Source organism: Ceratotherium simum, chromosome 2, assembly GCF_057802395.1.
Source record: "Ceratotherium simum simum isolate JZ-2026a chromosome 2, ASM5780239v1, whole genome shotgun sequence".
Classification (NCBI taxonomy): Eukaryota; Metazoa; Chordata; class Mammalia; order Perissodactyla; family Rhinocerotidae; genus Ceratotherium; species Ceratotherium simum.
In genome coordinates this window covers 86572405-86860762 of record NC_141901.1, presented here as the reverse complement: position 1 = coordinate 86860762, position 288358 = coordinate 86572405, and the positions used below count along the sequence as shown (strand labels likewise).

The window sequence follows — 288358 nt, the reverse complement described above, 5'->3', positions numbered from 1 at the left end:
CATAAAAATCTACCATATGAGCTAAAATGGTACATGTTATTATAAATACTCTAATCAATAATAATAATATTGATTAAAAACTGAGATCTTTGGCCTTTAAATGCTCATTTTAAACCAAAGAATTAAAATCTACAGTTTAAATTCCTGAAGGTAGGGGTTTCAGTCAGGAAAGGAAATGGACTCTGGATTATGACCATTAATTTATATAATTTTTTTTTAATTTATTTATTTTTCCCCCAAAGCCCCAACAGATAGTTGTATGTCATAGCTGCACATCCTTCTAGTTGCTGTATGTGGGACGTGGCCCCAGCATGGCCGGAGAAGCACTGCGTCGGTGCGCGCCCGGGATCTGAACCCGGGCCGCCAGCAGCGGAGTGCGTCCACTCAACCACTAAGCCACGGGGCCGGCCCTATGACCATTAATTTACCAGGAAAAAGAGTTGCTTGTAATCAGGAAAGTGTTACATTTAGATGACAACTAAAGGTAAATCAGAATGAGGGGAAATGCCTTGACTAATCTGCTGGATTTGACCAGAATATATAAATTTAAGTCCATGGATGTAGAACTAAGAATAAATTCTAGGTCCCTAAGCAAAATCTTTTAAAAGGATCTCTTTCACTCACTTCTCTACACTAGTATATTCCTCTTATCTTGAATTCTAAATGTGGACATCCTTTCTTCATGGACCCAATGCATTTAAGAGATGTCTTTCTTACTAACTACACCCTTTGTCAAGAGTCATATATAGTGGGCTAAGACACAGGAATGCTTTTGAAATGACAGAACATGAAAATAGTTTTCTCAACAGATAGGGTTTGGAGAAGACAGAATATATGAGAACAAATCTGAAATGACCCTATAGACTTTCTTTTAACAAAGAGAGAAAATGTTGGGAAGCCAAAATTCAATTAATTATCTACACATACACAAAAAGTAGTCAACCTATCTCAATGTGCTAACCAGGAGGCACAGAAAAGGAGGAATTCAAGGAGGTAACACAAAAGGCTAGCTTTTAAGATCTCAAGTCAAGGGGCTGGGCCGATGGCCTGGCGGTTAAGTGCGCGCGATCCACTGCTGGTGGCCCAGGTTCGATCCAGGCGTGCACTAACATACGGCTTGGCAGCGTCCCACATAAAGTGGAGGAAGATGGGCACAGATGTTAGCCCAGGGCCAGTCTTCCTCAGCAAAAAGAGGAGGATTGGCACAGATGTTAGCTCAGGGCTGATCTTCTTCACAAAAAAAAAAAAAAAAAGGATCTCAAGTCAAGCTCTTGTATGTTTTAATATTTCAGCTCATAAGGAGTGAGTATAACATTTTGCATGTATATTTTTACTAGTCGAAAATTGGAAACAATCTAGTGGCATAGTCTCTATGGTTGTACTCACATTGCATAAGCATCTATTGATAAAACATTAAAAGCAGAGAGTCTCGTATTCAGGCCCTTCCCAAAACAAAAAACAACTACCTACAGCATAGAGTAAAAAAAAATTATATTTCTAGGGTCAAAAGACGCAAATCTAGGTCCCAGCTAGAATACTAATATTATAAGAAGCAAAAAAGGAAATAAAAAGGCAAAATCCTAAATTAAGCCTTAAAGAATATTCATGGGCAGTTGTAGGATCTATGAGCCTAGGCAAGAAGCAAAACCCGCAGCATCCTGAACAATGAATTACCACCCTCTAAAACAGAGAGGGTGAGCTTCTCATAAGACTAGCTCTAAAACTTGTGATTTGAGAGTCATATGCAAATATTTGTGTTTTCTTGTGTTGTCTCAACCACACGGTGCATAGTCCCTTGTTCATGGGGAGGAAACAGACTAAGGACTAGATAACCAGGCTTATTAGCAGAAAGGACCATGACACTCCAAATTTAGCTCTGCTAAAGGATTTGTAGGACCTAGAGAGAATAATGTGTTAGGAGCAGTACAGCTGGAATATTGCGCAGAGAAGACTTTTTTTTTTAAAGCAAAACCCACGAGACAAGATTAGTGCCTGTAGAGAGGAAAGAATCTTTCTAGATACCTACTATCCACGATGCCTGGCTATAAGTACACATCGAAAAGTTGGAAATCTCCTAAGGCAACAAAAGTTTTAAAAACAAATGGTATTACCCAATTTTGCCCATTTAAAACTCAGGCCAGATCCTGAAGGCTGATGAAAACAGCCAAATTCAACATATAATGACTCCAATGATTTAATTCTTTCATTACCTACAGAGAGTCAAGGACCATTACCATTAGTAGCCAAAGCCTTAAAAAAAAAAACAACTGGAGGGGCCTAGCACTTATATTACCACACGTAATCAAGCTTTTTCAAAAATGAAAGCTCATTGTCTAAAAATTGATCATGGAGTCTATCCGTTAAAATTGTTCCATGGGGATCTAGGCTTTAAAGAAATGATGGAGCTAGCTAAATGAACTGGCCTGTATTCAAAAGGCTCGGTTCCTGGCATAAAATAATAAAAATGCCAGCTAGTTAATACCACTATTAGGACCAACAATTTAAATGCTGCGTTGTCAGCAACGAAGAGTGTAATTTCAAAACTATAATGAAAACTCTCCTATAATAACTCATAAAAACGATGTCTATGGGATACAATGATATGGGAAAGGTAGATAATATTCCAAAAATAATATTTGAGCCCCAGTTATGTACAAAAGCATATTGAGAGCTAACATGTTGTTGGCCATAATCTATGAAAAAGTCACACACATACCCCAAAAATGTATAGATTTTTGAAATTTGAAGGTTTCATGGAAATGATCTAATTTAGCATCTCATTTAAATAAAGCAATCCCGTATAGTACTTTTCTAAACTGTTTATAATTCGAAAAGCAGAATCCTCTTCCATCTTTTTCCTTTCCTTACAATTTATCTGTTAGAGAAACCTTCATAGAGGGACCTTCATTATTCGCCATTGCGTGAACCGGACTCAATAGCAGTCAGGAAAGAGCTTCATTTTCCTCCCATCACTGCATCCAAACATTCTCTGTCAGGTCTCCTCTCCTCTACCCTTGAAAACATCTCTTTCAGATCCCTTTTCATAACAATTTCAACGCCAGATATTAAAAAGTTCAGTCTTGTCTAAATCAAAGTGTTAATCTCATATTCGATTTGGAGCTTCTCCCCTCTTGCCAGCTCAAGAAAGACTCCTGGTGTGCAGGAAGAGAAGACACAGTAGGAAGATATAAAGGAGGGCTCTATTCTGTTCTTTTATGTTCCTTTCTTCCCTCCCCACCCCAACTCCATCTTTGCCCTTTGCATTTCTGGATCCTGGGAGATGCCAGGGATCAAAAACGGAAGTCCTCTTTATAATTCTCATTCGACTATTAAATGCCCTCTGCATGGCAGGCTTCCAAATACTGGATCTCACAAGACACATTTGTGGATTCTTGGGAGACCCTCAGCAAGGTCCTATGGCCTACATGTTTCCTGCAATGCAGGAACTCTTCAGCCAACCTGTTGCAATCATCACCACCATCTCTCAGCTTTGCCCCAGTGGGCAGCCCTCTTGGGTAGGGTCCACTTGGCTCACAAGAATTACAGTGAAGTGCAGCTTGACAAACTAACCCCTTCCTCCTTGCCCTGCAGTCAAGGGCAGCTCTATTTAGCTTTCTGTCTTCAGTCTTTCCCAGAAGAGAAGCACAGACCTGTTATTATCACACTTTGCTCCGAATTATGGGGGTCCACAATGTGACATTCTCTCAAGAAAATGCTCACACTCGGCTAAGGTAGAGGCATGGGAAAAGCCTGCTAGTTTCTGCAATTTTCCAAGCATCTGGCCAGGGGCTGAGATGCCAATCCACCACCACATAGATAACTCTAACTTTGATAAGCAGTACTCTCGGGCTCCCCAACCCTTGACTTGGGAGTGAGGGAAGCATCTCTCTTCCCTCCCTGTAAAAGAAATGCCACAATTCTTTCCACTCCTATGAATTCCCTTCAAAGAATCTTAAACGAATCTCTCTTCTAAATAGACCAGAGGCAGAAGACAGGATTGATGATCTGACCGGCTTTCAGTAAGTCCTGTGGGGCTGTGTCTAGTACCTCTCCTTGAGGTGTGGAGGTAATCGTCACCCTATGTCCTAAGCTTTGAGGTCTCAAATTTTAAGACAACAGATCTCCCATTCCATATGTTGTTATAAATGTCAAGTGACTTTTGCCTAAAGCTCCTTTAATGAGAATTTGTCTTTCTGAATTGCCACCCAACTACCCTGAAAGAAGTTAAAATAAAGAGCTGAAGGCCCTCACCCTTAATGACTCTATCCCTTTCGAATGAAACTGTTTTTTTTTTCTTTTCTTTTTTGTGAGGAAGATCAGCCCTAAGCTAACATCCGATACCAATCCTCCTCTTTTTGCTGAGGAAGACTGGCCCTGGGCTAACATCCGTGCCCATCTTCCTCCACTTCATATGGGACGCCGCCACAGCATGGCTTGACAAACAGTGCGTCAGTGGGTGCCCGGGATCCGAACCGGCGAACCCTGGGCCGCCAAAGCAGAGCGCGCACTTGACCGCTGTGCCACCAGGCCGGCCCCTGAAACTGTCCTTTTATTGAGCTTCTTCTGTGATCCAGCCAGGTGGAAGGGGCATAAGGCAAAGGTAATTATAAGGGTCGTGGCATCAAGAGCAGCACAACATTATCCTAATTGCACGCTTCCTGGTGTAAATAAATCCATCTGCTTCAGTCACCACGCCAGCAAATTAGTCCAGGTACCATATCACACAAGAATATAAAACCTTATCATAGTAAAATTGGTAAATGCATTCTGAAATAGCAATAAAATAGGACACTGTCAGTATATCTTTTAGCTAATTAGAAAAGCTAGAGTCCTCATATTTGGAAGATGGATAATTCACTGACACTGTTTAAATTTAAAAAAAAATAAAATCCAACCAAAGATATTATGCTAGTTTTGTTTTAAGTTCTAAGTAAATTTCATGATCAGGAAGATAATTAATCCTGATATTGTCACATAACTAGCTTCCTTAATCTAACTTTATACATAAATATGCAGGTGAGTAGTAGTAGAAAACAGCCAAAGTCTAGAGTCAGAAAACCTGGATTCACTCTTGGCCCCAGGACTTGCTGGCTGTATAATTCTAGGCAAATCACTTAATCTCACTCAGCCTTGGTTTCCTAATTTGTAAAATAGCAATGATGATAACATTGCAAGGTTGTTATGCTTTGTAAAGGAACTGTAAATCACTTTGCAAATATTAGCTTTCTCTCTCTTTAAAAAAGCATTTTTTTCTGATACATAACATAAACAGAATTTTTTTTCTGAACGATTAGAAGCACAGTCCTTGAAGTCAGACAGTCTCAGTAATCATTCAATGTCAATAAGTATTTGAGCAAATAATGAAATAGCTGTTCAGCCTCATCATCTGTCGGAACCCCTAGTCAAATTATGTATCCTCTCCAAAACTCAATTTTCATGCATATAAAATATACAAATAAGAATGCCTACTTCAGGGATTCTCAATCACAGTGCATGTTAGAAACCCAGTAGTTTCTGATTCAGTGGGTCTGAGGGAAGGCCTGGACAACTGCCTTTAAGTTCCACAGTCTTGGGAAGTTAACCTGGGGCTGAGAACCACTAAGCTCCCTCAGAGGGCTAGTGTGGGATTAAATGAGATAATGTATAAAGGTGCTGAGCATATGCTTAATTCATGCAAGTATGGAGATTATATCCTGCTTTGTAAAAACATTATTTTATATATATATATATTTGTTCATAAAAATTGTTTTACATAACACATTTAAGAAATAATCAGTGAATTATTAAAGCAGTGGTTCTCAAACTTCAGCATGATTCCAAGGGAGGGGTAGGGGAGTTTGTAAAAAAGCACCGATTGCTGGGCCCTACCCCAGAATTTCCAAGTCACCAGGTCTGAGGTGGCGCCCAAGAATTTGCATTTCTAACAAGTTCCCAGATGATGCTGATGCTGCTGGTTCAAAGATGAGACTTTGAGAACCACTGCATTGGAGAAACATTAATCATATCTAAAAAATTATGTACATATAAAATAAAAACAATAGGCAGAAAATACAGTATGAAAATGTTATGGTTTAGATGTCAGCGAGATTGATTTTGTTTGATGACATGAAATGTAGTCTCATGTGGTTACTACTTCCTCAGTGAAGCCTTAACTGACACCTTTCCCTTAGGGTGAATGGGAAGGTCACACCTTTGCAGTCCCACCCACCTTATACTGACTTGAGATGTATCATTGCACTTAGCTTTGTATGGAGATGAACTGGTGAGACATTACTTCCTCCCTTTAGTAGAAAGCAAGCTCCTTGAAGGTAGGGATCAAGTCATACTTATCCATGTACCCCAGAGCCCAGCACAGTGCCAGCAGATAGTCAACAAAATGCTTAACAAATGAATGAATGAAAATTCCATTTGGAATAGAGTAAATTCGTGATTTTTTTTTTGTCTCATGGTAAATCTATGGGAAAGTCTAGATGTGTATAGACAACCATCTTCCTTTCATCTCTCTTTCATTAGAGCAGTGGTTCTCAAAAAGGGAGAGGGTGTACCCCCAGAAGACATTTGGCTCTGTTAGGAGACATTTTTTTCTGTCACAACTGGAGAGGGTCCCACTAGCATTTAAAGATTTTATTTATTTATTTATTTTCCCCCCAAAGCCCCAGTAGATAGCTGTATGTCATAGCTGTACATCCTTCTAGTTGCTGTATGTGGGACGCGGCCTCAGCATGGTCGGAGAAGCAGTGCGTCGGTGCGCGCCCGGGATCCGAACCCGGGCCGCCAGCAGCGGCGCGCGCACTTAACTGCTAAGCCACGGGGCCGGCCCCCCACTAGCATTTAGCGGGCAGAGTTCAGGGATGCTGCTAAACATCCTACAATGCCCAGGACAGCCACCACAACAAAGAATTTTCCAGCCCAAAATGTCAAAAGTGCCTACATTGAGAAACTCGGCGGTAGAGGCCTCCAACTGAGCTAATTAAGCAGAGGTCCTGAACTCTCCCACCACCCTCCTAAACAAGTTTGGCCTTAAACCAAAGAAAGAGTATCAGCAGCAATAATTTACAAGTAATATAGAACAGTCTATTTTACAGATAGCATTTTGCAATCTGAGGGCTCAAGGTCACACAGCTGGTTAGTGGTAGATTAGAAATAAAATACAGTCTCTGAGCCAAACCCTCTTGAAGACTTTCTTCTTAACTCTTGGCCAGCTGATCCCTCATCTAATCGCACCTCACCAGGAGCTGCTGGACCACTGATTGCTCATGATGGCTCACATTCTGGGCCTAGGCAAGCTTGCCTGTGTCAAGAGAGACTTTTCCTTCCGATGTTGTTTTGATAATAATTTAACTTATTTTTATGATTTTCTTTCATTCAGTTATGTGGCTCAGCTCTTCTTTTTCAGACTAGGCCTGTTTTAAATATTAATTCTAATCTCCGATAGAAATGTTTTGCAACATAGCCTGATTGAAAGATAACGAAACAGCATCCTTAACAGTGAAGAGCGAGAAAAACAAACAGCTGTGACCTTCCCCTTTTCCGTTTTAGACAGCCCTGAATGTCATTCCAAAGACTCCGTTCCTGGAACAACTTTCTGCAATCAACACAAACTCTTGACGTTTTACTGCCTCTGGCACTCCCAGGTTTCCCTGTCCTCACTGGCTCCCTCTTCTGTACCTCACTACGAATACTTGTTGATCATCAGGCATATGGCAGAATCATTGGATTTCAGGCAAGCCAATGTGGGAAACAGAAGGTAAACTTGGTCAGTTGTGGGTACAAATAGGGCAGAGAAAAAGAAGGGTGAAAAAACAGAGGCTGGCCTGGAGGAAAGCTGGGCTGGGGGTAATTTACTGGATACACCACCTTTGCTGTAAGAACAAGCCAGCTTTAACCATGATTCTAATTTTCTGTAGTTTTCTCATTTCCAGAAATAGGAAAGTAGAAGAAGAAAGGAAGGAAGATAGGAAGGAAGGAAGGGAGGAGGGAAGCAAGGAAAGAAGGAAGGAAGGGAGGGAGCAGAGAGAAAGAGAGGGAAGGAAGAAAGGAGAAAGGGAAACGAAATGAGCATTTATTCGATACCTACTACACACGACGCCATGTACTTTGCCATTTGTTATGTTATTTAATCCTCACAATAGTCCTGTAAGGCAGGTAGTATTGTCTCCATTTTTCAGATAAGGCAAGTGAAGTTCAAAGAGGTTAAGTAACTTGCCCAAGATCATATAGCTGGGATTCAAACACATATGTCTGACCTGAAAGTCCAGAAAAAAAGAAAGAGGGTAGGCTCTGGGAAGATGTTGTTAAAAATGTTAAGAAAAATCCTATTGCGAATATGTGATCAGACATGATAGGAAACTGAATTGAGATATGGAATTGTTCTTTCCAAAACAGGATATCTGATCCCCATATATACTCTATAATGTTTTCCTTTTTAAAACAAGGTACTATTCATTTATTTCCTCAACAAATGATTGTGGAGCACTAAGTGAGTAATAAGACACTGTGCTAGTAGCCATCAAGGGTACACCTGTAAAAAGGCATGAAATTTATGTTCTAGTAGGTAAGAGAGACAAGTATACATGCAATCAAAATACAGTTTGAAAAATGCTATAACAAGCGAAACCAAAGGAGGTGCGGGAACACGTAAGAATCAGCAAGGAGGAAAGTCAGACAAAGCTTCAGGTTGAGACTTAAGGCATGAGGAAGCAAAGGTAGCAACTTTCTTCTACTGGTAACACTCAGGTTGGAGGAACTGCACATGCGCGTGCACTCACACGCATACACACACACACACACACACACCCCAACAATACTCTCATTCCAGGCCATAAATGGGAGCTCTCCGTTGCTCCATCTGCCATGTCATCCACAGACAATAGAGCCAATTCCAGAGCATGTGGTGAAAAGCAAGATTGGACTAAAAGTCAGGTCTAACTTTTAATTTAGGCTTGCCTGAGTTCTGGCTGTGTAACTTTGGAAAAGTAACTTTAACCTCTATGAGCCCAAGTTTACTCATCTGCAAAGGGAGTTAAAAAACCATTTGTAAAGTTTCTCCCACTTTTAACACACTCTGGAGGTTTAACTCTAATGACTTCTAACTACCTATCACAGTTTGCTAATCAGAAGTTGGTTGAAAATTATCTTAGAGCTGTAGACTTTTATATTGATGACTATTTCAAGTTCTGTTATTTTAAAAATATGCTGACCCCAGTCACATGAATTTCACAATCAATATTAAAGAAAGTAAGAAAACTGACATCATAAATGGAAATATATCAGCTTTTGAAAAATTGAAGTGAAAAAATTAAGTTCTAAAAGGAAAAAAGAACATGTTTAAATATAGCATGAGAGTCTTCTAAGCCAAATCCAAATGTCATTAGTGTCTTCAAATGAAAAGAAATGTTAAAAGACAGAATTTTCCTCATCTGCTATCATAACATCTGACTGCCTACAGAATAGAAAAATAATAAGACTAAAAGTTAGGAAAACTCAATTTCAGTCAATAATATTATTCCTAGGTCAACCTTTTTAAAAAGTGCCCATATGTCGAATATAGAACGACATTCAAAATTTTAATGATATCATCAAGTGATATGTAAATTGATAGCAAGCAACAAAGATTCTATGCTTCCTCATCTTTAGAAAAGGAAAAAAATAACACCTGCAAATTTTCCCTGCCTCTTGAAGATTAATGAGTTAACAATTATAAAATTTTTATACCTTGAAAGCAAGCTAACAATGCAACAGAAACAGGCAGAAGGAATACGATACCTTTTTTTAAAATCATTTTAGTAAAAAAGATTATGAAACTCACAATGTTAAATAATAACAATCTGAAAATAAAGTTGATTTTTCAAGGCATAATATTTTGCCTCATATTTTAGTGAAACATAAAAGATTGAACAGAAATATATAAATTCATTTGACAATACATAAAATTATACTTGGTATTACATATCTACAGTTTTTAATGAAACCATTTTCAATAAATTACTTTTTGTTAATGAAGACTAACCCAAAATAAGAAAATAATTATAACAAACAAAGGAAAGGAAAGTAAGAAGGGAGGGAAGAGAAAATATCTTCACAGGTATTTCAGAAATAATTCTAGAGTAATGAGATTTAAAGATTCCGAATGTGGAAAAGTCATTTATTAGGAACCAGCTAAAGACTATCTCTTGGGGACAGTGACGTATGCTCTGGAAAAGACACTGCCTAAAGGCAGCCTTTCGTACTTAATTCACCCCCCCCCATTGTCTATATTTTTAAATCAAAATTTTCCTTTCCAAGCATATCAGATTTCAGTGTTTCAAAAACATCTCAAAGGCCCTGACTCAAAAGTTTCTTATTTCCTGTGGATCATGAAACCAAATTTTTCCTACAATAAAAATGTTTTGATGAATTGAACAGTCCCCTATTTGAAATTTTGAAAAAATAAAAACAATAATAGTCAATTCCTGGTTATCTAGGAATAGATTCACATTATGGATTATTCAGCCATGGTCTGGGAACTCTTCATACCACAGGAAGAAGCAATATCTGCTCTGAGCTGTATCTATGGGTTTCAGCTCCGTGGCCGGCACGAGCACTATATTCCATTCATTTGCATAATTTTAAAAGAACTGCATCTTAAAACTCACTCATATATTCATTCAAAAAATTATTATTGAACACTTACTAAGTGCTAGGCACCCAGAGAAAGATATAATAGTCTCTACTTCCAAACGTTTACAGCTTAATTTCATATTCATGTGAAAATGTACCATCAATAAAGGAAGAAAAAGACAGAAAGAAAAATGAATACTTGAAATACAAACCTTAGGAGTTCTAGTTAAAGGGAGATAATTTAGCATCACTTTCTTCTACACCATTTTTCTTAGAATTTAAGCTATTATTACATATCTGACCCGTAGACTAACTTTCTAGCTAACTGTCTGAGAATCTGTCACATTATTATAAGATAATAAGATTACAATTTATAGCTAAATCAAATCTTCCAATATCCAATCAGTACAAGTCCCCAGATATATTAATAACAAATTCACTTTCCCTTTCACGAGCCACACTTAACTTTTAGACTCAGATACTACTGGGGCTCCTTAATCTAAAGAGATAGTTCAACAGAGTACACAAACACACACACACACACACACACACAAACTTGCTCATTAGATCATTATATTTGCAGAGGCAACCTAGAAAATTCAGTTAATTGTGCTAGTTTTGTTACAGCAATGCAATTGGATATTATCAAACCATTAAAACGATGAAGAGTGTATAAAAATGTAAAGAAATATGTATGCTTGATTCATTCAATGATATATTCATTTAGTATCTGTGATATACCCAGAATTATACTAGACATTTTAGATGAAAGGATAAATATCACACAATCAGGACCCTCAAGGAACTCATAGCCTAGCAGTGGGTATCTATGGAGGGACCTGGAGAAGTGGAATGCAAACAGGCACCTGGCAAACCCCATACACTATGAGGGAGCAGTCCCTTGTTGCAATCCCATAAAACTCAGGTCCAATTCCAGGCACATGACAAGCTACTCAGAGCCAGGTTTGATCCAGGAAAATTGATCTGAGACGCAGAAAGATTGGAAGCAGCCCCAGGAAAGAGCGGAAAGTGTCTAGCTGACTGGGTTGGGAATAGGGCACTGTTCTCACAGGCACCGAGCACACACTGGCTGGCCTGAAACTGCCCGGTAGTGTCACCAGAACAATGGGAGGCAGTAGTAAGCTACAGTGACACTTTGACTCTGGGATGTTAAGCCATTGACTGATTTCCTGTCAGGATTTTGGTTCCTTTTGCTTCAGGGCAGAGATAGGACTGAAGATCCACAGGAGGACTGAGAAAGGAGATGGAGAGTAAACTCAACATTTTAAATCAATATAGGAGCACGTATAGAGGTACGTGCAAGATGCGATAGGAGCAGCAAAGAGGAAGTGCTTACTTGTACCCGTAGGGATGGGGGCAGTGCAGAGAGTGTCAGAGGAGAAGATGGCGAACATTTTACATAGAAAATAGTGACATTTGTGCTGAGGCTTGAAGGATAAAAAGGAATTTTCAGCATTACAAAAAGAAAAACAGCATCATGAAGGCAGAGAGCATAAAAGAATGTGTGTGGCCCCCAGTATTAGAACAGTGGGATCATTAAGCTTAGGAGGGATGTGGGAAGTGGTGGGAGATAAGCATGAAAGGTAATCATGGTGACCCATGGAATTTTGATTTTTGTCGTGGGTAGGTATTGGAGAGCTATTGCTGGGTTTTAGGGATGTGAAGTGATCAAATTTGCCTTTTAGGAGTATCATATTTGCAATAATGTGAAAAATAAATTGAAGGTGATTTAGGCCCAATGCAAGGAGACTTATTAGTGTGTAAGTGGTTCTAATCCATACTAGAAATGATGAGCACTGAATTATATCTGTGGCAGTGGAGGTAAAGAAAAGTAGATACTTAGGATCAATAGTAGTGACTGACTTAATCAGGGTTGAGCAGAGGCCTGGAAAAAAAAGTCCAAGATAACTCCAGATTCTTCTCAGCTTGTGCTGAGGTGGATAAAGACGCCACTAAATAAATTCGCAACTATGGAAAATTATACATGAACAAAGACTAGATGGTAACCTGCAAATAAAAAGTTGGGTTAGGATGGTAAGATCATCTGTTTCAATGTTCTATTTTATGTAAAAAAAATTGTTTGGGGCTACACCTCGGTTTAAATGCAGGCTCTGCAAATTACTAGTTTATGACTTTGAGTAGGTTATTTAATCTCTATGAATTTAGTCTAAGCTGAAATTAATTTGTTTATAATTCATCTTGTTTCAAGAAGATTTAAAGTAGTTTATAAAAATACATACAATTCAACACAACAAAGTATATAAAGAGAGACAATGAAGGGAAAGGAGAATAAGGATATGGAAAACAAAATTAATCCACAAGTACATGATTTACGATCCCACAGTCTTGAGCAAGAAATGGACTCAGACTCAGTTCTGAGCTTCCTAGCTGTCTACCCACAGTGGGAAACGCAATAAGTTGCATGACTCACTTTGTCCATTGTTAGCTAGTACTATCTCTGAGAAACTGCTCCACCAGGTACTGATAACACAGATACTTTGTAAAATAGTGATCAGCTCAAGAAATAATATCCCTTAACTTAAAGACATTAAGTTTCTCAATGCCAGTGAGTGTTACAACAGCTGAGCACACATCAGCAAAAGCATTTCTATGGGAGCCAAATAACACAAGCTGGGGAGAGAGCTTCTCAGGATCTGGCTGATTCCAAGAAAAATTTTAGCATATCTAAAGGAATGAAAGGACTGTGTGTTTATTCAGGAAATCCCTCATAAAGAGCCCTCCCATAAAGTTACTCGAGGATACCATATAACCACCTTCCCACCCCCAGTGGTCTTCTTAATGATTACTGAGCCATCGGTCTGACGACGGCAGTTCTCAAGATTCTTCAGCCTCAATACATACAGAAACCCAGTTTTCAGAAATACAAGATGCAGCATAAAACCTCACTAAAAAGGGCCAACTGAAGGAAAAGAAGTCTAGACACAAGAAAATTCTAAATATTCAAAAGTGATTCTGGTCCTTTCATATAATATAAACAATTAGCTAAAAATATTATCCATTAGCATTCCTCAAGATGTGTTTTAGTAAGTTGTTTCTAATTAATATGCTTTTCTACCATTTAATGCTGCCAAAAACTTGAAAATGGTTTGTTTCCCAAATAGGTTAAATAGGTTACATGCCTCTCTTGACTCATACAAACTCAAGTATAATTATGAATATGCTTACTCTGTATCCTACCTAAGGCATTAATTCAGAATCATGTAGTGAGAATTTGCAGAGGTTAAAACATAAAGATTCTTGATCTTAGAATTAGGCACATGAAGCATATGTCCTTCTTTTGTCTTTGTGTTGTTTCCATAGATTACTAAATAAAGTTTATTTGTGGGAAGTGTGATAATCATACAATGCAGAGTTCCCATAAGGTTTTACAAAAGTATACATTTTAATGCAAGTCTTTCTTAGTGGTTAAGAAGGGTGAGGGGAGGGGAGGATTCCAAAGATATTCTTTATGACTTCAAGTCTATCCTACTTCTTACAGCCGAAATATCCCCGGACACATTTATTTATGACCAAAGATTTTTTTAAACAATATAATGTTCCTTCTTTAGTCACAGATATTCTTTCACTACAGTAAAGGTGTTAAATCAGCAGAATCAATGTCATTGCCATGGGAGAAGAATGTGATGACATTCTTGTGCAGCCAAACAGCAGCAGTGTGAATAAGAGGATGAGAACAGTGAAGAAGAAGAAAACAGAGCTTAGTTCAAGGTGAAAGATACTGTTGATACTAGAATTTGTGAAGTGTGAATGTCCATTAAGCAGCTTTTACAGTTTTTTTAAATGACTTTTAATACTTTTAAACTATACTTACAAAATGTGTGTAACCATAGGCTAACTTTAAAAATGACTTTTGAGTTTTTTGTAAGGCAAACCTGGAGTGATAATAAATTTTTAATAAAATTTTAATGTCAATTTAAAATTCTTACTTTTTTTTTAAGTAATGGTTGGTGGCTTTATTTTTGTTCAGGTAGAAAGTGTGGGGGTTTTTTGGGTTTTTTGGGGGGTTTTTTTGGTGAGGAAGATTGTCCCTGAGCTAACATCTGTGCCAATCTCCCTCTATTTTGTGCGTGGGATGCCGCCACAGCATGGCCTGATGAGCGGTGTGTAGGTCCACACCTGGGATCTGGGCCCCTAAACCCCAGGCCACTGAAGCACAGCACACGGACTTAACCACTATGCCACTGGGCTGGCCCCTAGAAATATTATTTTTCTCTCTGGATTTGAACACTGAAACACAATCCAGTGAACTACAAAATTTATATAAAGAACCTGTCCTTCAAGTTTTTAAAATGCATAAATTTTAAATTGCTTCTTATGAAACTGGATTTTAAATTTTTGATCCTACAGGAGAATTTTCACTCAACAAGCACTTAGGACCACTGCTGACATTCCTCAGAGTCCTCCTTATCAGATAAAGCACACCTTGAAGGTAGGGTTATTGAGAGTGCGGCTCTCCTCTGAAGTCCTAATGGCCAAAAGAAACCACAGAAAAGATGGCTGGGAGGCCACCCGTCCTTTTACATTGAAGAGCTATCGAGCCGGAGCTTAACGAGTCACCCTGTTCTTGATTCTTTCTTTCACAAAGTTGTCAGACAGATGCAGAATAGGAATCAGCAATAAGAAATTGTGATTCCTCACCTGAACTAGGGATTTTTTACTATGATTTTAATGTTCCTCTAACGTCTTAGGCCCTAACGGGAAACTACCCAAGTTTATCAAAACTGTAGTATAAGGTAGGAACCAATAGAAGGAAGGAGAAGGGAGGGGGCAAAGAAAAAGGAAAGGCGAAAAAACAAATGTCTTTATTTTGAACCCTAATTATTTGATAAAAAAGCTATGCCTCGTCTAAACATAGAACAATGGGGCGGGTAGAGCAGACTCTTTTAGATTCCTTTTTCAGAAGTATCTTCCTAGATTTTCTCTGGAAGAATGGGAAAATGATGAGGGTAGCGAGAATTTCTTAACATTGGCACTATTGACAACTCAAGCCAAATAATTCTTTGTTCTGGGGGGCTGTCCTGGGCATTGTAGAATGTTTAGCAGCATCCCTGGTCTCTACCCACTAGAGGCCAATAGGACCACCTCAGTCATGACAATCAAAAATGTCTCCAGACACTGTAAACTTGCCTCTATCGGAGAACCACTAGGCTAGCCCCTACACAAAATATTTTTTAAGTTTCCTTTGGTTCCTTCTGAGCTTTCCAGCTGGAAGAATGGACTGCTATAGCCAGCAACATGATGACTGACAAACTTTTCTTTCCTGGCAACTTTCTCCTATTGTGGCATATTTTATTACATGTTCTGTCAGGAAGTCCATTTCTATACCTCTTTTAATATTCTATTTAATATTCTTTAAAAAACAATATATTTAATGAAATAAAATAGAGAAAGAGAAACATCCTTATAACTAAGTAATATAAAGCCATTCTACACTAATTTCTTACCTCCCCAGGAAACTGTCATAAAAAGCAGCCAAAATTTAAAATGGTGAAAGAGAAGCTAAAGACCACCTCAAAAAGCAATTAGTAACAAATAACAAGAAAAGACATCTGGGCCGGCCCCGTGGCCAAGTGACTAAAGTTCCCGGCGCTCCGCTTTGGCAGCCCAGGTTCAAGGGTTCAGATCCCGGGTGCAGACCTACTCCACTCAGCAGCCATGCTATGGAGGCATCCCACGTACAAAATAGAGGAAGACTGGCATGGCTGCTAGCTCAGGGCTGGTCTTCCTCAAGCAAAAAAAAGGAGGAAGATTGGCAATGGATGTTAGCTCAGGGTAAATCCTTGTCACCAAAAAAAAAAAAAGAATGAAACCTACTACTATTTCTCCCATCTTAAAAAAAACAACTTTTTTTCTCGACTACTCCTCCCACTCCCAGCCTCAGCACCATTTCTTTGCTCTCTTTGCAACAAAACCCCTGAAAAGAGTTGATTGTGCCATCTCTAATTCTTCTCCTCCCATTCTCTCTTAACCTACTCCATTCAGACCACCGCTGCCACCACTACACTTACATCGCCCTTGTCTAGGTCTTCAGTGATCTTCACATTAATAAATCTGGTGCTCATTTCTCAGCCCTCATCTTACTTCACCTATCAGCAGCATTTGACACAACTGATTATTCTTTTCCTCCTAATAAACTTTCTCCCTTGGCTCCGGAACCCCACACTCTCTTGATTTCCCCCTTTCTCACCAGTTGTTCTTTCTCAATCTCCTTTACTGGTTTCTTCCTCTTCTCCCCTTCCTCTTAATAATGCAATAACCCTGGGCTCAGATCATTTATCTTAGTCTGCACCCACTTTCTAGTGAGTCATCCAGTCTACAGTCTTACATACCACCTATTTGCCGATGACTCCCAAATTCATATCATCACTCCGGGCCCCGCTCCCAGACTCCAGACTCATATATCCAACTTCCTACTTGTCATCTCCACTTGAATATGAAATAAATATTTCAAACCCAAATGTGTCCAAAACTGAACTCCTGATCCTTCCCCCTAAACTTGCCCCATCCACAATCTTCCAATACCAGCTGATGGCAACTGCACCCTATTAGTTGCTCAGGCCAAAAACTGTGGAGTCATCCATGACTCCTATCTTTCTCTCACAGTCCGCATCCTGTCAGCTCAGGAAACCATATTAGCTCCACCTTCAAAATATATTCAGTACCTTCTATTGCTCACATCCTCCACTGCCACCACCCTAACAGACGCCACCACCATCTCTCAACTGAAATATTACAGAAGACTCCTCACTGGGTCTTCCTGCTTCTCTCCTTGCCCTATAGGATACTCTCAACACAGAAGCCACAGCAATTCTTTTAAAATGTAAGTCATATTATATTACTCTTCTGTTTAAAACCTGCACTGGTATCCCATTTCACTCAGGATTAAAGCCAAAGTCCTTAAAATTGTCTAAAGGGCTAATATGATCTGGTCTTCCCTCACCTTTCTGACCTCCTTTCCTGTTTCTATTCTCCTTACTATTTCCACTCAGCCTCCAGAAATTTCTGTTCATCAAACATGCCAGGTATACTCTCACTTTAGGGTCTTTGCACTGGCTTTTCTGTTTCTGGAAAATTCTTCCTCTTCCATAAATAATTACTTCTCTTCCTTCAATATTACCTTTTCAGTTAGGTCTACCCTAACCATCCTATTAATACTTACATCTGGACCTCCCCCGTCATCCCATCGCCAGTGCTCCAACCATGCTCTATTTTCTTCTCACAGCACTTTTGAATTTATAATATCAATAATTTACTTGTTTATTATGTTATTATTCATTGTCTGTCTTCCCTATCTAGACTGTAAACCTCACGAAGGCTCCATTTCATTCTCTGATGTATCTCAAGCACACTTAGTATAGTGCCTAGCACAGAGTAAGTGTTCAATTAATATTTGTTGCATGGATGAAGGAATAAATGAATGAGTGAAATAAAGTGGACTAATATCCCACCCTGAAGTAGAAGGTATGGCAGCCTTCTCCCTTTTCCCTTTATCCTCTCTCTCACTCTCCTGGTTATACATCAAAGGACTAGTTGGGCTGGGAGGGGAAGGGACACTTTGGTAGGGAGGAGTAGATAAATATAGTTGGAGAAGTTTTTATTGAAAGATTTTAGGTTTTACGGGACTTTTTGTCCTTTCAGTTTGGGGTTCTGTGAAGTCTTGGGCTGGTGGGGTATTTTAGGACTTTTGTGGGATTTTTTATCACTTGATTTTCAGTTTGGTGCGGCTTCTATTTGGAAGATACCTTGTAAACCAAGTGAACTATAGGGGCTAGGAATGAGGACCAAAAGAGTGAAAGAGGAAACAAGCTGCTAAAAGGAACTCAAGGGAAACAGGAAAAGAGAACTTCAGGCTTTCACTACAATTCACTAAAGTTGGAAAGAGGTCTGAGCTTCAAGGACTAGTAATGAAGATTGTGAATTACACTGTTCCTTTTATTCTCAGGAGCCTGGAAGCGGCAGATAGGGTGCAGGTAAACCCTAAAGTAATTGTATAAATAAGGAAATTAATCCCATTATAGTGGGGGGGGGTAAAAAATATCCTTTCACACACACAAATTAGTCTTCTCTAATATTTACACACCAATGAAAGGGTCCCTACCTCCCTCTGGTGCAAAAATAATGAACCGTAGATGTATTCATTATCTAATGCGCTATAACAAATTACTCCCAAAATTTAGTGGCTTAAGACAACAGGAACCATTTATTCTCTCTCACAGTTTCTGCAATACAGGAATCTAGAAGTTGCTTGGTTGGGCAGTTGTGGGTTAGGGTTTCTCATGCAGTTCAGTCAGGCGTTGGCTGAGGCTATGGACGACTGAAGGCTTAACTGGGCTGGAGGATCTGTTTCCAAGGTAGGTCACTCACATGGCTGGCAAGGTAGTGCTGGCTCTTAGCAGAAGGCCCCGGTTCCTTCCCACAAGGGCCTCTCCACAGGGATGCTTGAATGTTTTCACAATATGGCAGCCGGTCTTCCCCAAAGTAAGCAATATAAGAAAGCAAAGGATACACAAGAGCAAGGCAGAAGCCACAATGCCTTTATGTAAAATGTAGCCCTCTACTGTACTCTAGTGGTCACACAGGGCAGCCCAGATTCAGTGCGGGAGAAGAGTATGTAAGGGTGTGAATACAAGTTGGTGAAGAACATTGAGGCCACCCTGAAGGCTGGCCAGCACAGCAGTCACATGGCCTACCACAGGAATGGCAAAATAAGCCCAATCCACCTTAGCGTTGACCCAGATGCATTTTTTCCTGTTTATACTACTTTAAAAAGTGAAAACATTTGTCTACTTTGTCTTGCCTCCCTATCTCTAGAGAGCCCTGAACCCTCTACACAATATCATCCTAGCATCTGTGAGCAGTTAGCCTACTTTTTGTTAGCAATGTATTTCTAATTTTAAAAATGGATCACAAACAACAAAGTTGTGATACTTCTGAGGAAAGTATATCATCCTTTTGATTCAATGGGGAAAAAAAGTTGATGATCTACCTTTCTATGTTAGACTTGATAGACCCTGAGAAGTGAACAGATATTAAAATACTGGATGTAGACAAGGGAAAAAGAGTCAGGGGGCTTGGTTATGCCTCCTTTCACAGTACATAATTTATTCTTAGACCTCGAGAAAGTAACTAATGTCTTTGTATCTTAATTTCCTCATATGTAAAATGCAGATAATATTTCCATGCTCACGTGTATAAAGAGTGAAGTCTGAATATAAGTCAGGAACTGAGTTCTATTTTGTATATACAAAGATATATCTATATATCTTGACTTATATGGAATACATTTTTACAAATAGTAAACTTGACCAAATTCAAGATATATATATATAAAATCAAGATATATATCTTGACTTATATAGACTATGTATTTACAAATAATAAACTTGACCAAATTCTTTATAGACATAGACTATTGGTATTTGGCAGCATCACTCACCTCTTACTATATCATTCCTCCAATAACTCTATAAACTCTGAGCCTTCCATCTAACTCTAACATGCTATGACTCTCAGTATTATAAAAAAAGCTGATGTCATAAACACATTGCATCACAGTATCATTAAGGGCCAGACCCATTCTTAGTCACATAATCTCTGAGGTATTACCAGTCTTGCCAGCTTCAAAAGAGACACTTGGAGAACAAAGAAAGAGAGGAGGGGACTGAACAAAGCCACGAAGCTACAAAATTTTTTAGTCTATTTTTCATTATTAATCCTTGGCAAAGAAGCAGACTCGGAGGTGAGAGAAGGCAGGGGAGAGCTTAAAAATAATTGTTATATATATCTTCCCTAAAAATCACGGCACTTTCTAGTCACAAATGCTTAGGGAGTGGAAAATCATCCAACAGACTCCATTTCCCCCCTGCCAATGTCTCTACAGTAAGACCTGAGACCCAAGAGCAAAGTTTCCCTGCTAACTAGCTGTCAAGCAGCTATCCAACAAATGGCAGTTTTTATCTGAATTTTTTCATGCTATTTTCATCTGTGAGGTCTGTGATCCATAAGAACCACCTAATAATGATTAACTAAAATCAAAGAGATCTTTTAAAAACCTGTATGCTTTTATTGTCATAAATGCTTCACAAGTAAAAGATCTGTCAAAAGCATAAAGGTGCCCCGATTTGAACTTCCTTTGTGCTTGAATTAGAGTCTTTCCTTGGAACACTCCCACATCAGGCTTCCGCTTCTCTTGGCAAAATCACGAATTGGCTGACATTGTCTCAGAGGCTTTCCCATGTCCCCTTTCCCAGCATCCCTCTTCTTTCATGGACCCCTTTCCGTTACCTAGGAGCCTCTCTGCTGCCTTCCGCATTCCGCCTACTGCACAGTCATGTTCCAGACTCTTTAAAATCCTCCCTTCTAACACTACAGGATGTTTTTTCTAGAACTTACTTGCTTTGAGAGGCTTGCCAGGTGGGTGACTAACCTGATCATCTTTACTAAAATGTTGAATTAGTCCTCATTCTCTTTAGAATTGTTTTTTAAGCAGAGATTCCTAGAAATGCTATCAACATCTCAGCCCAAAATATTGTAGGTATTTTGATGAATAGTAAGAGGGGATTCCTGAGTATAGGTAGACCTTTTAGAAAAGTGAAGTCCATTAGGTAGCTTTACTAGAGCTAGGGAGCTGATTAGGAAAGCTGCTCTCCCTGAAATCTTCCCCAAGGATAGGAGTATATCCCCAAACATCTAATGAGTATCCAACTGGCTTCCCCATTGCACTCCAAATAAAACCTACACTCCTGTTTAGGATCAAAAAGATCTGGCCTCTCCCTATCTGTCTCTACCTCACACACTACACTCCAGCCACACTGGCTTCCTGCTGTGCTTGAACATGCCGAGCTCCCACCTCATTCTTGCCTTGAGGCCTGCAGTGCTAGGTTCCAGCTCTTGGCATGTAAATTACTCCCCATCCTTTGGTTCCCAGCTCAAATGTCACCTCATCAGACGGTCTAAAGTAACCCCACAGTCGCTTTCTAGCACATCCTCCTATTTTATTTTCTTCGTGGTCTTAATCACTGTGAAGTTTTCTTATTCAAGTATTTGATTATCTGCTCTTTCCAGGCTCCCTCCAAATGTCCCCTTCATCGTCTATCATGTTCATCAATGCATCCCTAGTGCGTTGCACAGAACCTTGTATATATTCAGTGCTCAATAAATATGTGCTGAATGAATTCATCATAAATAGATGAGTCCAAGCATAACTTAACCTTTAAACTTAAGTGCGTAAGAAAGCCTTGTTGTAATAATACTGGAAAAGCAGGGGCAAGGGGTTTAATATCACTATAATTAATGTAACTAACTTGTGTTTACAAGACTTTTATTGATCATGGACTACAGCATTTTTTCATGAAAATATTATAAACATCTGATTGAGAAATATGGCATTTGCCTTTTTGAAAAGCTGTCCCTTTGATGAGGTGTCACAGATGAACACTAGTATCCTTTGAGAAGTCCTGCCAATCATCTTACTCTTCTGTCCATGTGAAGAAACTGCATTTCCCTTTGGCCAATTTCTAGCTGTTCTAGATATGTAGTCTCTATTGCTAAGACTTCAGAAGCCAATGAGCAACTTGCCTGTCACATGCTCCAACGAATGATCTCTCCCCACAAGCAGTGTAGCTAAGCAGAGAAGCAGCTCTCGTAAGAGGATGACCAACACAGTACGGAATATTGCTAAACCTGTAGTTTATTATCCAGCAAAGTTCACCCTAGCAGCCTGCCAAAAAAAAAAATAATAATAGCCTAGCAATTTAGCAATTTGGTTTTCTAACAGGCAGTCTCAGGCTAGTTGGTTGTCGCTTAGAAGATGTCTGAGAACAGTTCAATAAGCCTGCAGTCAGGGGATTTTGTAGAGCTCTCCTCTTAAAAGGCAGAACTGAGGCAAGTCAATGGATTATAGCTTCCTAGGTTTGCTTTTGTTATCTATAAAATATCACAAGTAATCCTGCTTTGCTAAAGTGAAACTCCAAGGATTAAAAAAAAGGTATCATTCTTTCTAAGAAATATGAAATAAACTGATTAAAAAATAAACTCAATATTAGTAAAGAGAGAGAGAGAAAATACACAAGTCAATAAGAGCTAAATAACATAACTTTCTCTTTAAGAAAAACATGTAGCAAACCTTATTTTTAAAGAACTACAATGAAATTTCTCGAGACCACATGTCTTAGGAAAGCTTGATTATTAACTCTTCCAGAGGAACTGTTAACATTTAAATGACAAAACTCTATTAACTACTATTCTTCAATTATTTCTCTATCAAATTTAAGAAAATACATAAACACAATCCCATTTTGGCATATGAAACAAAAACTTCTTGGTGTTTTTGGGAGGGAGTAAAGAGGAGGTGTCTTTTTCATCAAACCTCTTATACTAGGTCACTTCTTATTAATTTGATCTCATTTGTATCTTTCTGTGCTTCTGCCAAGATTAATTTCAAGGGTAAGATTGTCTCCAGCTAGCATGTACTGTAAAACTGTAAAATTTTTTCCACTCTTCATGGACCATTTACAATCTGCAAGGTTTGGGGTGGGTATGAAATGTATTCCTGCCAATGGATAGCCACATCAGCAGTGCTGAAAACCAATCCGTCTGTTTCGCTCATCGTGCCATATGGTTCCATAAAAAAAGGAGCGAACCAAAAGTGCTGCACATGCACCTTGTCGATCTAGGTTTAGACTAATTCTTTGATATTATGGTAAGGAACCTGTTGGTAGATGAATATATTTTTTCATTCTTTATTTAGTCGTCTACCACTATAAACACGTACTAATTCATTGAGAGAGAAAAATCAGGTTTAAAGCCTCTTCTAATTTACAAGAACTGTAACATTTTTAAGGAAATACATTACAACAAAATTATTAGACATATATTACAGTTTCAAACAGAAGATCCCAGGTGTTTTGTAGTAACGGCTTCCAAAAGATTAAGAATCATGGTTTTCAACCCTTTCCAATAAGTGATTTGAGTACCCCGGAGCAATTAAAAAGCAAGCTGGAGCACCAAGATAAAGTTGTATCTCCCTAGTGACCTCTAGAGTGGAGCTGAGCTCCCACAAGCAAGACTTGGGGGAAAAAGCAAGCACGCCAAAGCCAGGCGCGCTTCTGTAAACCAAGCCGATCTATTCAATTACACACGCCCTCCCATCTCAGGGTCCTGGTCCTATTTTATATAACCGCAAGGTGCAATGAGTCTTCGCCTCCCGGACCATTAGGCCCATTGGGTCGAAACCCAACTTCAAACGCCGCCCCTTCCTCCTCTCCACCACGCTCAGGTCCGGCTCCCCGGCGCTCAGCCTTCCTCACCGCGCGTGGTGCCGAGCCGGCTTCCACCCCTCCGCAGTGCTGCAGACAACCTCTCGGCCGCTGCCGTTTTCCCAGCGAGAGCGCGGGAGCGCCAGGGAGCCGGCGAGCCGCGACCTCTGCGAGCGCGCGCTGCGGCCGCCGGGGGCCGGTGCACCTGCTCCTGGTGCGCCGCGCTCTGGGAGTCCCGGGGACGTCCCGCAGCCCCAGGCCGCCCGGGAGGCTCCCTCCTGAGTCTAGCCCCGGACCACACACGATGCCTCAAGTCACCCCAGCAACAAGCTCTTCCTTGTCCTCCGTACCATTGCTTCTCCCCCTTCTGGACTTTCCAACTTTGGAAGCCCTCGGTTCCAAAGGAGCAACGGAGACTGCTCATCCCGAGTCACTGCCTGTCTCGGCAGGTGGGAAAGGGGGAAATAACCTGCAGGGACCCGGCTGGTAGCAAGTCCCCTTGGCAATCGGGGAAGAGGAGAGCCAGACAGCTCCTATCTCCTCCTGAGGATGGACCTTGGGAAAATGGATGCAGAACTTGTCACCCTAGGGATAAAGGGGCGGAGGGAGGAGACTGGAAGGAGAGAATAGGAGAGACCTTGAAAAACTCTCTTTCTCTCTCACACACACAGACACATAGACACACACACACGCATACACACACAGAGTGACTCCGAAAAGGATGAGACACTAGGAGCCAGGAGTCGCTTCTCACCGCGCTGCCCTTGGGGGGGGAGGGGTGCAACAGATACCCAAGCTCGTGGAGTAAGAAAGGGATGGGGTGAGAGAAAGAGTCTCCGGGTTTCCCCAGGTTACAAAAAGGGGACAAACTCCTGTCAGAGTCTCCCCGGAGGCAAAGGGAGGTGCAGCAGTGCCGAGGTGCCCCCACCTCCAGGAGAAGGCAAACTCTTCCCCGCAGACAGCCTCCCACTTGGCCGAGCCTGGAGGTAAACAGGCTGGCCCGAGGGGCGGACGGGTGGGAGGTGGGATGCAGCGAGGCGGGAATGGAGCGGCACTCACCCTTGATGCTGGGGGGCTGTCTCTTCTTGGCCATCTTCTGTCCCCTGCCCTCCCCCGGACCCCCCACGCGCTTCCTCCCGCTGCCGCACGGCTCCGCGAGCCGCCGCCGTGGCTTCCAGGCGAGCTCTGGCCGCGGCTCCCGGCTCAGCGAGCTCTTTGTTGCTGTGATGGCATCTGCGAGGCGGCGCGGCGGCGGCCCGGCTGCGCGCTCGGCTCCGCTCGGCTCGGCTGGGGCGGGCGCCGCCGCCCCTCCGCTCTCGGCCGCGCCGCGCTGCCAGCCTCGCGCTCGCGCTGCTGTGGCCGCTGTGGCCGCTGCGGCGGCTGTTGATGCCGCTGTGCTGCTCCTGCTGCTGGAGGGGGCAGCGCTGGGTCCCCCGAGCGCCCGCCCAGCCCTGACCTCCCCCTTTCCCACACCCTCCCTCCCCCACTCCTCCACCCCCGGTGTCCCGTCTGAGCTGCCAGCTCCAATCCAACCAGTGACGGCGCCGTCATCCAGCAGCCGCTGCCGGGGAAGGCGGTGGCGGCGGCGGGGGGCTGCTGGGGGCAGCGGGGAGCCCGCGGCCATCTGGGGCTGGGGAGGAGAAAGCTAGGCAGCTGGACTCTGGGGGAGCCCGAATTCTGCCCGCCTGCCTGCCTCCAGGCCTCCGAAGTCCCCCCACCCCACACCTCGGGAGGCAGGTCGCGATGTGGGAGGCGGGGTGGGCCCGCGAAAGGCACCCGTCTCCATAAGCCAACAAGCCAACGAGGACTCCCCCAACTGCAAGAGGACAGGCATCCGCACTTGCCACCGGGCCCCGCCGCCGTCGTCCCCAAAAAGCCTCTTCCCGGGCACCGAACCCGAATTCCAAGCGGGCGCTGAGACCCAGGGCGCGCGCAAGCCTCTGCCCCTCCGGAACCGAGAGGGGAAGAAGGAAACGGGAGGCTGGTGGAGAGCAGAGAAATTCAATTCCAGAGGCAGCCCGCCGCCAGAAACCTGGAAGAATGACCCAGTTCAGACCCTACATCTCTTAACGGCGAAGACTCGGGACGGTTCCCTTGGGGCTGTGGGAAAAGAGGAAAGAAAGTTCACGTTCTCAGATGCTGGAGGAATTGGGACAGGGAGGAGGGATTTCTCGGCCCCCAGTAGAAACTTTGGTCCCGTGGCCGCGTTCCTTCTTGCTTTGATTGAGGGTTTGGAAAGTTGCATTCTCCTGGAGCAGCTGTCCTCCTCTGGCGTGCTGATCAGAGAAGGAATCTAGCCAGTGTCCCAGGACCGCAAGGGCATGCAAAAGTTTAAGACACGTCTGAGAATGTAAAGGTAGTAACCGGGCTTTAAAAGAATGGCAGAAGGAATAGGGTGGGGAGGGGATTACCAGTGTGAGAGAAGGATGCAAAATCATTTTTTTTTTTCCTTATGGGAGCTGAGGTTTCTCCAAAACACACTTTAGAATTGACAGTGATCTTACTAACACCTCTCCTCTCCTCCTCCTATATTCCCAGCCCAATCTGATTATCTAAACATCCAGTGAGTCAATGCAGTGCCACTAGCCAGAAGTGGCCCCAGCATCAACAGTGTGCAGCAGAAAGAACACTAGAGTCCAAACCCCTGGTTTTGAGTTCTGGCCCTGCAACTTCATAGCTTTGAGAACTTGCACAAGTCATTCAATTCCTCTGTTCTTCTGTTTTCTGGTTGGCAAAATATCGTCTCGAAAATTCCTTCCAACTCGAATAAATATCCCGAGATGTTTTTAGTCACAAGATCATCACAAATTATTTTTTGCTTTCTTTCTAAATTTAATTTTATATAATGTATTATATTGAAGTACATAATCTGACGAACATGTGAAATTCCCAATTCCTCTCACAATAGAGGTGTGCATCAAAAATAAAACACAAAGAGCAAGCTTATTTTAATTAAGAAAATAGGCCCGTTCTCAAACGGATGGCCAGAAATCGGACTCAACCAAAATGTTCGTCTTCCAAAACGCTGTCTCTGATTTAATTCAAAACTACTCTGTCATCGGGCCGGCCCCGTGGCTTAGCGGTTAAGTGCGCGCTCTGCTGCTGGTGGCCCGGGTTCGGATCCCGGGTGCGCACTGACGCACCGCTTCTCTGGCCATGCTGAGGCCGTGTCCCACATACAGCAACTGGAAGGATGTGCAGCTATGACATACAACTATCTACTGGGGCTTTGGGGGAAAATAAATAAATAAATAAAATCTTTAAAAAAAAAAAAAACTACTCTGTCATCTCTTCAAACTCTTAAGGTGTGTAAATATTTGGTTTGTAAATATTCTTAGTCTATTTTATATGTTCATATTTTATCAGTAAGTACTAACTATTGCCTATATTAGAATAATGTCTTACGGTTTATTCATTAATTGTACCTGCTTTATTTCGTTTGACCCTGACCATAGACCTGTGAGTTCAGAAGGCAGGTCCTGTCTTCCACGTTTTATAGATGAAGAAATGAAGTCCATGGAGGTACAATGATTTGTGCACAGCTTCCAGGACTTCTGTCCCACACAGCTCTTCTAACTTAGTACCAGGCTCTTCCCAAGACACCAGTTGCCTATGAAACAGAATCTTTCTGCTTCAGACCAGGGACAGGTCAGTTTCCTTTCTTCTATTTATTCCTTCCACAGCGTCAATACTATTCTCAGAAAAGGGAACTCAAAATTTTAATTGACAAATTATGTCTGTTTTTTTGTACATGGATATGATTAACCTATTTTTACACTTGTAGTACTTCGAAGTGTTTTCACATGCATTTTCTCAATTGAAGGCCACAACTATCACAAGAGATCATCATAAGAGGTTTATTCAGCCCCACTGAACAGATGAGGAAACAGACTCACCAACATGACAGTCATAACTACCCAGGTCTTGGGTTTCCAGGCCTAGTATTTCCTGATTAGCCCTAGCCCACACCGCATGTTTTTGTTTAAGGGTTACTGTAGGGATCAGTAAGGCAAAATGCATGACACAAGCAGTATAAATATTTATACTGTGCTTGAGTGAAGGGTAGGGACTGCGGGGAGCTGGAAGTATACCCACCACTACGCAGCCACAGGTTGCCTTGTGGGAATGGAAACCTAGGGATGTAAGAATTCCAATTTTTCAAGAGGAGTCAGGAATCCAGATTTCCAGGTAAAATATCCTTTTTGATGTTGGTTAACACATAAAACAAAACAAAGCAAAACAAGGCAGGCCTAACAGGACACATCTGCCAGTAATAATGCAGCCTATGCGCTGTGTGTCTAGCATGTCTGTTTTTACATCCCATCAATTGAGTTTTATCACCAGACAGCCAGGATTGAACCGAATCCTTGGGTATAGTTCTGATTCCAATGGTATCTACACGCCCCTAGAATTAGAGATTATCAAGGCTTTGGGCCCAATTAATCGTGATTTCTAAAGATAGGTTCCCAGAGATTGGTGTTTCTAAATTTCTGGCTCTTCTGGGAGCCACCAATGAGAAAGAACACAATAAATCAAATAATTTTTAAGTCACATGTGATTCTGCTGGGCATGAGGAAACTTACACATTTTATTTGATGACCATAACAATGACAGAGTATTGACGATGATATGGTGATGATGAGGACAAAACTGGCCAAATCTCCATTTTCGTTATAGAAAAGTTTTGAATGAATCCTTTCAAAAAATAGCCATGGTGTTAAAATGATAACTTTAGTTATATTTAGTGTAATCACTCTTCTTAGATTATGCTAGACCTGTCAAGACTACCTATGGAGTAAAAAATAATCAGAATGATGAAAAAGAACACACATTCCTTGTGTAGAAGTATCGAGTGAGCTCAACGGGGAAAATGAACTTGTCACACAAATTATACTAAAGACCAAAATGAAAATATAATTCATACTACACAAAGCATGATTGTCATTAATTGTATGTTACTGCAATTGCAGCAAAAAGCTTGAAAAATATAACCCTCAGAAGAGTATTTTTGGCTGAAATATTTTATATTGAATGCCTATTCATAAATTAACTACTATAGTTTAGGGAAAATGAAAAAAAGAAACAAAAGCCCCACTGATTTTAATCATGTTGATACCAAAGGATGACAAAAGAATCGAACTTGCCCCATTATTGAAAAAACATCTAGTATTTTTAAATTTTACAAGCAAAAAAAAATCCTAATATGCACCTCAACTGAGGTTTCAAGGGAACTTACAATTCTCTGACTAGAGCCAGAGAAAGGTAAAAAGAGAAAGGATGGTGGGAAGAGAGTGGGATAGGCCAACTAGTACATGAAAAAACAATTCCTGCATCATTTTTGTACTCAAAATCAACATGTGAAGGAGTGGGGAAACTGAGGCTGGCTTCCTACCCCATCCCATACACCCCTATATGGGGCCTTCAATAACACTTCTTCCCATTCTCTCTGATAACCATGCTGACACAGATATTCATTATAATAAAATTTCACCTGAATTTAAATGGAGGGTCCTGGAGTGAGAGCTTATAGAAATCTTTGTCTCTTTGCCTCATTCTGATTCTCCCATTGATGACCTTGACCTCAAGAAACGTAATTTCACTTGCGCATGTTTGAATTGCACAGAAAGACATGAAATTCAGAGACATCATTTAGGGGCTTAAATGTAAATTCTAGTTTCTTAGATAAAACCTCCACAAAAAGACCCCTTAACACTTCACTACTTTCAGAGCAAACTTCTCCCACAGAGCTGGCTGCTTTACCTATGACTCTACTATCACTGCTAGCAATTGAAAATATCATGCTGAGTCTGTGCCAAAGAAAATTTTATTTAATTTTGCTAAGTTCAATTTACCAACTGTCACCTAACCTCTAGAACCAAATCCCTCTAAAAGGGAGTTAATTAACAGGGAGCTTTTTTTGCACCCACAATGAAGTGTATGCTTATTACAGTTCAATCCCACAGAAATCCAAGAGAAACCAAAGAAGGCAACTGGCAGGGCCAGAAACTCTAAAGCTAGGTCTCTGCTCAAATTACCCAGAAATTCCCATGAGAGAAACTACCCAGACCTGGCCTGTGTAAGGTGGAGTATGGATAGAAGGATGGTCAGACATTTCATAGAGATAGTCTGCTATGTATGATCCACAGCTAAACTCTCAAGACTTCATGGAATATATATAAAGAAATAAAATTGTTCTTGGGTACTCCAGTTGGCCTGCTCAAGGACAGATTCTGACTTCTGCTAGCTTCCATTTAATCAGTTTACCCCAAAAACATTCTCAGACTGTCTGCAGTACCCTCCTCCATTATAATTCCTGTTTATCGCTTTGTTCCTTTACTCAGTCTACCAATCTACCAATTGATTTCCTCATATGTGAGTGAGCAATTTACATGCAAAATAAATGGCATACAAAATAATTAAATGTTTCTGAGGTATTTTTGACAAGGGACCAACTTGTATTTTCTATCCTTTTCTGTTTTTTTCTATTTCTATTTATTCTATCCAACATTTATTCAACAACTATGTATTAAGTAATACTATGTGCCAGTCACCTTTTTAGGTGATGGTTATACAATGGAGAAATAAAACAACACGGTCCATGCATTCATGGTATTTACAGTTTTACAGGGGAGACAGAATTAACCTGTAAATTTCGCATGGAAACAGCACGTCCAAAGGCCTCCAGCAGGAAATTCAGGATTAAAGCAGTGGTTTCCAAATTCTAAATCGATCAGGCATTTCATCAATTAAAAAAAAATTTGATCACACAACTCCAACTATATTTATTTGGTTATATTTACATTGTGTGTACAGTTGTATTAAAATATACATTATAAAAATACACAAAAATTTGAAAGTCGTAAAGGATTAGGTTTTTAAAAATGAACTATTTTGGATACCTCCAGAGACTACTGTATTAGAGGAACTGAAGGAAAACCAACGTGGCTGAAGTTTAGCAAGTGATGAATTTAAACAGGGAAAATATGATCTAATTTACATTTTAAAATACAACTCTGATTCCTGTATGAGTGACTGGAATAAGTCTAGTAAATTAATTGTATAGTTATGGGGTTGGGTGAGAGTTAAATTTTCACACTAAGACTCAGATGTGCTCTGGAGCCCCTTATTGGGCCTAGAAGCAACGCACTCCATAGCAATGAGCACAATTGGCACCCAAACCTTGGTTCCTAAATGCCATTGTCCACTAAAAAAAGACAGGGGTCCTTGGAGAAATGACTCCAGGTCTGTAGCAGTCAAAGTACTAGGTGAATATGGAACATCTTGACATGCCAGAAAGCAAGGAAGCACTCAAAGACTAATGAGGTCATGCCAAAAGGAAGAAGGAGCCAGCTCAAAGTGGTTGCCTACTGATCAAATATATGAAGATTTGAGCCTCAACAAGAATAATGACGATAACAAATTATAACACACTGGATAAAATAAAGTAAAATTTACGAATCTATAGTGATAGTTGAGAGAGAGAGAGAATTTGAGCTATTTTTTCTTCAGAAGAATTGAGCTAGTAAGTGTAGAAGAGATGATAGAATCAGAAAATCATCACTTGGCAATCTCCAATATAACAACCAAGGATCATCAATGGAAGCTAAAGCCTTTGGATAAAAGGTTGTTGGGAACATAATATTCATATGGTCTCAAAATATTATCCCGTATTTTAGTTATTAATTAAAAACGGAAAATGTAACTTTATAAAGGAGAGTTTGTGTGGTCACCACCTTAATCAACTAAATGATCAAACTTAGCATCACCAATAGTTGAACAATGTGTCATGTGCCTCCTGATGGGACTCAATAAGAAGTATGCAATGTCACCTATATAGTATTCTTATCAAAAATGTTTAACCTAAATCTAATCATGAGAAAACAAGTCAGATAAATCCCAAATGTGCAATTCTACAGATACGGAACTTGACTTTTATTAAAAAAAATAAAAGTCAGGGGCCAGCCTGGTGGCGCAAGCGGTTAAGTGCGCGCACTCCGCTGCAGCAGCCCGGAGTTCGTCGGTTCGGATCCCGGGCGCGCACCAAAGCACCACTTGTCAAGCCATGCTGTGGCGGCATCCTATATAAAGTGGAGGAAAATGGGCATGGATGTTAGCCCAGGGCCAGTCTTCCTCAGCAAAAAAAAAAAAAGAGAGAGAGAGGGAAAGAGGAGGATTGGCAGATGTTAGCACAGGGCCAATCTTCCTCACAAAAAAATAAAAAAAATAAAAATCAATGTCATGAAAACAGACAAGCAGACTGTTCTAGAAACTAAAGAGGTGTAAATACCAAATGCAATGCATGAACCTCAACTGGATCTTGGACCAGGGTGGAGAAAATGAATCACCTATAAAAGACATTTTGGACAACTGGAAAAAGTTAAATACGGCCAGTATATTAGATATTACTGAATTAATGTGAATTTTCTCACTTGTTGGTAGTAGTGTTGCTGTGTAGGAGAATGTTTTTATTCTTAGGAAATGCATACCAAACTATTAAGTTGAACATACAAAAATGACTAAATAAAGGCAATTTCATAAGGTTAAACCTAGTATTTAGACATGAACGCCATGATATCTGGAACTTGCTTTCAAATAGGCAAAAAATTAATAGATGATAGGTGAATAGGTAGGTAGGTTGATCAAATAAGACAAAACGTTAAAAACTGATGGACGTCGGTGAAGGAACAGGAATGTTCATTGTAAAAATCTTTCAACTTTTTTGTTGCTTTGAAAATTTTCAAAACACAAAGTTGAAAATGGGGAAAAAAGTGAAAAACTCAGGCTTTCTGGATTAAAGGTGAAACAGTTTATTTAGGAAAAATTTAGTATTTTGGGAGATTAATGCTCAATGTTTCAAGGTTTTACCTCCTCTCACTCTTTCTCGTCCTCTCTCATCCTTTGAGATCTGGGCATAGAAGTTTATATAACCTCTTAGCAATAGCACCATGGGGGTGTTATCTGGTCTACATGTCATCCTTCTCTCCTGGCACCCATATGATGTCTGGTTGATGCATAGCTTGCCTCACTTGGGCTCTGGGCATTGGTCTATATGCTTACTGTGACCACTGCTAAAACTGGTGTTGCTGAGTCTGATCTCTTGGCATAGGTAATGCATGGCTATTTCTCTCAAGAAACTCAGCCATTTCCTGCTGACCAGGTTGTCTACACTGATTTTCACTGATGCTGCTGATCCTCTGAGACTTACCAATATCTTCCATCTGGACCTCAACTTGGCGTTGCCCACTCACAGCTACCACTGTGTGGGGTTCCTTTGAACAGAGACCTCTACTGAGAATTCTCTGCTGTGACTTTCTGGCAAGTATATTAATGCTTATTTCTAAATTACCATTTATATCTCTCAAAGTTGCTCAGAAACTTCTAGATCTCTTCTGCAATATTCACCACCCATGGGGAACCAGCTACTGTTCTTCCTAACACACCATGCAAGCATTTTTAAGCCACTGTGTCCACTCCTATTATCACAAGGCTTCTCTCAGAGGCTTGCAACCTCTCAGTCAGTGAAGTTCCCAAACTCCCCCCAAAACTATCAACCTACTGAGTTTCACTGTGAATAAAGGACACTGTCTCATCTGTTGCTCACTTGTCTCGCACATACACCCCTTAACCTTTTCTCCAACACTTTCTACTTTTCATGTGGTGGGACTTTTCTTGAATTGTATGCTCCATCCTTTCTCTATTATGGCTCACTGTAAAACTCTATTTTCAAATAACTAAACTTTCCTCTTGTTTTGTAAAGGGACACTTTTGGAATTTAGATGCCTTTTTCCTTTCAAAAAGCCTGGATTTCAAGACAATTGTCTTATAAAGGACTCAAGAAAGGTGGCTTTAAGATTCAAAACTAAGCAAAGATCCCTTTTCTCTATGTGGATTATGTCTTCCAAGAAGCAATGAATGCCACTGATTCAATGTGCAAGGAGCCACAGGGCAAATGGTTTACAAGGAATTAAATATTCGTTGGTTTCCTAGGCCAAAAACCTTACTTTAGTTAGGGTCACCAATGTATATCGAATTAGGAAATCTGAGTTCTAGTCACATCTTGTCTACTGATATGATTTGTGACTTTGGACAACTCCCATGATAAAAAAAAAAAAAAATGGCAGCAACAACAACAGAGCTCCTGTTATGACGGCCAGTGAAGCTGGGCCATCAGTGATGCTGGGTCTTCTATTTATTTTTTGGTACTCCTGTCCCAGTCCCTAAATTATTATCCTAAGTCTTCACCATGCCCCTCTAGTCTCTGGCCCCAGCCTTTTTAAATTTTTATGTGAGAAAACAAGAACTCATATGGTTTATAAACTGCTGTTGTGCATTCTGACATTTGCAGTCACTTTCCTAACTGATACTGGGAGTTGGGGGGTATAGGTGCAGATGAGTTTGTAGATATGGTGACAGAGAGTTGAAAAAGTTTCTGTCTAATGGCTTCTACTTTCTCTTTGAAGTGAGAGATCTGCTGAGTTTGAGGGAGTCGATTGTAGAGAACATCTGAGAAGAACAGAAGGGCAAAAGGGGTAAATAAGGAAACAGTCAAGGAATCCTGGGCATTGTTGAGGGCAAGATGATGCTGAAGACAATGGATTTATAGTAGAATCAAGCTGGGAATTATTTTATTTTACTCAATGTATAGGACCAGAGAAGACAGGAAATTGGATTGATCTTTAGTGTATGATTTATAGGAAAGATTTGAGAGAAGGATAACAAGTTGAAGAGGAAGTAATGTATTACGGAATCTAGCCAGAATAGGGATGGTTGTGACGAAGGGAGGAGGATGATCATCTCTTTCTCCTGCTAAAATCCCTGCAATGGGGTTCAACTGCTTATGGAAAAACATCCCAAATCCTCAACATGCCTGCATGGAATGATCTGACCCATGACTATTTCCAGCCTCCTCTTGTGTCGCTCTTCCCTTTCCTCTCTGCACTCAAGCCATGCAGAAAGTGGGCTGAAGAAAGTAATCCAAGTATACAGTTCTCAGTGAATTCCATTTCCTTTCTTTCCCATGTGCATCCTCTCAGCCTGGCTTTTTAGCCAAATCTTTTTGGTTTCTGTGAGCTCATTTTTCATTAGCCTCGCCCCTTTTCTGTGTCACTAGCAATCCCACTGCTGATTTTTCTTCATTTCTTTTCTTCTCGTTGAAGCTTATCTGGTCTCTCTGCCTCTGTTCTCTCACCTCTCTAATCCCTCTTCACCTTCACAGATGCCTTGGTTATCTTCTTATTACACAGAGCAAAGCATATTCTTCTTCTACTCTGAAAGCATATATACTAAGGCACAAGCCCCCTATGTCACCCAGAGCTCTCCACTATTCGGCCTCAGCTCCCCTTTCCAGCCTCCTGTTTTCAACTCTTTGCCCTTAACACTCTGTCGTTCTATTCTACTCAAACTGGACTCTTCACGATTGCTTAGATATGTCACACATGTTCATATTTTTTATTTTGTTCACATTGTTTCTTCTACATTGAATGCTCTTCTTCACTTCCCATCTCCACCTTTTAAAGTCCTATTCATCCTTTAAGGCCTGGCATATACGATATTCATTCCAATCTTCTGCTCAGAAGTAGTTGCTCCTTTTGTACATTACATAGCATGTTGTTTGTGCCTTTATCATTATATTTATTTTATTTACCTTATATCCTGGTAAACCGTGTGGATATCTGTCTCCCCATTAAACTAGATGGTCCATTAGGGTTGAGATTTTTGTCTTAGCCATTATAATGGGAGCTTAGCTCCTAGTTTACTGATAAGTAACTCCTTGGCTAGAGCAGTGAGGGATAGGACTGAAAGATAGGATACTTTGGGATCAGGTTAGGGAGCTCCTAAATGTCAAGTTATGAAAAAGAAAGGACAGTAGTATATAATGGTTATTTAATAAACATTTTTTAATTGAAGAGGTGTTAATAACCCAAATATCTTCCTTTTCATTTGACAGAGTCTAACATGTTTTCCCATTTGCATAGGGAAGGAAATTTTTCCTTTATTTTTTAGAACATCATTTGTTCATTCAATTTTTCTTGAGTGTGTATTATGTTGAATAAGAGTGGTGAGAGCAGGCATCCTTGTCTTGTTCCTGATAATAGAAGAAACACTTTCAGCCTTTCACCGTTGGCTATGATGTTAGCTGTGGGTTTGTCATAGATGGTCTTTATTATGTTGAGGTACGTTCCTTCTATACCTAATTTGTTGAGGGTTTTCATCGTGAAACAATGTTGTACTTTGTCAAATGCTTTTTCAGCATCTGTTGAGAGGATCATATGATTTTTATCTTTTATTCTATTAATGTGGTGTATCACATTTATTGATTTGCATATTTTGAACCATCCTTGCATCACGGGGATAAATCCCACTTGATCATGTGTATGATCCTTTTAGTGTGTTGTTGAATTTGGTTTGCTAATATTTTGTTGAGAATTTCATCAGAGATATTGGTCTATAGCTTTCTTTCCTTGTAGTATCCTTATCTGGCTTTGGTATCAGGGTAATGTTGGCCTCATAAATGAGTTTGGGAATGTTCCTTTCTCTTCAAGTTTTTGGAAGAGTTTGAGAAAGATTGGCATTAATTCCTCTTTAAATGTTTGGTAGAATTTACCAGTGAAGCCATCGGGCCCTGACCTTTACTGTGTTGGAAGGTTTTGGATTGCTGATTCAATCTCCTAACTCGTTATTGGTCTGTTCAGATTTTCTGGTTTTTCATGATTTGATCTTATAGGTTGTATTTTTTAAGAATTTATCCATTTTTTCTAGATTGTCCAATTTGTTGGCATATAATTATTCATAGTAGTCTCTTCTGATCCTATGTGTTTCTGTAGTATCAGTTGTAATGTCTCCTCCTTCATTTCTGATTTTATTTATTTGTCTTCTCTTTTTTTCTTAGTTAATCTAGCTAAAGGTTTGTCAATTTTGTTTATCTTTTCAAAAAACCAGCTCATATTTTCAATGATTTTTTGTATTGTTTTTCTGGTCTCTGTTTCATTTATTTCTACTTTGATCTTTCTTATTTTTTTCCTTCTGCTAACTTTAGGCTTAGTTTTTCTTCTTTTTCTACCTCCTTGAGGTGTAATGTTGTTTTTTTGAAATCTTTCTATTAATATATGCGTTTATCACTATGAACTTTCCACTCAGACTGCTTTTGCAGTTGTTGTGTTTCCATTTTCATTTGTTTCGAGATATTTTTTTATTTTCCTTTTGATTTCTTCTTTTACCCATTGGTTGTTCGGGAGTGTGTTGTTTACTTTTTACATGTGTATAGATTTTCCACCTTTCCCCATGTTGTTGATTTCTAGTTTCATACTACTATGGTTGAAAAACATACTTGGTATGATTTCAATCTTCTTAAATTCGCTAAGACTTGGTTTGTGGCCTATCATATGATCTACCCTGGAGGATGTTCTTTGCGCTTGAGAAGAATATGTATCCTGCTGCTGTTGGATGGAATGTTCTATATATGTCCATTAGGTCCATTTGGTCTAATGTATGGTTCAAATCAATGTTTCCTTGTTGATTTTCTGTCTGGATGATCTATCCATTGCTGAAAGTAGGGTATTGAAGTCCCTTATTATTATTGTATTGTTGTCTATTTCTCTCTTCAGATCTGTTAATATTTGCTTAATACATCTAGGTGCTCTGATGTCGGGTGGGTATATATTTATGGTTGATAAGTCCTTTTTTATGAATTGACCCCTTTATCACATATAATTATCTTCTCTGTCTCTTGTTACCATTTTTGGCTTAAAGTCTATTTTGTCTGATATAAGTATAGCTACTGTCACTTACTTTTGGTTTCCACTTGCTTGGAATATCTTTTTCCATCCCTTCACTTTGAGCCTATGTGTATCTTTAAATCTGAAGTGAGTCTTTTGTAGGCAGCATATAGTTGGGTCTTGTGTTTTTATCCATCCAGCCACTCTGTGCCTTTTGATTGGTGAATTCAATCCATTTACATTTAGAGTAATTATTGATATGTAAGGGCTTACTAATGCCATCTTATTAATTACTTTCTGGCTGTTTTGTGTTTCCTTTATTTCTCTTTCCTCTCTTTCTTCCTACCTTTGAGAATTGGTGCTTTTCTGTGGTGGTATGCTCTGATTCTCCTCTCTTTATCTTTTGTGAGTCTACAATAGGTTTTTGCATTGTGGCTACCAAGAGGCTTACATAAAACATCTTATAGATAAAACAGTCCATTTTGAGCTGATAGCCACTTAACTTTGATTGTGTACAAAAGCTCCACCCTTTTACTCCCCCTTTTTTACGTTTTGATGCCACAATTTACCTCTTTTTATGTTGTGTATTTATTAAATTATAGTGGCTATAGTTATTTTTTATTTTATTTTTTTATTGCGGTAAAATTGGTTTATAACATTATATAAACTTCAGGTGTACATCATTATATTTCCATTTCTGCATAGATTACATCATGTTCACCACCCAAATACTAATTATAACCCACCACCACACACATGTGCCTAATCATCCCTTTCACCCTCCTTGCTCCCCTCTTCCCCTCTGGTAACCACCTATCCAATCTCTGTCCCTATGTGTTTGTTTGTTGTTGTTTTTATCTTCTACTTATGAGTGAGATCATATGGTATTTGACCTTCTCCCTCTGACTTATTTTGCTTGGCATAATACCCTCAATGTCCATCCACGTTGTCACAAAGGGCTAGATTTCATCGTTTCTTATGGCTGAGTAGTATTCCAGTGTGTATATGTAGCATGTCTTCTTTATCCATTCATCCCTTGATGGGCACTCAGGTTGCTTCCAAGTCTTGGCTATTGTGAATAATGTTGCAATGAACACAGGAGTGCATGTATCTTTACACATGCATGTTTTCATGTTCTGTGGATAAACACCCAGCAGTGGAATAGCTGGATCATATCATAGTTCTATTCTTAATTTTTTGAGGACTCTCCATACTGTTTTCCATAGTGGCTACACCAGTTTGCATTCCCACCAGCAATGTATGAGAGTTCCCCTCTCTCCACACCCTCTCCAACAATTGTTGTTTCCTGTCTTGTTAATTATTAGCTATAGTTATTTTTAATACTCTTTTGTTTAACCTTTATATAGTTAAATGGTTAACACATACTCATATTACAGAATTAGAGCTCTCTAAATCTGACTATATATTTACCTTTACCATTGTGTTGTATATTTTCATATGTTTTCATGTTACTAATTAGCATCTTTTCATTTCTGCTTGAAGAACTCCTTTCAGCATTTCTTGCAAGGCAGGTCTGGTGGTGTGGTAAACTCTCTCAGCTTTTTTTTTTTCTGGGAAAGTCCTTATTTCTCCTTGACTTCTGAAGGATAACTTTGCCAGATAGAGTATTCTTGGCAGGTATTTTTTTTCTTTTAAAATTTTGAGTATATCATTCTACTTTCTCCTTGTCCGTAGGGTTTCTGCTGAGAAATCCGCTGATAGCCTAATGAGGATTTCTTTGTAGGTTACAATCTTTTTTTTCTCTTGCTGCTTTTAGGATTCTCTCTTTGCTATTGATAATTGACAGTCTCATTATAATGTGTCTTGAAGAAGGTCATTTTGCACTGAGATAATAGAGTGATCTCTTAGTTTGAGAATGTGGATGTCCAAATCTCTCCCCAGGTTTGGGAAATTCTCAGCTATTATTTATTTAAATAGACTTTCTGTCCCCCTTTTCTCCTCTCCTCCTTCTAGAATGCCAATTATTCTACTATTTGTACATTTAATGGTGTCCCATAGATCACATAGGCTTTCTTCACTCTTTTTCATTCTTTTTTCTTTGTTCTCCTCTGACTGGATTATTTCGAAGTTTCTATTCTCTAGATCACTGGTTCTATCTTCTGCTTGATCTATTCTGCTGTAGATGTTCTCTATTGCATTTTTCATTTCATTCATTGAATTCCTCAGCTCCGGAATTTCTGTCTGGTTCTTTTTATAATTCCTGTCTCTTTGTTAAATTTTTCATTTTGTTCATGAATTGTTTTCCTGATTTCATTGAATTGTCTTTTTGTGTTTCCTTGTAACTCATTGAGTTTCCTCAAAACATTTTGAATTCTTTATCAGCTAAATTGCAAAATTCCATGCCTTGGAATTTGGATAGTGTAGGATTAGCACTATCTTTTGGTGATGACATATTTCCTTGATTTTTCATGTTCCTTGGAGTTTTGCATTGCTGCTTTAGCATTTGAAGCAGTAGAGACCTCCTCAAATCTTTACTTCTTGTCTTCTGGTGGTAGATATTTTTTGTTGGTCCAGTTTATATCTGGTACTTTCTCCAGGCCTGTATGGATACACTTGCTCCATGCTTCTTGCTCCCTCTTGTGGCATAATTCTTAAGACTGTATGTTTTCTCTGGTTCTTACAACTCACCTGGCTGGATACTGGAAACCTCTCTTTTGTTTTACTGAAGGTGGCGCCACAGCTCAAGTTTGTGTTTTCTTCCCTGCCCACAGACTCCGGCCTGTTTTACGAGGGGATTCCCTGTTTACAAGAGCTTGCTCTCGCTGCTGCACTCAGGAGCGGCCTCAGGAGCCAGCTGCAGAGTGGCGGAGGTGTGGTTTTAGCACTCCGAGCGTCGGACTTGCCCTGCGCCAGGTCAAGGATCCTTGAGTGAGGTTCTCCCAGCTGCTCACAGGTGGGCTTCCTGCTGGAGTCCTGAAAGCAGTCCCTTTAATCCCTTTGATATTCTTATCTGCCTCTTTCCCCAATCTCCTCCCTTCTCCTAGTCATGGAGGTCCTGCCGCAATACTCTGGGTGCTGCAGGAGAGAATGGGCTTCTCCAGCGCTGCCCTGCACAGCTGGAGTAGCTGGACACTCACTGCTCTCCCTTTCCCCTCACGGGATAAGTCGTCCAGTGTCCCGTCGTGTCCCCTCCCCCCCCCAGTTCAGCTCTACGCTGTGCCTCTTTGGGGGAGGGGTGGCATTGGCAAAGTCCCCTTTACCCCCTCCAGTGCACCCAAACTTGTATTCTATTCTGTTCCAATGAAGTGCTAGAATCTCTCCTTGGGAAGCATGGACTTCTATAAAGTCTCCCTCATCCTTGGGTGTCTGCCCAAGTCAACACTGTCCTGATGTTCTCCAACGGGGATGAGAAGGGCTGTGGCCAGTTCAGAAGCTCCTGCCAGTCCCACAACCATACCAAGGTCTGTCTGCCATTACCCAATGCACAGCTGGACAAGACTCCTCCTGGGTCCTTTGGTGTATGGTGCTGGATCCCACAACTCCCACAGAGGTACTTTTGTTCATGGATGGATGCCAAATTCGTTGTTTAAAAGGGGGGACAGTAAGGAGGAATGTCTTATGATGCTGACATCACTCCTCTGCTTCTGAGTTTCTCCTGTGAATTGAAAGGGAACTTACAGTCCATCTGATTAAACTTCCCCAGTTTAAACATAAGGAAACTGAGGCCCAGCAAACTGAAATGATGTGGTGTAGGTCTCTCTGCAAGTACACAGCAAAAAAATGAGGAGAAGCATTTCTTCCATGCATTACTTTCTAACCCATAGCTTTCCAGTTTTAATAAAAAATTCTTACACATTTCAGTGTGTGATAGACAAATTGATGGTACCTTAGACACCTATGAGGAAAAAGACCCTGATTACCCAATTCAAAATTCTGATATGAAAGAGGTTCCTTTTTACCTCAGGCCCTCATTGCTTTATATCTGATTTTATAAAACCTTCCTAACTTGTTTCATTGCTTTCATAGTTCCCTCTCTGCAAATTCATCCCTTATACCTCCACGAGACCACATGCCAGCTCCTAAACCTAAAATGAATGTTTCATTTTATCAGTCACCTATTTAAAAATCCTGACTACTCTCCATTGATTACAGAACAGAATATGGATTACAGGATAGAAGACAGGTCTAGATTCAAATCATGGCTCTTCCCTGCCACTTTCTTTGATAAGCTATGTTTCAAGCAAATCACTTAAACATTATGACCTTTAATTTCTACAAGTGACAAATGAGAATAAGAGAGTTCAAAGTTTAGATATTAGAGTTCAGCCAAATCTAACAATCTCCCTTCCATATAACTTAATTATATGAATAGCAAATGGGAAAAAAATTTTAAGGCAGCAAAAACATATGAATAGCAATCAAACAAGGGGAAGGGGTCACGTCATAACCTTCAAAAATTGGTGACTATCTAAGAAAGACACAGGAGTTTCCAAGAATTTATAGAACAAAGCTCAGGGCAGTATGGCAAGCCTCTTAACATCATCCTCCAAACAAGTACCATGTGGCGAACATAAGTTAACAAAACAGTGAAGAATCCCCCCCCACCCCCACCCCACCCCCGTCAACTGCTCTGCCATGTGGGAAGGAGATTCAGAGAGACATGGGTAGCCCTTGGAGGAGGCAAAGAATTTTGCAAGGGAGGAAAAGTCCCATCACAACTACCTTCATATCCTACCAGAAAAGGGACACACTGGGACTCTCTACTTTGGTATCTTCCACCTGAGAGGAAAATGGAGAGGACAACAGAACAATCATCAACACCCAGCTTTAATTATCTCCAGCAATAGTGATTCAGCAGACAGGAAGAAAAAAGATAAAATAATTAGGAAAGAGTCTCTGCGGGAGGAAAAGTGGAGAAGAGGAACGCTTAATGTCTGCAGGGAAGCACCCTACACTTAGGTTATTGATACAGGGGCAAACCTCTCCGTTTATTACTCATCTTTTCCCCAGAGGAGGAAAGAATTGGAATTGAGAGGAAAAGAAATGGCTGTTGGGGAGAAACGGGTGAATGTGGAAACAGAACATTGGTGACATTGAAGCAGAGACCCCAATAAACAAAATAAAACAAAATTTTAGATTACTTTCTCTAAAGGAAATAAAGAACCCAGGACTCCATGATGATTAGAAGGAATAATACAAAGCCTAATGATTCCTTAGTGAGATGAAGATCAACTCCAACAGATGGATAGAGTTTAGCACAGGAAACATTTAATAAAATCCCAAGAGCAGAGCACAAGTCCTCCAACCAAGGCTATACACGCAACATCTGAGCTCTTCTGTCCACCCTGAACCTAAGGTAACAGACAAACAGGTGGAATTCACCCACACGATAACAGAGCAAACAGAAGGTCTAGACAAAGCTGCTCATATGCAATATAATAAAAAAAGATAGAAAGGGCACAACAACTTTCCAAACACATATCAGCAAAAATAAATAAATATGAGAAAGGATAATACAGATGAAGAAACCATTCTGGAAGTAAGCAGAGCCCCACAAAGAAAAAATTTCCGGCAAGTACTTCATGATATAGACATTAATGAGAACATAAAATCAATTTTAAAAATAAGATGTAAAGTAATATTAAATGTAAAATGAGAAAATGCAAAGCTAAAACAGAGAACCATAGAGCACTGTTATACAACCAAAAAATTAGAAAGCACAGAAATAGCTCTATCAAATATGATTTCAAACTCTAAACCCATTCAAATTTAAATTCCTTCTATCCCCTCACCTATGCGGGGTAGAATGTCAAAATTAGCATTTTTTCTCTTCCTGGCTCCATCTCCCCATTTTGTTAGTCACTGTTTCTGATGTCTGGAGGGCGGGAGAGGAGGTGCTGGGGAAACGGGGCACACTTTTGTGGCAGGTACTGTTGTGATCCACCTGCAGCGCCCTCTAGGTACAATGTACAACTGCTGACTTTGGGGTAACCTTGTGGGTTCCTCATGAATCCCTGGGCTTCCCTGGTCTTGCCTCTTTTCTGTCTGGCTACTGGATTTCTGGAGTCACCCTCTGTTCAAGTCCCTCAGGTAGCACACCTGGTTAGGATCGTTTTCACCGAGTCCTTATCAAGGCTCAAAAACATGCTCCTTTACCCTGCCATGGGAAGAAACATACCCAGACCTAAAGCAGCCACCTGTGTGTTCTGCCAGCAGACAGGGCAGTTCCAGCCACAGCATCTCGCCTTTATAATATTCACTGGTAAGACCCTCGAGTTCCTAGAGACATGCATAAATCTCTCCAAGTGCCCCCTAGAAAGGTCTCTCCTTTACTTGAGAAGAGGGGACATCTACCATATTCTGCCTTTTATCATTATCATTATTATTATTATCATTATTATTATTATTATTACTGGGCTATTTTTCTGGTCCAAGTTCAAGGATAGGTGAAAACATAGCTTGGCCTCTATATAAGGTTGCTTTACTTCTATTTACTCCCAAAGCAGTGAATAAGCTGCTGTTGATACAAATAAAATAGGAAGAGGTCAGTGGATACAGCTCCCCATGCTTTACGTACATTCCACAGAAACCCCTGAAGTTCAGTGGCATTGGCAACCTGCCAACTTTGCAGGTCAGACAAAGATGTCGATTTAGTGTCTTCCATGTCCCTACCTATAGCAATACCCAGAAACAACTTAGAACACCAACATTAGGCGATAATTCTGCTATAAGGAAGCCATATTCTCCAGGCTCTGAAATTCTTGTTGTGCCTGCACTGGGGCGATCTCCTCCTCTCTGAGCAAGCTCTGCAGGCCTAGGAGTTTCCATCTGTATCTATTTAGGGGATTTCTACCACAGAGGAACTCATCTTTCTTCTTCTCCATTGGAGAAGGTTAGTAAGGCAGGTGAAACGCAAAGTATTCTGTCACCTCCCCTTCAAAGAAACCTCTCTCTCTTCAGCCTCGGCTTTGTATATAGGCAGGAGAAGTGTGACAGCTAAAGCTGGCAGAGCTGGTTTAGGACCATCAACTTAGAACATTCTACATGAATGGTCTGGTACCTTTCTTGAGAATGAGAGGCACACATCATTTTGTTGTCAGCTTTTGAGGCTTCTAATAGAGCATTCTGTTATTCGTCTACCATATCCTGACATATTATTACTGCTGAGGGATTTGTGACTTCCTTCAAGCAGAGACTGTATCACTCATTCTTCTTTTCTCTGCAGTGCCTGGGATGGTGCCTTGCTCACTGAAGGCAGCTTGGGAATAAATGCTTGGGAAATTGAATTTAAGTTTAAAGAAAGATCAACTTTCCCCTTTATTTCTACCTATGCACATACTACCCACCCTTCAGTACTTTTCCATGAAGCAGTCCCATTCCATTTCAGCCCCATTGATTTCTCCTTGTCTCTGATCTCCTCCAAAACTTTGCTAATATGATGTTTTATATCACCATTTAAATTTTTATTTATCTTGCCTCTTCAGTGAGACCCTGAGCTCTTTAAGGATATGGATCATCCTATACTTATTTCTTTAGAGAAGTTCTTAACAAACATTCAATAAATATTGAAATAAATACCATGTTAAATCAGATAAAAATCATCTTATCTATATATATTTTGGAAGGGACCACTCTTTTGTGAAATCCAGACAAGGATAATCATAAAACGTTAGAGCAAGAAGGGACTTCAGAGATTGTAATTCCCATAGTTTATCTCATTTTAATGTAGCAGTGCGTTACAAACGCTGCCTCCGTTCTCCCTCTGCTGATCATTCTAGTAACTGCACCGTCTTGAATCTCATTTTGGAATGACTAAACATTTCTCCAAGTTCCTGAAACTGGCTAAAGCCAGTTTTGTAATGTGCTGTATATATTACTACACGTTCACACTCCAGAAAAATTGAAATTCTATTACCCATAGGTAATATTCCTTTAGGCACTTGGGTTCTGGAGCCAGATTGCCTGTGTTCACAAACCAGTGCTTCCACTTCATAGCTTGGACAACATCTCTGCCACCCAGTTTTGTGATCTGAAAATGAGAATAATAAGAGTAATGATCTTACAAGGTTGTCGTGAGGATACATGAATTAATGCCTGCAAAACACATAGAACAGTACCTGGGAAACAGCAAGTCCTCATTATTCTTGTTGTTTGGTGGTGGTGATAGCTGTGTTTAATAACTTTCCTACCAATGACAAAAGTTTCTTATTTGTTCTTTCTAGTAGACTAAGCTCCTAAAAAAGACACACACACTCTGCTCTATTTATCTTTATATCCCTAGCACTGTGCACCATGCCTGGCACATAATAATCACTCAGCAAATGCAATTTACAAATAATATGATTATTAAGAATAGTCCAGGCTCTGGACTCACACTACTTGAGTTCCAATTCTGGCTCTGCCATACTAGCTATAAGACTTAATTTTCTGCACTACTATCACATACATAACATGGTGGTGATTACAGCTCCTACTTCATAAGATTGTTGTAAGAATTAAATTATGGTATGCATGAAAAAGACAATTAGATCTGGCACATAGTAAGCAATCAGTAAGTGTTAGATTATATTATTCATAAAGATTTCCTGAAGTAATGTTTATAAAGTAATATGGGGCCTGCTCAGTGGCGTAGACATTAAGTTCGCATATTCTGCTTTGGCGGCCTGGGGTTTGCTGGTTCGGATCCTGGGCACGGACCTACACACTGCTCATCAAGCCATGATGAGGCAGCATCCCATGTAGAAGAACTAGAAGAACCTACAACAAGGATATACAACTATGTACTGGGGCTTTGGGGAGAGAAAAAAGAAAAAGAGGAAGATTGGCAACAGATGTTACTTCAGGGCCAATCTTCCTTAAAAAAAAAAAAGAAAGAAAAAAAGAAATTGGTACATGAAGAGATGACTTCTGTTTAAAAAAAAAAAAGTAATATAACTACACATGTAAGAGCATCTGACAGATCTGAACGTGAATCTTCACACTACCACTCATTAGAAATATGGTCTTCAACATGTTACTTAACCTCTAAGCCTTAAGTCCTGATGTAGAATTCAGATAATACTACCTCCTCTCCTAGGTCTTTTGTAAGGATTAAATGAAATGGAGTGTATAAAATGATTAACACTGTGCCTGACGTATTATAATCATTTAACAAATAGTGATGTAGTTCTTGTTTTTATTATTAATATCTTTGCCACTAAGGAATTTAAAATCTAGATAAGAAACTAAGAAATATATATAAATAACTATAATGCAAAGTAAATGTCATAGAAATTAAAAATTAAAAAATGCTCTGATGATTTATGAGTAGAAGAGATCAATGTGGGCTCCAGTGATAATATTTCCTAAAAGAGATAAAATTTCCATAAGGGAAAATAGGAAATAACCATAGATATTTTGGGCAAAAATAATTATGACATGAGGAAAGGTGAACAAAAGCACAAAAGCAGGAAGCACAAAGCTTATCTGAGTAGTAGAGAAAGAGAGGCACAACTGGTAGATTTATTATGAAGTCACTCAACAAATTATTGAGTGTTTGTAATGTTGTACTCTAGACTTGCACAGTCCAATAGTGTAGTCACTAGCTGTATGTGGCTACTGAGTTCTTGAAATACGGTTAGTACAACTAAGGAACACAATTTTTAATTTACTTTCATTTTAATTAATTTAAATTTAAAAACTGAAACATTCAGTTTTTAAATGTTCAGTTTTAAATTCAACATGAGCCAGCAATTCCAGTCCCAAGTATATACCCAAAAGGATTAAAAACAAGGACTCACACAGATCCTTGCATGCAAATGTTCATTACAGCATTATTCTCTATAGCAAAAAGGTGAAAGCAACCCAGGTGTCCATCAACAAATGAATAGATAAACAAAATGTGGATATACATACAATGGAATTTATAATTCAGCTATAAAAAGAAATGGTTCTGATACAACATGAATGAACCTTGAAAACATTATGTTAAGTGAAATAAGCCAGACACAAAAGCACAAATATTTTGGGATTCCTCTTATATGAAATATCAAAAATAGGCAAATTCATAGAGATGGAAAGTAGATTAAAGGTTGCCAGGGGCTAGAGGGAAAGGGAAATTGTAACTCAGCAAGGGCTCATTCTGCTCACCACAACCTTGAAGCCAATCAATTGCAAGACGAGTCGGTGGTTGAGAAAGGGATTTATTCAATTAGCCAGCAAAATTGGAAGATGGTGGACTCATGTCCCAAAGACAATCTTAAACAACCACATAATCTTGAGGCAGATATACAGGGACTAGTGGGCTATGGAGGAGGGGCTCAGGAAGGTTGACCATCTGGCATAGGCAGCTGGAGGTGCCACTGTAGGTCTTTCGGCTGTCATCGATGATGGATGCCAGCATAGATGTTCTTTTCCAAGGAGGTCATCATATACCTAAGAAATTCAAAAAAACAAAGTTATCATCTATCGCTAGAGGGAGGTACATGTGTCAGCCAGGGTCATAAAATCTACAGAGCATGCATATTTCCCGGAGAGTAGCTGTTAATCGCCTAGGCTACATGCAAGTTAGAACGTATATATCTGTGTGGGTTAGTCAGAGGGTATTTTAAGTTACAACATGGCTTCCCTCAAGTCAAACTTGCCTTAGGCCAATATCAGGATGAAGGGTTATTGCTTAATAGGTACAGAGTTTCTGTTTGGGTGATGAAAAGCTTTGGAAATAGAGAGTGGTACGGTTGGTTGTACACCATTGTAAATGCAATTAATACCACTGAATTGTACACTTAAAATGGTTAAAATAGCAAATTTTATGTTATATATGTTTTATTACATTAAAAAACTATGCAGTACAAAATATTTTTCTGTTAAGCATGTCTTTATTGTTTCAGTAGCTCTACATTTCACTTTAACTGTTACATTGTGTAAGATGTTGTATAATAGTGTGTGTATCATCAAGCACATGTATAATTTCCAGTATTTCACATAAACACATCACCAATTGTGATGGTTAATTTTATGTTTCAACTTGACTGGGCCATAGGGTGCCCAGACATTTGGTCAAACATTATTCTGGGTGTGTCTGTGAGGGTGCCTCTGGATGAGCTTAACATTTGAATTGGTAACTGAGTAAAGTAGATTGACCCCCCAATGTAGGTGGGCCTCATCCAACCCATTGAAGATCTGACTAGAACAAGAAGGGTGAGTAAGAGGGAATTGATTCTGCCTGACTATGAAGCTGGGACATCGGCCTTCAGGCTTGAACTGGAACTTACACCATTGGCTCTCCTGGTTCCCAGGCCTTTAGACTTGGACTGGAACCATACCACCAGTTCTCCTGGGTCTCCAGCTTGCCAGCTGTAGATCTTGGGACTTCTCAGCCTCCATAATTACATGAGCCAATTCCTTATAATAAAATATATATATATATATATATATATATATATATATATATATTTGGTTCTGTTTCTCTGAAGAACTTTGACCAACACCAATCTAGTCAGTATCAATGGATTGATTTGGTTCCAAATAATTTTTTCTAGGTATCAATGTAACAATTGTAATGTGTTTGTTTGAATATTTTATGCAGCCAGCACAAGTTATAGTAAAACCTATGTAAATTATAATTGGTAAGTAAATTGAAATACTTATAATTTTAAAATTATATTGTAATTAAATGATTTTCTAGTTTAAAAACAAAAGTATGGACAGATTTTAAATTTTGTATAAAGACATAACATAATGTAGAATCAAAGAGAGACAAAGAAGCTAGTAATATGACTGGAATGGTAAAGAAAAAAGAGACTGGAAGAAGATATGTTGCAAATTTCACGATTAATGGCAATTGAAATTTGCTGAGCAGAGTAAAATTTAAAAGCTGTTCTTTGCATGAAAACATGAAGGAATAAAGATGTATGCACCCCTATGTTCACTGCAGCATTATTCACAATAGCCAAGACTTAGAAGCAACCTAAGTGCCCCACAAGGGACGAATGGATAAAGAAGATGTGGTATATATACACAACAGAATACTACTCAGCCATAAAAAAGGATGAAATCTTGCCATTTGTGACAACATGGATGGATCTTGAGGGTATTATGCTAAGCAAAATAAGTCAGAGGGAGAAAGTCAAATAATGTATGATCACACATAAATAGAAGATAAAAACAACAACAAACAAAGACAGAGAGACAGAGATTGGATTGGTGATTACCAGAGGGGAAGGGGAGAGGAAGGATGGCAAAAGGGGTGATTAGGCACATGTGTATGGTGATGGATTGTAATTAGTCTTTGGGTGGTGAACATGATGTAATCTACACAGAAATTGAAATATAATGATGCACACTCAAAATTTATATAATGTTATAAACCAATGTTACCACAAAAAAATTTTTTTTAAAGAAAAACAAAACAAAACATCATCAATACCTTTAAAAAAAAGCTCTTCTTTGTATAAGAAAAATTAAAGATAATAAAGTTCATAATTTTAGGGTACATTTTCGGCAATTACATAAAGAATTTGAAAAAAGCAGTTTCCTCTCAACTGTGAAAAAAAAATCAATGAAATCAACCACCTAGAATCAGGATCAAATGTCCAATGGTATTGCTTTAATGATTTATAACAGGATCTGAGCTTGTAACTTTGGTCAGTCATACATTGGCTTGAATTTTTGCACACTCATGTAAATTAAATTTATATAGAGAGGTGGTAAAAGAGCAATTATTTCAGTCATGGAAAAGACTAAAAATGAAAATGGTATTTACAAAAGTTAAAGATCTTCAATTAAGCCACCAAATAATTGGCTCTAGAATACAAAATCTTTCAAGCAATATCAAAGGCCAGTAGATTTAAATTTTGAAAAATTGCAAACACTTTTTTTGGCTTTAGATTAGTCATGCAATATGAAACACTGTCACAACTTAATATCCACATGCAAAAGAACAAAGTTGGACCCCTATCTCACATTGCGCACAAAAATTAACTCAAAATGGATCATAAACTCTTAGAAGAAAACATAGGAGTAAATTTTTATGATCTTGAGTTAGGCAAAGCCTTCTTAGATATGATAGTAAAAGCACAAGCAACAAAAGAAAAATAGATAAATTGGACTTCACCAAAATTAAAAATTTTTTTGCTTCAAAAGTCACCATCAAAAAAGAGAAAAAGTAACCCACAGAATGGGAGAAAATATTTGCAGATAATATATCTAATGAGGGACTTGTATCTATAATATATAAAGAACACTTACAACTCAATAATAAAAAGACAAATAACCAAATTTTTAAATGGGCAAAGGACCTTAGTGGCCTTTTCTCCAAAGAAGATATACAGATGATCAACAAGCACATGAAAAGATGCTTGACATCTTTAGTCACCAGGGAAATGCAAATCAAAACCACAATGAAATACCATTTCACATGCCCTAGAATGGTAATAATCAAAAGGACAGATGATAAGTGTTGGGGAGGATGTGGAGAAATTGAATCCTTCATACATTGCTGGTGGGAATGTAAAATGTTGCAGCTTCTTTGGAAAACAGTTGACAGCTCCTCAGATGTTAAACATAGTTACCATATGACCCAGCAATTCCACTCCTAGGTATATATCCAAGAGAAACAAACATGTACATCCACATAAACACATGTACATAAATGTTCATAGCAGCATTATTCCTAATAGCCAAAGAGTGGAAACAACCCAAATGTCCATCAACTGATGAATGCATAAATAAAATGTGGCATATCCATATACTGGAATATTATTCAGCCATAAAAAGTCAATGAAGGCCTGATACATGCAACAACATGGATAAACCTTGAAAACATGATGCTAAGGAAAAGAAGCCAGCCATAAAAGACCACATTTTATTATTGCATTTATATGAAATGTCCAGATTAGGCAAATTTGTAGAAACAGAAAGTAGATTAATGGTTGCCAGGGCCTGGGAGGAGGTGAGATTGTAGAGTGAGTGCTAATGGGTATGGAGTTTCTTGGGGATGATGAAATGCTATAACATTAGATAGTTGTGATGGTTGCACAATTCTGTGAATACTAAAAACCATTACATTGTGCATTTTAAAAGTGTGAATTTTAGGGTATGTGAACTATATTTCAATGAAACCATAGAGGAAAAAAAAGAGAAGAAGAGGGGAAAAAGGAGGTTGGAAGAGAGGAAGGTAGTGTAGAGAAGAGGAGAGGAAAGACAAGAAAATGAAAAAAGCAAGACCTGCACTTGTGGGTTTTCCTCTCAATAAGGAATGAAGAACAAAGAGAGGGATAGAGAGAGACTTGGATGCAGTTTCAGAATGGAAGATAATCAATCAATAGAAAAAGACAAAGGGATTTAACAGATCATAGCCATGGATTGTAAATTTAATCTATAGTTTTCTTGGAAAGATATAAGTAAGAGATTACAATTCCTCCTATGTAATAATTTTATTGTTATAATATGCTTCCTAATATGTAACTCTGTGTAGAGATTGGACCAAGTAGGGCCCTGGCCTTTTATTAAGATTATATTATAAAAGAGGTTTGTACAAAAAGCACATAGGAAAAAGTACTTCATTTGACAAGAAACTTTGGGAATTTCACCAAAGGTGACATTTGAGCTGCCTCTCATAGGACGAGTAATAATCAGATGGAGATCTAAGAGGCAGAGTATTATGTGCAGAGGGAGTTTATGAAGAGAAATGGTGGTGTAAAAGAGCATGGCATAAAAGAGAAACGAGGTGGAGAAATCACATAGGGTTACGAAGGGTAGGTTCTTTTCTATTATGCAATGAGGTTTTAACTTTATCTTAAAAATGATAACAAGCCAAGATAGGTGTTAAAATTAGAGATACAATCAGATTCTTATTTTAGAAAGATAAATAAGGAGGTATATAAGAGGAAAAGGCTTAGGATATGTAGTTAATACTGTAGAGCTTTGCCCAGATGCCCTCCTCAAGGCCCATGCATTCATACCCTCACTGTTGGGGATATTAGCTCCTGATGGGTCTCAGCTATGCCCTTCTTTTGAAATTGCCTTGGTTGCAGGAAACTTCTCACCCACTAGTTTGATCTCTAGCCAATGACTAGCTGAGGCAGGGATATAGACTCAACTCCCTTGCCTTGATTTGGGACAACTCTGAAGAGCCATCCCAGCTCCAGAGCTTTCTGTAGAATTGGCTGAGGTCTCAGTTCCAACCACATTGAGAGTCAGCTTCTTCTGCCCAACACTCTCTTCCTTACTTCCTTAGAAGTGTATCTCCCAAGCACACTACTCAATAAAGTCTGCAGATTTCCCATTTCTAGAGAGACCACTCTAAGATTTGTGCATTATGTTACATCAATATTTAAAAGGCAGCAAGTGGGCCGGCCCTGTGGCTTAGCGGTTAAGTGCACGCGCTCCGCTGCTGGCAGCCCGGGTTCAGATCCCTGGCGCGCACCGACGCACCGCTTCTCTGGCCATGCTGAGGCCACGTCCCACATACAGCAACTAGAAGGATGTGCAGCTATGACATACAACTATCTACTGGGGCTTTGGGGGAAAAAATAAATAAATAAAATTATAAAAAATAAATAAATAAATAAATAAATAAATAAATAAATAAAAGGCAACAAGTTAGAGAAACCAAGAAAAGAAACTTAAGAATATCAGTGTAAGTGAAAATGGAGAACAAGAAAAGACTTTCTTTGTTTCTTTCTTTCATACAATAATGTGAAAGTCAATGGAAAGACCAATTTAAAAAGAACTGGTCAACAGTGTTGACTGCTACTGAGGAATAAAATAAGATGAAGACACATCAGTCTGGCTTTTTATCCTCTTAATTGCCTTTCCATTTTCTTAGATCGGTGATTGTCTCTTATAGATGAGTCTTGATCACTTTTTTCTCCTGTCAAGTTAAAAATATATACAAGCCTGCTCCTATAGCTATCTATTACAAATCAGAAATTGAAATAGGTCATAAAGACAATAAAGGACTGATTTAAAAAATTAGGAAAAAGATTTATATTAAGAAAGTGTAAGGCAAATGAACAGGATCTTAGAGTAGTGTTTGGCATAGAATAAGCACTATGTCTATTAGCTCTATTTTTATTTGTCTCTCCAGACAAAAATTTAGTGTGTTCATCTTAGAGTATTTTCCAGTTCACAGCATCATTTGATGTTTCAAAGCTGGGAAAAATGTGAGCAGGTGGATTAGGATTATATATGGAAAACATTTCTCTTGATTTTCTTTTATTCATTGATTGATTCACTTGACACATATAGTGATTTTTGAAAAATGACTCTGGAGTCAGACTGTCTGGACCTGAAACTCAGTATTGCCACTTACTGTGTGACTATGCACATATTATGTAATTGCTCTGATTCTCAGTTTCTTTACCTATAAAATGGGAATAATAAGAGCACTTACTTTGCAGGATTGTTGAGAAGAAAACCTTACTTACATGTAAAAGAAATTCTGAATGGTGTCTGGTAGATAATAAATGAATATTTATTAGAGTTATTATTCATAAAGCTACTGAGCTTCAACTATGAATGCCAGGTACTCTGTTAGGCCCTGGCAACATAAAATTAAATAAATCAAAGTCCTTGCTTTCAAGGAAATGAATATCTAGATGGAAAACCGATATGTAAACAATCAATGATGATAAAAAGTACATAGTAAGTGCTAATAGAGATAAGGAAAAATTGCTTTGAGATAAAAACATAAAGGGAATTTAGGGCACGAGAAAGTATTTACACTTTATTTTGCAAGTGATTAGGAAACTTGGAAGGTATCAGCAAAGAAGCAGTTTCTAGACCTATATTTGAGAAAGGTAAATCAGAAACAATGTGAGGAATACACTGGTGGAAGAAACATTAATTTTGTGGTTATTGTGCTATACCAGGCAAGATAAGTTATAGACCTAAACTAACACAGAGGAAATAGGGATGGAGAAGAAAGTCGCCAGAGAGCAAAACTGGCAGTAACTAATGACTGCTTAGGTGTGGCTGTGAGGGAGAGGTGCAGATCAACGAGGAGCACCAGGTTTCTAGGCTTGGGTGGCTTCCTAGATAATGGTACAATTAATCAGCAGGACCACAGAAAGAAACACATGCGTAGGGGAGAAAGTGCCTTACACTTAGAGGCGTTGAGATTGAGGTGCTTATGGTATATCTAGGCAGGTATTTGAAGTACAAGTCCAGAGCTCAGAAGAGCATTATGTTTATAAGATTTATCAATACTGGCTAAAACTGAAGGAGTGGATGAGACTGATCAAAAAAATAATTTGGGGAAATTTATAAGAATTAAAACATTAAAACATAATGGGGGCCGGCCCCGTGGCTTAGCGGTTAAGTGCGCACGCTCCGCTACTGGCGGCCCAGGTTCGGATCCCGGGCGCACACAGACGCACCGCATGTCTGGCCATGCTGAGGCGGCGTCCCACATACAGCAACTAGAAGGATGTGCAATTATGACATACAACTACCTACTGGAGCTTTGGGGAAAAAAAGGAGGAGGATTGGCGATAGATGTTAGCTCAGGGCCAGTCTTCCCCACAAAAAAAAAAAATGACAATGCACATAGGCCTGCCTTTAAACGGACTAGCCAGGAGATCCACTTGAATTAGTTTTTCCCAAAAAGACATTAGAATAGTGTTTAGCACTTTTATTCAAGGCATAGGGAATTTCTCTTCTGCTAGTACTACAGTGATTAACTTATAATTCAGCCTAACTAGCTGATATAGTTTTGCCAAATTATTGTATACACTCTTGATCTTCCTTCTTATAAAATTTATTATAATTATATAATAATAGATAACACATATAGCAATTATTCTATTGACTCAATCCTCACAACATCCCTATGAGGTAAATATGATAAAAAATGAAAGGAATCCTAAAGACTATGACATCATCTTTATAATCTTATTTCATCATATTAGATGCTAATAGTTATGATTAAAGAAATTTTTATATTAAAAGGTATAATGACTCTGATATCTATCAGAGTGGGATTGCTAGAGTATGTAGTAGTTCTATTTTTAATTTGTTAAGGAACCTCCACACTGTATTGCTTAGAGGCTGCACCAATTTGCAATCCCACCAGTACTAACAAGGGTTCCCTTTTGTCCGCATCCTCACCAATACTTGTTATTTCTTGTCTTTTTGATGACAGCCATTCTAACAGGTGTGAGGTGACATCTCATTGTGGTTTTGATTTGCATTTCCTTGATGATTAGTGATGTTGAGCTCCTTTTCAAGTATCTGTTAACCATTGTATGTCTTCTTTAAAAATGTCTACTCAGTTCCTCGGCTCATTTATAAACAGGATTGTTTGCTTTTCTTCTATTGAGTCGTACGAGTTCCATATATATTTTGGACATTAACCTCTTATTAGATAAATATTTTCTCCCACTCCATAGGTTGCCTTTTCATCTTGTGTATGGTGTCCTTTGCTATGAGAAGCTTTTTAGTTTGATGTAGTCTCACTTGTTTATTTTTGCCTTTGTTGCCTTTGCTTTTCGTGTCAAATCCACAAAATCATTGCCAAAACCGATGTCAAAGCGCTTAGCGCCTACATTTTCTTCTAGGAGTTTTACAGTTTCAGGTCTCATGTTCAAGTCTTTAATCCATTTTGAGTTGATTTTTATATGGCGTAAGATGGGGGTCCAGTATTATTCTTTTTCAGGTATCCAGTTTTCCCAGCACCATTTATTGAAGAGAATATCCTTTCCTCATTGTATATTCTAGGCTCCTTTGTTGTAAATTAATTGACCATATATATGTGGGTTTATTTCTGGGCTCTCTATTCTGTTCCATTGATCAATGTTTTTATGCTGATGCCATACTGTTTTGATTATCATAGCTTTGTAATAAACTTGAAATCAGGAAGTGCGATGCTTCCAGTTTTGTTCTTCTTTCTCAAGATTGCTTTGGCTATTTTGGATCTTTTCTGGTTCCATACAAATTTTAGGATTGTTTGTTCTATTTCTGTGAAAAATGTCTTTGGAATTTTAATAGGGATTGCATTGGATCTCTAGATTATTTGGTGTTGTATGGACACTTTAATGATATGAATTTTCCAATCGATGAGCATACAATATCTTTCCGTTTAGTTATGTCTTCTTCAATGTCTTTCATCACTGTCTAATACTTTTCACTGTACAGGTATTTCACCTCCTCGGTTAAATTTATTCTTAAGTATTTTATTCTTTTTGATGTTATTGTAAATGGAATTGTTTTCTTAGTTTCTCTTTCTGATACATTGTTGTTACTGTATAAAAACACAACTGATTTTTGCACATTGATTTTATATCCCCCAACTTTACTGAATTCATTTACTAGTTCTAAGTTTTCTGGTGGAGTCTTTAGGGTTTTCTATATATAGTATCAAGTCATCTACAAATAAAGACAGTTTTACTTCTTTTCTGATTTGGATACGTTCTATTTCTTTTTCTTGCCTAACTGCTCCAGCTAGGACTTCCAGTACTATGCTGAATAAAACTGTCAAGAGTGGGCATCATTGTCTTGTTCCTGATCTCAGAGGAAAAGTAGTCAGTGTTTCACTGTTGAGTATGGTAGCTGTGGGCTTGTCATAAATGGTGTTTATGATGTTGAGGTACATTTCTTCTATACCTGCTTTGTTGAGAGCCTTTACCATGAAACAATGTTGAATTTATTCAAATGCTTTTTATGCATCTATTGAAATAAACATACAATTTTTAGCCTTCATTTTGCTAATGTGGTGTATCACATTGATTGATTTGCAGATGTTGAACCATCCTTGAGTCCTAGGGATAAATCCCACTTGATTGTGGTGTATGAGCCTTTTAATGTACTGTTGAATTCAGTTTGTTAATATTTTGTTAAGGATTTTTGCATCTATCTTCACCAAGAATATTGGCCTGTAATTTTTTCTTCTTGTAGTATCCTCGCCTGGTTTTGGTAACAGGGTAATGCTGGCTTTGTAAAATGATCTTGGAATGCTCTTCCCTCTTCTCTGATTTTTTGAGAGAGTTTGAGAAGGATTGGTATTAATTCTCCTTTAAGTGCTTGGTAGAATTCACCAGTGAATCCATCTGGTCCTGGAATTTTCTCTTTTGGGAGGTTTTTGATTGCTGATTCAATCTCCTTACTAGTAATTGCTCTGTTCAGATTTTCTATTTTTTCTTGATTCAGTCTTGGTAAGCTGTACATTTCTAGGAATTTATCCAAGTCTTCTAGGGTGTCCAAATTGTTGGCATATAATTGTTTGTAGTAGTCTCTTATGATGCTATGTATTTCCGTGGTATAAGTTGTAATGTTTCATCTCAGCTATAATTTTTATTTATTTGAGTCCTCTGTCTTTTTTTTTGTCTTTTGGTAAGTCTAGCTAAAGGTCTGTCAATTTTATATATCTTTTTTAAAAAAACAGCTCTTAATTTCATTTATCTTTTCTATTGACTTTTTAGTCTCTAATTCACTTATTTCCACTCTTATCTTTGTTAATTCCTTCCGTCTATCAACACTGGGCTTAGTTTGTTCTTTTTCTATTTCTTGAGGTGTAAAGTTAGGTTGTTTATCTGAGATCCATCTTTTTTCTTTTTTCTTTTTTTTTGTGAGGAAGATTGGCTCTGAGCTAACATCTGTTGCCAATCCTCCTCTTTTTGCTTAAGGAAAACTGTCTCTGAGATAAAATCTATGCCAATCTTCCTCCATTTTGTATGTAGGATGCTGTCACAGCATGGCTTGATGGGCAGTGTGTAGGTCTGTGCCCAGGATCCAAACCCGTGAACCCTGGGCTGCCGAAGCAGATTGTGCGAACTTAACCACTATGCCACTGGGCTGGCCCTGTCTTTTATCTTAATGTAGGCATTTATTACTATGAACTTCCCTCGTAGAAATGCTTTTCTGCAGTCCATAAGTTTTGGTTTGTTGTGTTTCCATTGTCATTTGTCTCAAGCTATTTTTTGATTTCTCTTTTGATTTCTTCTTTGACCCACTGGTTATCCAGTAGCACGTTGTTTAATCTCCACATATTGGTGAACTTTCCAGTTTTCTCTTTGTAACTGATTTCTAGTTTCATACCATTGTGGTCAGAAAAGATGCTTGCTTGATATTTCAATCTTCTTATATTTATTAAGACTTGTTTTGTGCCTAATATATTATCCACCCTGGAGAATGCTCCATATGCGCTTGAAAAGAATGTGTATTCTGCTGTTGGATGGAATGTTCTCTAAAAGTCTGTTAAGTCTGATAATTCCAACTGGTCTAACACATAGTTTAAGTTCCTTCAATCCTTCCTTATTGATTTTCTGTCTGGATGATATATCCATTGTTGAAAGTGGGGTATTGAATTCCCCTACCATTATTATATCACTATCTATTTCTTCATTCAGATCTGTTTTATTTGCTTTATGTTTTTAGGTGCTCCTATTTTGTGTGCATAAATATTTACAAATGTTATATCTTCTTGATTAATTGACCCATTTATCATTATATAATGACCTTATTTGTCTCTTGTTACAATCTTTGACTTAAAGTCTATTTTGTCTGCTAAACTATAGCTACCCCTGCTTTCTTTTGGTTTCTATTTGCATACAATATCTTTTTCATCACTTCACTTTCAGTCTATGTGTGTCCTTAAAGCTTAAGTGAGTCTCTTGTAGGCAGCATACAGTGGGGATTTGGTTTTTTTTTTTAATCCATTCAGCTACTCTATGCCTGTGTATTGGAGAATTTAGTCCATTTACATTCAAAGTAATTATTGATAGGTATGGACTTACTATTGCCATTTTGTTAATTGATTTCTGGTTGCTTTATAATTCCTTTGTTCCTTTCTTACTTCTTGCTCTCTTCTTCTGTGATTTGATGATTTTCTGTTGTGGTATGCTTTGATTCCCTTCTCTTTATCTTTGTGTATATATTTGCTTTGTGGTTACTATAATGCTTACATAAAACATCTAATATTTATAACAGTCTTTTAAAAATATAACTACTTAACTTTGAACACATACAAAAGCTCTACATTTTTACACTCTAATTGCACCTAGATGCTAGCCACTTGAAACCCAGACCTTCGAGCAGCAACTGGGAAAGTATATAGTTAGGCCTCTTCCAGGGAAAAACTGGGAGGTGAGCATTTTTGCCTGCTCTCTCTGCTTTGGACCTGGATGTGTAACCATGGGGAGAGAAGGTGCTCCTGAGCCCATTCTTCTTTGTTTGCTACAGTCCTGTGGAACTCTTGAATGCAAGTCCCCTTGGCTATCAGTGCCAGGTGGTCCGAGGGCCTGACCCTCAGGTGGCAGCTAGAAAAGCTGGGGCACAGATGTGTGTACAAGCTCCTTCCAGGGAGATACTGGTGACTTGCAGTAGCCTAGATAGAGAGGGCAGGATCAATGCAAGTATGACTATTCACCCTTACCATAATTGTTTAATATTGTTCTAAAAGTCATAATGGAAGCAATTAGGAAAAAAAGAAATAAGGAGGAGGCAGAATATATAATTATGCAAATGATACATTTATATAACTGGAAAAAATAAAAGAATCAACAGTAAAACTATTTTTGAAAAATAGAAATTAGCTAGGTACAAAATTAACATAAAAATCAAAGGTCTTCCTATATACAGACATTGATTGTTCAAATTGACAGGATTTCCCAACCATTGGTAAAAAATACCAATGGCAGGTAAAAAATACAAATAAAGATTCCATTTACAATAAAAACAAAAAAGCAATATACTTAATAAAAAGTATGTAAGCTACATATGAAGAAAACATTTAAAAGCTACTGAAGGACATAAAAGTCACTCTCACATTGTTAAATTGAAACAGTTTTTGAATATGTATGCAATGATCTCCAAAGTATATGGTTACATTCTAAAAGCTAAGTGGGCAAATCCCGTGTATAGCAAGCTTTTATTTGTAGCAAAAAAAAATAAAATAAAATAGGTTCTAATACCTAATAGCTAGAACCTAGGTTCTAATCCCATTTTACAGATAAGGATATTGAGACACAGATGTGTTTACCATATCTGAAAGGATACACAAGAAACTGGTAGTGGTAGTTACTTTGGGAATGGAAGTAAGTGTTGAAATAAGAAGAGTTACTTTTTTCTGTTGTATTGTTTGAATTTTTTTTTTTTACCGTGAGAATGTACTGCTGTAAGATTGTCACAAAGAAAAAGTGGTGTAACTCATGGAATGACCCAGTGGTCACTGTCAGAAGATGTAAAATTTCATTTTAGTCAAACAATATGGGAGCATATGGAGATGTTTCCACAAAGCAAAAGAATAACAAGCATGCTCCCAGACTGAGGTCCCTCTGAAAGCCAGTATCGTCACCTGGAAGCACCGTGGTTGCCTCTGGCTTTGGACAACTGCTTTATTAGTTTCCATATACTTTGCCATGTGTGAACTTTGAATCCTCTAATAGTATCTGTTCCTAATTTTCTGCCAAACACATAGCTGTGCCACTGAGACAACAATGGAATTACCTAATGGAACTTATAAATAATTTTTAAGCAAGTTATTTTAGCAGTCCAGGTAAGAGATAACAAGCTATATTGGGGAAGTGGCACGGGGGTTAATAAAAAAAAATGATAACTATTAACTCTCTTTCATTATATTCTTTGGGGAGACTTAGTAAGAATTTCCTGAATTCTAGGAGCCTTTTGATAGACTTCCCAAACTTTTTTCTTTATCTTTCTGTAGATGAAAGAACACTTGACTCGCTATGAAGAAAACAAATCACTTTAGAAGTATTGGGTCTCAAACCTAATCTTTTAAATTAAATTTCTTATACAATTTGTTCCTCTGTTAATTTTCTCTTGAGTGCTTACACACTGGCAGCTAAAACACCCTGTCAACCAGGTGATGCTTCCTTAAATTTCACTTCTATTGATGTCCCAGTCCTTAAGCTTGACCCAGTCTCCTTCCTTGATTCCCAAGCCTGGTACTTGGATTCCCTGTACCTTAGGGCACTGTATTGGCTACTGCTTATGGTCTACTCCCTCTACATCTAGTCTCCCATCTGGCTTGACATGGACACCCCAACAAACATCTCCAAGACCTGCTACTCTATCTGCTTCCTGGGATAGCCCCTAGAGTATACCACTTTTAACCAGATAGTCCCATCCTGAAAATGATCCCATGTCAAACTATCACTGCTGCCTCAGCTTAGGAGGTGGTGACAGAGATAGATAAGGAATCCTTTAATCCCTGGGAACCAATGGTTGGGAAATCCTGTCAATTTGAACAATGAATATTCTTCTAATACTCTTGTTCTCAGAATTCTGATGCCATTGTAAGTAGCCGCCACACACATTCCCCACACTGCCAACACACGTACACACATGTATACAACACACACACACAAAAAAAAAACCTCTTTACCTGACACTCACCCTCAATGGCTTGAGCAATTCCTTCACTCTCTTGAGGACAGAAATAGAATCTCAAACACACAAGGAACTTTCCTAAACTCTCTATATAGCACCTTATGCTTCACCTTCACAAGTGAGCAAAAGGGTCTAAGCCAGAACCTCAGTAAATAGTACAAGCTAGATATCTCTTTGTTAAAGGTTGAATTATCAGAGAAAAAGCTAACCTATATAAAAATGTACAGCAAGAGGAGAGCAATGTTCTGATGACAAAGAAGGAAGAGGACAAAGTTTCACTTAAAAATTTTTCTGCCAAAAACAAAAGAAAAATCTTAGAAAATATTTACTTTGTGTTCTCAAGAACATTTAAGAGGACACTGGATTAATTAAACAAGAATAGTCTGACAAGAGGATATCAGGCCAATCCAGGTTTCTGTTAACCCATGGAGCACATCTATACAAATTAGAAAAAAAATGTCCCTTCCTCTCCTGTAGCAGGTTGCAGAGCTAAACTAGCAGAGCTCAGACTGAATTGTAGCCTCCAGCCCAGCTCTTTAGCTAGGGGTACTTTTGCAAAGGAAAATTTGTGCACTTGGATGGCAACCAAGATGAGAAGAAACTCAAGGAAAACCAAAAATACAACAGCCAAACTATATTCATATTACAGACATTTATTATTCTGTGCCAAACACTGTATTAAGCACTTACTGTAAAAAATATGAGTAAGACTTAGTCCCTGGCTTGAAAGAGCACACAGCTCAGCAAACCAAACTAATGATATAAAATACAAGACTAAAATAGAAAGAAAAGCATAAAGAGATGAAAATGATAGGAGATAGGATAATAAATGCAGAAGAAAATCATGTTTCTAATCTGTGAATAATAGAAAACTCTAAAGGATGAAAGAAAATAAAGTAAGCAAAGGCAATAATCAATGATACCCCAAGAGAAAACCTTACTGATTTAAAAAAGTATTTTATCCCAGAGTTGAGAATTTCCTAAGTTCCAGGAAAAATTAATAAATACAGTGGCTTTTTAAAGCTTAAAAGTAAAGACACATTCTTTAAAAGCTCCAAACAAAAAAAATAAATTATCTAAAACAGAATGAAAGTATATTTGTCTTCTCCTTTGCAATTCTAAATACAGAAAAAAATAGAATGAAAACTAGGTTTAAACCTTCTATAAAGAAGAATATAAAGTTATTTCATTTTTATATTTGACAATTATATAAATATATGTTTAATAATGTTTTGAAATTTTTTCTTGACTTGAAGTAGAATTTAAAATAGAATGGTCTAACTTCCCAATCACTGTAGAAGATAAAGGCAGGTAAACCAGTCTTTTATTTATTTTTTTTTTTTGGTGAGGAAGATTGGCCCTGAGCTAACATCTGTGCCCATCTTCCTCTATTTTGCATGTGGGATGGCGGCACAGCATGGCTTGATGAGGGGTGCATCAGTCTGCGCCCAGGATTCAAACCTGCAGAACCTGGGCCACCAAAGCAGAGCGTGCAAGCCTAACCACCATGCCACCAGACCAGCCCTGGTAAACTAGTCTTTATAGAGGGGAAAATCATACAGGGTGGGGGCAGGAAGGTGTGCTGAACAACCCAGTCCAAGTATCTACCAATTATACTGTCTCTTTCTGACAAGCTATAGGATACAAGCCATGCCCACAGCCCTCTTCAGAGAGGTTTCTATGACTGTACTTTGTAATTCCTGACCTAATTATCCCAATAATAGAGATAATTATCTTATTGGTTGTTTGAATGTTAGACGTATGGTAAGGAATTATGTTAAAATGTACCTGGGATATGTTTTAATCAGGTGTGGTAAGACACGCAGACATGGAAATGATTGCCACAAAAGAAGAGGGCTACACTCACAGATCCCCAGAAACAGGATGCACAGCAAGCCATGCAGGGCCACATGCAGAAGCACCAGGGTTGGTCGGCAGGCAGAGGGGACAAGGGGAAAGCATGGACAAAAGATTTCATTGTGGTTTTTGTGGGGAAGTATGGGTGAAGCAGTGTAGGCAGATATAGGATTGGCTAGTTTGAATAATTTCAGTGGGCTCTGGGGTGTATGGGCTACCCCTAGTTGTCTAATACCTGGCCGTGTGGTGATATTAGGGCAGGAGCATAGTGGTTTATCCTGTGAGAGCTTCATAAAGGAGGAAGTTGGTGAGTATGGGCTCTGGAGTGGTTGGTTTGCACATCAAACATGCACTCACAGGGGAGTCATTTGCTATCTCTATGAATTGGCTAACCCTGGGAGGGGCAATCTCTCCAGGATTAGCAAGGCCTCAAGATGTCAAAATATCATAAAGTACAGAAAATTAAAAACATGATTAATACACAAATGCTAACAGGATAGTTACAGAAGCAGAGAGATTTACTGAGAGAAATCAGTAAGTAGAATTCATAAAGCAATAGATGCCACAGGGAAATAGAACCACATAAAAGCAAAAAGCCATGAAATTCTAAGTTCTGTGAGAGCAGGGATTGAGTCCATCCTGTTCACAGTTGAATATCTCCAGCAACTTTGATGTTGTATTGACATACATGCATTGAATGAATGAACGGATCACTCAGCCTATCCATCAATCATTCAACAGCAGAGAAAACAAGAGCAAAAAGAGTCTACAGAAATGAGTGCAGTAGAAGCAAAGACAGAGAATTCTAAGTCACAAAAGGGCAAAGACCTCAAGAGTAGAAATAGACACCTTCTCCTGAAGGGACAACAGGAAAGCCAGGTCTCTAGAACCATGTTGTCTTTTGATTCAGGTTGCAATTCTCAGTGAGATGGCTGTGGAGTGACTGAAACTATTTCCTCTCCTCCCCAATTTCACATGAATTCTTAAAAGAAGTCTTCATTAAGAGAACCTAACATAAACTGATGTAAGACTAAGCATAACCTTATATCATAAAAAGTTTAAAATCTAAAATCCTTTCATTTTAAAGGATGAAAATAATTAAACTAAAATTTCATTCAATAAAATAGAAAAAGAGCCAAAAATCCAAAGAAATAATTTTATGAGAAATATTCATTCATTCACTAAACTTATATTTATTGAGCACCCTTAAGTGCCAAGTTCTGAGCAAGGTGTAAGGACACAACAAGACAGATACTGCAGGGCAGCAGAATTTGCTACCCCAAAATGTGTCTCTTTGACTTGACTATTTTTAAGAACAAAAGACTCAGACAGAAACTTTGACCTCCCCACTGACTGTAATTTAAGATAGAAGGTCTGTTCCAGGAAGGAGCTAATACCATGGATAACTACAGTATAATATGAACTAGGTGTGGTAGACAGGGAGGAACTCAGCAAGGCCCATTTAATCAAGGTCCTCTCCACGTCTCATTGTCTTTGCAAGGCATGGCAAACATTTGTTTACCAAACATTTGTTTTTCCATCTCCATGTGAATTGCCTCCCTCCCCTTTGAAGTCTCAAACCATTACCAGAACATCCTCCTTTGGCTTTAGCTACAGATGGCATTTAAGGTGGTATCTTCAGCCATTTTTGTGAGTTACTGTTTTCCTAGGTTTCTCCCATGTATACATGTTATCAAACTTGTTTGATTTTCTCCTGTTATTTTGTCTAATGTCAATTTAATTCTTAGACCAGCCAGAAGAACCTAGAAAGGTAGATGAATATTTGTTCCCCCCCACAATACAATCCCTATACTAACAGAACCTAAAGTATGGTGAGGAAGATAGACAATTAGACAATTACAAAGCAGTACAATGAAGAAGTGCTTTGACAGGGGACATTCAGGGTGCTATGTGGTTGTATAGGTGAGAAAACCTTCTCAGATATGGAGGAATGACCAAGGAAAACTTCTTGAGTGAAGTGTTACCTAAGTTGGTAACAAAAGAAGGCTAGGGGATTGATAGTGTTTTGGGCCTAGAGAACAGTGTGTGGACCCTGAGGCAAGAGGAATCACGGTATTTTGGGGAAATTGAAAGAAGTTAATTATGGCTGGAAGGCAGACTATTGAGTGGTAAATTAAAGGTGGTAGACAAGAGATTGGATTGGAGAAGGCATTCTGAGACAGGCAGGGGGAAGGGTGGCACCACTGTATGTCCCTTTTCCCAGGAAAGAAAAGCTTTCCAACCCCACCCCCCCCGTAGAATCCGGCCCACATCTCATTGACAAGAACTGCACCACATGGTATAGAGGGGGCTGAAAAATGAGCATTCAGGCTACCTAGACTCTACACCAGAGGATGGCAAAGAGAAAGGGGTTGACAATGGGGGCCAACACAGTACTGCACAGCAAGCAATGGTGTCTTGTTTCAGAAGGCATCTAAAGTTCTTCCATTATGGATAATCTTGTTGATAGATTTGGTATATAGCTTTTTATTAGGTTGAGAAAATTTCTGGTTAGTCAAACTTTTCTGAGAGTGTATAATTATAAGTGGGTGTTGGTCTTTACTAAATGGTTTTGCTGCAATTACTTAAAGTGATTTTTTAGCCCATTACTGTGATAAATTACATCGATACGTTTTATGTTGTTAAACTCTCCTTGCAATCCTGATATAAACCCTATTTGATTAGAACATGCTACCTTTAAACATTTCACTTAGGACTTCTGCAACTATTTTCATCAGGAAATGGACCTATAATTTTATTTTCTTCTAATATAAGGTAAGGTACTATAAAAAGAAATACCTTTTTACAGAGGAGAACAAAATAATGCCTCTGCTAGTGTGTGTGTGTGTGTGTGTGTGTGTATGTATACGCACATAATATGTCAGAGAATGATAAATGCTACAAAGAAAAATAAAACAGGTTGACAAGACAGAGAATGTGGAGGAGTGAAATGCTAGAAAAGATAATCATGGAAGGCCTTTCTGATGAGATGAGATTTTAACAGGGACTTAGATGAAGTGAGAGGATGAATCATTTCAACATCTGGGGCTAAAGCCTTCTGGCAAAGGGAAGTAAAGTACGGAAGGTCTAAAGCAGGAGTGTGTTTGGCATTTGGAGAAACAATAAGAAGGTCAGAAATGAGGGGGAGAATGGTAAGAAATGAGGTCAGAGAGGGAGGAAGAAGCCAGATCTTGTAGGATCTCAGAAGTTATTGAAAGGACTTTGGCTTTTGCTTTCAGTGATGTGGGAAGTCACTAGAGAGTTTTCAGCAGAGGAGGGACATGTATGATTTGCTTTCAAAAAGAATAACTCTGGTGTTGTAGGAAAGCAAGAAGATAGGTTAGGAGGCTGTTAAACACATTTCTACAAAGTGAGAGACGATTGTTGCTTGGAGAAGGGGTTGCCTGGACAATTATATGTGGACAGATTCGGAATATATTTGGATGCTAGAGTCAACAGGATTAGCTGGAAGTGGATGTATTTGGAAAACAGAATAAATAGGATTTGCTGATATGTGGGTTAGGATATAAGAGAAAGGGAAAAGTCAGGGGTGACTCTTGTTTACCTAAGCAACCTGGTAAATACAATTGCCTTTCACTGAGATGGGAAAAACTAGGAAAGGAGCAGGTTTGGGGAAATTTAAAAGTTTAAAAGTTTAGTTCTGTACTTGTTAAATTTGATAGGCCTTTTAGACATTCAAATGGGAATGATAGCAATGAGATATATTTTTGACTCTAGAGTTCAGAGGAAAGGTGAAAGCTAGCAATACAAATTCTGGATTGGTTAGCATAAAGAAGGTATTTAATGCCATTGAACTGCATGAAATCACCCAGGGAGTGAGACAGAGAAAAGAAGAGCTACAGAGCTAGGTCAGTTTCCCTAAAAGCAGAGCTTGAGACAGGGATTGGGAGCAATTGGTTTATTGAGAAGATTCTCTTCAAGAAAAACCTGTAAGGGCATAAGGAAGCAAAATAAAGAAGGGGAAAGAGCTGAGTAAGAATATAGTCTCGGGTAAATTCTAACTTTCTCCTAATACTTGGTTGGGAGATAGATGGCATAAAGCCACTGGGGGCTAAGTTAATCTGCCTGGAGGCAAGGAGGCCAGGCTTTTGCACTCCTGAATCAGTTATTGGTTGTAAGGGGTAGGGTTGGGGGTGGGACATACTTCCAGACATTTCTTGAGGTGAAGCTCCCATTAGACAAGGAAATTCTCCAAAGGTCACAGGGATAAGCCTTTAACTGAGGAACTTATGAGAGCTAGGGCATGCGTGCACCATCTGGTAAAAGAGACCTGGTTGGAGCACCAACATTGTCTAGGACCAAGGACTAAGTCTCACAACCAGAATTTAGAAATCTGGATGATGAGGTAGAGCCAACAAAGGAATTAGCAGTAAGAAGAAGAGCAAAGAGAGAGTGATGGTCCAGAAACCATGTGAAAAATGTATTTTGAGGAGAGAATTTCTAATAAAACATCAATCTAGGAATACATTTAATTAAAGATATGTAAGACTTCTATATGGAAAACTATAAGACATTACTGAATAAAATTAAAGACCTAAATACATACAGGGTCCTACCATGATCATAGTTTGGAAACTCAATCTTGTAAAGATTTCAATTCTCCCCAATTGATCTATGAATTCAATGCAATCTCAACCAAAATTCCTGTGTGTGTGTGCGTGTGTGTGCATGTGTGTGTGTGTGTTGTGGGGGATCAGAATTTGCCACCCCAAAATGTATCTCTTTGCCTTGATTATTTTTAAGAACAAAAGACTCTGAAAGAAACTTTGACTTTCCCCCTAACTGCCTAAAAGAATATAAGATAGAAGGCCTGTTCCAGGACAGGCCATCACCATAGATAACTTTAAGTATTGGTAAACTGGGAGAGTCCTTGCTGAGCCAATTTTTATCAAAGTTCCATCTCTCAGGTCACATTGTCTATAGATGGCCAAGCAAACATTTGTTTATCAAACATTTGCTTTTCCTTCTCCATGTGAATTGCCTTCCTCCCCTTTGAAGTCCCAAACCACTACCCGCAACATCTTCTTTTGTCTTTAGCTGATTATGGTATTTAAGGTGGTGGCTTCAGCCACCTTGGTGAGTTACTCAGTTTTCCTGGGTTTCTCGCATGTTTACATGTTACTAAACTTTGATAGCCTCCTGTTATTCTGTCTCATGTCAATTTAATTCTTAGACCAGCCAAAAGGACCTAGAGGGTAGAGGAATAGTTCTTCCTCCCCAACAGTGTAAATTAACAAGCTTATTCCAAAATTTATATGGAAACACAAAGGACCAAATATAGATAAGGGCATTTTGAAGAAGGATTTACACAACCAAATATCATATATTTTAGACCTATGGTAATTAAGAGAGTGTGTTATTAGTTCAAGGATAACAAACTGACCAAGGGAACAGAATATAAAATCCAGAAACAGACCAACCCATATAGTCATCTGATTTTGATAAAAGCAACTCTACAGTGCTCGATAAAGGTATGGTCTTTTCAATAAATGATGCAGGCTAGCTGGATATGCACGTGGTAAAAAATTAATCATGACTCCTACTTTATACTGCATACACAAAAATCATTTCTAGATAGATTGTACATCTAAACTTGAAAGGTAAAACTATAAATCTTTTAAAGAAAAAGATAGGAGGATATTTCCATGCTTTTGAGGTAGACAAAGATATCTTAATGAAACCAAGCATGAAGAAGTTAAAAAAATCTTCCCTACAGCAAAAAACTTTATTAGCTTTGCTAACTGCAGCTGCTGCATATTCAGCATAATCAACTGTTGTTTAAAACTAACCAGGTCTTTCTGTCCCTCCTTAGGATATGAGTGAGCTGTCTTTCCCAGGAAGTCAAAGTCCAGACGTCAAGATTCAGCCTCACAAGGACAAACACAGGCTGAAGATGAAAACTAACCAGAAAAGTCCAGACAATCAAGGGAAAAGAAATTCAGTCTTCAAGGCCAAACACAGGCTAGTGGGAAGGAGCCAATCAACACAGCCACATGCTCCCCCTCCCTACCTAAAACCCCAGTACATGCTCTCCCTCCCCTACCTAAAACCCCAGATGAAAGTCCCTAGCTTTTTCCCTTTGAGGAGGTGGATCAGAGTTCTAACTCCCATCTCCCTCTCTGGCTGCCTCTCAATAACGGTAAACCTCTTTCTTTGCCACAAGCCTGGTGTTTCAGTTTTTTTCTTTAACGGCCAAACTATGCTGTGGGTAAACGACCTCTGTGTTGGTGTTCGGTAACGTTAATAGGATTCAAAAAGTCCTTAGAATAAAGGAAAAAGTTGATAAGTTGGACTATGTTGAAATTAAAACCTTCTGTTCACCAAAAGATACATTAAGACAACAAAAAGGCAAGCCACAGAATGGGAGAAGTTGTTTTCATTGTATATATCTAACAAGAGAAAAAGCTTCAAGAATACATAAAAAATTCCTGTAAATCAATAAGAACTTGACAGATAATTCAATAGAAAATGTGGTATAGAGGAGGAAAAATAATTTCCCTTTACTCTTCTGAGTTCTTGGATGAGACCGCCCCCCACAACGGTAATAAAAGACAGATTAATAAGGGAAAAACAAGCAGAAGTTTATTAACATGTACACCTCACGTATGCATGTGATGGGTTTTCAGGACATGCTAGCCCAAAATATGGCACCTTGGCATGTTGAATATCTTAAGCTGAAGGAGGTTGAAAAAACGGCAGAAGCAGGAAGGTCACTCTGACCTCCCCACCTCACCTTTCTTCCCTGAAACAGGTCATAAAACTCCCATGTGAAAGACATCCTTCCTGTACAGGGATGAGGGAAGACATTCTTATCACCAGAGACAGGGAATTTGGGGCCAAGAAATCTGTACAAACAAACCTTGCCAAACTAACCCTTATCTTCCTAGTTACTTCTTCCCCATTTACTACCTCTAGCCCAAACATTTTTGTCTTGTCAGCTCTTCACAAATTTATTGTTTCTTTGTCTAAAAGGTATAAAAGCTTCCTGCTCTGGTCACTTCTTCACTTCTATTCACTTCTTGTGAACGCTCCCATGTATATGTAAAAATTTAATAAATCTGTGTGCTTTTCTCCTGTTAATCTGTCCTTGTCAGTTTAATTTTCAGACCCAGCCAGGGACACTAAGAGGGTCAAGGAAAACTTTTTCCTCCTCTATACATGGGGATTCTCAGGAAAATGGAGTAAAACTGCCCAGGATGACCGAAGCCACTACCTTAAATACCATCTTCAGCTAAAGACAAAAGAATGATGTTGGGGTGGGGGTGGGTGGGTAAGGCAATTCACAGGAAGGTGAAAGGAGGAAATGTTTGGTAAATAAAAGTTGCCCTGCTCTGCAGATAAGTCTCTCAGGTGAGAAGTTATCTCAGCTAATAGCTCTCTTCCTGGTATAGGTCCCCTTTCTAAAGTAAATTTCCTTTATACATGTAGATTTCCTTTACAAAAGAGTAAATTCTACCCTGTTTTCAGAGCTTCTCCAGTGTCCGCAGTTTCTCAAAATAATGCTTATACCAAAGAGGCATATCTCCGTGGCATAGTCTGCTACTCTTCAGTGACAAAAGAAAGATCCTTCACAAAAGAAGAAATCTGAATGGCCTATTAACATATAAGAGAAGTTTAACTTCATTAGTCCTCAGGGAAATGCAAATGAAAACCACAAGGCAATACCACTATACATCCAGCAAAAGACATGCATATGTCTTTGGAATATACCAGAGTATATGCAAAGGAATGAATATAGTGATGGGACATGGAATCTAAGTCATACAAGAAGAGGAAGTGAGGACATGAAGGGAGATGGACAGTGCAAAGATGTCAGGGCAATGAATTAGAGGGCCTAGTGGGCTCAAAGAATTGTTGAAGTTGGGGTACCAGAAAGTTGATTGGAAAGATATCTATAGTGAAATGACCAAGTTGAGGCTGGAGAGTTACCCAGGAATTCTGGGAGTCTGGCTGTGCCATCTGAATTCATCGAGGCCTGGGTTAGTTTGGTGCCATGGGGACAGTTTTGAATTTTGGCTTAATCATCAAGTTACATTGTGGCTTCAGGCTGACTTGGACTTTCAGAAAGCAGCAGTGATCCCAGGAATCTCCCAGTTAGTTGTCACCCATTTCAGCAGCCCCATCTGGGATTTAGGCCAGGATTTGGAAGATACACCGTCTGCCTCCCAGTTTCTCCAAAAGGGTTACATGCTGTTTGTCCATCTGGCTTTACTCTCTCCTCTTGATCCTCCAACCCGTAGAAGATAAAAACTTTAGATTGCCCACGTACATTTGAGAATGGGTATTGAGTGGAAGACTAGATCCAGTAGACAATAAGGTTATATCTAGATTCCAGTTAGTGAAGTGTTTCTTATCCCAAGGCATTATAGTATTTTAAGTCATGAGACTGATAAAGATGGGGAAGAGTGTGAATATTAATTAAAAAAAGAAGAGTTCTGAGAGTGGAGCCCTGGTGCTCACCAACGTTTACAAGTTCAGGAGATGAGGAAAACTAGTAAAGGAGACTGAGACATAGAGACTGGTGAGGTAGGAGAAAAATGAAGAAAGTGGGATATCCTAGAAGTCAAGTGAAGAATGTGATTCCAGAAGGAGGAAGTTATCAACTCTGTCAAATGCTGCTAATACGTCAAGTAAGATGAAGACTAAGACTCGACCACTAGGTTTAGCAAAATGAGAACCACATCTTAAAACAGTTTTGGTCGAGTGGTAGAGCAAAAGCCTGGATGGGGAAGGTTTAAGAGAAAATGGGAGGACAAGAACTGGAGATGAGTTTTGCTGCAAAGAAGAGCAATGGAAATAGGAAAATAGCTGGCGGAGGAAAGGTAGCCAAGATTTTTTTTAAGATGGGAGAGATAATATCATGTTTGTATGCTAACGGAAATGATCAAGTAGAGAAGGAAAAAGTTAAGATGCAGAAGAGGAAAATAAGAATTGTTAAAGCGATATCTTTTAGTAGGTCAGAGGGAGAAGGTCAAATACCGTATGATTTCCTTCGTTAAGTAGTAGATAATAACAACAATAAACAAACACATAGGGACCGAGATTGGATTGGTGGTTACCAGAGGGGAAGGGGGGAGGGAGGAGGGCGAAAGGGATAATTCGGCACATGTGTGTGGTGATGGGTTGTAATTAGTATTTTGGTGGTGAACATGATGTAATCTATGCAGAAATAGAAGTATAATGATGTACACCTGAAATTTTTACAATGTTATAAACCAATGTTACTGCAATAAACAAAAAATTAAAAAAAAAAATAGATGAGTAGGTAAGAAGGGATGGCTTCTATCATACAAGTGGAGGATTTGGCCTTATACCAGAAAAATGGAGAGCTTTATACAAGTAACAGCAGGGAAGGCAGGGTATAAAAGTACAGATGCTAGTGGGTGGAAAGAGATGGCAGTGAGAATTTGTGAAAATTCTATTCTTTTTTTTTTTTTTAAAGGATACCAGGATACCATGCTGGTGTTTTTGTTTTTTTGTTTTTTTGTAAGGAAGATCAGCCCTGAGCTAACATCCAATGCCAATCCTCCTCTTTTTTTCTGAGGAAGATTGGCCCTGGGCTAACATCCATGCCCATCTTCCTCCACTTTATATGGGATGCTGCCACAGCATGGCTTGACAAGTGGTGTGTTGGTGCACACCTGGGATCTGAACCTGTGAACCCTTGGGCCACCTAAGCAGAGCGAGAGCACTTAACCGCTGCACCACCAGGCCGGCCTGTGAAAATTCTATTCTTATTGCTTCAATTTTCTCTCTTTTCCGTAGCATCTCCTTGGTAAACAGGAGGGGGGAGACATCAGTCCATGTTAACTACCATTTTTATTAAGACCTGTTTTATTCTTAGCATTTATCACTATCTGAAATTCTCTTGTCTATTTTGTCCTTGTTTTTCACCTGTAAAACCTATGGGAACCATAGCTCTTGAGCAAGAATACTTTTTTTTTAATGCTGTGTCCCTATTACTTGAAACAACACCTGATACATAGTAGGAATTCAATAAATATTATCAGATTGCTCAAAAAATATATAAATGAGTGGGGGCCAGCCTGGTGGCACAGCGGTTGGGTGTGCACGCTCTGCTGCAGCAGCCCGGGGTTCACAGCTTCGGATCCTGGATGCACACCGATGTGCCACTTGTCAGGCCATGCTGTGGTAGAGACCCATATAAATAAGTAGAGGAAGATGGGCACAGGTGTTAGCCCAGGGCCAATCTTCCTCAGCAAAAAAAAGAGGAGGATTGCCATCGGAGGTTAGCTCAGGGCTGATCTTCCTCACAAAAAAAATGTATATATATATATATATATAAATGAGTGAATGAGAGGAAGATGATGAGAGAGAAAATATGAACTTTTCTTTCAAGAAATATAGCTGGGGCTGGCTCAGTGGCACAGTGGTTAAGTTCATGTGCTCTGCTTCGGTGGCCCGGGGTTTGTGGGTTTGGATCCCAGGAGCAGACCTACACACCGCTCATCAAGCCCATGCTGAGGTGGCATCCCACATACAAAATAGAGGAGGATTGGCACAGGTGTTAGCTCAGGGCCAATCTTCCTCACCAGAAAAAAAAAAAGAAATATGGCTGTGAATGGGAACAGAGAAGTGGGAAAATAGGTCAAGGCAGATAAGAGATTAAAATATGATTTCTTTAAAATGATGGAATAGACGAGTAAATTGAAATACTAACAGTCCAAGGAGGTGGCCTCTAGAGCACAAGTGGAAGAAATACCCTTGGATATAAGTGTCACTGACTAGTGCCCCGAGGAACTCAAAGGTGGGTTTGGAAGCATTTAACTGTTTTTCCAAGTTGTTTTTTTATGTTAAGGAGACACAACCAGCAACCACCCTGAAGCTGACCAAGCCTCCCTACAAGAGCTATGCCCATGACCTTGCCTTACTTTTAATATGAAGATCTCTTCAGGAGGACATTAAGCCTCATTACCATAATCTGCAGCGTACCTGCCTCTCCCTTTTGAATATTTATTACCCACCTGAAATAAAAGTTCCTGCTTCCCTTTGTTTGGGGATGCCATGACTTTGGAAATGATTTCTCATGGCCTCCTATTTGCTGCAAATACACTTTACTTTGTGGACAACTTCCACCGGTGTAGAGTCTTATTTAACTCACCAGGAGGCGAGCCCACTTGGTTCGGTATCAAACTGGCGACCACGGCAGGGCATACTCCTTTGTGGTGCCTGTGCCGTCAGCTTGACATCGCTGCTCCACCAGGAAACCCAGTGGCCACACTGAGTGCTTTGCTTGGAGGATCTCTCCATGGAGGTGAGTGGTGCCAACCCCACAGCATGGCTATAAGAGTTATTTCCTTAAGCTGTCTCATAAAGCCTGTCTGTTGGGGGCCTGGCTTTGGGGTTTGAATCCCCACCAGGAGGTAGCCTGGCTAAGGGGAGTGAGAGTCCCCTCTGTTTGGATGGATTGCATGACCTGGCTACTCTAGAAGGGCCAATGCTCAGCTCTGGTGAAACAGGAGCAATCCCTGGTGACCAGTCAGGGGTCAAACCCCATCTGGAGACTGAATCTCATCTGGAGTGCACTGAGTCTGTCTAGGGGTCAAATTCCCTATGGAGATTGAATTTCATCTGGAGTGATGAGGTGGCGGTTTGAGGCCCCCTGTGGTCACTGAGTCTGTCTTTGTGTTGTGCCTGTGATCAGAGGAGGATCCCCGTTGGATGGGGTTAAACCCCTCTGGAGTTGCTGAGCCTGTTTTTTGGTTTCTTTGTGTGTTTTGGTTGAGGATGCTCGACATTTTCCACAGCCTGGCTTTTTGGACTCATAGGTCTTCTTTTCTCCCTTGCCCTCCTTATCAGTGGTCGCTGGGTGAAACCCAGCGTCCACCCATTTTATCTTCCCTTTAAGGATTTAGTTACGTGGCCTGGGTCCAGTTTCAGGCTGTTAGGGTGCTAAATTTCCTCTGGGCACAACCTTGTGGCATGTGCCTCACCATTAACCATTACAGGTTGCTCCTGGGAGGTTGGAAACAGACGATAAGAAAAGACGCTAGAATCCACAGTCAGAGAGCTCTTGCAATGACTAGTCTTAAGAACTTAATCAAATTTGGAGTCTCAGCCTCCTCTTGTGGTCTTAATGAAAGCTCCACATCCCACTCTCACCTCTGGGAGCTCTCCTCTGGTTTGTGGGCACCTGGAGTGATTCCATGTTGGCCCCTGGGTCAGTCATTTGACTGACAATCTAGAACCATGTTTAGTCTCCTGTCAAGAACCTGTTGAGTATTTTAGGTGCCTACTGAGTCAGTTATAGGGACGGGAGATCTGTATTCTGTCAACTGTCCTTCAGGGTTGTGTTGACCCAGCATGGGAACTGTTGTTTGTGTGACCCTTATCTTGAGAATCCTTGGGAAGAGGCCATGAGGGCGAGGCCTGATCACCTTTTTCCCGTCTTTGTCTTTTTCATAACCTCCTCTTTTGTCAGCAAGTCGAGGTTAAGTTCAGGCTGGACCTGAGCAGAACCTGGACATTCTGTAAAATTGAAAACTTGAAAACCTTTTGCCAGGGACTTAACTCTCAACCCCGGCAATGGGAGCCCCAGTTCCCAGCCTGCTCTAGGCTTTCGCCTCTGGCCTCCTTAGCTTGCCTTGTGCTGGCTCAGGGACTGGGTATCCGGGCTGAATGGGACTTGACTAAATCTCATAGCTATATTGATGCCCGCAGTTGGTCTCAGCACCCTTCTCCGGCCCGCTGTCAGTTGGACAGCAGCTTTACCGCCATGGGGAACACCTCAAGCATCCCCAGAGACTCACCCCTTGGGTGCCTTTTAACTAATTGGAAACACTTTCAATTGGATGGGTTATGCCCCAGAAACTCCATCTTAAAGAAAACTTGACTGCTTTCTTTGAGGTAGATTTTCTGCTTCCATCTTCTCTAGAACGTAAGAGCCATTCTTTGAAATGCAAACGTTTCTCAGAATTTAGTGAGTTTTGTATTGCGCCTGATTCATAACAAAAATTTAACATCTCTGTCAGTGTCTACCTGTGTGTTTTTGTGTGTCTATATGTATGTGTAGGAGACCAAGGTTGGCCATCTCAAAATGTGTCTCTTTACCTTGATTGTTTTGGGAACAGGGAACTCTGAGGGAAGGCTTGACCTCCCCCACTGCTAACTGCCTGAAAGAATTTAAGATAAGAGGACTGTCCCTAGGACAGGCCATCACCATAGATAACTCCCGATATCAATAGACTGGGAAGGTTCTTGCTAAGCCCATTCTAATCAAAGTGCTGTTTACCAAACATTTACTTTCGTAAGAGAAATCTCCATTTGTAAAGGTATCTCCCTCTCTGTACCTGGAAGAGGAGGGGATGACATCATCTCTAGAAATTTATCATTGTGGAAGGTGAGGCCTTAAATCTGCATAATAACCTTACTCTTGTTTTCTGTGCTTTTCTGGTAAAAGCATCCTAGAGGCAGTTCAGATTCCACCCAGTTCCTTTATCTCAGAAAGGATTATCACCTCTCTGGGAAGTATTATCTGGCCCATCACCAAATCCTAAGACTGGAGAACGAAAACAAAAAAGGAGGAAGGCCAAAAAATGGCCATAAGAGCACCCTTGCCAAAAATCTAGCATCTTGAGTGTCTTCTCCAAAAATGTTAGTAAAAAGGCTTAGAACAAAATTTGGATTCATAACTAGGGAGGCTTGTGCCTGATTCATGACAGTAATTTTAAAACGATAGCTGTGGAACTCCCATGTATGTGTGTCTATATGTATGTTGTAAACGTGAGATATTTTTCTGCTTCCAGTTGGTATGACCAAAATTAAGAGCTCTACTGAAATTGGCTTAAAGTAAGCACTTACATAAATTCTAAATGTAATAGAAATTAACCCAAATGTCTTTCAAGTTAACGTGTTATAGATTAACCTTTGGTAAATGAACGCTGATTTAAGTTTGTTGGTTTGATAGAAATAGGCATGCCCTCAGATTAGTCAGTATTTGGGTGTGATACGACATGCAGCCTGGGTTTGTCAATTAAGCTCATGTTATCTGTTACAAATTAATCAGCAAAAAATAATAGTTTTATTTATTTTTAATTTTTTTTAGATTTTATTTATTTATTTTTCCCCCCAAAGCCCCAGTAGATAGTCGTATGTCATAGCTGCACATCCTTCTAGTTGCTGTATGTGGGACGCGGCCTCAGCATGGCCGGAGAAGCGGTGCATCGGTGCGCGCCCGGGATCCGAACCCGGGCCACCAGCAGCGGAGCGCGTGCACTTAACCACACAGCCACGGGGCTGGCCCCAAAAATAATAGTTTTAAATGATAGCTAATTTTGTCTAATGTCTCATGAAGTTGTCATGGGTAATCTAAACATAATTGTTGGAAACAAATGATTTAGGTAGATGCAAATGGGTAAGAGTTTTGGGGTACAATAATTATGTTTTATGGTCAGTATACTGGAAAAAAAAAAACAGCTTCCAAATCCTTTTTGCTAAATTAAAACTTTAGAGTTTTGCTAAATTAAATTAAATGACAAAAATTTGTTGGGTATCTGGGTCATTTCCAAATAAGATAAAATACTGAAACATTATTGCCAAACGTATCTAAGTTTATCTACTTGTGGCTTCTTATCTCAGAGAAACTAAAAGGTGTTTTGGGTCTATTGGTAAACATGTCTTGTGTTTTATTAAAATTATACTATAAAGTAGCATGTTTCTAAATATATATATATGAAAAGTGTTTAAAATGCTAATGTAAAAAAAGTTTATAATTGCTTACTTAGTTTTTACTTAAAAATTAATGTTTCTAAGGGTTAAAAATTCTAATATGTGATTAAAACTACCAAAAATTAATGAGGAAAGCATCTTTGTATTCAAGGAATGTAAGATATATGTTTTCAGTAAAGATGGTGTAAAGAATGGAAAGATTTTTGTTTGACTTGCTAAGAAAGATAAATTTGTCCTAAAGTACTAGAAGGCAGGCATGGGACAAATTCTGAAAGTAAAAATTGACAGAAAGTTTGTGAAAGTAAAACTCTGAGTTTTATGCATGGTCAAGTTGGCTAAGATTAAACTAAATCCAACTAAGTAAATGAGTTTTAATGTCAGAAGTAAGCTGGTGCAAGGGGCCAGACCAGTGGTGTAGTGGTTGGGTTCACACATTCCACTTCAGTGGCCCAGAGTTTGCTGGTTCAGGTCCTGGGTGCAGACCTGCTCACCGCTCGTCAAACCATTCTGGGGCAGCATCCCACATAGAGGAACTAGTAGAAGGACCTACAACTAGGATATACAACTATGTAATGGGGGCTTTGGGGAAAAAAAAGGAAGATTGGCAACAGATGTTAGCTCAGGGCCAATCTTCCTCAAAAAAAAAGAAAAAGTAAGCTGGTGCAAAATTAACATTTGGTCTTTTGCGTGTGTGTGTGTGTATGAGGAAGATCGGCCCTGAGCTAACATCTGCCAATCCTCCTCTTCTTTTGCTGAGGAAGACTGACCCTGGGCTAACATCCACGCCCATCTTCCTCTACTTTATATGGGAGGCCGCCACAGCATGGCTTGACAAGTGGTGCATTGGTGCATGCCCGGTATCCGAACCGGCAAACCACGGGCCAACGCAGCGGAGTGCATGCACTTAACCACTTGCGCCACCATGCCGGCCCCCAAAAATTTGGTCTTCTTTCTCTTAAAATAATTTCCTCTGTTCAAAAAGACTTAGGTACTGTTTTAACTCTCTGTTTGCCCTTGACTGTTTCTGTTGTCACTTTGATTGAATGGATAACTGAGCATTGTTTCACAGTGAGCATTGTTTCCTACTTGATCAAGTGTTTTGAAACCCTTTGATATTTTTGACAAGCTTCTCCTTGAAAAAACATTCAGATCCTAAATGAAGTCTTGCTTTTGACCTGCAAGAAAAAAAAATTTTTTTTCCCTTTGAGAATTCTCAGAGGGCCCCAGGGACTTCTTAAAGAAATCTTCTCTCTTCCTATAAAGAGGAAGATGCCAAACTTATTAGGCTTATTTGATATGTTATATTACATGGGAAGCATTGTCAAATAAGTGATGATAAATCTTCTTAGGTGGCATTATGTGGGTAAATGTTACTGATCTAAGTGTTTTAAAAACTGTATAACATTACAAAAACTCTGATCTGTCCTGGTTTTCAGTCATAATTCTGGTTATTATTTTAAAGTGTTGTATGTCACAAAAATTAACCAAATTTCTTTGTTAATTGACATTTTGGGGTCTTGTCGTTTACAGACAATTATTGTTTTACTCTGATGCTTTTGCAAAATATGTTTCATCTTCAGAGAAATTCACGGAAAGGACTCTGACGCTTACTCTAGAATAAGGCTTCTGATAAAGTTTCTGATTATAAAACTGAACTGGGTAAGAAATTACAGAACTCTAACAGAGAAACTGATGACTTCATGAAATTGCTAACAAAATGTTAAGATCAAGAATCGATTATACAGGACTGAATGAACTGAGGAGGATGATTATAATTTTTATGATTTTTCATTTGAAATATTGCTGATTTTTTGATGTTTTGTTTTTTTCCAGATTTAAGGAAACTTGTTCTCTTTTCTGTCAGGCTAACTGTGGCTTATAGCAATTTGGTAAATTATAACTTTGTAAGCAGAATTGAAACATTTATCTTTTTATCCCTACCTGATCCCTCCAGGATTTGGAAACTCTTAGTGAGTGAGTATTGTTTTCATGGCAATATAGTTATTTGCATAAGTTCAATAAGAATCTGTTCTCCTTATAACAGGACACAATTGGAAACATTAGTTATATTACCAAAGCTTTGACTGGAATATCATATTTGAGAAAAACATGCATAAACTCAAATATGAAGATATGACCAGACAGCTTTTGAAAGACACAGATTGGACTTTATGGAATAAAGCCACTTGGAAATATTGGCCTGATAGCTTGTTTACAGAAGTTCCAAGCAATTTTATGTGGGTGAGTAAGGAAAGTCAGTGATCTGGCAGGTGCCTGGAACCTCAATATTTTGGGGAACCTCAAAAGAAGAGAGGAATTCACCTAAATCTGAAGGTATTGCAGGCAAAGTCTGATGACAAAGTCCTTGGCTTGGCTTTCCTGGCCTCGAGAGGCCTTTAAAGTTCAGTCTGAGATTCCTCATAAAGAGATCCAGCAAAGCAGATTTAAAAGAGCCTATATGATCAGCTTCTATTCTTGCTGTACTTATGTAAATAATTGAATCAAGTTTTATTGGAACTGGACTTATTTTGCAAACCAGTTAGTCTTAATTCAGCTATCTTTGGTAAAAATGAGGGTGATTTTAGAAAGAAAAATTATGTTTCAATAGAAACTATAGTACACATTCATGGATATTAGATTCTAGTTCTGTTAACTGTCTTTGAGGTTTTTGTTTTGTATCTGTTACCTGGACTGGATCCTGAATCCTTCTAATCTCCTGAAATATCTGGCTACAAATCTCTGAAGTAACGTTTTCAATTTTCCCAATATTTTCATTTGGAATCATTGAGAAGTGAATTTGCACTTTTTCCTGAAGCCTTGCAAACTGAAGCTGGAGGACTTGAAACAAAATTAAAATTAAGATATTCATGTCTGTTACTGTGAAAGATACCTGAATGCAGGGTGACATCATCAGAGACATTTTAAGCTGCAAAAGATGCTTCAACGCTGACATCTAGAAATCTTAACTGGCTCTCCTCTGAACTCAGAAACTGGTTTATAATTTGCTCCAACGATTAACCTTGTTTTTCTCATTTCCATAGAAATGCTTCTTATTAAATACTTGATTGCTTGCTTCCACAATATAGGTCTAACTTTGGGAGCCCACCTGTCTCATCGCCTTCTAAAATGAACTTAACTGGACTGATCCATTATCAGAACTAAGAAATGTGTTCAGTGAGATGGAACAATCTACCACTCAGCTTCTGGACTATGAAAATTCTTTAAGTTTCAAAAGGACTGTGAGATAGGATAAAAATTGCTGAAGCATTCTTTTCTAAGGAGTCACCCCTTGGACCCACCACACACGGGTAAAAAAGGCACCCATGACTGAACATCAAGAGATCATCACAGACAATTGATGACTCCGAGTTTTCCTGCAAACCACTCTCTGATTTGAAACTCTTGTTTTGGCAACACTATGCAGATAAGTAATGACCAGCTATCCACTCCAGGCTCTGCCCTGGATCCTAACCAATCCCATACCATTTAGGCACAGTATGCTTACAAGGAAGTTGTACATTCCCAGGCAGCAAGACCAGGTCCATCAGAGAAATGGGCAACCCAGCAGCTAGACTATAAAGAGCTAGTGGAATCTGGAGGGGGGAAGGGGGGCAAGTATGCCCATATCCTAAACACATTGAGGCTATAAAATTACAAATGGTTGTTATGAACAATTCGGGGCTATGCCTCTGGTGACTCGCAAACCTATTTAAAGATTAGTTGTAAATTCTGCTCCTCTACTTGTCCCTATGACAACACCCATCCTCAGCAGGAAGCAGTTACAGAAGACGGACCTTTGACCTGTGCCCCTCAAGAATGAGGAGCAGGATAAAACTAAAGGGGGGATTTGTCACCGATTAGTGCCTTGAGGAACTCAAGGGTGGGTTTGGAAGCATTTAACCGTTTTTATGTTAAGGAGACACAACCAGCAACCACCCTGAAGCTAACCAAACTTCCCTACAAGAGCTACACCCATGACCTTGCCTTAATTTTAATATGAAGATGTCTGCAGGAAGAGATTAAGCCTCACTACCATAATCTGCAGTGTACCTGCCTCTCCCTTTTGAATATTCTTTCCCCAACTAAAATAAAAGTTCCTGCTTCCCTTCGTTTCGGGATGCCATGACTTTGGAAATGATTTCTCATGGCCTCCTATTTGCTGCAAATACACTTTACTTTGTGGACAACTTCCACGGGTATGGAGTCTTACTTAACTCACCAGGAGGTGAGCCCACTTGGTTCGGTATCACAACCACCCTGAACCAGACCAAGCCTCACCACAAGAGCTATGCCCATGACCTTTGTCTTATTTTTATTGCTAAGATCTCTCCAGAAGGAGCTTAGGCCTTATCTCCATAACCTGTATATGAAAGCATGTTTTCTAACTGAGCTTGTACAAGTGAATACCCACTTCTCCCTTTTGAATATTCATTCCCCATCCAAAATAAAATGTCCTTGCTTCCCTTTGTTCGGGGACCCCATGACGTTGGAATTGATTCCTCATGGTCTTCTATTTGCTGAAAATACACTTTACTTTGTGAGACAACTTCCACTGGTGTAGAGTCTTATTTAACTTGCCAGGAGGTGAACCCAATTGGTTTGCTAACACAAGGAGTTATCATCTTTTATCATGGTCAAGAGTGTCCAGCAGGGGCCGGCACAGTGGCACAGTGGTTAACTGCACGCGCTCTGCTCCGGTGGTCCGAGGTTTGCAGGTTCAGATCCCGGGCACACACCTACACACTGCTTGTCAGGCCATGCTGTGGCAGCATCCCATATAAAATAGAGGAAGATGGGCACGGATGTTAGCCCAGGGCCAAGCTTCCTCAGCAAAAACAGGAGGATTGGCATCGGATGTTATCTCAGGACTGGTCTTCCTCACAAAAAAAAGAAAAAAAGAGTGTCCAGCATTGTGAATATCAGAGACAAAAAAAGTAGTGAGGACTTTTGGAGTGACAGAAATATTCTATATCTTTATTGGGATGGTGTATGCATTTGTCAAAGCTCATTGAAGTGATGAGATTCACTGAATATAAATTATTTCTCAAAAGATTTGATTTTTTTTAAGTAGGTATGAAAGTTAAATTTGTGGAAAATCTTTTTTGTCACAAAGGCCACACTAGACACTTAAATACATATATCTCAATTAAAGCCCACAAGAATCCAACAAGTTTATAGAATCTAAGGCTCAGAAAGATTAATTAATTTGTCCAAGAACACATGATTAGAAGGTGTAAGAGCCAGGACATCAACACAGGCATGATTCCAAAACCAGTACACAAAGTTGATCAAGGAAAATAAAAAAGCCACATGGACCCAGGATACAAAAAGTCAATTGGTTTGAAACTATGACTTGGGAAGTTGGTATGGTAACATATGTTTAACCTAACTGCATAAGAATATTTAGCTTCTGGTGCCTCTTGTTGGGCATGGATCTAATTTTGTGTGCAAGAGGCAAATAAAATAGAGCAGTAGTTCTTAGAGATCCCTTTGAGAATCTCCTGAAAGTCAAGGACCAAGTTGCCAGAAAATGCACATGTGTACACATAAATCTGCCCATGAAACAATGAACCCCTAAAGGCCAATCATAGAGGAATCCATGGACTAGGGTATATACTCTAATCTGAATGAAATAGTGACAGTTGTAGAAGATCTAGGTATGGTGAATTATTTCAAACCATCGAAAAAAATTCCTGCTTAAACTAAGTAATGTCTAGTAATTTTTTTTCTAAAACACCAAATATTTTTGTTGCTTTTACTTGGCAACAGGCCATACAGGAGTAGCAATTTAGATCCATCTCCTTCCCACCCCCAAGAGAGGATCAGCAATCTAAAACCAACTTCAGGGCTGCCCCATGGCTTAGTGGTTAAGCTCACGCGCTCCGCTGCTGGCGGCCTGGGTTCGGATCCCGGGCGCGCACGGACGCGCCGCTTCTCTGGCCATGCTGGGGCCGCGTCCCACCTGCAGCAGCTAGAAGGATGTGTGGCTGTGACGTGTGGCTATCTACTGGGGCTCTGGGGGAATAAATAAATAAATAAAATTATAAAAAAATAAAAATAAAACCAACTTCAAGTTAGTATGACAAACTCAGGGGTATTTAGGCTGAAGTCAGTGGCTAAAAATTTGGAATCAATGGGGAAATTTAAGACCCCTTAGTCAATCTTCATTTTGATAGACATTCGTGGTATTTACAAAGATGTACAGACATCTTCTCAGATGTCTGCTCAAGTAAAGTGTAAAGAGAAAAGAAGCAAAATTAACCTTTAGGGGGAAGGGACTATTAGAAACTTGGTAGGTGTTATGGACTGAATGTTTGCATCCTCTCAAAATTCACATGTTGAAGCCCTGACCCCCAATGTGTTGGTATTTGGAGGTGGTGTCTTAGGGAGATCATTAGATTTAGATGACGTCATGGGACCCCCATGATGTAATTAGTGTCCTTATAAGAAGAAGAAAAGATCTCTCTCTCCACCCATTAAGAAAAAGCCATTTGAGGACATAACAAGAAGGTTGTCATCTGCAAGTGAGGAACTTCACCAGAATCTAAGTGCGCTGGCACCCTGATCTCAGACTTCCCAGCCCCGGAACTGTGAGAAAATAAACGTCTGTTGTTTAAGCCACTCAGTCTACGGTATTTTGTTATAGCAGCCCAAGCTAAAACAATAGGTCTTTCATAGCTCACAGCCATCTAGTTGGATATAAGGGCTAGTCTCTAGTCTTGTCAGGGAACTAAAACACTGAGGGAATGGTCAGACGCTAGGCATCCAAGCAAAGTGAGAAATTAAGCTCCAGGGACAGAGGAAGACATGTTAGATAAGAATTCTATGGGCTGGCCCCATGGCACAGTAGTTAAGTTTGGCACGTTCTCCACTTTGGTGGCCTGGGTTTGCAGTTCAGATCCCAGGCGCAGACCTACGCCACTCATCAGCTGTGCTCTGGTGGTGACCCACATACAAAGTGGAAGAAGATTGGCACAGATGTTAGCTCCAGGCTAATCTTCCTCAAGCAAAAACAAAGAGGAAGATTGGCAACAGATGTTAGCCCAGGGCTACTCTTCCTTGGCTGAGAAAAAAAAAAAAAAAAAAAGAATTCTACCCATATACAATGAAAGCAATCAGGAGGCTACACTTCAGTGCTAACCTCCAGACACTCAGCGACAAGGTACAGGGAAGCAGATTATTTCTAGACTCCAATATCAGGAAGAGAGATAACTCCAAATGTATATCTAGGCTTTGTTCTCACTAATTCAAGGCCTAGGTGAGATTGAATCAGACACATGGCAGATATCTTAAGGGGAGCTGGGGCAGAGCTCAAGCAAGTAGGGGATGATAAAGACCATTCAGAAAACAAAACAAAACAAAACAAAAAACCAAGCATATTGCTACAGAAAACATAAATCACCTGTGTGGTCATGCAATACATATATCCAACATGAAGACATACTGACGAATCTGGAAGTGCACTCCTCAGAGAGGATATCAGAAGGCATACTTTTGTTGTTCAAAGTTGTTCAAAGGCACATTTGTTGTTCAGATGTCTCTGGAAGTCAAGTGCCACACTTGTTCAGTATCAGACCTATTTACTTGACTAGAGGAGGCTTTACAGGTTTGTGGAGCAGGCCATAACAGGCTTCAATACTGTCTTTACATAAATCAACAGAACACCTAAATAGGGGAATTAAAAGAAAAAAAGGAGGTAGAGAGTAAGAAAATGAATCTATGTGTTGCACCTGCATATACTGTACCAGCATATAACCCAAATTTAAAACCCAATACCCAAAACTTTCTGAGCAGTAACAAATCCTATGCAACCACAGCCTTCTGGGAATTCATTTAAAAATACATTATCAGTGATGATTCCACATAAGTTCTCTTCAACAACAGGAAAATGGAGCCTGTCATTTATTTCATATTCCCATGCTAACATCTATTGCCAATCCTCCTCCTTTTTTTTTCCCCAAAGCCCCAGTAGATAGTTGTATGTCATAGTTGCACATACTTCTCGTCGCTGTATGTGGGACGCGGCCTCAGCATGGCCCGACAAGCGGAGCGTCGGTTTGCGCCCGGGATCCGAACCCAGGCCGCCAGTAGCAGAGCGTGCGCACTTAACCACTAAGCCACGGGGCCGGCCCTGGAGTACTATCTTTCCCATGCGTTAGGGGGAGGTGGCAAGGGATGAAGGAACATTGGGGAGATATTTGAATTATTTCACCTAAAAATGTACTAAAAGTTTTGTGGAACAGTGCTCAGTTAATAAAAAGGTATCTATTAAGAGCTGATTCTATGTCTGCCATTGGGAAAAATTTAGGAGAAAGACTGTTTGGCATGATGCCAAATATCATCTTATAGATTACTTAATTGTAAAAATGAAAAATAAACCTTTACCATACAAAGAACTGCCTGTCACCACTGTGGGAGATCAAAATTGGCCACCTCAAAATATGTCTCTTTACCTTGATTATTTTCTCTGAAGGACATTTGACCTTACCCTCCCAAACTGCCTAAAGAATTTAACATAGAAGGCCTGTTCCAGGAAGGATCCACTACTGTATGATAGCTGTAGTATAACGTAAAATAGGTGTATAAAATAGGTGTGATAAGAAAGGTACCAACAGGGCCAGCCCCATGGCTTAGCGGTTAAGCGCACACGCTCCGCTACTGGCTGCCCTGGTTCGGATCCCGGGTGCACACCGACGCACCACTTCTCCGGCCATGCTGAGGCCGCATCCCACATACAGCAACTAAAACGATGTGCAACTATGACATACAACTATCTATTGGGGCTTTGGGGGGGGGGAAGGCACCAACAAGCCCATCTTATCAAAAATTCTGTCTCTCAGACCACATTCTCTATAGGCGGCCCTGTAAAGAGTTGTCTGACAAACATTTGCATTTCCATCTCCATGTGAATTGTCTTCTTCCCATCTGAAATCCCAAACCACTATCCCAACATCCTCCTTTATCTATCTGAATATGCTATTTAAGGTGAAAACCTCCACCATTTGTCAAGAAACTGAGTTTCCCTGGTTTCTCCCATGTATACATGTTATAAACCTTTGTCTGATTTTCTCCTGCTATTCGGTCTCATGTCAATTTAATTTGTAGCCCAGCCAGAAAGGACCCAGAGTGGGTAGAGGATGGTCTTCCTCCCCTTCACCACCTTAATCATAACATCAAATTTATCATCACTAATAGTAGGACAAACCTGAAATTACACACCTCCTAATGTGACATGATATGAATTACATAGTATGACCTATGAAGTATCCTTGCCAAATATGTCTAATGTGAACTACTCAAGCCTTGAGTAACTTGAAGTTTATAGGAAACACAAGGTCTAGAAGCAAAAATAAATACAATCAGACAACTCAGAATTAGGGCATTATTCAAGACAACTGGCTTGTTTGTTAAAGAAAAAAATCAAAATTATGAATGGGGGAGGAAGATAGAGTGATTAGATTAAAAGTTTTAGATTAAAAGAGACCAAGGTTAAAACTCAACTGCAATAGGTGGTCATTGATAGGATCCTGGTTCAAAAACAAATTACATACAAAAGGCATTTTGGGAATTGAGGAAATCTAAATATTGACTGGACATTAAACGATATTAGAGAATAATTGTTAATTTTGTTAGGTGTGATACATATTTTGTGTCTATGTAAGACAATGACCTCACAGGAGATGTACACCTAAAATATTTAGAGATGAAGTGTCTTAAAGTCTGCAACTTAACGGTTCTGACAAAAACAACCAAACACACACACAAATACATAAATAAAACAAATATGACAAACATTAACATTTTTTTTAGGTGATGGGCATATGGGTGATTTTTCTTTTGTGTTCATCTTTTCTTCGTCTAAAATGTTCAGAATAAGAAACTGAAAAAAGAAGACATGCCTAGCCAAATCCTATCCATCTTTAAGAGTCCACTTTGTGCTTTACCTACCTCTTTGAAGGCTTTCTGGCTGATTCCAGGACAAACTGAGTTCTCTCTTTTCCAAATTTCTCTGGTGCTTTTACTTTGAATTCAGCACTTAACATTCTGCCTTAAACCTAGTCTGAATAAACACATTCTAAATTCCTAGAGGACCAAGTGGAAGGTTCTTATAGTGGAATACAACAACAGGATATAGAAATTAAATAGCTAGGGCTGGCCTGGTGGCCTAGTGGTTAAGTTCCTGCGTTCTGCTTCAGCAGCCCAGGGGTTGCAGGTTTGAATCCCAGGTGTGCACTGATGCCCCGCTCGTCAAGCCATGCTGTGGCAGCATCTCACATACAAAATAGAGGAAGATGGACATAGATGTTAGCTCAGGGCCAATCTTCTTCAGCAAAAAGAGGAAGACTGGCAACAGATGTTAGCTCAGGGCCAGTCTTCCTCACCAAAGAAAAAAAACAACAACAGAAAAAGAAATTATACAGCTAAATTAGAATGAGATAATGGGTGGCCTTTACTGAGCCAAGGTGATTAAGCGAGTTAATAACAAGACTTAAGGGTGAATGATGAGGGCCAAAACTGGGAAGGTAACAATAAAAAGGAAAAGTCCTGGGAATTATGCAAAACATTTACACTCCTAGCTTGCATTTGGGCTTTTATTAGCTTTCACAAATACCTATCCAAACCGGGACAGCTTTGAAAGTTCTCCAGCTTTGCAACATCACAGCTATCACGTCTGAACTCAGGAGCTAACTGGGAGAGAGGGTGACTTTAAGTAGAATTGTTCAGGCACCTCTAACATTCATTCGCTGAAGCCAGGACCTTTAGAGAGCCTCCTCTGGCACCCTTATTTCCAAGGATACTCTCCTCATCACGCACGTGCTCAGTAACAAATAGCCTCCGGAATATTCAAAAAGATCGAATTTACCGAAGTGATTAAATTTCCGTTGAAGTTGTCTGAAGCACAAAACACCATTCTCTTTAGGTCCAGCGTTTGCGAGTTAAGTGTACTTTGAGTCCTTAAAGCAGACCCGATTTGGGTTTGGCGGGTTTCTCCGGTAAAGGTCAAGGCAGACGGCCAGCTTCCGCCAGGCCTCTGCCGGAGCCCGCGCGGAGGCCCCGGGCGCCCTCTCACCCAGATTCCGCGCCCTGCAGCCCTCCGTGTCCCTCTCCGCACTGCTGTCGGCCCCGGCTTCCCCCGGAGGGCGCGGCGTCGGGACTCGGACGACCAGAGGGAAGCGACGCGCGTTCGGGGACCACCCCTCGCACAGGTCAGGCCTCGAGAGCGCTTTAGACCCCCGCTCAAGGTCGCCCGGAGGGCACAGGCGAGGTCAGCGAGTGTCGCTGTCGCTAACCCGCAAACGCCGCCCCAGCCTCCTCCCGCTGCCTGCACGCCCTTCCTTCGGCCGCCACGTCCCCTCCCCGGCCCCGCCCACACCCACACCCACGGGGCGAGCCCAGCGTGTGGGCGGGGCCGGCCCAGCATGTGGGCGGGGCCGCGGAGTCCTGGCTTCGTCCCCTGGCTCAGAGACTGAGGGACCCGCCCGGGGGACAACATGGCAGCGGTGTTGAGGCGAAGCTGCGGGGTGAGAGGACAAGCAGGGTCGCTGGGGGTGGGGAATGGAGGTTGTGGTGTTCGGGGAGGGGGCATGGGCCGAAAATAGGGGCGGCCCGAGGGGCAGGACGCCGTGCTGGGGAAGGAGCCCGCCTCGCCCAGCCCTGGCTGCGGGCCGGCGTCCCGGCCCCTCGGCTCCCTGGGGGACACAGTGCATCCCGGGTTTTCGCTTTCCCGTTTCCTCCCGGCAACTGCTCCCTGTATAGGCGGCGCTCACTTTTCAGAATATCCTTTTTCTGTCTCTGGCCCGGGAACCCTCTAAATATCTCCCTTAGGAATCCCACCCTTTCCGAAGTGAAGCTGTCTCTGAATTGGGGGGATCTCAGAAGCACCGCCCTGTTTTTGCTGAACTGGCATAGTATCTCTTCGAGAAAACTCTCTATACCGGCTCTCTGTCCTCAGCCCAAGAAGGAAATGATAAAGTAGATGTCATTGTGTAATTGTGCGGAATTCAGGTAGTCTTATCTTGGGTGCCTGCGAAGTCACGGGGAAAGGAAAATGGAGCAGCTGCTCTTTGAGATACTTAATATGTTTAACACGCTTTTTGTGTTGCAATATGGAGTAGCATGCTTCGACGTTGCCGTAAGTTGAAAAAAAACCTACCGCAGATTTTTCCTTGAAGCTTGTCTATCTATTCTAGTGTTGTGTCTTACAGATTCTAAATTGTCTCTGTCACTAGATGCATTTTGCTGTCTTAAATACTGATATATTCACACAAGACTGCCATTTAAATGCCGCTTATAATTGAGTTAAGAAAGTTATGTCCTTGACCAAAAAAGCAGCAGTTTTAGAATTCAGAATAATTCTGCTAGATTGTTGCCCAATATTCGTCACTGCTATACAAGTTAATGGACTCTGAAGGCAAAACTTGGGGGACTTTAAAAATGATTTTTAACTCTGACATCAGAAAAAAAGAGATTTCTCAATCTCTCCAAGGAAGGATATAGATAAACCCGGTCGAGAAAACTTACACTCCTGTGTCTCTTCTTTGACACTCCCTTAAAACTAAGACTCTATATTCCTAAGAAATATGCAAAAGTGTTTAATTATAGTTGTACTGTTATGCAGAGTTGATGCTTAATTAAAGTTGCTGTCTTTTGCAGATTTGGAATTTCATTGTTCTGGCCAGAGAGTCCAAAGTAATAAAACCAATATTTATATGGCATTATGCTTTCAAAACATTATCTTATGTTCATCATCGCAACAAAATATCTAGTAAGATTAGCCCCATTTTCCAGATTTGAAAAGAAGCTACAAGAAGTTTGTAACTGGTCCAGGTTCTTAAAAGTAGTTGTGGAGTCAAGACTCAAATTCAGCAATTATAACTCCAAATAATGTACTATTTCTATATTCTATGTCTACTCAGCCACCTCTCTAATTAAATGACTAACATGATTATGTAACTAACAGGTCAATGGGCATTATTCCCTGGCTGTAGCTACCTTTGTACTTTGTTTTACATAAGATGTTTTCCTAAAAAATCATAGGTAAGCTGACTTTTTGTAAATTATTTTAAATCCACTAATTCCCTATTTGAAGTCCCTCAGCAGACCATTTTACCTGTTTTGTGAGGTCTCATTTTTGTGCATTGGTGTCTAAACACACATTTAGAATACAGTCAAGTTTTTTGGTCTGATTTTTGTGGGATATTTTTCTTCTTTATAGAATCTAATAACCAATTAGGAGACTTAAATCGAAAGTGCAGTATAGCAAGGTGGTTGATGGCATGGGCTCTTGATAGTAAATGTGAGAGTTAGAATCCTGGTTCTGCTTCCTAATAGTGACCTTGGCCAATTTTCCTTGACCTCCCTGAGCCTCAGTTTCTTCATATGCAAAACAGAAATAAAAATAGTACCTTAATCCTAGGCTTGACCTGGAGATTCAGTGAATTAATAGAGGAATGTGACTGTAAACAACAATAGGTTTGGACTATGACCGCTAGTCAATGAGGACCAGAGAAACCATGTTTTACTTCCAAAGTAAAATTAATGAAAATTGCAAAGAAATGTGAATTTTCATACTCCACTGTTGACAGAAACTTAGACTAGGTGCCAAGGGAATCTCCAATTGGAAGCTGGTAACACAGAACCCACCTGACACATGGAAATTACACAAGGTTCACAGCAAACGGACCAGTAAAGGCCTATCAGGAAAATGCAAGGAAAAAGAAAACAACAGTGGGAATCACAGGATTAGTCTCATGGAAAATGGCAGGAGTCAAGGCATAAGGCAGAATTCATCATAATAGTCACGGTGATTAGAGAGGTCCCCTATATAAGGATAAGCAGACAGTTCCTCAACTGCAGCTCCTTAAGTTTTCTCCTGATTTCTCTCACCTCCTCCAGGAACATTTCCATATCATCTCATCTCTACCCATCCCATCACTGACCTGCCTGTTGGGTATGACCCACAGGAAGTTAGGGGCAAGTCAGGGAGCCTGTGCCATCTGTTATTTCCTGCAGGCTGGCGGCCTTTGCTCCCTCCTGAAGGGCCATCTTCCTCTCCCTTCTGCAGGGGGTGCTTCATTTCTTTGTTTTCCTGGTAGGATCCTTGCTGTCTCCTCTTCCTCCTGATTCTTGCCACCAGTCCGCTGCCAGGATGCTTGACACTTAGACCTATAGACCTGCTCTGCCTTCCCTAGGCCCAATGCTAGCCCGCTGTGGGCAGGGCAGCAGGGGGCTGCACTGACGGCTGCGTCCAGCATGTTACCATTTTTAAAGGGCTATTTAAATTAAGATATTTGACAGTCTATGTTGTCACTTTAAATGTAGGTGATTCTCTTTCCAAGTTGAAGCTGTCATCTACAAAGTGGATTTACAGATTGTGAAAAACAAAGCAAGTTCAGTTCTTGATCTTTTAGTATATTGTGCAGCTTCTCTCCTCTTTCAGTGTCTACCTTATTAGAATTGTCTAGGGATAGTTCCATCAAAGTCTTTTGAAGTGTAAATTGTGTAATTTTGGCTGTCCCCCAACCTTTATTCAGGAGTTCCAATATAGTTTCCAGTTTGGTAACTTTATTGTTTATTTTTATTTATTATTTTTGTGAGGAAGATCAGCCCTGAGCTAACATCCATGCCAATCCTCCTCTTTTAGGAGGAGGATTGGCCCTGGGCTAACATCTGTGCCCATCTTCCTCCACTTTATGTGGGACGCCGCCACAACGTGGCCGGAGAAGTGGTGCATCAGCGCATGCCCGGGATCCGAACCTGGGCCTCCAGCAGCGGAGTGTGCGCACTTAACTGCTGTGCCACAGGGCCAGCCCCGAGTTTGGTAACTTTAATAAATGCAAGTGGTTACTTTTGTGTACATTTTTATCATGAGTATAAAAAAGGATTGCAAAGGAATAATATGTGTATATCAGATTATATTGTTTTTATATATCCTTTTGAATAAATATTATATTTCAGATATTAAGACAAGTAGTATATTAATAATTTAGAACAGGGTCGGCAGACTTTTTTGTAAAGGGACAGATAGTAAATATTTTCTGCTTTGTGGACCATATGATCTCTCTAACAACTGCACAACTCTGCTGTCAAAGCAGCAGTAGACAGTACAGTGTGGCTGTGTTCCAATAAAGTTTTTTTTACAAAAATGGAGGCTGCCATAGTGTGCTGACCTCTGGCTTAGAGCATTCTGAGAATGCTTATAGACAACAGCAGAAAATATAGAACATGGCTTTGGGCTAATTTGTTTTGTTAAAGAGAGTGAGGGTCTAGGAAATGGAGTCCTCCAAGGGGAAGATTCCCAGAGGCACACCTGGGGGGCTCACAGGGTTGTTAGTGCTGTAGAGTTGATTCCGACTCCTAGTGACCCTGCGCACAGCAGAGCGGAACCCTGCTGGGTCTTTTTGTGCCATCTTCTCACCTCTGGTACTGTGTGAGACAATGCTCTGCTGCTATTCACAGGGTTTTGGTGGCCAGTTTTTTTTTCTGGAGGTGAGTGGCCAGGTCGGTCCTTCTCCCTAGTGTCCTATTCTGAAAGCTCCACTGAAACCTCTCCACTATGGGTGACCCTGCTGGTATTTGAAAATACTGATGGCATAGCTTTCAGCATCACAGCAACACACAGCCACCAAAATATAATGACTGACAGACGGGTGCTGTGGTTCCTTGACCAGGAAACAAACCCAGGCCTCGTGGTGAGAGCACTGAATCTTAACCACTAGACCACGAGGGCTGGCTCTCAGGGCTCACAGTAACAGGGTATCAAAGTTGATGGATTAGGCAAGTCTTGGACACATTACAATACCATATAGCACTGATTAGTTTTATTTCATTGCTTTTTTAAAAAAAAAAAATTTCCTTTATGGGGCCAGCCCGTGGCGTAGTGGTTCAGTTCTCGCGCTCCACTTTGGCGGCCTGGGGTTCGCAAGCTCGGATCCCAGGTGCGCACCTACGCACTGCTTATTAAGCCATGCTGTGGCAGGCGTCCTACAAATAAAGTAGAGGAAGATGGGCACGGATGTTAGCCCAAAGCCAATCTTTCTCAGCAAAAAGAGGAAGATTGGCAACTGATGTTAGCTCAGGGCTAATCTTCCTCACCAAAAAAAAAAGAAAAAAAAATTCTTTATGATAGGTCTTCAAATATCTGGTGCTTATTTAATATAGAAATCAAATTGTACTTGAAGGCATTTAAGTGATGACTTAAAGAACTGTGCTCTTGAGCACGGTCAAACAAGTTGCTGTACTCACTTGTAATTGTTAGCATTCCCTTGTTTGATTGATGTTTAATTTATCCAATTTATTTTAATAGAATTGTTCTTTACAGCTCCTGAGAAGTATTTCTCGTTTTGACTGGAGATCACAACATACAAAAGCTGCCCTACAACGTGAACGAGGATTGGGATTTAGTTTTGGTATATGTTTCGTTCTGTCTTTTCACTTTAAACTTATATTTCTTATATATATGCAGCTCTGTATACGTATTCATCTGGAATATGTTTTTAAACAAACTTGGTAATGTCTGCCAATGAGTAGAACCAATCACCATTCACAGATTTCTCACAGTTGGTCATACCCATTCTTCCTGATCTTGTTTTCTTCTTCTTTTCGTATTTGAGTACCCTACACATAGATCTGTCTTAGCAGCATACATATATATTCCTGCCCTTTTTTTCTAAATATATACCCCAAAATAATTAACAGATTTACTGATACATATGAATAATTTTCAACTTAGAAATTTGAATGCAACAAATAGTTCTTTTATTTATTTATTTATTTTGCTGAGGAAGATCTGCCCTGAGTTAATGTCTGTTGCCAATCTTCCTCTTTTTTTCTTTGAGAAAGATTAGCCCTGAGCTAACGTCTGTGCCAGTCTTCCTCTATTTTGTATGTGGTTCACTGCCACACCATGGCTGATGAGTGGCATAGGTCTGTGCCCGGGATATGAAGCTGCAAACCTGGGCCGCCAAAGCAGAGTGTGTGAAACTCAACCACTATGCCACAAGGCTGGCCCCTGCAACAAATACTTCTTCAACACGTGTTAGATACACAATGCTAGGTGCCTGCTAATAAGCCAAAGCCTGTTTTGGCCATGATATATCTGAACTGCAGTTTGGGTGTTACTAGGTGTAGTTTTCAGTCCTGGGACCAGGGAGCCATGGGGTGTTGGAGGGAAAAGAAATAAGATTTTCCTTCCCGGGGCCGGCCCCATGGCGTAGCAGTTAAGTGTGCGTGCTCCACTGCTGGCGGCCCGGGTTCGGATCCCGGGCACCATTGACGCACCGCTTGTCAGGCCATGCTCTGGCGGCATCCCATATAAAGTGGAGGAAGGTAGGCACGGATGTTAGCCCAGGGCCAGTCTTCCTCAGCAAAAAGAGAAGGATTGGCTTGGATGTTAGCTCAGAGCTGATCTTCCTCACAAAAAAAAAGATTTTCTTTTCCCTTTCCTCTCTAAAATGAAGACCCTGGGCAAAAAATTTTGAAATAATAATCCATATCTTTGGCATCCTTTGCCTCCTAAAGTGCTTCTTGCCTCAAAATTATTACCTTTTCTCTACTTAAAAACTCAGTTCTCAGTTTCTCAGTTTACTTGTTCTCAGAAGAACAGTTAAAAGACAGCTGAGATGATTAATTCACATCCAGGTATAAATGACAATCTCAAAGCCCTCTAGGGTTATGCTTTTTGGTTTTTATTTTACCTTTTAAGATGGTTAGCTTCTTTATAAAGTTTTTTTTAACAGAATTAAATGAAAATTTTCAAGCAATATGAGGTTAGTTTGGGGCACTGGATCTTCTTACTTCCTTATTGAGATGGTAGCATTGGTATGGTATGATTGCTGTCTACTTTCAGTTTTTCACATACAGATTCATACTCAGTGCTAAGAGACTAGCAGGAGAAATACGGTGGTTGCTGAGTGACAGAGGATGAGATAATGTAAGAGTTTAGGGGGAGGTTGTGAAACTCAAGTAAAGGAATAGGGATACCTATGACCAGTTGCACCTGCTGCTTTATAAAATGGGGGTAATATTTACAATACAAGATTTATCTGAAGATTAAATTATATGATATATGTAAAGTCTTTAGTACATAGTTACTGGATCAAAGTAGGTTCTCAATAAATAATACATAATAGATCCCTGCCTTCCCTGCCCTTTACCTACCCACAACCTTGATATGGACTGGCCCTGATTTTAGAAGTAAAGTTGTCATGTAGAGAAGACTGGACTGAAACTCAAAGTATACTTTTACAGCTCCTTCGTTGTAAGACTATAGGGCGATCACTTCCTGAGTCTGGGCTTTAGTTTCCTTATCTATAAAATGAGAGATTTGATCTTAGGCGATTTGATTCAACATCAAAATTCTAAAGTCTTTTACATTTCTTTCTCACATCCCTATACGCCTGATTACTATAGTCTTAAACGTTCTTGCGCATTCTTAACCTCTGTGCTTTTGCTCTCATTCTTCTTGCCCAAAATACCCTCTAACTCTTTAAATTTTACCTGTCTTTTGATGTTGGATGCAACCACATTAAAACCCTATGATAGTGTGGATCTGAAAAAAGGCAACAGCGATTGGTTCCTGTCCTCAGTCCAGCCACCATATTCATTTTGTTAATTTTATAGCAACATAACCCTATATTTTATGTAATTGAATTGTTTGGACACCACTTATCATAGCATTACAGCAGAGTTTTATGTTATTATTACCTTTTGGGAAACCTTCCCACCACTTTTACCAATTGCTTTATGCTAATTTATAAATTTAAATTATCTGAGTTTAAAGAAGGAGTAAAATTGAAATTATGGTATTGATATTCTTATATGATATTTTGGAACAAATTATTGGTTTTTGGTCACCGAGCATGTTTCATCTCCCTAGTTACATTGATTCTTGAGATCAGGGCATATCTTATATACTAGTTTCATTTCAGTGTTAGTAAACATTTGATAACTCTGCTTAGGAACTAGTAATAAGTAAAAAAAGTATTTCTTTTACCTCACCAATCAGAAGAGAAAAACTCAAGTTTATATCTATTACTCATTTATAAAAGCTATAAATCTCACCTACCTCCTTTGGCATCTGTTTTGACATAGATTTATTTACATTGTACAGTGAAATCTTGATTAGTGTGAAAGCACAGTGTAGTCTTTGACTTTCTGGTTAATCAAGGGTTAAAGTCTCCGTTATAAATATAAATTTCCCTACATTCTGATTTCAGAGGACTTTTTCCCTCAACTCACTGTCCTATTTTAATGTTTCCTAAATAACTTTCCCTTAGAGTTAACTGAACAGCAGAAAGAATTTCAAGCTACTGCACGTAAATTTGCCAGGGAGGAGATAATCCCGGTTGCTGCAGAATATGATAAAACTGGCGAGGTAGGTATATACATTTTGAAGAGAGAAAAAGTCTTTTACATTTTTTGCAAGATTATATAATCAAACTGTCTAGATTTTAAATGTGATGGGCTTTTTTCTTTATCTTTTTTTCTTTTAGTACCCTGTACCCCTAATTAAAAGAGCCTGGGAACTTGGTTTAATGAATACACACATTCCAGAGAGTTGTGGTAAACTTTCTTCCCATTTTTAATCGTAGAATGCATATGAACAAGAAAAATTGTGGAACTCTACTCAGTCATTCTTTCAAATATTTTTTGCCATTAAATGGCTTTCTACCTTCGTCTCCTTGTTCAGACTTCAGCATTTGCCTGCATTTAGAAGCCTTCTACTCAACACTTGGAGGCATTTTTCCTTCTTTATAACTAGTTCCAACGTTAACTTGATCCTAAACTTGGTAACTTCTCTATCTAGAGTTGGTCAATTTGTTGCATTTTAATTCTACCTTCGATTTTACATGTTACTGAGATTTTTTTTCCTGTAAAGTTGTCAACTCCTTTCCTCAGGTTAAAGGGTCTAAGTTTTTGCAGAGCTGAATTAAGTTTTTACAAAATCAAGTTGAAACAGGAAGATAGGTCCAGATTAAAAATAGTAAGATAGGTTTTTGAAATTTTTGGAACTTATTTTAGAAAAGTATAATTTGTTACTGTGCTAGCCAGAACACTTTTTACTTTCTTGTGGTATAGGTATTGTATTCGCAAATTTGCTTTTAAAACCAATTAGGTCACATTGGAAGTTATTAAAGTAGTTTAGCTTTATTTCTGTTGAGATGGCCTACATATTATAATGGGCTTTTAAAACATTTTGATACTATAGGAGGTCTTGGACTTGGAATTTTTGATGCCTGTTTAATTACTGAAGAATTGGCTTATGGATGTACAGGGATTCAGACTGCTATTGAAGGAAATTCTCTGGGGGTAAGTTACTTAGAAAATTAATTGCCTAACTGAGCTGTTGTTAATGAGACAGTTACTGCTAGGTTAGGTTGGTTGGTGGAACACAGTTTTCTTCAAAAAAAGAACGCGGGATTCTGCAGTGAAGCCTGGAGTTGCTTATTCCAAGAGTTGATCATTCTGGCCCTGTTGTCTCCAGTACTTGGAGTCTTAGCTGTCCCTGTGGGGAAACTGTACACTTTGGCTGCTGCTTCAGTGGCAGTTCTTAGGTAACAAATGGCAAGGCCAAAAACAAGCATTCAGGAGGATTAGGATGGCTTGCTGCCACTGCTGGCGGTGCTGAAATTTGGTGAGCAATTCTGAGGAGGCCTGGTCATATATACCACGTAATTTATCCTCAATTTAATTCTTTATTTGTGCATTTTGCTACAGTAGATTTTTACATAATATATTACCAAAAAGTCCTATATATAACTTTATGTACTTGGATTAACAGATTTATTTCCTCATGGTTTTGGCTCTCTTAGAGGCAGAATAAAGGCTAGTTCTTTGGACTTACCCTTTGGGAGAAAATAATTCTCTTGTTTTGAATTATGGTGTCTCTGAACTTAGATACCTAATGTATATAAGTTCAGAATGAAAATATCTTGCTTCTTTTAATATCACTTTCCTTTGGTAGCAAGCGCCTATTATTATTGCTGGAAATGACCAACAACAAAAGAAGTATTTGGGGAGGATGACCGAGGAGCCAATCATGTGTGTGAGTATGTGCAGCCGCTGCTTCATTTCACGTTTAAAGGAGCTAACAAGGGTGTTAGTTCTCCTTTTCAATCTGTGTGTATACATGGGGCTATCACACATTAAGACAAAAGTTAGCAATGTATTTAGGTATAATGATGTTTCTGGGATTGACAAGAAAGTGTCATAATTATCCTCTTGCTTATTTCCAGGAGAAAGACACCTACTTATAATGTTTCTGGGATGCCAAAAAAAGTATTATAACAATCCCCTAGCTTATTTCCAGGAGAGAAGTATCTACTTAATGGAGCACTCTTCAGTTGAAGAACTGAGTGGTTGTGTCAGGAAGTTCAGATTGAATGTATGACAGTGGGTGTTTGAACTAAATAGTCTTTTGAACTAATAAAGTGACTGAAAAGATTTCAGTTTATTTGTTGAATGACCCAGTGACTTGGGAAGAATATGTATAGATTTTATTTAATTCCCGGAGAGCTACTCAACAAATATTTAAATTGGATTTTTTAAAAAATATATGTATATAGGGGCTGGCCCAGTGGCGTAGCGGTTAAGTTCAAGTGCTCCACTTCATCGGCCTGGGGTCTGTAGATTCGGATTCTGGGTGTGGACCGACGCACTGCTTATCAAGCCATGCTGTGGTGGCGTCCCAAGTAAAGTGGAGGAAGATGGGCACGGATGTTAGCCCAGGGCCAATCTTCCTCAGCAAAAAGAGGAGGACTGGCAACGGATGTTAGCTCAGGGCTAATCTTCCTCTCTCACACACACACACACACACACACACACACTTCCATACATACTGAGGTTCTATTCTGAAAGTGTTTTTATCTAAGGATTTTTACTTCTTTTATTTATTAGTAGAACAGATTTCAGTCTAGGATGTGATACCAAAATACAATAAATTATTTATTAGTTTTGAGCTAATTGTGAAAATTGGTCTGAAAGAATAGAAAGTAATATTTGAAAATAAATGTTTTTTTTTACTTTAGCTACCTACATTTCAGGCAAACTGCTTAATAAAGACATTTATACTTATTTCCTAGTTAATTGGTAATTTTTTTCAACAAATAAGAGTGTAGTAGGTTAATTCTCAATATTGTCTAAGAATTGTGTGAAACATCTAGATTCCTTTCTTGTAACATATATAATATTAGAAATAGGCTTAAAAATTGCAGCATAGAGATGCTTAGGAGAACCCACCTAATGCATTGATAAGAATATTTATAATTATCTTTTTAGTTATAAATAGCTATTTCTAAAATATTAAGAGTCTTTAAAAGTAGTTTGAGTATTTTAAAGATTTCTTTGGCAGTTATGTTTGTTATTAATACCTTCAGTATATGTAAAACTACATTCACTATAGTCCCTAAGTTATTCTAACTTCTGAATTAATAAAAGTTTACTGGGGCCGGCCCCGTGGCATAGCGGTTAAGTGCGTGCACTCCGCTGCTGGCGGCCCGGGTTCGGATCCCGGGCGCGCACCGATGCACTGCTTGTCAGGCCATGCTGTGACAGTGTCCCATATAAAGTGGAGGAAGATCGGCACAGATGTTAGCCCAGGGCCAGTCTTCCTCAGCAAAAAGAGGAGGATTGGCATGGATGTTAGCTCAGGGCTGATCTTCCTCACCAAAAATAAATAAATAAAGGTTTACTATACATTTTCCCCTTCTAATGCACAATAGCAATAAATGTACTCAAAATATGAAGCCAAGGGTAAAAATGAAAATAGTCAATAGGTATATTAATTATAAGTTTTGGTTAATTTACATTGAGATTGTTAATTATTTAACTCCAGTTAATTATTTAACTCCCAATAAATATTTATAAAATTATACCTCATAAAATATTGTTTTCTAAAACTTTTTAAAAAATAATATTTTTTTAACTTTTCTGATTATAAAAATAGTATGGAAGCTATAGAAAGGTATGAAGAACAAAAACATCTATAATCCCTCAGATATGAAGTTAACTGTATTACTGTCTTAACTGTATTCCCTATATAAATATATTTTTAGCAATTAGGGTCATATATGCAGTTATATCCTTTTTAACATGAGCATTTTCTTATGCACTACTTTTTAAATATTATGCTATTATTACTGCATAATAAGCTATCTAATGGATGTAATATAAATTATGTCACTATTCCCTATTGTTGAATATTTAAATTCCTTAGACTTTTGCTTTTAAAAATAATGTCATGGTGGGGCCAGCCCAGTTGCATAGTAGTTAAGTTCACGCACTCTGCTTTGGTGACCTGGGGTTTGCAGGTTCAGATCCTGGGCATGGACCTGTGCACCGCTCATCAAGCCATGCTGCGGCAGCGTCCCATATACAAAATAGAGGAAGATGGGCACAGAAGTTAGCTCAGGGCCAATCTTCCTCAAGCAAAAAGAGGAAGATTGGCAACAGATGTTAGCTCAGGGCCAATCTTCCTTACCAAAAAATAAAGAAAATAAAAATAATGTTGTGGTAAAAATCGTTACAGAAGCAGTTGATACAAGTTTTTGGATTTAACTTTACAGTACAGATATATTGTTGTTGCATATTCATAAGACTTAATCTCTTACCTGATCATGTGGTCAGATAAACTCTTGCTGAGGAAGCAAGTACAGAGAGAAGTAAGGGCCACACTGTAATTATTTTGTAATACTATTTAGTGCAAAAAAATTTCGTAAAATCAAAACTAATTATATTATTGCATATATAATATATGTAAAATATTAAAATAATAATTAGAAACCATATTTCTTTTTTAAAGATTGGGTTAAATCTTTTAAACAATATATATCTAAAATATATCTAGTATTAGACGATTAGAAATAAGTATTAGACTATTAGGACAGGCTTGTTATGGGCAAGACATTTAGTAAACTCATTTGTCCAGACGTGGTCTTAGAACCCAGAAGTCTCTGTGAAAAGCCTAATAATAGTGAAAAAAAACTCTTGTCATAAAACTATTCATTTCCAGTGGAGCTAGGAAGTAGCTGGAATATAACTGCAACAACACTGAACGTGGGTCCCAAGACCTGGCTTCAAGTCTTGGCTCAGCCGTATAATAGCAGTGTGATCTTACACGGTCACTTAGCCTCAAAGTCTCTTCTGAAAGTAGGGAGTATAATATCTAAAAGAGATATAGTAAAGATAAAACAAAATATCTGTATTCTATAGAAATATCTTCATGTAGTGTCCCTTTTGCAAAAATATATTTGAGAAATTTCTTTCATATCTAATGACCAGGGGAAACTTTGTTTCTCTTTAACTGCTATTCATTCATTAATTTAATTAATATCTGAGTTGCATGCTCTATGCCAGACTTCAGCTTATGGGCAGTTCACACTTATAAACTTACCAGTTACACTTATAACTAGTATTTTTTGGTTTTGGTAAGTAGGAAACATAGAGCCAATGTTATAGTCCACCATTAGTAATTATTTGAATCTCAAAGCATGTGTTGTAGGGTATTATTTTTCTTTCTGGTTTTATTTTTATAACGTCTATTAGACATTTCTTCTTGGCTAGACTTAAATACCTTAAACTAAACACGTCCCAAACCAAAGTATTTTCTCCCCACTCTTTAGAACTGCTTCTCTTCTATATTATCCCTAATTGGAAGTTGCCTAAACTAAAAACATTGAGTCATCATAACATCCTCGTTAGCTCCCTAACATCCTATTTAGTCATCCTGTGCTGTGGACTTCACACCGCAATTCTCAACTCTGTTTTCTCTTTTTCCCTTCTCTTGCTTGTCTCTTAGTTAAATCTTTATTTCTTGCCTGTACTATTGCAAAGTACTCTTTGCAATAGTACAGGCAAAAAAACTCTTAATTTTTGCCCCTAACTCCAGTCTTATGTAGTTATTTCTGCTGCTTACTAGCTTGGTGAACTTGGGCAAATTAATTACCCTCACTGTGCTTCAGTTTCCTTATTTTTAAAACATAGATACCTAGTACCTATTTCATAGGGATTACTGTGAGGTTTAAATGAGTCAAGCACTTAGAACAGCACCTGGAAGATAGTGAGTAGTTGTTATTATCTCTTCTTAATAACTATCCTTTATACTTTGTAATAATAAAAAAATGCAAATCTTACTGTGCTCCTCTCCTGCCTTTACAGAAACATTCAGTGGTTCCATTTCATCAATGACAATGGTATCTAATATATTTTTTAGTTTGTGAACCCATTTTACTTTTTTTTTTGTGAGGAAGATCAGCCCTGTGCTAACATCTGCCCATGCTCCTCTTTTTTTTTTTTTTTTTTTTTTTTGCTGAGGAAGACTGGCCCTGTGCTAACATCCGTGCCCATCTTCCTCCACTTTATATGGGACGCCGCCACAGCATGGCTTGACAAGCAGTGCGTTGGTGCATGCCTGGGATCCGAACTGACGAACCCCGGGCCGCCGCAGTGGAGCGCGCACACTTAACCGCTTGCGCCAAGGGGCCGGCCCCTGTGAACCCATTTTAGAATCTGACTTCCTCAGAAAAATGCATGTACTCCTCACTTTTGCATTCTAGGGTGTTCTTTATTCCCCTGAAGCCCATGTACTTGATTCTTTAAGGTTCCATGGTACCATAGTAAGTGTTCGGTGAACTCTTGTTGAATGCATGAAAGTCTACTCTCCTGAGCAGGGCATGTTCCCCAGCCTCCATGACGAGGCCCCTGCTTGCTTCTTTAGCCTCTTCATGGCTTTCAGTTTCATACTTCACATTCCAGTGCTGAACTGCTAGTACTTTCCCCTGTACGACTGCTGTTTCATCCTTCCTTGCCTTTGATCTACTGGCCTCAATTACTTGTCCTTCAAGACTTCTCTCTTCCAATGAGTTTTACTTATTACTCTTATTTTAACCTTCCTTACCACTCATCACCTCCCACCCCCTACAGGTCTAAGTAATCATTTCTAATGTCCCTATGTACCCTTACTACTTGTTTTTTCTTTCTTTCTTTCTTTCTTTCTTTTTTTTTTTGTGAGGAAGATTGGCCCTGAGCTAACATCTGTTGCCAATCTTTCTCTTTTTGCTTCAGGAAGATTGTCCCTGAGCTAACATCTGTGCCAGTCTTCCTCTATTTTGTATGTGGGTTGCCACCACAGCATGGCTTGATGAGCAGTACGTATCCCAAGTCCGTGCCTGGGATCCAAACCCACGAACTCTGGGCTACTGAAGCGGAGCACGCAAACTTAACCACTACACCACTGGGCTGGCCCCTACCCTTACTACTTTTAATTAAAAAGAAATGTTTTGGACTATAAGTGCCTTAAGGGCAAGGAACTTGTGTCTTTAGGCCTTGTATCTACAGTACCTGTCACTCAGTAAACTTGAATGAACTTCAACTATGTAATGCTTACCTTCCACCACCCCCTGGATCCATTACTGCTTACGTCTTGTCACTCCTCTGTTTAAGAGCCTTAAGAGGCTCCCCTCTTGCTACCAGATAAAATTTTAACTTCCTGGTGTGATTTAAGGGTTCTTGGTCATCTATTTCCTTCCTTTCTTTCCAAACTCATTTCCTACCATTCCCTTACATGCACAGAGTTTACATGTTATGGAACTCTGGTACTTTCCTATTACAAACACTGGGTAACCCTGCTTTCTTATCTCGTTATCATTTCATATGTTATTCCTCCTTTTCCCTACCCCCAAAGAATTCCTTTTCCTTTTTGAGAATGAATTTAAACATCACCTCTGGGAAGCTTTCCCTAACACCCTAAAGCTAAGCTAGTTTCTCAAGCCCATTGTGTATAACCTTAATACTTAGATATGTAATTGCAATATAGGATTCATCTCCACTGTTACATTGTGGAAATCTTGAAGACAGGATGTCTTTCATCTCTGGTTTTTCCATCTCCTACTTCATAACCTGGTACACAGTAGACACTCAATAAATGTTTGAATGAATGAGTACATGTGAAATAGAATTTAACTTGGTTAAAGATACCTAACATTTTAGTTTTTGATATGGTTTATAGGTATCCTATACCTAGTTTTAAATTATATATTAAATGTTTTTACATTTGAGTGGTTTATTTGCTCTCTAAGAACATTTTATTTTCAGGTATTTGAAAATATTTAAAATACTGGCTTAAAAAATAAAACACACTCCTGGTTCTAAATGTTCATAATTTAATAATTAACATTCAATTTTTTTTCTCTTGTTTCTATATATTCAAGGCCTACTGTGTAACAGAACCTGGAGCAGGATCTGATGTAGCTGGTATAAAGACCAAAGCAGAAAAGAAAGGAGATGAGTATATTATTAATGGTCAGAAGATGTGGATAACCAATGGAGGAAAAGCTAATTGGTATGTTGTTTACAGTATCTCTGTATAGGGCCGGCCCTGTGGCTTAGCGGTTAAGTGCTCGCACTCCGATGCTGGCGGCCCGGGTTCAGATCCTGGGCACGCACCAATGCACTGCTTCTCTGGCCATGCTGAGGCTGCATCCCACATACAGCAACTAGAAGGATGTGCAACTATGACATACAACTATCTACTGGGGCTTTGGGGGAAAAATAAATAAATAAAATTGTAAAAACAAAACAAACAAAAAAAACGCACTATCTCTGTATATCACTTCTTAATTACTTTATATTCAAAATCTCTCCTCTCTTCTTTCATTATTAAACTAGCACAATTAAGATAATTTTTATTCATCGAACTGGAAGATCCATAAAAGATTATAAATAGTTCAGTGATTTTCAAAAACTATTTTTAAGCCCTGAACTATTTCTTTAAATTAACTCTCAGAAGTTTAATTTGTAAAATAAAACAGAAACACCTGGTCTGGTGACTCTGGTTAGGAAAGCTAAAGCTCTGTCTGCTGGGTTTCCTTTCTCCACTCTCCATACCCAACATCAGCACCTCCTGGAACCGTCCCCCAAGACTCTGAGGAAAAAGGGAAACCACTGGTATAGCACATTTCTCTGATTCTGAGCAGTAAGCAAAGGCAGTCTTAAAACTCAGGTTATCTTCTAGAGAAGACAGAATTTAACTTCGATAAAATCTAAAAGGTCCAAATATATGGGTCCAAAAATAATGACATGAAATTAACAAGGAATCATAAAATCACTTACATAAATATAAAATGTTGAAGAAAAACATATTTGACAGAATTATTTGTGGAAAGAAGATGAAGAAAGTTTAATAAGAAACTGTAGGTTCAGTGGGAATCAACAGTGTGATGTATCAGCCTTTAAGAAGCTCACATAGGTGCCAGCTCAGTGGCATAGTGGTTAAGTTCACGCACTCCGCTTTTGCAGCCTGTGGTTTGTGGGTTTGGATCCTGGTCATGGACCTACACACCACTCATCAAGCCATGCTGTGGTGGCATTCCACATGCAAAATGCAGGAGGATTGGCACGGAGGTTAGCTCAGGGATAATCTTCCTCAAACAAAAAGAGGAAGATTGGCAACAGATGTTAGCTCAGTCTTCCTCACCAAAAAAAAAAAAGCTAACGTAGTTTCAAGCTGAAGTACAGTACACTCGTGCCGCATAATGAGGTTTCAGTCAACAACAGATCGCATATACGACGGTGGTCCCATAAGATTAGCACCATATAGCCTAAGTGTGTAGTAAGCTATACTATACCATCTAGGTTTGTATAAATACACTCTATGATGTTCCCACAATGACGAAATCGCCTAACAACACATTTCTCAGAACATTTCCCTGCCTTTAAGCGATGTATGACTATAACAGAAGTGTATCATCAAACAAGAGGGAAAAAATGGTGACAGTTCTAGGCAACACATTTTCAGACATGCATTGACAAAATAGAATAAGTTCAGAAGGAAGTAAGTGTCCTGTATTAGGAGGAGCCTAAAAAAACATGTCTTGTGAAAAGTAAAGGAATTAGGTCTGGTTAGTTTGGAAGAATTTTGAAATTTTTGAAATAATATCACACAGAAAGAAGAGCAGGCTTGTATGTTTGCGTCAGGAAGCCAGTTTGCAATTAATGGGTAAAAGTTAGAAAAATGTAGAATATAGCTCAACAAGCTTTCCAACAACGGTGGAAAGTTGTTGGTGTTTTTGGTGGAAAATTGGTGCTGTCCAATGTGTATAAAGTTGTCATGGAAAATAATGTATTTACCCAGCAATACAAGTATATAAATAGAGACTTTTATATACTATATATCTAGAAGAAGGACTTTCTGGTGATTGGAATAATGAACTAAATGGGCTATCTTTCCTCATCTGCAAAAATTTTGATTCAGTATATATGTTTGCTGTGCAGTGTAGTTTTCTGGCAAGTAAAGCATTATTCCTGGGAATAAGCCTACCACAAGCTGTTCATTTTAAACATGTCTATCAATCCCTGTATAAGTGTCCAGTATTAAGGAGTGCTATATCATTATCTTTAAGTAAGTCATCATCAGGTAATAAAAAAGTGAAGAAACAATTAAAATTTAACAAGTTGAGAGAAATTTAACAATGCAGTTGGAAGTTTTCATAATTTTAAAAACTCGTTAAATACAACTCTTCATGTAGTAAGACAAATTAGGTAATATATGAAAGTAGAAAACAATTTTTACTATTCTTTACTGTTATTATTAAGTAAAACTGTAGAGTGAATGATAATTTATTAGTTTAAAGCATAGAAAATAAATTTGTAGTTTAAGAAATTTTTAAAAATTTCTCCTATACCAGGCTATATAGAACATGGATTACATGGATATTTGGCCTTTTTTCCTCATGTTTCATTTTAAAATCTTTCTGGGAAAAATTCATCTGGAAAGAACAAGCAGCAAATATTCATAGTAATTCAGCTATAACAAAAACACTGATTTTGCTGTATAAAGAGGACAGTAGTTAGAACACAGGGGTCTCTATCGCATATTATTCCTTTTCACAGGCAGCCCTATTTGCCGTCCTTTTCCAGATAGCTTGTCCCTTAAAGAATTAAACTAGATTTGGGAAAGAAAAAGTGCCAATTCCAACATGCACATACTTTCTTTTTATATTACATTATCTTGATACAAGGAATTTTTTTACTTAGAACTCATACTACCGAAAAAAGTTAAATACCATGTTAGTTAAGAAGCAGACCTGGTTGAAATACTAGCTCTGCCACATCATAAGTATGTGACTTGGGCAAACTTTTAAACCTCTCTGATTCTTCATTTCCTCATCTGTAAAATGAGGATGATAATAATTGGGATTGTTGGGAGAGTTAACTGAGATAGCAGTGACCATAAGTTATCTGCTGATGTCATTATCTTTATCATCATATATATATTAGGTACTTTTTATTGGCTCGTACTGACCCGGATCCTAAGGCTCCTCCGAATAAAGCCTTTACTGGATTTATTGTGGAAGCAGATACTCCAGGAGTGCAGATTGGAAGAAAGGTAAAGTGTATATTTATCAGTAATGAAGGCCTCAAGTATTATTTTAACTAAATTTAAGTAAATTTCAAAATTACTATTTCAGTTTCTTTTATTGAAAACATTTTGTATTGAAATAAAAATAAAGTTGTATTTTCATGTTATCAGGTGAAATAGTCTATATATTGCTGAAGATTTTAAGTTGAGAATAGTCATTTCAAGTCATTATTTGAAAGAGTGGCCATTCATGGTGCCAGTCCATGGGGAATGCTAATAACAGCAGTGAGGGATAATGAAGCAGAAATCAAACTATCATTCATATGGCCTGCCCAATAGTAGAGTTTTAGGTATATCAAAAGACTATTCCCACTCTCTTTCTTTCCTCACAGCAACCTTTCAGGTAGGATAAGTGGCATTATGCTCATTTTTTGGATTAAAACAATGTGACATAAATTGATTGCCCAAGGTCATACAACACTGAGAGAAAAATCTGCGCCTGAGAAAAGTGTGGAAATGGCAAAGGGCCTTGAATGTGGGAAGGCAAGAAAAATTTTATTTAAATAGGAAAAGATAATTTAACATATTTGAAAAGGGTTGTTATCTGAATGTGTGGAGATAATTTAGCAGTAGCCTTTGAGGTAGACTAAAGAGAAAGGAGTTTAAAATTTAACAAATCAAAGAAAGAAAGAAGTCATTAAAGTAGGCCTAGTGAGAGCTAGTAAATCATGATTTAAGATCTCTGAGAATAGGAAGAGGAGACTCAATTTTACAACTGTAAAACTCTTTTTTTGCAAAATGGATTTGTAAAAAAGAAAACCTATTAATGACCAAATGATGTCTATATCTAAGGCAGAGGAGGAGGAATTATGGAAGTTAGTTAAGAATTACTAAAGGTTGCATAAATACATTTTCTTCCTCCCAGATGTGGAAAGGTACATTATCTGGTCGGATAATAGACTATAACAGTGGCATAACCTGAACTGGACATGCTAATTTGAATTGACCAAGTTATGCAAACTTCTAAACCAGTCCTGTGTATTTGTATAATCTTGTTTTATTAAAAGCCATGAGAATCTTTCTGTTGTACCCAAGCCTCTTTAAAATGGAAGCATGTTGCTAGAGTATATATAAGAGGGGTAACTTCTCTTTTAGGTCATAGACTATTGAAGGTGGAAGATACCCTGAAATATTTATTTCAGTCTATCTGCTGAATATAGAAATTGAGATTCAAGCAAAGTGATTTACTCAAGGTTACATACTAAGAGGTAGAATTGAGATCAGTACTAAGGTATCCTAGGAACTTGCCCAGTGCAGTGTCTGATACTATGTTATTCTATATTTTCTTTTTAAGAGTAGATATTAAAGATAGATTGCACTTTACATATAAAACTATGACAACATTGTGGTATATAACAAAATAGAAGTACTAAGAATAGTTGTGCTTCTTCCAAGCAGTTGCTTTATTTATGTTTTATTCACGTTTCCTTTTTAGGGATGGTTGCTAGAAAACTCAGGGCCAAATTTATGGCCATCTCTAGAAAGTGTAAAGGACCTAACCTAACAGCTTATACTTTTTTCAGTAATAAACCCACTTGTGATTTTATCTTGCTATTTCTAGTCTCATTTTCTTTTTTCCTAATTTTCTCAGTTATAAAAATCCCTAGGGCCGGCCCCGTGGCTTAGCAGTTGGGTGCGCGCGCTCTGCTGCTGGTGGCCCGGGTTCGGATCCCGGGCAGGCACCAACGCACCACTTCTCCTGCCATGCTGAGGCCGTGTCCCACATACAGCAACTAAAAGGATGTGCAGCTATGACATACAACTATCTACTGGGGCTTTGGGGGAAAAAAATAAATAAATTATAATAAAAAAAAAATCTCTAATTCAATAAATATTTATTACTGAGTTCATACTATCTGCTAGGCACTATTCTAGGTATAGGGGATATGCTAATGGATTAAAACAGACAAAAATCCCTGCCCTTGGGGAGCTTCCTTTCTAGTGAGACACATAATTATATTGTATATATTTAAACTTAACTCCTCCAATCTTTTTTGGAAATATGTGGACATTCTTACAAATTTGTGAAATTTGATGTTTTTCAAAAATATTTTCAGTTTAGAAATTATATGGCTTGACATATGCAAAAAAATGAAAGTAGACCCTTACCTTACACCATACACAAAAATTAACTCCAAATGGATTAAAGACTTGAATGTAAGACCTGAAACTGTGAAAGTTCTAGAAGAAAACATAGGCAGTACGCTCTTCGACATCAGTCTTAGCAACATCTTTTCAAACACCACATCTGACCGGGCAAGAGAAACAATAGAAAAAATAAACAAATGGGACTACATCAAACTAAAAAGCTTCTGCACAGCAAAGGAAACCATCAACAAAACGAAAAGACAACCTAACAATTGCGAGAAGATATTTGCAAACCATACATCTGATAAGGGCTTAATCTCCAAAATATATAAAGAACTCATGCATCTCAACAACAAAAAAACTACCAACCCAATTAAAAAATGGGCAAAAGACCTGAACAGACATTTCTCCAAAGAAGATATACAGATGGCCAACAGACACATGAAAAGATGTTCAAAATCACTAACTATCAGGGAAATGCAAATCAAAACTACAATGAGATATCACCTCACGCCCGTCAGAATGGCTATAATTAACAAGACAGGAAACAACATGTGTTGGAGAGGTTGTGGAGAGAAGGGAACTCTCATACACTGCTGGTGGGAGTGCAAACTGGTGCAGCCACTATGGAAAACAGTATGGAGATTCCTCAAAAATCAAGGATAGAACTACCATATGATCCAGCTATTCCACTGTTGGGTATTTATCCAAAGAACTTGAAAACACCAATTTGCAAAGGTACATGCACCCCTGTGTTCATTGCAGCCTTATTCACGATAGCCAAGACTTGGAAGCAACCTAAGTGCCCATCAAGGGACGAATGGATAAAAAAGCTGTGGTATATATACACAATGGAATACTACTCAGCCATAAGAAACGATGAAATCCAGCCATTTGTGACAACATGGATGGACATTGAGGGCATGATGCAAAGTGAAATAAGTCAGAGGGAGAAGGTCAAATACCGTATGATTTCCTTCATTAAGTAGTAGATAATAACAACAATAAACAAACACATAGGGACAGAGATTGGATTGGTGGTTACCAGAGGGGAAAGGGGGAGGGAGGAGGGTGAAAGGGATAATTGGGTACATGTGTGTGGTGATGGGTTGTAATTAGTATTTTGGTGGTGAACATGATGTAATCTATGCAGAAATAGAAGTACAATGATGTACACCTGAAATTTTTACAATGTTATAAACCAATGTTACTGCAATAAACAAAAAATTAAAAAAAAATTAAAAAAAAATTATATGGCTTGAAATGAGTCTAGGAAGCATTTTGGTTTTCAATGTTGTGGTGTTTGGGGTGAGTCTGGGAAACAGGATAGAGTAAACAGTGTTTTTGTAAGCAGTATTTTCTTATTATATCTGAGTGAGGGCCTAATGTACTAGAGTTTATCAACTTATAAAGACAAAATAAAGAGATGTTGCAGGGCCGGCTCGGTGGCATAGCGGTTAAGTTCGTGCGCTCCGCTTCTGTGGCCCAGGGTTTGGATCCCAGGCATGGACCTATGCACCACTCATCAAGCCATGCTGTGGCAGCGTCCCATATAAAGTAGAGGAAGATGGGCGCGGATGTTAGCCCAGGGCCAATCTTCCTCAGTGAAAAAAAGAGGAGGATTGGCAACAGATGTTAGCTCAGGGTTAATCTTCCTCACCAAAAAAAAAAAAAAAGAGAGAGATGTTGTTTCTTTCTGGGTCAAACTCTGGATTATTGTCACTACTTCTTCAAACCTGGAAGCAGAGTATTAATATTAAAGCAAGCAAATTAAAGAATTCGTTTATTGTTACTCCCTGTTCCCATTGCCCCTGCTTCTCAGCCTGCTTATTAAAAACAAGATCAAAAAAATTCTTTTCCTTAAGGAGAGAGGTCACATTGTTTGCAGCTTCCTCTCAAATAATTCAGCAAATAATGCTATAGTTACACACACCCACACAGAAATAAAGCAAATGTGGCAAAATGTTGACAATTGGTGAATCTGGGTCAAGAGTATATAGGTATTTTCAAATACCTATACATGAGTGTTTACAGCAGCTTTACTTAAGATTACTAACAACTGGGGAGGGGGGGAAATGTCCATCAACCAGTGAATGGATAATGGATATATGGTATATCCATATAGTGGAATACTGCTCACCAGTAAAAGAAATGAATTACTGATCAATAGCAACATGGATGACTCAAAAGTACTGTGCTAAGTGAAAAGTGATACACAAAAGACTGACCTTTTTATTCCATGTATATGACATTCTGGAAAAGGAAAAACTATATGGACAGAAATCAGATCAGTAGTTGGTTGGGGCTGGAAGCAGAGTCAGAGAATTGACTACAGAGAAGTAACAAGGGAACTTTTTGAGGTGCCGAAATATTCTGTATCTTGATTGGAGCAGTGCTTACACACATACACATTTGTCAAAACTATTAGAAATGTATATGTAAAAAGGGTAAGTTTTTCTGTATGTAAATTCTACCTCAGTAAACCTAATTTTGAAAAAGTGAGGGAAAAACAGAAATTCAACTTTCACCCCTTAACATTACTTTGCTAGCTCTGTTAGTTAAGCTAAAATTAAACGTCCCAAATCAGATTATGTTTGCTAAATGTTTTTTCCTGACATGGTAAAAAAAGATAGGCTTCAAACATATAATGAAATTTGTCTTTGTAGGTAGTATGTACAGGAAGACATTTAGACTAATGTTGGTTTCCAAGTTTGTGAAACATTGTTTTTAGACTAGGGGTTGACAAATTCTTTTGGTAAAGATCCAAATTGTAAATATTTTAGACTTTGAGGGCCATATGGTCTCTGTCACAACTACTTATTTCTGCCATTGTAGCAAGAAAGTAGCCATAGACGATATGTAAAAGAATACATGTGACTGTATTCCAATAAAGCTTTCTTTACAAAACAGGCATTGCAGGCCATAGTTTGTCGACCTCTGTTTTAGACAATTGCAGAGTCATAAAACAGTGTTAAAGAAAAAATTCATGCTAGCTCAAAATGTTCCTTAATATATATCATTTTCCTTATTAGGAGTTAAATATGGGCCAGCGATGTTCAGATACAAGAGGAATTGTCTTTGAAGATGTGAAAGTGCCTAAAGAAAATGTTTTACTTGGTGAGGGAGCTGGTTTCAAAATTGCAATGGGAGCTTTTGATAAAACCAGACCTCCAGTAAGTAATATGACTTGGTAATCTTTATAATCCTCTTTTATTTATTACACTGAGTGATTTTATTTTAACATTATATGCTTGGTGTATATTTCTTTTTAAATATCTGCTGCTTTTATTAAGGATGGAGAGATGCTATTTTTTTTTATTTTTTAGAATTCTTCAATTTTCTTGCTGCCTGTTAGAGAAATTATTTTAGCAAATACAAAATTACTGTAGTTGCTGCTAGATTTATGGAGAGGCAGCTCACACTTAATCATTCCTGCTGTTATGTTCTCATTTCCTCTTCCCTCACTCATTAAGAATATTTCCCCTAAGAAGCTTTCCTTTGTTAAACAGAAGGAATAACTTATCTCTAGGCTATGATCCTGTGCCTCACAAATGCCTTCCATTAACTTTTAATTCATAAATAATATAAATTTAAGTGCTTGTGCGTTCCCCCTCCCCTCATTCTCTTCTTGCCTTAACCTATAGGTCGTCTTCTCTTTGTGTAATCCTTAATTTAGAATTTTAGGCAAATGGCCATTATACTGTGTGTTTTAAAGACAACGTGAACTTTTGCTTTGTAAAATGTTCAAATACTAGGTAGCAGCTGGTGCTGTGGGACTAGCACAAAGAGCTTTGGATGAAGCTACCAAGTATGCCCTGGAGAGGAAAACTTTTGGAAAGCTACTTGTAGAGGTAATTTTAATACTGTATTTGCTTTGTTCAAATGTAAAGACATTCATTTTCATCTAAATATTTGAAAATTATCTTTTAAGTACAAACTAATTTATTTCTGCTTTGATAGCAAGAAGATAATGTGATCTATCAGGGTGGGTTTCAAGAACAGATTTTCTGTAGACTGCCACTAAGTACTATCCACTCAGGGAATTATGTTAATTAAGAAGAAAAAAAACCCAGCCAATATTAATTGAGTGCCTGTTGCGTGCCTGACACTGAGAACACATTTTAAATATATTATCTAATTCTCCCAGTACTGTCCTTATTTTGGTGGTACTAAGATCTCAATTAAAGATTAGGAAACCGAGGCTCAGAGAGATTAAATATTTGTTCAAAGTCACACAATTTTTAAGTCACAGATCCAGGACTCCATTTCATGCTCTTAATCCATGTTACTTCCCGTGTCTTCTTGAGTATTGAATACATTTTAGTACTAAAGAGTCATGTCTTCCATGAATTTCCAGGGAAATTTTTAACTCTTATCTCTTTAAATCTCGATGCTCCCCTATTATCCATATTCTCTCCTTCTGTAACTCGCTATAGGTTGTACAGTGAACACCCCCTATTTCTATCCCCACATATCAGTGGTTCTCAAACTATCTGTGGTAAAGGATAAGTTTGTTTTTAATTTCCAGTCGATTGTGGACCATTATTTTTGTAAAATAGAAGACTCACAACAATATCAAGCCGTTATAAAAGTTTCTAAATGCTTGCTCTCACTTTCTATACCATGAACCAGTAACAGTTTGTGGACTGGCACTGGTCCACAGATCAAACCTGGATTAGTACTGCTCTATGTCCCTTAAGCTTAGTGTCATCATTTATCTCTCTATGCTGTATTCTAGATAATTTTCTCAGACTGCTTTCCAGTTCTTTGATCCTGTACCTAATCTGCTACTTAATCCATCTGTTGAATTTTTTTAAATAACTTTTCATTTCTAGAATTTATATTCAGGTCTTTTTCAATTCCACCCCTTTTATGGTGTCCTAGTTTTTCAACATAGCTTCTCTTTCTCTTTTTATTTCCTTAATTATATAAAAATATTTCATTTGTAGTCACGTCCAGATTTTTTTCTGTTATCTCAAGCTCTTTAGGGTGCTAATCGTTTAGTCTATTGCATCTTCTATCTCCATTATGGCCAATTATTTCCTGTCAAATTTTGCTTGTAAGCTTATCTGCAGCAGGTATTTTTTTTTCAATGCATTTTGGAAGCATCCTAGAGATTGGCTTTTGTACTTTTATCAGGTACCCCAGAGGTTTCACCACTCTAAAAGGTTTTTTTTTTACATTAATTTCTCCACTTGGGGAGTCCTGACCCACAGAGGCTGTACACATTGATTCTAAACTTTGAGACTCATTTTTTTTTTTTAACCTCCTGGACAGAGTCCTGGGCCAGTCATAAGCTTCATTATGGCCTTCCTGCCCTGATGCAGACTTTTAGTTCCCTCTTTGGAAAGAGAAGCTCCTGTATCCGGGAGTGTTGGTTTCAGCCCCTCATCCTGTTCATGCTTATGTCCAACGCTCCTGTTCTTGTGTGTTCATTAAAACTCCAGCTCCTATCCTATTGAACCCAAATCTCAGTCTGATTTTTTTTCCTTCCCTGTGTCTTTTCTTCTCAGTTGGGATTTAAATTCCTTCTTGGAGGCACCTGGAGGTTTGTGTCTTTCCTTTGAGCTCTTTTTTTTTTTTCTTTTTTAAGCATTTCTTTGTGTTTGAGCCAGCAAGAAGGGTCTACACATTAGCTTGTTCATGTTGCCAGAACTACATATATACAGATTAGTAAAAATTTATATTACTAAATATTAGTTTAGCTTAATCATAAATAGCAACTATAAATATTATTCAGTGCAGATCTGTCATTATTTACAGGTCCTCCTCACCAAGTATCTGATGATAACTCTTAGGTCTTTTGGCTATTTTCAACTCAATATGGAATCTTCTTTTATGTTCCCTTTCTTACAGGCTCTGAAGATTCTTTTCTGTATTCTTACCATCTACACTAGGATATTTTTGCCTCATGGCCCTTATTATTAAGTATAGAAGGGTCTTAGTCTTTGCTTACTACTTACTCAAAATACAGGGTTTTATCATTTGATTTCTTCTGAAGATTTGCTTCCCTCTTAATTACTTTACAAAATGCTGGCTGCCTGTATTTTTAATTAATAGGTATAGTGGTGGGAGGCCATAATTCCCTGTCACCCCTTTGCCAGGTGCCCCCCCATCTGTGTACTCTTTGCAATTCCAATCTGCTCGAGTCTGTGTTGTCTATATATAGCATTATGAATAAGAAGAGTCACTTCATACTTGGCGTCCACATTTGAATAACTTTTTAGCCATTTCATGAGTGATACTAGGAAATATACAGTGATATATCATCACACACCTATGTTTTCATATAGAAATTTGAAGCCAAAAATGTAAAATATTTTAATTTTGTAATAGGTGTGGATATGGTATAAATATGGGAGGGAGGTAAAATGGTAAGTATATAGTATGTGTTTTTTTTATTTATTTGTGATAAAGCTTAGTTTAGTACCATCTACATTGTTTTTCTGTCTATATCCGTGGATAGTCCAGACTTACCTATGACATTCTATGTAGTCTACTTTATTTTCTTCCATTTAAAAGTAAAATATTAAATGAACACATTAGGACTTATTACTTTCTTTTAGAAAACTATGTTGCATTATACCTGCCTTTTTTTCCCTCACTTCCAGAATAACCAGCCTTTGCATAGTTCTTAGTTATTTCTCATTCTATTTCTACCATTTCTGTTTATTATTCTTACTTTCTGAGTGCTCTGGCTGTATTTTATGCTGGAGGCATATGACACCAGTACTTTCTGACTCAGTGATCATTTTATGTCCTGACTTCATAAAGCATCCAGCAAGAGTATTTTTTCCATACAGTCCAAAATGATAAAAGTATCCTGTACTATAATTGTTTTTTCTTAGTAATATGGTGAGTATGTTTTTAATTACAGGATCCCTCACCATTAGTCTTCTTTTTTCTAGGCTAAACAAAGGAAATACTAAGGGGCTGATTTATATACAGCTTTGGTCTATTATCTCCAAAAAGGAAGAATAGAGAGGGTTTTTTTTCCTTTGGTTTTGTTTCGCTTTAAGAGACAGTATAGAGTGGTACTCTAATCACAGCTCTCCCATTCACTACCATGTTGATTATTATTGTTATCCTCGCGTCTCTTTAAGTGAATGCTATGTACGTTACTTATCCTCATATTGCTTAACTTGATGTGGTATAGAAAGCAGCCGAAAACAGAGGATGGTGCTTTTCCTTACCCATGAGTAAAAGTAAGAACACTGATAACAGATTACTGGATGGTAAAACCTCTTAATGGCAATAATTGTCTCCTCCTTTGTCTTGTCAAAATCCTCCGTTTGGGTGAAGCTGGAGTGGTGTGGGATGGTATTAAAGAATCTGTTAAGAATAACTTCCATTTGTATTTGTTATTATTGCTTATTAGCAATAACTTTTCCCTATGATTTCGAGTTCTTGATAGGAAAATGGATGAGGCGACAAATGTTATTTGAGACTTCGGACTGAAATAAGATATACTTATGAAGAAATCTCCCTCTTCCTTAACTATTTTATGTTCAAAATTCTTCTAGTGTCTTCTCATCACACTCAGATTAAAATCCAGAGTCCTTACAGTGGTCTTCTGTCGGCCACCCGGCCTTTTGCTGTTGTCTGTACCTTTACTCTTCCTCCCAAATATCCACTTCCTCATTCATTTGACTAAAGAATCACCCTATGAAAAAAATAACACCTCCAACACTCTATATACTAATCCTGCTTCTTTTTCTTCATAGCTCTTATCACTACTCAACATTATATCACGTATGTGTTCGTTTATTGTCTCTCCTTACTCTCTCACTGGAATGCATGTGCCATATAAGCAGTGAATTTCTGTTTATTTATTTATTTATCTTTTAGATATACTCCCACGTGTGCAGTATGACATGTAATTTCAGCATTATATAGAAACAAACAAATATAGAAACAACCAAAATGTTGATCATCCATACATTGGAATACTTTGCAGCTATAGAAAAGTATAATGAAGTTCTTGGGGCTGGCCCGATGGCGTAGTGGTTAAGTTCACACACTCTGCTTTGGCGGCCCCAGGTTCGCAAGTTCAGATCCTGGGCGTGGACCTACACACCACTCATCAAACTATGCTGTGGCGGCGTCCCACATACAAAATAGAGGAAGATGGGCACAGATGTTAGCTCAGGGATAATCTTCCTCAGCAAAAAGAGGAAGATTGGCAACAGATGTTAGATCAGGTCCAATCTTCCTCACACACACACAAAAAAAGTATAAAGAAGTTCTTTATGTACAGTCAGCCCTCTGTATCCACAGGTTCCCCATCTGCAGATTCAACTAACCATGGATCGAAAGGCCTATGATGGTTACATCTGTACTGAACATGTACAGACTTGTTTTTCTTGTCATTATTCCCCAATCAGTACAGTATAACAACTATTTACATAGCATTCACATTGTATTAGGTATTATAATTAATCTAGAGATGATTTAAAGAATATGAGAGGATGTGCATAGGTTATATGCAAATACTATGCCATTTTATATAAGGGCCCTGAGCATCCTCAGATTTTGGTATCCTTGAGGTGGGGGATGGGGGGACCAAGGGTGCAGGGGTACTGGAACCAATCCCTCGCAGATACCGAGGGATGACTGTATTGATATAGAAAGTGCTCCGATTTATTGATAAGTAAGAAAAGCAAAATGAAGAGCCATCAACATGGTCGGCTAACATATGTGTAAAAAAGGGAGAGACTACAGATGTATTTGCTTATATGTGTATATGATAGGATGAGAAACCAACTGTTAACCTGGTTACCTCCAGGAAGGGGAACTAAATGGGGTGGGGAAGGACAGGGATGATAGAGTGAAGTATGAGGAAAACATGAACTTCAAACTAGCAGATGTATTAACCTATTGAAAAAATATAGTGAAAACTAAAACAAAAAAAACATTTGCAAGAATCATTGGCTTAGAAGAATGAGCACAGTTCAGGCAGGTAGAAATAAGAAAGGATATTACTTTCCTTTTTCCACGTAGGAATTATTCACCTTGGTTAATAATGCCTCCTCTAAGACTTACTTACCACGCCAATCTCAAGCAACTGGTCACATTCCAAAGTAGTGTGACCAGGTTTATGTTACTAAATACAGCAAATATATGAAATTGAACAGCTCAGTTTTTTGTTTTATTTTTTGTGACCTTTGGTTCATATTAGTCCATGCACAGTCATAGAATGTGTGGTTTTTATAACCCCTTTTAGTCCTCAAAACCCATTTTGATGTTGCCTACTATACAAAGCACCTTTCTAATCATCTTAGTAGTCTTGTTTCTGAATGCCTGTAGGACTTCTTTTAATGTACATTTTACAGCATATGTTCCATTTCATGGTTGTTGTAGAATAATTTATATGATACAAGTAAAATTAAGTAATAAAACTCATCCATAATCCCATTGTCCAGAGATAATTACAGTGAACATTTTACTCTATATAGTAGTCCCCTGTTATCCACGGGGGATATGTCCCAAGACCCCCAGTGGGTGCCTGAAACCGTGGATAGTACAGGACTCTATATATACTATGTTTTTCCCTATATATACACATACCTGTGATAAATTTTAATTTATAAATTAGGCATAATAAGAGATTAACAACAATAACTAATAAGAAAATAGAACAATTACAACAATATATTGTAATAAGTTATGTGCATGTGGTCTTTCAGTCCAAATCTATTCTTGAATCTGTGTAACGGATCCCTTACTTGGAATAAATGGCTTGGTGTCACGCGTTTCTGGGGATCCCTTGCTGGAGTCTTCATATAAGCTCAGTACTTTCTGGCGCAACACGTTGCACCATCAATCAGAACCTGTTTTCTGTTCATGTCTTCTACCCACAAATTGAATGCCTTTTCCATCTTAACTAAGTGCTTATCATGCACTGTGGCGATAACTGTTGGAGTCTGAGGTGCAACAGCAAACACAGCACCACTTTCTTTTTCCTTCTCCACAATGTCATAGAAGATTCATTCTTACCATATATCTTAGAAACTTCAGCATACAATTTTGTTCTTTCGTTAAGTTGATAACTTTCACCTTTTCACTTAAAGGAAGCACTTCATGGCTTTCTTTGGCAGATCCGAATTGTCAGCATCACTACTCTTACACTTTGGGGCCATTATTAAGTAAAATAGGGTTATTTGAATACAAGCACTGCAGTTGATGGACAGTTGATCTGATAGCCCAGATGGCTACTAAGCAACTAATGGGAAGGTAGTGTATACAGCATGGGTATGCTGGACAAAGGTGATTCACTTCCCAGCGGGAGAGATCGGGAAGGCCCAAGATTTCACCATGCTACTCAGATTGGTGCCCAATTTAAAATGTATGAATTGTTTATTACTGGAATTTTCCTTTTAATATTTTCAGACTACAGTTGACCGTGGGTAACTGAAACCGCGGAAAGCAAAACCAGGGGGGACTACTGTAAGGGGGAGGAATATACAGTGAACATATTTCCATCCTGTAACATGTCTTGGCCATGTAACTCATAGAACATTGACTATCTCTAATTGAAAGTACTTCTCTTATGTCTGTTTGATTATGAAGCTCTAGAGGATAAGAAGCATCTTTTATTTGTCCTATCATGGTACTCACTTTCCCCTGTCAGCATCTGATAACAGTGCCACATTATTTTTCACTGTCTGTAGCAATTTTCTTTAAAAAGTCTCAGCAGACACTCAGAAGGATACATAAAATTTTTGTGGTATTTTTGCCAAAAATGCATAACCTCATTCCAGTCCTGAGAAAACATTGGACAAAACCAAACTGAGGGATATTATACAAAAAATAATGAGCCAGTAGTCTTCAAAAGTGCCAAGGTCATGAAAGACAAGGAAAGACTGAGGAATGCTGACAGCCTGGGAAATAACAACTAAATTCAATTGGAATTCTGGATGGGATCCTTCAAGAGAAAAAGGACATTGGTGGAAAACGTGGCCAAATGTGAATGAAGGTCTAGCGTAGTTGATACTACTATACAATGTTAATGTCCTGTCCTTGATCATTATACTATGGTTTTGTAATATGTTAACATTGGAGAAAGCAGAGTGTAACTTTTTAATTCTGAAATTAGTTTTAAAAAAGTTCCAGAGAAAAACTTTTAAATTAGTCAATAGATATCATTAAACTTTTTTCTTTTTAATTCCAGCACCAAGGAATAGCATTTTTGCTGGCTGAAATGGCAATGAAAGTTGAACTAGCTAGACTGAGTTACCAGAGAGCAGCTTGGGAGATTGATTGTGGTCGCCGCAATACCTATTATGCCTCTATTGCAAAGGCATTTGCTGGAGATATTGCAAATCAGTTAGCTACTGATGCTGTGCAGATTTTCGGAGGCAATGGATTTAATACAGAATATCCTGTAGAAAAACTAATGAGGGATGCCAAGATCTTTCAGGTAAGGTTAAAAAATGATTTTTGTTGTTTTTTAGGCAATAGAATATTGCTAACTGACTGAGTTGATTCTGATTATTTAGGGATTTTATGTCACTAGTAATGATAAATGACTATCATCAATGGCTGTGAGGCAAAGTTTTTAGAACTAATTAACAGAAAGAATAATGTTACCTTTAAGTATATACCTTAAGAGAGAATAGGCTAACAAAGTAAATGGTATAGATGTGTACAGTATGTCTGGATCAGCCGCCTTTGAGTCTTCACACCCTAGCTAATCATAACCCACTCTTTGCTCTCCTAAAAGTATGCATAGCATTTAAAATTAATTAAATTATTTTGTTTTGAATCTTGCCAGGCAACTCTTGGATTGAAACCGTATTTGGGAGTAAAAAACCAACATGAGGAGAATGATATAGATACCTCTGTCTTCTAAATTAAATTGGTGGTTAAAAAACCTTAGAGATAGGAGTAATTTAGTAAATAAGATTAAAATGCACATGTTCTCCACATGTAGCTTAAGTAATTATAACCCATGCTCCTCAATATCTCTTCCCTTGTTTCCCTCTACCCCTAACAAATTATTTGACAAATCTACTCATTTGAAATTGAAAAGTAGAGGGGCCGGCCCCATGGCTTAGCAATTAAGTGCACGCGCTCCGCTACTGGCGGCCCGGGTTTATATCCCGGGCGCGCACCGACGCACCGCTTCTCCGGCCATGCTGAGGCGGTATCCCACATACAACAACTAGAAGGATGTGCAACTATGACATACAACTATCTACCGGGGCTTTGGGGAAAAAAAGGAGGAGGATTGGCAATAGATGTTAGCTCAGAGCTGGTCTTCCTCAGCAAAAAGAGGAGGATTGGCATGGATGTTAGCTCAGGGCTGATCTTCCTCACCAAAAAAAAAAAAAAAATGAAATTGAAAGGTAGAATCAGAGAATTCTAGAGTGAGAGGGAAATTTAGACATAGTGCAGCCCCTCAATTTAGACATGAAGAAACTGAGGACCAGACTTTGTGTTTTATCCAAAGTTACAGGTTTATCTAGTGGTACTCTCCCTCTCCTAAAGTCTGTAATTATTCATATTAGTATTATAAACCATTTAACTTTTCTCTCCCATCTGAGAAGATGAACTAACAAATCGCTAGGGTTAGAAGTTTAAAAGTGAGGGCTGGCTACTGGGAATATCTAAGTGAATAAAATCAAATCCATCCAGCATCTTTTTCCTTAGGCAGCAAGAGAAAAAAATCAGGTTTAAGAGTAAGAATAGAAAATGACTGAAGGTGACAACTAGCTAAAAACAGTTCAGAAAAGTTGGGTAATATTTTAACAACATTAAACTTTAGATTTCACAAACTTTCTGAAATGTTAATATCCTTTCAATTTTTAAGACTCTCCTCCAAAATTTTGGTAAATGATTTTTTATAATAATTTAAACTAATCTTTAGAGAATTATATATTTTCATGGGTTTCACAAAATCAGGTTTTGGAATCACTGTAGACCACAGACCCTATACAGTCATGCATCACTTAACAATGGGGTTATGTTCTGAGAAATGTATTGTTAGGCGAGTTCTTCATTTTGTAAACGTCAAAGAGTATACTTACACAAACCTAGATGGTATAGCCTACTACACACTGAGGCTACATGATACTAATCTTTTGGGACCACCATCGTACATGTGGTCTGTTGTTGACCGAAACGTTGTTATGTAGCACATGACTATATGGTTTGATTCAGTTTGGTATTACAGTGGACCTTATTATACTACTGTCCAAAATGTTAAGTAAATTGAAATATTTATGTACAGAAGATATTTAACATGTATATTTTTTTCTTACAGATTTATGAAGGTACAGCACAAATTCAAAGGGTTATTATAGCCCGTGAACACATTGGCAAGTATAAAAATTACTAAGATTGCTATAGAAACATGATTAATTGTTGAGTAGTTAGAACATGATCCACTATTTAAGCTCCACAAAAGAGAAAGGGCTCTAAGGTTTTTTTCAAGTGAAAATTTAAAATAAGTACTCTTACTCTAAACCTATGCAACTGATTCTAACAGTTTTCTACTTTTGTTTAACTTTATGACTTGCCTTTTCTAAAATAGTTTTGGTTTCATTAAAATTAAGTGTTAGGGCCGGCCCCGTGGCTTGGTGGTTAAGTGAGCGCGCTCCACTGCTGGCGACCCGGGTTCGGATCCCGGGCGCGCACCGACGCGCTGCTTCTCCGGCCATGCTGAGGCCGCGTCCCACATACAGCAACTGGAAGGATGTGCAGCTATGACACACAACTATCTACTGGGGCTTTGGGGGGAAAAATAAATAAATAAAATCTTTAAAAAAAAAAAAAAAAATTAAGTGTTATCCTTAGTACCACTGTACTTGAATTACATTAACCTATAAAAATACATTTGTTTTGTTATTTCGACCACTTAAATAAATTCCTTGGGATTACAGTATTTTTCCAACGACAGAAAAGCAGGCTTATAACAATATTCAGAGTGTTCTAAAATTTACATTGAGAAAATATTGTAGGATTTAGATGCCATCAAATAACTTGCCAGTGACTTGAAGACAATGGTATTGTATTAGAGGAGTTCATTTTACTACAATTTGGAAAGCATTTGTTTTCAGTTTGGTACAGTAATAGTAAAAAATTTGATATTCATATTCTTCCATTATACAATGACCAGAAGTTACTTGAAAATCTTGTTTAATTCTGAGCCTGCATTTGATTTGCCTTGTTTAATATAAATCAATAAAATTTGCCTTAAATTATTTTTATATGACTCTGTTGTTCTCTGGGTAGCCTTTGGTCTGTTGTACACAGTATCATTTCATGTACATACATTCTAAAAAGAAACTTAAATAAAATTGTCTGTTCAATGCTTATTGGTGTATCTGTTTGTATTCTTTCCAGGGAGTTTAATTACTTCATGTAATTATACTTGATTTATTTACTATAATGGAAAAAAAGTCATGTTTTGATTTTGAACTGCATTACGTTACTTGCCTGTTTTTCATTAGATTATATTAATAGATACCTCATAAAATATAAAATAACGTAAGAACGAGAATTTGTAAATTTAATATTTCTTTGTAATTCTAAACATCAAATACTGCTAAAATATGTTATACTAAATGGTGTTTCTGACACCATTTCCTGATTTTCCAATTATGACACTAACTGGGCCTCTACAGTTCAGTCCTATTCTGACACTAACTCAGAATAGTTAGCATCAGACTCCACAGGTTCAAGGGCTCAGTCTTACAAGACTACCCTCACTTCAGACACCAGTCACAAGTCCTGGGTCCCCAGGCTACCCACACTTCTGTCAAGTTTGGCTACAAATTCAGGTATTCCCGTGACCCTGCCCTCAGGTTTGATAATTTGCTAGAATGGCTTGCAGAACTCAGGAAAAACACGTTACTTACACTTACTGGTTTATTATAAAGGATACAACTAAGGAAGAGCCAAATGGAGGAGATGTATAGGGCAAGGAAGAGGGGGGAGACAGAGTTTCACACCTTCTCCCAGTGCACCACTCTCCCAGTACCTCAATGTGTTCACCAACCTAGAAGCTCCTGAATCGCACTGTTCAAGAGTTTTTATAGAGAATCTTCAGGTCCCCTCTCTTCCCCAGTGGTCAAGGGTGGGGCTGAAAGTTCCCACCTGTATTAGTCAGGTAGGGCTGCCATAACAAAATGCCACAAACTGAGTGGCTTAAACAACAGAAATTTATTTTCCCACAGTTTTGCAGGCTAGAAGTCCAAGATGAAGGTGCCATCTGGGTTGGTTTTGGTGAGACCTCTCTTTCTGGCTTATAGACTGCCACCTTCTCAGTGTGTCGTCATATGGCCTCTTGTCTGTGGGCATGCATGGGGGGAGAGAGTGAGCTCTGGTGTCTCTTCCTCTTTTTATAAGGACACCAATCGTATTAGATTAGGGCCCTACCCTTATGACCTCATTTAACCTTAATTACCTCTCTCAAGGCCAAATACAGCCACATGGGGGAAAGTTTAGGGCTTCAACATATGAATTTTGGGGGGACACAATTCAGTCCATAACACCACCCTCTAATTACTTAGTCTTTATGGTCACTAGCCCCATCCTGAGTCTGTTTAGGGGCCCTACCCTGTCACCTTATTAGCATAAACTCAGGTGTGATCTTTTGAAAGGGGCTCAAGTTATAACAACCTATCAGGAAATTTCAAGGGTTTTAGGAGCTCAGAGCCAGAGACTGGGGACAAAGGCCAAATACATTTCCTTTTATACCACTCTAGGAAAATAAAAATCTAATCTTTTACAAAAAGTACTTAAATGACTTTTTTTCATGCTTAGTTATGAAATTGTATTTTAATGGCACAACTAGAGATTAGTAAGGAGATTTAGAGACTTCCTAATTAAATTGGATATTACATAAAAATTATAAGTTAAATAGAATATATACATTCCAAATGCAGATTTGAATTTACACAAGTCCAAAAATTCACCTACCAATTCTATACATGAAACCTCTAGACATATAAATGTATTCCAAAGCCATATGATGAGAATATTTATTAAAGTGCTCTTGATAATAAGTATTAAGCAATTATATAACTATCAATTAAGACTTTTTAGTCACAAGTAACACAAATGAACTTAAGCTACTTTAAACAAGAAAGTGAACAAATGTATTTTAAGTATCTTTAAGTGCCTCATGGATCTGAAGGCAGGAATGGAGTCAGTTTAAGGAACAGACTAGAACTGAACTAGTCTTTCGGAATCCATGAAATAGTATTTTTCTACCTCTCAACTCTACTTCTCCCTGTCATGTTTCATTCTTTGTTGTTCTGTACTCTACATTTCTCTGCTGCTTTGATCCCATGATAGAATAAGACCTAATATTTATATATTAGATTTCCCTCCATTTATATAAGCTGACTGGCTAGGGCCATTACAGCCAGGAGGGTAGGTAGAGTCATGGACTACAAACCTGATTGTTAGTTGCCTACATCTGTGAATTGATGGTCCCTGGAGAAAGCATAGTTTTATAAAAGATCTGGTATGTTTATGACAATTTTAATGAATGTTTAAGGAATCTACTAGAGTCATCAATTTGCAGAAAAGGAGACAAGATTATTCCAAGATCCCTCTGGATAAAAAAATGGCTGTTTATATGGCTTCTAGAATGACATCCATTAATTTGAATACATCACTCATGATCAAATAGTACAAAAGGTCTTTGGAGGTTAAAGATTAAATTCTACAGGCAACAGTGTTGTTTTTGTTTTTTTTTTTTAACAAGTTAAAGATTTCATTTAACTCAATGAATAAGGGAACTACTAAAATGTTAAAAATGCTATAAGGGAGAATATGAAGAACAGATATATATAGGCAGTTAGAAATGCTTAAAAGAATTTGCTAATGAATATAAACTGGTTAATAACCTATAGGACAATAAAATGTAAAGAGGTCACCTTTTCTACAGAGCAGAAATCAGTTGTAGTTTATGGTTCATTTGCATTACTCCATTTTCTACAATTTAACTTCTAACTTGACAGAGTTATAAAACAGCCTAGCCAATAGAAAGACAATCACAGGTAAATATCCCTTCAGAAAATACCCAGAGGATCCAGTAGATAATACCTAGCACTCCACTAAAACAACACTCAGTAATTCCTTTGAACCATTTCCAAGTCTTTGACAATGTTTCCTGACAGTCCCATCCTTGTGATCATAAATAATCTGCCAAGATTATTCTTGTTTACAAAAAGGCAGGTTTCTTTAGGTTTGGCCTAATTATTTACCTTGGTAAAGCAAGAGTGTCAACGAACCACGTAGGCTTCCATGAATTTCCTTTGCAAATCCAGAGACATGCAGTACTGAACAATTACTAAGGTTGCAGGATTCACTTCTGTCTGAAAGTTTTCATAGGGACACTCAAATTGGACTTTTAAAAGCTTCCATAATTTGCTATCTCAAGGCTAGGGAACCAAGCCCAAGAAACTCCACCAGATTTCTCCAGTAGTTCCTAAGAATTTGGGTGAATTTCTTTCCTCAGCATCTCCAAAACTTACTAAGGTTCCTGGCTTGCCGAGAAGGGCCTCTCCTTACTACCTGTAAATCTGGAACCCTATAAGCCAGACACCATCCCAGTTTTACTGGGACAGCTTTGTAGGCACTGACTCTACATATAAAGTCAACTTGTTTTTTAATAGTGTGCTTGTTATACCTGATTAAATGAGAATTATTCTCAGATATGACACACCAGGTATGGCCTTGGTTACACAATCAATTTGTTCAATTATATCCAGGTAAACAGGAGTAGATTCCTTTTGAATATTGCCATGAAATGTAAGGAGATTCAGCAATGTTTCTGCATTTTAGGGGCTCAGTGACAATCAGATACCATTTTAAAATTCCAGTTTACAAAAGCAGAGTCTACTAACTTGAAGGCGAGAGATAGCCAAGAATTAAAAAGGGTTTCCTAGTCTATCTGTAAAAATAGCAACTTACAACTGCATAAACAAAATTCCAAACAAGTGACCATGATTAAATTTCCCTCATCGGTTCTCTGTAATTGTTCTGCTAGATCTTGGGTCAGTGAACTGCTTTCAAGAGGCTGTCTGCCTCCAGACTAAAGAGTCAGAAATCCTGACTCAGTCCACTGGTATGGTGTGAAATTTGTCTAAGCTATGTCTTCCTGGAAGTCTGAACCCAAGAGACTATTCTTTGAAGTATCTATCAAGGGTTCAAAGCACCTGATCCTTTCCATGAGGCTCTGAGACTGACCCTTCCTGAATGCACAAACTTAGGCCTGTAGCTTATAGCAGAGCCTTCAAGCCAGCATCAGAATAAAACAGAAACTATCTGTAGATGACTGTCTTAGTTCAGTCTTTTACTGCTGTAAAAATACCACAGACTGAGTGGCTTAAACAACAAACATTTATTTCTCACAGTTCTGGAAGCTAGGAAGTCCAAGATCAAGGTGCTGGCCCTCCCCTGGGCTGTGAACTGCTAACTTCTGTATCCTCACATGGCAGAAATAGGGTGGGAGAGCTCTCTGGGGTCCCTTTTATAAGGGCACTAATCTCATTCATGAGGACTCCACCCTCATGACCTAATTACCTCCCAAAGGCCCCACCTCCTAATACCACCTCCTTGGGGATTAAGATTTTATCATACGAATTTTGGGAAACAGAAACATTCAGTCTATTGCAATGATCAAGAGTGAAGGTTGTTAATTACTATATCCAATAATATCAGAATGGAAGTGAGTAAAAATCTCTATTACAGCATAATGCATAATTATTTCACAAGAATTTAACCATTACTTTCCCTGAGGGAAACAGAAACACTGACAAAGCTCCAGGGCTTTCTCATAAAGTACACATTTTTGGACATATTTATATTAACTACATTTTACCTATACAAATTTAAGCTAAGGAAGGCTGCGTCGATCTGATTTATTTACCAACTTTTCCTATGAAGCTCTCACAGTAGTGTTGATAAATAAGAAACATGGAGCACATGAAATAAACTTCATTATTTCTAATATCTTTCTTTTTATAAGGTGAAAGAATAGATTTTTTTTTTTATTTTTCAGGATTCCCCCCCACACTCCAGGAAATTTCAAATTTACATTTAAGTGTAAAATATATCTTGAAATTTTTATTTTTCTAAATTCAAGATTTGACCTTGGGAAGGCAAAATCAAAAGAGATGTCAGAGATGATCACTTGATTAAAACAGGATTATAGGTGCCTGAGAAAGAACACTTGGTTACCTGTTTAATTAAAAGGACAATAAATAAAAATAAACACAGAAGAATGTAACATGATTATAAGGAACTTTGTTTCTCAAATGAGGAAACTTTGTTCCTTTTTTTAAAAACAAGGATATGAAAAAGTCACCGTATAGAGCACAGGAAATTTATTCTCGTCAGACAAAATCTCTGCTATCTAGGCAGAGGGTAAAGATTAACCTTTTTTTTTTTTCTTGTGAGGAAGATTGGCCCTCGGCTAACATCCGATGCCAATCCTCCCCTTTTTTCTTGAGGAAGAGTGGCCCTGAACTAACATCCGCGCCCATCTTCCTCTACTTTATATGGGATGCTGCCACAGCATGGCTTGACAAGCCGTGCGTCGGTCCACAACTGGGATCCAAATCTGTGAACCCCGGGGCACTGAAGCTGAGGGCACGAACTTAACCGCTACACCACCGGGCTGATCCCAAGATTAATCTTTTACATTGTTGGTGAAGGGATTAGTCAGTAAACCAAGGAACAAGCCCCTTAAAACTGAGTGAACTTTCCCGAAATCGTGGCACATTCCAGTGTTTTTTCAGACTCAGGTATTTCACGCCGAGGCAAATAAAATTCACTTTCCTAAGGTTTTGTCCTTCCCTATGTTTTTTCATATTCTAGAACAAACTGATACTTTGGAACAAAACTACTCTTCTTCTCTTGAAAAATAAAAAGATACATAGTTGTATTTCTCTGTGACTATTGCTCCTATTATAGTTATATGATCATCCATACTATTACAACTTAATCAAAGAAACTAACTTCTATTTCACAGAGAAAGCTGGGAGGCAGGTCATTGAGAACTGTTTGTCACACAAACATTTTAGCAGACCAGCAAGCTCATGAATATTAACACAACTTTATACAGCTATACATACCCCTTTACACTTTAAAGTGGCAGTAAGAAACATATTTAACTTGACTCAAATATATAACTTACTCCATAGCATATCAAAATAAGAAGCAAAAGTATATAAACTTAAACTTAGTAATCAGGGGCTGGCCCAGTGGTGTAGTGGTTAAGTTTGTGCACTCTGCTTTGGTGGCCCAGGGTTCGCAGGTTCAGATGCCGGGTGCGGACCTAGGCACTGATTATCAAGCCATGCTGTGACAGGCGTCCCATACACAAAGTAGAGGAAGATGGGCATGGATGTTAGCCCAGGGCCAATCTTCCTCAGCAAAAAGAGGAGGATTGGCAACAGATGTTAGCTCAGGACTAATCTTCCTCACCAAAAAAAAAATCTAAAGAAAAAAAAAAAACTTAGTTATCAATGATTCAATATTCTATCCAAGAAACAATCTAGGCATGCAATGATTATTCATTAAGTAATTCACTATCAGTCTAAGGTTTTAAATTTCCTAAAGATCTTGGAAATTATCTTTAATCTGACATAATTCAAAACATAATTACTGTTAGAATAAAAAAAGTTTGTTAGAATTATGATTCAATTTAGTGGAACCCAAATTTACTTTTTTAAAAATCTTAAACTTTATGTAGGAGTTAGGTTAGGTAATTTCACCAATAAACCAATATAAAAATTTTAGGAAATTCAGACTAGTCTCTTCATTAAAAAATAAACTGTACTTATACCAATGGTACTATACTTGTATTATACTTAACACCGACAAGCAGAGAAAAAGACATATAGCTGTTTTTTTCTTTAATCCAAATTACTAAACCTCTCTGATCTGTCCAAAGATTCATCTTAATTATGTGCATTTGAATTTTTAAAAATGTTTCTGAGCTAGCAGTTTCTATAAGAATAATTTTTTTCCTTTAAAGTCTACCTCACTCAAAATATTAGAAGTTAATTTTTAAAATTTTCTATTAATTTGGAGACTATTCCATTTATATAAGTGCTTATTTATCTCTATAAACCAATCAGAACAGACTTCCTTAATAGGCATAATCTAATTTATTAATTTATATTGTTCAGAAGTAGGAAAGTATTTCACAGGCATGCAATGAGAGGTCAAGGGCTTCCTCAATTATAAACACACAGACACACCGAGAATTTAAAAGTTTCAAATCTACAACCGTAGCCACAGGCCAAAAGTAAATTTACCAGTCCAGATCTCAAATAGCTGTTCTCCTTCTCAGTGGGCATTTATTTCTTAACTGACAGAGCTCTCACACACACAGACAAGATGAACAAACCAGATTCTCCGTCATCTTTCACCCAAGAGAGAATCGATTTCTGCCATTGACAGAGATCACCAAATGGGCCATAAAAACATAGTCTCAATCATGTCACCAATGGAAATTAACTTATGGGCCATACCTGAAGCAGAAACAAAAACAAACAGAGTATCAGTAAGGAGGGCAAAACCTACACAAATAGAGTCCAAAAAAGTTAAGGCCTTACTGCCACAAGGGAATCACTCTGAGAGCCAAGAAAAGACGTGCCTAGGCTTAAGTAGATCTCGAAGTGGTGTTCTCAAGCAATGAGGTTTACTTGGCTCTGTGAGTCCACTTGGGTATCTAGGTAAATGACTTCCAAAGCTGCTACAGTATAATTTTCAAAATAATAAAATTATGATGCATAGAAATATAAAATGAACACATCAAAAATTTTATTTAACTCATTAACCAAGGAGAGAACCAATAAGATATTAAAACCAATTTCCAGCAACCAATTTAAACCTTAAAACTTAGATGTCTCAAATATTTCTTTTTTTTTAAGCTGCTAACCTTCAAAGCCTTTTTTAGTCCATTATCAAAGGATTTTATATTTTAAATGTTTTTCATCTCCAAGATTATCTAAAAAGTTTCTTTTAAATGGCTCCAGAATTCTTCTCCTTCTGTACCTTCATCTTACCTATCCAGAGTTCCTTTTATTATTGATACTACTTGGTTAGGAAGGCCTGCAATTCTAAGACTTTAGATAAGATCTCATTTTCTTGAACTGAATCAAAAAATGGAGGGGTAAAGAAATCAGAGACGTCATAAAATACATACAAAGTAATATAATCTTACAGATGGAATATGGAGCATGTAATATTCTGCTTCTACATTTGCTATTTCAGAAATAAATGACTCACAATATTTCATTGATTCCAAAATGCATACTTTTCATATTTAACATCTCAGAAATCTGGATAAGTTTTATTTTAACAGCCATTGGCTATTTTTCTCTACATTTGTCGTCTTTGCAATTGAGATGTGTCCTTTAATTGATAGCATATTAGTTAGGTGAAATATAGTACTGCTGTCCCCTGGAAATGCTATTCCATTACATTATAAAGATGTTAAACCAGACTAGAAACAGTTTAGATGTTGAATGCTAATGCAACTATGCTCATAGATGCAGCAAGTCACAATAGGGGCTTTGAGCAAAATTGTGGGTAAAGAGAAACTTTTTTCATTTAAGTGTAAGATATGTACATGGTGAACAAAACAGACACAGCTACCGCTTTAATAAAGCTCATAAACCAGAGCAGCATTGTCCAATAGAATGTGATCTACATGTGTAATTTTAAATTTTCTAATAGTCACATTAAAAAGGCAACAACTGAAATTAAAGAATACTTTTTTTTTTTTTTGGTGAGGACGATTGGCCCTGAGCTAATATCTGTCTCCAATCTTCTTTTTGCTTGAGCAAGATTGTCCCTGAGCTAACATCTGTGCCAATCTTCCTCTACTTTGTATGTGGGACAAAGTACATGTGGGATGCTGCCACAGCATAGCTTGATGAGCAGTGTGTAGGGCCACGCCCGGACCCGAACCTGAGAACCCCGGGTCCCAAAAGCAGAGTGGGCAAACTTAACCACTATGCCACCAGGCCAGCCATAGAATACATTTATTTAACCCAATATATACCAAATATCATTTCAACAATCAATACTTTTAAATTGTTAATGAGAAATTTTACTTTATTTTGCCTAAGTCTTTGAAGCAGGGTGTGTATTTTACACTTAACACATCTCAATTCAGACTGGCCACATTTCAAGTGCCCCATGTGGCTATATCGGACAGCGCAGGTCTAGAGGGAGAGATCAACTTGTTTTTTAACCAATATTGGTTTTTTGTAGCTACTTTTCTTTGGAAGGGGGATATTTTTATTTTTTGAAGAGGTAAAACATACCAAATTTCAAAAGTACCAGAGTATTCAGTGAAAAGTAAGCCTTTAAATCCTGTCCCCAGCCACCCGTTTCTCCTCCTGTAGGAAACTGCTTTTAGTATTTCTGTGCATTCGTAAATACATCCATATTTTTTTCCCTTTGTTTCCCACACAAACAGTAGCATACTATATCTAGTTGGGCACTTTCTGTTTTTGTTTTCACTTAATATATTTTAGAGATTTTTTTCATAGCATTGTATGCAGAACTTCCTCATTCTTTGTTTTTTTCCCCTCATTCTTTTTAATGGCTGCATAATGAATACGTCATGTTTTTATTTAACCTTTTGATGGTTTGATAAAATATTTGTAATCTTTCGCTATTACAAAGACTGCTGCTATGAGTATTTTTGCATATAAGTTACTTCATACCCAAGAGAGTATATTTGTAGGATAACTACCTAGAAATAGAATTGCTGAATGTAATTACAAGAATGCTAGAATCTGTAACATGTGGCACATTCTAGGCATCCAATACTTATTTGTTGAAAGAATGTATAAAATAAGAAGTGAGGCTTATTTTTCATTCCAGCAGTTATAGACTCAATCTGAATGTTACTTTTTGGATCTGATGCTTGTATTATTATTTTGAGCACTGCTTTTCCCAAGAGATCTGACCACTCCCTCTCCCCGTTGTTTTCCCTCACTCCACCATATCCCTCCCCCATCGGATTTAGAGGCAAAAAAAGCCGGGGAAATTACATTAATATTTAACAAGGCAGACTTTTAAAGATAATAAGTATTAGGGCTAGGGACGGCCACTTAATGATAAAGGCTCAATCACCAGAAATAGATAATTCTAAACTTACATGCATTTAATAAAGTAGCCTCAAACTATAAACGGGAGTATCAACAGACACAGGGAGAAATAATAAAATCTGTCATCACAGTAGATTCAACACTCTGTTACTGACAGCCCACATACGTCACTGTGCCAGGAACCCTTCTCCAAATCGCTACTAAATGCAATAAATTTTAAGGGTATGGGGTGCCAATATTTTCTAATGAAAGACCTAAGAAAGCACAGATGAAAATAGCTGTAACAACACACCTAGTAAAGCCGAACTCTGTGGAAAGCTCGTAAAAGGCACATGGTGTTTCTTTTTTTTTTGAAAGTCATTTCCAAATATTTCAGCTATTAGCGCTTCCTGAAGAAGCGGGGCAGTGGGTGAGGGAGCCGGCCCCCAACGGACAGCGCAAACAGGAGGCGAAAGTGCACATTTCACTAACATTCACTCAAAAAACCTTTATTGAACACTTACTACGTGCAAGAACTCTACTAATTACCAGCCATTTCAGATCTCCAGAGCTCAAAGAGCTCCAAGAACAAATGATTTCTTAAAAGTAATTCAGATATTTAAGTATTACCTAAACCTGTTTTTAGACAAATCGAGGTGGCTACGGGAAGAGAAAATCGGCGCCACACCCTTTGTGTGCAGGCAGCGAGGACAGCTATGAGCAGCCGGTGGGGTCCTAGGGCAGCCCTGGAACCGCTCCTTCCTTCAGGCGGGAGTATGGTCAGCTATGTCGGGGCGCGGAGGGGACTTGAGGGCGCTTCTGCGCAGGCGCGTGCCGCCTAAATCGACCCAGGAAGGCGCAGAGTTCTCTTTTCGCTCTCAGACATGGTGAGTGTGGTTGTGTTCTGGGCGGCTGTCCAGGAGTGGCGGGAGGAGATCGGGTGGGGTAATATTGAGCAGCTCAGTCGCTCGCACGGTTGTTTCCCAAGTGTTGGAGGATGGTTGGGTTCAGACACGGGCTTTGGAAGGTTTCTTGAGGGCTCCGAGAGGGTGAAGGATTACTCAGCGTTTTCTGCAGACCTCGCGGTCGCGGTCGCCGCTTCTGATTTTACCCAGGCCTCCTCCTGCCGGGCGGGCCTCGGGAGGCAACGGCCGATGTCTTGATACCTCACAGGAGCCAGGCCAGTGGGTAGTTCTTTTTTCCTTCTATGTATTTTTTATGGCTGAACATCTTAGAATCGTTAGTGGTGTGGTCTCGTTGAAGATCTAGTAAATTTTAAATGGGATCCGAAGGAAATTCGCTAGACCTTAGTCCTTTTTGGTAATCGTCATGACCTACTTAAAGTGAAGGCAGTGCAGTCTCAATCACAAAGATTTGGATAAGAAATTCGGAGAACTAGAGCAGCATTCTTATCTTCTGGGGCCTTATTGCAAATACAGAAACTAAGACTAAAGCTAGAAAAGATGAGGCTAAAGGGACTGCTTGCTTGATAAATTGAACAACTTTGGCGGTGCGTAGGTGCTTTGGAACCCGAATTTTTAGGATTAATAAAATTTCGTTAAAGAACTTAGCTGCAAGTTATGGGCTAGCTAAATTTTTATTTTAGTGTTGTAGCTTGCTTTCTGCCACATGTAAGCAATAAGTTGTCCCGAATTGGTAAGCTTTCGTACTTTACGGCGTATGTTTTACTTAACGTTTTTAAGTAAAAGATAACAGATGAAGGTCATAATTTTTTGGGTCGATGATGAGCTGGCATGTATTCTGAAATCTAAAGTTGATTACTACTACTTTAGCTCTAGAATTACTCTGAGACCTGAAAAATACCTGAATCTGTACAAGGCTTTGGTGCTTACGTTCTTTTTAGTCAGATACTTGGCAATTTCTAAATTGAAAGTTTTTGTATGGCAAGATGAAATCAAAGTAAAAAGTTCAGATCTGTATTGAATATATACTCTGGGGTCAAACATTAAAAGGTAAACATTTACGAAATCGCTACTTTTTTGTTTTGAAAGGGCACACCGCAGAAAGATGTTATCATCAAGTCAGATGCACCTGACACCCTGTTATTGGAGAAGCATGCAGATTATATCGCATCCTATGGCTCAAAGAAAGACGATTATGTATGTATGATTTCGTTAAAAAATGTATTTTAAAGAAATCAGACCATTCTGCATAAGCAGGAGGTAGGTCTGTGTTTGGTAGGTCGGTGTTTGTGGCCCATGTTTTTTAAAAATTTTATCCAACTCCTGCATGGCAAGGACTGAATTTATGTCCTTGAACTGCACTGGGTGTACCTTTGCATATCTGAGGTTGAGGGTCCATCAGAATTAGCAATGGTTCTTACCAATACTTAGTTCCAGTGCTTGGCAGACAGAGGAGATTTCCCTCCTGCCCAGATCTGTAAGAGATTTGAGGTATAGAATAAATTTCTACTTTTGTAGTTGAGGCAATACTTGCAAGGTCAATGATGTGTTGGCATGTATTATCTGATTTTACGGCTGATGTGTAATAACACTTTAGCTCTAGAATTACGCTGAGACCTTGAAAAAGTTTTGCCTTGAGTTTTAGACTTTATAGAATAGTTTTCCTCTCTTGGACAATCTTAGGAAAAAGTAATGAACAACTCAGCTGAAAGTAAATATTTTCCCCTGTAGTATCCAAAGAGCTGAATTATCTGCCGTCTTGGAAATCACCTAGTATTGAATTCTTGACTTACGTGTTAGGTTCCCATAACCTTGTAGTTATGGAGTTGTTAGGGACATGTTTATTTTTTTTTCCTGGATGACTAAAAGGTTAGGGCATGACTGATTCCTGCCTTTTTATGTACTGCTCACGTGCCAATTTTTTAAACCCTAAATTTGGGTTCACAGCAAACTGCTAAGACCACCTACCTGATTCAGAACCTCTAAAAATGCAATACATTGGTGACCGTAGCGGAAATTTGTTTGTAGACGCTTCTGTGTACCAGTTTTTATATCTCCTTGATTAGCCACTGTTAGCTGTTTTATCTTAACCTTTTGCATGCTTTGGCTATTTTGGTTTTCAAGTAGTTATATCATTTGCTAGTAGATAACAAATAGATCTTGTACAGAGTCCTTATATTAAAAGAATGGAGGTCTAGGGCCTGGCCCCGTGGTATGTTGGTGAAGTTTGCATGCTCCCCTTCAGTGGCCTGGGGTTCACGGGTTTGGATCCTGGGCGTGGACCTATGCACCGTTCATCAAGCCATGCTGTGCCAGGTGTTCCACATACACAGAGGAAGGTGGGCACATATGTTAGCTCAGGGCCAATCTTCCTGGCCAAAAAAAAAAAAAATAATAATGGATGTCTAATAAATAGGATGTAAATACTCTAAAAGAAATGTTCTCCTCAAGCTTGAAAAAGGCAGATCTTTTTCTGGCTTACACTTCTGTTTGCCTCTTGGGAGAGATTAAAGCCCTATTTGTATTGTCAGTTACAGAGGCGTTTATTGTGTGCTTTTCGGATAACTGACTACCCGCCACCTCCGCCCTCCCCCCAGATTTGAGATTCACAAGTTTAAACTTGCTACTAATGATGTTAGGATCAAGTGAAGTAAAAAGTAACCGTGTGGCTAGTTAGCTTTATGTATGTGTTCAATCTCTAACCCTGCATCAGTTCAGACTGGCACATTAAAGTAATTGTGTATTTTAGGAATACTGTATGTCTGAGTACTTGAGAATGAGTGGCGTCTATTGGGGTCTGACCGTAATGGATCTCATGGGACAACTACATCGCATGAATAGAGAAGAAATTCTGACGTTTATTAAGTCATGTCAACATGAGTGTGGTGGAATAAGTGCTAGTATTGGACACGATCCTCATCTTTTGTATACTCTTAGTGCTGTTCAGGTAAATACTAATTAAAATTAATCAGTCTTGGTAGTGTATTCTCTTAGCTGAGAGGGGGGATTTTGAAACCAGGTATTAACAAGGTGACAAAGTCAGTATCTGTGTCAAAAAGTTACCTGTATCTTTTCAAATGAAATCTATTCTGCAAGGTCAGTGATGTGATGGCATGTATTAACTGAATCCAAAGGTGATGTAAATTCTAAAATTACACTGAGACCTTGGATGGTAAAATGTTTATCTTCAGTATATGTAAATACTTGAAAATCACTAGGAGTTAAATGTTATAACTTTGGTATTGAAGATCCACAAGTAAGGATTTAAAGTCTACTTCTGTATATATAAGTTAGTATAAAGAGTATTGGAATGCTAAGTTAAATTTATATGAGAAAAATAATGCTTTATGGCTAAAGGTTTGGGTTTGTTGGTAATACCTATAATTTTATTGCGTAGGAGATAGTCTGCATGTTTGAGAAAAGTTCACAATGTGTATAGACAAAAGGACTTTGCTTGCCTGACAACTTTAAAGGAAGTTGAGGAAGAAATCAGTAGAACAAACTTAGCAGAGTTGAAGAGGTATTTATTTAACATGGTTTTGTTTTTGTTACAGATTCTTACTCTGTATGATAGTATTAATGTTATTGACGTAAATAAAGTTGTGGAATATGTTCAGAGTCTACAGAAAGAAGATGGTTCTTTTGCTGGAGATACTTGGGGTAATGTCAGTTTAATCCATGCTGTCCAAAATATCAATGTTAAAATGTCCTGTTTTGGTGTTTATTGAAGTTAAGGCTTTGTAGCAGACTTTAAAGTACAATAAATCAGAGGCTTTGCTAATAGTTTATAAGGAGATTTTTAAGTTTCTCATCTTTTCAGGTCCCACTAAGCAGCTGGTCTAATTGGAGTTAATGGTCTGCTGGAAGTTCCAGCATGCACTGTGCTAGTTATAGCAGCATACAGGAGCACTGGAGCAGAGGGGGCCAGTCTAAAAGATAAGGTAGGTGACATTTTTTTCTGCAGATTTGGTGGCTTTGTAAAGTTTTTTAAAAACTGATTACTGGCAGGGAAAAATATTCAAAAAACTTTACAAACTTACTGAATATTTGAGTGGAGGGAGGGAATAGTATTTTACTTGATAAATGTAGATAATCTCTGCTTTAGGGCTGAATACAGTGCAGGCCCGAGAGACCAGCTGCTTCATGGGATATGAAAATCTACTTTTATATAATAGGGTAAGTTTATGTCAATTAGAAATTGACTAATCCTTTTGGTTCTGTGATAGTTACCTTTTCTTTCTGAGCACTCTGTCAACAATTGAAGATCATTTGCTGTTGTTTTTTTTTTTTTTTTTTCTGTGAGGAAGATCAGCCCTGAGCTAACATCTGTTGCAATCTTCTTTTTGCTGAGGAAGACTGGCCCTGGGCTAACGTTCATGCCCGTCTTCCTCCACTTTTTATGGGGCGCCGCCACAGCATGGCTTGACAAGCAGTGCGTCGGTGCGTGCTCGGGATCCGAACCGCGGGCTGCCACAGCTGAGTGTGTGCACGTAGCTGCTACCCCACCAGCTGGCCCCTCATGTGCTGTTACTTTTGACAAAGCATTTTCTTTTTTTTTTTTTGAAGATTTTATTTATTTATTTTTTTCACTCAAAGCCCCAGTGGATAGTTGTATGTCATAGCTGCACATCCCTCCAGCTGCTGTATGTGGGACGCGGCCTGAGCATGGCAGGAGAAGTGGCGCCTGCGTGCCCGGGATCCGAACCCGGGCCGCCAGCAGCGGAGCGCTCGCACTTAATCGCTAAGCCACGGGGCTGGCCCAACAAAGCATATTTCTAGTTCTTGATTTCTTTAGAAGTAAAGTGATTTGTCTTCAGATTTAGCTTTCCTCCTGGCGACCAAAAGTAAATGTTAAACTTTTGAACCCTTGGAACTTTAGCCAGGGTAGTTGTACAGAGTTTCTTTTTGGTTAACTTGCACTGTTATGATCAGAAGTCTCCAGTAACACTTAGGTTTTGTTTTGATCCCTTTTCTCTTTTAGGAGAAATTGATACAAGGTTCTCTTTTTGTGCGGTGGCAACTTTGGCTCTATTGGTAAGTTTTGAATATTGTATTGGAATAATTAAGCATCCATGATTACTCTGGAGTTTAACAGGCATATTTTTTTGTTTATAGGGGAAGCTGGATGCTATTAATGTGGAAAAGGCAATTGAATTTGTTCTGTCATGTATGAACTTTGATGGTGGATTTGGTTGCAGGCCAGGTTCTGAATCCCATGCTGGGCAGGTAATTTACTAATGCAGATTAAAATGTAGTGTTAATTTTGAAGGGATAACCAATTTAATAAACTGGGAAAAAATGTTAATAGCAATTTCAGTGTCCGTGAAATATAAATGAAGTTAACTTGACTGAATGTAATATAATGTGAGATGTTACATAAGAATTGCTTAGTTGCTGATCAAGGAAGGTATTTTTACAGTACTTTGATTTATATACCTTTCTCTGTTGGTGGAACCTTCTGATCTAGGCAAATATAAGTAGGTTTGTAATCACCAAAAGTACGTTTTGATTTTCCATTAGTTTTTAACTAAGCAAATGAAAATATTCTGTCCCTACCTATCCTGAACACCTATTTGCTAGTACCAGAGAATATTGTATGTATAAATAGTTGTCAAGTAAAATTTGCTTTCAGCCATGAAGAAATTTGACAATAGTATTTCATTGCAGAATTGGATCTTAGTAATAGTGTAATTGGATTTGCTCAAATAGTTATGTGACATTTACATGTTTGCAATTCTAACTGTTCATCTATCAGCAAACTTAAACATAAAATGGAGTTTTAATAATTTGAGTAGTCTTTATCACTATTTTATTATTGAAAAATTATTATACACATGTACTTTATGTCTGTAATTTTAGATCTATTGTTGCACAGGATTTCTGGCTATTACTAGTCAGTTGCATCAAGTGAATTCTGATTTACTTGGTTGGTGGCTTTGTGAACGACAGTTACCGTCAGGTGGACTCAATGGAAGACCAGAGAAGGTACTGTTTTGTAAGGTAAACTGTTCTAATAGCTATATAACCTTGAGTAAGTACCACTTAGTCTTAGATTTTTCAGCGTTGCTCTTGTAAATTGGTAGTGAGCTTAAACCCCCCGCTGCCCCCGTTGCTGGTTTTTCAGTTGTACCTCCTATACCTCCTAAAAAATGCCCTTGGCAAAGTTAAAACAAGTAGGGTTGAAATGCTTACTAACCCTAGTGTCCATTTAAAAGACACTCTTAAAGAAAAGATGTACGGGGTACCTTCTGATGCTCTTTTTTATGACAAAGGCCTTTTGATCTTTCCTGTCCTGAAATAGACTCTTGAGTTATCTGAAGGAGTATACAAAAATGGCAAATACTCTAAAGGAGGAAATGTTCAGCAGTGTGGCTTCTCTGGCTCCTGCTTTGTCTCTAGTCTTAATCAGCTACACATAACTCAGGATTTCAGTGGAGCCCCTGGAGATTTTAGTGGTCATGCCTAAATCCTAGAAGAAGGAGATCTTGGCCCCAGACCAGTGTTTTGGGCTGGCACAGTGACTTCACATGGGGCAATGGCACCTTATTGGCCAGCAGTATGTCCCTGATCTCAGAGAGGTCGTTCTTGGTGAACACAAAGCCCAGGTTCTTCAGAACTGGGTGGTTCTCCAGCTGCCCTCGGATGGCCGTGTGCATCATGGTGTTCTTGCCCGTCAGCACCACACACAGCCCTCCTTGGGAGGGGCATGCAGATCTGCTGGGAGCCCACATTGCTCCCACAGTGGAGCTTTTTGAATAATCATTTCAAAAGTTGGATGATCTTAAGGAAGTGGTTGGACTTCCAGGTCATCCTTTCTTCCCTGGGCATCAAAGCAGTGTGTCAGGGATTGCCACAGGGTTTAAAGATGATGTCTCACATTAGCTTTAAAATGTATTTGTATTCGGACATAGCATGAATTTTTAAAAGATCTTTTACCCTATCCTTCTGAAGTCTTTGTATTTTTCAGACATTGAAATAAAGCTGTTTCTTAAAAACGTTTTTTTTTGTGTGAGGAATATCAGCCCTGAGCTAACATCTGTGCCCATCTTCCTCTACTTTATATGGGATGCCCCCACAGCATGGCCTGACAAGCGGTGCGTCAATGCACGCCCGGGATCCGAACCCGGCTCACCAGCGGCAGAGTGCGAGCGCTTAACAGCTATGCCACGGCCCTTCTTAAAACTTTTTAATTCTGAACCTATACCAGGGAATCAGTCATCCTTTAAAACTTAATATCTGATAGCCAGAGACTACTTATTAAGTGAACACATGCATCTTGTACAAACATCTCCACGTGCATTTATGGGTCTGAAAGGACAATGGATTTGCCAAATCAAAGAAATTAAAAAAAAAAAAATAGGTTACAAAACTTTTATTCAAAATCTTCAGTAATTTTTTTTTTTTTTTTAGGAAAAACCCAATGTTTGACATTTTGATTTGGAGAAAGGAAATTAGATTTTCCTACACAAGTCCACAGTTCTGTTAAGCTTTCACACGTTGTGGGTCTTAAGGGCGAGATAGTAAATATTTTCAGCTTTGTAGGGCATATGGTCTCGTTGCAACTACATAACTGCCCGGAAGAGCAAATGCTGCCATGGACAATAAGAAACGAATGGGCATGGCTGTGTTCCAGTAAAATTACTGTGGATGCATTTGTATTTTATATGATTTTCCTGTCACAAAACTATATTTTTGTAAACCATTGACACATACAAAAAGGCTTTATTGTAGCCTAGATTTGACCTCAGGGGCTATAGCTTTTGTTGGGCCCCTGACCTAAAATATGATAGGGCATGGTAGTGCTTTCTTCTGGGTCATTGTATTTTTAACTTGGCTTTCTCAAGATTTCTGAATAAGTTAAGGGAGGAGGGCAGTAGGGAAATACCCACAGGTGGTTTCTAGTTAAAGTCTGATGAAAAACCTGGGCGACTTTGAACAATTAGAAAATGGTTCAAGGTGCAGATTGCCAGGAACCTACACTTACAATCCAGGACAGCTTTTAATGTGCCTATGAGTCACCCAAGGATCTTGTTGAAATGAAGATTCTTACTCAGCCTAAGATGGGATCTTCTGCATTTCTTAAACTCAAGTGACCATGTTTAAGGAGCCAGGTTTTAGGTGATTTTTTAAGCAGGTCTGTATCTACCTGGACAGCACTTGTTGAAAATGTGCTACCTAGGGAAATACATCCTTACATCATGATGGATTTCATGAGCCTTATCACCAGTTTCTTGGATAAGAAGCTGAGTTAGGCATTCATTGCAGATAGAAATAAAGGTAGATGGATGGTTGTCCCTGAGTACTGAAACTCTGGAACATTTAGCATGGGTTTCTGTGGATTGGAGTGTTTGGTCATCTCTTTTCTAGTGATTATCTTTAATTCTAAGCAGTTTATGGATTTCAGCATTTTAAACACTGTGTCAGTATATCCTTTGACTCCCTGCCCCGCCCCCCAGTGTTTAGAAAATAAAATTGTGGCAACTTTTTGTGGCTTTTTTTCCCTCCTAGCTACCAGATGTATGCTATTCATGGTGGGTCTTGGCTTCCCTAAAGATAATTGGAAGGCTTCATTGGATTGATAGAGAGAAACTGCGTAGTTTCATCTTAGCATGTCAAGATGAAGAAACAGGAGGATTTGCAGACAGGCCAGGAGATATGGCAAGTATATTTCTGACATGTTCATGGAGCAGTTATATTTTCAGTGTTGGTTTGTGTTACTTTTATGGTTCTAAGCCTTTCCAGACTTAGAAATGGAAAATATTCCAAGTGTTGCTTTGAAAGCTGGATACTTTCTTTGTAATTTTTATTTGAGAATATATGAAGGATATAAAACAAGTTTACAGAAATTTCTCATCACCTGTTGCCACAAAATTAGTTTATGGTAAAGGTCCTGTGTTAAAAACTGTAATTTGAGGGCCGACCCGGTGGCACAGTGTTTAAGTGCGCGCGCTCTGCTTCGGCGGCCTAGGATTTGCAGGTTTGGATCCCGGGCACTCACGCACCGCTTGTCAGGCCGTGCTGTGGCGGCGTCCCATATAAAGTAGAGGAAGATGGGCACGGATGTTAGCCCAGGGCCAATCTTCCTTGGCAGAAAGAGGAGGATTGGCATTGGATGTTAGCTCAGGGCCGATCTTCCTCACAAAAAACAAAAAACCCGTAATTCGAAACCATTATTTTTATTTCCAAAAACTAAGCATACATTCAAGTAAAGGAAATAAAATAGGCTACAATATAACCATCGTTCGGAAGCAGGGTTTTAGAAGTTTACAGTTTGTAATACTCTATAAATTCTTATTTTTTAAATAGGTAGATCCTTTTCACACTTTATTTGGAATTGCTGGATTGTCACTTTTGGGAGAAGAACAGATTAAACCTGTTAGTCCCGTTTTCTGTATGCCTGAAGAAGTACTCCAGAGAGTGAATGTTCAGCCTGAACTTGTGAGCTAGATTCATTGGTGCAAAAGTTGCTTAGTGTGGTTTTGCCATCTTAACATTTCTGTATTTGAAGTGCTTATCAAACTTAAAAATGACTACTATGTTAATATTTTGTATGTGAATTGTGTTAATTTTAAATTATATAATTATACGTACTGTAAAATAAAGACCTTTATTGTATCTTTAATTTTAAATTTTTTCCTGGAATGCTGTTACTCTAAGTACAATATTTTGTTTGTGCTTTAATGTATTTGTTATTTATATGTCTCCATAACAGCAAACTTTCTTAGTTTAACAACTATTTAGTTGAAGAAGTCTTGTGTTCTGCTTAATTTTTTTCCGTGTGCTCCCTTTATAAGTTATATAACGATAGTTAATGTAAATTGGTCTGTGTCGATGAGAATGTTAACTGAAAAATTGGTAAACCCCATATATGAATTAAAAGATGCACAAAAATAACTGGCTTTTGAAATTTGTGAATATTTCATAGGTTTATGGTTACTCTGAATTGGTCACAAAGTAATTTAGGTAAATGACAATTGACCATCTTAGAATAGGATTGTAATCTAAACTACTTTATTCTCATTTTTTAACATTTTATGTCAGAATCAGGCGACTTACCCAAGAGATTGTTACCTTTTTTTTCCCTTCCCAATAAGGAAACAGAACTGGATAGTTGTCACATTTTTTGAACCTGTGTTTTCAGGAAGACTAAAATGAGCATAACTATTCTCAAGAGTTTTACGTTCTTGGTAAAGTATTTTAGTGAACACTTTTCTTGAGATGGAAGTTGAAGTTTTCTCAAGCATGTTTGCAATACCCTGTGTAATAGTCATTTTAAGAATGATTTTACACATGAGTAGTGATGATTCAACACAATCATTGACCAGTGTCAATTTTAACATCTTGAAAAAATTTTCAAGATGGGATTTTTGAAATGTCTAGTATTGTTTTGGCAATTCACTGAAGAGTTTAGGTCGAGTTGCCAGTATTTTGTTTCTGAAAGTTTGAAAGTCATTGGATGGAACAATGTGATTTAAATGGTATCATTGGAAGTATTTGAAGGGAGTTTTTAGGACTGCAGTCACTGCATGTGGGTGACCTGTGGTGTGAATATGTGATTATTGAGATACTTAACACTTGTGTGAATTCAGTGATAAAATAGTATCCAGGTGTTACAGTCATATGCTGGGTAACGACATTTGGCATACAATGTTTGTCCCATAAGGTTAGTGCCATATAGCCTAGGTGTGTAGTCGGTTGTACTGTCTAGGTTTGTGTAAGTACATTCTGATGTTCACAACGATGAAATTGGAAAAGAACACATTTCTTGGAACATAGCCCCGTCGTTAAGAGACGCATGACTGTACATATTCTTTTTTCCCAATCCTAGAGTATCTCTGAAATGGGTACTAGTTCCATATTCTAGAATAGTAAACAGGCACAGAACTTAATTTCCCAAAGGTCATTGTTTGATGCAAAGCTAGTTTGAATTTGTGTAGTCAGCTCTTAAGTAATCCATGCGTATGTGTGGAAACCACAGCACTAGAAATTGAAAGATTGGGAACTGAAACTGTGCAAGAGGTCTCATCTGTTCTTTTCTCTGGTTCCTACTGTACTGTGCACACAGCCATGTGCTTACTTGGTGAAGGGCAGTCGTGCAGTGATCCTAATACAGTCTGGATATCTAAGCTGTAAGAGGTTAATGGCTCTTTCTTGTCTTGAGCCGCAAGACGGATGTTAGATTTGTGCTCATGTGTGAGCCTCGAATTTATTTTCACTATCTCATAGGTACTGGGTACACACTGTGATGGATGATTTATATATTTAAAAAGAAGATAGTGTACCTAGGGGTGTATAGGAAACGGTAAAAAGCACCCAACACACTGCGATAAGGGAAATACGGTGCTATGAGAATAACGGGGCTACCAAGTAGGATGGTTATTTGATAGACTAAAGAATTCAGTTCAGCTAATACCGGCAGGTTGAGGAAGACTCTACCTAAGATTAAGCTCATAACCAAGTACTGTGGGAGGTGGTGGGATTGCTAGGTGTGGATGGCGGAAAGGTGAGGTACCCGGCAGGTTGGGGATCTGCGCCTGCGCCCTGGAGAGCGCGGCGAGCCGGCGCTCTGCGGCTCCGTGCGCCTGCGCGCCCTCCTCCCGCCTTTTTTCACCTTGCCTGTGTTGTGGGGCTCCGCGAAGGGACGCTCGGAAAGCTCATACTTCTTGTGCCTGGGAAGGCTTGTGAGAATGCTGAGGCCCGAGATCTCATCCACCTCGCCTTCCGTCCCTGCGGCTTCCTCCTCAGTCGAGGCTCCGTCACAGGGTCCCCGCTACGATTTCAGACTCCCGGAGACTCAGAGCCGCGCTTCAGCCGCGGCCTTCTCCGCGTGCAGCCCTCCCGGCACGTCTGGGGCCGCGGGCGACCGGAGCAGCAGCAGCAGTCTCCCTCGCCGCCCGCCGAGCGCCCGGCCTGCTCAAGGCAAGGAGTGGGGGGAGTCCCCGTCGGCCGAGGCCTGCGGGCCGGGTTCGGGGAGCCGTGGTTAGTGGTTACAGAGGAATCAGCTGCGGTGGGTTGGAGGCTGAGAACAGGGTGCTCTGGGAATCTGATGGGTCTGAGTGATTAAAAGGCTGCACTCTTCAAATTGGGTTTATTAGGAGGCTGTCATGGTGGACAGCTCACTTCTGAGGAAGGCAGAAGTAACTTCCGGTGTGGTGTCCCTCTTTCCCCGCCCTCCGGAAGCGTATGACAAAGGACTGAGTTTGGGGATAGGACTGGTGAACCACTTGGCTGCTGAACTTAAGTCTCCAAGGCCGCCTTCTTTTTTGTGTGTTTGAGGGAGATCGGCCCTGAGCTAACATCCGTGCTAATCCTCCTCTTTTTGCTGAGGAAGACCCGCTCTGAGCTAACATCTATTGCCAATCCTCCTCCTTTTTTCTCCCCAAAGCCCCAGTAGATAGTTGTATGTCATAGCTGCACATCCTTCTAGTTGCTGTATGTGGGACGCCGCCTCAGCATGGCCGGAGAAGCCGTGTGTCAGTTCGCGCCGGGGATCCGAACCCCGGGGTGGCCAGTAGCGGAGCGCGCGCACTTAACCGCTAAGCCACGGGCCGAGGCCTTCTACAACAGGATGCAAGTAGATTAAATTTAACATTTCATCTTATTCAGGTGAATAATATGTTTAATATTAAAATATGTATGTCCTTCAAGGCCAGGTCAACTTGTTTATTTTATATTTGGTTACTCCGTTCATGGCAAAACCATCACACAGGGTTTTCACACAACATTCGGACTCAGTGGTAAAGTAACAAATGCGAAATCCAGTGGTCCCTTTTCCTTGCATCTCCTGTGCCTTTTCGCTGTATTTAATGTTCCCGACCAGCCTTCTCTTGAACTCTCTTAATTTGATTTCCTTGGTTACACTCCCCCCTGTTTTTCTTCTGCCTCCCAGAGAACTGCTCAACTCCTTTGTTTGTTCCCGTATTCTTCATTTGCCCTTATAGTTTTATTCCTAGGCTACTTCTACCTAGATGTGATTATCACCACAGCTCAGATCCCATCTATGCTCCAGATTCCTGTGTCAGCCTGTCTTCTGAAGGTTCTGGTAAGAGACCAGTGGACGCCTCAGATTCGCTATATGATTAGTTGAATTCATCTCTCTGCAGCTCCTCCTGTTTCTCTTATCTCAATCATTGGATTCTCTAAATCTTAAACCTAGAAGACTTGAATCAAGTATTCCCTCACCCGCAACATCAAATAGTTAACAAGTCCTGTCTATATTTATCTTTTAAATAATTTTATCTCTTTCTATCTCTGTGCCATGACAGACCCTCATAATTTTATGTCTGAATTATTGCATCAAACTCCTAAGTATTCCTTCTTCCAAGCTTGCTTACAGCATCACCAGAGTCATATGGAAAATGAAAATCTTATCATGTCCCTTGCCACTTAAAATAAATCAGTGGCTCTGTATCTGCAATTAAAAAATCAAACTCTTTAGCAGGATATCCAAGGCCATTCGGGATCTTTCTTCAATCCTTACAGTCTTGTCTCTCATCACTTCTTAATATTAACCCTGCTTTCTAGCCTAACTGAGCTACTTGCAGTTCCTCCAAGGCAACATGCATGTTTACATTGTCAATCTAATCCCCTCTTTTCATGAAATGCTTTGTCACTCATTTATTTTAAACAGTAATAATAACATCCACTAGTTAATGAGCACTACTCTGTTCTAGCTTCTTACTAGGCATATGGTATCTCTGATCCCTACAATAATTCTGCAAAGTAGATTTTTCTTTTGTCCCCATTTTATAGAGGGAGCCAAGGCCAAAATAGATGAAATAGTTATGTTAGGAGCTGAGGGTAATAATATTCTGTGCTCTCAGCTTATGGTTCAGTAGAAAAAATCAATAAATACACTTTTAAAAGATAACTATATGTGAGATATTTACAGATTTTTGAGGTATTTATAAGTAGGGGAACAAAAGTGGCAAAAGAAATTCTGCAAAGGAAGTTCGACTTGAGCTGATGTTGAAGGATAAGTAAGACAATGTCAGCTAAAGGGAAGGAGGAGAAAAGAGAAACTAGAGAGCATTCTTAAGAAAGAAAAACATGTGCAAAGGCACAAAAGAAGTATGATACAGTATGTCATGTTTGTAGACTACAAATAATTTCATTTGGCTAGAGCAGGGGGGTGATCTGATATAGATAAACTTGGAGTATTTGTAGAAATTCCATCTGGGAGTTTATCTGCCATGCCAACAACACGTCTCTCTGGTTTTGGTGATTCTAGAGATGGTAATACAATATCCTGATAAAAGGAATTTTGTAGAAGCAGCAGCTTTTAGAGGGGAAAACGTGTCCATTCTGCTATAGACATGTTGAGTGAGAAGAGCCTCTGGGATATCCACGTATTCATATTAAGGCAGTTGAATATATGGGTTGAGGGCTAAGAAGAGAAAATTGAGGGAGATGAAGATTTGAAAATTACCTGATATTTGAGGCCAGAGGGGAGAAGATACAGCCAAATAGAGATCAAGGAAATTGGAGGAGAACTAAGAGAAGTTTGAAGAAGGGCCTTAGAGTCTAAAAGTAACCTGAGAACAAGAAACAGGCCTGTCTGTCTCCAGTTTCTAGTAACCACTCCCTTCCTTAGCTCCTTTAAGCCTACGGATGGTAATGGAGTGCAGTATATCTTGGTTCTACACACTTCTTTATGATGATATCCTTACACCCTATCCACACCTTTGTAAATATTTCTTTTATCAAACTCTCCTCAAATTATGCTAGCTTGAATGTGTCATCTGATTCCTGCTGAGACTCATACAAAGAAGCTAGATTTTATCCTATAGTGGATATGGAGAGTCACTGAGGAACTGTAAGAAAGGGAGAAATTTCTGAAATTTCTTTTTCAGAAAGATCACTGGTTATGATGTGAAGAATGGATTAGAGAGGCATAATATTGAAGGCAAGGAGAACAATTAGGAGACTTGTACAAAAGGCCTGAAGAAGACATGGGCTTATAATGGGCTAGTAGGAGTGGAAATGGAAAGAAATTTTAGTGATATTAAAAAAAAAAAAAGAATTACACAACTTGGTCACTGATTGGGTGTTTAGAATTGATGAAATAAGAGTTAAGAATGAGTCCTAAGTTTATGACTTGGGTAACAAGGGTACAAAATGGTACAATTGACCACAACTACTAATAAAGAATAAATTGTGAGAGAAAGATAATGAGTTCACTTTTGGACATTTAAATGTTCTGGGACAATCTACAGGTTTACATCCAAAAGGTAGTTAGATATATGGACCTAGAGCCACGCTGTCTGATAGAACTTTCTGTGATGATAGAAATATTCCATATATATGCTGTCTAAAATGGTAGCCACTAGGCAGATGTGGCTTTTGAGCATTTGAAATGTGGCTAATATGACTAAGGAACTGAATTTTTAATTTTATTTAATTTTGATTTAATTTGAATAGCCACATGTTGTGAGTAGCTACTATATTGAACAATGCAGGTATAGACCTAAGAATGGTTTTTGCATTTTTAAAGCGTTGAAAAAGTAAAAGAGTAATATTTTTGACATGTGAAAATTATATGAAATTAAAATTTCAGTACCCAGAAATAAAGTTTTATTGAAACACAGCCCTGCTCATTCATTTACATTGTTTATAGATGCTTTCCTGTGATGGTGTCAGAGTTGAGTAATTGTGACAGACCGTATGGCCCACAAAACCTAAAATATTTACCATTTAGCCCTTTATTAAAAAGTTTGCCAACCCATGGTTTACAAGTAGGAGAGGAGTTAGGGCTGTATATGAAGGTTTGGGAGTTCTCAGGAAATAGATATTAATAGAAACCAAGATAATAGATGAGATGCCCAGAGAAAGTGTATGTTGATTTGTGAGAAAAGGTGAAAAACATGTAGAACCCTGGTAGGCCAAGAGTAAAGAGGCAGACTGTTGGAAAAAGCATCTGGCATAGGAAACTAAAAGCAAGTGGTTTAAGGAGAAAAAAGATAGAGAGTTGTCATGGAAATCAAGGGGACTAGGAGAAAAGAGCCCCAATATATTTTTTTAAAAACTTCTATATTCCAAGACACTATGCTCGGCTGGTTATGTACGTTCTGTCAAATTTTATGACAACTCTGTAAAATAGGTAATATATCAATATGTAAGTACCTAAACAAGGAACTGAATCCAAGTGAGTCTAAAACTCTCTTTATACCAATTGTATGGGAGGAGAGAGTTTCAATGAAGAAGTCAACAGAGGAAAAGAGATCTCATATTTACTATACGAAGTAAACATACCTGATGTATTTGAAAATCTGAAGGTTATTTATGATTTTAGCAAGCGTAGTCTCTGATTTTGTAGAAGCAAAAGCCATATTAGCAAGCACATTTCCTTATATTTTAGTATAAGATTATTTATCAATAATGTCACTAAATTTATCATAATTTGTTATATTTTAAAAAGTCATCATGAAATTTTATAGAAAGTGAATATGGTATAAGTTATAGGGATTAATACATCATTGCATAATTCTGAATCCTTAAGAACTTATATTTAATTTTTTGAATTTAGGTTTATTTTTTGGAAACAAAAGATCTTACGCAGAAAGCACATTTGCATCAAATTTTACTTTTGGTACAAGCTCATCTTCTGTACAAGATAGTTATTATCCTCAAATACCAAAAACTCCATTGTCTGCTGGAAATCCCCAGAGATCAAGTTATAAAAGCTGGACACCGCAAGTGGGATATTCAGGTAAAATGAGTGGAATATTGACATAGATGACTTTTTGAAACTTTTAAAGTTTTGTAAATTGTAAATTAGGATGGTTGAGTTCATTTGAAGTTATTTGTAATGGATATGGATGACTGAAAGTAAATACATCAATTTATGCATATCCATAATTTGAGGCCAGGTTAATAAGGCTACATAGTTTCTGATATTTGTTAAATGCAAGTCTACATTATTTTAACCATTCTGACAAAATAGCACAAGAAAGAGAAGCTCTCCCTTTTATACACGACATTCATTTAAATTTAGAAGTGTGTCCTGATAATACTATTGAGAATTTTTTTTTAAGACTTAAATTTTAGTTTTTATCTAAATCTACTAGATTTTCTTGAGGGGAAAATATGTGAAATAGGTCTACATGTGTAAGCATTCTCTAAAGTACATATAGTGGTATTTCTTGGTTACACAGTATGTGAATGTATACATTTACAAGATAATGACAAATTGTTTTTCTAAGTAGTTCTACCAATGCACACTCTTACTAGCAATGTATGAGAATTCTTTTTGATCTACATTGTCTCCAACATTTGGTATTGTCAGACTTCTTAATCTTTACCAGTCTAGCAGTTGTAAAATACTACCTAACTGTAGTCCTAATTCGCATTTTCCTGGTTATTAAGAGGTTGATTATTTTTTCTGTTTTCTTTCTTTTTTTTTTTTTGTGAGGAAGATCAGCCCTGAGCTAACATCCATGCTAATCCTCCTCTTTTTGCTGAGGAAGACCAGCTCTGAGCTAACATCTATTGCCAATCCTCCTCCTTTTTTTTTTCCCCAAAGCCCCAGTAGATAGTTGTGTGTCATAGTTGCACATCCTTCCACTGCTGCATGTGGGACGCGGCCCCAGCATGACCGGAGAAGGGGTGCGTCATTGCATGCCCAGGATCTGAACCCTGGCCGCCAGCAGCGGAGCGTGTGCACCTAACCGCTAAGCCACGGGGCCGGCCCTGATTATTTTTTCTTAATTGTCTGTCTTCTCTGTTGGACTATAAACTCCATGAAGGGCAGATACTGTAGCAGTCTGCATCCAATCTGAAGTAGAACCATACAGTGATTTAAACAGGAGATTTAATGTAAAGAATTATTAAACTATGATTAAAGAGTAACTATAGGTTATAAGAAAACTCTATAAGGCACTCTAGGGCTGAGGGGACTCCCAAGAGGTTATACTTGGAAGTCGGCCCCCTCTGGGACCCTTTTCCAAGGCTGGGGTACAGATCTCATTGGAGAAGGTGAAGTTGAAACTACTGAATGGCAGATTCAATAGTGCCTGCAGATTTGCCAGGCCAGTGCTGGTTCACTGTCCAGGGCAAACAGGAAGCAGGTAGGGTGGGTGAACTGTAGCTGGTGGCTGGCACATGGATGTACAATGGGAGAGAGCTCTGGTGTGGGCAGGAGGCTTGGAGTACATAGTCTCCCATTTGGGACGGTAGTGGCATCAAGAGGACTGTGGGAGACGAACTTGAGGAGAGAGTGAAAGATCAGAGGGAATCAGCATAGGCAGGAGGCCTGGAGTGCAGGATATCTGTATCAAGAGGGCTGTGGGAAGGCTATTACCATGCCATGTTGGGGCTATGAGATTGTCAAGAGACAGCACATTCTGGGTGTGTGGCTGGGAAACATCACCACCAGATGTCCTTGTACCTACACTGCTGATCCACCATGCTGCAGTGGAAACTGCAAGGGAACCCTTCATCCTGCAAGGTCCCTGCAGTGCCCTCTACTGAGAAAACTTAACATACACACTTTAAGGAGAAATGCTTATAGGAATACTGTCCGTTATTTCAGAGCTTATATTGAAGGGTGAATTTGGAGCTGAGTGACAATAAATTAACTGGCATAACTCCTTTGTCTACTCAACTGCCATATATGTCATTCTAACACATTTGGACTCCTTTACAACAACAAAAATGACTCTATATCTCTACCTATTGATGCATCTATCCTTACAAGTGAGGAAGTTCTTACTCTTTCCCAAAATGAGATGACTTATAGTTCCAACAGTCATTGTATATTAATTATCTTAAATTAATATTGAATATTATTCACTGAATATTCTGTTACCTAAAGACTAATTATAAAGTTAACCTCCATGAAATTGTGTATAAAATTTTTTAAAATTGAAAAGAGAGAAAAAAATGGTGAGTTTATACAAATAAACACATGCATATAACAAAGCATACAGAAAATATCCAAAGCTACTACAGTTTTTGTTTCTATAATTGGTCATGAGGTTGTAGTTGATATCTATGGCTTCCTTCTTCCACTACCCATTACTCTCAGCACTAAGGGTGGTGTGACCCAAACTTTCATTCCTGAAGCGTCTGAGTCCTTAGACACCCTGCCTTTTTTTGGTTGCTGTAGTTTTCCATTGACCTTCACTATTGGAAATACTGAGAGGTATCTCAGAGAATCCCCTGGGTTTCATACACAGTCCTCGTTGCCTCCATTGTGTATAGCAACATGATATCCCCTTGGTAATCAGGATGGACTACCCCATCCGTAGATACCCCCCCCTTTTTTTTACCTATTGCTTCAGTAGCATAAATAAGGAGCCCAAATGGCCAGGTAGCAGTCTTATCTTCCAGTTTAGTGGATCCATTTTCGTGTCACCTGGTGGAACCAGTAACCTTATGGAGACTAAGATCTCCAAACCAGCAGAGCTCAAAGTTCCCAGAATGAGAATCAGAAATTCTTCAGGTGGGTTAGTAGGTATGATAGTGAGAGTAGCCACTCCCACTTCCACCCCTCGATTCCTGGACTCATGTATTCTGGCTGTGAGGAATACAGCATTATATAATGGTCTGTGATTCAAAGTATAAACTGCATCCTGTAAGACAGAACCGCATTCTTTCAGGGTGTTGTCTTCCAATTGGCACCATAATTGAGTCTTCAGTAAGTCATTTCTGGGTGTTGGGATATGTGGTAAGACCTGTTGATTCAATGAATGTGAGCCCACTGATGTACTTCCTTTACTGTGAAATGAGTTCCTTAATCAGACTTAGTACTATGTAGAATGCCATGATGATGGATAAGGCATTTTATGAATTCACAGGTGGTGATGCTGGCAGAAGCATTGTGGGCAAGGAAGGCAAATCCATATCTAGAATCTGTGTTTATTCCAGTGAGGACAAATATCTGCCCCTTCCATGATGGAAGAAATCCAGAGTAATCCACCTACCATCAGGTGGTAGGCTGTCCCCCTGGGGAGTTGTGCTATATGGGGCATTTAATGTTCACCTCTGCTGTTGGCAGATTAGGTGCTCAACAGTAGGGTTAACGAGGTCAGCCTTGGTAAGAGGAAGTTCATGTTGTTGAGCCCATGCATGGTCTGCATCCTTGGCACCATTGCCACTTTGTTCATGGGTCTATTGAGGAAGCACTGGGATAGCTGGGAAAAGGGGCTAATTGGCATCCACAGAGCGTATCATTTGTTCACCCGATTGTTACGAGACTCCTCTACAGTGGATGCCCTTTGGTGGGCATCCACATGAGACACAAATATTTTCAAAGTTTATGCCCATTCTAAGAGATCCACCCGCATACTTCTTCCTCAGTGTTTCCTGTCACCATCTTCCAATCCTGTTCCTTCTAAATCCCTGATCATCCAGCTAAACCATTAGCAACTGCCCACAAATGAGTCTAAATCTGTACTTCTAGTCATCTCTCATTACAGACATGGTGGAGAACCAAATGTACTGCTCAGAGTTCTTCCCAGATGAAAGATCAAAATGAACAAAAAAATTCAAAAAGTTGGAAGAAAATAGTAATGCCTATCAAATATCAAATAACTCAATGAAGGAGGAGTTTCTTAACAAAAGCAATGGAAGAAACTATAAAGGAAAAGATTATCTATACAAAAGTAGAAATCTTTGAGATATCAAAAAAATCAAGATTGGTAGCAACTATAAATTATTGTCATTGATTTACAAAATTCTCATAAAAACAGACTGAAAAACATTAAGACCTAATAAAAATTGTATAAAAAGGGTTTAAACATCTCAAAAGAAAATATAGAAAACAAACGGATATACTAAATGATGTTCAATTTTGATAGTAATTTTTGAAAGTACAAATTTAAGCACCAGTCCATTAAATTAGCTAATAATAATAATATAATAATACATTCCATAAATTAGTAACAGGATACATTAAGATTGGTTCTCCTTGTATACTGCTGATGGAATTAAAAATTGGTAGAATTCAGAGAAGAAATTTGGCAAGATATATGAGACCCTTAAAAAATGGTGGTTTTCTTTTGTTCCAGTAATTTGACTTCTAAGGGTCTACGTTAGGGAAATAATAAGAGACCCAGAAAAAAGCTTTATGCGCTAGGATACTCGTTATAGTATTATTTATAACAGAGAGATAACAGTGTAAATGTTCTTTTAGAAGTTTAAAAGAGATGTCTTCTGAGTGTACTGAACTTTCACTGAAACTTGGTATTTATTTTCCAATTAAAAATAGGAAGGTCATATATATATTTTTTTTGCTTGAGGAAGATTGGCCCTGAGCTAACATCTGTGCCAGTCTTCTTCAATTTTTTTTTGTATGTGGGACACCACCACAGTGTGGCTGGTGAGTGGAGTAGGTCCGGCCCGGGATCCGAATCGGTGAACCGGGCTGCCGAAGCAGAGCGTGTGGAACTTTAACCACTTGGCCACCAGGCCGGGTCCAGGAAGGTCATATTCTATTGCTGAACTTAAATGAACTTCTGTAGATGTAATATAAACTCAATCACCATGTATAACATGGCTTTCATGGTGAAAAGGGTTCTGAGATCTAGACACAATAGATTTTTAAATGAACTCTTAAGTTGACTTCTGACTAAGCATATATGTATAAGTAATTTCGTAGGCTTTATAATAAAAGAATAGAAAAGAAAAATGGAATCTAAGTCAGGGAGGGAAAGGAGAGAAGGGGGTATATGGAAAGGTTGACAAGGGCATAAAACATAATTTTTCTTCTTTGAAAATAAAATTTTAGGTATTTTTAGTCTGACACTTTTTTCATTCATGAGTAATGCCCTGTATTTAAATAATTTTGTATTCTTTATAAAACACTTCTGTATTATTGCATTTAATTCTTATAACAACTTTGTGCAAAAGGTTTGATATTTTTAGTTTACAGATGAAGAAGTGGTAGTTTTAGAAAAGTTAAAAAACTTACCTGAATATTCATAGTTTGTAAGGCAGAGATCTCAAAATCAGTAATTTATGTAATAGTTAAGAGCACCAGCTCTGGAGACGAGCTGCCTGGCTACAAATTTTGACTCTACCAGTTCCATCCATGCCTCACTCTCCTTGTAAGTAAATGGAGAAAATAATGATATCTATTTGATAAAATTATTGTGACAAATGAGTTAATCCAAGTAAAGAACTTAGAACATTCTTTGCACATTCATAAAATATCCAGCATTCCACAGATGTCTCATAATTGGAGTTATAGTTGTACATCGTTTTATACTTTATAAAATACATTCACATATATAATCCCATTTGATCCTTTCAGCCAGCTCTTGAGTTAGGCAGAGCAGTTATTATGTTGTATTTTGTGATTTATGATAATTTATTATGAAATAATTTGCTCAAATTCATATAGGCTTTAAATTACACAGTAAGATAAATAATCTAGATTTTCTGATCTCAAATTCAATATTCCTTTTATAACTCCATTCCAATAAATTGCAAAATAGGACAATATATAAATTTATTATTTCTAAATGTGAAGTTAAGTTTTTACAGAATACTTTGTAAATTAACATTTTTATTTGGTCTGGATATGAAAAGTTATTTTTTGCTGATGAAAAAAAATTATTTCCTTGGATATTAATAGCTGTGTCCTAGACTCAGTGCTTTGAGATCTTATGAGAAAGAACTAGAAATTATTAATGTTTATACTTTTTTTTTTAATATTTTAACAGCTACGTCCTCATCTGCAGTTTCTGCACACTCCTCATCAGTTATTGTAGCTGTTGTAGAAGGGAGAGGACTTGCCAGAGGTGAAATAGGAATGGCAAGTGTTGATTTAAAGAGCCCACAAATTATATTATCTCAGTTTGCAGACAACACAACTTATGCAAAGGTGAATATTTATAATCCTATAAAATGGTTGATCTAGTGGGCAGTATGCAGATTTTCAAGTCAGTGCTTTTCTAATTAGTTTACTTTTTGGTAGAATAAAGGTTATTTACAATTGCACTAATGTAGGTTACTCTGAATTAAAATAATTGTTTTACATCTTATTTTAATTTTTTGAATATATTTTGTCCTAAAAATAATGTTTAACTGTTACTTGAAATTTCAAATTACTGTTAATATTAGTTCCTAAAATTAATATCTTCAAATTAATAATTTCTAGACTCATTCCAAAGATAATAACCATGTAATAATGTTATCTCCAAAGGGTTGTTTTCACTGAACTGTATTTGAATTTTATTTTCCAGAATTAAGAGAAACTGATGTCTTAGGTCAGTCATAATTTAGTCTCTTCTTGCCTTCTCTTCCTCTCACTCATCAATTTGGGCCACTGGCTTATTGTCATAGGAATTTGTGTGACTTGTGACTTACCAGTTAGAGCTAGTCTACTCCTAAGCCTTATAATCTAAAATGTTATTTGACCCAATTACTATTATTGAAAAATATGATATACTATGTTAAATTTGGTGTTTTATTTTTCTTTATTCTTTTACCTAATTCCCTTTTATGATTCCCCACCATGTAGATTTCCTTTTCCTACCTAATAATAAATTTTTTAATATACCTAACAAGCTAAATGATATTAGTACTGCATACTAACTTCATCTCTGAGTATTTCACATTTTTATGCAATTTAAAAAGAATAGGAAAAAAGTTTTTTAAAAACAGGAATGTTAGGCAAATTGATTAAGGATTTCTGTGTCTAAAGTAGTTCTAAGAAATACAACTTATATTGTGAAAAGCAGAAGTCATAAAGCAGATGTTTATCATCTGTGTTTCTTTACTTTTCAACTTCTAGAATGTACCAGTCTGGACATATTGATTGTATCACCATAGTTAGGCTATTGAATGTGTTTATGTTCTTCATGGAGATGGATAAAATACTGAGTAGAAGAATTTGTTTTACAAATGTTTTTTTAGGAATATATGTTTGATAAGTTCAAATTAATTTTGGGGTTAGAACTATTATAAACTATTATGAGTAAAATATAGCCTATGTTTATAATATTTTATATTTGTAATTATATAGGATATATGTTTAATATATAACCATTAGAAATATATTTTATTTGAAATATATAATTAGGACAGTTATAATTTTGTGTATCTATGAATTACCTTTAGGTACTTATCTCGCAGAAAAATATGACACTTTTTTTGTTTTAGAGACTCCTAAGCTTACGTTTAAGAAATTGTTTATTTGAACGATTTTAGGTAATCACTAAACTCAAAATTTTATCACCTTTGGAGATAATAATGTCAAATACTGCTTGTGTTGTGGGGAATTCAACCAAGTTGTTTAATCTGGTCACAGAAAATTTCAAGGTAAGTGATTTTTATTCTCAATAGTAACATTCAAGATCTTCTTACTTTATTAAAAATCCATTTTGTAATATCATTCTAAAGAACAATAATTTGAGTAACTATATTTAGTACCCTAAAGTAATCACTAAATACAGGTCTTAATATAAGGAACTGTTAATATGTGTAGTAAAAGGGACAGGATATCCACTTATTTGATTGGCATCCTTGATCTACTTTAAACAAAAGGAAAAATGTTTTAGGTAATAAAGAGGTTTCTTAGAGTGTACAGGAGGCAGACCCTTAAAGAAAGCATGGATTTTCTTAGGTATAGCTTCCTGGAAACTAGTTATTGTGCTACCAGACTAGTTGAAATTGAAGTTCTTATTCTTCTAGGGGATAGAGTCTATCAGCAAGTGCTGTTTCTTTTTCTTGTTTTTTCCTGTGAGGAAGATTGGCCCTAAGCTAACATCTGTTGCCAGTCATCCTCTTTTTGCTTGAGGAGGATTGTCCCTGAGCTGACATCCATGCCAGTCTTCCTCTATTTTGTATATGGGATGCTGCCACAGCATGGCTTGATGTGTGGTGTGTAGGTCCATGCCCGAGATCCAAACCCGTGAACTCTGGGTTGCTGAAGTGGAGTGCACAGACTTAACCACTATGCCACCAGGCTGGCCCCAGCAAGTGCTTTTTCTTTTAGAGAATTTGATCTATATTACAGAATTGTTTCAGCTTCCCCTGATATAATGTACTGCCTCATAATTAGCCTGCTACTCTAGACTTTATCTGTGGGACTGTGATGAATAAGTGCTCTGGAACTTTATCCAACCAGTGGTCTCCCTCTCAGTAAGGGCCTTTCCACCATGTAGATTATGTCTTCCCTCTAGCAAGTGTCCCTGTTCTATGGAACAGGGGCTGTGGTTCTGAACCAAGTAGGCAGCGTTGTGGTAGGAATAATTCCTGAGGAGTGCAAATTATTTTCAAGGTATATTTTGTCATGTTTGTGGACTTATCTTTTACACATTTGGAACCAAGCTGAGATTTAGGGTCCAATGAGTTCTTTATTGTTCTTAATATATACAGCACCTGCAGTCATATGAGATTTTTTGTGATGCTCTTAGAGATCCTATGTAGCTCAGCTGTCTGACTCATTGCCAGGAATGGTTCCTATTATAAATCTATTGTCACTATTAGACAAGTCTCTTTATCTGTTATCTCTTTCATTCGTTACTTCAAACTTTTTTTCATCACTTTTATTTATGTATACCTTTCCAACTTTTGTTATTTTGTTTTGCTTAAGCATTCTAAGTCTTTTGTTTGTAAATAACCGAAATTCAACTTAACTAGGTTAAGTAAAAAAGGAAATTTATTAGCTTACATAACTGGGAAGCCAAATGGTTGGATAGCTCTTATATCTACTCTTATCCCCAGCACCATCTTTTTTTTTTTTCCCACTGCAGATAGGTTACCTCTATGAGGTTTAAGATGATTGCTGATGGCTCCAGGCTGATGTCATCTCAGCTTAGCAAACTCAGAGAAGAAATAACTTCTTTCTTCCAGTGTACATTTATGAATTCCAGGGAAAGACCCTGACTGGTCCTGCTTTGTTCATGTTCCCACATGTTAGACTAATCACTATTTAGTGACGGGGGTGGAAGCACTATGATTGATTAATCCCAGGTCGTTTGCTTTTTGCTGTGGGGCACAGAGTACTGTAATTGACAGTCTTACCAGAAGCACATGGAAAAAGGCAAAAAACAACATATATTCACTACACTTGGGATGTAAGGGAGTATAGCAAAGTGCTTCAGAATAGAGTCAGACTGTGCTGGTTTCAAATCCTGATTCTAAGTGATCCTGTCCAAGTTGAGTTACTTAACCTCTTTAATCTTCATTTTTTTCCGTCAGTAAAATAGGAATAATAATATTATCTATGTCCTAGAGAATTGATATTTTACATAGGGTAATCAGAAATGGCCTCATTGATCAGGTTCCTTGTGGGCAAAGTCCTGAAGCGAGTGAGGGAGAGAGCCATAGAAGTATTTGGACTAAAAGTTTTATAAGCAGAGGGAAAAATCATTATTACCATTATTATCATACTTACTATAAAAAGACCTTCATTAATTAAGCAATGTGAAGTAGAAGGAACGTGGACAAAGAAATGTAAACTCAAGTCTCAGCTCTGGCACATATCAGTTGTATGATATTAGAAAAATTACTTTTCAGAATTTTACTTAGAGGAAAATTGTAGTTAATACAAGACTTACATCATAGGGTTGTTTTGAAGATTAATTGAGATAACTGTTAAAACAGTCTTGGCATGTAACAAATTCCCTACCTGCTTATGATTGGTTTTTCCATCTTACAGTTCTTTCACAGTACATTGTTATTGTATTACCTTTCTTAGGTATTACTTTTATTCAAAGTAGGTAAACCTTTTACTCTACAACTTCTCTTGCTCTTTTTTAAAAGTTCCATCACATCCTTTTTATTATAAATAAATTAAATTCAACTCATGTAGATAGCATTTCATAGATTTGATAGCTGGAATTAGTATTTTCTTCTTCCTCATCTAGTATATTACAAGGATCTACCCTCTCTCAATTATGATAGAGTATGTAAGGCTGAATGTTAAATCTGTGTGATGATGTTGCTGTAGAATAAAATTAATAGAAGGCAGAGATTTTCATGATTATTTTTTATTGTACCTGACATATTCAGTTAAATTTCATGTGAGTATGGTCTGATAAGAGCTACAGACTACTATAATTCACTTAGCAAGACAGATAATCATTCTCTTTCTGTAAATAACTAAGAACACTTCTTATTTAATTCTTGAAAATAACAAATATAAAAAAATAACTTTGTACAATATTTAAGCCACTTACCCGTATACCAGCATGTGTTTAAGAAAGCAGTTTCAGGCAAGCACATGAAACTTAAAATTTATTTTGAAATTAAAATTTTTTTTCAGAATGTTAATTTCACTACTATCCAAAGGAAATACTTCAATGAAACAAAAGGGTTAGAGTACATTGAACAGTTATGTACAGCAGAATTCAGCACTGTCCTAATGGAGGTTCAGTCCAAGTAAGTTATAATTTAAGGAAAGTAATAAATCTCTAGTGTGAGTTCCACGAGGGGAAGGTTTTTTGTCTCTTGTTCTCTGCTCTATCCCTACCACCTGGACACGTGCCTGGCTGATAATGCACACTCGGTACTAATTGAAATAGTAAAATAGTTAACTAAAATTTATACACAAGGCATATGTTGCTAACTTAATATAGAATTTCTCCAAAGTAGTCATGATCTGTTATCTTAGTGGTTGCTGCTCACCTCACTTTGGAGTGAAAAGCTCAAGTAGCTACAGTAAACTAGAAATGTGAGGGTACAGAAGGAAATAGAAATAAAGCTGTGTTGCTGTCACTTCATACCTTTACTCCTAAAAGATTCAGCATGAAACAGGGAGTGATATTTTTGGAATGGCTATTTCTTAGAATATGCTAAATAGATACTTTCTTTGAGCCAGGTTGGACCACTTGTTTACTCGGTTAATGATAATGACTACCCTCACTGGGATCATAACGTACTTTCCCACATTGGGACCCCCTGACTTCACCTTTAAAGCTCTCAGACTCTTTCAACATCATTTGAATATTTATAATGGTACATCAAAAATTGGCTCAAATTACCACTGAATGGTAACATGATTTATTAGAGTCTGATATCCCTTAAGTGTTAGACCTCAGAAAACTACTTTTATCAACATTTATGTTTTAGAGACTATTTAGCTTGTTTTCAAAAATAAGGAACACTTGGTGTGCTTTTTTCCTTTGAATTTAAGCAATGCTATGCAATTATTTGTAATTTTCCTAATATTAAACAGTAAATAAATGTTTCCTTCTATAGCAATAATTTTTTTTGTTCTAAAGATTTATAGTGATGTATCGTTGGTCACCTTACAGGTATTACTGCCTTGCAGCTGTTGCAGCTTTATTAAAATATGTTGAATTTATTCAAAATTCAGTTTATGCACCAAAATCACTGAAGATTTGTTTCCAGGGTAGTGAACAGACAGCCATGATAGATTCATCATCAGCCCAAAACCTTGAATTAATAATTAATAATCAAGACTGTAGGTAAGATCATCCATTTTTTTTCTTACAAAATATATCAGTATATTTTATTATGTCATATTTTTCTATGAATAGTTACTTCATGTTTCTTTGAATTGTTGGATGGAGCAATATTCAGTAAACATACTTTTAATTATTGTACCATTGTTGCCAAAATGTGCAGATGTTTCACGAAAATCAGCTTTTAATAAAATATTTGTACTGCACAGCAAAAAAACAAACAACTCATTTCAAAACTAGGCAAAGGATTTGAACAGATATTTCTCCAAAGAAGAAATACAAATGGCCTTAAGCACATGAGAAGATGCTCAACATCACTGGTCATTAGGGAAATGCAAATCAAAACCACAATTACCACTTCACACCCATTAGGATGATTATTATCAAGTAAATGGAGAATAAGTATTGGTGAGGATGTGGAGAAATTGGAACGCTTGTACATTTATGGTGTGAATGTAAAATGGTGCAGTCACTTTAGGAAATGGTACGGTGGTTCCTTAAAAAGTTAAACATAGAATTAGCATATGATCCAACAGTTCCACTTCTAGGTAGATACCCAAAAGAACTGAGAGCAGGGACTCAAATAGATACTTGCACAAGTATCATAGCAGCATTATTCACGGTAGCCAAAAGGTGGGAAAAAACCAAATGTCCATCGATGAGTGACTGATTGGATAAAGAAAATGAGATATATACATACAATGAAATATCATTCAGCCTTAAAAAGGGGTGAAATTTTGATACCTGCCACAAGATGTATGAACTTTGAAAACATTGTGCTAAGTGAAATAAGCCAGACACAAAAGGAAAAATATTTTATGATTCCACTTACGTGAAGTACCTAGAATAAGCGAATTCATAGAGACAGAAAGTAGACAGAGGTTACCAGGGGCTGGAGGAGATGGGGAAGTGGGGAATAGGGAATTGTTTAATGGATTCAGAGTTTCTGTTTGGGATGATGGAAATGGATAGTGGTAATGGTTGCACGATATTTCAAGTATACCTAATGACACTGAATTGTGTGGTTAAAATGTAAAATGTTTTACCACAATAAAAAAGAAGCTATTGTGTCCAGAATACCACAAAATTAAAATAGCCAGTTTTAAAAGCATCAAATACAGGAAATTCAAGGGATTCTGCAATCATTTGAGAATGTAAAAATAGTTGGATCAACTTGGTCTGTGGTGTATGACTAGATTGCTGGTTTTACTGGTTTATTATTAGCTTTAGTTAGAGTACCAGGAATATTGATGGTGAGCATGAAAGAGACGGAGATAGGGAGAGGCACACACAAACACACACACACACTCCCTCACACACACACACACACACACACACACACGGTGTTTATAGATTTCATAGTGAGTTACCTAAACTAGAATTAAAATGTTATTAGTAGGTAATGTAATCAACCTGTGATGTTTTTTATAGCAGGGATGTATTAATATGGGTTCAGTTTGGTACAAAAAGTTAATGAGTCATGGTTTTTCTCCTTTAGGAATTATAGTCTAGAGGAGGAGATGCATAGACAGTATCATTAACATGTACTAAGTACAGTGATATGAAAATCTGCATAAAAAATGATGAGATCATAGCAGAGATAGAGAGTTAATCGGGCTTGGTTAAGGAGTAAAGGGGAGTATTTAGGAAAGGCTTTCTAGAGGAGACAAATCTGTTGAAGTATAAATAGAAGTTATCCAGATGAAGAAGTAGAAAAAGTGGTAAGAGTGAAAAAGAAAGTCTTGAAAGTATAGTTTTCAATATCACAATATGTAAGTGCAAGGAAACTATAAGCTATTTAGTATTATTGATTGGTAAAGTGCAAGGTGGGTTACTCCTTAGAGTAGTTAAAGTAAGCTTAGAGTAGTTAAATCGCAGCTTTCAGTAATTAAATATAGCTTCAGACATCAATGAAAGGGGTAAACTTAAAATTATCATGAATTTTAGTATTAAGAGTATTGAAAGGAATAAAGAGTACCTTAGACAATTAAAACCTTAATGTACTCAGTGCCAATTTAGAGCCACAGTTGTTTAAATATCGCTGTCACTTTCTGCATTCTTATCTTGGCTTCAGTTTCCGTTGTGTGAAATCTCCAGACATTATTTACTGTTGTAAACTTAGAAACCTAGGCTATCTAATTTTGTTTATTATTTACTTTAATCATCAAGAACAGTTTAGACTGTCTAGGTACTGTTGGTATTACTTTTAGTAAAAGTAAGAGTAGTATTGTATATACTACTTTTAGTTATCCATCAATATAGTGGACTCAACACCTTTGCAGTTCCATTGAATAATGATGGCCTAAAATGATAGCCTTTTTTAGGAGGTTATAGTTAATTGTAGTTATTATTCCTTTTCAGCTTAGTGAATAAGTCATATTTTTCCTATTGCTAGGTAAAAAGGGTTAAAATAATATTATTTGGAAAAATTACTCTGTCATTGACTTTATATGTTATAATAACATAGAGTAACATAGAAAGTCATTGACCAAGGCTGGTAATTATTGCAAAGTGTTTCATACTCAGTTTTACTTTGTCACATTTCATAGTTCATCATTGTTTATGATTATCATTGTCAAACATTGCTTGAGTTCCTGCTGTATATTACATGATAGGATATTTGACCTCCAGGAGTTCATATGGTAGTTAAAAAGGAGAAATTGAGAAGTCTTTTCACAGACTTGAACCCAAAGAATATCAGGTTAAAAGATAGATATTCTACCTACTGAATTATCTGAATTGCTCTAATGCTTCTATAGACTTGTTACCTGTTGAGCACACTGTTTCCCTCATTGATTTCTATAGCAAATGATAGGTTTGGGTATGCTTCTCATTTCCTTTGTTCCTGCAGAAGCCAAATTCTCGGAAAGTAAAAACATTGTGCCTGTAATGAAACTCCCCAGCCAGGAATTGATTTGAGTAATTCCCTAGAAATTTGTTTAAATTGATATACCAAAACTTTGGTAGTCTGATGACTTAAATTGAGTCATTCTGGTCTTCTTTCCTCTCTCAACCCAGATTCAACCCATCAGTAAACCCTCATGACTCAGCCTTTAGAGTACATGCCAATTCTGGATTACTTCTTACCATTTCCAAGGCTACAACCCTAACCTATACGTCCATCATTTAGCCTGGACTACTATAATAGCCGTTACTTGTCTCTCTGCTTTCTTCTTACCCTCCTACAATTAGTCTTTTCTCAACCTAGTGGCCAGAGTGTGATCCTTTTAAACTAGTAATCAGATTTTGTAACACTCCTGCTTAAAATCTTCCAGTGGCTCCTATTACATTTGGAATAGAATCCAGGCTCTTTTGTGTTTTTTTTTGGTGAGAAAGATTTGGCCCTGAGCTAACATCTGTTGCCAATCTTCCTCTTTTTGCTGAGGAAGAGTGGCCCTGAGCTAACATCTGTGCTAATCTTCCTCTATTTTGTATGTGGGATGCCACCACAGCATGGCTTGATGAACGGTGTGTAGGTCCGGGCCGGGGATCTGAACCCGCGAGCCCCGAGCTGCTGAAGTGGAGTGCGAGAACTTAACCGCTAGGCCACTGGGCCAGCCCCAAATCCAGACTCTTTACCATGGCCTAAAAGGACTTCTCTGTGCTGGCCTCTACCAACTTCTCCATTCCTGTCCCTCCATTCTTTTTTTTTTTTAAGATTTTATTTATTTATTTTTTCCCCAAAGCCCCAGTAGATAGTTGTATGTCATAGCTGCACATCCTTCTAGTTGCTGTATGTGGGACGCGGCCTCAGCATGGCCGGAGAAGCGGTGCGTCGGTGCGCGCCCGGGATCCGAACCTGGGCCGCCAGCAGCGGAGCGCGGGCACTTAACCACTAAGCCACGGGGCTGGCCCGTGTCCCTCCATTCTTACCCTCGCTTGCAAAACACCACCAACCTTGATCTTTCTGGTTATGGAGCCAGATAGACTTCCTGGGCTTAAATTACTGTTCTGCTCTGCCATTTTTAACTGGTAACTCTTTTCTTGTTGTTCACTTATTTGGAAACCTTGGACAAGTTACTTAATTTCTTTATTCTTCAGTTCCTTCCCTGGTAAAATGTGGTTAGTAATAGCATCTACCTCATACTGTGGTTGTTAGAATTAAATAACGCCTGACACATACTTAGTGTTCAATATATGTTAGCTATTCTCACCATCACTATCATCATCATCCCCATCCCATCATTGTCTTTGCATGGATGCCTTCTTAACTCAACTGCCAAATACATATACAGGTCTTTCTCAACCAGCCTAACTAAAGCAACCCTCCTACTCATTCTCTATACGTTCCTGTTTTGTTTGTTTGTTTTTTAACCTGAAATTATTTTCTTTCTTTCTCTTTTGCTTATAATTCTCTAACTTCTTAAATTAGAACAGAGTGATTATGTTAAATACTCATTTTTTTTTACATTTATTTATTTTTTTTTGTGAGGAAGATCAGCCCTGAGCTAACATCCATGCCGATCTTCCTCTTTTTGCTGAGGAGGACTGGCCCTGAGCTAATATCTGTGCCCATCTTCCTCTACTTTATGTGGGACGCCACCACGGCATGGCCTGACAAGCGGTGCATTGGTGCACACCTGGGATCCGAACTCGGGCCGCCAGCAGTGGAGTGCGAGCGCTTAACCGCTATGCCACGGAGCCAGCCCCTTAAATACTCATTTTATCAAAGTAAAAGTTCTTTTCCCTCTCAAGGATATATTATTGATATCTTGCTATTATTGATGGAATGCCATGGACTAGAACATTTTATATTAGTCTGAATATTGTAGCTGATCTATGAAAAAAGTCATTAACTAAATGCCAAAAGATACTGTCGATCCTTGTTAATCAAAGTGTGGTTCATTGACTGACAGCATACTTGGGAGCTTATTTGAAGCATAGATTCTCAGGCCTCATCCCAGACCTGCTGAATCAGAATCCCCATGTGATTTGTGTACAGATTAAAGTTTGAGAATCACTACTGTATATTATAGGATTATTTAGAAAGTCAAACTGCAGTTTTCTTGAAATGTTCCTTTGTATACTTAATGAAATCTTTCTAACTTGTGTTTTCAAAGGAATAATCACACACTCTTTGGTGTTCTAAATTATACTAAGACTCCTGGAGGAAGTAGAAGACTTCGTTCCAATATATTAGAACCTTTAGTTGATATTGAAACCATTAACATGAGACTAGATTGTGTTCAAGAACTACTTCATGATGAAGAACTCTTTTTTGGACTTCAGTCAGGTAAGTGAATACCATCTAATTTTATAAATAGAATTTATTAAAAAAAGACATTGTCTTCTTATGAAGATACCAGTTATATTGGATTAAGGCTCATTCTAATGAGTTTATCTTCACTTGATTACATCTGCAAAGATCCAATTTCCAAATAAGATCACATTCAGATTCCAGGGTTTAAGACTTCAAAATAGGGCCGGCCCCGTGGCTTAGCGGTTAAGTGCGTGCGCTCCGCTGCTGGCATCCCGGGCGCGGACTGACGCACTGCTTCTCCGGTCATGCTGAGGCCGCGTCCCACATACAGCAACTAGAAGGATGTGCAGCTATGACATACAACTATGTACTGGGGCTTTGGGGGAAAAAATAAATAAATCAAATTATTGAAAAAAAAGACTTCAAAATATCTTTTTGGGGGACACAATTCAACCCATAGCTTGAGGTAAGAGAATTGCTCTTGGCCCCTGGCTATTTGTTCACTAGCATGGCAGTATAATTTTCTTCTTAAATCTATAGGTGGAAGGACAGTTTATATGCACTGCTTCTCATCCAATTCCTGGTTTCTAGCAGCGTGGTCTGTCTTCCATACCCCCAAACCCCCAACCACCCCACCAGGTGTTCTGATAGTTTAAACTGAAGTGGTACCTGAAAATCTAGAAGGCATTTACAGCCTAAACAGGTTTTACTCAGTCAAATTCCAAATACCTTTTAATTAGTATAATTCCTTCAAAAATCTGGCATTGTATTGACTGTGACTTTGCATTTCCAATATTTTTGAGTATGTTCATTTTTTTCTATATATTCTTATGTATTTAGTGAGACTTTGGGAATGGTATAAAGAGGCCATTTTTAACTGGTAACCCTTTTTTTTGTTGTTCACAGCAACATCTTATTGGCCTACCTATACCTGGCGTTTCATGTAATAATAAGTGCCAGGAATATGAAAAGTCATTTAATTGTGTAATGTTAGTCAAGCTCCAAACATCGTCATCTTTTTAAACTTTCTGCTACTAATTATGTTGTTGTACTCATCCCTTTTTCCTTCCCTTTGTTTAAACTGGAAGTGGTATTCTTGCTCCTGTCTATAGCTTATTCCTCCACCTGTGTTCTGGATCCCATCCTTGCACTTGATTGTCTCCTGTATCTTCAATTTCTTTCTCTCTTCCTCAAGTCTTTATCATCTTTGTAAAAAATCTCCCTGGACTTCATCTTCTCCAGTTACCACCTGATCTCTCTTCTCCTATTCATAGCCAAACTTGTTTAAAAATAAATTTTCTGCACTCACTATCCTCTCTTCACTACATCTCAATCTGCTGTAGTCTTGTTTCCCTGCCCACTACTACTCTGACACTGCTCTGGTCAAGGTCACTGTAGCAAATATTGTTGGTTCTCTGTCCAGATCCTCTTGGGTCTCTTTTACCTTTCTGCATGCCCCCTTCCCTACTCTGTGTGGTTTTGCTTCTAGTGGCCCACACTTGGACTCTCTTTGGAGGCCTGCGCTCAGGCTATTAGAGCACTTGGCTCTCAAGCACAAAGTGCCAGAAGTGCCTTGCAGCCCTTAAGTGACTGAATAGTATGGGAGTATGAAAGCCCAGCTGTCTCACACTGATTTAGCCAAAACCCTGAGTATAAATTAAAAGTCCCGAATTCTTCTACAGTATCAGTTGAAGTTACCTTCTACAGGACTTTGCCTGAAATTGTACTTTTCCTTGGCTTTTTTCCCTTCCTTGTCCTTCTCCTCTCCTTTAGTGGTTTCTCTTGAAAGTACTTTCTTAATAAATCGCTTGCACGTGAATCCTCATCTCAGGATCTGCTTCTGGAGAACCCAGCCTAAAACCGTCACCTACAGGCTCACAGTTGTTAAATTTAATGGACCACATATTAGTTCTCCTATTTGAACTCCGACTTGTTATGGTACTGCTAAATATCTCTCCTTATTGAATTACTGCCTTTCTTTGCTTCTGTTATTACACGATCTCCTGATTTTCTTCCTACTTCTTTGGGGTTTCCTTTTTTTGTTTTCCCCGGCTCTATCACTCATTTCTTTGAAAAGTTTATGTGAATATTCAGTCAAAACCTACAGGCTGTCTCCCTTGAAATGTTATCTACACGGATTTCCAAAGAGACCACAGGACTGCATACTGTCTTGGAAGGTCCTTAGAAAGCTCTGTCATTGATCAGATAACAGAGTAAAAACCCCCGAGTCCTTTCTTTCAAGTGGAAGAGGGAAAGACTTCTGAGTCTTCTTTATAGGCTTCTTTTCCTTTGCTCATTCCCTAAATGCTATGGCTCTTCAAAGGTATGTTCTAGGTTGTCTTTTTACCCTGTATATTCTTATTATGTGACTTACCCACCTTCCTGGTTTTATAGTTATCATTCAAAAATTCATGACTTCCAAATTTACGTCTCATGTGCAGATCTCTCTACAGACCTTCAGCCCCATATATTTTATTGCCTGCTGAGCATTTATTAGATGCTCCTCAATCACCTCAAATTTAATGTGTTCAAACCATGCCATCGTTCCTTCTAAATCAGTGAGTAGCTTTACATCCAAACTCTTTACCAAACCAGATACCTGGAAGTCATTCTTTTCTTTTTTTTGCTGAGGAAGATTCTCCCTGAGCTAACATCTGCTGCCAATCTTCCTCTTTCTTTTGTATGTGAGCCGCCACCACAGCATGGCCACTGACAGATGAGTGGTGTACGTCCATGCCCAGGAACTGAACCCCAGGCTGCCGAAGTGGAGCGTGCCAAACTTAACCACTAGGCCACCAGGGCTGGCCCTCTGAAAGTCATTCTTGACTCTTCTCTTCCCTGAACTCAATCATCAAATTCTGCAAAAATTTTTTCTCTGTCTTGTATAATGTATAAGCTTCTATTCCCAATGCTGCTGCTTCAGCCCAGGCTACCATTTATCTATAATCTGATTTATTGCAATAGCCTCCTGTTTGGTCTCCCTCCTCCAGTTCTGCTCTTTACAGTCTCTTCTCTACATTGCAGGCTGAGTGATCTTTTGAAAATATAAATCTGAGTGTATCGCTCTCTATTAGTTTCCCATGTTGGTATAACAAATTACCACAAACTTAGTGGCTTAAAACAACATGAATTTATTAGCTTACAGTTCTGGAAGTCAGAAATCAGTTTTACTGGACTAAAATCAATGTGTTAGCAGGTCCACGTTCCTTCTGGAGGCTCTAGAGGTGAATGTTTCCTTGCCTTTTCATTTCTAGAAGCCATCTACGTTCCTTGGCTCATGGCCCTTCCTCCATCTTCAAAGCCGGCAGTATAGTATCTTCTCTACTTTCTGACCTCTGCTTTCGTCCTTATAGCTTCTCTCTCTGATCCTCCTGACTTTCTCTTATAAGAACCCTTCTGATTACTTTGGAACCAACAAGTAATCCAGAATAATCTCTCCATTTCAAGGTGCTTAACTTAATGCCACCTTCAAAGTCCCTTTTACCAGTAACATATTCGCAGGTTCCAGGGATTGGGATGTGGACATCTTTGGGTGGCTACCACATACCTACTTGCATAAAATCATTTAATCTCTTCTCATTACTTTTAGGATAAAATCTAGACTCTTCTATATGGCTCTTTCTTTGTCGTCTCCCACAGCATTTCTTGCTACTCTTAACTTTCCACTCTGCCTTCTAGTATAATTGAACTTCTTTTAGTTGCTTGAACATGTCCTCTCTCACCTTCTGGTCTTTGCACTCTGTAGTATTTGCCTAGAATCTTTCCTTCACCTTACCTTCTTACCCTCCTTCCAAGCTACTTTTTAGCTAACTGCAGTTTGTGCTTTACCATTCCAGTTTAGATAGCACTTATGCTAGAAGCCTCTTTGACTTCAGAAGTCTGTGTTAGCCATCTTTTCTACATGTTTCCTGTAGTATCGTCTTATGGCACTTATCTTAATGTACTGTAAGTTCATGTTTTGCAGGATGATTCTCATACAAGGCTAGGATATAACAAGTGTTCATATTTGTTAAACTATTGATTTATTGTTGAATTTACTGATTACTGTTGAAAATTGTATTCTTTTGTTCCTAAGATTATAATGTTTTATTTGATGAGATTTTAATGAAAAACATGGATTTTCTTTGAAACTTTAGTTTTTATATATTTTAAGTTTTATAATTCCTTATAACTGAAAAGGTTTTTTTGTTTTTTGTGTGGTTTTTTTTTTTTTTTGCGCTGAGAAAGATTTGCCAATTTTCCTCTTTTTGTATGTGAGCCACTGCCAAAGCATGGCCACCAAGATGAGTGGTGTAGGTCCATGCCCAGGAGCTGAACCTGGGCCACTGAAGTGGAGTGCACTGAACTTAACCACTAGGCAAAACATCTACAAATGTTAAACATTTTTGTTTTCTATATCTTGACAGTTTATAACTTATCTTAACATGTAATAAAGATGCTTATCTGGGTAACAAAAGTGTTTTTTGGATATGGTGGCTGGGATAAAGATCTGGTATGGGTGTCATTGGCTGTGATCTTAAACAGTCATTACTTTCTAGGGTACACTTGTTTGGGAAGTTGGGGAAGGCAGAGTTAACATTATCTTCTGCAGTTAGTTATACTTACGTTGATATAAAAGACCTTGCTGTATTTAAGGCATGGCAGTAGTTATTTATGACTTGAAGCCTTAGGGAATGGCAGGAAATGTGAATTGGGTCTAGCTTGAAGGGGCTTTATATAATGCTGAGAAATTTGGATTTTATCCTGTCAGCAATAGGGAGCTAAAGATTCTAAACCAAGAGAGTAATATGATCAAATACTTATTTTAGAAACATTCTGGTTGTTATGATAGATTTTGGTAAAAGGAAGAAGAAAGAGACTGAAAAAGAGAAAGGCCGATCTAAGTGAGGGCTTAAGAGAGTCTGACTAGTGGAACCACATGTAAAATGTCGTAATAGTATTCTGTCATATTGAACAGTATAGTAGTAGTATATTCAGTCTATTTACTCTAATTTTTTAAACATAGTTTTAACATAATTAATTACCATAGAAGTGGCAAAATAGAAAAGGGCACAGTTCTGGAGGTAGGCAAACTGAAAACTATCAAAAAATACCTGTCAGTTTGAATAGGAACCAAGTGACAAAATTTTTGTTTTTTTGTTTTTTTTTAACAGATAACAGGTTGGGGACACTTGGTGAAAGTATAAATAAGTCTACATAAAACTTTTGAGGTCACACATTACAATGATGATAATAACCATGAGTCACTAAGAAAAAATTACTGTGTTTTAAGTATGGGGAAATGAGTGCATTCTTGAAAGATCTGTGTTAAATGGTTAAGGTGAAAAAGAAATCTGGGGATATTTAGATAGATTACAGTTATCTATACATTTGCTTAAAGTATTCTATAAGAATACTTTAAACTGGAAAATGAGTTGAGAAGAATAAAATAGCAGTTTTGAGCTCTGGTATGTGCAAGATACTTTACATGTATTATCTCACTTAATCTTCACAACAACCCTAGGATGGAGATGTTATTATCCACATTTAAAAGATGATGTGAGGGATCAGAATTGGCCACCCCAAATGTGTCTCTTTGGCATGAGGATGGCATGAGGGGCTGAAAACGTAGTTTTCAAATACGTTTAACCTTTGAGAATAAAACAACATCTTTGGATATTTTTCAAATTTAAATACTGTTTATAGGCATATCCTATAAAGAAGGTAATAGATGGTTTTCATTCTTTTGTGTAAGCCGAATTGAAAAATGTTTACTTTGATGAAATACATGCATATTTTTGCTCATATGCTTAAAAAGGAAAGAAGACTTACACATCAGTAAAGTTTGATTTAAAATTTGAATCTGCAGACATGGGAAAAGCTCTGAAAACCAAGTAGAAGTTACCCTTTGTAAGAGATATTTTACATTTGTAAGGGAAGTCTCCATTTGTAAAGATATCTCCCTCTCTGTACCAGGAAAAGGGGGATGACCTTTTCTCTAGAAACTCTTATCAATGCAGAAGGCAAGGTCTTAAATCTGCATAATAACTTTATTCTTGTTTTCTGTGCTTTTCTGATACTCTCCTGTAACTGACTCCCCCCACCCCCAACATCCTCCTTTGTCTTTAGCTGAAGATGATATTTAAGGTGGCAGCTTTGGCCATTCTGGCTGAGTTGCTCAGGTTTTCTGGGTTTCTCCCATATATACATGTTATAAAGCTTTGTTTGATTTTCTCCTGTTATTCTGTCTCATGTCAATTTAATTCGTAGCAGCCAGAAGGACTTAGAGGGTAGAGGAATTCTCTTCCTCCCCTACAATGAGAACAGCTAAAGTTCAGAGAAGTTAGGTAACTTCCAAAAGGTTACATGGTTAGTGGTTGAACTGTGCTTTTAAACTAATCTTATCAGATCTTTTAAGTATCAGGAAGAAAAGTTAGAGATCAAAAAGGTGGGAAGAAAATTATGATAAGCAACATCTAAAAGCCAGAGAAGTAGAGTTTTAAGAAGGAAGGGGTGATCAACAGTGTCAAATTTTGAAGATGGATTGTGAGTAATCGAAATTAAGAAAAGACCATTAAAATTTGTTTTATTCCAGGTACATGTAAGATAGATAAAGACAGAACAAGTAATACTTGCAGGTAGAAATGTTCTATTTTTATTATTCAAGGATAATATTTTACAAAGTTTATATTTTAAACTATAACAAAGTTTAAATGCTTATATTTTTTGTTCGTTTCAGTTATATCAAGATTTCTTGATACAGAGCAGCTTCTTTCTGTTTTAATCCAAATTCCAAAGCAAGACACGGTATGTTTATGTACATGCTGTATGTTATATTATTATACATTATGTGATATAACTTGTCTTCATGTGATGTAACAATTGGAAAATATCAAAATGTTTGGGAAAAGTACTTCATTATTAGTATCTGGAGTATTTTTATGCCTTTTTAAAGGATGCTTTTCCCCCAATGTATTATCCTATATGTAATAGTAAAATTAAAAGTTTCTTAGTTGTGGAATTGGCATATTTTCATTAATTAAATATTTACTTAAAGAGTTTATGTATAATTTTCAAAAAACTTAAACTGTAATAACATTTGCTTAATAAGTAACTATATAAAAATTGTGTTAGATCCAAAGAGTATATGTACTTCTTAAAAGTGATCATGTGAAATTTGATTAGTTTTCAAATACGTTTAACCTTTGAGAATAAAACAACATCTTTGGATATTTTTCAAATTTAAATACTGTTTATAGGCATATCCTATAAAGAAGGTAATAGATGGTTTTCATTCTTTTGTGTAAGCCGAATTGAAAAATGTTTACTTTGATGAAATACATGGATATTTTTGCTCATATGCTTAAAAAGGAAAGAAGACTTACACATCAGTAAAGTTTGATTTAAAATTTGATTACCTTGCAAATCCACTGAAGACTAATCTGTGTTTGAGAAGTCTTTCTATATTGTAGAGATAACACTCTTAATGTTCATTTATAATAAAAACATCACTGGAAAAGTTTTGGCTGTTGGGCAGGCGCAGAACTGGAAATTTCCTTAAATAATTGAAACACCTTATAATTAAATATATACAAATGGGAGATAACCTAGAACAACTCACATGTAGAAAAAAAGTTAGTCAGTTTCGTAAAATGAGTTTGGAAGTATTCCCTCGTCTTCAGTTTTCTGGTAGAGTTTGTGCATAACTGGTATTATTTCTTCCTTAAATGTTTGCTAGAATTCACAAATGAGGGCATTAAAATTTTCTTTGTAGGAAGATTTTTGACTATAAATTCAACTTCTTAAATAGATATGGTGCTATTCAAGTTACCTGTTTCTTCTTGAATGAGCTTTGGTAGATTGCGTCTTTCAAAGAATTTGTTATTTCACCAAACTTGTCAAATTTTTTGGTGTGATATTGTTCATAATATCCTCCTTTTTATACTTTTTATATTTGTAAAGTTTGCAATAATGTACTTCTCTCATTCTTGATATTGGTAACTTGAATATTCTTTTTTTTTCTTAATCAGTCTGGCTAGAGGTTATTAGTTTTATTGGTCTTCTCAGGAAACCAACTTTTAATTTCATTGATTTCTTTTTCTTTCCTGTTGTCCATTTCATTGATTTTTGCTTTTATTGTTTTATTTCCTTTTTTCCTCTTACTCTATGCTTAGTTTGCTCTTCTTTTTTGAGGTTGTGAAGGTTGAAGCTGAGGTCATTGATTTGAGACCTTTTTCTTTTCTAGTATAAGCATTTAGTAATGTGTTAGCTATATTTCACAATTTTTGATACTGTGTTTTTCTTTTCTCTCAAAAACGTTAAAAATACTTTCTAATTTCCTTTTTGATTTCTTCTTTGATGTATGGGCTATGTACAAATGTGTTATTTAGTTTCCAATATTTGGAAACTTTCCAGATATCTTTCTGTTGTTGATTACTAATTTAATTCCATAAGAGTCAGAGAACATATGTTAGTTGATATGGATCCTATTAATTTTATTGACACCTGTTTTTATGGCCAAGAATATGATCTATCTTGGTAAATGGTCCACGTGTACTTGAAAACAATGTGTATTTTACTGTTGTTGCATGGAGTATTCCATAAATCAGTTAATTCAAGTTGATTGATAGTGTTCTTTAAGTCTTTTATATCATTATTGGGTTTTTTTTCTATTTGTTCTATCAATTATTGAAAGAGATGTGTTGATATCTTCAACTATAATTGTGGATTTTTCTGTTTATTTTTTGCAGTTCTATCAGTTTTCATCTAATGTATTTTGGAGCTCTGTTGTTAGGTACATAAACATTTAAGATTGCTAGGTCTTCTTGATGAATTGATCCCTTTATCATTATAAAATGATCTTCTTTTTTCCCTAGTAATATTATTTGCTCTGAAATCTTTTGTGTTTAATATTAATATAGCCATCCTAGGTTTCTTTTGATCTGTTAGCATGATATAGCTTTTACCATCCTTATGCTTTTAACTTATTTGTGTCTTTATAGTTAAACTGAATTTCTTGCAGACAACATATATTTGAGTCTTGCTTTTTTGTATACAATCAGAGAATATCTTACTTCTTTTTTTTTTTTTGTGAGGAGGACTAGCCCTAAGCTAACATCCGATGCCAATCCTCCCCTTTTTTCTTGAGGAAGAGTGGCCCTGAACTAACATCTGCGCCCATCTTCCTCTACTTTATATGGGATGCTGCCATAGCATGGCTTACCAAGCAGTGCATTGTTGCCTGCCCGGGATCCAAACCTGCAAACCCTGGGCCGCCGAAGCGGAGTGCGTGCACTTAACTACTTGCGCCACCAGGCTGGCCCCTCTTACTTCTATTTTTTCAACATTTTTTTTTTTTTTTGGTGAGGAAGATTGGCCCTGAGCTATCATCTATTGCCAGTCTTCCTCTTTTTGCTGAGGAGGATTGGCTCTACACTAACATCTGTGCCCATCTTCCTCCATTTTGTGTGTGGGATGCCACCACAGCATGGCTTGATGAGCGGTGCATTCGTCGGCACCTGGGATTCAAACCTGTGAACCCCAGGCTGCCAAAGCAGAGCAGGCAAAGTTAACCACTATGGCACCGGGCCGGCCCCGGAATATCTTACTTTTAATTGGGGTGTTTATTCCTTTTAGGCTTATTGATGTGTTTCTATTTAAATCTGCCATCATGGTACTTTTTTTCTATTTATCTCATCTATTTGCCCCCTCTCCCCGCCTTTTTTTTTTTGGCCTTCTTTTGGATTGTGTATTTTTTATGATCACATTTTATCTCCTTCGTTGATTTATTAGCTAGAACTCATTGTTTTGTTATTTTAATGGTTGCTTTACAGTTTATGGAATACATCTTTAGCTGAATTCAGTCCGCCTTCAAATAATATTACACCACTTTACATATGATATAAGAACCTTACAGTAGTGGCAACAAAAGCAAAAATAAACAAGTGGGACTACATCAAACTAAAAAGTTTCTGCACAGCAAAAGAAACAATCAGAAAAATGAAAAGGCAATTATGGAATTGGAGAAAATATTTGCAAATCATATATATTATAAGGAGTTAATATCCAAAATATATAAAGAACTCATACAACTCAATAGCAAGAAAACAATCTGATTAAAAAATAGTCAGAGGAATTGAATAGACATTTTCCCAAAGAAGATATACAAATGGCCAACAGGCACATGAAAAGGTGCTCAACATCACTAATTATCAGGGAAATGCAAATCAAAACCACAGTGAGATATCACCTCACACCTGTTAGAATGACTGTTATCAAAAAGGCAAGAGATAAAAAGTGTTGGCAAGGTTGTGGAGAAAAGGAACCCTTGTGCACTCTTGGTAGGAATACAAATTGATGCAGTCACTATGGAAAAGCCAACCCTGTGGTCTAGTGGTTAAGGTTCGACACTCTCACCGCCATGGCCTGGGTTCAGTTCCTAGTCAGGGAACCACACCACCCATCTGTCAGTTGTCATACTGTGGTGGCTGCATGATGCTATGATGCTGAAAGCTATGCCACCACTATTTCAAATACTAGCAGGGTCACCCATGGTGGACAGGTTTCAGTAGAGCTTCCAGACTAAGACAGACTCGGAGGAAGGACCTGGCCACCCACTTCTGAAAAAAACTGGTCATGAAAACTCTATGAATTGCCACAGAACATTGTCTGACATAGCGCCAGAAGATGAGAGGATGATGCAGAAAGACCTGGCAGGGTTCTGCTCTGCTGTACACAGGGTCATTAGGAGTCAGAATCGCCTCAACAGCACTAATAACAACCCTATGGAAAACAGTATTGAGATTTCTCAAAAAATAAAAAATAGAACTACCATGTGATCCAGCAACACCACTTCTGGGTATATATCCAAAGGAAATGAAAACAGGATATCAGAAGAGATATCTGCACTTCCATGTTCATTACAGCATTATTCACAATAGCCAATATACAGAAAATACAAGTGTCCATTAATGGGTGAATGGATCAAGAAAATGTGACATATATATCTATATATACACATACATACATACAATGGAGTATTATGCAGTCATGAGAAAGAAGGAAGTCCTGCCATTTACAGCAACACTGGTGGGCCCTGAGAGCATTATGCTCAGTGAAATAAGCCAGACAGAAAAAGACAAATACTGTATGATGTCACTTATATATAAAATCTGAAAAAAAAGAAAAAAAGCAAATTCATAGAAACAGAGAGTAGAAAAGTGGTTGCTAAGGGTTGGGGGAAATAGGGAAAGGTTGGTAAAAGGGCACAAACTTGAACAAGATGAATAAGGTCTGAGGATGTAATGTATAACATGGTGACTATAGTTGATAACACTATTGTATAATTCATATTTGCTAAGAAAATAGAACTTAAAAGTTCTCACCAAACAGACAAACAAAAGATAAATTTTTGAGGTGACAAATGTGTTAATTAACTAGATGGGGGGAATCCTTTTGCAGTGTATATGTATATCAAATCACCACGATGTACACTTTAAATATCTTATAATTTTATATGTCAGTTATTCCTCAATAAAGCTGAAATAAAGAGAAAAGAACATTACAGTAGGATGCTGCCATTCTCCCCTTCCCATTGTACTATTGTTGTCATACATTTTACTTCTATAAATATTCCACAATTCATTGTTTTTTAAATATAACAGCTTTATCAAGATAGAATTCACAAAGGCATACGCTTCACCCATTTAAGTGTACAATTCCATCAGTTTTAGTATATTTCCAGAGTTGTACAGCAGTTACTACAGTCAATTTTAGAACATGTTCATCACCCCAAAAAGCAACCTTGTACCCATTAGCAATCATTTCCCATTTCTCCCAACCCTCTTCCCCCCAGTTCTTGGCGTTAATCTAATTCTATCCCTATAGGTTTGTCTATTCTGGACGTTTCATATAAATGGAATCATACAATATATAGTCTTTTGTGACTGGCCTTTTTCACTTAGCATAATATTTTCAGGTTAATTCATGTTGTAGCATGTATCAATATTTGATTTTTCTTATTGACAAATAACCTTCCATTGTATAGATATAGCACATTTTGTTTATTCATCAGTTGATGAACATTTGTTTCCACTTTTAATTTTTATCAATAGTTCTGCTGTGAATTTTCATGTACAAGTTTTTGTGTAGACGTAAGTTTTCATTTATCTTGGTTATATACCTAGGAGTGGAATTGCTGGGTCCCATGATAACTGTATGTTTAATTGTTTGAGGAACTGCCAGACTGTTTTCCAAAGTGACTGTACCATTTTACATTCCCACCAGCAGTCTATGAGGGTTCCAATTTCTCCATATCCTTGTCAACACTTGTTATTATCTGACTTTTTGATTTTAGCCATCCTTGTGGGTGTGAAGTGGTATCTCCTGGTTTTTATTTGCATTTCCTTGATGATTAATGATGCTGAGCATCTCTTCATATGCTTGTTGACCATTTGTATATCTTCCTTGGAGAAATGTTTATTCATGTCTTTTGCCCATTTTTAATTGGGTTATTTGTCTTTTTATTGTTGAGTTGTAAGAGTTCTTTATATATTCTGGACATAAGTTCCTTATTGAATATATGATTTGCGAATATTTTCTACCATTATTTGGGTTGTCTTTTCACTTTCTTAATGATATCCTTTGACAATACATGTTAATTCCCTACCTGAAGGATGAATATTTAGCGCTCTTTTTTTTTTTTTAGGGTTTTTTTTTTAATTGATGTCATGATAGTTTATAACATTGTGAGATTCCAGTTGTACATTATTATTTGTCAGTCACCATATAAATGCGCCCCTTCACCCCTTGTGCCCACCCCCCAACTCCCTTCCCCCTGGTAGCCACCAAACTGTTCTCTCTGTCCGTGTGTTAGTTTATATTCCACATATGTAGCTCTCTCTTTTTTTTTTTATTGAGGTAACACTGGTTTATAACATTATATAAGTTTCAGTTGTACATCATTATATTTCAATTTCTGCATAGACTACCTCATATTCACCACCCAAAGAGTAATTATCATCCGTCACTGTACGCATGTGCCCTGTTACTCCTTCTGCCCTTCGTCTCCCCCCTTCCCCTCTGGTAACCACCAGTCTAATCTGTCTATCTATGTGTTTGTTTGTTGTTTTTATCTTCCACTTATGAGTGAAATCAGACGGTATTTGGCTTTCTCCATATGACTTATTTTGCTTAGCATAATACCTTCCAGGTCTATTCATGTTGTTGCAAATGGCAAGGTTTCATCTTTTTTTTATAGCTGTATTCCACTGTGTATATATATACCACATCTTTATCCATTCATCTGTAGATGGACACTTAGGTTGTTTCCAAGTCTTGGCTATTGTGAATAATGCTGCAATGAACACAGGGGTGCAAATATCTTTTTGAGTTAGTGTTTTCATGTTCTTTGGATAAATAGTAAGAAGTAGAATAGCTGTATCATATGGTAGTTCTATTCTTAATTTTTTCAGGAATCTCCATACTGTTTTCCATAGTGTCTGTACCAGTTGGCATTCCCACCATCAGTGTATGAGGGTTTCCTTTTCTCCACATCCTCTGCAGCACTTGTTATTTCTTCTCTTGTTAATTATAGCCATTCTGACAGGCATGAGGTAATATTTCATTAAAGTTTTGATTTGCATTTCCCTAATAATTAGTGATGTTGAACATCTTTTCATGTGCCTGTTGGCCATCTCTGTATCTTCTTTGGAAAAATGTCTGTTCAGATCCTTTACCCAGTTTTTAATTGGGTTGTTTGTTTTTTTGTTGTTGAGTTGTATAAGTTCTTTATATATTTTGGATATTAACCCCTTATCAGATATATGATTTGCAAATATCTTTTCCCAATTGTTAGATTATCTTTTCATGTTGATAGTTTCCTTTGCTGTGCAGAAGCTGTTTAGTTTGATGTAGTCCCATTTGTTTATTTTTTCTTTTGTTTCCCTTGCCTAGGGAGACATGGGGTTCAAAAAGAGACTGCTAAGACCAATGTCAAAGAGGTACTGCCTATGTTTTCATCTAGGAGTTTTATGGTTTCAGGTCTTACATTCAGCTCTCTAATCCATTTTGAGTTAATTTTTGTGTATGGTGTTACAATAATGGTCTACTATCGTTCTTTTGCATGTGGCTGTCCAGTTTCCCCAAAACCATTTATTGAAGAGACTTTCCTTTCTTCATTGTATGTTCTTGGCTCCCTTAGGAAATTAGCTGTCCATAGATGTGTGGGTTTATTCTGGGCTGTCGATTCTGTCCCATTGATCTTTGTGTCTATTTTTGTGCCAGTACCACGCTGTTTTGGTTACTATAGCTTTGTAGTATAATTTGAAATCAGGGATTGTGATTAGCTCTCTTTCCTTTCCCTTCTTGCGTAAACATGGACACTTCCCTACCTCTCATCACCCCGAAGGGTTATAACATAATTTTAATTAGATCAAAATTATTATGACTCTTCATGCTACACAGAGCTGAGCTTGCACAACTTTGTGTTTTTTCCCCCAGAACTAATAACCGTTTTTCTATTTGTTTGGTTTACTGTGTACTTTCACTAATTCAGGCGTAGGTATTTCCACCAATTATCTAAATATCCTCTCAGTATATTCATTCACCACAGATATTCAATCAATTTAAAGCTCTGGAAGATGTCTTTCCCATGGCTTCTGACCTGTTCCAGCCTGCACTGGTTGCCCCTCTTTCTCTGGTATGCAGCTGTGACCCCAGGTTCTCTCTTCAACATCATTCTTTGTCTCTCCTATGTTGAAGCTTGTGTTTTTTGTGTATCAAGTCTTCCTGTGTTTTGGCTTTCTCCTTTTTGTGGAACACGTTGTCTAGTAAATTTCTGAGAATGAGTGAAGCTTTGCACGTCTGAAATGTTTTATTATTCTCTCATAATCGATTGATAGTTTAGCTGAAAATAGAATTCTAGTCAGGAAGTAATTTTCCTTCAGAATTTTGGAGGCATTTCTCCATTGTCTTGTAGCTTCTAATGTTCCTATTGAGAAGCTGAAACCATTGAGATTCCTGCATTTTGGATATGACTGACTTGTTTTCCCCCTCCCTTCTCTGGAAGCATGTAAGACCTTTTGGTTTCAACATGAAAAAAGTGACAATAAAAATTAAATAAAATCTCAAACCTTCAGAAAATTTGCAAAAACATTACAAATAACTTATTTTCCTGAAACTTTTAAGAGTAAGTCGCTGACATGGTGCTTTATCACTTTCACATTCATTAGTATTTCTTACAAACAAGGATATTCTTCTATTCAACCACAATAAACCTTCAAAATAAGGAAATTAACAATGATAATACCATTTAATCCTCAGATCCCATTAAAGTTTAGCCAATTTGCTGATAATGTCCTTTATAGAAAAAAGATTCAGTTAAGAATCAAGGATTGCCTTTAATTTTTGTGTCTGTTTAGTCCTCAGCCATGACCTTGACACTTGAAAATTACAGGTCTGTTATTTTCCCTCAATTTGAGTTTGTCTGATGTTTTCTCATCATTAGATTCAGATTATGTATCTTTGTCAGGAATATCACAGAAAAGAGGTGTTGTTCTCATTGCAATTTATCAGATGGCTCATGATTTTGATTTGCCCCATTATGATGATGTTAACTTAGTGCACTTGATTGAGGTGATGTCCACCAGGCTTCTCCACTGTAAAATTACTATTTTCCTTATGTAATTAATAAGTATTCTCTGGGAAGGTAGTTTGAGACCATGTAAATATCCTGTTCCTTATCAAACTTTCAATTTATTTAATCTCTGTGGACTCATAGTTTCATCTTTTATTCAATTGGTTTTAATCCCTTACTATCAATATTTATTTTGATTCTGAAATTGTCACAAATTTGACCAGTGCAAACCCCTTCTAACTGATCTCTATGTCCTTTGGAAATGATGGGAACATCATTCTTTGAGCGCTTTATCACTTTCTGGCTCAAGAAAATGAACCAGGCTTTTCTTGTACTTTTCCCTGCCCTAGCCTTTGAATGAACCATTTCTCCCAGGAGTCCTGGTTCTTTTCAGTGGGATATGGTATTTAGAAATCGAGATCTGGAGGCGGAGTCAAGATGGCGGCGTAGGCAGACTGTGAACTCACCTCCTCCCGTGGACACAGCCAATTCACAACTACTCGTGGAAAAATTACCCCTGAGACAGAACTGAAAACTGGATAAGAGGAACTCCTGCAACAACGGACAATCCTAACTGGGGTAGAAGAGGCAGAGACCCCCTTCTGGAGAGGAAAAACGCCGCCTTCACAAGCCGCCAGTTTCACGGCCACCGGGAGCAGCTCACAGGTACACACCCTCCCTGGAGGCACGGGGTCCTGAGCCGGGGAGCGCCCCCGCTGTGGGAATTTTGTGGACCCAGCACAATCGACACCAGCGGCATAATATCTGACTTTGCCTGCTACTAAAGCATTGGGGAGCACCCCCAGAAAACCCGGTTCACAAAGAAACTAAAACTGGCTCTTAAAGGGCCCGCGCAGAAACTCACCCGTTCCAGAAAGCATCCTAAAATCACCAGAAAGAAAGGTGCACAGTGCTTTGGTGACAAGAGACTCACCTAATAGGCCCTGAGTGCATCTCGGTGAGGGGTGAGACCTCTCCAGAGACTGGGACATTGGCGGCGGCCATTGTTGTGGCCTGGTGTGAGTGTGCTGACACAGATGCCATTGGAGTTCTCCCTGAGGCCTGCTAGCCCAGGGTCTGCTCCACCCACTAGATCACCGATTTAATCCAGCTCAGCCGGGGCAGGCAGCCCACCCTAGAGACTGGCCCCACCCAACAACCAGCCCTCAGGCAACGTGTGGGCCTGCATAGATTGGTGACTGGATTCTCTGCAGCCTGGCAACTGAACCGACTTGAGCGGGCAGGGTGTGCACAAGGAGCGGGTGGGGAGTGTGGGGCGGTGGCGGAGTGTGTGGGGCTCCCACCGTGGTGAGACTGGGTCCGCTTGGGGAGGTCGGGGCACTCACAGGGGGCAGGACTGTGTTGACTGTGTGTGTGGACCTGTGGGCAACAGGGCTTGTCAGCTGCAGAAGACTTGTGCTTCTCAAAGACCCACATAGGAGGTTTACCCCACCTTCCAAAGCCTGAAACAATTGGGTGCTCCTGTGCCTGAGGCCAGCCCCACCCAGCTGCAATCCTCAGAGAGCTGACAAGAGACCTAATAGGCTAGAGGCTTACAGCAATTGTAAGGCCCTGAGCCTAACAACCTGCCACGCTGGGGGCCTACTCAGTTAAAAGAAATACTGCAACACAAATGTGGTATTAGAACTTACAGCCAACTGTGCTGGGGCTCCCCACACCTGATAAAGAGACTGAAGGGCCCACAACAACTACAAACAGCTGAGCATAACAACAGCTGGCCAGGAGCATAACTCAGCCTCCCTGGGCGCCTATAGGGAGAGCTAACAGGCCACAATGGAAGGACACACGTAGCCCACATAGGGGCCACCCATGGAACATTGAGAACTGAGGGAAGCACACTGGAAGCCTCCTAAGGCATCACTTACATAAGGTCACCTATCCAAGAGCAGGAGACGTAGCTGACCTACCTAATATGTAGACACAAGCACAGGGAAAGAGGCAAAATGAGGAGGCAAAAGAATATATTCCAGGTAAGGGAACAGGACAAAACCCCAGAAAAGGAACTAAGTGAAACAGAAATGAGCAACCTACCCGACAGAGAGTTCAAACTAAGAGTGTTAAGGATGCTCACTGATCTGGGGAGAAGAATAGATGAACTCAGTGAGAATGTCAACAAAGAAATGGAAGATATAAAAAAGAACCAATCAGAAATGACGAATACAATACTGGAAATGAAAAATTCATTAGAGGGACTCAAAAGCAGAGTAGAGGATACAGAAGAACGGATCTGTGAGCTGGACGAAAGACTAGAAGAAATTACGCAAGGTGAACAGGTAAAAGAGAAAAGAATTAAAAAGAGTGAGGACAGTCTAAGGGATCTCTGGGACAACATCAAGTGCACTAACATCCGTGTTATAGGTGTGCCGGAAGGAGAAGAGCGAGACAAGGGGGCAGAGAATCTATTTCAAGAAATAATAGATGAAAACTTCCCTAACCTAAGGAAGGAAACAGACATCCAGGTACAGGAAGCACAGAGAGCCCCAAACAAGATAAACCCAAAGAGGCCCACACCAAGACACATCATAATCAAAATGTCCAGAATTAAAGATAAAGAGAGAATCCTAAAAGCGGCAAGAGAATGTCAAGTTACATACAAAGGAAACCCCATCAATCTATCAGCTGAGTTCTCAGCAGAAACCTTACAGGCTAGAAGAGAATGGCACGATATATTTAAAGTGCTAAAAGGAAAAAACTTACAGCCAAGAATACTCTACCCAGCACGGCTAGTATTCAAAATGGAAGGAGAGATCAAAATTTTCCCAGATAAGCAAAAATTAAAGGAGTTTGTCACCAAGAAACCAGTGCTACAAGAACTGTTAAAGGGACTGATTTAAGGGGAAAAGAGAAGACCACAAATAGGAAAAATTATCTATTTCCATGATTAGAACATAATGGATACAAATGCACAAAAAAGAGGTTAGATATGATATCAAAAACATAAAAGGAGGGAGGAGGGGTGTTAAAGAGTACAGCTTTCAGACAGAGGTCAAACTAAAGTGACCATCAATTCTGTATAGAAGAAGTAAGGAACAGAGAAGGAGTACTAAAACACTGAGAAAAAAAAAAAAGTTAAAAAATGGCAGTAAGTACATACTTATCAATAGCTATTTTAAACGTCAATGGACTAAATGCCCCAATTAAAAGGCATAGGGTGGCTGACTGGATAAAAAAACAAGACCCATATATATGCTGCATACAAGAGACACACTTCAGACCTAAAGACACTCACAAACTGAAAGTGAAGGGATGGAAAAAGATACTCCACGCAAATGGCAATGAAAAGAAAGCTGGGGTAGCAGTACTCATATCAGACAAAATAGACTTTAAAACAAAAACTGTAAAAAGAGACAAAGAAGGGCATTACATAATAATCAAGGGAACAATCCAACAAGAGGATATAACACTTGTAAATATCTACGCACCCAATGTAGGTGCACCTAAATATATAAAGCAATTATTAACAGACATAAAAACAGAAATAGACAGTAACACAATAATAGTAGGGGACTTTAACACTCCACTTACACCAACGGATAGATCATGCAAACAGAATATCAATAAGGAAACATTGGCCTTAAATGACACACTAGAACAGATGGACCTAGTAGATATATACAGAGCGTTCCATCCAAAAACCGAAGAATACACGTTCTTTTCAAATGCACATGGAACATTCTCCAGGATTGATCACATATTAGGCCACAAAACAAGTCTCCATAAATTTAAGAAGATTGAAATAATACCAAGCATCTTTTCTGACCACAACGGTATGAAACTAGAAATCAACTATAGGAAGAAAATCAGAAAAGCCACAAATACATGGAGATTAAACAAAATGCTACTGAAAAACGACTGGGTTAACGAAGAAATCAAAGAAGAAATCAAAAAATACCTGGAGACAAATGAAAATGAAAATACGACATGCCAGAATTTATGGGATACAGCAAAAGTGGTTCTAAGAGGGAAGTTTATAGCGATACAGGCCTATCTCAACAAACAAGAAAAACCTCAAATAAACAATCTAACAATGCACCTAAAGGAACTGGAAAAAGAAGAACAAACAAAGCCCAAAATCAGTAGAAGAAGGGAAATAATAAAAATCAGAGCAGAAATAAATGAAATAGAGACCAAAAAAACAATAGAAAAAATTAATAAAACCAAGAGCTGGTTCTTTGAAAAGATCAACAAAATAGACAAACCTTTAGCTAGACTCACCAAGAAAAAAAGAGAGAAGGCACAAATAAGTAAAATCAGAAATGAAAGAGGAGAGGTTACAACAGACACCTCAGAAATACAAAAGATTATAAGAGAATACTATGAAAAGCTATATGCCAACCAATTCGACAATCTGGAAGAAATGGATAAATTCTTAGAATCATACAACCTTCCAAAACTGGATCAAGAAGAAGTAGAGAATTTGAATAGACCAATCACCAGTAAGGAGATCGAAACTGTAATCAAAAACCTCCCCAAAAATAAAAGTCCAGGACCAGACGGCTTCCCTGGTGAATTCTACCAAACATTCAAAGAAGACTTAATACCTATCCTTCTCAAAGTCTTCCAAAAAATTGAGGAGGAGGGGAAGCTCCCTAACTCATTCTACGAAGCTGACATTACCCTGATACCAAAACCAGACAAGGACAACACAAAAAAAGAAAATTACAGGCCAATATCACTGATGAACATCGATGCGAAAATCCTCAACAAAATACTAGCAAATCGCATACAACAATACGTTAAAAAGATTATACACCATGATCAAGTGAGATTTATTCCAGGTATGCAGGGATGGTTTAACATTCGCAAATCAATCAACGTGATACACCACATTAATAAAATGAAGAATAAAAATCACATGATCATCTCAATAGATGCAGAGAAAGCATTTGACAAAATACAGCATCCATTTATGATAAAAACTCTGAATAAAATGGGTATAGAAGGAAAGTACCTCAACATAATAAAGACCATATATGAGAAACCCACAGCTAATATCATCCTCAATGGTGAAAAACTGAAAGCTATCCCTCTAAGAACAGGAAGCAGACAAGGATGCCCACTGTCACCACTCCTATTTAACATAGTATTGGAAGTCCTAGCCAGAGCAATCAGGCAAGAGAAAGAAATAAAAGGGATCCAAATTGGAAAGGAAGAAGTGAAACTGTCACTATTTGCAGATGACATGATTTTATATATAGAAAACCCTAAAGAATCCACCATAAAACTTTTAGAAGTAATAAACGAATATGGTAAAGTTGCAGGATACAAAATCAACATACAAAAATCAGTTGCATTTCTGTACACTAACAACGAAGTAGAAGAAAGCGAAATTAAGAATACCATCCCATTTACAATTGCAACAAAAAGAATAAAATACCTAGGAATAAACTTAACCAAAGAGGTGAAAGATCTGTACACCGAAAACTATAAAACATTTCTGAAAGAAATTGAAGATGACACAAAGAAATGGAAAGATATTCCGTGCTCTTGGATTGGAAAAATTAACATAGTTAAGATGTCCATACTTCCTAAAGCCATCTATAGATTCAGTGCAATCCCTATCAAAGTTCCAGCAACATTTTTCACAGAAATAGAACAAAGAATCCTAAAATTTATATGGAACAACAAAAGACCCCGAATAGCTAAAGGAATCCTGAGAAAAAAGAACAAAGCTGGAGGTATCACACTCCCTGATTTCAAAATATACTACAAAGCTATAGTAACCAAAACAGCATGGTACTGGCACAAAAACAGACACACAGATCAATGGAATAGAATTGAAAGCCCAGAAATAAACCCACACATCTATGGACAGCTAATCTTTGACAAAGGAGCCAAGAACATACGATGGGGAAAAGAAAGTCTCTTCAACAAATGGTGTTGGGAAAACTGGATAGCCATATGCAAAAAAATGAAAGTAGATCCTTACCTTACACCATACACAAAAATTAACTCCAAATGGATTCAAGACTTGAATGTAAGACCTGAAACTGTGAAAGTTCTAGAAGAAAACATAGGCAGTACGCTCTTTGACATCGGTCTTAGCAACATCTTTTCAAACACCACATCTGACCGGGCAAGAGAAACAATAGAAAAAATAAACAAATGGGACTACATCAAACTAAAAAGCTTCTGCACAGCAAAGGAAACCATCAACAAAACGAAAAGACAACCTAACAATTGGGAGAAGTTATTTGCAAACCATACATCTGATAAGGGCTTAATCTCCAAAATATATAAAGAACTCATGCATCTCAACAACAAAAACACTACCAACCCAATTAAAAAATGGGCAAAAGACCTGAACAGACATTTCTCCAAAGAAGATATACAGATGGCCAACAGACACATGAAAAGATGTTCAAAATCACTAACTATCAGGGAAATGCAAATCAAAACTACAATGAGATATCACCTCACGCCCGTCAGAATGGCTATAATTAACAAGACAGGAAACAACATGTGTTGGAGAGGATGTGGAGAGAAGGGAACTCTCATACACTGCTGGTGGGAGTGCAAACTGGTGCAGCCACTATGGAAAACAGTATGGAGATTCCTCAAAAAATCAAGGATAGAACTACCATATGATCCAGCTATTCCACTGTTGGGTATTTATCCAAAGAACTTGAAAACACCAATTTGCAAAGGTACATGCACCCCTGTGTTCATTGCAGCGTTATTCACGATAGCCAAGACTTGGAAGCAACCTAAGTGCCCATCAAGGGACGAATGGATAAAGAAGATGTGGTGTATATACACAATGGAATACTACTCAGCCATAAGAAACGATGAAATCCAGGCATTTGTGACAACATGGATGGACATTGAGGGTATAATGCAAAGTGAAATAAGTCAGAGGGAGAAGGTCAAATACCGTATGATTTCCTTCATTAAGTAGTAGATAGTAACAACAATAAACAAACAGATAGGGACAGAGATTGGATTGGTGGTTACCAGAGGGGAAGGGGGGAGGGAGGAGGGTGAAAGGGATAATTCGATACATGTGTGTGGTGATGGGTTGTAATTAGTATTTTGGTGGTGAACATGATGTAGTCCATGCAGAAATAGAAGTACAATGATGTACACCTGAAATTTTTACAATGTTATAAACCAATGTTACTGCAATAAACAAAAAATTACAAAAAAAAAAAAAAAGAAATCAAGATCTGGGCACTAGGTGTACTCTTTGCTATTGGGGTACCACTGCTCCCAAGCCCACTCATCGCTAGGGAATAAGTATATCTATATGAATAAATGTATAAATATGTACATATTTACCTCTGTATTTGTTTCTATGTCCATCTATACAGTTGAAAACCATGAATTCACACGAATACCTCCAGTTTGAATCCAACATTTCAGGGTTCATACTAGTTTTCTCCCTTTATGTATTAACTCCCTTCTTTGACAGTGAGAAACCTAGCTCCCATTAGCCTTAATATAGTAACATGTTTGACCCATCCTCCTGTATGTGACCGATCTCTGACTACTGCCACTCCCTCCCCCATGCGGATGCCACCTGCATTCTGTCTGTGCTCCAGTACTCCCTACTAAACCATTTTCCTATGCAGAAATCCTTCTCGCCTGTCTCAGGCTCTGATACTCTGCATTAAGCTGTCTTTTTATGCAGAGACTTTCTTCAGCCGACTTGGGATCCAAGACCTATGCCTGGCTGCCCCCTCTTCCCTTGCCTGGATACCCTCTTGACCTTGTTTGGGCTCATATACTCTGTGCTGGGCAGCCCTCCAATATGGTATCCTCTTTATCCTCCTGAGCTGTGCCACCTCTCCATTCTCACCATGTTCTGGCTTTGCTTCCCCCACACCAAAGATGCTCTCTTCTTGTTTGTATCCTGAAAACTAATATTAAATCATAGTGTTCATATTAAAATCAGATTATTTCTGAATATATATGGAGCCACCTTCACTTTACTTTTGGATATACTCTTGCTATACTTTTTACTTTGTATTTGTTTAGCCGTGTTTTGGGGGCCATTGAACATCTTAGGACTTTCAGAGACTTAGAAATGAATGGTCAATTATGAATATAAACACACAAAGCACTACAGTTAGCTTTTATGACCTTTTGCCAAATGCCACTGTTTTGAATGATATTTTCAAATGAAAAATATCTTAGATAACTTAAGGAGCAGTTTTATTTATAAATGACATGTTTTACACAGAAAAATGCAGTGCAGTGTAGGAACAGGAAATGGCTACTCTATACTGATAATTGTCATGTGTATTAGTTCCCTAGGGCTGCTGAAAGAAAATACTACACACTGTGTGGCTTACAACAGCAGAAATTTATTGTCTCACAGTTCTGGAGGCTAGAAATCTGAACTCGAGATGTTGGCAGGGCCATACTCCCTCTGAAACCTGTAGGTTTCTTGCCTCTTTCTAGTTTTTGGTGGTTTATTGGCAATCTTTGGTGTTCCTTGGCTTGCTGCTGCATAGCTTAAATCTCTCCTTTCTTTGTCACATGGTGGTCTCCCTGTATCTCTGTATCTTCACATGGCTGTCTTTTATATGACACCAGTCATTGAATTAGGAGCCCACCCTACTACAATATGACGTCATCTTAACTAATTACCTCTGTAATGACCCTATTTCCAAATAAGATCACATTTTGAGGTTCTGAGTGTTTAGACTTCAGCATATCTTTTTGGGGGTACACAATTCAACCCTTAACAGTATGTAAGCAAAGGCTTTGTTTCAATTTTATTATAGGAAAGAATTAATCATCAGATTATACCTGAGAGCAATCTCTTTGTTGCCAACTGTAACGTATAGTATTATACAGTCATGTAGCTTCATTTCACTAACTATCGGAATTAGTAATATACATGTTTTTGCATTAGACCATTTTTGGTTATTTTAAGATGGGGATATCAGTTTGGCCAAGTAGCTCTCTGAGAAATATCTATGATTAGCCAGCCATCTTCTGTAATCAATTTGACTGAAAGATTTTAGAAAAGTCCTCTGGGCTAGGTTTAAGATGATTCTGTAAGCTGAGAATCTGGAATCTTTTTTCCTGTCTAGAAAAGGCAATCTATAACTAGCTCCATAAGTTTTTTAAGGGTCAGTGTTATTTCCCATCGTTTTTAGTTTTGGGAGGATCAGTCATAACTGTAAATTTTTTCTAACCAGCACATCTATCCTTTTCGGAGGCTTTTTTTAGTGCTTTTCAGATGAGATTTACTAACTTTTAAGGAAACTTAAGCAATATATTGACTTCATACATGATTCATGAATTTCAATATTCCTTATACTGTTTCTCAGTTGATGTTTTCTTAACCATCTGGAGATATATTTTAGATGAGGCTCTTTCTTCATTTAATATAAGCATATATCTCTTAATTGAACACAATATTTACTAAATTAGTTCAAAATTGTGCTGGTTAAATTGCATGATTTGCTAAAACTTGTGTATGAACTAAATGTTCTCTTGGCTGAATTATATGATTTCCTTAAACTTCTGAATGAACTAAATGTTCTCTGAAAATTTCCAGAATGAACTTGTTTGCCTAACATGAGTTCTTTTACTTTTCCCTTAAGAATATTGATTTTAGAAAATGCATGTTTTCTGATCGTAAATATTCACTAATAATAAAGCTTAAATTTCTGATTTTAATTAATCCAAATGTCTTTTCTTTCTATACAGTATTAATGGCCTTACTATTTAATGTATCACATTAAGAATGTTCGTTTTCCATTATAAACATCCAAAATACTTCTTTCAACATTTGAAAAATTTGATATTAACCAGTTTTTTTCAAGTTTTTACTCAAGTTTCTTTGCTTCATTTTGAATAACTTTTATTTTTTTTTAATTGATTTCAGACTGCCAAATACAGTATCTGTAGTACATGGCTCCTTCTTTAATTCATTCAACAAGTAATTTATTTTACTAAGCATTGTGATAAGTGCTAGGGATACAATAAGAAGTAAGTCTCTTATCCAAAGAAATTTATAATCCAATGTGAGATTTGAGTAAAAAAAATAAGCAATTACAGTATAGTATTGTCAAGAACTGTAATGGATCTGATATTCTACCCTACTTGCAAGCTAACAAGTTAGTCTGCCACAGGTTCATAGATGCTGACAGAAGACACAGGACTCCTGGGTAAGAAGGAAAGGACTTTAGTACTCACAACAATAGGGGTAGCCAGAGTGTCAGCGCACATGCAGTCTGTTGTAGGAGAGAATAGCTGAGCTTAGGGAACCTGAATTTTTTATAAATGGGCAATAAGCATGCTTGCTTGCTGTTCTGGAGGGAGATGCAATCTTTATCTTCTAAGACTTGTAAGCAAACCTGCCCTTTGCTCTAGAAGGAGGCACTATATTTTTCAAGGCTATTAACTATATAAACATCCTGGAAAAAGACTGTCCAGCACAAAGGCGGTCAGTGCCCCTGCTCACAAGATAATGCAGAAATGCAAAAGGCCGGTAGAGAATTGTCCCCCAGTTCTCCATGGAGAGACTCTCTCTAGCTGCAAAGAGATTCTGTATTAGTTTTCTATTGCTGCATAACAAATGATCGCCCATAGCGGCTTAAACTACACATATTTATTATCTCATGATTTCTTTGGGTCAGGAGTCTGTGCACATCTTAGATTGGTCCTCTGCTTAGAGTCTCACAAGCTTCAGTTAAGGTATCATCCAGGGCTGTATACTTATCTGAAGTCCTCAACTACGGAAAGGTCTGCCTTTGTGCTCTAGTGGTGTTGGCAACATTTAGTTCCTTGCAACTGTAGGATTCATGGCAGCTTACTTCTTCAAAGCCAACAAGCTAGGGAGAGATTGGAGAGGGAGACAGAGAAAGAACAAACAGGGAGGAAATCGCCAGTGATATAAGAAGTTAAGAGGATGCCCGTGTGCTTGTAGTAGGATTTACAGCAGGATTTCTCAACCTTGGCATTATTGACATTTTGGGCTGGATAATTCTTTTACTGTCCTGTGCATTCCAGGATGTTTAGCAACATCCTTGACTTCCACCCACTAGATGCCGGTAGAATCTCCCCAATTGTAACAACCAAAAATGTCTTCAGGCATTGCCAAAGTGAACTTCCATGTAATGACCACTCGGATAAAGAAATAGATATTGGTACTTCAAAAGCTCCCTTTCTGCCTCCTCCCATTCATTATTCTCTACCTCCCTCCAAAAAGAAATCACTTTTTGTGTGTGTGTGTGTGTGAGGAAGATTAGCCCTGAGCTAACATCCGTTGCCAGTCCTCCTCTTTTTGCTGAGGAAAATTGGCCCTCAGCTAACATCCGTGCCCATCTCCCTCTACTTTATATGTGGGGTGCCTGCCACAGCATGACTTGATAAGTGGTGCATAGGCCCCCCCCCGGGATCCGAACCTGTGAACCCTGGGCTGCCAAAGCGGAGTGCGTGAACTTAACCCCTATGACACTGGGCTGGCTCCAAGAAATCACTTTTTTAGTAATCACTTTCTTATTTTTCTTTATTATTTAGTTTTACCTATTCTTTCAAAAATTTTACATATAAGTAATCATTCAGTGTGTATATATATGTGTATATATATATATATATATTTTTTTTTTTTTGAGCGGTATTAGCCCTGAGCTAACATCCATGCCAATCCTCCTCTTTTTGCTGAGGAAGACTGGCTCTGGGCTAACATCCGTGCCCATCTTCCTCCACTTTATATGGGATGCTGCCACAGCATGTCCTGATAAGCGGTGCCTCGGTGTGCGCCTGGGATCCAAACCCGGGCCGCTAGCAGCAGAGTGCATGCACTTAACTGCTACACCACGGGGCTGGCCCCCTCATGTATATTTTTTATATCTCACTTCTTCTAGCCAACATTATGTTTGTGAGCTTTAATCATGTTGTTGCATGTAGCTGTAGCTCATTTATTTCTATTACTGTATAGTATTCCACTGTATTAATGTGCCATTATTCCTTTCACTGTTGTTGGACTTTTGAGTTGTTGACAGTTTTTGACAATTAGAAATAATACTGCTAAACAATTTTGTACCTGTTTCTTAATACAATTGTGTACATAATTTTATTGGGTACATAGTTAGGAGTGGAATTTCTGAATCATGGGGTATGCGTATCTTCAACTTTAGTAGATAATGACAAAATGTTTGCCAAAATATTTTTCAAAACAGTTGTACCACTTTACACTACTATCAGCAGTATATGAGAATTCCCATTGCTCTTCCCCAAAACCTGATATTGTCAGTTGAAATATTTTAGCTGTAGTGGTTGGTAGATAGTGATATTTCATTGTAATTTTAATTTTGCATTTTCCTGTTAATGAAATTGAACACCTTTTTATATGTATATTGACCGTTTGAATATCTTTCTTTGTGAAAGTCTTGTTCAATTCTCTTGCCCATTTTTCCATTGGATTATCTTCTTTTTTTATTCGTAGGGCTTCTTTTGATATGAGCTGTTTGTTGGGTCTGTCTGTTGCAGATATCTTTTTCCACTTTGTAGTTGGCTTTCTTACTTAGTAGTATTGTGGCATAGATTCTGTTGGTGTGCCACCCACATCCCCTTGGCATTTGCTTTTCTACAAGGAAGGCTTCTTACTGCAAGTAGCTGAAACTCAGTACCCGAGGACTTTCTCTGCCACGGGAGAGTCCAGAGGGTAATCCGGGAGTTGTTGCCCTGGCAATAGGTCTTAACTAATACTGAATAGGAGTTGGTGAATACATACCCCATTTCCCTTACCTCTGGAAGTAGCTTCTGAAGCTTACTCTACATCATCTCTGAGAGGTCTTCAGCAGGATGGAGCCACAGTACCATGCAGTGGTAACCTGATCATCAATGCATCCTTTATTGCTGTCCTTCCCCTCCCTTCTTATTTCCCCACTCCCTTGCCCATGCTTACTGGAATTACTTTTCAAATAAGTTATTTGCCTTCAAATTCTAGTTTCTCAAAGTTGGCTTTTGGAGAACCTTTCCTAGGTCAGTGGTGTCTTTTGATGAATAGAAATTCTTAATTTAAATGTAAGGTAGTTTATGTTTTTTTCCTTTACAGTTAGTGTTTGTTGTATCCTGCTTAAGAAGTCTTTACCTACCCCAATGTCTTGATTGTACCCATGGGATTTTAATTTATGGAAGTGACTGAGTGATGACATGGAGAGGCTAATGCTGTTAAAAGAAGATTTTTATTACTTACAATTCCTGAGAGGAAAGAGCACGCCACAAAGGGTCACATGGGGAAGAACCAGGGTTGGTCAGGAGGTGGAAGGAGTGAAAGGAAAACATCGCAAAAGCCTCTTTTACTACAGTATCCGGAAGTTGTTAGGTGGGAACATCTCCTATTGGGTAGGAAGCAAAACACAGATGTTGGAGTTTGTGGTTGAAGGGCTTTTCATATAATTTTTGTGCACTGGCAAAAGCCAGACCATGGGGGAGATATAAACAACTTTGGCCATTAGTTTGGCCCTGTGGTTAATGGATGCCAAATCATCAATTATGAAATTTATAAAAGTTGGTTAGAACACCCAAGGTAATGATGATATTCTTCTTTGTTATATTCCAGATGTTTTATTGTTTTACTTTTTATATTTAGATCTACAGTCCACCTGGAATTGATTTTTGTATGTGGTGTGAGAAGGGATCACATTTCATTTTTTTCTCATATGGATTCATAATCATATTGGCACCATTTGTGGAAAAGACTGTCCTTTCCCCACTGCTCTGCTGTCAGTCTTTGTCATAAATCAAGTGCCCATATGTGATTGGGTCTATTTCTAGACTCTTTATTATGTTCCCGTGGTCTCTCTGTCTGCCCTTGTGCAGATACCACAGTTTCTTAATTTAATTTTACTATAAGTTGATATTTGTTAAAGTTAGTCCTTCCACCTTGTTCTTCTTCAAGGGTATCTTGTCTATTTTTGGAAGATGTTCTGCTTTGGTAATAGTGATGATAGTTGTCTTCCGTTTGGTGAATTTTACTTATTTTTAATCCTCCAGTTAGTTTCAGAGATCCATTGTAAGAAAGCATGAGATAACTTGTTTGGGGCTAACAACATTCATTTTGTTATTTTTTCTAAATTGTTCCATATGGTGACAGAACCGTCCAGGTATTGTGCAATGAGGGTATAGATCCGGGGGCTTCAAAAAGAAACAGCGCCATATGAAGTACATTATGTCATAACTGTAATATCCTAAAACTCCTTGTCAGTTTTGGTAAATTACTCCATCCACAAGATCATCCTCATTTCCCCAGGTTTAGTACCAGTGCTTGGCTCTAGAGATAGTACAATTTAACTTAACAAAAGTTATTTATAAAATTTAGAATGTTGATGTTGCTTTATTTTGAAAAACTAATTAATTTGGACCTCTAGAATTATGAAAATTGTTTTACTTGCACAGATAGGAACCACTGAGGGAAATTTGTGTTGTTCTGTAACTATCTGGGATGTTCAGATTCAACTTTTCAAATATCATCTATCCACAAATATCCTTTGTGCCTTTTTCAATTAATCTTAGTCTCTCGGTGCTACTCAGGATAGAACTGTATCTCCTATCACTACTATGGGTTAAGCTAGACTCAAAGGGCTGAAATAGAAATGAAATTTGGATATGATGAGGTAAACTCTTTTCATTGTCAGACTTTCAGGAGACTAGTGCACTAGTCTTACTATGATGGGTCAGTCATTTCTAAGCGTTGTTTAGGCTTGTATCCTGGCTAGGTTGATTTGTAAAAATGTATGGAATATGATAAACATAAAATGTTCAAGAGGAAAACCCATTCTTGTATTCAATATTTATGTTGTTCACATTTGTATTTTTATCTTAATAGGTTAATGCAGCTGAATCAAAGATAACAAATTTAATATACCTAAAACATACCTTGGAACTTGTGGATCCTTTAAAGGTAATTTATATGTGTGTATATCGTACAAAACATGTCTAGCATCAGTTTTTTTTAACTTTCTGTTTTGAAAAAATTTCAGACAGAGAAAATTGCAAGAATGAATGAATTTCCATATTCTTTCTCTTTACATACACGGCACGCACCCACATATCATTATCCTTGTTATTACTCTTACTGAACCATTTGAGAATAAGCTGCAGTACCTAAGTACTAAAGTGCGTATCTCCTAAGAACAAGGATGTTCTCTTACGTAACCGATATAATTATAAAATTCAGAATATTTAACATCAATACAATACTGTTATATAATGTATAGCCCATATTCAAATTTTTCCAATTGTGTTAATAATGTTCTTTATGGATTTTTTTTTCTTGATGCAGGGTCTAGTCCAGGACCACACATTGTATTTAATGTTATGTTTATTTTTATTCCTTTAAACTGAAAAGTTTCTCAGTTTTTCTTTGTCTTTCATGATATTGACATCTCAAAGAATAAGGATCAGTTGTTTTACAGGATATTCTTCAATTTATGTGGTTGTTTTCTCATGATTAAATTTATTTTATGCATATTTGGCAGTAATACTCTGGGAGCAATGTTGTATCTTTCTCAGTACATGACATCAAGAGGCACATGATATCATTTCCTTGTTCTTGGTGATATTAACTTTGATCAATGTCTTCACTGTAAAGTTATAAGTGATCTGTGGAGGGATACTTTGCTAGTTTATAAATATCCCGTTTCTCATCAAACTTTCACCCATTGATTTTAGTATTTATTGATGAGTCTTACCTGAAGTAATTGTTACTCTGATGGTTACAAAATGGTGATTTTCTCATTAATTTTTAAATATTCTACTGTGTAAAACATTTTTTTAAATTAAAGTGACAAAAAAGAACTGCTTTTTAAAATGAAAAATGTGGAAGAATTTTGTTTTTGAGTTCATTCTAATAAATATATATAATGAAGGCAATTTGGCAAAAGTGTTGTCATCTTTTTTAGAATAAAAGAAATATAATAAATCTCCCCCCAAAATTGCACAAATTTCAAACTTTGATATGTCAAAGGCAAAATAAAAGCCAAAGAAAGTGAGGAAAAATTTATAACAAATGACAGACAAATATTAACTTCTGTCATCATAAAACTTGTGTAATTTCCTAAGAAAATACTGGAATGCCAATGGAAATATGGAAAATGACCAAAAAACAGAAATCAAAGTGGTTAGTAAATCCACCAAAACAGTTCAACCTCACTATTAGTTGAAGAAATGCAAATTAAAACCATAGTTTTTATGTATCAAAAAAGCAAAGATTTTTTTTCTTAATGGCTGCAACTTACTGTAATGAGAGTGCAGTGAGACAGGAAACTCAGACAACTGGTAGGAGTACAAATTGTACGTACTGTACAGGAAAATTTTGCAATGTATATCATATCTTTCTACTTCTAGAAATCTGTCTGTGAGGATTATTAAATGTTGACCAAAATTTATGCCCCATGATGGTCATTGCAGCATTATTTATATTAGTGAGAAATTATAAATAGCGTAGAACTCTAATAATTAGGGAAAGAGACTATTTGTTTTCCACAGGGTGGAATATTGTGAATTATTTTACATTTTTGCTGTGAAAAGTTTCTAATGCTATATGATACAGTATTAAGTGGGGGAGAAAAGGAACATGCAATGATATAAAGTTTTTGATTTAAAGAAGTGACAGGGTGGGGCTGACCCGGTGGCGTAGTGGTTAAGTTCGTGCGCTCTGCTTTGGCGGCCCGGGGTTTGCAGGTTCGGATCCTGGGCACAGACCAACGCACCACTTATCAAGCCATGCTATGGCAGGCGTCCTACATATAAAGTAGAGGAAGATGGGCATGGATGTTAGCCCAGGGCCAATCTTCCTCAACAAAAAGAGGAGGATTGGCAACAGATGTTAGCTCAGGGCTAATCTTCCTCACCAAAAAAAAAAAGAATAAAAAAAAAAGAAGTGACAGGAAATATGTCATAATATTTAGAGTATTTATCTTTGGAAGAGTGGTAAAATTATGAATGATTTAAATGTTTTTCTTTATGCTTTTGTGAATTTTCTAATTTTTATCAATATGTAAATTTTTTATTCATAAGCAAAAAAAATATGTTATTATTGCCATTGTCTCATAGCAAACTAAAATAGAAGGTAAAATCAGGTTAACTATGTTTTCTCCTCCTCTTTTCTGTTTATTCAGATAGTGACCACTCATAGTTTCCATTAAGCAAAATAAAATCCCTACTTCTGCCATATAAGAATGGAGAAATTGCTCTATTTATAAATATACAGAGCACTTTTTTAATGTATATTTAATCCAAATTTTGGAATTATGTGAGGACTACTCTAGATGTTCAATGATAGTTGTTTAAGTATCCGTATCTGGTAAGTAGTTGAACGTTAACAATTAGTTGGGAGACAGGAAAAATACAAGTCATAATAGTAAAGCAGTGGATGCCACTTACTAGCCATGTGCTCTTTATTGGGAAAATGGGAAAGATAGCATCTTTCCTCACTTGTATACCTAAAATACTTTTTATGAGTATATAAATGAGAAGATGAGCCATGAAAGCACTTGGTAAACTGTAAATTATTAAATGTAAAATGCTATATTTGAATAATGTCATAATTTATTATCCTTAACTATCTTTATTTTATTCTTTAATAGATTGCTCTGAAGAACTGTGACACACCTTTATTAAGAGCTTACTATGGTTCCTTGGAAGATAAGAGGTCTTTGTCACTCAGCTGTTAATAAAATATCAGATTATTCCTTTCTACCTGATCATAACTGATTTTAAGGACTCTAAGTGTATTCTGTAGAACAATTACTTGAGCTTTAGTTAATAGAACCTTTAAACTATTTATCAAAATTCTAATTATACATTTCATCTTATAAATACCAATAAATAGGGTAATAGCACACTGAGTATTTGTGTTAATGGACAATTAGGAATAGTATTAAAAATTGAAATCATACACAATTTTAATATTTCTTTTTTTAGCCATTCTCCATGGAAAGACTTGCAAATATAAAAATATATTCTTCTCTTTTGTTAAATCGTGAAGGGCCTAATTAACCAAAAATTAGTAGCTATGAATACTGAATAAGATTTAAATACAGTTTAATTTTAATATTGTTTTTCGCAATGGCACCTTGGTTCTTGGCCAAAAAGATTTGTGGTACTTAAGAACTGTTATTTTATTGACTCAAGATTCACACCTTGTGTGAGGCCACAAATTAAGGTTAATAATAAAAATGAATTAATTACAAATAAAATATAGAACAGAATAAAACAAAACTTTAGGAAAATATTTTACTAATTTTTTCCTAAATATATTACTAGACTTCTGGTTGCATGATCACTGCACTGATCACTAATTGTGAGGTTCTTGTTACACTGTCTCACAATCTGTGTTTAGTGTCCTTGCTCCACCTGAGGGCAGGGACTGTGTGTTAATCCTTCCTTGAATCTTTACACCTAATAAAGTGATTGATAAGTTGGATAAGTAAATGTTTATTGAGTCAATGAGGATATATTTTATACTCAAAGGCACAGTCAGTATGTATAACTTCAGGGATCTGTTTATTAGCAGTTGTAAAATTATTCTTGGTGGCTTCATGTTGTTTTAGGAAACTAGTCCCGGCTGACAAAGAGTTTATAATTGACATAGTCACAGTTCTAATTTATGTGTATTTAAATATATATATTGCTTAATTATTTATTTTCAGAATAATTTTCAACAATGATTTCAAGAAAATATGCTATTTGCTGTCATTAACTATGACAAATTATAAAGTAACTGATTTATTGCCTATAATGTTCTTTTTTAGGTTTGGAATCATACTTGAAAAGATTAAAACAGTAATTAATGATGATGCAAGATACATGAAAGGATGCCTAAACATGAGGACTCAGAAGTGCTATGCAGTGAGATCTAACATAAATGAATTTCTTGACATAGCCAGAAGAACATATACGGAGATTGTGGATGACATAGCAGGTAATTTAGTTACTCAAGCATATTTTTCTGGTTTTTAGAAATAAACTTTTTTAGGACATACTGTACTTTTTTGCTGGTGATAACTAGCCATGCATATTTTTAATTTATTTTTTTGTTATCAAAACAGATAAGGTTAACATATATTATCATTTAAAGAAACTTAAAAAAAAAATAAAGATCCCAAAGTGTTATAACGTGTCTGTTCTTTTTTCCAAACTTAAATATAAAGTAACCTTCATAAAACATTTTGTATAAATCACATGAAAAATGCAGGTTATCAGTACTAAAGAGTTTCAGTGGAGGGAGAGAGATCATTTTTGTCCAGAAGAGATGGCATTTGAGCCAATACGATAATTCATTTAACAAATATTGAGCTCCTAGTAGTGTCCAATGTAGACACTCTTCTGGGTACTGGAAATACATAGTGGACAAGACAAAATCCCTTCCTCATGAAGCTTATGTTGTAGTAGGGGAAACAGACAATAAAGACACAAGTACACACTCACATCTGTGTGTATATTTATGTATATCGATGCTGATATATATCAATCACATGTCACATAATTTCACATGGATATAAGATATATGAAGAAAAATATTGCAAGTTAGAAGGGTTAGAGAGTGACTGGGTGTGGAGGCAAAGAGGATGGTCATGTTTTTAGTAGATAAAATAGCCTAAAAAGGAATTCCACCCACTGGCAGTGGTACAAACCTGAGCACAAAGGCACAAAGAAACCTCAAAGGATGAGTGAGGAAATTTGCTAGGGTGGAACAGAGCTTTCCCTCACAGAACTTGTAAGAGATAAGATCAGAGATGTAGACTGGGAACCAGAATTTAGTCTTTGAAGGCCAGGAGTTTGGAATTTTTCCCAAGGAGAATGAAGAGGCATTGGGATGTTTTTGCTCTGTGTAGTGAAATTGATCAAGAAGATATGCTGAATGAATTTGAGTGGAACATTGGAGACAGGGACACCATTTTAAACCATTACAAGTTAACACAGTGTTATTTAGGGTAATAGCAATGTAATATGAGAAAAGAGAAATGCAAAAGTTGAAGGAAGAATTGTTAAGAGTTAGTAATTGAGTAGATATGGCCATGGTCAAGGGAAATGTAGCCATTGGGGCTAATTGAGATTTGTTCAAAGCCTTAATCTCATCAAGTTAAAAATATAAATTGAGAACTCTGTAGTGAGGTTGAGTTTGAGGTTGATAGGGAGATTTCGACTTTTTAGTAATTTTATTTGATGAATCATCTATTTCCTTCTTGGAATATTTTGTTTTCTAAAATATATTTTGTAGAGGGAGTTTCTTATTGTGAATTAAAGATTGCAATAATTTATGTGATTATTCTCTTCCTTTTCAAAAAAGTGGAATGAATAACAAACTAATATTCCTAATACAGAGAGTGTAAAATAGTCTTGGCTTTATTTTTTAATTTTAATTTTTATAGTTTCTTTCACTTTCAAAATACCTATCAGAATGACTATCTTTCTACTGTAATGTTTTTTCTTAAAAGAATACTTAACTATATATTTTAGACATTAAAAATCTTTAGAGATTAAAAGAGTAATAAGACCTTCCTATTTATATATAAAATAACAAGAAAAATATCATGTTTTGTTTTTTTTTTTAACAGAGTAATTTTCTCATTAAAATTTTCTTGTTTTGTTTTTGTTTCTCTTGTTTCTGGTCACTAGGAATGATATCCCAGCTTGCAGAAAAATATAGTCTTCCTTTAAGAACAAGTTTTAGCTCTGCTCGAGGATTTTTCATCCAGATGACTACAGATTGTACAGCCCTACCCGATGATCAACTTCCTTCAGAGTTTATTAAGGTTCATTCTGGAGTTTTGGTTAGGAAATTATTGTTTCTGATTTTACAGAATTACGTTTACGTATTTCAGGCGCTCCTTGAGTTTTACATGCCAAATTTCTGAAAGTTCTGTATATATATTGCTTCTCCTATTCCTACCCGCCCTCCTAACAGCTATACTAATCTAAGAGTGATTTAGAAGCTTTTTTTTGTGTGTGTGTGTGAAATATCAAACACAGTGCTTCCCACAGTTCTGGGAGCTTGGTATGGGTAAAAAAATGAAAATAAAGAAAGAAAGTCCAAAAGGTATTTTTGGTGAAAGAAATTTGGAAAATACTGTGCCATCTCCTGTTTTAGGTAGTTCTCAATGCACATTTGCCTATTAAAGGTTTAAAAGTCCTGAAGTAAAAAAATCTACTTAACCTTTTTAATCCAATATTGCCAAACCTTTGGATCAGGGAAGTATATTTTCCTACATACATATTAACTCCTCCACAATATACCAGTTTGGGAGAGTCTAACTCATTCTAATCTTTGCTTTCTCTGCTACCAAGGGGTACTTTTTGATAAAAATGAACCATTTAACTTTCAGGGTTTTAAAGTATATACTATATTACCAAGTAATGAGGAATGGATGAAATAAAGAATGGGTTGAGACTTAGTGATGGGGTTAGAGATTGAGTGAGATTCAGATATGGGGCAAGGGCTAACACAAGGGTCAGAGATGGAGTGATGGTTGGTGATATTTATCAAGCATATTACTTGGTAATAAGATGTAGTGTTTTAACCTTTCTATATGGCCATTTCAAGACCTGTAAAAATAGTTATGTCCGATGGACCAGGGTAAAAAATTCTGCTTTAACTTTAGAAGTTATCTTCCTTTTCTCTTTCACAAAGATTATTTGGGACTTTCTTTGTGATACTCTATCTCAAAAATTAAAGTGATTAACCTAAATACCTATATTTCTATTGTTTAAAATTTGTATGTTTTACTTCATAGGAGTATACACATATCTTGACATTTGTTTTTTAATTTCCCAGCAGATTTCTAAAGTGAAAAATTCTTATAGCTTTACATCAGCAGATTTAATTAAAATGAATGAAAGATGCCAAGAGTCTTTGAGAGAAATCTATCACATGACTTACATGTAAGAACATTTGAAATTTTTGAATATTGAATTAAATTGGTTTAATTCGAGGCTCTATAGTAAATTTCATTAATTGACTTTTTGTCTGGTTGCAGAAAGATGTAAAATTATGAATGTTAGCAATGAAAGAACATTTCTGAGAACAGTTAAAACTTTTAAAGTCTTTTATTGTGATTGGGATCACTGAACCTCGCAGAAGATTCAGGGCAAATCTAATTGCAAAAAAAACCCCATTATAACTGATACTTCTGTAGTATACATTCCATCATGATGTAGAACTTGGCATATTATGGGCTTATCTTGGGCGTCATTCAATTTATTCTTTTCCTATGGTATGTAAACCCTCAACTTCTCATGCCTTAATACTTTCATAGCAACATCACAATAGTGCCAGTCTTTTGCTGTTCATGAAACAGTAGCAGTTCAGCTAGCAATAAGAAATAGAACACTTAGAATTGGTGAGCTGAGATGATAAAGAGGAATGTTGGGCTTTCAAAACCATTTCAGGGCACAGACCACAGAGATTATGAGATGCAGTAAGTTTGGGGAACATATTTCTCCTTGTAAAGGAAAAATTTTTATCTTATGTCACAATGCGATAACTCTGCCACATAAAAGCTTAAATAATTATGTTGTTAGGATATATGTGTGTGTGTGTGTGTGTGTGTGTGTAAGAGAGAAAGAGAGAGAATGAGTGAGAGAAAAATAGTAATAGCTTTTGTGTTGAGCTTAACATCTGCCAAAACACAAAACTGTTAGCAGCTGGGATCTGTTGAAGTATAGTGAGGGCTTGATTTGACCTATATAAAAATATTTTTATTAATAAAAACTTATTTTATTAGCATTTAATGAAAGCAGTCATTTCGAATCATGGTGTTAACACACCAGAAGATGGATTATTTGCTACTAAGTGGCTGAGACCTTGAGTATGAGCTTCAATGTCCTCATCTCTAAAATGTGACAATAGAACAATGGACCTTATGTGTAGTGTACAACTCAACTGTGAATGTTATTTTACCTCAGGCAATGAATTTAATATTGTTTTACAATTACACTGTATGTTCCTCTTTAAAAAGCATTATTTGTCTTACCAAACATGTACTTTCAGGATAGTGTGCAAACTGCTTAGTGAGATTTATGAACATATTCATTGCTTATATAAACTATCTGACACTGTGTCAATGCTGGATATGCTACTGTCGTTTGCTCATGCCTGCACTCTTTCTGACTATGGTAAGTTACTTTCTTTGGAATAAATATGTTGCATACTGAAATTTTTATTCCATTCAAGCAATTTTATGTAATAATTATGAATGTTTTACATTTTTTACGTGAAATATAGTCTCTTGCCTATTGTCTTGGACTAAGACTCAAAATAGAGAAAGTGAAATTACCCTTAAAATTTCTTTTAAAAATCAAAAAATTATTTACTGAGAAATTGACAAATCAGAAGGAAAAAACTGCAAGAAACTTTAAAGATTCCCAAAATAAGAAAGACTGCAGACCTGTCTCCTTGGTGAAAATGACAATGATCCAAATTTATCAAGTTCAAATCTGAAGACTCCTTAGAAGCAGTTTGATACTAATACTAATAGATATGAGAGAAATGAGTCTCCAAAGTGAGTATTTTCTAAGCTAACTCCTTAGATGTGAGCATCCCAAGATCAGGAATTATATCGTTTATTTTTGTATCCCAAATCTATACATAGGCCTCAATTATGAATGTTAAGTAATTTTCTAATGTTAAATGAATACTTCAAGTTAGCCCCTTGAAATTTCTTGTCCAACTTATCAGTAATAACCATACTCCAGTATGCAAATTTACGGAACTAGTATGTGATAATTAAAGTTGAATAATTGTGGGATTAATAACATTAAAATTTCTAGTTAAAATCAGCAGTAATGTTTCCAAAATATTACATTAATTTATTTTTATAATAAGATTTTTTTTCACAGTTCATATTTCCATATTTGTTATGGAAATTTTAACTTTTTCAATGGGTGTTTTAAAGACCAAAACTTTTCAATCTTTTGTATCTCCTTTTTGGTCAAAACCGGGCATCAGCTATTTTAATAGTAGTTTTCTTAACTATTAAAATGTTTGATGTTGCTCCATTTTAATATGAGAGGGACCATCCTGAAACTCTAAACCTATAAATAATGAATTTTGTGTGTTAAAAATGATTTTAAAACAGTTTAAAATTTTTCTTCTAATCAACCTCACTTTTATAATGAGTACTTTCAAGTTTACCCGTGTGTTTCATCTAGAGGCTTGTAGCATTTTAATTTTTGCTTGTCCTCCCACCTTCTTCCTCCTCCCTTCCCCTCAGAAGGTATCCGTAGAGACCTGATTGTTCTTTGTTTCTATAAATTAAAACTTTATCTTTTGTGTCTGTTTTCCCTATCCTCTGAGATTTTTTTTGTCAAAACTTTTATAAAAGTTTGTACAGGGGCTGGCCCAGTGGCATAGCAGTTAAGTTGGGCACTCTGCTTCGGCGGCCCGGAGTTCATGCATTCGGATTCCAGTCGTGAACCTATGCACCGCTTATCAAGTGACACTGTGGTGGCATCCCATATAAAGTAGAGGAAGATGGGCACGGATGTTAGCCCAGGGCCAATCTTCCTCAGCAAAAAAGAGAAGGATTGGCAACAGATGTTAGCTCGGGGCTAATCTTCCTCAAAAAAAAAAAAGTTTGGATGTAAAATTATTTTTTATTTGCTTTTACTCTTATGTTCATACCTCATTTGAAAAGCTAAGTATGCCAAATTTGAAATAATGCTTAAGGCGGGGGTTAAGTCAATGTGGAATTTTGGAGTACCGATAATTAATTATTATTTTAAAAGTATTATTAATGGCTGGTTGATTCTTTCTAATCTACATAAATCTGAAAGTGTTATGAACTGTTTTGGAGCCCAGGAGAATCACAGAGAACTAAACCCTAGATTTCTCTGTAAGTGAATAAAAGTTGTGGTGGTGATTAGAATGAATCAGTTATAATTTAGAGGGATTTGGGATAAAATAATACCTTACTGTTATTGTTCCAAATTGACCCTCGTAAAATCATTAAGGTATACACAATATGTACACACCACAGAAATTTTAAATATAAATATATTAATTTTTCAAAACCAAACCATTCTATTTTTTTCTTTAGTTCGGCCAGAATTTACTGATACTTTAGCAATCAAACAGGGATGGCATCCCATTCTTGAAAAAATATCTGTGGAAAAACCTGTTGCCAACAATACCTATATTACGGAAGGGAGTAATTTTTTGATCATAACTGGACCGAATATGAGTGGGAAATCCACCTATTTAAAACAGATTGCTCTTTGTCAGATTATGGCCCAGATTGGTAAGTTATGGCTTTACTTTATAGTTAGCAATTCTCCTCCCCATTTAAAATGTTTTGTGCCTGATATTTTAGATCCAGGTGCTTAATTTACCCAAGAACAGTTTGGAGTAGATTTTATTACCTAAAAGTATGATAGTGTCTAGTATGTAGACCATAACTCTTACTATTTGGTATTTATTAACTTCCATCCAATTTGGATTGCATTGTTCTAAAAATTTTGTGGGATATAACAGAAGTAGAAACTTCCTTACTATAACTATTAATGTTATATCGGTTATTACTAAACTGAATCATATAATTATCTCAGATTCAAAACCAAACTTTGTTGTAAGAAAAAGTGAAATAAGTAGGATAAGCTGCTGCCTTCAATAACCCATTTAAGATTTGTCCAAAATTATAACAATGGGCAGAGAAATATTTCCCATACTTAATTTAAGGGGTACAGTAACTTGGCCACAGCAATGGATATATTACACACACATATGTGCACACACATGCATATAAATGCCTGTCACTGGGCCAACAGTGTCACATATTTCTTGGTGTAGAGACACAACTTACCTCTTATCTCTGAAATCTGGGTTTCCTTGAGAGCCATATGAATCAGAGGTGAGGTGATTGATCCTAATGCAGTGGTTCTCAACCAGTGAGATCATTATAACTACTATTGTTATTATTATTACTTTTATTTTTATTAGTATTATCCTAACTTTTGCTTTCTTTTCCTGCTAGTCCTTATTCCTCAGAGGTAGATCCTATTCTTCATCCTTATCTTTGTTTTAAATGCTAGAATAATCTGGCTTTGTTTCTTTGTTCACATTATTTTACCATCTTGTCTATACAGAGTTCTGTATACTTGATACTTTTCTATTCAACTATTTGTATGTTTTCATCTTCTTTTGATTTTAGAATACCTTTTCTATCCCATTCCGTATAGAGGTAGGTGCATTCAGATTGACTTGTTTTCAAAAGGTGAATGTTTTAGATTAGTTAGCCTGATAACTTCTCAGGCAGAAATAATCTTGTGGATGAAAATTCACCTTTTTTTTTTTAATAAAATGTTTTTCTTTCATTCTGATTGTGGGTATTTTTGTACCTTTCTAATAACAGATATTTCCTAATATATCTTTCTATAATGATTTTATCAACTTGAGCTTCATAAGCATTTCCTTCAAATTTTCATATTTTGAATGTTCTTTATCATCTAACTATATTATTTAAAATTTTTATCAAGTTTATAAGAATCTTTCTAATGTATTTGAATATATACTATCTTATTTGAATTTCCAAATAATTTTGCACAATAGGTAAGGGAAGTATTTCCATTTTATATATGAGAAAGATGAGACTGGGAGAGTTTAAGTGCTGTCCAAGGTTATACAATAGGTGACAGAGCTGGGGCAATGTCTTCTAACTCCATATGCAGTGATCTTTCTGCCATATCATCCTTAGATAGGCTAGTAAATAATCTGAATTGATGGAAAGTGCAAAGTGTTAGTACTTATATTTCATAAAAGCATTTCAATTTACTTTGACTTTATATTTTATAGGCTCGTATGTTCCAGCAGAATATTCTTCCTTTAGAATTGCTGAACAGATTTTTACAAGAATCAGTACTGATGATGATATAGAAACAAATTCATCAACATTTATGAAGGAAATGAAAGAGGTACCCAAACTGAACTTTCTTATGTTAAAAACATTAAATTCTCCCACTAATGGTCAATTATAGTGTGAGAAAGTATTCTTATTCTGAAACATGCAGATCTGCTTATATACCTCTACAAGAGCCAGAGGGCAGTCAAAGACAGCTTCCTAATATCTGTCTTATGTGGAAATGGAGGCAAATGTTTTATTGAAAAATACACTTTTAAAGAAAAAGCTAGTGTTATTGAATGATAAAAACATGCTGTTATGTTTTTGTATGGAATATATAAAAGACTTTTCAGAAAAGGATGACGTGTTTAGGACCATTTTACATAATATCTCTTGTCTGTTAGACTTGATTTTGAAATAAAAGATCACTGTGTTAGAAGGCTTTTAAAAATCATCCTCTTCTGTGCTCTTATAGAATTTTCACTTCCCATAACAAAGTATGTATCATCACCTATTTCTGATCTGAGCAAATGTCAAGTAGGCTTGAAGGGCTAAAGGAATTTAGTATAGCTCTTGGGCTATCTCTAGTAGGTAGGAATTATCACTATACAGTTGGCTAATTTTCTGCATATAGAGAGAGAATAAAGTTATTTGCCCACAGCATATGACAGTTATATAATTATTCAGTATTTATTGTATATCTCTGGGAGAATATAGCAATATACTAGGTGCTTGAGGTATATTTTTAAATGGTTCTAGCTCTCAAGAAACTTAGTCCCACAGAAAGGTAAAATGGCCTTGAAGGTTGCTATTGTGTCATGATGTAATAAGAGTGGAATTCTATTTTTGAGAAGGAAATTAATAATCTTCAGTGTTCTCTAGAAGGAGAATTTCTTTTTGTTTTTGTTTTTTATAATTTTATTTATTTATTTATTTTTCCCCCAAAGCCCCAGTCGATAGTTGTATGTCATAGCTGTACATCCTTCTGGTTGCTGTATGTGGGACACGGCCTCAGCATGGCCGGAGAAGCAGTGCGTCGGTGTGCGCCCGGGATCCGAACCTGGGCCACCAGCAGCAGAGCGCGCGCACTTAACTGCCAAGCCACAGGACCGGCCCTAGAAGGAGCATTTCTGTCAATTAAAATCTTGGTCTTTTGTTGGGCATGGATTTAAATTCATTTGTTTAACCAGGAATCAATGGATTTGGATGCTGGTTCCTAATTTTTCTTTCCATCTTTACTGGATATGGAGATGTTGAAATAAATTTGAGAGATAGTCTTGAGTATTTTATGTTAACAATTGATTAGTCATTTGTGGCGAAGAAAATGGCCATCTTTGTGCTTCATTTAAACATTTAATTCATTGCTTTGTTTTATTTCACTGTATCTAAAACATCAATATTTTAGATAATGGTTATTTACTCTGTTGTCTCATACGCATATGTCTATTTATATACACATCAGCTATTCTATTGGAATTATTAGTCATGAGATTTTTTAGAAAGAAAAGCAATATGTTAGTTTCTGCTCAGTGGGATTTCTCTATAAAAATATATTTCAGATGAACTTATAAAGAGACTGGATTTTTCCTCATTTTTCTGTATGATAGTGACAGCTGTTTGGTTACAATGAATAATATTAAAATTATATTTTTCAGATAGCATATATTCTACATAATGCTAATGACAAATCACTCATATTAATTGATGAACTTGGCAGAGGTACTAATACAGAAGAAGGTATTGGCATTTGTTATGCTGTTTGTGAACATCTGCTGAGCTTAAAGGTACTCTTCTCTATTTTAAGTATACTAATTTTGAGTCCTTTTTTTTGAGGTATCCTTTATATATTTATCATGATTGGATTTTATAGGCAACTACAAATAGCTCTTAAGCAATTTTAGGTAATAAAAACATACCATAGCTTGTATATTGTTGTTACTTCATTTCTGATGGAAGCAGGAACGGTTAATATGATAGCCATGATGTAGACAAGGAAAGGAGGAAATCAAGAAATACAAATAATGTCAAAACTAGTCACTTGGCTTTAATCAAATTAAATAGCAAAACATGAAAGCATTTCAGTAATTGTCTCCATGTATAATAACATTGACTATGATGTCACAGCATGAAGTAAAACTAGGCATCTGAGGTCACTGTATGGAATATCTATTTTACTTACCTAACTAAGATTTCATTCTTTTAGAGAAAACGTTTTTTTACAATCAACTATCTATCTAAAACAAACTATATATTTTGCTCTATTATTAAGCTAATTTGTAAAATATCTTTTTAGATGATCACTGAAAATATAGACACAGATATGAAAAAACTTAGATGAAAATATTTTTCCATATTTAAAGCACCTTAAAATATCCTAAAATGAAGTTCTTTATCTTAAATGAGAGTCCATAATGAGTTATTATATAGAATGAGGAAAATCTTATTTTGTACTTAAAGTATGTGATGAATCAAAAGTAATATTAATAGATAACATTAGTCTTTGTAATTCTGAGTCTATGTCGGTTGAGCAGAGTTTCTCATATAAATAAGATGCATGTATTACATGTTAGGATTAAAAGCTAATTAGTATCTGTGATGGTTAATTTTATATGTCAACTTGACTGGGCTATGGAGTACCTAGACATCTGGTCAAACATTATTCTGGGTGTATCTGTGAGGGTGTTTCTGGATGAAATTAGTATTTGAGTTGTTGGAATGAGTAAAGCAGGTTGCTCTCCCTAGTGTAGGTGGGCCCCATCTAGTCAGTTTTTAGTGGGGCCCCGTTGAAGTCCTGAACAGAAAAAAAAGGCCGACCCTCCCGGGAATAAGAGGAAACTCCTCCTGCCTGATTGCCTTCAGTCTGGGACACCTTTTCTTTCCTGCCTTTGGATTTGAACTGAAACATGAGCTCTTTCTGGGTCTTGAGTCTGCCAACATTTGGCTGGAACTACACCATTGGCCTTCCTGGTTCTTAGGCCTTTGGACTCAGACTAGGACTACACCATCAGTTGTCCTGGGTCTCCAGCTTGCTGATTGCAGATCTGGGGACTTGTCAGTCTCCATAATCATGTGAGCCAATTCCTTATAATAAATTTCTCTCCAGACACACATATCCTATTAATTCTTTTTCTCTGGAGAACCCTGACTAATACAGATTTTTATATCTAGAATGGTTCTAGAGGAACAAAATTTAAGAATAAATTTTCGAATTTGTTCTAGGGTTTCTGGAATTAACTCTCTAATCTAATTAGATTTAAAGATATTAATGACTCTATTTCCAGTAGTAAAGAAAGCACTGGTAGTCCATAGTGTGATCTGGCAATAGAAATACACAAATCACCATTCACCATTGGATACTCTTATGTATCCACTTGTAAGAAGCACAGAGCTGGATGACTGTGTATATGATGTTTTCAAACATTTTTGGCAAACTAATGAATATGACAAGATTGACTCTTTGCTCTTAATGTCACTGGACAAAGTGGGGTAAGAAAAGAATGAGTTCAGGAATTCAAATTCCTGCATAAATCCCTGCCTAAATGACCTGAAAGCTTCAATGTGTGTCCTGAAGGAGACTCTTATCTTTTGTAGCCACAGACCTGAGATTACTGAAAATTAAACCCAGAATCTCATCCTGTGATTGGCTGAATTACAATGAAAGTTGAACTCCCAGCCATATATTAACAACTCTGTTATTAAAGTGAAAGCACTGATTGGGAAGGAGTGGAATTCTGAAAGTTGGAAAGGGAGGGGACATGTGGGAAGATCCTGATGAAGGTGGGGACTTTAGCCTTTAAATTCTGGTGAGCCTTCTTTGCCAGTGGAAGAGGCCTCTGGACCTTCAGTGGGAGTGGCTTCTCTGTCCCATCTGAAGAGATTAACTCTGCGTTGACTGAGAAAACTGTAATGGCCTCCCTTGAGGCAGTTTCCGTGTAAGACAATGCTGATTCTCCTCAGGATCTACCTGTACCACTCTTTTTTGCTTCTAGACCTATAACTAGACTGAGGTCCCAGGAAGCCTCTAAAGGTGAAGTACAAAGTGTGGCCTATGAGGAGGTACACTATACTTCAAAAGAACTACATGAGTTTTCTAATATATACAGATAGAAATCTGCGGAACATGTGTGGAACTGGATATTAAGGATATGGGATAATGATGGAAAGAACATAAAGTTGGATTAGGCCAAATTTATTGATATGGACTCGTTAAGCCGAGATTTTGCATTTACTGTTGCAGCTCAGCATGTTTGGTTGATTGGCTGAAAGATGAACCAAAAAGTAGCGCACAGTGAGTGTGTTGGAAATGCTGGACCTGCCTTGGTTTAATGTAGAGGAAAGGATTCAGAGAATTAGAGAGATTGGAATGTTATTGTGGATTTGTCATTTAAGAACTACTCACCTACCATTAACAGGTCCAGAAGACATACCTTTCACCATGACTGTGAGAAATAAATTTGTAAGGAGAGCCCCAACATCCTAGAAGAGCTCTGTGATCGCTCTTCTCTGTAGGCCAGACCTTTCAGTAGAAGCTGCAGTCACTGAATTGGGAAACCTAAATACAATGGAGTAACTGGATCTTGGAATGGCAAGAGCCAACTGGTGGCAAGGTGGACGTGGTTACCAAAACAGACAACAGAGTCAAAGCATCAATCAGAATAGTCTTGACTTGGGCAGACCTATGGCATTGCTAGTTGATCATGGTGTTCCTAGAAGTGAAATAGATAGGAAGTTTATTAAATTCTTACTTGATCTGCATAAGCATAAAAGTTCTAAGTTAAGTGAACAAAAATCTAGTCTGAATCACAAAAACAGAATCACAGCCCCTCAACCAATTTCTAGACTTGAGCCAGTTTACAGACCTAGAACCTCTTGAATAAAAGAGAGGCTAGGTGCCCTTGAGGAAGGACTCTGATACACTGCCAAAAATTTATCTGTTACTCTTTCTCCCAGTCTTCTCCAAAGGGACCTATAGCCTTTTACCAGAGTGTGCATTGGGAAAAAGGAAATAACCAGAACTTTTGAGGGCTACTGGACACTGGCTCTGAACTGACTCTAATTCCAGGAGATCCAAAACATCATTGTGGTCCACTAGTCAGAGTAGGGGCTTATGGAAGTTAGGTGATTAATGGAGTTTTAGCTCAGGTCCATCTCACAGTGGGCCCGGTGGGTCCCCAACCCATCCTATGGTTATTTCGCCAGTTCTAGCATGCATAATTGGGATAGATGTACTCAACAGCTGGCAGAATCCCCACATTGGTTCCCTGACCTGTGGAGTGAGGACTGTTATGGTAGGAAAGACCAAATGGAAGTGACTAGAACTACTTCTACCTAGGAAAATAGTAAACCAGAAGCAAAACTGCATTCCTTGAGGGTTGTAGAGATTAGTGCCAGCATCAAGGCCTTGAAAGATGCAGGGGTGGTGATTCTCACCACATCCCCATTCAACAGCTGTTTGGCTGGTGCAGGAGACAGATGAATCTTGGAGAATGACAGAGGATTATCATAACCTTAACTGAGTGATGACTGCAGTTGCAGCTGCTGTACCAGATGAGGTTTCATTGCCTGAGCAAATTAACACATCCCCTGGTACCTGGTATGTAGCTAATTGATCTAGCCAATGCTTTTTTCTCCATACCTGTCAATAATGACGACAAGAAGCAGTTTGCTTTCAGCTGGCGAGGTCAGCAATACACCTTCACTGTCCAACTTCAGAGGTATATCAGCTCTCTAGCTCTATGTCATAAATTAGTTTGCAAGCATCTTAATCACTTTCCGTCCCACAAAATATCACACTGGTCCATTACATTGATAACGTTATGCTGATTGGACCTAGTAAGCAAGAAGTAGCAACTACTCTAGACTTATTGGTAAGACATCTGCGTATCAGAGGGGGAGATAAATCTGATGAAAGTACAGGGGGCTTCTCCCGCAGTGAAATTTCTAGGGATCCAGTGGTGTGGGGCATGTTGAGATATCCTTTCTAAGTTGGAGGGTAAGTTGTTACGTCTGGCTCCTCCTACAATCAAAAAAGAGACAAAATGCATAGTAGGTCTTTTTGGATTTTAGAGACAACATATTACTCATTTGGATGTGTTACTCCAGCCCCTTTACCAAGTGACCTGAAAACTGCTAGTTTTGAGTGGGGCCCAGAACAAGAGAAGGCTCTGCAACAGTTTCGGCCATGCAAACTGCTCTGCTGCTTAGGCCATGTAATCAAGCAGATCCAGTAGTGCCTGAAGTGTCAGTGGCAGATAGAGGTGCTGTTTGAAACCTTTGGCAGGACTGTGTAGGTGAATTGCAACACAGGGCATTTTGGAGCAAAGCCCTGCTATCCTCTGTGGATAACAACTCTCCCTTTGAGAAACAGCTCTTGGCCTGCTACTATGCCTTAGTAGAGACTGAATGATTAACCATGGGCCATTGTTATCATGCAGCTTAAGCTGCCCATCATGAACTGAGTGTTGTCTGACCCACCAGCCATAAAGTTGGTATGCACAGCAGCACTCCATCATCAAATAGAAGTGGAATATACATGATCAGGCCCAAGCAGGCCCTGAAGGCACTAGTAAGTTACATGAAGAAATGGCCCAAATGCTCATGGTGCCCACTCCAGCTGCACTACTTTCTCTCTCTCTGCCTGTACCTGTGGCCTTATGGAGAGTCCCATATGATCAGTTGACAGAAGAAGAGAAGGACTGCCTGGTTTACAGATGGTTTTGCATGATATTCAGGCACCACTTGAAAGTGGACAGTTGCAGCACTACAGCCCCTTTCTGGGACATCCCTGAAGGATGGTGATGAAGGAAAATTGTTCGAGTGTGCAGAACTTCAAGCAGTGTACCTAGTTATTCGTTTTACTTGGAAGGAGAAATGGCCAGATGTGTGATTATTATATACCAATTCATGGGCTGTGGCCATTGGTCTGGCTGGGACTTGGAAGGAACATGATTGGAAAATTGTATTGATTGGAAATTTGGGGAAGAGGTATGTGGATACATCTCTTTGAATGGGCAAAAAATGTGAAGGTATTCTTATTCCATGTGAATACTTACTAAATGGTGGCCTCGGCAGAAGAGGATTTTAATAATCAAGTGGATAGGATGACCTGTTCTGTGGATGCCAGTTGGCGTGTCTCCCTAGCCACCCCTGCCATCACCCAATGAACTCATGACCAAAGTGGCTGTGGTGGATGGAAGTTATACATTGGCTCAGCAACATAGGTTTCCACTCACCGTGGCTGACCTGGCTCCAGCCACCAATGAGTGCCCAGGTTTTGAGCAGCAAAGACCAACACTGAGCCTCTTGCGTGGCACCATTCCCCGAGGTGATCAGCCAGTTGCCTGGTAGCAGGTTAATTACATTGGACCGCTTCCATCATGAAAGGGGCAGCAGTTTGTTTTTACTGGACTAGACACTTACTCTGGGTACAGATTTGCCTTCCCTGAATGTATTGCTTCTGCCAAAACTACCACCTGTGAACTTAACAGAATGCTTTATCCACCATCATGGTAATCCATACAGAATTGCTTGTAGTTGAGGAATTCACTTCATAGCAAATGAAGTGCAGCAATGGGCCCGCTCATGGAATTCACTGGTCTTATCATGTTTCTCATCATCCTGAAGCAGCTGGCTTGATAGAATGGTGAATGGCCTTCTGAAGACTCAGTTACAGCGCCATTTAGGTGGCAATATCTTACAGGGCTGGGGCAAAGTTCTCCATAAACCTGTATTAGTGTCCAGTATATGGTACTGTTTCTCCCATGGCCAGCATTCATGGGTCTAGAAATCAAGAAGTGGAAATGGGATTAGCACCACTCACTATTACCCCTAGTGAACCACTAGCAAAATGTTTGCTTCCTGTTCCCGTGACTTTATGCTCTGCTGGCCTAGAGCTCTGAGTTCCAAAGGGAGAAATGCTTCCACCAAGAGACAGACTGATTCCTTTCAACTGGAAATTAAGACTCCCGCCTGACTACTTTGTGCTCCTTATGCCTCTGAATCAACAGGCAAAGAAGGGAGTTACTGTGCTGGCTGTGGTGATTGATCCTGACTACCAAAGGGAAATTGGATTACTACTCCACAAAGGAGGTAAGGAAGACTATGTCTGGAATACAGAAGATCCCTTAAGGTGTCTTTTACTACTACAATGCTTTATGATTAAGGGCAATTGAAAACTATAGCAACCCAATTCAGGCATGACTACGAATGGCCCAGACCCTTCAGAAATGAAGGTTTGGGCCACTCTACCAGGTAAAAAACTGTGACCAACTGAGGTGCTTGCTGAAGACAAAGGGAATATGGACATGGATAGTGGAAGAAGATAGTTATAAATACCAGCTATGACCATGTGAGCAGTTACAGATGAGGATTGTAATTGTCATGAGTAATGTGTATTTCTTCCTTATTCTTTTATGAATATGTTTGTGCGTGTGTATATATCTTTGTTTTCTTCCCTCTCTTATATTCTTATCATGTAGCATAAGATGTGTTGACTCTTTATCATAGTTTAAGTATTATTAATTTTATATCACAGTGTTTAAGTTACAGGGTATCAAGGAGAAGAGTAAACATCACTCAAGGAGTTTGTGTCCTCTTCTGGGAAAGAGATTAGTACATTCTTGATTGTATGAATAACCAATAATTCAAATCTCTATCTGCTTTAGTAACTCTGGGCAGGAAACCATGTGCTGGTGGTCATAAGTCACTTGAACCACCTCCATCAAAGTCACCTAAAGTACTCAGGGAAAATGTACTTTCCTGGGGCCCCACATTACAGCCACTGATTGAGAATTTGGGGGGATAAGCACCAAGAATTTGCATCTTTAACAGGCTCCCCAGGGGATTACTAAAGTTTGAGAATCATTGTCGTAGCACAGTTTCCAGTGTTTTTTTTCCCCTAGGAGTACCTAACCCAAACACAGTGCAAATATAAAAACTAAAAATCTTTGCAATTTCAAATACTTAAGACAATACATTGATTCCACTTTTCAAAAACTACTTATATGGAGGGAAGCTACTTTTAAAGTTTTTTAAAACTTGAGGGAAATGTTATGATTTTGTTTGTGGATTACTTCTCTAATTAATGATTACCTCAGTTAATAGCTTTATTTCTGGTAAACATCATCTTTTCAACATCTTCAGTTTTTTTAGGATTTTATTTTTGGATTTATTCTCTTTCCCATAATGTTACATATATGTGTATGTGTAAACATAATAAGCATGTTTCTTTCATTGAATATAAATTTTCAAAACATTTTAAAATGAATCAACTATGTTAGCCTCACAGTTATCAGTTTCATTCCTACATTTCTGCCAAGCTACTTGGAAAATTAAACTAAAATTTTATGTTTAAATAGTTAAAATAGAATTTTCTAGTTTATTTAAAGGGTACTGATATTCATTATTATATATTCTAGGCATTTACACTGTTTGCTACACATTTCCTGGAACTATGCCATATAGATGTCCTGTATCCTAATGTAGAAAACATGCATTTTGAAGTTCAACATGTAAAGAATACCTCAAGAAATAAAGAAGCAATCTTGTATACTTACAAGCTTTCTAAAGGACTCACAGAAGAAAAAAATTATGGTATTGCATGTAGAAATTATATCTATACACTGAAGCACACATATTCTCATAAGACAAACTTTCTTCTCCCCTTTCCTTGTCTGCTAATCTAAGCAACTTTCCCTCTCATTCTTTTTAGCGCTTATTTGCTCTAAGACTGTATTTTCTATGTTAAACTCACATTTTATATATAATAAGCTTATTTTTAAATTTATATTAACCAGTAACTATGTAGCATTACATAGAATTAGAACACATGACAGGCCCAGAAGTATTAATTTCTATCTTAGAAACATGTAATTTAGTTTATATTTGCAAGTTATAGAATGAGTTGAAAATTGTGTATTTCTTACACCATCTTACAGTAACAGGGTCCTTCCTTCTTTTCTTCAGATTCAGGGAACTTGATAATTAAACTTAAAGTCTTAAAGTGGAATATATTACCAAAGCATATGATATTCATAAACTTGATTAGATATTTTCTATCTAAATCATTATGTGACATGTGTAAAATCTCCTGGATTCAGATAATTTTCAATTGACCTATACATATAAAGTTCCAAAAGTTATTTTAGCCGTGAATGTGACCCTTGTGAGAGGAAAAAAAAAAGCACCTTTGTTTTGCTATTTGAAATGGAAAGTCAAATGGATAACTTAATTTGTGTCAGATGTTTAACCTTTATAAGCTTCAATTTCATCTATTAAATGGGGATAATTTTCCATATATGTGGGCTTGTGAAGATTAAGTGAATTATCAAATACGAACTGTCTAGCATAGTGCCTAGCAATTAGTATCACGTAAATAAATGTCAGTGTTGCTTCTATTGCCTCTAAAGCAATAAATACAATAAACTGTCAGCACAGTAGAAGCAGTAGAAAGCCTATATGGCATTTATACAATAAAATTGAACTCTGAAAACATAAGAATACTAGTTGGTACTTTAAATTTGCATGAATTTGTATTTTAATTTATTATATCTTCTGAGAAATTCCTCCCTCATTGATCTGCTAAATAGATGAATATTCAGCTGTCGGTTATCTCTGTGACTAAACATTCTTTTCCCCTGAAAAACCCATATATCCTTTGACCTTCTATTAACCAACTGTATGTATAGTTGGAATTTCGATGTTATTACTATTATTCACTTTTCTAATTACCTCTTTTCCTTTCCCTATCATGTTTTCCTGCTATCTCAGAAGTTTCTTGAGAGGTAATTGGTATTCTTATTTGTCTTATATGTCTTATATATATGTCTTATTCTTAATTTGTCTTATATGTCTTGGACAAGTAATTAAATCTAATAATTGGTAATTTGTCATCCAGAACTCTGGAAAACTTGATTTTGGGAATTGTTAAGTAGTTTAGAAATGCCTGAGAAGGGAAGTTTAAATCTGTGAAGAAAAGATTAATAATGGTTAAAACAAACAACAATACCAGCAATAACGATACTGAAGCCCCATTGTTATACTTTTAGGATTAAAAGCTGCAGAGGTGTCATCACTCCCACCATCAATCGTCTTAGATGCCAAGGAAATCACAACTCAAATTACCAGACAAATTTTGGTAAGAAACTTTTTAGCAATAAGAGTGGTTTTTCAAATTCAAGAGAATACTTTTGGTGTACATGTTTATTATGACCTTTGATCTAAATATATAATAATTAAAATATTTAAAATAAAAAACCTAATTCTTAAATAGAGAAAATATTTTTTACTTCTCAAAACTTTTTTGGTTAGGTCTTTTTTTTTTTTTTTTGGGAGGAAAATCAGCCCTGAGCTAACATCCATGCTAATCCTCCTCTTTTTGCTGAGGAAGACCGGCTCTGAGCTAACATCTATTGCCAATCCTCCTCCTTTTTTTTTTTCCCCAAAGCCCCAGTAGATAGTTGTATGTCATAGTTGCACATCCTTCTAGTTGCTGTATGTGGGACACGGCCTCAGCATGGCCGGAGAAGTGGTGCGTGGGTGCGCACCCGGGATCCGAACCCGGGCCACTAGTAGCGGAGCGCGCGCCCTTAGCCGCTAAGCCACGGGGCCGGCCCTGGTTAGGTCTTTTATAAACTTTCCCAGCAAATCAACTAAGATAGGAGACAAAAGTTAAACAGTTCAGTTCCTACAATACTTATTACTACACTAACTTTATGATGAGAAAATAAATGGATATAAAGTAAGCGTTAAAAGTAAAAATCACTATGCACATTTTCATATCTTTTTATAGTTTTCAAAGCTCTTCTATTTATTATATAAGTCTCATAACTCTTCATGAAGCAGTTAGATCTTTCTATTAAGGTAAATAATATAGGTATTATTTTTACTTACATTTTTATAGCTGAGGTTCACAGAGGTTAAGTGCTTTGCTGAGAAGCAGTAGATCCAACACTGAATTCACAACTGTTGACTCAAACTTCAGAAACCTTTTTTTTTTTTTTTAAAACCATCAGGTTGCTTTATATTGTTTTAAGAATCCAGTGTGTTCAGTAAACTAAGCCAGGTGCAATGTGAAATTTTCTTTAGCAGTAACAGTTTCCTATGTCTTTCACCCTTTCTTAACCTGCCTTCAATTTTTATTGCACTTCTGCTTTTGAGCTCCTAGACTGGCTTTATGACTTCACTTGCCTAATTACCCCCTTGAATCCCTTCATCAGTGATTTTGGCAGTGCTCTTCTGAAGAACCTCTAATTTCCTAGTTCTTCACACTTCATCTTACCAAATTCCAGTTGTGGGTAACCTCTCCTATTAATAGCCTTCTAGGCTGTGGCGTTCCTAATAATGATGCTCCAAATATATTCAAGACAGGCTAATTTTATCTATTGCAAATTCAGATAGTCTAACTTTAGTTGTATACTTTACTGGATAGTTTTTTTCTTCTCTTTTATTGATCTGTATGATTTCTTTACAGCAATTCTTTCAAAACATTTCTATTCTTCCTGAGCCCTCGATCCCCTCACTCTCTATAGAAATTTTACCTCCTTTACTTTTTGAGAGACTTGAGGTCATCTTGATGAGTCCTTGAACCTTTCCTCCTTCAAAATTCTGTTTTGGAATTTGTATTTTTCATCCATTTCTCTTCTCTCCTATCTCAGAGGAAGAGATTACCTTTTAACCTATTTAATGTTAACTTTTCTACTTTCTTTCCTTCTCCATTAAAATATTACTTCGTCAGTTTCCTTTCATCTCTTTGCATCCTTACTGTTTTTTTCGCTGGCTTTTCTTTTTTATCTATGAATATGCTTAGGTTTTCCCCAAGAAATCCTTCTTTTTTACCTTTCTTCTCAAACTATGTCTCTTTTTACTGCCGACTTCTGAAAAGTAATCTATACTTGCTTCTTCCATTTCCCACTTGCAAACTGGATCTTTTTGTCATCACTTTACTGAAACTTTGCTCTTAAATACCAGCTAATCATAAAATCGTATGGCCTTTTCTTCACTTATCTTCCCAGGTCTCTCTTGACATTTGACACTACCCTTCTTTCCCTTTTCATAATTTTTCCCTATCTTGGTTACTGTGGAATTGTCCTTTCCTAGATGTTTTCTCCTCTCTCTTTGATTACTCCTTCTTTCCTTTCTTCACCAGTGCTTATCATTCCATTTATAAAATAGAAATGTCACTAAGATTTTGCTCTTCTTTTTTAATTTAAAACTCTGTTCTCTTGGTGATCTCCTTTCCTCAGCTTTCCTTTTCATTTCTTTTTGACTCTGAATCTACATGTTTTTCTCCATATTTCTTCTTTAAACCTTAATTTATGTTTTCACTCTTCAATAGATTCAAAACTAAATTTATCATCTTCTGAAAAATCTTCTCATCTCTTTACTTTCAAATCTCCCAGTGACCCATCAGAGCCTATGAATCTTTCTTCTTAATAACCTCGCATTACGACTCTGCAGTAGGTTCTCTCTTTTCCAATCCATCCTACATACTTCTACCAGAGTATCTCCTAATACGTAGCTCTTATCATGTTGTTTCCCTCCTTAGAAACTTTCAGTTGTTTCTTACCAAATAACAGTCAGATTCCTTAGCCTAGTGTTAAAAGTCTTCTATGATTATTTCTCAAGATACAGTCTTAGGATTACGTACGTTAGAATCACCTGGGATATTGGGTACCATTGTAGATTTTTAAGGGTCTCCTGTGGCTCAAGAATTTACATTTTTAACCAATCTTAAGCTGATTCTTAAACACACTAACATTTGTTAACTACTGCTTTATGATCTCCCTTTGTTTACTGCCTCAATCTTACATAACATTACTCAGTTTAACTGTAACCTACATTTCTGCCACATTGAGTTACTTATCATTTCATCATTTTGACCTGATTGTGTACCATGCTTTCTAATGTGTCTGCTCTAGCTGTTTCCTCCATCTGGAATGCCCTCCATCAAGATTCATTCCAAATACTCCATCCTATTTAAGCTTTTCTTGACCTGAGCTGAAAGTGAACTCTCCTTCCTCTGAGCATTTTGTATGTCTCTTATGAGACTTTTCATAATTACCTTAATCAATTACTTATAAACATGTCTTTTTTTACTATAAGACTGAGCTTCTTGAGTTCCATTATCACGTTAGGTAGACGTTTTTGTATCCTCCATAGACATAAACACAAGGTATGGGACCTGGAATATAGGTTATAATAGATATTAAATAACTTTTTTTTAAAATAATAAACTGATAGTTGATCAAGCAATGTATCAAATAGATAGGTAAATATATGATAATCTTATTCTACCTCATGGACTTGTATTCATTTCTTCTATAGTGAAAGTAGAAAGACATCTGGAATTGCTTACTACTGAGAAAGAGTTGAAGGGATTGTATTTCCCTTAGTGAAGGAAAACTCACTAAGACTTTCCATACACAGTTAAGTTTGAAAATGCTGATTCCCCTGTCTAACTCAGGCAAAGAGGTGAAGGAAAAATTTACCAGATAGGAGAGTTAAGATGGCAGTGTAGGTGGACTCTGAACTCACCTCCTCCATGGACACAATAAATTTACAACTACTCTTGAACAATTACCCCTGAGAGAGAACTGAAATCTGGATTAAAAAAACCTCCACAACATGGGACAGTGCTGACTGAGGTGCAAGAGGCAGAAATTCCTTTCTGGAGAGAAACAAAGCCACCTTCACAAACCACGGTGCTTCACGGCTGGCTGGGAGCAATCCTAAGGTACACAGCCTTCCTTGGAGGAGTAGGGGATCTGAGCAGGGGAGCATTACTGCTATAAACAGCTTTTGGACTCAGCGTAACTGAGATGAGAGTCATAATACCTGGCTTTGCTGGCTACTAACAACAACGGGCAATACCCCCAGAAAAGCTATCAGACATAAGGGGAAAAAAAACCTGCTTTTAAAAGGCCCACAGACAAATTCACTTGTTTCAGAAAGCAACCTAAAATCACCAGAAAGAAAGTTGCACAGTCCCTTGGTGAAAAGAGACTCACCTGATAGTCTCTGAGTGCATCTTGGTGAGAGGGGAGACCTCTCCAGGGGCTGGACATTGGCGGCAGCCATTATTGTGACCTAGTACAGGCGTGCTGACACAGATGCTGGCAGGCGCCATTGGAGTTATTCCCCTGGCCTGTTAACCCAGGATCTGCCCACCCACTAGAGCACCAATTTAATCCAGCTCAGCCAAGGCAGGCAGGTCTGCCCTAGGGACTGGCCCCACCCAACAACAAGCCCTGGGGCAACTTGTGGGCCTACATAGGCAGGGTGCCTGGATCCTCTGCATCCGGGTAAGTGGGTCTGCTTCATGGGTCAGGGTGTGCGCGAGGAGCAGGTGGATTATGTAAGGCATTGGTGGAGTGTGTGGGGCCTCTGCAGTGGTGCAACTGGGTCCACTTCATGGGGTCTGGGCGCACACATGGAGCAGGACTGTGTTGACGGTGTGTGTGTCCCTGTGGGCAGTGGGGCTTGTCAGCTGTGGAAGACTTATGCTTCTCAAACAGCCACATAGGGGATTGGCCTCACCTTCCAAAGCCTGAAACAGTTGGGTGCTCCTGTGCCTGGGGACGGCCTCACTCAGCTACAATCCTGAGAAAGCTGAAAATAGCCTTGCAGGCTGAAGGCCTACAGCAATTGTAAGCCCTTGAGCCTAGCAGCCATCCACGCTGGGGGCCTACTGACTTAACAGAAAAACTGCAACAGGAATGTGCTATTAGACCTTCCAACTAACTGTGCTGGGGCTCCCCCAACTGGATAAAGTGATTGAAGGGTCCATAGCAGCCACATGCAGCTGAGCATTACAACCAGCCAGCCAAGGGGGGCAGCCTAGTCTCCCTGGGCACCTGCAACAAGAGCAACCTTTCCACAACGGAAGGACACATGTAGCCCACACAGGGGTCACTCCTGGAACATTTGGAACTGGTGATGAGAGGGAAGCACGCTGTTGGGCCTCATAAGGCATCTCTTACATAAGGCCACCTCTCCAGGATCAGGAGATGTAGCTGACCCATCTAATACGTAGATATAAGCACAAAGAAAGAGGCAAAATGAGGAGGCAAAGGAATACGTTCCAAGTAAGGGGACAGGACAAAATCCCAGAAAAAGAACTAAATGAAACATAAATAAACAGTTTACCTAAGAAAGAGTTCAAACAAAGAGTCATAAGGATGCTCACTGATCTTGGGAGAAGAGTGGATGAACTTAGTGAGAACTTCAACAGAGAATTGGAAAATATAAAAAAGAATCAGTCAGAAATGAAGAAGACAATACTGGAAATGAAAAATTCACTAGAGGGACTCAGTAGCAGAGTAGATGATAGAGAAGAACAGATCAGCGAGCTGGATGAAAGACTAGAGGAAATCACCCAAGCTGAACAGATAAAAGAAAAAAAAATTAAAAAGAACGAGAACAGTCTAAGGGACCTGTAGGACAACATCAAGTGCACCATCATTCATATTATAAGTGTCTCAGAAGGAGAAGAGAGAGACAAAGGGGCAGAGAATCTATTTGAAGAAAGAATAGCTGAAAACTTTCCTAACCTAAGGAAGGAAACAGACATCAAGGTACAGGAATTACAGAGAGCACCAAACAAGATAAACCCAAAGAGGCCCACACCAAGACACATCATAATTAAAATGTCGAGAATTAAAGGTAGAGAATCCTAAAAGCTTCAAAAGAAAGACAAAAAGTTACATACAAAGTAAATCCCATAAGGCTATCAGCTGACATTTCAACAGAAACTTTATAGGATAGAAGGGAGTGGCATGATATATTTAAAGTGCTGAAAGGAAAAAACCTACAGTCAAGAATACTCTACCTGGCACAGTTATCATTCAGAATGGAAGGAGAGATAAAGAGTTTCCCAGACAAGCAAATATTAAAGGAGTTTATCGCCAAGAAACCAATCTTACAAGAAATGCTAAAGGGACTTAAGTGGAAAAGAGAAGACCACAAATAGGAATAAGAAAATTATCAAAAAAAGAAAAAAGCAATAAAATCACTGGTAAACGCAAAAATATAATAAAGGTAGCAGATGAACTACCTATGAAGATAATATGAAGGTCAAAAGACAAAGTACTAGGGCTGGCCCAGTGGCATAGTGGTTGAGTTTGCGCTCTCGGCTTTGGTGGCCTGTGATTCACGGGTTTGGATCCTGGGCGCAGACCTACACACCACTCATCAAGCCATGTTGTGGTAGTGTCCCACAGACAAAATAGAGGAAGATGGGCACAGATGTTAGCTCAACAATAATCTTCCTCAAGCAAAAAGAGGAAGGTTGGTAACAGATGTTAGCTCAGGGCCAGTCTTCATCAACAACAACAAAAAAAGGCAAAAGTACTAAAATTACTTATTTCCATGATAAGAGGGTAATACATACACACACACGAAAAGAGGTTAGATATGATATCAAAAACATAAAATGTGGAAGGAGGAGAGTAAAAGAGAAGAGCTTCTAGCAAGAGGTCAGCCTAAAGAGACCATCAACTTAATATAGATTGCTATATATGTAGGTTATTATATACAAACCTCATGGTAATCACAAACCAGAAACCTATAATAAATACACAAAAAATTAAGAGAAAGGAACCCAAACATAATACTAAAGAAAGCCATCAAACCACAAGGGAAGAGATCAAGAAAAGAAGAAAGGAACAGAGAAGAACTACTAAAACACCCATAAAAAAGTAACAAAATGGCAGTAAGTACGTACTTATCAATAGCTTCTTTAAATGTCAGTGGACTAAATGCTCCAATCACAAAGCATAGGGTGGCTGATTGGATAAAAATACAAGACCCATATATATGCTGCATACAAGAGACACACTTCAGACCTAAACACACTTAGAAACTGAAAGTGAAGGCATGGAAAAAGATACGCCATGCAAATGGCAATGAAAAGGAAGCTAGGGTAGCAGTACTTACATCAGACAAGATAGACTTTGAAACAAAAACTGTAACAAGAGACAAAGAAGGGCACTATATAATGATAAAGGGAACAATCCAACAGGAGGATATAACACTTGTAAATATCTATGCACCCAACGTAGGAGCACCTAAATACATAAAGCAATTATTAACAGACATAAAAGGAGAAATAGAGAGTAACACAATAATAGTAGGCAACTTTAACCCTCCACTTACACAAATGGATAGATCATCCAAACAGAAGATCAATAAGGAAACATTGGCCTTAAACAACACTTTAGACCAGATGGACTTGGTAGATATATACAGAACATTCCATTCAAAAACCACAGAATACTCATTCTTTTCAGATGCACATGGAAGATTCTCCAGGATTGATCACATATTAGGCCACAAAACAAGTCTCAGTAAATTTAAGAAGATTGAAATAATACCAAGCATCTTTTCTGACCACGACGGTATGAAACTAGAAATCAACTACAGGAAGAAAATCAGAAAAGCCACAAATATGTGAAGATTAAACAAAATGCTACTGAACAATAATTGGGTCAATGAAGAAATCAAAGGACAAATTAAAAAATACCTGGAGACAAATGAAAATGAAAATACAACATGCCAAAATTTATGGAATACAGCAAAGGCAGTTCTAAGAGGGAAGTGTATAGCAATACAGGCCTACTTCAACAAATAAGAACAATCTCAAATAAACAATCTAACAGTGCACCTAAAGGAACTGGAAAATAAACAAACAAAGCTCCAAATCAGTAGCAGGAAGGAAATAATAAAAATTAGAGCAGAAATATGAAATAGAGACTAAAAAAAAAAAAAAATAGAAAAAAATCAATGAAACTAAGAGCTTGTTCTTTGAAAAGATGAACAAAATTGACAAACCTTTAGCCAGACTCACCAAGAAGAAAAGAGAGAAGGCCCAAATAAATAAAATCAGAAATGAAAGAGGAGAAATTATAATGGACACCTCAGAAATATAAAAGATTATAAGAGAATACTATGAAAAGCTTTATGCCAACAAATTGGATAATCTGCAAGAAATTGATAAATTCTTAGAATCATACAACCTTCCAAAACTGAATCAAGAAGAAGTAGAGAATTTGAATAGACCAATCACCAGTAAGGAGATCGAAACAGTAAAATCTCCCCAAAAATAAAAGTTCAAGACCAGATGGCTTCCCTGGTGATTTCTACCAAACATTCAAAGAAGACTTAATGCCTGTCCTTCTCAAACTCTTCCAAAAAATTGAAGAGGAGGGGAAGCTTCCTAACTCATTCTATGAGGACAACATTACCCTGATACCAAAACCAGACAAGGACAACACAAAAAGAGAAAATTACAGGCCAATATCACTGATGAACTTCAATGCAAAAATCCTCGATAAAATACTAGCAAATCAAATACAACAATACATTAAAAAGATCATACACCATGATCAACTGGGATTTATTCCAGGGAGGCAGGGATGGTTCAATATCCGCAAATCAATGTGATCACAATCAACATCCACAATCAATGTGATACACCACATTAACAAAATGAAGAATAAAAATCATGTAATCATCTCAATAGATGCCGAGAAAGCATTTGAGAAGATACAGCATCCGTTTATGATAAAAACTCTGAATAAAATGGGTATAGAAGGAAAGTACCTCAACATAATAAAGGCCATATATGACAAACCCATAGTTAATATCATTCTCAATGGAGAAAAACTGAAAGCTATCCCACTAAGAACAGGCACCAGACAAGGATGCCTGCTTTCACTCTTATTTCATATAGTATTGGAAGTCCTAGCCCGAGCAATCAGGCAAGAAAAAGAAATAAAAGGGATCCAAATTGGAAAAGAAGAAGTGAAACTGTCACCATTTGCAGATGCCATGATTTTATATATAGAAAACCCTAAAGAATCCACCAAAAAACTTTTAAAAATAATAGATGAATACAATCAAGTTGCAGGATACAAAATCAACATATAAAAATCAGTTACATTTCTATACACTAACAACAAAGTAGCAGAAAGAGAAATTAAGAATACAATCCCATTTACAATTGCAACAAAAAGAATAAAATACCTAGGAGTAAACATAACCAAAGAGGTGAAAGATCTGTACACAGAAAACTATAAAATATTGTTGAAAGAAATGGAAGATGATGCAGAGAAATGGAGAGATATTCTGTACTCTTGGATTGGAAGAATTAACGTAGTTAAAATGTCAATACTTCCTAAAGTGATTTACAGATTCAATGCAATCCCTATCAAAGTTCCAACAATATGTTGCACGGAAATAGAACAAAGAATCCCAAAATTTATATGGAATAGCTAAAGACCCTGAATAGCCAAAGGAATCCTGAGAAAAAAGAACAAAGCTGGAGGTATCATGCTCCCTGATTTCAAAATATACTACAAAGCTATAGTAACCAAAACCATGGTAGTGGTACAAAAACAGACACAGAGATCAATGGAACAGAATCTAGAGCTCAGAAATAAACCCACACATCTAGACAGCTAATTTTCGACAAGGGAGCCAGGAAGATACAATGTAGAAAGGAAAGTGTCTTCAATAAATGGTGTTGGGAAAACTGGACAGCCACATGCAAAAGAATGAAAGTAGACCGTTACCTTCCACCATACACAAAAATTAACTCAAAATGGATTAAAGACTTGAGTGTAAGACCTGCAACCATGAAGCTTCTAGAAGAAAATATAGGTAGTACCACTTTGACATCAGTCTTAGCAGCATATTTTCAAGTACCATATCTGATTGGGCAAGGGAGACAATAGAAAAAATAAACAATTGGGATCACATCAAACTGAAAAGCTTCTGCAGAGCAAAGGAAACCATCAACAAAACGAAAAGACAACCTAACAATTGGGAGAAGATATTTGCAAACCATATATCTGATAAGGGGTTAGTATCCAAAATATATAAAGAACTCATGCATTGCAACAACAAAAAAACTGAAAACCCAGTTAAAAAATGGGCCAAGGATCTGAACAGACATTTCTCCAAAGAAGATATACAAAAGGCCAACAGGGACATGAAAAGATGTTTTCAACATCATTAACTATCAGTGAAATGCAAATCAAAACTACAATGAGATATCACCTCGCTCCCCTCAGAATGGCTGTAATTAACAAGACAGGAAACAACAGGTGTTGGAGAGAATGTGGAGAGACGGGAACTCTCATACACTGCAGGTGGGAGTGCAAAGTGGTGCAGCCACTATGGAAAACAGTACGGAGATTCCTTAAAAAATTAAGAATACAACTACCATATGATCCAGCTATTCCATTGCTGGGTATTTGTCCAAAAAACAAGAAAACATGAATGCATAAAAATACACGCACCCGGGCTGGCCCCATGGCTTAGCAGTTAAGTGCGGGTGCTCCACTACTGGCAGCCTGGGTTCGGATCCTGGGCGCATACCGACGCACCGCTTCTCCGGCCATGCTGAGGCCGCATCCCACATACAGCAACTAGAAGGATGTGCAACTATGACATACAACTATCTACTGGGCCTTTGGGGAAAAAAAAGGAGGAGGATTGGCAATAGATGTTAGCTCAGAGCCGGTCCTCCTCAGCAAAAAGAGGAGGATTAGCACGGATGTTAGCTCAGGGCTGATCTTCCTCACACACACACAAAAAATACACGCACCCCTATGTTCATTGCAGCGTTATTCACAATAGCCAAGACTTGGAAGCAAACTAGGTGCCCATCAAGGGACAAATGGATAAAGAAGATGTGGTATATACACACAATGGAATACTACTCAGCCATAAAAAACAATGAAATCCGGGCATTTGTGACAACATGGATGGACCTTGAGGGTATTATGCTAAGCAAAATAAGTCAGGGGGAGAAAGTCAAACAGTATATGATCTCACTCATAAGTAGAAAGATGAAAACAACAACAATCACATAGAGACAGATGGGATTGGTGGTTACCAGAGGGGAAGAGGGGGGAGAGAAGAGGGTGTAAGGGGTGATTAGGCACATGTGTGTGGTGGTAGATTATAATTAGTCTTTGGGTGGTGAACCTGATGTAATCTACACAGATATTGAAATATAGTGATGTACATCTGAAATTTCTATAATGTTATAAACCATTGTTACTGCAATAATAAATAAATAAATAAATTAATTAATTAATTAATTAATTCCAGCTATACTCCCAACCCTGAAGTACTGTTCAAGGACTGAATATCTAAAGGCCTTCCAAAGTATTAGAAGATTCTCTTTTTAAACATTATTTCTTGTATATCCTCAAGTATAGTTTGTTAAGAATTACAGCACAATTTCAAGTAGCTATATATGTTGCTTATTTGAAAAATGTATTATACCCCTCAGACAGTATTTTCTCTTAGGCTCTAGCAATTTGTATGTGTGAACTCTCTTGAGGGACAAGCAGTTTACTTATGACCCATTCTGTCTACCAGTTTACCTGTTGAGGAATTAAAGTAGGAGATAGCGGAGTAATACTTACTCTTGGGTGACATTTAAAATTATGAATACTGCATAGCCATGAGCAGAGCTGTTTTCCCATACCTTTTTAATGGGAAAGTGTTTTTAGAACATAACTCTGGTGGATTTTCTATTACTTTTTAGTATTGTGTTGAGAAATTTGACCTATTTAGCAGATTGCAGATTTTTTTTTTCATTGAAAAGTGGTTTTCAAGGAATATAAGTTTCTGTCATAAAGCAGTACATACTCATGAGAAATTTTATTCGCCAAAATAATATTTATTTCTTCTGGTATATTCTTCGCTAGTTGGATGGAACTGACTTATCCAATGGGATCGGTTAATGCTTCAGTTCTTATTTCTGTGAAAGGAGATAGAATATTGCCAAAATTTTAAAATAAAAATCATAGTATTCATATTTTACTTTTTATCTATATTTTTTCAATAACAGCAAAACCAGAGGAGTACTCCTGAGATGGAAAGACAGAGAGCTGTGTACCATCTTGCTACTAGGCTTGTTCAAACTGCTCGAAACTCTCAATTGGATCCAGACAGTTTACGAACATATTTAAGTAATCTCAAAAAGAAGTATGAAGCAGATTTTCCCGAGGGTGAACAAATTTCAGGAAAGACTGAAGAGTAATAACAATTCACATCTTGTACTAATGAAATAATATATCTTAATATGAGGAACGTAGAATTCATTTTTCCCAAGGGCAAAAGAAAATATTTGCTAAATTTTATATTTTAATTGAAAATTACATTATATTAACCTCAGAATTCTCATCTATATACTCTGTATAAGAAGATATTTGTTATTATAACTTAACAAATAAGAACTATTTAAAGGATTGATTTTTATGTTAGAAAAAAGTCAGTCTAATGCGACACTTTTCTCATTTATGAAAATTCACTTTATTAAGTCTTAAGTTTATTTATACTTACAAGGTATGGTTTAAAATGTTATTGTAAATACTTTAGTTAAAAAAAAACCTTTCTCTTTAGGTCTGGAAACTTATGTGAGTTTTTCTTTTACACTCTGTTCTGAAGCAATAATACCCTATGACTTGGTTTCTTATACCCTCAAATTCCAACACTGGATGCTTCTGAAGTTCATTAGAATGATATTAGGAATTTTAAAGGTTTTTTTGACATTCAGTGTAGTTCTAAAAGATGAAAATAAACAACTGGATATTTTGCAATGCAGAGAGTGCTTCTGGAAGGGGAGTCACCATCACTGACCCTTTCAGTTTTCCAAACAGCCAGGCAATCAATTTTCTACTCACCAACCTCTTCTCCTTTCCAAGTTTTCATTTTGGCCATCTTTTTCAGGTGAGTAACCAAAGCAGCAGAAAGGTAATATTGATTTGTTTGCCTCCGTTGTTAGTTCATAAGGGAACATTTTATGGAACCGTTTTTCTGTAGGCAAGTGGCTTACACCACCATTTCAGAGTTTACCCAGATGTCATTCTTGTTTCATAAATGGACAAAAGAAAATGGAAGACCATCAGTTGTTCAGTAACTGTAAAGAGCTGTTGTCTTCTCAAACACCTTATTTCTACAATTCCATCTTACTGGATGTCTTATTTGTATAATTTCAGACCAAAGGCCTAAGATAGGAAAGTTATTCTTTTCTTGGACAACTAAGTATCTGGAACTCAGGGTATGCATTTAATAAGCTGCAGTATTCATTGTAACTTAGCCAAAAAAAATTATTGACAGACTGGTTAGGGCTCCTTTTTTGGTCAATATATGTATATTTTATTTTACAAAATTTAATATTAATATTTTTCACTTGATTAAACTCTCAGCATTCTAAATATGTATTAGTAGGCAGATATATTGAAAAAGTTATAATTTGAATGACTTTTTTTTTGGAAAAGTAAATGTAAATTAGTGTTAGTATTTACATTTGATATATATTAAATGTCCTATTAGAAGGTGTCATGTTTTAGAAAGAGAGTACCACAGTATTTGAATTTGACCATTTGCTGTTTTAATTCACAGCCTTTGAAATGAATTCTATTTTATGCAGTCATTTCTAAAAGCAGTTAGATTATTTAGGCTTGCAGCGAATTTCTAGAAGGTACTGAGGAGGAAAAGGGCATGGCAGATTGTTTGGGAGGGCAAGGAAGAAAAGGGAGGAAGCAATAAAACGCAGGAGAGCAGGCAGTGGAAAAAAAACAGGCAAGCAGAGATGGTGCAAAACGTTAAATATGCTGAATATCATTTGCTGAAATGTATTAACTTCCTTTTAGATTTAACCTCCAGTATTAGATTCCACCAGACTTTTAAGAAAATTTTTTATCATTCAGAGCTTTTGATGCAAAAACTGCAGCCAACTAATTAATCCTTTTTATTTTAGATTTGGAATACTGAAATAAAAATAGGTTTATATCTTTTTAAAATTAAATTACTTTTTCTTCAATCATTTCGTGTGTAGCAGAAACATACAAAAAAGCAAATCAAATGAAGATATAATTATTATGTCATGTTACTGTATAATAGAGGTGAATACTAGAGAGACAATCCATTCTTTAATTTTAAGATTTGCTCTACTCTTCAGTACCTCTTTGCCTTTTTTTTTTTTTTAAAGATTTTATTTATTTATTTTTTCCCCCCAAAGCCCCAGTAGATAGTTGTATGTCATAGCTGCACATCCTTCTAGTTGCTGTATGTGGGACTCGGCCTCAGGATGGACGGAGAAGTGGTGCCTCGGTGCGCGCCCGGGATCCGAACCCGGGCCACCGGCATCGGAGCGCGTGCACTTAACCACCAAGCCACAGGGCCGGCCCCAGTACCTCTTTGCCTTTGCCTTTCTCTAAAATTATAGATCATTATCTCATAATCCAGCATTTTAAGATAAATGTCCATAATGTTTTAGCAAACTCCTTTTATTTCCACCTAAAAGCCATTCTTTTAGTCTGTTTCACTTTTCTCCTCACATAAAGTAGTCTTTTTGGGGTCTAGGGATATAATATATGGGAGTAGAGGAAAAGGGCAGCTTATCCTCATGCCTAAGGAAGTAATGCATCTGTTTATTTTTAAATTTACATACAGTAAAATTAACTCTTTATTGGTGTACAGTTTTATGAATTTTAGCACATTTATGGAGTCATGGAACCACTACCACAATCAGGATACAGAACAGTTCCGTCATCCCCAGATGATTCTCTTAGTGCTATCCCTTTGTAGTTAAATCCGTCCTGACCCCTAACTTTAACCCAGCAATCACTGGGAATAGTTAAGCATTCTTTCCCGATAGTTTTGTTTTTTTCAGAATGTCTAACAAATGGAATCATATAGCGTGTAAGCTTTTGAGACTGTTTTCTTTTACTCTGAATAATGCGTTTTAGAATTTATCCATGTTATTGTGCCTTTTTGTTGCTGATTAGTATTCCATTGTTTGTATGGAATTGTTGTACCACCATTTATCCATGCACACACTGAAGGACATTTAGGTTTTCAGTTTTTGGTGATTGTGAATAAAGCTATTGTAAATATTTGTGTACTATTTTTTGTGTGAGTGTTTTTAATTTATCTAGGTCAAAAAGGAGCAGAATGGCTACATCATATTATAAGTGTATGTGTAACTTCATAAGAAGCTGCCAGCCTTTTTCCAGAGTGGCTGTATTATTTTGCATTCCCATCAGCCATGTATGAGAGTTCCAGTTGTCCTACATGTTCTCTAGCACTTGATATTGTCAGTTTTTTTTTTTAATTTTAGCCATTCTAATAGGTATTAGTGAGTAATGGAACAGGCGACATACTAGGTGCTAAGAGTACAAAAGATGTCTGACCTTGAGGAGACCTTTCAGGTGTAATAAAGACCAAAACACATATTTTAGGGTTTTAACACCATGTTTTAAGTACAATAATAGAGCAACATATTAAGAAGGGTAGTGACACACACAAAAATGTATAATTCTTTGTGAGTCAAAGGAGTTTAAAAGATAGTAAAATATGTCAGGTGTTCAGGAAGGGAAGAACACTTTAGATAGAAGGGTCAGCATATGTAAAAGCAAAGAGATGTGAAACAGTAAGCAGTTTGGCTTAGCGAGGGGATAGAGTGTATATAGTGGAAAAAAGTAAAACCAGGTGCTTTCTATCAATTTCTCCTGTCGACCACTGAAGAGTTTTAAGCTGTGTTTGTTGTTAGAGGGTGGTGGTAGTAGTGGAGGGATAACATGATTCACTTTCCTTTTTAGAAAGATCATCTGGGTGGTATCATGAATGGTTTTGGGATGGGCAGTTGAAACCAGAGTCAAGGAAACCAGATAGTCTAAAAGACTATTTCAGTAGTCCAGTAGAGAGTTGATGATAAAAGCTAGAAACAATGAGATGGAACAGCTGTGTGTGTATGTGTTTGTGTGTGTGTGTGTGTGTGTGTGTGTGTCTGTGTGTGTAGAGGAGGAGAATGGAGAGTGTGTAGTGGCTGGTAGGGGAGAGACTGGTAGAGACTGCCATGTGAGAACACGAAAACCCAGGGAGAACACCATGTGAAGACAGAGAATTGGAGTGATACATCTTCAAATCTAGGAATGCCAAAGATTGCTGAAAAATCAGCAGAAGCTAGAAAGAGGCAAGGAACGATTCCCCTACAGGTTTCAGAGGGAGCGTGGCTCTGCTGACACCTTGATTTTGGACTTCTAGTTTCCAGAACTGAGACAATACCTTTCTGTTGTTTTAAGCCACCCAGTTTGTGTTACTTTCTTATGGCAGCCCTAGCAAACTAATATGGAAGGGAAGAGTTAAATGTGATTCTAGGTGGTGATGCCATCAACTATGTTGAGAAATATGAAAGTAATAAGAATTTCAATAGGAAGAAGTTCTGGAAATTTAGATGCTGCTTATTGACCACACTCTAGCATAGGCATGAGCCATGTCTAATAAAAGTGATGACTAGACTGAATTCATTAAGCTCGCTTAGAGCTTAAGAAGAGGAAGGAAGAAAATGATGGAAATTAGAGAATAGATGTAAAAAGATTTGCTGAAATATTTTCCCAGGCAAATCACTTCATCTGGATCAGTGATCTAGTGTTTCTTTATAGGCTAGACTAAAGGTATCTTTTTTTAACTTTCTTCATATTAACACATATTTTCAACCAAAATATATAACCATCTTATATGCTACTGTAAAAAAATATTCAAATGTTAATACATTGCTTGTAGTATGAACTTCCTATTTACTTATTTATAAGCCTAAAATATGCTCAGTTATAATTAAATGTAGTTTAATTAAGTGTATAAATAAGCATATCTATAATTCAATCCTATAATGCATTTATACCTCACAGGATTGAAAGTAGAAGGAAAAGAGCCAGTGATCTAGTTATATTACTATTTTGCTATTTCCATTCTGTTTTTTAAGAAACAAATCACACAGTTGTTTCTCTTAATATAGGGCCAGAATGAATACCCTTTTCATATGAATTGTCAAAATTTTGATAGTCCCCAGATGGCAATTAGACAGTGACAATGGCTCCTATCTGCCATAATCTATTAAAATGGATCCTAAAATACTCAGTGATGAGGTGGGGAACAGAATCTTATTGTCAAGAACTGTGAAAGGTCTGAGATGTTTACCTCACTTGTAAACTTGCCACAGTTTCATGTTTGCTGTCAGAAGACAAGACTCCTGGATCAGAAACAAAGAGCTTTATGACTAATGGCATGGCATGCAGCATGAGCTTCATGTTTGTGTTGGTCCCACATACCCCCATCCTCTAAGACATGGAGTGGTCCAGGTAGATGTGCACACAGTGGATTTGTGTTATAGCTGAGGAACTCCAAGCTTGGGAAACTCCACTCTTTTATAATGAGCTTCAAGCAAACCTGCTCCACCTTTTCCCCGGAGGAAGACATTATCTCTATTATGCTAGATGTTGAGCAAACCTTTCCTCTGCTCAGAGAGAGACATTCCATCTTCCAAGGCTGCTCACTATACAAACATCCTTGAAAAGGTACTCTGGAATAAGGCAGTCAGTGCTTCTGCTCGTAAGACAGGCAGAAACATGAGAAACCCATGGAGAATTGTCTCCCCATTCTCATTTTTGTGTTGCAACAGTTTCACCACATGGTTATAAAGTCTAGTACCCTAGATATTCAAAAAGAAAAGAGTTAAAAAATTGTCATAGAATAAGTTCTATTTTTGTAAAGATAAATTTCTTTGTAACCAAAGAATATACAGATTTAACTGATAATATTTTCATTGTGATATAATGTTGGATCAAAATTGTTCTTTTCTTTCTTTGTATCAAAATGCATATAATTTGGGGGTGGGAAAAATGGGTGAAGGGGGTCAAAAGGTACAAACTTCCGATTATAAAATAAATAAGTCCTATGGATGTAATGTACAGCATGGTGACTACAGTTAATAATACTGTATTATATATTTGAAAGTGGCTAAGAGTAGATCTTAAAAGTTCTCATTACGAGAAAAAAAATTTGTAACTATGTATAGTGATGGATGTTAACTAGACTTATTGTAGTTATCATTTCTATATACATATATAATCATTATGTTATACACCTGAAACAAATATAATGTTATATGTCAATTGTATTTCAATTAAAGAAAAATACTACTGGGCTAGCATTTAGAGGTATCACGTACCAAACACCAAAGCTGTGTTTGGTATACTGTGTTTGGTATACTGTGTTTGGTATACTGTAACTTAAGGCTAGTTATTTCCAAATATAATCCATTTCTGACATTCTATTCCCAACCTCCTTCCTTTAGTTGACTGATTCTTCACCTTGTATTACTGGCGACTATGGCTGCTACAGAATTGTAAATTCTTCTCAAGGAATGGATCACATCTTAATTTCCTTGATTATTCCCTCCTACCAAACACAATATTTTATTTGCAAACAAACTCAGTAAATATTTGTTAATATGGATATACAGTATAATATTTACCTAGCTTAGAACATACTAATAATAAGGGCTTCAGAGTTCAGAACATTAATCTGACCAAAATTTTCTCAATAACAAGAATGCTCTAAGGCAAAAACAACTTTTAAGAACAAATGTAAAGGATAAATCTAAACTATTAAAAAAATGCATGTAATTTGTTCTACTGTATAGACCGATAGTGGGCAGAGCCATGTGTTGCTTTGGAAGTGATTCATTTAGGGTGTCATGTGAAAATATATTTTCTAATGGAATGTTCAGTGCAATAAAAACTTGCGTGAAGTTAATAGTTTATTAACTTCTAAATTACACAACAGTGAGCTTCCTTAAAGAACTCAGGAAAAAGACCCATATTAGCTTTCTAAATTCAGGTAGTTCTGTAGACGAGCAGGAATTAGAAGTGAAAATATTCCATTTGGGAGCATATTGTTGGTCAGTAGTTGAGCCCTGATGGTTATTCTGCAAAGATGTAATAGTTCACATGGATCTTTGTATCTTGTTGATGGAATATAGTCCAACCAATCTGAAATAACTGGATGTCTTCCTAAACTTAGCTGCGTCTGAAGAAAAAGAAGATATTTTAATTTTATAATATTCATTAGGTTAATCCAAATTAGCATTTTTGTTTTATACTTAAATTCAGAAAATAGATCTTAAATTTATATAGCCTTTATATTTTTTCCAAAGCATTTTCACCTGAGGCAAGTATTTTTATTCCCATTTTATTCTCACAATGATATATAAAGTTTAAATAATATGTCTAAGGACACAAAACAGTATTTCTTACAACTATGAATCTGTATATGTTTTTAATTTTAGACAGATCATACTCTTATGTTTTATTAGCTTCTCCTTCTAGAATAGTGTTCATCTTGGCTGTACACTGAAATTATCTAGAGAATTTTAAAAAATACCAGTGCTGAGGTTCTATGCCAGAAATTCTGATTCAGTTGGTCTGGGGTTGGGCACAGACAACATAAATCCTAAAAGTTCCCCCAGGTGGTTCTAATCATTGTAGAGTAAACCTTCATACAGCAGAGTCACGAGAAGACCTGACAGGAGGCTCGTCCATATGAAAAGATAACTTTTTAAGTTTTAGTTAAGCTACCTTTTAAAGATTTAATTCTAGAAGCCACATGTTATTAGGTCAACTTAGGAGTAAAAACATTGCTGTATTACAGAGATAACTTCTCCAGTAGAACCTATACTCTCGTAGACTACGTGACACTTTTACTTAAATGATATATAATTTTTCATTATGTATTCAATAAACAACTATTTAAAGAATATCTAGTATATGCTCAGCACTGAGCTTGGTACTTGGGATAATTACTAGGGTACGCAAAATAGACATGGTCGCTGTGCTCACAGAACCGTGGTCTAGAGGTAAGATATCTAAAGATATATTTACAATAAAATATATGAGCTACAATAGAGGAAACTACTGGGAAGAGTGGAAATGTAAAGCAGGAGCATTCAGTGTTCGTTAAGCTGGTTTTTATGCCATCCTTCACTTTCTTGCTCGATTCTTCACCTTTACTTTAGTTTATTAAATTGCAATTGACTGGAACCCAGCTATAAATTTTTTGCTGCTCAGGCAGGTGATTTTGATCAACTCACTCTATCCTAGTACTTTTCTATTGTGATTGTACTTCAGGAATAGCTTTCAGGGAACTGGTTGAGAATGTCCTGTAAGAACTGTGCAGAACTAACCCTGGAAAAGGACAAGCAAATTACTGAAGATGCAAAAAATTTTAATTTTTTTTGTTTTAAAAATTGGGTTCCAAAATAATTTGACCAATTTGCTCTCTTACAGTTGGCCCTGGCATGGTCGATTGATAAGCATTGCTGAGGTTTAAGAAAAAAACTCAGCAGAGTTAAGATCTTAGGAGTTTATTTCTGAAGTCACACCTTTAAAGATAAGGGAAATGGCAAGATTCCTTGGGAATTGGATTGGTTTAAATTTATAGGAGTAGCTTTTTTTCCCTTAAGCAGACTTATTTTTTGGTTCTAGTTGACATGATACAATTTGATGCTGAAACGTGCAGTTCATTTTGACAGGGTGAACATGCGCTCTATATGGTTGATTTTTTTTCTCTAAACCTGGTTTATTCCAAAAACCATATCAAGGAGAAGCCCTCCACATTTCTGAGGGATAGATATTATGAATTGAACAAATATTTTAAGTCTTTATATTTTTATGCTTAAAATTGTTTTGAGGGGCCGGCCCCGTGGCTTAGCGGTTAAGTGCGCGCGCTCCGCTACTGGCAGCCCGGGTTCTGATCCCGGGCGCGCACCGACGCACTGCTTTTCCGGCCATGTTGAGGCGGCATCCCACATAAAGCAACTAGAAGGATGTGCAACTATGACGTACAACTATCTACTGGGGCTTTGGGGAAAAAAAAAAAAGGAGGAGGATTGGCAATAGATCTTAGCTCAGAGCCGGTCTTCCTCAGCAAAAAGAGGAGGATTAGCTTGGATGTTAGCTCAGGGCTGATCTTCCTCACCAAAAAAAAAAAAAATTGTTTTGGAATTTTGAAAAGAAAAATCTGTTTCTTTGGTGTGTGATTGTATTTGTGGGGAGAACTATAACTCTTATTTTAAAATATTCTATTGGAAAAGAAGTCTGTTAAATTTTTAATGTGTTTTTAAGAGACTTAGATATCCTAATAAACACAGGTTACTATGTAATTAGAATGTAATAACAACATACATCTACTTAATAACTACTAAAGTAAACCATAAACTTAACTATTAAAATTCTTTCATATTTAGAAGATAGAAAATTATGAAATAAATGACTAATGTTCGAGATAATTTGGATTTTGCCTATTTTTAATTTATAAGCATATACTCAATGATTAATTTTCACTGGATGTAATCCATAGATTAAAAATTAACTTCACTCTTGCCTCACAATTTTATCTTAAAGTTGATCAATATTTGAGCCCAAACCCAAAGAACAATATTTTGCTTACCTCTATTTCCGTGACTGAAATGACAGAAAGCACTCTGGAACATAGCACTAAACATGTTTTGGCATCTTCCTGGATGTCTACCAATGTGTGATCAAACATTATTTTCACTCTTAAAGGGTAGAGCAATATTGTTAACACAATGTTGATAGGGTCTTTTTCTCTTTCTAAGATTCCATATTGCAGGAGTATTTTTAAGATACTGGATTGTCTTGTTTGAGCTACATAAACTAGAGGCGTGATGCCACTTAGTGGGCTTGGGCAGTATACTGGTGTAAAAGTTCTGTGAATTAAACAAACAAATAAAGCCTCATTGAGTATAGAATTAAGAAATGTGCTAAACATTTTGTCTTAACAGTACTGGGAAAATAATAGTATTAATCTTAAATATTAAACGTCTTAAAAAGTTTTAATGAAACTTTACGTTTATATAGAATGTCTTAAAAAGAGTTTTCCACTCTATGAATCTAGATGAAACTGAAGGTTGAAAAATAAGAAAACTTCTACTACACATTTAAATCCTCTTTACACTTGTAAAAACAAACAAAAAACGATTTACAATGTGTGGAAAATGTTTTTTATTTTTCCAGGGAAAGATTCGCTTTGAGCTAACATCTGGTGCCAATCTTTGTCTTTATTTCTTCTTTTTTTTGTCCCCAAAGCCTCAGTGCCTGTTTGTATATCATAGTTGTAAGTTCTTCTAGTTCGTCTATGTGAGCTGCTGCCACAGCATGGCTACTGACAGACAAGTGGTGTGGTTCCACGCCAGGGAACTGAACCCAGGCTGCCAAAGTGTTAGAGTGCTAAACTTTAACCATTAGGCCGTTAGGGGTGGCTCGGAGAGTGTTTGTCTCTAGTAGTAGCAATTCTGTTTCTCATTTGAGAGGTCCATAGTGATTAGGAGTAGTATCATAAAACTGATGTAGCCCTGGAAATTTCAAAATGGAAAAGAGGGAAAGTCTCTTTTTTATTTCACTTTATTAGTAGAACAGTCTTATGTGACCATTTTTATATCTTTTTGTTTTTGTTGTTCTTGATCATATATCAGACATGAAGTGAAGATTAAACGAAAAAGGAATAAGTGCAACTACCTTAATTCTATTTTTTTCACTTTAATAAAATTAGAATTGGTATTTGTAGGTTTAAGAAATGTAAATTATGATGAGGGCCATATCAGGTCCCTCAAGGGCAGAATTTTGTTTTCTTTCTTCAGTAGTTTTGAGAGTCCTCTGAAATCTCATTTTTCCTGGAGTGCTACATGATGGCTGGACTTGAAAATATCTCTTCCCTTATGACAGAAATGAAAATTTTATTTTTTTCTAATTTTATATAGTCCTTGCAGTTGTTTCATTTAGTAGACATTTATGTTTGCTATTGACTTGATCTCTATATGTAGACAGGACATGGTAGAACAAACCGCAGGGGATTTTATATTATCAAGTCTTGATTTGGCCAAGTAAACACGGCTTTTAGGACTAAAGAGAGATTTTATTCATGATTCTTGTCTCTGGAATTCTCTTGATTGGTCTAGTAAAATACTAATATATTCTGCAAAACAGCATACAAACTATAAATATTGGTTTGGATAACTATACAGAGCAAGGCAAGTGTTATTTCAAAAGAGAATCTTTTCAGTCGGCCTCTTTGAGTTTCAGTTTCCTCATGCGTTTAGTATTCATTTGCTCATTCATTTATTAACTAATTTATTTAAGACTTGATTGTCCAGAGTGTACTGAGTACTAGATATGCAGAGATGAAAGATATAGTCCTTGATCTCAAGATGCTTATTCTCTCATAGTCTAGTAAGGGAAACAGACAAGTAATTCAATAAATACAACACAAGGTGATAATTTATGATAGAAACATGCTTGGGGTACTATAGACATACTGGGGGGAGGGCATTTAACTCTACCTGGAATGGTCATTGCCTGTATGTTATCCTGGAGCTAAGAATTGAAGGATTAGTAGGTGTTTGCCAGCGTTGGTGGATTGTTATACCTGAACTAGCTATATAAAATGAATGTTTTGTATTAGGTAAGTTCTCTGGTTGAGTGTATTTGGGAGTCCTAGAGATCTCCACTGTGGTGATTGCCTTGTCAGGAGCTCTAAAACGTACAGTTTGAAAATCACTAGACCAACTAGTTTATCTCCAAAGCTTCATTGAGCACTGAAATGCCAAGATTTTGTGATAAAAAAAAAAATAATAGTGTGGTGTAGTGCAGAGTAGTATTTTAGAAATTAAGGAGTGGATTTTTGTCATAACTCTGCCAGGCGTACTATATATGTCCTTTTAAGTTCTACGTATAGATATATACACCCTGTCCTGGAATTGTCTCCAGATCAATATTGTCCTGGACATCTTGTCTTTTTCACAGATACTTCTAACACATATCCAAAATTGAACTCTTAAACCACTTCTTTTGTATTCCCTATCCTGCTTATTGGTATTCACTTTCACAAACCACCACTTCATCCAACTCGTTCACGTTTCTTTGATTTGTATATGTTCTTCCCCTCCCTTTTCAATTCTGGGACAAATCTTGCTCATTGTCTAAGACCCTGTGTAATAGACTCTTCTGTGAAGTCTTCTTTGATCATCTGACTTTCCTCTTACTCCTCATGGCACTTTGTACATACCTCTGTCAAGCCCTTATCATTTTAGACAGCTTGCTTAATGTCTCTGATCTTTCATTTTCTCATCTTCAAAATAAATGGGTGAGCAAGACAAACTATAAAAATTTAAGCTTTACAAGGGCAATAATTTTTGTCTGTTTAGTCCATTATTATATCCCTAAATGCCTAGAACAATGATTGGCCCATAGTAGACACTCAGATATTTGTTAATTTATTTTTTTTCACTCTTAGCCTGAAAATATATATATATATATAATATATATATACAGTCATTCATCACTTGACGGGGATACGTTCTGAGAAATGCGTCATTAGGCGATTTCGTCACTGTGTGAACGTCACAGAGTGTACTTACACAAACCTAGATGGTACAGCCTACTACACACCTAGGCTATATGGTACTAATCTTATGGAACCACCATCCCATATTATTATAGTCCATTGTTGACCAAAATGTCATTATGCGGCACATGACTGTATATATTCCTTAAATTTATTCTGTAGCTTCCGGGACTAACAAGATTTTTAGTGAAGTGCAATCATTTAAATTTTTCAAAAGCAATCTAATTTATTCATCTTGCTAACTCTTAAGAAGATATTTGATTTAAGAGTCTCATAAGTATGGAAATTCAGGGGACTTAGGGAACAAAAAATACCACAAGTGGCCCTTGTTAAGATTTAGAGATATCTGTTGATTTTAAGATATGAAGATTGACATTACTTTTAGAAGATATTTTGGACCAAAAATGTTGAAAATATAACTAAAACTCAAATTGGTTTAAAATGAGATTTAAAGTCTAATCTGTACCTAAATTACATATGATTAATCCTCATGTTTAAAGAGCACGTTATTGTAAACCAAAATTTGTTTAATCTGTACTGACAGTTAATTATAACAGTACTTATGTGGATGAAGTGAGGCAGGCAAAGCAAGAATCAGTTTGTAAATGTGAGGCTAATGAACTGAACCCTCTGTATCTGAAAACCTGTCATATACGCTTATGAAATGGGGCATGATATTTCCATATAGACATGCCGAGAATGACTCAGTTTTGTAGGTATAATAATTTCTAAAGTCTTTCTACTGTTTCCCCTTTGGTTTCTAGCTGCCAAATTCAGTAGATGTTTCTCTGTAATAATTCTATCTCTGATATTTAACACAGTTGACTTTCTTGAAACCGTATTTTCCCTTGACTCAATGGGACCATTCTCTCCAAGTTATGCCTCCACTTCTTTGACTATTCCTTCTCAAGTCTCTTTCACTGGTTCCTCTTACTCTGCCGTCAACATCTAAGTAAAGTAGATGAGGCCTTTTGACTAATTTTCATTTGACTAATTGTTCTCAGGCAATTTCATCCATGACCAAAATCTCAACTTCTGTCTATTAATTTATTCAACAAACATTTATTAAAAGCATACTATATGCCAGGCATTGTTTTAGGTACTTGGGATACTTGAGTGAACAAAACAAAGACGTGTACTTTCTTGCTTATGTTGTAGTGAGGGGTACTTGACAGTACAGAATAAACATAGTAAACAAGCAAATTTTGTATGCTAGAAGATTTGATAAGTGCTTTGGGGAAAAGAAGAAGTAGAGCAGGATAAGGAGAATGGAAATGCCAGGGGGTGCAGTGAGGGCATTTTCCAATTTTAAATAGGACGATGAGATAGGACATTATGAAGAGTGACATTTGGATAGGGAAGAAGGAGTTGAAGAAGTTAGCCATTTGGATACTCAAGGACCCTGAAGCAGGAGAGTGTTTCTGGAGTGTTGAAGGAAGAGTAAGTGTGGCTGAAAGTGTGAAAAGGGTGGGGAGTAGTAGGAAATGAGGACAGAGGGACCATTTGTCCTCTGTGGCATGATGGGATGCCACATCATGTAGAGCTTTGTAGATCACTGTAAGAACTTCATCTTTTACTCTGGAATAGAGGAGCCGTTGGAAATTTTGAGTAGAAAAGCAACATGATCTTACCTTTGTTGAGAACTTGTTATAGGACAGAAGAAGGGAAATAACTTAGCTTGGTGCAGGGTGATAACAGTGGGGGCAGTCAAATTCTGTATATTGTTTGAAGGTAGAACCAACAGATTCCTGACAGATGAGATTTGGAATGTAAGAGAAAAAGAGATGTCAAAGATGACACTGTCTAGCCACCTATTGCACATCCTACCTGGATATCCCTTAGGCAATGCAAACTCATATGTCCAAACTGACTTTGTAGGTCTCTTGTAATAATCTTGATCGGTTTGTGGCATGACTATTGTGTTAGGCTGAATAATGTCTCTCAGTATGGCAAAAGAGATTTTGCAGATGTAATTAAGATAAGGATCTTGAGATGGGAGATTATTCGGGTGGGCCCAATGTAATCACTGCAGTCCTTATAATAAATGTCAGAGAATGATAGAAGCAGAGCCAGTGAAGGAGATATGACCCTACAGTGTTGGCTTTGAAGATGGAGGAAGAGTCCATGAATCAAGGAATACAAATGGCCTCTAAAAGTTGGCAAAGGCAAGGAAACAGAATCTCCCCTAGAGCCTCTAGAAGGAATCAGCCCTGCTGACATCTTGATTTTAGCCCTGTAGCCTCAATTTGAACTTCTGACCTACAGAACTATAAAATAATAAATTCATGTTGTTTTAAGCCACTAAGTTTGTGATAATTTGTGACAGCAGCAACAAGAAACTAATAAAACCATCAACCAGTCTCAAAATTTAGAAATCTGAAGATCAACTCTTCTCTCTCTTTGATTCTTCTCTTCTAGTCACTCACTATGTCTGGTTATTCTATTTAATAATATGTCTTCTTTGCCTCACTGCTATTGCTTTAGTTGAAGTCCTCCTTATAATTTACCCTGACAGTTATACCAAAGAATGGCTAGAGATTAGAGGGGATGGTGGCACAGTGGAATTAATTCTTCCCCCCAAACAATTATAAATACACATATAATTTAAGTTAGCACATTGTGCATGTTATGCAAATTCAGCTTCAAGCAACTCCTCTAACGACCTCCCTCTTTTCAATCAGATTGCTTCCCCCAACTCTTTCTATATAGAAATCCTGGAGCTGCCATTGTACCTGGAGTGTTTGCCCAGTCTACTAACTGTTCTCCCGGCCTCTAGCCCCAGCTAGAGGGCCAGCTAGCCCCAGCTTCCCTTCCCACAATCCAGTCTTCAAATGGGGCTGGGAGCTGATGTATCTTTTCATACTACACTTTCATACATACACTTCACTGGTTGTGCATGAGATGCCATGGTGTAAATTTCAAATTCCTTAGTACAGCCTACCAAGTCCTACAAGGTTTTACTTCTTTTTTGTTTTTCTTTTTTGTGAGGAAGATCAGCCCTGAGCTAACATCCATGCCAATCCTCCTCTTTTTTTTTTGCTGAGGAAGACTGGCCCTGAGCTAACATCCATGCTCATCTTCCTCCACTTTATGTGGGACGCCGCCACAGCATGGCCTGACAAGTGGTGCGTTGGTGCACGCCCGGGATCCGAACCCGGCCGCCAACAGCGGAGCGTGCGCACTTAACCGCGACACCACGGGGCCGGCCCAGGTTTTACTTCTAAGCTTCATCTTTCGCTACTACCTGATTCCCGTCTCACTCTCTAGCAATTGCTGAATTGCCTTATAGCCACTGGATATATGTTGTTTGTGTCTCCTTTGGCTTTAGTCACCCTCCCTCTGCCTAGAGTACGTTTCTTCAATGGAAAGACAGGGAAAACTCCCTTTCATCTTTTAAAACTCAATTTAATATATTGCCTCTTCTAGAGAGCCTTCTGAGATACCTGCTCTTCCCCAATAGTGTTAACAGTGTCCTCTGTTCTCTCTACCTGTCCATGCTTCTATTTTTGCATTTATAGTGTAGTTATAATTTTTTTTATGGCTCACTTACTAGTCTATGAGCTCTCCAAAACCAGGAAATATGTCTACTTTGTTTTTGTATCCCCAACAAATAACACAGTGTCTTGCACTTAGAAAATGCTTAATAAGTGATTATTGTTATTTTAACTAAATGAAATCCTCTCTCTTTAACCACTTACAGTCTGTCATACAGTGGCATTTAGATGTTTATTGCAGGTTTCTTGTAAAATGAACAAACTTAAGTTCCTTTCCCTTATTAATTCTATATCGTCTCCTCTAGGGACCTATTTGGAAACTTCATTGTTATAATAGGGAAATTACCAAACTGGAGTGTATATGACCAAAGAATGATGCTACTATAGAAATAAAGAACAACAGATAATAGGAAACTTAGGGTATCCATTATGGCGAACTATTAGTTGTGTTCAAATATATGAGAGGTTTTCAGGTAGGAGAGGGAATAAGTAGGCTTTGTTCTCTATGGCTCTGGGGTCAGAATTGGAGAAATGGAGACAGATTTCAGCACACTATGGGGAAGAAGAATCTCATAAACCTGTATAAAAATTCACTTTTTCATTCAACAAAATTTTGATTGAGGACTTGTTATGTATATGTATAGTTCTAGGCAGTGAGGATTCAGTGTTAAAGTAGTCAGGGTTCCTCCTCCCGTGGAGCTTACTTTTAGCAAGAGTAGTGAATAAATGAATCAATGAAAAAAACAGAACAGCAGCAAATAAACAGTGATCAGTACTGTGCAGAGAATTAAAATAGAGTGCTCTGATAATGATGGAGTGACTTCTTTAGAAGGTGTGACCCGGAAGGTCTCTCTGAGGAGATGACATTTATACTGTGATCCAGCCGATAAAAAGGAGCTAGCCATAGGAAGATCTGAGTGATAAGATTTTCAGGCAGAGGGAATAGTTATTACGAGGGCTTTGGGCAGAAATGAACTTGAAGATGTTCATATAATAGAAAGGTGTGTGTGGTTGGAATATAGTGTTCAAGGGGGAGAGTGACATGAGATTGGATTTGGGAGAAATTGTGAGGGACCAGATCATGTAGAACTTTTTAAAAACTGGTATTGAGTTTGAATTTTATTCCACTTGTAGTGGGAAAACTTTGGAGGATTTAAACCATGGGTAATATGACCTAATTTATGTTTTTATAAGGTCACTCAGGCTTCTGAGTTAAGAATAGATTATAGAGATGATGATGGCTTCACCTGGGTTAGAAATGGAGGAGATGAAAGGAAGTATAACTAATTGGGATATGTTTTAGAGACAAAGTCAAAAGGACTTGCTGATGTGTTGGTGAAGGAAAGAGAAGAATCAAGAATAAATCTTAGAGTTCTGGCTTGAGCAACAGACTAGAACAACAGAGGACTTTAAGCAGGTGGGGAATTCAGGGGAAGGAACAAATTGACAGGGCGAGAGTGAGTTAGAGCAATATTCTGTTTTGTTTCCATAAAGTTTGAGTTGCTTTGTGGGGATATTGGGTAGACAGCTTAACATAGGAGGAGTCTGTAGCTCAGAGGAGAGGTCAGGGCTAGAGGTAAAGATTTGGGTGTCATTGGCATATATATACTATTTAAAATCATGAGACTGGATAAATCTTTGAGGGAAAGTACATAAGCTAGGAAAGAGCAGGGTCCCTGGGCAAAGGAATGGTTTACCTTGGGAAATAGTTACCTCACTACTACTAGAGTTGTTCAAGGAGAGACCAGATGAGCATCAGCCAGGGATGCTCTACAAGGGGTTGCCTCCCAGGGGAGAGATTTGCTAATGCATTCTTAGGTTACATCTGAATCTCAAAATCTATGATTCTGAAAGATCCAAATGATGTTGTGGTATGTAGAATTGGCCTGTAATGTCTTTCACCTTGCGGAGACATCTAAGTCAAAAATTATTGGGCCGGCCCCGTGGCTTAGCGGTTAAGCGCGCATGCTACACTACTGGCGGCCCGGGTTCGGATCCCGAGCGCGCACCGACGCACCGCTTCTCTGGCCATGCTATGGCCGTGTCCCACATACAGCAACTAGAAGGATCTGCACCTATGACATACAACTGTCTACTGGGGCTTTGGGGAAAAAAAGGAGGAGGATTGGCAATAGATGTTAGCTCAGAGCCGGTCTTCCTCAGCGAAAAGAGGAGGATTAGCACGGATGTTAGCTCAGGGCTGATCTTCCTCACACACACACACACACACACACACAAGAATTATTGATTTTAAAGCTGTCAGTTAAGACAGTTGTTAATGGCACTGTTATGTCCCACTGTGAGTTTCTCTTTCTTTTATTTTCCTTGCTTTCCTTTGAGTTTTCCCCCTTTTGTCTTCCATTTTTAATTCTTTTTATTTATCCTCTCTTCCTCTGTTTTACTCCATTTTTCTTTTCCTGTGGGCCTGCCAGGGATACACATAGGCATTGTCCAGCTAGTGACACTCAGTGTTAGAAGCTGCTGATCTCTGCTATAGTTAAAAATATAATTGTCCTTAAAACAACCAAAAAGTGCAATTGGGAGGTTTTATTTATTGATATTCCATACCACAGCTATCAGTTCATGTAACTGGGTGATCATTAAGGAAAGCAATCTAGTGGTTCTCCAATACCACAGTGATACACACTCAAGAATATGACTCCGCTTAAGGCAGAATCTAAATTGGCTTAGTCTTTGATCGTATCTGTCTTGTTTTTCATTGCATACATGGTTCTATCATTGTGCCCAGTACAGTGTCTCATACACAGTAAGGTGATAGATAAATACTATGTTGAATGAATGAACAAATGCACATAAGTTCTAATCAAAATAATACTTAAAACCAAAGAATAAATTGGAGTTAGTGCAAACTAAGTAACTTTAGAATTTATATTATGGACTCTAAAAAGAGGTCACATTAGAGATTTTATTTTCATAAGATCCTCAGTAGTATTCATTAGCTAGCTAACCTTTCATACTGTATGAAAATTTGTTTCTATAATAGACTGAATCAGGTATTTGACTTTCATTGTGCTCAATTCTGAAGAATTTGGAGTCAAATTTATCAATATTGAACATACAGATAGGGAATTATTGTGTTCGATAAATATTACTAAGTGAATATGTGTGTATATTCTGAATTATACTTTGAAAGTCAATTTATATAAATACCATAGATATACATTCTCAGTATTATCAAAAAGAAGACATCACAGTATTACATAAAACAGTGTCTTTCTGTAGTTAGAGAAGTTGTCTAACATTGTATTACCTTGAGCGCTAACACGTAAGCTTTACAGAGCTGACCCACTAGTAATTTATTGGTACATAATGTACATATAGGTAAAAATTTATTGAATAAGTAAGGAAGAAATGAAGGAGTGAATAAATGAATGAGCAATCAAATCAGGACTCCATATTCATTTATAGCCACTATGCATATTCATTCAAAAAAAAGTAGTATAACCTCCTAAAGAGAAATATTGTCCTTTTAAGGTGAAAATATATGAGATTATTACCTCCATATCAGTGCCAGGTTACTACTTCTGTCTTGAACATAGTTTTTTGTCTTCTTGAGAAGCAACTCCACGAAGTCGGGATTACTTTTTCTGACGAAAACCCAGTACAGAATTATATTCACACATATTTCAGTAAATTCAAGATTAAAATTTAGTTCAAAACGGTATCCTGATTTTTCCACAAATGCAATATAATCTGTGAGTAGTATGTCAAACCCATCCAAGTCCATGTACCTCAGAATTTTTGCCAGTGTTCTATAAATCTTAGGTTCATAACAGTGATATCCCCACTGACCCCAAAACTGCAAGGATGGTCTTTTAGCAATTTTGTCAATGAGATTGCAGAATATATTGCTTCCTGGACAAGAAGTCTTACGACATAATTTAGAAGATTTACTCATTGCTACTTAAGGCAACAATATAGAAATAAAATCATAGGAAGTCATACTGTAGTCCTTCAGTTACATATTTTGACAATGTAGTAGGCTTTACTCCACAAACAGAAAGTGCCTTTTAGACTGTAGCCAGAAAACATATCATATGAAATATTACCATAAAGAACTGGATGACATCACAATAGGTAGAGAGCTTTCATCAGCATAGGTCAGAAATATGGGATATTCTATGTAACTAGTGACATTTGAGAGAGATATATTGACCAAAAATGGCATGTATGAGAGCAAGATAGAATATTTCTAACTTCCTAAGAATTCAGCTCAAGCTGGTATGTATGTTTATCAAGTGCTAAAAGCACAGTCTATGCATTAGACAAAATAATATTAATAATCAGATTGTTTATTCTTTTCAGGCCATCATGTAAACAAAGAGATAATGGTAGTGATATTGAAAAAGTTGAAGTACTGTTGGTCACACGTTCTGCATGTTCTCACTTAATCCTCATAGGATGTTTTCCCTATTTCATAGTTGAGGGAACTAAGGCTTAGTAGGTTAAGTAACCTGCCAATAGACACTATATTAGATCTCAAAGAAAAAAGATGTCATATGATACTAAACAAAATTTGGAAACTTTGTTTTAGAATTTTAATTATAGGGATTATTCCTCTATAAATTAGGCAGAATATATACAATATGAACATTAAAGGTACTTCAAGCTTGATATGGCATCCTTGCCACAGTAAAATAAAGGGGAAATGTGTTATGGTTGTTTTTTATCATTATGTAGTAGTTTATGCTTTAGCCACCTTTCTGTTAAATTTCTATTAAACCTTGGGTGTATTTATTAGCAATTTTAAAAGTACTTAAATGTTTTCTTTTTCATTTTGCATATTTTTCTTTAATTCATGAGTGATGTCTTTTTAGTAAAGGGAAATTATAACTTTGGATTTACTATAATATACTTCCACTCATATTGTGTTTAATTTTATAAACTCTAAACTCTCTTTTCCTGGGATAGTATGAAAACCTAATTAACTGTTGTCATCTTTCTGGAAACCAAGAATTTTGTCATTTTCTTCTACTATCTCTTATTTTCTCCACATTAAAAAATACATTTTTAAATTGAACTATTTTTATTGATTTCTAAATAACAGTGTACATAAAGATTGTAAAAAATTGAAATATTCTAGACCCAGTGAAAGTCCCTCTGTGAGATAATCACAGAAGTTTTATATATAGCCTTTCAAATATTTTTATGCTTATGTATATAAAAAGATGTATACTTTGTTCTTTTTATGCAAATGGGATAATATTATTTGTAGCTGGTGCCATGAGCTGCTTTTTATTTATATAACAATGTATCATAGGTACAGTCATATGACCATATATAATGATAAACTCCTATGTACTGCTTGCTATGCACCAGGCATTGTTCAAAGTACTTTATATATTAACTCCTTTAATCCCTACAACAACTCCACTTCACAGGTAAGGAAGCTGAGATGCAGAGCTTAAGTGACTTGCCCAAGGTGATATGTCTAGTAAGTGGCAAAGCTGGGATTTGAACCCAGGCAGGATGGTACCAGGGGGTTCACCTCTACTCTCTCCTGCTTCTCTAAGAAGAAGGAGCTACCTTTCCATTTTTAGGGCTAGCTTATGAACAGAGATCATGAAATAAGAGCTCTACAATTATATTTCCAAAAATAGAAATAAACAGTAAATTAATCCTGCTTTTAGAAAAAAGTATTATTAAAGTAATAACAATATATATCTCGTGCATGTGTAAATTTGAGTGATTTTTTCCCTTTTTCCTTTATAATTTTCTTTATGATTTGAATGCCAGTGAGTATGTATTTTTTTGTAATTAAAAAAACAATAAAGTCATTTTCACTTTCAATATAATAACCAGAGTATAGTAAGTCAAAATCTGTGCTGCATTAGTTCTTTAAAAGTTTTTTATTTAAATTATAGCCCTTACTAATGGTAAACATCAAAAACATGTTTAGTAGAGGTTCTACTGATTAGTAATAATTGCTAACATATATTGAGTTCTTATCTACTTAGACTGTACTAGACAAATGCTTAATATAAATTTTCTCATTTAATACTCATAATTCTCTGCTATTATCTCCATTTTATGGTTGAGGAAGCTGAGGTTTAGATTGGTTAAGCCACTTGCCAGAGGTCATATAGCTGGTCAGTAGCAGTGATTTGAACCAAAGCTGAGCCCATAGTCGATGTCCTTTGTCTCTGTGCTCAGCTGCCTTCACCCTGGTATAGCTGTAACGTCTGTGCCAGGCTATTGCTTATCCATCTCATGTTCATGGAAAGCCCTCAGTAAAATCATTAGAAATCTGCTTGCACTGAAAATGTGTTCCACAGTTTTCCTAAGTATCCTGATTTAAAGAAAAATGCTCCATGCATTATATACTAATAACTGAGAAATTATGAGTTTCAAGTAAATATCTTACTGTTCTTTTTAGTATTTAAGATTGAATAACCTATGCATAGATTACATGTTGACCTCTATGTGTTGTGAGTAGGCCAAAAGCTATATAGGTTCCAAATGCTGCCTGAAATTCCTACTCAGTTGTTCCTTTAGGTTAGGACATTTCAGGCCTAGGTGTTATCTGGAAGGCTTACACTTGAAACCATGATCACTAATCCTTTAAGTAAATTCGTTTGTATTAGATGCCTAAGCTTGTTATCTGGCTGGGCCCAGCAGAGCTACATTTTGTTAAGGGGGAAGCATATCAAGAAAATCCTAGAGCAATGGCTTAAAGATCGGGAAAGTACAAAGGATGTAGCATGACAGTACTGGACAACTGAGAGGTGACTAAGAGGAGGTGCTAAGGACAAACTGGGTTTCACCAGCGATGAGTTCTACAGGTAAGTGAGTCACAGATGAGGGATGTGTTTGTATAATCTCAGTGAATTGTAAAACAAATGTCAGTAGATAAGAATGGCGTTTTGATGGATTCAATTGTAGTTTCTAGATAATTGTCGTTACGTGCAGTGAAGTTGGCTCTGACTCCTCGCAACCGTGTGAATGAGTGATGTCCACAATGTCCTGTACTCAGCAGCCCTACTCAGCTTCTGTAGACTCAAGCCTACGGCTTCCTTTATAGAGTCAGTCCATCTCATATTTGGTCTTCATCTTCTCCTACTGCCTTCTACTTTTCCCAGCATTATTGTCTTTTCCACAGAACCCTGCCTTCTCATGATGTGCCCGAAGCAGGGCAGCCTCAGTTTTATCATTTTTGCCTCCAGCGATAGTTCAGGCTTAGTTTGCTCTAGGACCCACTTGTTTGTCTTTCTGGCAGTCCAGGGTATCTGTGGAGCTCTCCTTCAACACCATATTTCAAATGAATCCATTTTTTTCCTATCATCTTTCTTCATAGTCCAGCTTTTGCACCCATACATAGTAACTGGGAATAAGAGGGTGTGATAATCTTGGCCTTGGTCTCTTATGACATTTCCTTACACTTCATGATGTCTCCTAATTCTTTCATTGCTGCCCTTCCAAGTCTCAGTCTTCTCTTGATTTCTTGGCTGCAGTCTCCGTTTAAATTGAAAACTGAACCAAGGTAAACAAAATCTTTAACAACTTCAATGTCTTCATTGTCTACAGTAAAGTTGTGCAGTTCTTCTATAGTCATGATTTTTGTCTTCTTGATGTTCAAATGCAGTCCTGCTTTGGCACTTTCTTCAGAAGTTGTTTCAAGTCACTGCTGCTTTCTGCCAGTAAGATGGTGTCATCTCTATGTCTTAATTGTTGATATTTCTTCCACCAGTTTTCTCTCCTCCTTCGTCTGAGTCTAGCCCAGTTTTTAATATGATATGTTCTGCATACAGATTAAACAGATAGGGAGATAAAATGCACCTTTGTCTGACACCTTTGCCTATAGGAAACCATTCTGTCTCTCCGTATTCTGTCCTGACAGTGGCTTCTTGTCCATAATACAGCTTATGCCTCAGGACAATCAAGTGCTGAGCCATGCCCATTTCTTTCAGAGCAGCCTACAGCTTTTCATGATCCACACAGTCAAAGGCTTTACTGTAGTCTGTAAGACATAGACTAACTTTCTTCTGAAATTCTTTGGAGTACTCCAGTTGCCAACAAATAATGGCAATTAGATCTCGTATGCCTCTCCCTTTTTGAAATCCAGCTTGGACGTCAGGCATTTCTTGCTCCATGTAAGGTAAAAGCCTCTGTGGAGCACTTTGAGCATCACTTTACTTGCATGGGAAATTAGAGCAGTGGTCCTATAGTTATTGCACTCCTTGACAAAACATTCCTGACAAATTGAAAACCCTCGTGGAAAACAGATTTGCACTGTTGAACTTAATTGACCGAGAACCAGAACTATGGACTGAAACCAGAAATATTACTAAGGAAGAATGCAAAAAGACAATGCCTGAGGTAAAAAGAAAAGAAAAATTGAGATGGATGACAGAAGAAACACCAGAAATTGTTAAGGACAGGCGAGAAGCAAAAGTAGAAAGTGACAAAAGTAGAGTTAGAATCCTGAATGCAGTTTTTCAGTGACTGTCACGTAGATATAAAGAGAACTATTATAATGGCCAGTGCAAGGAGACAGAAGAAAATAACAAAAAAGGAAGAACAAGAGGTTTCTTCCAGAAGATTCAAGAAATCAAAGGGAAATTTAAACCTAGGTTAGGAATTCTGAACAACCAACAGGGAAGCACACTATCTGATAGGAGAAAATAAAGGGAAGGTGGAAACAGTACACTGAAGATCCATACAGAAGAGACAAAAGGGTGACAGCTGCCTTTGAGGAAGATTCCTATGAGGAAGAACCCGTAGTTTTAGAAAGTTAAGAGAAAGCTGCCCTGAGAGTACTGGGAAGAAATAAGTCACCAGGGGTATATGGGATATTGATACTGTAATTCCTACATAATTATATAAAATTATTTTTTGTAAAAATTTTATCTATGCTAGAAAGTTTATGTTAGCTCTTTTGCCAGAATTTATCATTCTCAATACCGTTCATCTCAAATATTGATTTACTTATTTTAAAGAAGATAAAAAGTACAAACAGAATTGAGAGAAGAGGGATTTCCTGACTTTTAAGTATGGGTAGGAACAGTGTGTATTTGGCAGAATGAAAAGTATGTGTATATATTATTTGATGCCTTAAATGTATATTTAATAGCTCCATGTCAGTTTTAAAGGGTGTCTTAAAATATATCACAAACTGAATTTTTACTCTTCTATTCATGAATTGAGACAGCCTTCCAGAAATGCTTAGCCTCATAATTCTCCCTCAGAACTTTGGCTTGCACAGAGCCACAGTTGGTTAGACTCTCTACTTCGTGGCATCCACCCAAATTAACTGAATTTTTAAAATCAATTTTTTTTTTATAATTTTTATTGATTGATTGATTTTTCCCCCAAAGCCCGAGTAGATAGTTGTATGTCATAGCTGCACATCCTTCTAGTTGCTGCATGTGGGATGCGGCCTCAGCATGGCCGGAGAAGTGGTGCATCGGTGCACACCCGGGATCTGAACCCCAGGCCGCCAGCAGCAGAGCGGGCGCACTTAACCACTAAGCCACGGGGCCGGCCCTAAAACCAATTTTTAACTCAAATTTTTGAGCTAGGCTATTTTACATCATAGATCCCTGGCCAGCTTATATGTGAGTTGTCTTGGGACTATGTCTACCACTCAGACTAGTCATTTGTGGCTAGGGGAGGCAGACACCATGAAATATATAGTATTACAATTAAAATTTTAAATTAAACATACAGATGGTTTATATATATTAAGCATATTAAAAATACGATTACTTACAGAAGAATATAAGCAGATATGTGACATTTTTAGCCTTTAAAAACCGAAGTCTAATGTCTAACCCCTCTAATTTATACTTAAAGTTTTTAACAAGATAGATGTTCTGGGATTATGAAGACCTGAGGGCTACTAACGGATTCTTATCTGTGATTCTACTGTTGAGCTACGTAAGCCTCTTTCAGATGAACATATCTAATAGAAGGAATCATCAAAAGTACATTAAAATCCAGACTTCACTTTTCTGTGTGGAAATCACATGGCCTTTCACTCAGTAAGGTTCTTAACTTCCCTCTTCTGCAATGGAATGTCACCTCTGCCACTTCTGTGTCTTTTTATTTGGTTGGTTTTAGTTGTGATTTAAAAAATAACACTTAAGAGTCAGCCCTGATGGCCTAGTGGTTAGAGTTCGGTGTGTTCCATTTCAGCAGCCCCCGTTCAGTTCCCTGGCATGGAACCACACCACTAGTCTGTCAGTTGCCATGTTGTGGTGGCAGCTCACATAGAAGAACTAGAAGGACCTACAAGTAGAATATACAACTATGTACTGGGGCTTTGGGGGAAAAAAAAGAGAGGAAGATTGGTGACAGATGTTAGCTCAGAGCAAATCTTTCCCAGCAATCAAAAAAAAAAAAAACCACTTACTTTGAAATATGCCCTCTTAAACGTTTAAGTGTACACAGTACAGTATTGTTGATGATATGCACATTGTTGTACAGCAGATATCTAGAACTTTTTCATCTTGCATGACTAAAACTCTATGTCCATTGAAGAACCAGCTCCCCTTTTCCTTTCCCACAGCCCCTGGTGACCACCATTTTACTTGCTGGTTCTATGAGTTTGACAACTTTAGCTCACACTTCATATAAGTGGAATCATGCAGTACTTGTCCTTCTGTGACTGGCTTATTTCACTTAGCATACTGTCCTCAAGGTTCATCCATGTTGTCACACATGGCAGAATTTCCTTATTTTTTAAGGCTGAATAGTATTCCACTGTATGTATATACCACAATTGCTTTATCTATTCGTCTGCTGATGGACAGTTAGGTTGTTTCCAGTTCCTGGCGATTGTGGATAATGCAGCAATGGATATAGGAGTGTAAATATCTCTTTGAGATCCTGTTTTCAATTCTTTTGGATAATTACCCAGAAGTGGGATTGCTAGATCACATGGTAGTTCTATTTTTAATTTTTTGAGGAACCCCCATACTGTTTTCCATAAAGGCTGTGCCATTTTACATTCCCAACATCATAGAAGTGTTCCATTTTCTCCACATCTTCACTAGCATTTGTTCTTTTTTGTTATTTTTATAATGCCCCTACTAACAGGAGTGAGATGATATCCCATTGTGGTTTTGTTTTGCATTACCCTGATAATAAGTGATGTTGAACATCTTTTCATATATCTCTTGGCCATTTGTATGCCTTCTTTAGAGAACTGTCTATTGAAGTCCTTTGCCTCATTTTTTAATCAGGTTATTTGTTTTTTTTGTTATTGTGTTGTAGGAGTACTTTATATATTTTGAATGTAAACTCCTTATCAGTTATATGGTTTGCAAATATTTTCTTCATTCTGTAGGGAGCCTTTTTACTCTGTTGATTGTTTTCTTTGATGCACAGAGCTTTCAATTTTGACGTAGTTGCAATGGTCTATTTTGCTTTTGTCGCCTGTGCTTTTAGTGTCAAATTCAGGAAATGATTGTCAAGACCAATGTATTAAAGTTTTTTCTTTATATTTTTTTCTAGGAGTTTTATAGTTTCATGTCTTACATTTAAGTCTTTGATCTATTTTGAGATGATTTTCGTGTGTAATATAAGGTAAGGGTCCAATTTTTTTTTTTTTTTTTTGCATGTGGATATCCAGTTTTCCCAGCACCATCTGTTGAAGAAACTATCCTTTCCCCATTGTGTAGTCACGGCACCCTGTTGAAGATCATGGGACCATATAGGCATGAGTTTATTTCTGGGCTCTCTATTCTGTTCCATTCACCTATATTTCTGCCTTTATGCCGGTACCATACTGTTTTGAGTACTGTAACATTGTAATATGTTTTGAAGTCAGGAAGTGTGAGGCCTCCAGCTTTGTTCTTCTTTCTCAAGATTATTTTGGCTATTCAAGGTCCTTTGTGGTTCTATATGAATTTTAGGATTGTTTTTTCTATTTCTGTAAAAAAAGTCATTGGTATTTTGGTAGGGATTGCATTGAATCTATAGATTGCTTCTGGTAGCATGGACATTTTATCAATATTAGGTCTTCCAATCCATGAACACAAGATTTTTTTTTCATTTATTTGTGTTGTGTTTAATTTCTTTCAGCGATGTTGTATAGTTTTCATTGTACAAGTCTTTCACCTCCTTGATTAAGTTTATTCCTAAGTAGTTTATTGTTTTTTAAAATTATTTTATTGAGGTCACATTGGTTTATAACATTGTGTAAATTTCAGGTGTACATTATTATGTTTCAGGTTCTGTATAGAATGCATTGTATTCACCACCAGTAGTCTAGTTTTTATCTGTCACCATACATATATGCCCCTTTACCCCTTTCATGCTTCCCCCACCCCATTCCCCTCTGATAACCACCAATCTGTATTCCTTATCTATGTGTTTGTTGTTTGTTTGTCTACCACATGAGTGAAATCATATAGTATTTCTCTTTCTCTGTCTGACTTATTTTGCTTAGCTTGATACCCTCAAGGTCCATCCATGTTGTGGCAAATGGCAAGATTTTGTCTTTTTTTATGGCTGAGTGGTATTCCATTGAATATATATACCATATCTTCTTTATCCATTCACCTGTTGATGGGCACTTGGGTTGCTTCCAAGTCTTGGTTAATGTGAATGTTGCTGCAATGAACATAAGGGTGTATATATCTTTTTGAATTTGGTTTTCATGTTCTTTGGATAAATACCCAGAAGTGGAATAGCTGGATCATATGGTATTTCTATTGTTAATTTTTTGAGAAAACTCCATACTGTTTTCTGTAGTGGCTGCACCAGTTTGCATTCCCACCAGCAGTGTATGAGGGTTCCCTTTTTGATTATTGGAACAGAATTGAGAGCCCATAAATAAAACCACACATCTATGGACAGCTAATCTTCGGCAAAGGAGCCAAGAACATACAATGGAGAAAGGAAAGTCTCTTCAATAGATAGTGTTTATTCTTCTTGAGGCTATTGTAAATGCAGTTGTTTTCTTAATTTCCTTTTTGTATTGTTCAATGTTAATATATAGAAACACAACTGATTTTTGTGTATTGATTTTTTTTCCTGCAACTTTACTGAATTTGTTTATTATTCCTAACTTTTTGTGTGTGGAATCTTTAGGGTTTTCTACATATAAGATCATGTCATCTGCAAGTAGAGATCATTTTACTTCTTCCTTTTCAATTTTGATGCCTTTTATTTCTTTTTCTTTCCTAATTGTTCTAGCTAAGACTATAGTACTATGTTGAATATTAGTGGCAAGAGCAGGCATTCTTGCCTTTTTCCTGATCTTAAAGGAAAAACTTTCAGTCTTTTACCATTGAGTATGATGTTAACTGTGGGCTTGTCATATATGGTCTTTATTATGTGGAGGTAATTTCCTTCTATTCGTAGTTTGTTGAGTATTTTTTTTTATTATTATGAAAGGATGTTGGATTTTGTCAAATACTTTTTCTTCATCTATTAAGATGATTCTGTGATTTTCTTTCCTTTGTTCTGTTAATGTGGTGAATCACATTGATTGATTTTTGTATGTTGTACCATCCTTGTATCCAAGGGATAAATCCCACTTGGTCATGGTGTATAATCCTTTTAATAATCCTTTGGCTATTGAATTCAGTTTGCTAGTATTTTGTTGAGGATTTTTGCATCTATATTCATCAGGGATATGGGTCTGTAGTTTTATTTTCTTGTCTTTGTTTGTCTTTGGTATCAGAGTGATGTTGGCTGCATAAAATGAGATTGGAAGTGTGCTTTCTGAGTCAGACCAGACAGAAACCCGTCCCTTGGACAGCCTGCTGAAAAGCTAGAATGTTGGACATATGCTCCAACTTTTTCCCTCCACCAGGAGAATCTGGGAGTTGGGAGTTTCCTCTCAATCATGCTGTGCCAGGGGGAGAGGATCTGGAGAATGGGTGCCTCATGGCCCAGTTTTCCTATTGGCTTCAATCCATCTGGTTTCATGCTTGCCTCTCGTGCAAGAGCCTCTTAACTGGTCTCTGGATTTCTCACAAAGGGAATTGGTCTGCGTATTATTGTTCACTGGGTGTCTCAGTGGGGGAAGGAGAGTCTTGTGCTTCCTATTCTACTATCTTGCTGATGTCACCCCTCCTTCTGTGTCTTATATCAAGCATTTACCATAATGAATCAGCATATTAGAGAATTCAAACATGAAATTATTGGGATCTAGGATTTAACCAATGGTCAATTTAAAGCTGATTATTTAAAAGAGAGAAAAATCTAAGTACAAATTATTGATATATTTCTCTAGGTTATCCTAATATTATTTCTGCATTCTTAGATTATCAGGAATTAAAGTTTCCAGATCTTTTATAAGCCAGTCATGTGGCTACTTTTGATAAAGGATACTAAATAGTATAATGAGCAGTGTTTTATTTTTAGATATAATTCATATTCCATAATATTCACTTTTTAAAAATGTAATTGACAGTGTTTTTGGCTAGAGTTTTATAAAAATCCCTAACTTTTTAACGGATATTTCTTCTAGTATCCTATTCCCTTTCATCCCCTAAAAGAAAGGGTATGATATTTATTAATAATTTAATAAAAGAATTTCCATAAAGAGCTTAGACAACATTATCTAAGTACTTTTTTTGCAATGAAACTGAATAACTTGGAAATATTGGCTGTTGCCAAGAATTACTTTGGGACTCAGAACATTTTTTATAGCCTTTATGCTCCTGTGTCAGTAACACAATTGATTTTAAGTGTTAGCATGTCTTTAAAGTATTACCCCTCTATCTGAATTATCGTTTTACTATTCTGTTCTATTTTAATATATGAATCATCAGTTTGACCTTTGTATCCTATAGAAAGGGATTTAGAATTCAGTAAATCAAAGGAAGTGTGTGGTTTAAATTTTCATTCTTTATCATCATTCTCCTTTTGGTTTTAAGTTCATGATTATGCTTTTATATATGTATAATAATATATAATATATATATTTCTCATTTAACTAATGATAGTATGACATATCCAAAACACAAACATGAAATGAAAAAAAGGTCTTTGAGTATTAAAGGAAAAAAAAAGGGAACCAGTTACAAAGCTGATGTACTTTAAAATAGTCAGAGGCCAGACAACTTATTATATATATTGTTAAGGCTAGTGACTTAACAAACTTGGTTGTTCGCTGTTGTCAGTTAACTTTCATGATTGACCTGTTTCCTAAAATTGGCAATTAGATTAAGGGGTAGTAGGTGGAGCCAGGCAAGTGTCGCTGGAAGGTTCTGCTTACACAGGTAGAGCTAATATAAACAAGTCTCCAATTATTAGAGAGGCTGGGATTGTTTATCATGGAGGAAAACACAATTATATTATACCTTGAGGCCATTTTACACTGTATAATAACTGATACTGATATTTATGAATATAATTATATTGCATACAGTCTTTTGGCAAGTAGGTATGTATGTAATTATTTATGTTATACATTTATAACTCATGTTGAGTGTGAAGTTAGTCTCTATCAAAGTGTAAAGGAAAATCACCTGTAATTCTACCACCCAGAGATAACCATAAAAGTTTTGAATATAATCAGATCTTTTAAAAAATTGGTATTATACTATGTATGTGTAGTGTAAGTGCCTGACAATAAGCTTTTTTGATTGTAATGTAAGTGCCTGACCTTAAGCTTTTGATTGCTGAGGCATCCATTTCAGAGACATCCATCTCGAATAAATTTGTTGCCGGCTGTATGACACAGCCACCAGCTAAACCAGTAGATAAGGAACAAGGCTGCTTCCACCCGTGAGGTTCCTCTTTTAGAAAGCCCTGGTTAACCTAGATAACTGACCACTTGAGTGACTCCTCTTTTTCTTTCCTGCACCCTAATTCCTGCTCTTATGTTTTAAATTCACCAATAAAGACTTAACCCTTGAAACCCCAGGCACCCCACCCTCAGCCCCCAATAAAGACAGAACCCCAGGTCTGCACTTTCTCCCTCTCTCTCTGCCCACATCCTCCCTGTGTGGCCTTTGGCTGTGCCACGTGCCCTCCAAGACCTGTGAGTAATAAACCTTGTCTTTTCAAAGTTCCCTGATGGTTGTTGCTGAGGTACGTCTTGTAATCATAATAAGAACCACAAGTGCAGGTCCATCCATAACATTGGCTCCAGTCAGGGAAATGTCTATGGGGCTCGCCACAACAAGTACAGGCCCAGGCGAGTGCTCCAGGCATTCCTAGCTAATAGCATCACTATCTGTAGGCTGAGACTGACACGAAATAATGTAGTTTTGTAAACTATCTTAAAAAAAGACTTATGATAATGTTCCCACTTCTCTGAATATTTTTCCAGGAGCTGATTTGTGACTGCTGTGTTATATTTTTTTGTTAAGGATATATGATAATATATTTAATAAATCCCCTTTGTTTGACACTTAAGTAGCTTCCAACTTTTAACTACTATAAAAAAATGTTGCAGTGAATGTGCTTTTATTTAGCTATTTATACTCTCTCTGATAACTTCTTTCGGATCAGTTCCCAGATGTAGAATTGCTGTCCTAGAATAGGTATAATTTTAAAGTTATCCAATTACTCTTGTATGAGTTTCCCATTGCTGCTGTAACAAATTACCACAAACTTGGTTTAAAACGACAAAAATGTATTATCTTATAGTTCTGGAGGTCAGAAGTCCTATATTCAAGGTGTGAGCAGGGCTACATTCCTACTGGAGAATCTGTTTCTTTGCCTTTTCTAGCTTCTAGAAGCCATCCACATTCTTTAGCTTGTGGCCCCTTCCTCCATCTTCAAAGCCAAGAGTGTAGCATGTTCAAATTTTTCTCTTTCTCTCTGACCTCTGCTTCCTCCATCATCCTGTCTTCTTCTCTGACTCGACCTTTCCTGCCTTCATCTTTTCTTACAAGGATCCTTGTGATTAATCAAGCCCACACAGGTAATCCAGGATAATCTCCCCATCTGGAGAGCCTTAATTTAATCACACCTGCAAAGTCCTTTTTGATATGTAAGGTAATATATTCACAGGTTCTGGGGATGAAGTGGTTGATACTTTGGAGGGCCATTATTCTGTCTACCATGGTCTTCAAAAAGTTTCTGGCTAATATGTATTCCTGTTAGCAGTGTGTGAAGGTTCCTGTCACACTGACGGTGAACCAACTCTGGGCATTAAAATTCTTTTAATACTTCACCAATTTGATGTTACCTATCAAATTTCTTTTCTTTTTTTTTTTTTCATTAATTGAGTTATAGTAAGACTGAATATTTTTCATATGTTTATTGACAATTTGAATTTGTTGTTTTGTAAATTGCCTACTCATACCCTTCCCATTTTTTGTTGGAGTATTTGTCTTTTTATTTTTAAATTGGTTTGTAAGGAAGTCTATTTTTTGTTAGTCATACATTATAAAATTTTCTCAAGTTCATTTAATTTTTAAAAATCTTATGAGATATATAGAATTGTTAAGATGTTCTGAAGTTTAATCTGTAAATGTTCTCTTTAGCATTTCTTTTTTTTAAGCTCAGAGAGTCCATTCCCAACATGTCTCAAGATTATGTGACTATTAATCTGTATTGCCTCCTGGATTTGATATGTTTTCATTTTACATATTGAGTTACTTTCAATGCTTTTGGAATTAACTTTTGGTTTTGTGTGAAGTATGGATCTAACTTTATTTCCAAAAAATTAACCTTTGTCATCCTTTCATCACTAAGACACTACCTTTATCATGTACTATATGTATGGATCTCATGATTGAATGTTTCTGGACTTTCTATTCCATTATGGTTATCTATTTGTGTCTTTTTGGGTCAATACCTCACAAAACAGCTTTCCAGTTTTGTGATATTTTAATAATTGGCAGTTCAAGTTTCTCCTCTTTCTGTAATTAATATTTAAAATTGTTTTTATAACATGATAAAGTTCTCGATAGGAATTGCACTTGGTATATGAATTAATGTGGGGAGAGTAAACATCTTTTTAATATTGACTCATTTCATCTAGAAACTTGAAATAGCCATTCATTTATTCAAGTCCTCTTTTTAGGTCACTCAATAAAATTTCATTGTATTCTCCATGTAAGACCTTAATACATTTCATAATACATTTATTCTTATGTATTTTATATTTTTTGTTTGTATTCTGAATGAGATATTTCCATTATATTTTCTAATTGGTTATTGCAGGCATATAGGAAAACTCTTGAATTTCGCATACTTATTTTGTTACCAGATATCTTACTAGACGCTTATTAGTTTAATCTTTTCTTTTTTCAGTTTTTTCTCTTCCATTTTTAGTTGGAACAGTATCATCTGAAATAATTTTGACTCTATGTACAATAGCTATATATCATATTTTGGTTTCCTGCCTTGTTTATTATACTGGCTTGAGATTTCAGGTCAGTGTTAAATAGTTGTTTCTAGTGGGCTTCCTTGCCTTCCTACAGACTTTAAAGGAAATGTCTTGGTGCACCAAGGAGGACGTTTTCATGCTCCAGCCATTCTGGTCTCTTTTAGTTGCCTTTTTCTGCCTCAGGGCATTTTCGTAAGCTGTTTCCTCAACCTGGAATGATATCTGCCTCTTCTTTTCACCTAAATAACGGTAATTCTTTAGCAATCTCAATATAAACATTATTTCTTCAGAGAGGTTTCCTTGACACCCTTGTGGGTTGATCATGGCACTGTTTCTGGCTGAGCCTGGAAGGAGCTTAAAATTCTTCTTCACTAGTACTTCAGGTAGCCAACCAGTTGGTTGAAGATGGCATGGATGATGGAACCTTTCTATGCCAGCCTCTCCTCTTGCTCTGTTTTACTATTAAGTATGACCTTAGCTGTTCCTAGTTTATTTTATTAGGAATATATGCTAGATTTGATCAAATATCCTTTTCTTTGCATCTATCTGTATCATAAGGCTTTTCTCCTTTGGCCTATTGATATTATATTACTATATTTCTTAAATCTTCTACCCTCTTTAAATTTCTGAGATAAACTCTATTTGATCAGGGAACATTTTTTTTTTTTTAATATTCTCCTATAGTTGAATTGATAGAATGCCATTTAATGTTTTTACTGCTAAGTTGATAATTGAGAGTGGTTTGCTAGCCAATCACTATACTATATTTTTTGTACCATATTTGTTGTATCTAGTTTATAAAGCTAGATTATGCTGGCTTTACAAAATTATATTTGTTCTTTGAAAGTTTAAAGGAACTTTTATAGAGATTATATTTGAAAAACTTAAAAATTTTTCCCTGGCTGTTGGATTATTTTTTCCTTGGTCATTTTTTATAGTTTATATATTCCCAGGAACTTATTGATTTAAGTGAGATTTTAAAATGTTTGCACAGGCTTACACAGTGATCTATGACAGTTTATAAAATTTCCTTAGCATCTGTTCTTTCCTGTTCCCCTTTTTAATTTTGTGTATTTGTGGTTCTTTTTTATTTGTGGATTCAAATTTATGGAAAATTGTATATTTGATCCTATTTTCTCCCAAGACTTCTTCCATTCATTAGTTCACTAATGCACTCATTCAACACAGATGTTTCAGGCCCGTATTATATGAAGAGCACTGTGTTGGGCACTAGAGGTTCATTGGTGAAATGGTCGGATGTGATCCTGCCCTTGTGGAGTTGATAATCTGGTGAGGGAGACGGGCAGTGAAAAAGTAATCATAAGTGTGGTAAGTGCTAAGGTAAATGGATGAACATATGAGAGGCAGTTAACCCATATGGGTGTCAAGAAGACCTCCCCAAAGTTAAATAATGTTTAAACTGAGATCTCTAAAGAACTAGTTAATGTTCTTTAGGTGAAAAGAAGAGACGAATATCTTTCTAGGTTGAGGAAACAGTTTAGGAAAATGCCCTAAAAGGGCAGAAAAAGGAAACTGAAATTTCAAGACCAGTATGGCTGGGGCATAAAAAAGTGCTACTGTTTTCTTTCACTAATATTTTGATTTCTGCTTTTATTAATATTATTCTTTTTTCTTATTTTTCCTTAGTTTTTAAAAATAGCTTCCTGACTGCTAATTTTTCTTTTTTTGTTATCTCTTCAGTTTACAAGAAATATTTAAGGTTATACATTTTCCTTTGGGTATCACTTAGACTGCAATCATAATTTTTAATTTGATACGTTCTTGTTATTTTCTAAATTGTCTCTATTTATATTCTTGATTTGCTTTTTGGACTAAGAAATATTTAGCAAATAATTTAAGGTCATATGTGTGTTATAAGGAATGTTGGTGAGAAAATATTACTAATCTAACCTGGGACTGTTTTGTGGATCTTTAGCTGGATCTACCTGAAATAGGAGAGATCTGTCAATGCAAATAATCCATAATCAATCTATAAATCAAAACTGAGGTGAGTTTTTTTTCTTTTGTGAGGAAGATCAGCCCTGAGCTAACATTCATGCCAATCCTCCTCTTTTTGCTGAGGAAGACTGGCCCTAGGCTAACATCTGTGCCCATCCTCCTCCACTTTATATGGGACGCTGCCACAGCATGGCCTGACAAGTGGTGCATCGGTGCGCGCCCGGGATCTGAACCCCAGCCGCCAGCAGTGGAGCGCGCGCACTTAACCACCATGCCATGGGGCCGGCCCCAAGGTGAGTTTATTATGAGCCAGATCTGAGGACTAACCCAGGACCTTCCTTCCCCAAGGAGGGAAGGGCACTGAAGAAGTGGGGTATACAGAGTGGTTATATACCATCTTGGAACAAAGAACATACATCACATATGACAGGAATGTCTCTTTTACAGTTGTCATGAGATGCGTAGTTGGTACAGCAGATTGGTGATCAGCAGGTCAGTGGTCACAAGGTGAGCACAGCAGGTCAGTAATTAATCCTTAATTTAGGGAGAGATGCTTATCCTAAAGGAAATTCCGATATAGGGGAAGATACATCCGTATCTTTCGGGGCATCATTCTTGTCTTTGGGACATAGTAAATATTTAAAGCAGATATACAATGCATGCTCAACAGGCCACGTCAACAGGCAATGTCAGGCCCTTTTGTGTTTATTTTGGTTGTTTTTTTTTGGTGAGGAAGATTGGCCCTGAGCTAACATCTGTGCCGGTCTTCCTCTATTTTGTATGTGGGATGCCACTACAGCATGGCTTGATGAGCAGTGTGTAGGTCCATGCCTGGGATCCGAATTTGCAAGCCCTAGGCCTCCAAAGCCGTGTGTGCAAACTTAACCACTATGCCACTTGGCCAGCCAGGTCAGGCTGAATTAGTTTTAACCCAACTTGTGTCCTCATATACTCCAATATATCCTATTGTTTGTCATTTATTTATCGGATCCTCTTTTTAAAACTATTTTGTCTGAGATGGCTTTAATTGTTTTTACAGATTTATACTTCTAGACTTCAAACAGCTTTTGTTTTATATCCCTTAGATAATCATTAACTACAATTCTTCATTGTTGTCAACCAAAATAGTTACTGAACTAGTTTTTTATCTTTATATTTTCATCACATTAATTCGTATATATACTGATTTTATACCAAATTACATCAATTATTGGATAACTTATATGTTTTTAGATTTTTCAGAGAACAACTGTCATTATATAAAAGTAAACCTAGTGGACTGTTATATATACATGAATCATTTTTCCTACGTTAAGTAATACTAAAATTCTTTTCCTTTTTCTATTGCAGATGAAAAGAGATGACTTCAGTGACTTCTATTATAATTCAGTGTGAAGCTAGCCTTAAGCTATGTTTAAATACAACTAAAGTGATGTGCCTGCCTGAGGCAAATGACATTTCAAATTGTGATTCTTTTCACCCCAAAAGCAAGAAGGTCTGCTCTTTCCTGTAGTTGAAGCTATTTAAGTGAAGTTAATTTAAGAGGTCAGAATCCAACTTGTGACTTCTCAGATTCTTTCATTTGCATTACAAATCATTTGAAGGTAATGAAGCAATTGACTAAAAAATGTTGAAGAAAGACTAGAGTAAAACATTGTTAATTTGAACTTTATTATTTCTGAATATCTGATCATCTAGGCAGAGGAAATGAAAGACATTGGACAAAATAATTTGCAATGGAAATCAATAATATTTTACAGGGGAGATTAAACTATTCACTAGAATAAACTTTTCAATCACTATCAGTACCTGACAAGTAAGTACCAGTTACATGATGCCCAAATCACGTTACGATCAACAACTCCTTGTTTTCCAGGGCAGGGAGTAAAAGAAGTGAGGCTAGTGAGTCTTGGTCATTTGGTCTCAGGCAATCATTCTGTTGGTCAGCATCACTGGTTGAACAGAGACTTGAAGCCAAATATTGCATATTACCCAACCTCAACCAAATATAGAAATTCTGTAGCTAATCTTATTTCCACACCAAAATATTATAGTTTGTTAAAATAATCTCCATGTTCACATGGTCTTCTCCCCTCTGTGTCTGTATCCAAATTTCCATCATTTTATAAGAACATCAGTCATCGGATTAGGGCCCCCCCCAAGCCAGTATGACCTCATTTTAACTTGATTGCATCTGTAAAGACCCTATTTCCAAATAACGTCACATTCACAGGTACCAGGGTTTAGGACTTGCACATATATTTTTTAGGAACACAACTTGACCCACAATAGCACCTATCCTTACCTTTTGGTTTTTTAACCTCCCCATAACCTTCCTCTTTAAGGATATTCTCTCAAATTTGTCCTCCTCTTTCTTCTTAGAGACCTTGTTCCAAGTATCATTTTCCTCTCTCATGTCTTCAAACTTTATCTCTTTTCTGGCTGTTTCTCAGTGTTGGACAGGGGGAAATTCCCCCTCTTTACCACTCTTGAGTTCTTATGGCTGGACTAATAATAAAATTGACACAAGATCAGATTAATAGGAGAAAAACCAATTTAATATGTATGTATTGGAGATCATAAAAATGATGCACTCCAAATGAACAAAGCAGGCAGTTTATATATCTTTTCACACAAAGAAATAATAAATTTGTAAGGAAATGACAAGACAAAGAAACTTAGGTTTGGGGTACGTAGTTAGTGAGGAATTTAAACAGTTTAGACTTGAGGCAGTAAATTAGTGACAGTGACAAAGTTTGTTTATACAGGCTTCTAGGCCCTGAACTCCCTAGCTCTGGTGATAAGGATGTCTCTGTCTCCTGGTGTGGGAGGTTACCTTTCACATGAGATATTTATTTCCTGCTTTCAGGGGGAACAGAGAGATGAGGGTCAAAACTTTAAGTCAAAACAAGTAACTTTAATTCAGAATAATCAGTATGCCATTGTGGGATATTTTAGAGTGGCCTATCCTGGACCCCTTCTCCTTTCTGCCTCCCTGAAAGTATGTCTTATATTCATGCTTACACTGTCTCCTTTTCAACTCAGTCCTCATCAGCTGCAATCTGGCTTCTGGGCCACCACTGAGACTGTTCTTGTCAAGATTTTTAATGCTCCCTGTGTTGTTAAATCAATGGACACTTCCTAACTCTTCTATTCTAAAACTTAATGCCTCATTGGATTTTTTTTGATCACTCCCATCTTCTTCAAATCAGCCCCTTCTAAGCAAATCTCTTGATTTCCATGGTATTTCACTTTCCAGATGTTTCCTACCTCTCTGAATGCTTCCCTTCTTGGAACACTTTTCTGCCTTGACTCATTCCATAAATTTTGTTTTCCCCCTATTACTAATTTATCTTTCTCTTCTTACTCTGTAGACATTTTTTGGTTATTCTTATCTCCTTGCATGTCTTCCTATATGGTACTGACCTCCCAGAATGTCTGTCTCCAGCCCACATTTCTTTTCTGAGCTCCAGTCATATATATGCAACTGCCCATTACATGTCATCTCTTGGATGTCTCACAGGCACTTCAGATACAACAAAATTGTACACACCAGCTCTCACTCCTGAACTTCTTCCTTCTTCTGTATTATTTTCCTTCCTAGTGAGTGGCGCTACCACCTAGCCAGTTATCCTAGAGAGAAACCTTAGAGTCATCCATGACTGCTCCGTTTTCCTCACCCCCATATCCAGTTGTCGTATATATTATGTCTCTTTGTAGTGTCTTCCAAATTAGTCCTCTTTTCTCCAACATCACTTGAATTGATTTAGATTAGGCCCCATATTTTCCTCCTGGATTCTTCAATTATTGCATCTTGTCCAATCCAAACCATTTTCCACATTGTTGCTAGTTTGATTTTCCAAAATGCAATCTGATGATGCTATTCCACTGAAAATCTTCTTGAGCCTCATCATGTCCTTCAAGATAAAGTCCCAAACTCCTATATGTCCCTTGTGTAGTCACATCTCTCACTATTTTATCCTTGTAAACGTCATCCATGGTTAAATATTTGCACCTGCTTGAATGTGCCATGCTACTTCTTCCTGGAAAATCTTCCCTCCTACTCTTCACCCGCTATTTCCTATTCTTCTCTTACATGTCTTAAGGCAGAAAGTCTTCCCTGACCCTAAACTCCTTTATATGACTTGAATTTGGTGCCCCTTGATGAATCTTTTATATACTCCCGTAGAATTATGTGTTTATCTCTTTGCAGCAACATAGATGAGATCTTTTTTTTAAGATATCTCCAGAAATTGGCACAGTGTTTGTCACATAAAAATCCACTCAAACATTTTTTGAATGAATGAAGCCATGGATATGCACAAGATTGACTTGAATATGAAGTAATAAGAGAAGGTGACAAAGATTGGATCCTTAGGGGAAGACAAATGTTTATGAGATAGGCAGAGGAAGAGACTGTGTAATAGAGGCCAAAAGGTGGTCTAAGGTTCTCCAAAGAGAGGAGAACCAGGAGAGAATGGTAGGACTTGGTCACACGTGCCAGTTTGTCTAGGACAGTGCTGAATTAATGCCACCTATCCTGACCCCTGTCCAGTTTAGCATTGTCCTGGGTTTATCATTTTTAATGAGGAATTGTTATGAATAGTTTCATTAAGATAAGCTGAGGTGTGTTTGGAGAAGTAGTAGATGCCGAGATATGGCACCCTTATTCCTCCAAAGACTGAAGCACTAATTTCTGTAGCTGTTGGGAGTGGTTGGCAGCTAACAGCTCTCAATTGAATTCCTCTCTAAATGTTTGAAATATAAAATCTGTTAACTTAATTCCAAGACTTGTCCTCAGATAAAACCACCTTGGCAACGACTGATAAATGTGATCCCACGTTAGATATCACTTCCAATGACTGATAAATGCAGGGGTATAAAGGCCTGCCCTCTCCCAATTTTGGACAATCATGAGCTATCCCAGCCCTAGAGCTCCTCATGGAATCAGCTGGGGCCTTTATGGTGACTGTATTGCTGCTCAGTTCTCCCTTTGCCCAATTCTACTTCTTTTACCACATGTTTTGATCCCAAGAACACACTCCTATAAACTTTCTGTGTACCAGTCTCCACTTCTGAGTATGCTTCATGGGTAACATGATCAATGACAGTAGATCTCTACTTTTCACCTCTAGCTACTGCCATAGTCTTATCTAGCAGTATATCAGCTGTATGTGTGGTTAACAGATTTCTCACTCAGACACATGGTGAAATCTGAAAGATGATCAGAGATAAACTGAATCTGTGTTTTGACCCTTCCCAGGTGCAACAAACCAATACCTCCCTTTCAAAGACAACATAATGGTTCTCACTGATAAAATGAAACATTTCAACACATGGTTAAATCTATTTGTCTGTAACCTAGAAATAGGTAACTCATTGTGGCCACAGGTGGTGGTAGAAGTATTCATTGATGATGCCCCTGACAGCACTTGGTGTCCCAGCCATTTGTGATGTGGCTTGTGCCACAACATGCAAGATTGGTTAAAGCCAACAGGCCATTGGTAGGCAGAGTCACTGGGAAACGTGGGAAATTATTGGTTGGATGTGCCTGAAATATGTGCAGAAAGTAGAAACTGTAAAGTCCTGTTCTAGAGCACATAGGATATACTGAAAGTGCTTTTTACAATTGGGTTTGTCATTTGTGGTATAATGAAATTACTTTGTAATTTGATTAACAGTGTTGTGTTTTCTAATACAGGTTTTCAGCAGTAATGATCTAAATAAAGTACATGCTTTATTTATTTATATGTTTATTTTTAAATTTTTTGTTTATTGCAGTAACATTGGTTTATAACATTGTATAAATTTTGGGTGTATGTCATTATACTTCTATTTCTGCATAGATTACATCATGTTCACCACCAAAATACTAATTACAACCCATCACCACACACTTGTGCTGAATTATCCCTTTCGCCCTCCTCCCACTCCCCTTCCCCTCTGGTAACCACCAATCCAATCTCTATCTCTGTGTGTTTGTTTATTGTTGTTATTATCTACTACTTAATGAAGGAAATCATACGGTATTTGACCTTCTCCCTCTGACTTATTTCACTTTGCATAATACCCTCAATGTCCATCCATGTTGTCACAAATGGCTGGATTTCATCGTTTCTTATGGCTGAGTAGTATTCCATTGTGTATATACCACATCTTCTTTATCCATTCGTCCCTTGATGGGCACATAGGTTGCTTCCAAGTCTTGGCTATTGTGAATAACGCTGCAGTGAACACAGGGGTGCGTGTATCTTTATGCATTGGTGTTTTCAAGTTCTTTGGCTAAATACCCAACAGTGGAATAGCTGGATCATATGGTAGTTCTATCCTTGATTTTTTGAGGAATCTCCATACTGTTTTCCATAGTGGCTGCACCAGTTTGCACTCCCACCAGCAGTGTATGAGAGTTCCCTTCTCTCCACATCCTCTCCAACACTTGTTGTTTCCTGTCTTGTTAATTATAGCCATTCTGATGGGTGTGAGGTGATATCTCATTGTAGTTTTGATTTGCATTTCCCTGATAGTTAATGATTTTGAACATCTTTTCATGTGTCTGTTGGCCATCTGTATATCTTCTTTGGAGAAATGTCTGTTCAGGTCTTTTGCCCATTTTTTAATTGGGTTGTTAGTTTTTTTGTTGTTGAGATGCATGAGTTCTTTATATATTTTGGAGATTAACCCCTTATCAGATGTATGGTTTGCAAATATCTTCTCCCAATTGTTAGGTTGTCTTTTCGTTTTGTTGATGGTTTCCTTTGCTGTGCAGAAGCTTTTTAGTTTGATGTAGTCCCATTTGTTTATTTTTTTCTGTTGTTTCTCTTGCACAGTCAGACATGGTGCTTGAAAATATGTTGCTAAGACTGATGTCAAAGAGCGTACTGCCTATGTTTTCTTCTAGAAGTTTCATAGTTTCAGGTCTTACATTCAAGTCTTTAATCCATTTGGAGTTAATTTTTGTGTATGGTGTAAGGTAAGGGTCTACTTTCATTTTTTTGCATATGGCTATCCAGTTTTCCCAACACCATTTGTTGAAGAGACTTTCTTTTCTCCATTGTATGTTCTTAGCTCCTTTGTCAAAGATTAGCTGTCCACAGATGTGTGGGTTTATTTCTGGGCTTTCGATTCTATTCCATTGATCTGTGTGTCTGTTTTTGAGCCAGTACCATGCTGTTTTGGTTACTATGGCTTTGTAGTATATTTTGAAATCAGGGAGTGTGATTTATTCTTTTTTCTCAGGATTCCTTTAGCTAATCGGGATCTTTTGTTGTTCCACATAAATTTTAGGGTTCTTTGTTCTGTTTCTGTGAAAAATGTTGTTGGAACTTTGATAGGGATTGCGTTGAATCTATAGATTGCTTTAGGAAGTATGGACATCTTAACTATGTTAATTCTTCCAATCCAAGAGCACGGAATATCTTTCCATTTCTTTGTGTCTTCTTCAATTTCTTTCAGCAATGTTTTATAGTTTTCGGTGTACAGATCTCTCACCTCTTTGGTTAAGTTTATTCCTAGATATTTTATTCCTTTTGTTGCAATTGTAAATAGGATTGTATTCTTAATTTCTCTTTCTGCTACTTCGTTGTTAGTGTATAGAAATGCAACTGATTTTTGTATGTTGATTTTGTATCCTGCAACTTTACCATATTCGTTTATTACTTCTAAAAGTTTTCTGGTGGATTCTTTAGGGTTTTCTATATACAAAATCATGTCATCTGCAAATAGTGACAGTTTCACTTCTTCCTTTCCAATTTGGATCCCTTTTATTTCTTTTTCTTGCCTGATTGCTCTGGCTAGGACTTCCAGTACTATGTTAAATAGGAGTGGTGAGAGTGGGCATCCTTGTCTGCTTCCTGTTCTTAGAGGGATAGGTTTCAGTTTTTCACCATTGAGGATGATATTAGCTGTGGGTTTCTCATACATGGTCTTTATTATGTTGAGATACTTTCCTTCTATACCCATTTTATTCATAGTTTTTATCATAAATGGATGCTGTATCTTGTCAAATGCTTTCTCTGCATCTATTGAGATGATCATGTGATTTTTATTCTTCATTTTGTTAATGTGGTGTATTATGTTGATTGATTTGCGAATGTTGAACCATCCCTGCATCCCTGGAATAAATCCCACTTGATCATGGTGTATAATCTTTTTAACGTATTGTTGTATGCGATTTGCTAGTATTTTGTTGAGGATTTTTGCATCGATGTTCATCAGTGATATTGGCCTGTAATTTTCTTTTTTTGTGTTGTCCTTGTCTGGTTTTGGTATCAGGGTAATGTCGGCTTCACAGAATGAGTTAGGGAGCTTCCCCCCCTCCTCAATTTTTTGGAAGAGTTTGAGAAGGATAGGTATTAAGTCTTCTTTGAATGTTTGGTAGAATTCACCAGGGAAGCCATCTGGTCCTGGACTTTTATTTTTGGGGAGGTTTGTGATTACTGTTTCGATCTCCTTACTGGTGATTGGTCTATTCAAATTCTCTACTTCTTCTTGATCCAGTTTTGGAAGGTTGTATGATTCTAAGAATTTATCCATTTCTTCCAGATTGTCGAATTGTTTGGCATATAGCTTTTCATAGTATTCTCTTATAATCTTTTGTATTTCTGAGGTGTCTGTTGTAATTTCTCCTCTTTCATTTCTGATTTTACTTATTTGTGCCTTCTCTCTTTTTTTCTTGGTGAGTCTAGCTAAAGGTTTGTCAATTTTGTTGATCTTTTCAAAGAACCAGCTGTTGGTTTTATTAATTTTTTCTATTGTTTTTAGTCTCTGTTTCATTTATTTCTGCTCTGATTTTTATTATTTCCTTTCTTCTACTGTTTTTGGGCTTTGTTTGTTCTTCTTTTTCCAGTTCCTTTAGGTGCATTGTTAGATTGTTTATTTGAGGTTTCTCTTGTTTGTTGAGATAGCCCTGTATTGCTATAAACTTCCCTCTTAGAACCGCTTTTGCTGTATCCCATCAATTCTGGCATGTCGTATTTTCATTTTCATTTGTCTCCAGGTATTTTTTCATTTCTTCTCTGATTTCTTCATTGACCCAGTCGTTGTTCAGTAGCTTTTTGTTTAATCTCCACGTATTTGTGGCTTTTCTGATTTTCTTCCTATAGTTGATTTCTAGTTTCATACCGTTGTGGTCAGAAAAGATGCTTGGTATTATTTCAATCTTCTTAAATTTTTGGAGACTTGTTTTGTGGCCTAATATGTGATCAATCCTGGGAATGTTCCATGTGCATTTGAAAAGAACGTGTATTCTTCGGTTTTTGGATGGAATGCTCTGTATATATCTACTAGGTCCATCTGTTCTAGTGTGTCATTTAAGGCCAATGTTTCCTTATTGATCTTCTGTTTGGATGATCTATCCATTGGTGTAAGTGGAGTGTTAGTGTCCCGTGCTATATTGTGTTACTGTCTATTTCTGTTTTTATGTCTGGTAATAATTGCTTTATATATTTAGGTGTACCTACATTGGGTGCGTAGATATTTACAAGTGTTATATCCTCTTGTTGGATTGTTCCCTCGATCATTATGTAATGCCCTTCTTTGTCTCTTTTTACAGTTTTTGTTTTAAAGTCTATTTTGTCTGATATGAGTACTGCTATTCCAGCTTTCTTTTCATTGCCATTTGTGTGGAGTATCTTTTTCCATCCCTTCACTTTCAGTTTGTGATTGTCTTTAGGTCTGAAGTGTGTCTCTTGTATGCAGCATATATATGGGTCTTGTTGTTTTATCCAATCAGCCACCCTATGCCTTTTAATTGGAGCATTTAGTCCATTGATGTTTAAAGTAGCTATTGATAAGTATGTACTTACTGCCATTTTTTAACTTTTTTTGTCCTCAGTGTTTTAGTAGTCCGTCTTTGTTCCTTTCTCCTTCTATACAGAATTGATGGTCTCTTTAGTTTGACCTCTGTCTGAAAGCTCTACTCTTTAACTCTCCTCCTCCCTCATTTTATGTTTTTGATATCATATCTTACCTCTTTTTTGTGCATTTGTATCCATTACCCTCCCTATCATGGAAATAGATAATTTTTCCTATTTGTGGTCTTCTCTTTTCCCCTTAAATCAGTCCCTTTAACATTTTTTGTAGCACTGGTTTCTTGGTGACAAACTCCTTTAATTTTTGCTTGTCTGGGAAATTTTTGATCTCTCCTTCCGTTTTGAAGGATAACCTTGCTGGGTAGAATATTATTGGCTGTAAGTTTTTTCCTTTTAGCACTTTAAATATATCATGCCACTCTCTTCTAGCCTGTAAGGTTTCTGCTGAGAAGTCAGCTGATAGCCTTATGGGGGTTCCTTTGTATGTAACTTGTCTTTCTCTTGTGGCTTTTAGGATTCTCTCTTTATCTTTAATTCTGGACATTTTGATTATGATGTGTCATGATGTGGGCATCTTTGAGTTTATCTTGTTTGGGGCTCTCTGTGCTTCCTGTACCTGGATGTCTGTTTCCTTCCTTAGGTTAGGGAAGTTTTCATCTATTATTTCTTGAAATAGATTCTCTGCCCCTTTGTCTCACTCTTCTCCTTCCGGGACACCTATAACACAGATGTTAGTGTGCTTGATGTTGTCCCAGAGGTCCCTTAGACTGTCCTCACTCTTTTTAATTCTTTTCTCTTTTACCTGTTCAGCTTGGGTAATTTCTTCTAGTCTTTCATCCAGCTCGCACATCCGTTCTTCTGTATCCTCTACTCTGCTTTTGAGTCCCTCTAGTGAATTTTTCATTTCCAGTATCATAGTCTTCATTTCTGATTGGTTCTTTTTTATATCTTCCATTTCTTTGTTGACATTCTCACTGAGTTCATCTATTCTTCTCCCCACACCAGTGAGCATCCTTAACACTCTTAGTTTGAACTTTCTTTTGGGTAGGTTGCTCATTTCTGTTTCACTTAGTTCCTTTTCTGGGGTTTTGTCCTGTTCCCTTACTTGGAATGTATTCTTTTGCCTCCTCATTTTGCCTCTTTCCCTGTGCTCGTGTGTATGTATTAGGTAGGTCAGCTATGTCTCCTGCTCTTGGATAGGTGACCTTATGTAAGTCATGGCTTAGGAGGCTTCCAGTGTGCTTCCCTCAGTTCTCAATGTTCCAGGGGTGACCCCTATGTGGGCTACGTGTGTCCTTCTATTGTGGCCTGTTAGCTCTCCCTATAGGCGCCCAGGGAGGCTGAGTTATGCTCCTGGCCAGCTGTTGTAATGCTCAGCTGCTTGTAGTTGTTGTGGGCCCTTCAGTCTCTTTATCAGGTGTGGGGAGCCCCAGCACAGTTGGCTGCAAGTTCTAATACCACATTTGTGTTGCAGTATTTCTTTTAAGTGAGTAGGCCCCCAGCGTGGCAGATTGTTAGGCTCAGGGGCTTACAATTGCTATAAGACTCAGCCTTTAGGTCTCTTGTCAGCTCTCTGAGGATTGCAGCTGGGTGGGGCTGGCCTCAGGCACAGGAGCACCCAATTGTTTCAGTCTTTGGAAGGTGGGGCAAACCCCCTATGTGGGTCTTTGAGAAGCACAAGTCTTCTGCAGCTGACAAGCCCTGCCACCCACAGGTCCACACACAGAGTCAACACAGTCCTGCCCTGTGTGCACGCCCCCACCTCCCAAAGCAGACCCAGTCTCTCCACGGCAGGAGCCCCACACACTCCACCACTGCCCCACACTCTCCACCCGCTCCTTGTGCATGCCCTGCCCCACTGAAGTGGGCTCAGTTGCCAGGCTGCAGAGAATCCAGTCACCAATCTATGCAGGCCCACAAGTTGCCTGAGGGCTGGTTGTTGGGTGGGGCCTGTCTCTAGGGTGGGCTGCCTGCCCTGGCTGAGCTGGATTAAATCTGTGTGCTAGCGGGTGGGGCAGAACCTGGGCTAGCAGGCCCCAGGGAGAACTCCAATGGTCTCTGTGTCAGCATGCCCACACCAGGCCACAACAATGGCTGCCGCCAATGTCCCAGTCCCTGGAGAAGTCTCACTTCTCACCGAGATGCACTCAGGGCCTATCAGATGAGTCTCTTTTCACCAAAGCACTGTGCACCTTTCTTTCTGGTGATTTTAGGTTGCTTTCTGAAATGGGTGAGTTTGTGCATGGGCCCTTAAGAGCTGGTTTTAATTTCTTTGTGAACCAGCTTTTCTGGGGGTACTCCCCACTGTTTTAGTAGCAGGCAAAGTCAGATATTCTGCCACTCGTCTCGATTGTGCTGGGTCCACAAAATGCCCACAGTGGTGATGCTCCCCAGCTCAGGGCCCCGCTCCTCCAGGGAAGGCTGGGTACCTGTGGGCTGCTCCCAGGTGGACGTGAGGCACTGCGACTTGTGAAGGCGGCGTTTTTTTCTCTTCAGAAGGCAGTTTCTGCCTCTTCCACCTCAATGAGGATTGTCCTTTGTTGCAGGAGTTCCTCTTATCCAGTTTTCAGATCTGTCTCAGGGGTAATTTTTCCACAAGTAGTTGTAAATGGCTGTGTCTGCGGGAGGAGGTGAGTTCAGAGTCTGCTTACGGTGCCATCTTGACTTCTCTCTCAATACGTGCTTTATTTAATAAAAAAATTAAGTACAGAATTTCCATTTCTCAAAGAAATTGATGATGAGCAGAATGTATTTTGCACAAAATGTTTGTCAATATTACAACCTACATGGGGACCATGTCTGGTCACTTGAAAACCAAGAGACACAAATCGGCTGAAGAAGCAATATCACCTGTTTCAAAAAGTAGTAGTTACTTGAAGAAGATTGTGTCCAAAGTTGGTGATTTTACACATGAACTTTCAGAATGTGCATTTATACATCACCCTAGAAAGCATGATTGTTTCATCTAGATCAAAAAACAATTTTTCTAAAATAATTTTTAGTTTTTATTCTGTTTTCATGTGTAGATATGAAAAGTGAAGTGATAGTTAATTTTATCAGTGAATAGTATTAGAGGAAGATAAGTAAGAAACTGTTAAAGAATGTGAACATGTTGGCTTCATTAGCAGAACTTCACAAATAGCCAAATGTTTCTAATTTCATATGAATATCATCAAATGATTCAAATGTAAAATCAGTTAAATTAATTCCAACGATGGTTCACTTTTTCATCCAAGTCATGGAACAGAAATGTGCTAGGAATTGGTTGTGAAACACACATGAAGTGCAATTGCATCCAAACAAAGCTCTCATATTCTACCGATCTAAATAGAAGCTTCAGTTGTCAAAATATAGACATACATGTATACACAGGGTAGTGAACTTACAAAGTTTTTTCAATATGTTGAATTATTAAACATACTTCAGAAACTATGCATTTTCTCTTTATTGACTACCAATCAGACTTTAGAAATCCTTGAACCTTTGAAGAAGTATTATAAATCAACATAAGCTACCATAATGGTATTGGACTATTTTTGGAAACCAATCCTACAAATTTTTGTAGCATTTATTCAAAATCAGTTTGAGATCTTTAATGAACATATTCAATGAACGGAGAACCCAAACCTCCAGTTTTTGAAGCTTTTAGAAAATTGCAATTATTAAATCACATATTGTGCCATGGAGGATGGTGGACTTTATCCTCACAAGCAAGGGAAGTACTAAACAAATTAAACAAGGACAGATCCCTGTATGAGCTTTGATTTCCAGATTCTCTAATTCCACTGTGTAGAGTTCAACTTGTGGGAAGTTTTAACTGCATGAATTTGTATTATGCCAGGAATGAATAAAATTTAGAAGGCAGTTTTGCAGCATCTAAATTTGGTGAAACATTGAAAAGAATCATAGGCGACTGATTTGACAATTGTGGTATAAAAATACTCTGAATGGTGGCAAAAAGATAGTGCTTGTGGAGATGTTTGGGCTGAAATATTTATACATTGATGGTGGCCATGAGATATGCCAGCAGTACTCCAACCTCAGACGAGGTCTCTTCCACCCAACTTCCTTCTTCCCTTCCTCACTCAGAGTTAAATTTCCATCGCACTCTGAGAGCTAAAGGAAGTGATAAAAAAATTATATCAACTTTGAGCTATTTATTTGTTGATAGAATTCTAACCAAAAACTTTTTAAAAAAATTAAGTTCTTTCTAAAAGTACAGAAATAATACATATTCATGTACATGAAAACAAAATTGTATTGTAAAAAGCCTTTATATTGATATTTTTGGTTTTACTGAGGTATAATTGATATGCAAAAAATTTCACACATTTAATGTATACATCCTGATGAGTTTGGACATATGCATACACCTGTGATACCATCACCACAGCCAAGGTATGCTAAACATATCCATCAGCTCCAAAAATATCCTTGTGTTCTGTTTTTTTTTTTTTTTTTGGTAAGAACATTTAACATGACATCTATCCTCATATCTTAAAGTGCACAATACTATATTGTTAACTATAGGTACTATGTTGTATAGAGGATTTCTAGAAATTACTCATCTTGCATAACTGAAACTTATATCCATTGAAAAACAATTGCCCTATCCTCCTTCCGCCCAACCCCTAGCAATCACCATGCTATTCTCTACTTCTATGAGTTTGACTATTTTAGATACCCCATGTAAGTGGAATCATGCAATATTTGTCCTTCTGTGGCTGGCTTATTTCACTTAGCATAATGTCTTCTAGGTTCATCTTTGTTGTCACAAATGGCAGGATTTCCTTCTTTGCTAATGCTGAATAATATGCCATTATATGTATATACCACATTTCTTTATCTGTTTGTTGTTGATGGACAATTGGATTGTTTCCATATCTTGGATACTGTGGATAATGCTGCAGTGAACATGGGGGTGCAGATATCTTTTCAAGATCCTGATTTCAAGTCTTTTGGATATATACCCAGAGGTGGGATTGCTGGATTAAAACCACAATGAGATATCACCTCACACCTATTAGGATGGCTATTATTAAAAAAGAAAAAAAGGTGAGTGTTCACGAGGATGTGGAGAAATTCAAACCCTTATACACTGTTGGTGGGAATGTGGAATGGTGCAGCCACTATGGAAAACAGCAGGGAAGTTCCTTAAAAAATTAAAAATAGAACTACCATATATTGATATTTGAACATTAAAAAATAAAAGCAGAACAACATATTCACATTCTTTAATAGTTTCTGGACTTATCTGTTGCTGATACCATGTCACTGATAAATGTTTAATCATAAATTTTTATTTAATACCTGTTCCCCAGAGCCCTGAGGGTCTATAGTTGTGTTTCAAGGGTCACCACAGGGTGAGGCAGAGGCCAGCCAGGGTGTGTCTGGGACCTGCTCCCTTGGGCTTTAACTGAAGCAGCCCACTTCATGTGTTTTATGTGTTGGTCTTGTACAAACATTTCCTTTTGCAAAATAAACGCTGCTAAAAATATTTGAAAACTACTGTCCTGGTGTTTTCTTGTACTTTAAAGCAAAAAACCAATGTCTAAAAATATTCTACCATTCATTTTCAACTCTGGTGAAGTAGCCTGTTTTTTTGGATTCCACCCTTCTTCTCCTGAATCTGAATTAGTTTTATTGTGTGTTTTTGTAGCTAGCTAACTGAAGTGGGGGTTGTGAAATGGCTTTATTAGGGCAGAGACTTTTCTTTTTTAAATAGTAATGTGTATTTTAAAATGAGAATGTAGTGATAATGAAGAGAAAATATGTCCCCATGAAAATTAGTATACAGAGATTTATGGTGATATGTTCCATTTGAAGAAAATGGCAATACTGAAAAGAACACAGACCCTTATGTTTTAAAATTCTGACAAATTCTGACTGCCAAAAAGTGTTTAAAATAAGAGATTGCCTCTACATATTGCAATATTTAATCAAGAGAGAAGTACAATCACAATTAGAATTTTAAAGGGTCACAGGAACTAATGTGAGATTATAGTAGTTTTGGTCTTAATATTTGTAAAGATTTCTGCTACGTAAATTATCCATAGTTATAACCTAAATCTCTATATTAAAGGCATTTGTAATATTACATTCTCAAAAATAATAGTTTTGCAAAAATTTGTAATCTTGGTTATTTATAGAGTAGCATTTGAATTTTAAAAAACCATACCACATGCTTTTAAGAAACCAATATATACAGTCTAAGCTGTATTTTTAAAAATATGTGTATGCATATATATGAATAGAAATAACTGGTAAGATATATACATCAAAATGTTAGTGCTCAAAATTTCTTTCTAATGTGGTTAATGGTGATTTTAATTTGTTTTTATCATTTTCTTTTTTTTCGAAATATTTGCCCAATGCACATGTTTCTTTTGTATCAAGCAAGCAAAACCATATTAGTCTTATTTTTGAAATCAGTATTGTAACTTTTTGGTCATATTGTGGTATATAAACAAGTAGAGCTGTGGTTGAAGTGATCAATACTGGTGTCTAGGCCAGGTTAGAAAGCAAGAGAGGTCAGGAAAGGATGGGGCTAGGAGAAAATGGGACTAAATTTCTCCATGGCCAAAGACTAGGTGAAGCAGGAGCGAAGGTATGAGAGATCTGGCAGGTTAGGAAGTTGTGATCAGAGAGTGCAATATTAAAGTTTAATATATCTGAGGTGGAAAAGTTCCATTGAAGACAAGATCTACACTAGAGCCTGGAAATAGAGTTAAGGTTATTGCAGTTTAAGAGTCCAGCAATTTTGTGACTAGGTCATTATATGGGTTATCCATGTTGGTGTTGGTCTGAAGATGGCAGAAGTTAGAGAAGATAAAGAATGTGAATAAAATTCTAAAATCTTCGTTAATAAGGGAGAGGGACAAGGAGGTCTACAGATGATGGCAATGAGGAGGACTAAAGAGCATTGTAGTGGAATGGCTTGAGTTTTAGGTAAGAGTGAATTGTCATGATTTGTATATTTATTTTTGTTAGTAAATCTCATTCACTTATTTATTTACATACCAATTAATAAAATACAAAGTGTCACTATGGATTGTACTTGGTGTAAAGCCTTAAGTAAAACAAGGCTAGTTATTTTGAAATTTAAACTAATCAAACCAACACATTAGGAGTACTACAAAATATCTTTAGGTCCTTGGAGAACAATTATTTCACTTGACTGTTGCTTAATCAGTGATGTTAATACATATTTTTAAACTTTAACAAAGGATATAGCCAGTATGTTAAAAAGCAGGCTTTACAGAAACACATTAGCAATTGTGCACCCAGCATTTTCTAGAGTTTAGATGAATCTGAATTACACGAGCATCAAAATCTCTAGAGTTCTTTCTCTGCTATGGGGCAGGAACTTATCTTCAGATTTTATCAGACTATGTCCCTTGCATAAATTCTTTCTTTGCTCTAATTCCATGCTAAGCAATCAATCTTCAAACTACTAATTGTTCTTTCAAGTAGTCAATTCTGATACAATGCCTGGTTTGAAAATGTAAATTTGTTCCAACACAACTGATATATTAAGGAACAAATTGAACTTAATGTGAAATGTGAAATTCATAAATCACATT

General features: G+C 37.6%; 5 protein-coding genes, 3 non-coding genes and 2 pseudogenes across 13 annotated transcripts; 7 read left to right on the top strand and 3 right to left on the bottom strand.

Moving 5' to 3' along the window:
- The first annotated feature begins 25123 nt into the window (after positions 1-25123).
- LOC147918085 (uncharacterized) lies at positions 25124-25967 on the top strand (annotated as a pseudogene).
- Positions 25968-47741: 21774 nt separating this feature from the next.
- On the bottom strand, positions 47742-89960 carry LOC147918084 (uncharacterized). The gene is made up of 4 exons (XM_087418040.1): positions 89331-89960; positions 85869-86131; positions 84344-84481; positions 47742-47986 (listed from the first exon to the last, which is right to left on the bottom strand). Exons 1-2 carry the CDS (start codon positions 89958-89960, stop codon positions 86120-86122), a joined length of 642 nt encoding a protein of 213 aa, XP_087274166.1. The 3' UTR covers positions 47742-47986; positions 84344-84481; positions 85869-86119.
- On the top strand, positions 89900-125287 carry ACADM (acyl-CoA dehydrogenase medium chain). 3 transcript variants are annotated; one of them, XM_087448883.1, is made up of 12 exons: positions 89900-89988; positions 94788-94875; positions 97744-97841; positions 97960-98029; positions 98676-98776; positions 99432-99512; positions 105673-105803; positions 108740-108848; positions 114002-114142; positions 114725-114820; positions 122140-122388; positions 124234-125287. In XM_087448883.1, the coding sequence occupies exons 1-12, from the start codon at positions 89959-89961 to the stop codon at positions 124306-124308; spliced, it is 1269 nt and encodes a 422-aa protein (XP_087305009.1). In that variant the 5' UTR covers positions 89900-89958; the 3' UTR covers positions 124309-125287. The 3 variants fall into 3 exon arrangements, with proteins under 3 accessions (XP_087305009.1, XP_087305004.1, XP_087304996.1); XM_087448878.1 differs by having other exon boundaries at positions 89944-89988; positions 94773-94875; XM_087448870.1 differs by lacking the exon at positions 89900-89988 and adding an exon at positions 90531-90599.
- Positions 92135-92555, bottom strand: LOC101399659 (protein BEX3-like; annotated as a pseudogene).
- Positions 125288-135852: 10565 nt separating the features above from the next.
- Positions 135853-145857, top strand: RABGGTB (Rab geranylgeranyltransferase subunit beta). 4 transcript variants are annotated; one of them, XM_087448913.1, is made up of 9 exons: positions 135855-135927; positions 137053-137160; positions 138713-138910; positions 139518-139623; positions 140945-140997; positions 141079-141189; positions 141823-141963; positions 144472-144621; positions 145270-145857. In XM_087448913.1, exons 1-9 carry the CDS (start codon positions 135925-135927, stop codon positions 145408-145410), a joined length of 1011 nt encoding a protein of 336 aa, XP_087305039.1. In that variant the 5' UTR covers positions 135855-135924; the 3' UTR covers positions 145411-145857. The 4 variants fall into 4 exon arrangements, with proteins under 4 accessions (XP_087305049.1, XP_087305039.1, XP_014643845.2 ...); XM_014788359.2 differs by having other exon boundaries at positions 135861-135927; positions 141823-141948; XM_087448920.1 differs by lacking the exon at positions 135855-135927 and adding an exon at positions 135996-136224.
- On the top strand, positions 136777-136856 carry LOC147918083 (small nucleolar RNA SNORD45). Its single transcript, XR_015549367.1, has one exon. It is a non-coding gene; the product is annotated as a small nucleolar RNA SNORD45 (small nucleolar RNA).
- Positions 137500-137583, top strand: LOC147918082 (small nucleolar RNA SNORD45). The gene has a single exon (XR_015549365.1). It is a non-coding gene; the product is annotated as a small nucleolar RNA SNORD45 (small nucleolar RNA).
- On the top strand, positions 139059-139130 carry LOC147918081 (small nucleolar RNA SNORD45). Its single transcript, XR_015549364.1, has one exon. It is a non-coding gene; the product is annotated as a small nucleolar RNA SNORD45 (small nucleolar RNA).
- Positions 145858-145936: 79 nt separating the features above from the next.
- MSH4 (mutS homolog 4) lies at positions 145937-237887 on the top strand. Its single transcript, XM_004431512.2, has 20 exons — positions 145937-147882; positions 152489-152671; positions 158628-158788; positions 160117-160227; positions 163178-163293; positions 164169-164342; positions 169400-169572; positions 176258-176325; positions 199965-200039; positions 202726-202790; positions 203893-204062; positions 205760-205896; positions 206919-207022; positions 208131-208255; positions 210178-210378; positions 211929-212047; positions 213630-213758; positions 221391-221565; positions 223020-223108; positions 234836-237887. The coding sequence occupies exons 1-20, from the start codon at positions 147651-147653 to the stop codon at positions 235025-235027; spliced, it is 2799 nt and encodes a 932-aa protein (XP_004431569.1). The 5' UTR covers positions 145937-147650; the 3' UTR covers positions 235028-237887.
- Positions 237888-241582: 3695 nt separating this feature from the next.
- Positions 241583-254664, bottom strand: ASB17 (ankyrin repeat and SOCS box containing 17). The gene is made up of 3 exons (XM_004431513.3): positions 254264-254664; positions 244279-244558; positions 241583-241860 (listed from the first exon to the last, which is right to left on the bottom strand). Exons 1-3 carry the CDS (start codon positions 254662-254664, stop codon positions 241654-241656), a joined length of 888 nt encoding a protein of 295 aa, XP_004431570.1. The 3' UTR covers positions 241583-241653.
- Positions 254665-288358: the final 33694 nt, after the last annotated feature.

What these genes read in the sequence shown, in the direction of transcription:
- LOC147918084 (XM_087418040.1), bottom strand. Translation starts at nt 89,960, where the DNA reads ATGTTGTCCCCCGGGCGGGTCCCTCAGTCTCTGAGCCAGGGGACGAAG.
- RABGGTB (XM_087448913.1), top strand. An exon ending in TTTTGCTGGAGATACTTGGG is followed by an intron (nt 139,624 to 140,944) that starts GTAATGTCAGTT and finishes TTTCTCTTTTAG; the next exon opens with GAGAAATTGATACAAGGTTC. An exon ending in CTGAATCCCATGCTGGGCAG is followed by an intron (nt 141,190 to 141,822) that starts GTAATTTACTAA and finishes CTGTAATTTTAG; the next exon opens with ATCTATTGTTGCACAGGATT.
- MSH4 (XM_004431512.2), top strand. Translation starts at nt 147,651, where the DNA reads ATGCTGAGGCCCGAGATCTCATCCACCTCGCCTTCCGTCCCTGCGGCT. An exon ending in ATTAATAATCAAGACTGTAG is followed by an intron (nt 164,343 to 169,399) that starts GTAAGATCATCC and finishes GTGTTTTCAAAG; the next exon opens with GAATAATCACACACTCTTTG. An exon ending in ATCTATCACATGACTTACAT is followed by an intron (nt 207,023 to 208,130) that starts GTAAGAACATTT and finishes ATGTACTTTCAG; the next exon opens with GATAGTGTGCAAACTGCTTA.
- ACADM (XM_087448870.1), top strand. Translation starts at nt 90,546, where the DNA reads ATGTTTAACACGCTTTTTGTGTTGCAATATGGAGTAGCATGCTTCGAC. An exon ending in TTGAAGGAAATTCTCTGGGG is followed by an intron (nt 98,777 to 99,431) that starts GTAAGTTACTTA and finishes TTCCTTTGGTAG; the next exon opens with CAAGCGCCTATTATTATTGC. An exon ending in GGGATGCCAAGATCTTTCAG is followed by an intron (nt 122,389 to 124,233) that starts GTAAGGTTAAAA and finishes TTTTTCTTACAG; the next exon opens with ATTTATGAAGGTACAGCACA.
- ASB17 (XM_004431513.3), bottom strand. Translation starts at nt 254,664, where the DNA reads ATGAGTAAATCTTCTAAATTATGTCGTAAGACTTCTTGTCCAGGAAGC. An exon ending in AACCTGGCACTGATATGGAG is followed by an intron (nt 244,559 to 254,263) that starts GTAATAATCTCA and finishes TTTAATTCACAG; the next exon opens with AACTTTTACACCAGTATACT. An exon ending in TTTCAGTCACGGAAATAGAG is followed by an intron (nt 241,861 to 244,278) that starts GTAAGCAAAATA and finishes CTTTTTCTTCAG; the next exon opens with ACGCAGCTAAGTTTAGGAAG.